General features: G+C 46.1%; 6 protein-coding genes, 3 long non-coding RNA genes and 1 pseudogene across 33 annotated transcripts; 4 read left to right on the forward strand and 6 right to left on the reverse strand.

Moving 5' to 3' along the window:
* Nucleotides 1–17,289: 17,289 nt before the first annotated feature.
* On the reverse strand, nt 17,290–22,550 carry LOC139075951 (uncharacterized). Its single transcript, XR_011527010.1, has 2 exons — nt 22,072–22,550; nt 17,290–18,193 (listed from the first exon to the last, which is right to left on the reverse strand). It is a non-coding gene; the product is annotated as an uncharacterized lncRNA (long non-coding RNA).
* SETD2 (SET domain containing 2, histone lysine methyltransferase) lies at nt 22,539–140,787 on the forward strand. Of its 9 annotated transcripts, none has more exons than XR_011527004.1 (22): nt 22,539–22,795; nt 53,079–53,094; nt 54,520–58,883; nt 61,382–61,513; nt 63,843–63,971; nt 70,036–70,159; nt 71,028–71,105; nt 73,234–73,331; nt 75,155–75,281; nt 82,652–82,786; nt 83,648–83,767; nt 85,027–85,689; nt 88,367–88,649; nt 108,375–108,423; nt 111,327–111,510; nt 113,814–114,483; nt 117,572–117,706; nt 119,207–119,346; nt 122,602–122,713; nt 137,388–137,468; nt 139,490–139,591; nt 139,949–140,787. XR_011527004.1 is itself a non-coding variant. In XM_070575473.1 (22 exons), the coding sequence occupies exons 4-22, from the start codon at nt 54,565–54,567 to the stop codon at nt 140,108–140,110; spliced, it is 7,560 nt and encodes a 2,519-aa protein (XP_070431574.1). In that variant the 5' UTR covers nt 22,658–22,795; nt 34,700–34,776; nt 53,079–53,094; nt 54,520–54,564; the 3' UTR covers nt 140,111–140,787. The 9 variants fall into 9 exon arrangements, 6 of the variants coding, with proteins under 6 accessions (XP_070431575.1, XP_070431577.1, XP_070431574.1 ...); XR_011527006.1 differs by having other exon boundaries at nt 88,367–88,583; XR_011527005.1 differs by having other exon boundaries at nt 88,367–88,534.
* Nucleotides 140,788–143,419: 2,632 nt separating this feature from the next.
* On the reverse strand, nt 143,420–147,122 carry LOC103551031 (death domain-containing membrane protein NRADD-like). 7 transcript variants are annotated; one of them, XM_070575609.1, is made up of 6 exons: nt 146,710–146,979; nt 146,052–146,172; nt 145,269–145,425; nt 144,405–144,594; nt 144,148–144,287; nt 143,420–144,050 (listed from the first exon to the last, which is right to left on the reverse strand). In XM_070575609.1, exons 3-6 carry the CDS (start codon nt 145,345–145,347, stop codon nt 143,731–143,733), a joined length of 729 nt encoding a protein of 242 aa, XP_070431710.1. In that variant the 5' UTR covers nt 145,348–145,425; nt 146,052–146,172; nt 146,710–146,979; the 3' UTR covers nt 143,420–143,730. The 7 variants fall into 7 exon arrangements, with proteins under 7 accessions (XP_070431710.1, XP_008518531.1, XP_008518529.1 ...); XM_008520309.2 differs by lacking the exon at nt 146,052–146,172 and having other exon boundaries at nt 146,710–147,122; XM_008520307.2 differs by lacking the exon at nt 146,052–146,172 and having other exon boundaries at nt 146,578–147,070.
* Nucleotides 145,727–147,389, forward strand: LOC139076074 (octapeptide-repeat protein T2-like). The gene is made up of 2 exons (XM_070576393.1): nt 145,727–145,777; nt 146,733–147,389. The coding sequence occupies exons 1-2, from the start codon at nt 145,727–145,729 to the stop codon at nt 147,387–147,389; spliced, it is 708 nt and encodes a 235-aa protein (XP_070432494.1).
* On the reverse strand, nt 147,329–177,101 carry NBEAL2 (neurobeachin like 2). Of its 4 annotated transcripts, none has more exons than XM_070575466.1 (54): nt 176,814–177,101; nt 168,512–168,600; nt 168,295–168,423; nt 168,114–168,195; nt 167,905–168,029; nt 167,655–167,737; nt 165,878–165,963; nt 165,496–165,778; nt 165,226–165,332; nt 164,614–164,694; nt 163,082–163,165; nt 162,553–162,651; nt 161,462–162,063; nt 161,247–161,379; nt 161,041–161,160; nt 160,509–160,830; nt 160,214–160,296; nt 160,008–160,100; nt 159,605–159,779; nt 159,336–159,469; nt 158,812–158,971; nt 158,503–158,605; nt 158,173–158,326; nt 157,928–158,086; nt 157,574–157,733; nt 157,316–157,401; nt 156,640–157,152; nt 155,810–155,988; nt 155,567–155,726; nt 155,182–155,319; nt 154,728–155,087; nt 154,494–154,643; nt 154,208–154,365; nt 153,922–154,046; nt 153,699–153,834; nt 153,036–153,196; nt 152,620–152,936; nt 152,422–152,517; nt 151,939–152,063; nt 151,713–151,853; nt 151,415–151,545; nt 151,210–151,319; nt 150,996–151,113; nt 150,798–150,895; nt 150,609–150,725; nt 149,898–149,987; nt 149,702–149,811; nt 149,362–149,534; nt 149,157–149,251; nt 148,789–148,905; nt 148,532–148,690; nt 148,307–148,455; nt 147,865–148,000; nt 147,329–147,781 (listed from the first exon to the last, which is right to left on the reverse strand). In XM_070575466.1, exons 1-54 carry the CDS (start codon nt 176,862–176,864, stop codon nt 147,680–147,682), a joined length of 8,247 nt encoding a protein of 2,748 aa, XP_070431567.1. In that variant the 5' UTR covers nt 176,865–177,101; the 3' UTR covers nt 147,329–147,679. The 4 variants fall into 4 exon arrangements, with proteins under 4 accessions (XP_070431567.1, XP_070431572.1, XP_070431568.1 ...); XM_070575471.1 differs by lacking the exon at nt 176,814–177,101 and adding an exon at nt 169,208–169,273; XM_070575467.1 differs by lacking the exon at nt 164,614–164,694.
* A 13-nt stretch (nt 177,102–177,114) lies between these two features.
* On the forward strand, nt 177,115–239,106 carry CCDC12 (coiled-coil domain containing 12). Of its 2 annotated transcripts, XM_070575614.1 has the most exons (9): nt 177,115–177,418; nt 177,784–177,926; nt 179,275–179,472; nt 213,936–214,003; nt 230,869–230,948; nt 232,606–232,667; nt 233,122–233,156; nt 234,221–234,297; nt 234,395–239,106. In XM_070575614.1, the coding sequence occupies exons 2-9, from the start codon at nt 177,804–177,806 to the stop codon at nt 234,475–234,477; spliced, it is 726 nt and encodes a 241-aa protein (XP_070431715.1). In that variant the 5' UTR covers nt 177,115–177,418; nt 177,784–177,803; the 3' UTR covers nt 234,478–239,106. The 2 variants fall into 2 exon arrangements, with proteins under 2 accessions (XP_070431715.1, XP_070431716.1); XM_070575615.1 differs by lacking the exon at nt 177,784–177,926 and having other exon boundaries at nt 177,152–177,418.
* On the reverse strand, nt 185,656–196,062 carry LOC139075952 (uncharacterized). The gene is made up of 2 exons (XR_011527011.1): nt 195,931–196,062; nt 185,656–185,768 (listed from the first exon to the last, which is right to left on the reverse strand). It is a non-coding gene; the product is annotated as an uncharacterized lncRNA (long non-coding RNA).
* Nucleotides 200,800–205,067, reverse strand: LOC103551033 (tRNA (guanine(6)-N(2))-methyltransferase THUMP3 pseudogene; annotated as a pseudogene).
* Nucleotides 239,107–251,365: 12,259 nt separating the features above from the next.
* On the reverse strand, nt 251,366–276,980 carry PTH1R (parathyroid hormone 1 receptor). 7 transcript variants are annotated; one of them, XM_070575590.1, is made up of 17 exons: nt 276,726–276,875; nt 274,459–274,515; nt 272,005–272,127; nt 269,413–269,480; nt 261,349–261,451; nt 259,169–259,294; nt 257,320–257,430; nt 257,091–257,209; nt 256,829–256,923; nt 256,454–256,649; nt 255,774–255,927; nt 254,127–254,187; nt 253,722–253,788; nt 253,347–253,441; nt 252,531–252,672; nt 252,393–252,434; nt 251,366–251,884 (listed from the first exon to the last, which is right to left on the reverse strand). In XM_070575590.1, the coding sequence occupies exons 4-17, from the start codon at nt 269,425–269,427 to the stop codon at nt 251,507–251,509; spliced, it is 1,704 nt and encodes a 567-aa protein (XP_070431691.1). In that variant the 5' UTR covers nt 269,428–269,480; nt 272,005–272,127; nt 274,459–274,515; nt 276,726–276,875; the 3' UTR covers nt 251,366–251,506. The 7 variants fall into 7 exon arrangements, with proteins under 7 accessions (XP_070431691.1, XP_070431688.1, XP_070431689.1 ...); XM_070575587.1 differs by lacking the exon at nt 269,413–269,480 and having other exon boundaries at nt 276,726–276,980; XM_070575588.1 differs by lacking the exons at nt 269,413–269,480; nt 274,459–274,515; nt 276,726–276,875 and adding an exon at nt 273,144–273,326.
* On the forward strand, nt 273,591–276,899 carry LOC139075953 (uncharacterized). The gene is made up of 2 exons (XR_011527012.1): nt 273,591–273,726; nt 273,980–276,899. It is a non-coding gene; the product is annotated as an uncharacterized lncRNA (long non-coding RNA).
* Nucleotides 276,981–283,843: the final 6,863 nt, after the last annotated feature.

Consider the following 283,843-nt stretch of genomic DNA (forward strand, 5'->3'; position numbering starts at 1 on the left):
CCCTAATGACTGATGTTGAGCATCTTTTCATGTACTTATTGGCCATTTTTATATCTTCTTTGAAGAAACATCTATTGACATGCTTTGCCCATTTTTAGTGGGTTATTTTGTTATTGAGTTGTAAGAGCTCTTTATATAGTCTAGATACATGTCCCTTATCAGATATATGATTTGCAAATATTTTCTCCCATATGTGTGTTCGTTTTCTTGATGGTGTCCTTTGAAGCACAAAAGTTTTTAATTTTTTTTTTTTCTGAAGAAGTTTTGCCCTGAGCTAAAATCTGCTGTCAATCTTCCTCTTTTTGTATGTGACCCCCCCACAGCACAGCATGGCCACTGACAGATGAGTGGTGTAGGTCTGTGCCTGGGAACCAAACCTGGGCCACCAAATCAGAGCATGCTGAACTTAACAACTAGGCCAGTGGGGCTGGCTAAAAGTTTTTAATTTTGATGAAGTCCAAATTTTTTTGTTACTTGTGCTTTTAGTATCATATCTAAGAAATCCTTGCCAAATCTGTGGTCAGGAAGATTTATCCTATGTTTTCTTATAAGAGTTTTACAGTTTTAGCTCTTACAATTAGATCTTTTGTCCATTTTGAGTTAATTTTGTGAGGTAGTATTCATTCTTTTATATGTGAATATGCAATTGTCCCATTATCAAACTGCCAGACTTAATGGTCTATTATCCTTCTTCTTGTGGTCCTATTTCCAAGGTTTTCTGATTTTTTTCATCAAAAATTCAGTCAAAGCTGAATTTAGTCATTTTAAGTCTCAACATGATATCACAAATTTCCCAACAATTGTACAAAATGTCCCCTTGGGACAGTTTTAAATTAGGCTCATGCAAGAAAATGCACATTTCATTTGAAAGCTTTTGTGCAAGGTGTGCCCAAGCCATCAAATCCAATTAAACAGGACCAAATACCTTAATAGTTGAAGACTTAGTTTTTCATCAGGCAGTCTCTAGAGAGTTTCCAAGCTAATAAAATGTGAAATTCCAAGAAACCAATTCTTTTTTTTTATCCCAGCCAAGAAAGATTGGTACTAAGTAATTTGGAAGAGGGTCAAGGGTGATTCAATTCATTACAGCATTGACTCTGAGGGGGAGGTGCCAACTGCATTTGCTCTTGAAGGATAAGTGCTACCTTGACCTGTGGTGATGAACCAGGGTCTCTGGTTGATGGGAAAGAGTAGGCAGTAGTTCTGAGATAGAATAGTGTGGAATATGTGGAGGGAAAGACGTAGAGGGCAGTTAGACTTACAAAGGCATGCTAGGACAGACTGGAGGGAAGAGAGCTCAAATGCTTGGCTGAAGAAATATGAAGGTGTTGTTAATAAAAATTACTTGGAAGGAAGGCAAAAGGTAGGTGACACATACTTTCAATGTCATACTGAGAGTTAAGGGGGGTGATGGTCTCATTCAAGAGTTATGTAATAACCTGGCCTGAGGGAAGGTTCCTTTGTTATTTATTATCACTTACGGGCTTAGACTCTGAAGTTATATGCTGGATATTATCCAGTAGAAAAGATAACCCCAAAGGTTGTGGTTTGATGGACCTGCTGAACATGAACCAGTGTTATATCTAATCTAATATTCTAATTCTAACATTCCCTTTTTTCTCCTAATATTCCTTTATTAATGCCTGTGAACACCCATTTCCTCAACATGCTCCTTGAGCCAGCTTTACCATTTTACTGGCTCCCTCATTAACAATTTAATAAATCTTTGACACATGTTCATTCTGTATTTGTATAAGTCATGTTTTCAACTTTTTGAAAATTATACTTTGCCAGGATTCAACTGTGATGACTCAAACTGATCAAGGGTTCTTAAGTGTCCTCTGAGAAAAAAAAGCAGCCCTCACTCCAAGGAGCCTAACTCTAAATTGTCATTGGATTTCTCATTCTCCATGGATTTGTAAAGAACTAAATAAAAAAATCTAGGGAAATGTATTCCAAGGGAGTGAGAGGCTCTTTCCTGAGGGCTATGATACTACAGCACAGTACAAACCCTACAAAGCCAGACATGGCAGGTGAGCCAGACATTCTCACATAAGCATGTGTTTAAGAATAATTTCAGGCAGTCTTTCATCTTAGCCCCTGCCCTGGCTAGCTGCTGCTCCATTGTTGAAAGTCCATATCAACGCATTCAGATGCTCATAACTCAGCACACAAAGCTGTCTGACTACAGCTTTGGCTCTCTTCAGGAAAGGAGAGAACAAGTATGGCTTTAAGAATGGTCTATGGGGCCAGCCTCATGGCGCAGCGGTTAAGTTCTCACATTCTGCTTTGGCGGCCCGGGGTCTGCTGGTTTGCATCCCGGGTGTGGACATGGCACCACTCATCAAACCATGCTGTGGCAGGCATCCCACATATAAAGTAGAGGAAGATGGGCATGGATGTTAGCTCAGGGCCAGTCTTCCTCAGCAAAAAGAGGAGGATTGGCAGCAGATGTTAGCTCAGGGCTGATCTTCCTCAAAAAAACAAACAAACAGACAAAAAAGAATGGTTAAAATTTACTAACAAACTCACCAGTGGGGCTAATGTTCAAGTACACACAATCCGAAGTTACTAAGAAACTCACTAATGGTTCAGGTATGGTCCAAAGTTACTAACAAACTCACCAATGGGGCTAATGTTCACTTCCTGGAAATGCCCTCATCTGCCTCCTTTTTTGTCAGACAAATAACTATTCATTATTCAGTGCTCATGTTCCTATTTGCCATCTGGAGTTCTTCTTTGATGAAGTGCCTATTCAAACTTTTTTACTCATTTTTAAAATTGTGTTGTTTTCTTATTATTGACTTTTGAGAGTTCTTTACACAGTCTGGATTCAGGTCCTTTATCAGATGTATGCTTTGCAAAGATTTTCTCCTAGTTTGTGCCTTGCCTATTCATTTTCTTAACAGTGTCATTTGAAGGGTGAAAGTTTTTAATTTTGATGAAGTCCAGTTTATCAATTTGTTCTTTTATGATTTGTGCTTTTATTGCCCAAGTCAAGGTCACAAAGGGTTTCTTCTGTTTTCTTTTAGAAGTTTATAATTTGAGGTTTGACATTTAAGTCTATGATTCATTTAGAGTTAATTTTTGTATATGGTGTGAGATACAGATCCAAGTTTGTTTATTTATTTTTGCATATGGCAGTCCAACAATCCAAGTAACCCTTGTTGCAAGGGGTATCCTTTCTCCGCTAAATTGCCTTTATGCCATTGTTAAACAGTCAGCTGTCCATACATGTGTGGGTTTGTTTTGGGACTCTATTCTGTTCCTTTGATATATGTGCCTATCTGTATGTCAAAACCAAACTCTTTTGATTACTGTAGCTTTATAATAACTCTTGTGATTAGGTAGTATTAGCCTTCCAACTTTGTCTTCTTTTTCAGAGTTGTTTTGACTGTTCTAGTTCTTTGAATTTCTTTGTGAATTTCAGAATCAGCAAGTCAATGTTTTCAAAAAAGCTTGTTGTGATTTTAATTGGCATTGCACTGAATCTATAGATAAACTGGGGAGAATTGACACCTTAACAATACTGAGTCTTTCAATCATAAAGAAGGTATATCTCTCTATTTATAAGATCTTTTTAAATTTCTCTCAACAGTATTTTCTAGTTTCCAGTGTACAGGTCTTTCATAGCCTTTGTAAATTTATCCCTAAGTAGTTAATATTTTTATATTGTTAATGATATTGTTTGGTTTTTTTGAAAGATTTTATTTTTTCTTTTTTCTCCCCAAAGCCCCCAGGTACTTAGTTGTATATTCTTAGTTGTGGATCCTTCTAGTTGTGGCATGTGGGATGCTGCCTCAGCATGGCTTGATGAGTGGTGTGACGTCCACACCCAGGATTCGAACTGCCGAAATCCTGGGCCACCGAAGCAGAGTGCGCGAACTTAACCACTCGGCCACAGGGCCAGCCCCAAAAGATAGTTTTTAAAATTTCAATTTCAGATTGTTCATTGCTAGTATGTAGAAATACAATTGACTCTTTTATCTTTGGTTTCTTCCTTTAAACAGCTTTATTGAGATATAATTCATACACAATAAAATCCACCCATTTAAAGAATATAATTCAATGAATTTTAGTATATCCACAGACCCTCACCACTAATTTTAGAACATTTGTTACCCCCCGCAAAAACACCTCATGTCTATTAGCAGTCACTCCCTCCTTCACACTCACTTCCATGAGCCACAGGCAACCACTACTCTGCTTTCTGTCTCTATGGATTTGCCTATTCTTACATTTCACATGAATAGGATCATACGATATGTGGTCTTTTGTGGCTGGCTTCCTTCACTTAAAACAATGTTTTTAAGGTTCATCTGTTGTAGCATATATCAAATTTTATTCCTTTTTACTGATGAATAATATTCCCTTGTATGGATATACCACATTTTGTTTATCCATTCATCAGTTAATGTACATATTTGGGTTGTTTCCTAACCCATAGTATTGGTTTTGGTTATTATGAATAATTAATAATGCTGCTATGAACATTCATATACAATTTTGGTGTGGATGCATGTTTTTATTACTCAAGAGTGAAATCTTTGGGTCACATATTAACTCTATGTTTAATATTTTGAGGAACTGCCAGACTATTTTCCAAAGTGGCTTCACAATTTTACATTCCTACCAGCAATGTATGAGAGCCCTAATTTCTCCCTATCTTTGTCAAAACTTACTATTGTCTGCCTTTTTTATTCTAGCCATCCTAGTAGATATAAAGCAGTATTTTATCATGGTTTTGACTTGCATTTCCCTAATGACTAATGGTGTTGAGCATTTTTTTCATATGCTTATTAACAATTTGTATATCTTCTTTGGAGAAATGTCTATTCAAATTCTTCACCCAACTTAAAGTTGGGTTATGGATCTTTTTATTATTAACTTGCAAGAATTCTTTATATATTTAGAATATAAGTTCCTTATCAGATATAGGACTTGCAAATATTTTCTCCCATTCAGTGGGTCTTTTCACTTTCTTTTTTAAAGGTTGGTACCTGAGCTAACATCTGTTGCCAATATTCTTTTTTCATTTTTTTTTCTTCTTTTCCCCAAAGCCCCCCAGTACATAGTTGTATATTCTAGCTGTAGGTCCTTCTGGTTGTGCTATGTGGGATGTCACCTCAGCATGGCCTGATGAGTGGTGCCATGTCCACGCCCAGGATCCGAACCGGCAAAACCCAGGGCTGCCGAGGGGAGCGCGCAAACTTAACCACTCTGCCACCGGTGGGCCCTTCTTTTCACTTTCTCGATGATATCATTTGCAGCACAGAAGTTTTAAATTTTTATGAAGTCAAAATTATTTTGGCTATTCTAGTTCCTTTGCCATTTCATATAGGTGACTCATGATTTTTTAAAGTTTACTCTACTAATCTCTTTTAATTACCATATTTAGATAATTTACATTTAATGTAATCATTGATATGTAGGGCTGAAGTTTGCCATTTTATTTTTTGTTTTCTTTGTTCTTTCTGTTTTTCACTTTTCTTTTTTCTTTCTCTTGTTTTCCTATGAGTTAATTGAGGTTTTTTTTTAGAATTCCATTTTGCTTTATCTATAGTGTTTTTGAGTGTATCTTTTTGTATAGATTTTTTGGTAGTTGCTCTAGATATTACATTATACATACATTACTTATCAGTCTACTGGTTTTAATATTTTACCAGTTCAAATGAAGCATACAAACTTTACCTCCCTTTATGTCCCTTTACCTTCCCCTATTTATAATTGTCTTAAATATTTCTTCTATATATACTGAGAACCACATTGGCCAATGTTATATTTTTGCTTCAATTGTCATATATAATTTAGAAAACTTGAGAGAAGGAAGTTTATCGTATTTACCAATTTTTTCTCTCTCTACTGTGCTTTCATTCTTCCTGACATTCTAAGTTTCCATCTTTTATCATTGCCCTTACATTTCAAGAACATTCTTCAGCAATTTTTATAGTAGGTTTAGTGATGACAAATTCTTAGTTTTTCTAAGTTTTCTGTAATTTCTCTTCATTCCTGAAGGATAATTTGACCAGATGTAGAATTTGGAGTTGACAGTTCTTTTCTTTCAGCACTTAGAAAACATTGTCCCACTTCCTTGTGATCTTCATGATTTCTGATGAGAAATCTAATGTCATTCAAAAAATTTCTCATATGGGTATTATTTCTCTCTCATTGCTGTCAAGATTTTAAAATTTGTCTTTAGTTTTCAGACGTTTAAGGACGATGTACCTTGGTGTGGATTTCTTTGGGTCTATCCTGTTTGGGATTTGTTCAGCTTCTTGAATCTGTAGGTTTATGTATTTTGACAAATTTGGAAAATTTCAGCCATCATTTCTTCAAATACTTTTTCAGCCCCACCTTCTTTCTCCTTTCTTTCTGGGACTCTGGGTTACACAACATAGATCTTTTGTTATAGGTCCACTGGTCCCTGAGGACCACTTTACTTTTTTCAGTCTATTTCTTTGTGGTTCAGATTGGGTAGCTTTTATTGTCTTATCTTCAAGTTCACTAGTTCTTTTCTCTGCCGTCTCCATTCTACTGTCGAGCTCATCCATTGTGCTTAAAATTTCCATTTGGTTCTTCTTTATATCTTCTATTTCTTTGCTGAGACTTTCTATTCATTTTCTTCAAAGGCGTTCATAATTGCTTGTTGAGGCATTTTTATGGTGGTTGCTTTAAAATCCTTGCTAGATAATTCTGACATCTGAATCATCTTGATGTCAGCACTTTTAATTGTATTTTATCACTCAAATCAAAATTTTCCTAGTTTTTGGCATGATGAGAGATTTTTAAAAAAACTGTATTCTGGACATGTAGAGTGTTACTAGACTCTGGATCTTATGTAAATCTTCTATTTTAGCAGGCTCTGTCTGACACTGTGCCAGAAGGGAATGGAGTGCCACCTCCTTACTGCCAGGTGGGGGTTAAATTCTAGGTTTTCCATTTGACCTTTTTTGACACTCCAGAGGGGAGCAGGGTCTTGTTCCTGTCGGATGGAAGTGGGATTTCTGGCCTCCCACTATGCCTGACACCACCTTAGTTGGGAGGAGGAAGGGTATCTTGTTAGGTCCTGCAATTATAGCATGGTAGGGGAGGCCTCATTATTGCTGGATGGTGGTAAAAATTTCATGTTCACACTCAGCCTCCTCTGCTACTGAAAGGAGGGGTACCTTTTTACTGTTGGTTTGGAGTAGAAGTCTAGGATTCCCATATGGCCTCCACTGACAATGTAGAGGCCTCAATACCAGCAGGCAGAGTTGAAAAATCCCAACTTCCCATTCAGTCTTCTCTGATCCTACCTCTCTGGAGGTGAGGAGGGGTGCCACATTACAACTGGGTGGGAGTGGAACTCTAGGCTCCCCACCCCTGAGGCTTTGCTGACAGGAGTAGGGAGGGACCATGGTTTTGTTCTATATTGTTTGGCAGGGCTGGGCAGTTACTGTCTAAAAGTTTTCTCTCTTGCTAGTTTGCCCCTTTCTTGGGCCATTGGCTAGAGAGAGGCTTTTGGGGGGCTTTTTTGGTATACTCCCGTTGGCCTTTCTTGGTTGCCAGCTTCTCCAGCACCCAGTCTAGAGTATATGAGGCAAAAAGAGAAAAACAAGGTATCTCACCACTGTGTCATTCTGTGGTCCCAAGGTCCTAAGCCAGTAAGCCTTCAGAGTCATTTTGGTTTATTTTATGCATAATGTCCAGGTTTTTAAGCTGCTCTTAGTGGAGGAATGTGTGTTACTCCATCTTCATCTGGAACCAGAAGTCAACATTGTCTTTCTGTCTAGGTACAACACACATTTCCCCATCTCTTAACACTTTACTCTCCAGTTTTCTTACTACAGGATTTGCTTATTTCTTATTAAGTTTATAAGTTTTGTTGCCATTATGAATGGGATTTTCTTTTTATTACATTTTAAAATTGGTTAATACTAAGGAAAGCTGTTCATATTTGTGAGGAAAGAGTTAATAGTGCAGGTCTGGTTGCTCAATCTTTGCATGCCTCTTGGGGAGTCTGGAACCCTGTTAACTCTCAGCCAACCACTGGGAATACGGGCTTCAGACTGTTCTTTATGTTACTGACAATGTTTTATATGCCCAGAACAATGGATGATGCTCTACCAGTTTATCAGGTTTGTTGTGCACAAACACCAAGATTGATAATGTGCTTCATTTCACTGTTAGGGTCCTGAGTTTCAGTTGCCATGGATGGTCATATAGCCAGAACAGTTGCCTACATGACTAATCTCTGATAAAAGCTTCAGACCCTTGGATCAGAGTGGGTTTCCTTGGGCAGAGACATTTCTTATTTTTTTTTTAATCTTTATTTTTTTCGGATGTACATATTTCGAATTCTGTATACATTACATCATGTTCACCACCCGAACACTAATTATAGTTCATCCCCTCACATGTGAGCCTAATCACCTCTTTTGCCCTCCCCCCTCCCTCCTTCCCTAATGATAACCACCAGTCCAATCTCTAATGCTATGTGTTCCTTTTTTTTTTGTGTGTCGTTTTTATCTTCTACTTATGAGTGAGATCATATGGTATTTGACTTTCTCCCTCTGACTTCTTTCACTCAGCATAATACCCTCAAGGTCCATCCATGGTGTCACAAATGGCCGGATTTCGTCATTTCTTATGGCTGAGTAGTAGTCCATTGTGTATAAACAGCACATCTTCTTTATCCATTCGTCCCTTGATGGGCACCTAGGTTGCTTCCATGTCTTGGCTATTGTGTATAATGCCGCAATGAACATAGGGGTGCAAGCATCTTTACGCCTTTGTGTTTTCAAGTTCTTTGGATAAATACCCAGCAGTGGAATAGCTGGATCATGTGGTAGATCTATCCTTAATTTCCTGAGGATACTCCATACTGCTTTCCATAGTGGCTGTACCAGTTTGCACTGCCACCAGCAGTGAACAAGGGTTCCCTTCTCTCCACATCCTTTCCAACATTTGTTGTTTCCTGTCTTGTTAATTATAGCCGTTCTGATCGGAGTGAGGTGGTACCTCATCGTAGTTTTGATTTGCATTTCCCTGATAGCTAAGGATGTTGAGCATCTTTTCATATGCCTGTTGGCCATCTGTATATCTTCTTTGGAGAAATCTCTGTTCAGATCTTTTGCCCATTTTCTAATTGGATTGTTGGTTTTTAGTTGTTGAGCTGTATGAGTTCTTTGTATATTTTGGATATTAACCCCTTATCTGATATATGGTTTGCAAATATCTTCTCCCAATTTTTAGGTTGTCTTTTTGTTTTGTTGATGGTTTCCTTTGCTGTGCAGAAGCTTTTTAGTTTGATGTAGTCCCATTTGTTCATTTTTTCTTTTGTTTGCCTTGCCCAGTCAGACATGGGACTTGAAAATATGCTGCTCAGACCAATGTCATAGAGCATACTGCCTATGTTTTCTTCTAGAAGTCTCATAGTTGCGGGTCTTACATTCAAGTCTTTAATCCACTTTCAGTTGATTTTTGTACATGGTGTAAGGGAATGGTCTACTTTCATTCTTTTGCATGTGGCTGTCCAGTTTTCCCAAAACCACTTATTGAAGAGACTCTCCTTTCTCCATCGCATGCTCTTGTCTCCCTTGTTGAATATTAGCTGTCCATAAACGTGTGGGTTTACTTCTGGGCTCTCAATTTTGTTCCATTGACCTGTGTGTCTGTTTTTGTGCCAGTACCATGCTGCTTTGGTTACTATGGCTTTGTAGTATAATTTGAAATCAGGGAGTGTGATGCCTCCAGCTTTGTTCTTTTTTCTCAGGAATCCTTTGGCTATTCGGGGTCTTTTGTTGTTCCATATAAATTTTAGGATTCTTTGTTCTATTTCAGTAAAAATGTCGTTGGAACTTTGATAGGGATTGTGTTGAATCTATAGATTACTTTAGGAAGTATGGACATTTTAACGATGTTAATTCTTCCAATCCAGGAGCACGGAATATCTTTCCAATTCTTTGTGTCTTCTTCAATTTCTTTCAACGTTTTATAGTTTTCGGTGTACAGATCTTTCACCTGCTTGGTTGTTTATTCCTAGGTATTTCATTCTTTTTGCTGCAATTGTAAATGGGATGTATTCTTAATTTCTTTTTGCTACTTCGTTATTAGTGTATAGAAACGCAACCGATTTTTGTACATTGATTTTGTATCCCGCAACTTGACTGTATTCCTTTATTATTCCTAAAAGTTTTTTAGTGGACTCTTTAGGGTTTTCTAGATATAAAATCATGTTGTCTGCAAAGAGTGACAGTTTCACTTCTTCTTTTCCAATGTGGATCCCTTTTATTTCTTTTTCTTGCCTGATTGCTCTGGCTAGGACTTCCGATACTATGTTAAATAAGAGTGGTGACAGTGGGCAACCTTGTCTGGTTCTTGTTCTTAGAGGGATGGCTTTCAGTTTTTCTTCATTGAGAATTATATTTGCTGTGGGTTTGTCATATATGGCCTTTATTATGTTGAGGTATTTTCCTTCTATACCCATTTTATTTAGAGTTTTTATCATAAATGGATGCTGTATCTTGTCAAATGCTTTCTCTTGGGCACAGACATTTCATGTGTCTGTGTAGTTTGCTGCTAGAAAGAGTGTACCCTGTGTGGCTGTAGGAGAGGAAAGACTTGGAAGCCTGTCTGACTTCTCCAGACTTCACTCAATGCATGTGTTTGTTCTGTTGCTCTTACTCTGTATCTTTTACCGTATTAAGCCTTAGCGGTGAGCGTAACCTGCTATTGAGTCTTGTGAATCATTCTAGTGAACCAGCTAACTTTAGAATGGTCATGAGACTCCAGAAACAATTTTTAAAAATAGGCAATCTTATATCCGAACACACTGATGTCAAACTTTTATCAGGGCTAATAGTTTGCCAGCTGATTTTCTTAAATTTCTTAGATAGATCATATTGTTTGTGGAAAATGTGTAATATTTTCCTCTTCCTATTTATAGGTTTTAATTAATTGATCTGGTAGGCAGTCTAGTACAATACTGTCTAACAGTATACTTGTTTCTACTTTTAATGGGAAAGTTCCCAATGTTCTATCATTAACTATGATGTTTGCTTAATTTTCTAAAAAACATTTTCATATTAAAGTTTTCTTCTATCCCTAGTTGACTAGGGGTACTTATCAGTAATGAGCGTTAAACTTCATTCATGTTTTTTACGTTTTTTGAGATAATCATATGAATTTTTCTTCTCTAATGCAGCAGGTTGGCATATTTTTTAGGCATAGATATTTGACTATCTTTTATATCTTCTGTGGTTATCCAACCTGATTCTCCTTGATCTGTTTGGGAATTTTCATTTTTCCAAGAACATCATGCACTGTCTACTTTTTCTTTATTTCATTTAAAAATTGAACTTTAAACGAAATAGCCAAGAATAATACTAAATATGAATTTTCAAAAAAGATCCTTTTATATGGACATACTAAAATAAACATTTAAATAATAATGTTAATATTAATAATAATCTTAAGTGGTCTTTGTTACTTAACATCAAATAATCTGCTTAATCTATGCCTCATCTTATACACAGGCTTTTCCCCTCCAATTATGAAATATTTATTGCACAGAACTCTCTTTGAGGTGCTGCATTAAATGTGATTCTTATACATTTGGTTGCAATATTTCTTTCTAATATATTCTGTCAATAAATTTGGTACCCATCTGTGCAGACATCTCTAGGCTTCTCTTTTTAGCTGTTATGTCTGACCAGAACTGTGTAGATATTTTCCGCAAACAATATTTCCCATCCAAAGTGCTCTTTCAGAACTTTGCCACTTCCCTGATAAAGAGGTGGAGTTATGGTCCCTCTCCTTGAACTCAGGTGGACCTTGTGACTGCTTCAACTAATACAGTACATGGAAGTAAATGCTATGTGACTTCTAAGGCTAGGTCATAAAAGGCAAACAGCTTTCACTTGGCTTTCTTTCCTGGGAGGTTCACTATGAGAAACAGCCACTATACTATGAGAAAGCCCAGCCACAAGAAGAGGCCCAGTAGGAAGAACTAAGGACCTTGGTCTAACCCCTGGCGAAGCTGCTAGCTAACAGCCTGCATCAACCGGCCAGCAACATGGGTGAGCCACCTTGGAAACGAGTCTGCTAGCTCTCAGTAAAGCTCTCCCAGCTGATGCCATGTGGCACAGAGACAATCTTTCCCTGCTTGAGTTCTGATCAGACTGAAAATTTGTGAGCACAATAAACGACTCTTTTTGTTTTAACCCACAGTGTTTATTATGCAGCAATTGATAATTGACAAATCTGATAATGTAGCTGAGATTGGGAAGCATATCGCTTCTAAATTTGTTCATTCATTTAAAAGCTTTATTCTCACAGCTTCCATGAGACCACACTCTCGTTTCTTTTTAACCTCACCTTTGTCCTTTTGCTGGCTTATCATTCTTTATGACCTGTAAATACTAATCTTCCCAAATGCTCAATCCTGGGCCCTGCCCTGTCCTCTTATCTGCCCTTTTCTCTAGTTATATTTTCTCCCTAGGTGATCTCATGCAGTCCTATAGCTTTAAATATCACTTGTATACTAAGGACTCCAAAATCTATATCTCCTTATGAGCATTCCTCTAAATTCCTGACTGGTATTTTGAACTGCTCACTTGATATCTCCATTTGAATGTCTAGCAGCATTCTCTGCCTTAATATGTTCAAAGCAGAATTATTAATCCCACATCCCCTTAATCTATTTCTCCTCCAGTCTCCACCAATTGCCCAGTTGCGGAGGTAAAAAATTTAGGATTCCTCTTTGATTTCTTTCTTTCTCTCACTCCCCACATCCAAACCATCAGCAATATTCACAGACTAGTGTGTATCTCTCTGCACCTTTTTCATTGTTCAGATATACTTACACAAGCACTTAGATTAATATGCATATATATGGCTTTTGGTTTAACTGAAATAGACTCCAACTACATATTACTGTGGAACTTACTTTTTTCAATTGACATCCCTGTAAGTCAGTAGATACAGATTCAACTCTTTTTTTCCTTCTAATTTCTTAATGGATCTCTAAACATATACAAACATCTGTAGTTTTATATGTATATATATACATGGGATCACAATATATTTACTGGGGTGTGGTGGTAGTACATTTTCCTTATTTTTTTTCTCTCACTTCCTCCTTCCTTCATTCCTCCCAACGCCCAAATCAAGATAATCCAACTAAATGGTATATATCTGCTCCTCTCTCCATACTCATAAAATCAAATAAACATATGCATATATATGTACGTTTACGTGTAAGTCTAAGCATCTTGCTGGTTTCCCACTCAACAAACCTAAAACCTTGTGAAAATTCCTCCAGAACACCTCGTATAGTGAAAATTCATTCTTTTTAATGACAGTGTAATATTCCTTGTATGGACATTCCAAAATGTATTCATCCACTCCCTTATTTATGAGCATTCACTTTATCTCCCTCAATACAAATAATGATACAATTAATACCTCTGTACATTTAGTCTACGTACAAGTGCTTTTATTTCTATGAACTAGAATTTCAGAAACAGAATTTGCTGGGTCAAAGGATACATGCACACAGTTTTCATTAAATAGCAAATAAACATTAATCATGCATAGGGTAGACAAAATAACAGTAAAACAAATATCTATACACTTACCACCCAGTTTAATAGAACTTTACCTGTTCTCTGAAGCCTCCCGTGTGCCCCATATGATCCCTTTCCTCCTTTAGAAGAAAAATTATCCTGAATTTTTTCTTTACTTTTCCCTTGCTTTCTTGAGTTCTGCCACATTTAATTCCCTACACAATCCGTTGTTTGACTTGTAAAACTTCATATAAGTAGAAAAAAATGACATATTCTTTCACACCCTTTTTTCCTGCTCAGTATTATGTTCCTGAGATTTAACCATTTTGATAAGTGTAGCTGAAAAGCTCATTCATTTTCAGTGTTGTTTAATCATCCACGATATATACTACAGTTGATGGACATTTGCCAATACTGCTATGAACATTCCTGAACATGGCCTTTGGTGTAAACGTGCAAGAGTTTGTTTAGTTTGCATATCTAAGAGTGTAACTGTTGGATTGTAGGGTATGCCCATATTCAACTTTACTAGGTAATGCCAAATTGTTTTCCAATTAACACTCCCACCATCTGTGTATTGTGCCTGATTTCCCTGAAACATCTTTTCGTGTTTCTTGGCCATTAATTTTTCCTCTTCTGTGATATGTCAATTTAAAAAATTAGGTTGTCTTTTTCTATTAATTCGCATGAGTTCTTTATATATTTTAGATCAGTGCTGTCCAACAGAAATAAAATGCAGGTCACAAATGTAATTTAACATGTTCTAGTAGCCCCATTTAAAAAAGTGAAAAGAAACAGGCAAAATGAATTTTAATAATATTTTTTACTTAATAATACAATTTACTTAACCAAGATAGCATTTCAACAGATAATCACTAAAAATCTTTTTGTACTAACTCTTTAAAATCTGGTGTGTATTTTATACTTACAGCACATCTTAATTTGGCCTACCTACACTTTTAAGTACTCAACAACCACATGCGATTAGTAGCTACTGTACTGGACAGCATAGCTCTAGATACTTTGTTGTTGTTGTTAGTTACGTGTGTTGCAGATCTTTCCTTCCAGTTTACGATTTTTCCTTTCACTTTCTGTTTTTTGATGACAAAGTTTCAAGGGAGTTGAATTTTGCCTTATTTGGTTTGCACTTTGAATTTTAAGAACATTTCCCTTATCACAAGGGCATGTGCCAAAGACAGTGTATTATTCTATATTTATTCTAAACCTTTTCAAGTTTCGCCTTTTATATTGAAGTCTTTAATCCATCTGGAATTGACTTTTAGGTAAAAAATGAAGTAAGGATCCATTTCTACTTTCTTTCCAGATGAATAACCAATGGGATAACCTAGCTCCAACATTTTGGTGTTGACGTTGTTTTGTAAATTGTATGTTTTATTTATTTGCACTTTCTACCTTCTAACTCCTGGCTGGACTATGGAAATACAGTTGATGTTTTTATCTGGCGAACTCAAAAAATTGTCTTTAATCCTAAATATTCTGGAAATTATTTTGGGTTTTCTCAGTAAACAATCATATCATCTGAGTGAGGATCATTCCCACCTTATAGAGGCTGCCACATTCCTTGGCTCATGGCCCCTTTCCCTCATCCTTCCATTTCCTTCCATCCAGCAACAGGGAGGTTGAGTCCTCGTCTTTGTCCTTCTGCATCTCTCTGACCAACTCCTTTGCCTTCCTCTTCCATTTTTAAGGATTTGTGATTTGATTGGGCCCGCATAATCCAGGATAACCTCCCCATCCCAAGGTCTATAACTCAGTCCCATCACAGTCCCTTTTGCCATGTAAAGTAACATACAGGTTCTAGGGAGTAGGGAGTGGACATCTTTGGGAGCTATTATTCTGTCTACCATACCATCATAATTTGTTAATATGGTGAATTACATGAAAAATTTGCAGTATTAAACCCAAACTTTCATTCCTGAAATAAACTCAACTTGATCATGATTTTTACATTTTTAACAAATTGCTGGATTTGCTTTAATAGCATTTTGTTCAAGATTATTGCATTGCTGTTCAAGAATGAGAAGAGCTTATAATTTACCTTTCTTGTCCTGTCCTTGACTGTCTGGGTCTGTTTGTCCTTCCATCCATCTATCTCTTCCTCCCTCCCTTTTTTTGAGGGAAAATTGACTACTGATTCATTTTTTAATGGTTCTAGGACCAAACAGGTTTTCTATTTCTCACTGAGTCAATTTTGCTAATTTGTATTGTCTAAAAAGTTGTCTAAGTTGATCTAAGTATTCAAATTTATCAGCATCAAATTGTTCATTTTTTTGTTAATTTTATAATTTCTTCAGTTTCCACAGTTTTGTCCCTCTTTTCATTCCTTATTTGTATCTTATATTTTTTCTCTAATTTACCAGAAGTTGGTCAACAGACTTTTAAAAGAACCAATTCTTGGCTTTGTGCATCTTTTCCATTGTATGCCTTTTCTTTCTTTCATTAATTTTGTACTTTCATCTTTATTATGTCTTCTACTTTAGTTCTTAAGTTTGATATGTAATTTGATGGTTTTGTCTTTTTCTTCTCTAATGTAAATATTTAAATACCTAAATTTCCCTCTAATTACTGCTTTGGCTATCTTCTACAATTTTGCTACTTAGTTATTTCATTATTCTTTAGTTCCAATTATGTTGTGATTCCTTTATGATTTTTTCCTGACCAATGAGTTATTTACCAACGTGCTTTTGAGTTCCAAATGTGTTTTTCCCCCCAGTTAGTGATTTCTAACTTAATTGCATGGTGGTAAGAGAATGTGATCTATATAACATCAATCATTTGAAATTTGTTGAGAATTACTACATGGATTTATATGTGGGCAATTTTCATAAACATTCTACACATGCATTAGATGGATGTGAATCCTCTGTTGAGTGCAACACTTTATATATGTCTAATAATTCAATCTTATTAATTATGTTGCTCATATCTTCTGATTCTTATTTGCAAGATCTATCCATTATTTTGAGGTGTGTCAAAATCTCCACTACCATGGTAAATTTATCCATTTTTCCTTGCAATTGTCAAATTTTGCTTTTTATATTTTAAAGATATGTGATTAGGTGCATACATGTTTAGAATTCCAACGTCCTAGGATCCTGAACTTTCTATCATATTTAGTAACCTTTATTTATTTTTAGTTTTATGTTAACATAGCTCGACCAGCTTTCTACTGTTATATTAGCCTGACATATTTTTCCATCCTTTTTTTTTTGAAGATTAGCCCTGAGCTAACTGCTGCCAATCCTCCTCTTTTTGCTAAGGAAGACTGGCCCTGAGCTAACATCTGTGCCCAACTTCGTCCACTTTATATGTGGGACACCTACCACAGCATGGCTTGCCAAGCAGTGCCATGTCTGCATCCGGGATCCGAACCGGTGAACCGCAGGCCACCAAAGCCGAATGTGTGCACTTAACTGCTGGGCCACCAGGCGGGCCCCATCCTTTTTTTAAACTAATTTTTTGTTATGTAAATATTTCCCCCAGTCTTTTAATTTAATTTGTAATATTGCACTGTAGGAAGTTTTTAAAAATTTATTTTTATTTTTTTTATTGAGGTCATATTGGGTTTTAACATTGTGTAAATTTCAGGTGTACATTATTATATTTTAGTTTCTATATAGATTGCATTTTTTCCATCCTTTTAAAGCTTTCTGTGTTCTTGGTTTTAAGAATGTCTCAAAAATAGCATACATTTGGATTTTACTTTCTTGTCCACTTTACATTCTTTTTTTTTAAACTGGAGAGTTTATTCCACTTACATTTACTGCAATTACTGAAATATCTACATTTATTTTTTACCATATTATTACTTGGGATTTCTATTTGTTTCACTATTTCTTTGTTTCTTTTCTCTATCTTCACATCTTGCTCTTTTTTAAATTCTATTTTCTCCCTCTATTAATTCAGAAATTATATCCTCTTTTAGTAGTCACCCAAGTTATTTTAACTTGTACACTTAAAAGAGTAAAGCTTATCAATATTTTCACCCTTTTCCCAAACAAGATAAGGATCTTGGAAAACTTCAACTCCAATCATCACCCCACCCATCCTACTTCCAAATTATGACTTTGTTGCCCAGGATATTAGTTCTATATTGGTTTACTTTATTAACCACACAAATTATGTACTATTATTACTTTCTATGGTAAATATTTTTTAGTTTCAACCACTTATTTACTAATTTCTTTGCTCAACATTCCTTCTTGCATCAGGGATTATTTTCTGTTGGTAAACTCAAGATTTTTTTTGTCTGAAAATGTCTTATATCAGATAACCAGGTTCAAATACTGGCTCTACCACTCCTTAGTCATGTAACCCTAGATTACCTTAACCTCTGGGATCTTTGGTTTATTCACCTGTAAAACTGAGGTAATCTTGAGCAGTTTCATCCTCTGCTGGGAGAGACGAGGCTGAAAGAGAAGATGCAATAAGAAGCTCCACAGAGGGGCTGGCCCTGTGGCCGAGTGGTTAAGTTTGTGTACGCCACTTCGGAGGCCCAGGGTTTCGCCGGTTGGGATCCTGAGCGTGGACCTGGCACTGCTCATCAAGCCATGCTGAGGTGGCGTCCAGCTGAGGCAGAACCAGCAGGATCTACAACCACGATATTACAACTGTTTGCTGGGGGGCTTTGGGGATAAGAAGAAGAAAAAAAACATGAATAAAAATCAATTGTAATCACACCTTCCCCCCCCCCCCCCCAAGAAATTCCAGGCCAAAGAGTGTAATAGATTTATGTGGAACAGTTAAAATAACCATTATTCTAAATCATGCTGCATTTCCTTTGTATACTAATTAAATCTAAAGTAACTTTCAATTCTGTTGAGCCTCGTGTATCTATATAACTTTATAAGGTAACTAATTTTTATTACATGGCTATTAGTTTACATGTACTAGATACTTTCTCAGACATTATCGCATTTTATGCCCCCTAAATGCTAAGATGTTGGTTATACATATTTCTATCCTTCAGAGTAGTAAATACACACTTAAACCACTTGATCCAAGTCTTTCATTTGTAGAGTAATACACTTTATTTTGAGAACCATCTTTTTCATTATATTTTTAATTAATGGAAAGGAATTAGTTTCAGTTAAAACAGAATGTGTTGATCTATTAAAACTAATCAGTGAATCACCATCAAAAAATTGTATATAACAGCTTATAGATACCCAAATCATGTTTCTATTATAATGCTAGGATGGACATGTTTGTATTCACGATTTTATGGTTAATATACAATTACAGTAACAGTCAATTTTGGTTTCCTAGAGAACAAATGAAGAAAAATACATTTTTGGAATATGTAACATAGACTATTCATTCCTCTATTCAAAAGAACACTGGAGGAAAAAAGAACTGATGATAAGGATCATTAACCATGAATAGATTCAAGACAATATTTAAATAATCAAGGAAATTGACTAAGTGTCTACAAATTGTTGTGATCTTCATAAGCCTTGTACTGGCAAGCCTCAACTTTCAAACATTTGATCTTGATATAACCCAGCCTTGTGTATATTATTCAGGTTTATTCCCAAACTGCCTCTGATACTAAATTCAACCTTTCATACATCAGTAGACCATTATTAAACACAGGCTGTAGGCACCGGGAATGGGTGTGACTCTGCCAAGGTGAGGGTGTTTGTGGGAGCACATGAGTAGAGATAGAGTCCCACACTGCCGTGCTCATACTGCCTACACTGGGCTTGTTGCCACTGTCAACTCTGTCCCCTCTTGGCAAAGCAAGGAACTTTGAGGAGTCCTAGGACTGAAGCCCTGGGGCTTGCTTGTCCCTTCTAAGTTGTCATCTCTTGAGGAGCACAACCAGTCCTGTGACAATCCTCACTTGGGGGAAGGATTTGCCGAAGGAAGAATGGATGGGAAGAGGCAAGAGTAAGTGTGCAGGGGTAGCTTTCCCACTCACCTCCACCTGTGGTTCAAGGGGGAATGACCTTTTCATTCTCTCCTAGAGCTTTAGCCAGGTTCCCATTTGAGGCAGCAAAACTCTGGCCTGGGCGCATTGAAAAAAGGCACCACCCAGTGGCACCTCACTGCCGGTGTTGTATCAGTCCTAAGAACAGTCTTGTCAAAATAATACCTCAAAAATTTTGTTTACCAATAGTAGTTTTGGAGAATGTGCTCAAGGGATCAACTGGTGCTCTTCCACTGGCCCTCAACTACATTTTTCCTTTTCCCACCCCTTTACCAGGTACCTGGAGCCTAAACGTGGGCAATGTGCTGGCTACCCTGGGGTCGGTCCCCTGGGATGGTGGTGGTGTGGGCTAACAGGAGGCAGTAATGGCAGGAGCAAATATGAAGTTTTCTACGGTTTTTAGCACTCTAGGAATGGAATGCCTCTTACACTATGTTTCACCTTGGGACTTTTGACATTCTTCCTTCAAACAAATTTGCAAAAGACTTTATGTAAGAAAGTAGGAGACAGTCAGTATCTAATAATTATAGGCTAAAGACCAGCTTCTTCCAAAGCTTTGATCAAGAGGCCAGGCCTAAGTATGTGTTCCCAAGGCTGCATTCACTTTGAATTTAAAACATGTGTACAAAGAACCCCTAGTGCCAAAATAGATAATGACATTTAATAAGTACTCAATCTTCCAACAATCTTGCCTGTAAAAACTTGGTTCATTTATTTACGCTCGGGGCTTAGAATTTCCCACTGACCCCCACAGCTCCACATGCTTACTGCATTGGGTTCCAAACAGACTAATGCTCTCTCTTAAGATCAGGTATTATAGAGACCAGCTGCACCTTCTGTAAGAGCATTACTTACTTTGTTATTAAGGAAATAGGAAATCTGTACCTGACTGCCTTTTTCTCATTCACTTCAGTTTAGAGCCTTTTCGTCACATATTTACACTGTTTCAGCCACCTCCACCTAAAATTAAGTCTTTTCCTATCTGTACAATGTCAGGTGGCTCCCAACGGCCTATGTGGCATCTAAGGCACAGGGCCCCAATCTATCCTCTCAAAGCCAGAAAGATAAGACTTACTGGATACTTACTCAGTGAGAGGCATTGTGCAAGCAAGTTTCATACATTTTAGTTGAATAATCACAACATTCTATGTGTAGTGGATAATAACCCTATTTTACAGATGAGGCACTGGAAGCATGAAAAGTAACCATGCCCAATGTCACATAGCTAGAAAGTGGAAGGGCTGGTATACAACGCCAGGTAGCTCTTAACCACTGCACCATAATGTTTAGAAAAGTGCTGACATTTATTGAAGGTTTCAGGTTTTACAAATATCATGTCATTGAATCCTCACAAAAGTGAGAGAACTTGTCCACATTAACACTCTCATCCTACAATGAGAAAAAGCACAGAGAAATGAGGTAACCTTCATGGCCTGTAGAGAAGGGGTCATGGGAGACTTGAACCTAGGGAGTCAAATGGGCCCTGGACCTGGATGCTATGCCTAAAGGTACCAGCAAAAAACTGCCAAAATAATCTCCAAGTGACTCTGATGATAAAACACTAATAGGCACTGCCAGCATAAATACATACATCCATACACACAGACATAGAGCATAGAAAAAAGAGCTGGTAAAGGACGTCTCCTCTCTTAGATCACATTTCAGTTATTAGGACAAATACTTAGTTTGGCTGCTGTAACAGAATACCATAGACTGGGTGGCTATAAACAATAGAAATTTATTTCTCACAGTTCTGGAGGCTGGAAGTCTAAGACCAGGGTGCCACCCTGGCTGAGTTCTAGTTAGGGCTCTCTTCTGGGCTGCAGACTGCCGCTTTCTCATCGTATCCTCACGTGGCAGACACGGAAGGAGCTCAGTGGGACCGCTTTTATAAGGGCACGAATCCCATTCATGGGGCTCCACTCTCACGACCTCATCACCTCCCAAAGAACCTACCTCCTAATACCATCTCCTCGGGGCTTGGGATTTCAATATATGAATTTGTAGGGGGTGGGTACACAAAGCGGGGTACACATTCAGTCCATAACACATTCCTCCAATTGTGTGCTGGTAAAATCCAATTCCAAATTATAGTGGGGAAAAAAACCCACAAAAAAGCTGATCCTGAGCCCCCAATTTCAAAATGATCAACTGCCATAAACTCTTCAACGTCCTGAGAGTTTAGCTAGCAGTTTTAACGCGTTCTCGCTTCTTCCAAAAACAACTAAAAACCCTTTCAAGTTATCCTACTTAATCCCACCTTGTCATTTTTTGCAGGAAAGTGATTAATAACTTTTTTTTAAAGGACATTTCCTCCAAGGCCTTAAGAATCAGGCAGAAGACGGGAGCGGTAGCCTTGCAGATTTGGGGGTGGGGGCGGAAGACAGAAGACGCAGCGAGCGGCGGGAGGGAGGAGGGGGCGCCCCGGGAGCTTGGCCTGAGAGCGAGACCCGACCCTGGCTCCGTTTCCATTCTTGTTGAGGGGGCGAGATGAAGAGGCAAGCGGAGAGAGAGCGAGAAGGAGGAATAAAGGGGAGAGGCGAGGCAAGGGAGGAACGGCGACCGCGTTACCTCAGAGCCGGGAGGCCGGGGGAGGGGCCCTTGGTGCCCCTGCGGTCTCCAGGGCTCCGGAAGGACAGGTCTTCGAGGGCGGCGGGGCAGTGAGGCTAGGGTCCCGGCGGGCTCGAGCTGTTCCCCCGACGTCTCCTGCAAACACTCCGGGGCAGGCCGGGTCACGCCTCAGCCCCTGGCCACCTCGGGGGGCCCGAGGGAGGGGTCGCGGCGGTGCCACTCTAGGTCCCGGGCCGGCCCACAGTGCTCGGGCCCGGAGCTTATTGTTCCAGGAAGTCGCAGGCAGGGTCGGGCCCGGCCGCTGGCTGGCTGCGCCCAGCCCCGCCCGCCCCGGCCTGGGGTGGACCGGCAGCTGCGGGCGCGCCGACTGGCGGCAGACGCGCGGCCCCTGCGTGTCTCTTTAAGGGGCAGGGCCTGTGCGGCGGAGGGGCGGGCGGGGTGCGCGTCGCTCCCCGTGAGAGTGTGTGGGGGAGAGAGCGGCAGGCGGGCGCCGAAGGGAGGGAGGGAGCGAGCGAGCGAGCCAGCGACGCGGGCCGCCCCTGCCGCCGCCGCCGCGGTCGGACCAGCGGCCTCCTCCCCTCCCCTCCCCTCCCCTCCTTCGCGTCGCCCTGCTGCGGGGAGGGGGCTCGCGTCGCCGCCTCCAGCCGCTCCCGATGAAGCAGCTGCCGCCGCAGCCGCCTCCGAAGATGGGGGATTTCTACGACCCCGAGCACCCGACCCCTGAGTAAGTATCAGCTCCGCGGCCTCCCGCTGCCGGCGGCCGCCTCAGCCCGAGCCGAGGGCGGCGCGTCCTGACGGGTAGCGGCGCGGGCCGGCGCGAGGAGTAACGGGCCCGCGGGGCACTCGCGCGTGCGGCCTCGGGAGCAGGCCCGCACCGCCGCCTCGCCCGGGCCGCCGCGGGCCGGCGGTTGGGCCCGGCGTTGGCGCCGCTGCTCGCGTCGCAGCGGCGGTTGGGCCGGGCCGGTGGGGGAGGGGCGGCCACGGCCTCCGCCGCCGCCGCCGCGTTCGCACCGACCCGGCCGGCCCGAGGCTCGGCGGTCTCCTCCGGCTCTCCGCGGCCCGCGCAGGCCGCGCTGCACGCGAAGGGCCCGCGTCAGAGAGGCTGCCGGAGCCGGACTCGGCGAGAGGGCACCGGCGAGGGGTAGGCCGCGAATCCCCGCGCTCGGGTGGAAGCCCGGCCCGTTGCCCGGCCTCCCGGCGACGGCGGCTCAGACCGGAAGGGCCTAGCGCGCGTCGCTCGGCCCAGGGCCACGGAGGGGCCCGCGCTGCGCTCTTGGGTTTGATTTTTTCTCCTGGAACTCGATCCTGGCCTTGTAGTGCTTCCGGCTTCAGATGCTGCACCTTTGGCACTTTGGTTTTGTAATGGTGGCGAGGTTTGTGTGGCCCCAGTGTTGAGGTGACACCGGGTTTGTTTTTCCGCCCGAAAATGAAAAGACTTCAGAGGGGCATACATTCTCTTCCAGATTGTGAGATTTGCACACTTTCGGACACTCTACTTCCTCAGTAACAGGAACCTCTTACCCTAAATGGATGACTTTCTACTCCTTGTGAAGACTTAGCTAAAACCCCAGAATTCTTTGAAGATTCTCTAAAGAGACAGTGTTCTAGAAAACCGAAATAGACTTTTGCCCAGTAGTATTTTTTTCAGTCTAGGACGTTTTTACTTCTCTCTTGAGGGCTGTGTCTGCGACTGTACCTGACACCTCAGAGAGCTTCCACTCCAGAGCCTGGATTCACTTCTTTCCCTGAACCCTCCCAAGGCTGTTGTTGTATAAAGCTGTTCTTAAACTCCATTTGCTGGTGTTGGTTGAAGTCTAGACCTACGAGTATACGATTCATTTCAAACTTAACGGTTGATAGCAATTTCAAATAAAACTGTCACTTTTATGGCCAGAATGATTCGCTCTTTTGACACATTTTATCTTAGTCCTGCTATGGCCCTTTTTTTGAACCCTTTGCCAGATCATCTCACCTTGGTCCAGAAAAGTCTAGATCTTAACTTGATAGTCCTTAGATTCGATTGCATCACAGAAGGGTTCTGTTGGCTTGTTGATGGTTCTCTGTGCACAAAGGGAGAAATAATTATTCTGCCTTTCTAGAACAAAACCCAGCTCTGACTTGCAGTAGTAAGTTGTGTCAGCATGGTTTTAATCCTTTCATGGGTTCTTGCTTGTAGGTTAATATTAGCTTAATTAGGTTGTTTTTATTTACTGCTCAATCATCAGTCTAATTAACAAGCTCAGGTTTTTTCACTTTGAGACTTGGAAACTCTCAAAAAAAAAAAATTCTGTATCATAGTCCAGTAAAGGCTTATTGAGCACTTGTCTTGTACAAAATAACATGTCAGCCCCTGAATGGGCTAAGTGCCTGCTTTCAGTTCCTTTTATCAGGTTGTTTGGTGAAGTCTAGAAGCTTTAAGGATCATATCCTTTCACTTCTCGGGGGAAAACATAATTTTTCGTACTCTGTGGGAAAATGAACTCAAAAGTGCATCTTTGATGGCCCTGACGAAGGAGGAATCTAATGTTTTATTTTTACACAAGATCTTCGAGTTTTTTATCTTCACTGCTTTTCTGTCTCTCTTGCTCTGGATTTCTAACAGTGACTAAGTTCTGAAATACATATCTGGGTGGGGTTGGTGTGTATTAACCTGTGTGGAGTATATAAAGAATTATAAAATGTTTCCTGTCATAGTATAAGAACTGGAGGAGATCTTGGTAGGCGTCCTGAACAATATCGCTTGTTTTACAGATGCAAAAACTGAAGCCTAGAGAAGTGAAGTAACAGCAAGTCACTTGAGGTAGTTTGTATAAGCCAGTTAGTGTTTATACCACCGGAGAGAGAAAAACAGTGTAGTGTGGGGTTAAAGAACTTGGATTTTAGAGTCAGACAGACCAAAGTTTGAACACTCGTTGAACCTTGGACGAAGTGACTTTATCTAAATTTGAGTTTTCTCATCTTTGAAATAGATATAATGGTAGCGACCTCATAAGGGTTTTTGGGAGGATTGGGTGAGAATAAGGTATGAAAAGCACTTAGCGCAGAATGTGGCACATGTAAGTGCTTTTAGCTGGGGTCATCGGGAAAAACGTAAGAGGTAGGATATTAAGTCAAACATGAAAAGACTGAGTGAGCTTGAGAGGGGGTGACATGGCTGGGGGAAGTAATGACTAAGTGCCCTTCTTAAGACTTTAGATAGTTTGAAAGAGTTCTTAGACACATGAATAAATTGAGACGTGAAACATAAATTCAGTTTGACTGAAGTAACATTTGGAACTTGATGTTCTGTGTTTGTCTTGTACTCACTCTTTAATCAGACACAGCTGTAAGACCTGGCTTTTTTCTGTGGCATATAGGATTGTGTTTCAGGTGAAAATGGCTGTAATCATCTGAGCATCTGTGCATTAGGTGTCTGCTGTTAGGCAGGCCCAGGTGTTGAGGACACTGCAAATTAGATCCAGTCAGAGTCTTCAAGGAACCCTTTAGTGAGAGAGAAGGCAAGTACCTTACAGTGATGGGAGTGCTGTTCTTTGAACATATGCATGTCTATTTTGTGCCAAACATAGGCACCCTAGAGGTGAGTGGTGTACAAAACAAACAAAATTTTGCGGTTGTGGGCACCACTTTTAGTGAGGGTGATAAATAATATAGAAAGTTCAAAGGTAAGTGCTTTGGAAAATGGAGCAGGAAAAGTGGGATCCAGAATTTCTGAGGAAGATGTTGCAATTTAAAATGAGGTGGGCTGGGTGAGCCTTTTTGAGAGTGGTGTTTAAGGAAGGACTTAAAGGGAAGGGAGTTGGCCATGTTAATGGGGTGGGGGGGCATTCCATGTAGAGGGAATAGTTACTTCCAAGGCGCTGAGGCAGACCTAGTGAGTTCTGCCCAGTATGGCTAGAATGGAATGAACAAAAAAGAGTAATAGTAAATTGGGTCAGGGTGGAGTGTAGATTTCACAGGGCTTTGTAGAGCCTTTGTAAGAACTTTGCCCAGAGTTTTCAGCTGAGGAGTGACATAGTCTGCTTTGAGCTTCAGAAGGAGCACTCTGCAGAGAGGAACAACAGTAAAAGCACAGAAACTTGTAAGGAAGCTAGTAATCTAGGAGAGAGATGCTTGTGACTTGTACCAAGGTGGTAACAGGAGATGGTGAGAAATGGCTGAATTCTGGGTATATTTTGAAGATCAAACCAATATGATTTGTTGATAGATGGGATGTGGCATGTGAGAGACGAGCCAAGAATGATTCCAAGTTTTTTGGTCTGTGCACTTAGAAACATGCAGTTGCCATCAACTAAGATAGGGATGACTGTGAGAAGAGCAGGTCTGAAGAATAGATTAGGAGTTCAGTTTTAGACATGGTAAGTTTGAGATACCTGTGAGACATTCGGGTTGAAATGATATCCAAGTCTGGAGTTCAGGGGAAGGGTCTGGACTATAGATAAATTTTGTTGTCATTAACTTAGGTAGTATTCAAACCCAGGATACTGGATGAGATCACCAAGGGATCCCAGTATAGAGAGAAGGACCCAGGATTGGTCCTTTTAAATTGCAGTGTTAAGAGGATTGTTAGGGTTTTAACATGGATGGCATCCATAAATTTAGGGGGAAATTACCTCTTCACTAATCTCTAACTAGAAGTTAGCGTTTCTTTTAATTACTAATGTAACCAGCAAACTACAGTGATATTAACAGTACCTGTGGTTTTACTACTAGTACAAATTACAGATTTTTAAAAATATATTCTGGTTATTGTAGATATCTCAAAATATTATTTATGTTCATCATTACTTCAAAATTACGGTAGATATGAGATCTACTGCTAGATTGTTAAGAAACATATGTATAACTATATCATAGATTTGGGTTTTTTGTCCTCAGTGTAGTTGATTTCCTTTGTAATCATATGTATTTTATTTTATACATTTAAAAATATTAAGCTGAGAAAATGGTCCAAGGCACAAAAAAAAGTTAAGCCCCTGGGCTCTGAAGCTGTAACTCCGGGTTTAGAATCTCACCTCTTTTAGTTAATAGCTTTATGAACCTGGGTGAGTTTTCATAATGACTCTGTGCCTTGGTGTCCTTATTTCTAAAGTGGGGATCATAATAGTATTTTCTGCAAAGGGTTTATGAGGATTTAAGAATTAGGACAGTGTTAGCTCTTTTATTATTAGTGTTGGATGAAAAGATGCAGCTAGAAAACAAGGCGCCATGTTACGAAAACCACAGTGAATTTGGCAAAAATAAAGTTTAATTACTGGGAAAAAATATTTCAGCATGTTCAAATAAAGTATAAAGCAGTGAGGATAGTCAAATTCTCATAATTCACCTTAGTTACAGTGGCGATAGAGATGCCTTGGGAAACCAACCTAGAGAAAATGTCATGATATGGTCACTAGATTCCGCATATAATCTGGACCTTTAGTAGCTTTGCAGCCAATATATGAATCACAATTTTTGTTACAGGCATACCTTGGAGATACTGCGAGTTGGGTTCCAGACTACCACAATGAAGCAAATATCGCAATAAAGCAAGTCACATGAATATTTTGGTTTCCCAGTGCATATAAAAGTTATGTTTAGGTGCCAGCGTGGTGCATAGTGGTTAAGTTCGCATGCTCCGCTTTGGTGGCCTGGGGTTCGCAGGTTCAGATCTTGGACGTGGATCAAGCCATGCTGTGGTGGCATCTCACATACAAAGTAGAGGAAGATGGGCACAGATGTTAGCTCAGGGCCAATCTTCTTCAGCAAAAAGAGGAAGATTGGCAACAGATGTTAGCTCAGGGCTAGTCTTCCTCACCAAAAAAAAGTTTGCACTATACTGTAGTCTGTTAAGTGTACAGTAGCATTATGCCTCAAAAAACAATGTACATACTTTAATTAAAAAATACTTTATTCCTTAAAAATGCTAACCATCATCTGAGCCTTCAGTGAGTTGTAATCATCTATTTACTGGTGGAGAGTCTAGCCTCAGTGTTGATAACTGCTGACTGATCAGGGTGGTGGTTGCTGAAGGTTGGGGTGGCTGGAGCATTTTCTTAAAATAAGACAAGTTTGCTACGTCAATTGACTCTTCCTTTCAGGAACGATTTCTCTGTAGCATGCGATGCTGTTTGATAGCATTTTATCCGTTGTAGAACTTCTTTCAGAATTGGAGTCAGTCCTCTCAAACTCTGCTGCGTTATCAACTAAATTTATGTAACATTCTAAATCCTTTGTTGTCATTTCAACAATCTTCACAGCATCTTCACCAGGAGTAGATTCCATCTCAAGAAACTACTTTCTTTGCTCATCCTTAAGAAGCAACTCCTCATCTGTTAAAGTTCTATCATGAGATTGCTGCAATTCAGTCACGTCTTTAGGCTCCACTTCTAATTCTAGTTTTCTTGCTATTTCTACCACATCTGTAGTTACTTCCTCCACTAAAGTCTTGAACCCATCCAAGTCATCCATGAGGGTTGGAATCAACTTCTTCCAAACTCTTAATGTTGATATTTTTGACATTTTTCCATGAATTGTGAATGTTCTTAATGGAATCTAGAATGGTGAATCCTTTCCAGAAGGTTTTCAATTTACTTTGCTCGGATCCATTAGAGGAATCACTATCTATGGCAGTTATAGCCTTTTGAAATATATTTCTTTTTTTTTAAGATACTTTTTTATTTTTTATTTTTTTGGTGAGGAAGATTGGCCCTGAGCTAACGTCTGTTGCCCATCTTCCTCCTTTTTAAAAAATTTTCTCCCCAGAGCCTCAGTTCATACTTGTATATTCTAGTTGTAAGTCCTTCTAGTTCTTCTATGTGGGATGTGCCGCCACAGCATGACTTGATGAGTGGTGTGTAGGTCTGCGCCCAGAATTTGAAACCGCAAACCCTGGGCCTCCGAAGTGGAGCACATGAACTTAACCACTTTGCCACCAGGCTGGCCCCTGAAATGTATTTTTATTTCTTTCTTTTTTTTTGCTGAGGAAAATTTGCCCAGAGCTAACATCTGGGCCAATCCCTCTCCGTGTTTTTGTATGTGGGACACCTCCACAGCGTGGCTGGTGAGTGGAGTAGGTCCGTGCCCAGGATCAAACCTGTGAACCCAGGCGCAGAAGTGGAGCATGCAGAACTTGAACCACTTGGCCATGGGCCCAGGCCCATGAAATGTATTTCTTAAATAATAAGACTTAAAAGTCAAAACTACTCCTTGATCCATGGGCTGCAGAATATATGTTGTGTGAGCAGGCATGAAAACATTAATCTCATTGTGTATCTCCATTAGAGCTCTTAGGTGACCAGGTGCATTGTCCATGACCAGTAATATTTTGAAAGGAATCTTTTTTTTTAGAGCAGTAGGTTTCAACAGTGGGCTTAAAATATTCATTAAACCATGTTGTAAACAGATGTGCTGTCATCCAGGCTTTGCTGTTCCATTTATAGAACACAGGCAGAGTAGATTTAGCATAGCTCTTAAGGGCTCTAGGATTCTCGGAATGGTAAATGAGCGTTGGCTTCAACTTAAAGTCGCCAGCTTTATTAGCCCCTAATAAGAGAGTCATCCTGTGCTTTGAAGCCAGGCATTGACTTCTCCTCTCTGCCTATGAAGGTCCTAGATGGCATCCTCTTCCAATATAAGGCTGTTATATCTACATTGAAAATCTGTTGTTTAGTGTAGTCACTTTCGTTAATTATTTTAGCTAGATCTTCTGGATATCTTGCACCTTCTACATTAGCACTTGCTGCTTCACTATACACTTTTATGTTATGGAAACACTTCTTACACCTCATGAACCAACCGTTGCTAGCTTCAAACTTTTCTTCTGCAGCTTCCTCACCTCTGAGCCTTCATAGAATTGAAGAGACTTAAGGGCCTTGCTCTAGATTAGGGTTTGGCTTAAGGAAATGTAATGGCTGGTTTGATCTATCCAGACTACTAAAACTTTCTGCATATCAGCAATAAGCCTATTTTGCTTTCTTATCATTGGTGTGTTCTCTGGAGTAGCACTTTTAATTTCCTTTAAGACTTTCCTTTTGCATTCCCAATTTGGCTGTTTAGTGCAAGAGGCCTAGCTTTCGGCCTGTCTCAGCTTTTGACATGTCTTCCTAACTCAACTTAATCATTTCTAGCTTTTGAGTTAAAGTGAGAGACTTGCGACTCTTCCTTTCACTTGAACACTTAGAGGCCATTGTAGGGTTATTAATTGGAATAATATCAATATTGTTATGTCTCAGGGAATAGGTAGGCCTGAGACAGGTAGGGAGAGAGGGAAAAGGCTGGTCAGTGGAACAGTCAGTACAAACATAACATTTATTGATTAAGTTCATCGTCTTATATGATGTGTTTCGTGGTGCCCCAAAACAGTTACAATCGTAACATCAGAGACCGCTAATAACAGATCACCATAACAAATATAATAATAATGGAAAAGTTTGAAATATTGTGAGAATTACCAAACTGTGACACAGAGACGTGAAGTGAGCAAATGCTGTTGGAAAAATGGCGCCAACAGACTTGCTCGACACAGGGGTGCCGTAAGCCTTCAATTTGTAAAAAACACAGTATCTGCAAAGCACAGTAAAGCACAATAAAATGAGACATGCCTGTATTTTATAAGAGACGAAAAGCTTTGTAGTGATTGAGGTATGGTTCTACAGGCCAGGGTACCCTCTTTGGGCTACTGAAGTACATAGGAGGCCAAACTATTACCTGGAAACATTTCCCGGTGAGTATGGAAAACCTGATGAACTATCCTAGTTCTTAGGATGGAGTACACTTCTTTAGTATTCATGTCCCTCTTTGCTCTTGCCTTTTCTAGATTTCAGGCTGACCATTCTTCTGTTGACACACTATATCTTTGGAAAGGTATCAAGCAACTGTTGATACAGTTGTGTTTTCCTAAGAAATGTTCAAACTTCCAAGACATACTTTATACATAGCTATCTATCAATCAGTCATACTTTTCTATTTTCCCTAGTGGGATTTTGGTATTCCCAGATCTTTTCTGCCACTTTTCACTGTAGTGGCTAATTGATTTAATCTATTCCTCTTTAAAAAATTGAAATGGATTATGATTTACTCTTTAACAAGTATTTGTAATAATTTTTCTTGACCTTGATAGTGTTGTTCTGTGAGCATTGTCAATTTTTGCAGAGACCTAGGATAGTTATATGCTGGATGGCAAAAGATTGCTAGCCTGGGTTAGAGAATCAAAAGTTGACCATCTTCATCATTTCTCTTAATTCTTCCACAGTACTATAGAGTACCTTATTTTTATAATGCGATTATAAAAACTATATAGCTATTATTGTAAGACCCTGAGAGACAGTTCATGTTAGAAACTGAACCATTTACACCTAGAGTCACTGAAAATCAGGATCCTTCCTTTTTCTTTGAGAGAGAGGTACAGTCTTGGTGTGGAGGGGTGAGGGTGGGAGATTTTATTTTGAAAAAAATTCAAACTTGCAGGGAAGTTGCAAGAATAGTATAATGAATTCACATATACTTTTCATCTAGGTTAGCCCAGTAATTGAAATTTTGCCTCATTTGCTCTTTCTATATAAAAAATATATACGTGTTTGTTTATTTTTGGCTGAACCATTTGTAAGTTGCAGACATCATGACCCTTCACCCCTAAATATTTCATAGTATTACCTAAGAACAAGCATTCTCTTAGATAACCAGTGTACAGTAATCAAATTCAGGTGGTTTAACATTTATAACAATACTGTCACCTGATATACAGTTCATATGTAAATTTTGCCAGTTGTCCCAATAGTGTCCTCTTTTTTCAGTCTAGGATTACAAATTGCATTTAATTGTCATGTCTCTTAGTCGTCTTCTTTAATCTCTGAGGATAGAGCTTTAAATTCAGGCTTTGGAGATACCATAAATGTGATATTTTAAAAACGATAACATCTGGTAGTATGTTTAAAATGCTATCTTTTTTTAATTATCAAAACAATAAATGCTTATTATAAAAGGCTAAGATAATACAGATATTTATAGAGGAAAAAGTTAAAATCCACCCTCAACTTCTTTTCCCTGCGCCTCTTCTTCAAATCCCATATCCAAGAGGTAACCACTACTAACAATTTAGTGTATACCTTTCCAGACCTTTTCCTTTTGTTTGATTTTTGTTTTTATGTAAGTGGAGTTGTACTACTACACTATCATTCTATCTTTTCTCTACATATTATATCATTTGCATGTTTGGATTTACCTATGAGATGTGCTCATTCTTTTTAACACTTAGGCAATATTCTATACTATGAATGTACTATATTAAGTTGTTTTGCTATGTGAAAGGTGTTTTCTTTCAAATATGTTTCCCCATAGAGTGAGTATATCTGGTAATTTATGGGTGGTGGTGTTTTTGTGATTTTGTTTGAGTTTGACTCCTGCACTTCTTTCTTTCCTTTTTTTAAAGAAAATTTATTGTCCATACGTATTTATTTCTGTTTGTCCTGTCTGGCGCTGATGGATTAAATAGCTTTCACTCATACCCTACTTTGATTAGTTGCTTGGTTATTTTAAAGAGAAAGTTCAAGATATTTAAGTGCCATCTCTTGAAAATGGTTGGTTTGAAGCTGGCCAACAGGCTAGCCAACTGAAAATTCAATAGGTTTGTTGTTTTTCATAATAGGATTTATATTTGGAAGTCTACTTTCATGGATTCAAATGAGAGGCAATTACCATGTGTAATTTTTGGTTATCATATGCTAATAAAGTGTTATATTTGAGTCCCTTAGCTTTGAAATTCTTGTATAATGTGCTTTATGTTTAATTTGGTAGTCTTTTTTTTTTTTTTGATCAAGCTAGTGGTTACTTCAGTGTCTTTTCCAACCTAGCAAATACATTGGTCATTTAGGTGGAGGTTTAAAGTTGGTCTGAATTCCCGTAGTTGCTTTTTATTTTGGAATGCTTTTTTTTTCAGATGCTAACATCTCACAAATGAAAATATCCTTGGGATGGTGTGGGTGTTGATAGGAGTGTGATGGTGCTGGCAAACTCCTGGGAGGTCTGCTTACTAGGAGAACCGCTATGGGCTTGCAAGAACTTGGAGCAAGTAGTGGTTTCTGACTATAGCTCTTCCTGATGCCCACTTCCCTGACAGGTGCAATTAGAGCCTCTCTTTGGGCAGGGCTGTATAGTAATCACCAATATTTGCTTCATGATTAGCTCTTTGAAGACCCATGGACTAACTTGTATTTTGAGTCTTTTTATCTGATATTTGACCTCTTGATGAAATTATTAATTACATACTCTCTACTTTAGTAGGCAGGTGATCCCAGGTTTAAAATTTTTATGAATTTTGTGTGAATGTAAAGTAGAGGTAACATTTTTCATTAATTTCATGGCTGCAAAAACCCTTTCTATGAAAATCCATTTATTGTAATGTTCAGCACACACAGACTTTCTAAAATTGCCTGGTTAAAAATATAGCTCTTCTGTTTATCAATTCTAGAACAGAGTATCTGTATCAACTCTAAGACATTAACTACTCATTTTATGGTACTGCTTCTGTGCTGAAAATTTAAAGAATTATCTATAGTAAATGGATGAATTTTGTTGAGGTACAGTAAAACATTTTGTTAGAATAAGTGAAAATGTACTTCTGAAGATTTCCCCAAGATGACTGTAATAGGTATATTCTTTAAGCTTAAGTTTACCACCTCCATTAAAAAATAAAAACAAAACAAAACTTCTGTTTTTGTATAATTATTCAGGAAACCATTTGTCTCAATTATGAAAAGTATAGTGTGGTCTTTTTGACAGATTAACAGCAGTTTGTGTAAGGAAGTAATGTTAGTAGCTGAAAATAACACATTGAATTGAATATAAAACCATTGTTTCCCCAATTATAGTATTGCTCAGGTGCATTAGAAAGACAGTGAGACTACCAAGAAATACTTAGTGCTCATCTTTCTTTGGCTACTTTTTTTTTGTTAATGGAGAAGATAATGATAGTGTCAGAGGACATGAAATTGGGGCAGAAGTTGGAACCTGGCTGTGATAGGACATTTTTTTCAGCTGTGTGTATGCTAGCTGCAAAATTTGTTAGTTATGTGCTTATTGAAATGTACCCATTGCTTAAGTATTTTTATTTTCATCATATTTTTTCCGTATAAATATTTTAAACGACGTGTTTGCTTGCATGTGTATTTTTATAATTTTCCAACTCTTAAGATACTTCGGGTGGTTACTAATGCAAAGCATTAGGAAGACTAACATTTGATTGGAGCCTGTCTCTCTTAGCATTCATCCATTCTCTTGCATGATTTAAACTTGTTTGGCTCTTTTGTTAGGATCTAAGGGATTTTGTAGTTCCATGTACTAGAAAATTCAAGGATGGTGTTGAATATATATTATAGAGATTTATTCTTTTAAATGGAGGAATCCCAGTAACTAGCAGCTGGGTATATTGTAGTACATGCGTAGTAAATGTTTGAGTTGACCTGATTCTTTGTAACTATCATTATTCTAATTTCCTTATAGAGTGAATAGCAGCATTAGTAATTACTGACTTTTATTATAAGACGTTGTTAAATAACTATTAGATTAGGACCGAGGAGGTCAGGGAATCGAATGGTATGTCTTTAGCTGATGAAAGTGATTGGTGCTCAGAGCACTTTTTATGCTTCTTCTGTAGGTGCTGGTGGAGACAAACAGATGAAAATTGGAAATCTCATGATGGTGGCCTGAGAGAGAACATGAGTGCTGCCTTAGGTAGAAATAGCCTATTGTGTTTTGTGCTAGACCAGTTTTTTCCTCCCAGCCTTTTTAGTTGTTTTATACTTGTGTATTTTCCAGGGTGGATAACCTGTTTAAACTATGCCCCTGTGCTTTACCTTGTTTAGTTGTCTTTCTAATCAAATCCTTCAGATCAGTAGTCTCATTTATCTCTTTATTAATATTAGGGGCCAAAAGGAAGTGAGGAAACTGCAGATGCAGTGATAAACCAAGGGGTGTTTTTGGATATACCATAAGGCTGTGACACTGAATAATGACAGAAAACTTGTACTCAAAAAATTGAGGCTTTTGTTCTTCTACAGGATAGCTGATGCTTTTTATACCTTCCATACAAAAAAACTTGTTGGTTTTCTAAGCCTTAAACTGTATGAAGCAATTATAAAGTTATGTTTAAAGTTTTTGCATTATAATTGAACCTTTTAAACCTGATGTTTAGAAAAACTAGCTGAGATTGAACTCTTGACTTTTAATTTATTCAGCTAACATTTGTTGAATGCCTACCTCATGATAAGGATACAGAAGTAAGCACAATGAGCTACAGCAGGGACATCTAATCTAGACTGGTGGAGTAGAGGAGTGGGTAGTCAGGGAGGGGTGCCCAGAGGAAGTATACTTAAACTTAGTCTGAAAGAATGGGAGTTAGGCAAAGAAGGACTCGGTGGAGAATGCTCTAGGGCCACACTGAGGGGAGGATACAAGGGAAGATCGTCCCTGTGCCCATTTCCAGTTAGACTCCTTTGCCTTTGCTGCCCCGTGTAAATTGCTAAACAGCCTAAGGTGCCTTGTGTAGGGGGACCCTGTTACCTTACCTAATGACTCCTTATTTCTGTGGCTTCCAACTTTTTTTTCCCCTTAACTCATTCATTACCATGGTTTACAATGGCTGTGATTTTAAAAGGTGTGGGATCTAGTGCCTCTCATTTTACAGATAACTGAGGAAAAGTCCCAAAGAAGCTCAAGCTATGCTCACTAGCTAGTTTAATGACGCTAGCACAACTTGAACAAAGGTCTCTTCGTTTGCCAATTTGGCAAGGACTAACTTTTTAATGATGTTATAGAATAACATCTAGAATAGCTGCCATTCATAATCAACTGGATTTCTATATTCTGAGTTACTTGTTTTCCTAGGGGTCTTCTGGATTAGTCTTGAGGTGCTTATTATAGTTCAGTTTGGAGGGTGCAGAGGATTCCCTAGTTGAGTTAGCTCTTTCCTCTGACTTTGCAGATACCTATACTAGAGGATTAGAGGCCTAAACATCACCTCAGCAAAAGGTACACTGGATATGCGGACCATCCAGATCTGCCCCTTTGGCCAAGTGCCCTAGATAGTCTGAGATCTTCATTGGAAATGAACTTTTAATCTCAAGTGAAACTCAAGCCTTGGTTTGTTGTCATTCCATGTGTTAAGGAAAACCAAGAGAGGTCCATAGGTAAATAACCTGCCTTTCTTTGAGAGGGGTAATGTTTATTTTATGCCATTCTCATGTCAGGCATACTACTGCACTGCTGTTTGTGCTACTTTTTGCTTGTTATCGGTGCGTGCTGTGTCCAAGGGGTGAGATAGTCCTAGTTCAAGGTGCTCTTAGGACTTTAACTCATTGTTTTTAGACCAATGGACAGAGCTCACAAGTAGCAATAATGAGCATATTTGTGGCAGCATAAGATGCCAAAGAGACATCATTCCTCGTTGCTTATAATAAGGAATCAAAGTAGTTGTGGATTAACAGGATGGGCTATACAGTCACGGTTACCTTGAAATAAGAAACTTGTATGTAACTTGCTTGAACGGCTGTAGATTTTTTTCTTCTTGAAGAATAGTTTGGGAAATGGGACCATTATTACTTGAACGTAACTTATTCTAAGTTGAACATCGTTAAGACCCTAACTTAATAATTCTGTGATTGAGAAATTGGCATTATTGAAGGTTAATTTAAAAACCAGTGCTTATTTTATGGTACTGTAGAGGTAGAAAGAAGGTATACAAGGTTGGCGAATACTTAAATGGAACCTAGATTATACTTTGAAATTTCCCTGTTAGTAAATTTTCTTATCTTTTGTTTCCATTAAAAGAAAATTTCAGGAGGTTAAGTAACATTGTTCTTTTTCAAGTTTCAAGTTAGTTATATTATAGGTTAAGCCTAGGTTTACTAATGTAATGTTTTCTAGCCCATCACTGAATATAATACTTTGATTTTTGTAAGACGCACAATCTAGAACAGGGGTTGGCAAACTGGCCAGTGCAACAAATCCAGCTTGCCTGCATGTTTTAGTATATAGCCTGTGAACTAAGAATGATTTTATATTTATAAAATATATAAAAAAATAAAATATATGTCAAAAATCAAAAGAATATTTTGTGACATGTAAAAATGACTTGAAATTGAAATTTCTGTTCATAAATAAAGTGTTGTTGGAACACAGTCATGCTCATTCATTTACTTATTGTCTACGGCTGCTTTTGCACAAAAACGTCAGAGTTGAGTAGTTGTGACACAGACTACATGGCCTACAAAGCCTAAAATATTTACTTTCTGGCTCTTTATAGAAAATTTGCTTACCCTTGCTTCAGAACACTAATGAAAAATTATATATTAGTGTCTGATTTCCAAGACAACTTATGTACAGTTTTTAAAGGGATAATTGGAATAATTACTTCTGTTTTATGTTTGTCCTTTTATAAGATTTTAAGAAAAGAGCCTTACGCTTTCAGGTTGTTTTTCTCTATATCGGTCAGGAAAACAGAATTTAATGTAAGGAATTGGTTTAGAGAGATTTTGGAGAACTGAGAAAATGAAAAGGGGACACTAAGATAACAGAGATAGAAAGGTGGGAAGTAGCTACCCACCTTAGGGCTGGGAGAAAAAAGAGAAGAGGGTGTGGTTATTAGAACCTAGAAGCTTGGAGTAGGGCCTCCTGAGGCTGAGACCTCTGAGGTGGTGGGTATTGGACAACTGGTACTGGTGTCTATGAGGAATTGCAGTCAGGCTGGTCTGGGATTGTGGGAAAAAAGTAGAAACTGAAATCAGTGCTAGGGTGAAATTCTTTGATGGGTCAGTACACTGGTAACTGTGATGAAGAGGAAGGAGCAATTTCCCTGTTACTCTTCCAGCCTTTCAGTCTTCCTCCAGCACATGCAATTAGTGCCAAAGGAGAAATGTAGTTTAGAGGGTCCCAATCATACTTTCACAGACAAAAGTGTAGAAAGTGTGGGCTAGGAGCTGAAAGAAAATATCTTAATAAATGACACGTAGTCTAAACATGTTGAAAATTTTCTCAAAACTCCAGGTAAGGAATGATTCTGTTGTATTTTCAGGAATCTGGGAAGGTAGAAAAGAAATCCAAAAAAAGGTTTTTGGATGAGCATTGTGAAGTTTCTGGAGGCCTTTTTTTTTTCACGTCATGATATCTGTTTTTTCCTCACATGTTGAACTCTTCTGGAGGCATTGTTTTAAAGTGAAATCCTGGCTTTTGTTTACCTTGGTCTATTGGGTATGATAGGGGTAAAAGAGTAAGGAGTGAAGAATAGAACTTTATTGGGTAGCACTAAAACTCTAACATACAAAATGTGGGGATGTTCTGTATGTGCTTCCATTTAGGATTGTCTGCTATCCCATAGGAGAAGAGTAAATTCAAGTATCAATTATTTAGGAAATAACAGGTTCCAATAGGATAAAGCCAATTTGTGCGTGTTCTGGTTTAGTGTTTCTCGAACTATCTGTGGTGAAAGGCCAGGCCTTTTTTTTTTTTCTTCAGTCTATCATGGACTGATACTTTTAAAATATACAATAAAAATGAATTCCTAGAAAAATGAAGTGAAAAATTAAGATATTCAGAAAACGATGCCACTGATGGAACAGTTATATATCTTGATTTTGGTGGTGATTACATGAATCTATACATGGGATAAAGTTGCATAGGACTACACACAACAAACACAAATGAATATGAATGCAGATGAAAAAGAATGGTGAAAGCTGAATAAGGTCTAGTCTGTTAACAGTTTTGTACTAATGTCAGTTTTCTGGTTTTGATATTGGACTACAGCTACATAAGATGTCATATCGGAGGTAAAGAGTACAGGGACTCTGTACTATTTTTGCAATTTCTTGTCAATCTGTAATTATTTCAAAATAAAAAGCTTAAAAAAATATAAGCCTGCTGATCACTGGTCAAGGTCAAATTGCTCTAAAAGTTTCCAAACTGTAGTCTCAATTTTTGTACTTGTGGATATGTAACAAACTTAGCTAGCTGGCCCTGGCATGAAGATCACAGTTAAGTGTTAACTCCCTTTTCCCTCCTTGACGCCTCCATATTTTTGCCATTCTCCTCAGTCTCTTTTTACCTTTCGTCTCCTACCTCCGCTTCTCTACTTCTCATTGTTCAAAATTATTTATTGTGCACCTTATCAGTGCCAAGACCTGAGGATATCGAAACGAGCAAGGCCCCTTACTATTTATCCTTATTTCCTAATAGCAGAGACTGTTGTTAATCAAAGAATCTTACAAATATGTAATTCAAATTGCTTAACAGTTCCCATTTATTGAGCACTAGCTATGTGCCAGGTACTACATGGAGGATTTTAAGTAGACTTTCTTTTATTTTCTCTTTGAAGTAAGTACAGTATTACTATTTTGGTTTTACAGATAATCTCTTTGGCCACCGTTTCTCTTAGTAACTTAGGTTAAAAAGTGTTAAAAAGTTTTGGTGTTGGTATTCAAATACAAGTTGACAGACTTTCAAGCTTTTGCTCTTAACCTCTCTCTATTTTTGTATTATACTTTATGAACTCCCCATCTGGTGTTTTGAAAACACGTAATGGGGGAGAAAAGGAATTTGGACATGGACTAGAAAGGCTCTAGAACAGAAAACTAAGGCTGAACTGTATAGTTCATTTTCATCGTACTAGTTATGGTGTTTACACAGTGTCACCTTTGATTTTCAGTGCTCTCATCAGTGTAGATTAGGCCTGAAAGCCAGCTGCCTGCATTGACTTTTGGATGTGATATTAGCTACTGTTGTTAATTCCAAGTCATAGTCCTTCTGTCATTTTACCCTTTGTTGTTTCTGTGAGGGGCGCATCTGCCTTGTCAATTTGAAATATTTCTTTGTCATAGAACGTAAGATTTGACCTCTTCTAGTGAGCTGTTGATGGTAGTTAACATCCCTCTGTGATTACTGGAATATTTTAAAGTGACTAGGGACTGATGGCTAGGGCTGTGGAGCAACTGCATTTTCTTAAATTCTGGTATATTTGGCAGTTGAGACATAAACCAAAATCCCATGGGATGAAAGTACTGATAAAATTCCATTTTATAGATTAATTAGCTTTATTATTATATATTATTGTTACATATGTGGAATTTGATATCCAGAAGTAGAAATTGCAACTAGATTTCTAATTTGCAAAATGGCGTACAAAATACTCCGTTGTTTTTATGTTTATCTTGAGAACTCAAAAGGTTATTTTTGCAGGAAATCAAAATTTAGCATTATGGTGCCTTATCCTAAAAGATTGGCAAATGAGTGGAAAATGGATTTAAATATTCAGAATATTAATATTCTCCTTCCCAAACGCAAAATAGTTTTGTATCTACTGTTGCTGATTTTTTTTTTTATTAAGTTTCTCACCTTGAGTCTTTTCAAATTAAGTGACCCTAAAGTAGAACTATGTGTTGATGCTGTTTGGCAAAGTTAATTTATAGAAAATATTTTCCATCATAGCATAATGTTCACTGTGGTTATATATTTATGATTTTTTTGTTGTTGTTTATTGTTGGGGAATGAAATTCTTGGAACCATAGAAATAAAGTCTCAATCAGAGGGGTGAGGCTAAATCAGAGGGGTGAATCCTGGTGATTACTTCCGCTTGGGTCAAGGGATTAATGCTCAGCCACAACCAGGTGAGTGGGCCCTGATTGTGGGTAGCATTCATGATGGTAATAGGAACATGTACATTTAGCCAGCATATTTCCAACCACCCACCCTCTCTGCCTGCTGCATGTGCACATATGATCTCTTGTTGTTTATTCTTTTGGAGATTTGTTATTCTCTTTCGTATTGCAATTGAACATTAAAATTTTTTTTATTATGGAAAAATTCAAACATTCATACAAGAGAGAATAGTATAATGACAGCCACTGCCCCAGTGTAGTCATCTGGTTTCAACAGTTATTAACATTTTGCCATTCTGGTTTCATCTGTTTGCTACTTTTTTTTGTTACTAGAATATTTTAAGGTTTTATTTTTCTTTTTTCTCTCCAAAGCCCCCTGGTACATAGTTGTGGGTCTTCTAGTTGTGGCATGTGGGACACCACCTCAGCATGGCCCGATGAGCAGTGCTATGTCCGTGTCCAGGATCCAAACCAGCAAAACCCAGGGCCACCAAAGCGGAGCACACGAACTTAACCACTAGGCAACGGGGCCTGCCCCTTTACTGGAATATTTTAAAGCACCCCAGATATTCTCTCATTTCATACTTTTAATGTATATCGCTAAGAGATAAAGTTTTTTAAAAAGTAACCACAAGACCATTGTCATACCTAGTGCAATTGGCAATAATTTTTTAATATTATTTAATACACAGTCCTTGTTCATTTTTAGAAAAATTAGAATCTAAATAAGCATGTGATTACCAGATTTCAAATCTCTCTTAATCTATAATAGTCTCCTTACACCGTTTATTGGCTGTGTGCATCCTTATGATGTCCTTTAACATGTTTTTCTGTTTCCTATATTTTTTGGAGCCTGTTAGTCACATCAGGACCTCCTTATCCTCCCAGCAGTTTATTGGTTACCTATTACATCATATCAGATTGTCTTACTTGTAGTGATATCAGAATTAATCAGTGGATTCTGGTGTAGTTAGCCTGCTATCCATTACAAAATTTCCCATCAACCTTTCAGCTACTGGTTTTAGCTGCCATTGTGTATATTTGCTAGAATTCTGCTAAAGAACAACTATTACTCACCAAATGTTTGATTGCCCTGAAATACAGTTCATATAGGAAATGTAGGAAAAATACTGGATTCTTTCCCTTTGTCAATTTTCAGATAATGAAGTGGTGTTCTGTTGGCAAAAAGATAACCAGTGTGGACTTTTTTTAATGAATTCATTATATATTTGCTGTGCTTTAATAAATTGCACTCATTTTTTTATTCTTATTGTTGCTCAAGTTGCCTCACCTTTGACGGGTGGAAGCCTTTTCAAGTTGGCTTCTGTGTCCTTTTGCATGATCCTGGTGATCTTTGATAATTTTCTTGGCCCTAGCTCACTTCCTACCTCAGTCCTGGAATCAACCATTTCTTCTGCGAGCCTTGTTTCTTTTAGTGAAAAGGTATTTAGAGATCATATTCTAGACACTACTCATGCTACTCATGGCTACTGAGTCATCAGTGCTTAGGCCTTTTCATTGGACAGTTAGGATATATGTATTTTTTAGGAAAAGAAAACTATTCAGTTCATACTAATCTTTCCAGTTCATATTTGAGTTTTTATTTATTTTAAAACTTAACTTTTATGCTGAAGATCTTGGTTCCTAATGACATTAATAGAATAACTTATTTGCTTTATCTGCTTATGTATGATAGTTTCATTAGTAATATCAATATTATTATAACAGTAAGACTAATAAATACAGTTTAAGATTTCTTTGGGTTTTTTTTGCCTCTAGGATATGTTCCAATAAAGCATATGCACTCAAAATAGTTTTGTTTAGTTTAGCTCTTCTTTATGCCAATCACCAATTTGATGTAGTGTTTATAGTTTGAATTTCTAGAAATCATTTTGTTTTTACTTTCTCCTCTTAAAAAAATGCAACTTTTTACCTGATTCCAAAGTTACTGCAATAAAACAGGTGGCCAACAGGCACATGAAAAGATATTCATCATCACTAATTATTAGGGAAATGCTAGTCAAAATCACAATGAGATCACCTCATGCCTGTCAAGAGTGGCTGTTATCAAAAAGACAACATATAATAGGTGTTGGAGAGGATGTGGAGAAAAGGGAACTCTTATACACTGTTGATGGGAATGTAAATTGGTGGAGCCACTATGGAAAACAGTATGGAGATTGCTCAAAAAATTAAGAATAGAAGAGCCCAGCCCCATGGCCTAGTGGTTAAGTTCTCTGTGCTGTGCTTCAGTTTGCCGGTTCAGATCCTGGGCATGGACCTACACCACTTGTCAGCTATGCTGTGGCAGTGACCCATATATAAAATAGAGGAAAATTGGCACAGATGTTAGCTCAGGGCTAATCTTCTTCGGCAAAAAAATAAATAAATAAAAAGTAAGAATAGAAATAGCATATGATCCAGCTATTCCACTTCTGGGTATTTATCTGAAAAATACAAAAACACTAATTCAAAAAGATATATGCACCCATATGTTCATTGCAGCATTATTTACAATAGCCCAGATATGGAAACAATCTAAGTGGATGAATGAAAGATGTGTTGTATATATATACAATGGGATACTACTCAGCTATAAAAAAGAATGAAATCTTGCCATCTATGACAACATGGATGGGCCTTGAGGGTGTATGCTAAGTAAATCAGACAGAGAAAGACAAATACGAGATGATTTCACTCATGTGGAATTAAAAAAAAAAACCCCAGTGAACAGACAAAACAAAAACAAACTCAGAGATACAGAGAACAGATTGGTGGTTACCAGCAGGGAAGGAGGTTGTGGGGTGGACAAAATGGGTGAAGAGGGTCAGTTGTATGGTGATGAATGGTAACTAGACTTTGGTGGTGATCACTTTGTAGTGAATACAGATGTCAAATTATAATGTATGTCTGAGACTGATATAATGTTAATATACCAATTTTATCTCAAACAAAGGGAATGTTCAAAGAGGTATAACTTTCATCCCTGTTCTCTTACTATTTCCTTTAATATCTAACCATATGTTTCATTTTGGTTGTCTTCCATTTTGAAGATATAAGCATACTAAACATACTGTTCTGTGTCTTGCTTTTTTCACCTAAGTATATTCCGGAGACATTCTAGAGCAGTATAGAGAGATTTTCATCATTACTTTGTATTGCTGCATCTACTCAATTGAATGGCTGTAGCAGAGTTATCCTGCCATTCTTTTATTGGACATTTAGGTTCTTTCCAGTCTTTTGGTATCACATGAATAACCTTGGCATTTTATTTTAACCTTATTTTTCCATGTATGAAATGGTGAGGGATGGTGTAGTCAGTGCATTGTAATTCACAATCATCCTACATTATCATTGGCTTTGCTTTGTAAGAATAAGTGTTTTCAGGGTTTGTTGATTTGGTTTGATTTTTTTTCCCCCCAGATATGGGTATCTTTGCTCTACTTTTGCTTATGTTAGTTGACTTGAAACTTTTCTCTTCCACACCTCAAACATTAATTTGCTGGGGTTTTTTTGGAAATTCTTAAACTCTTCCCAACAATTAGAAAATAAACGAAGGCTATTTTTGTTGTGTTTAAGCTTTTGTTCCTCAAGACAATTGAGTTTCATTCCTCTCCCGTTTTGATTTTGGTCTGTTGTAATTTACTATGCTAGAAACTTTTTGAGTTTCTGTATTTATTGCGTTACCAAAATAAAATGCAGTCCACATATATTTTTTATATTTATATTTATAACAGAAAAAAACTTGCTTGTGAAACATGAAAGAATAAAACTATTTTCAGGAACATTTTTACTATTTACACCAAAGTAAGCAGGTATTTATGAACCAAAGAGATCCTGAATTTATCTTTGTGTATAAAAAGAGAAACTTCATCTTTCTCATGTTTAGGTTTAATCATATCACATGTTTTACTTTCATTGTTTTTATTTTGAAGATGGGTTTTAAAGAGCTAATTTGCATGAAAGTCTATAACCACATGAAAGAACTGACCACCATCTATTTTCGTGTTTCTATTTAATGTGGTTAAACAAGAGAAGAACTGGAAGGCTGGCATAAATACCCAGTCTGGTAAAATGCAGGGTAGGTACAGCTTATTAAACAATAACTAGGTGAACTTATATCCTACAGTCTGTAATAAACCATTTCCGTCAGACTCTTGGTGTTCTACACTGCTTTCAGTGTAGTATCTTCTTCATAGGAGAATCTAGTCCTAGATTAGAAAATCAAAAAATCCTGGTGATATCTTGCATCCAGTTTAGGAGTTTCTTCTAAGATACAGACACATCATCTTGACTCTAGTTTGAACACTTCTGTTACTTTTTATTTCATGATACAACCCCTTCTGTTGCTAGGTAGATGCATTTACTAGTACACTGAATCAAAATATGTTTCTCTGAAACTTTTTACCCTTTGTTCCCAGTTCTGTGTAATAGCTAATAAGGGCCCTGCAGTCAAACAGCCTGGGTACGTGGCTGTGCCACTTCGCTAGCTGTGACTTTAGGTTTCTTTGTTTGTAAAATGGGAATACAGATAGTACACCATTCATAAGTGTGTGGATCAAATGAACCAGATCTGTGTAAAACATTTAACCCAGTACCTGAAAAATGGAAAGTATTCTGTTAGCTGCTTACACTGGTGATGGTGGTCTAGTAACAGGGTCTCTAGACAATAGTATAATGTGATCAGGTCACTAAGAACTTGCCCTCAACTCTGTTGCAATTCATTGGATAATACTAAAAATGAATTTCAGCATTTACACGTTTCTATCTTTCGAAGGTTATTTGGTAATGGGTGTGCCCTTGCCCACATTTTGCAAATGAGGAAAATAAAATGGATAATGTCAGAGATTTAACTCAAAATAATGAATAAAAGTAGTGAAACTCATTTGTATGTATATAAAAGTCCCTATGTTGTTCAAATTAGATCAACATACAGCTCAATTTATGGGTTTTGGAAAAAGCAGATTGCTTTAACAGGAGAGCATAATTCACTTTATGCAAGTGTTCATGCAAACTAATTTGGAAGACAAATTTAGAAACAGATTTCAGGTATACATAAAATTTTTAACATTTAGGATGATATTCTTACCTTTCCTCACTGACTGTAGAACTTTACAATGATACATTTGTGATCAGCTATGTTTGTTTACAAAGTGATTTCTTGTTTAAAATAAGTTAGCTTTGCTCACCATTATATATAGACACTCCACATTAAAATAAAGTTTCAGCTATTTTGAGATATAAGAATAGTTGATGGGTATGGCATTGAGGGAAGAGAGCTGCTATTTTGACCTATATTTGTGTGTCAGAGATAGTGCTTTGATCCACTTACTTTCTGTGAGAATATTCTTGCCTTGTAAGTGCTGTAATTTTAATAACATTTGTTTTTATCAAATTATTTTTTTTCTAGATTTAATCTGTATACATGAGCCTCTATCAGTAGGAGCTCTCTATATGTTTGAGATCCTGTGCTAGTTGAACATGTGGACTTAAAGCAAGTGAGAAATAGTGCTTTATTTATCAGGTCCATTGGCACTAGTTCAGGTTAGCATATTCATCTCAAAGTGCTTTGCCTGAAGTTTCCAGTCCTTTGGTAAAAAAATAGGTGGTGTACTTGGCTTTATTTTGTCCACGTAAGTCACATGTATTTCTCTTCAGTGTTTTAATTCATTTGTCCTCATGGGTCCTATTTCTTGGATGAGAGTATAGCAAATGTTGTAAATTAATTTATGGCCTGTATGGCTTGTTTTCTCTAAAGGTCAGTTTTGAGGTGTTTCTCTCTTTTCCTTTGAGAATTGGGTGAAATGAGAAAGCTAAAATCTGGTACTGTTGTTAAGGAATTTCTTTGCTTCAAGAATTACTAAGAACTTAAGCTAGAAATGGGAATGGTAAACCCAGGGGAGATTATACAATAAGGACAAGATGTTGCCTTTATTTCTTTGTGATGTAAACTCTAGTTGGGAAGGCGAGAACAATATGCAACTAGGCTATATGTGATTGTTGTTCTGCAAAGTATATGGTGTAGGAGTCGAGTTTAGAAATAGTGTCTGGAATGCTCAGGAAAGGGATAGGAAAAGGCAGAACAGTGCTGGGTCCGTAGTAGCATAGTGGGCACTCAGGTAAGTATCAAGTGAATGAAAGTGAGATCCAGGTGGCTGAGAAGGTTAAGATGGGCGTGGGAGGTGTGATATATGTGTGTGTGTATGTGGAGGCTGGGAGAGAGGGAGGAAGATGGTAGAATGAAGAGCAGTATGAGAAATTATTTGAAATTGAGACTGATCTATGTTTGAATTTAGAGACCATCTTAACTATCCCTTCTAGGGAGTAGTATAAAGCAAGTTTAGCTAGATAAGAAAGTGGGAATGATGTTCTTAATCAAATATTTACTGAGTACTTCCTGTGTTCCAAGTAGTGTTTTTGGCACTTAAACGCAGCTGTGAACAAGGTAAAGCAAATTCCTGTCCTAAAGGAGCTTGTATTCTAGTGGGAGGAAACAGGCACTACATCAAAACAAAACAGGAAATAAACCTCATATTCATAAATGCTGGGAATAAAATAAAGTACTCTAAGGGAGAATGTTGTTGGAATCTCAGAGGAGATAATTTTGGAGGTGTCATTATTGAGAAGGAGCAGTCTGTCAAAGATCTAGGGGGAATAGTTTTCTAAGAAGGAAGCTTTAGGTGAAAAGTCCAGAAATTAGCTTGGGATGTTTGAGGGACAGAAGGCTAATGTGGCTAGAACCTAAGGAATGAGGAGAAAGGATTGTGAAAAGAAGTGAGGTCAGAAAGAAAGAGTAAGCAGATATGTGCCATGATCGGATTTATGTTTTTGAAAAATCACCTGGTTTTTAGATAAATTCATAATATAGGTGTATAATAATCATCATAATTGGCATATGCACGAATGGGATAATCATCATTAGTTCCATTTTGACCTTGTTCCATTTGAGATAAATATGAGACATCCAAGTAGAGATGTCCAGTGAGCAGTTGGGTAAATAAGAGGAGAGAGATATTGAGTTTGGAGATGTGGGAATCACCAGTCTGTAAATGATACTTAAAGTCATGAATCTGGATGAGATAAGGTACAAGGGAAGAATAGATGGAGAAGAGAAGAAGTAAGGCCAAGCAGGGATCCAGTTTTTGGGCACTCCAACATGAGGAATATAAAGAGCCAACAAATAAGATTAAGGAGGAGTAGCCGTTGAGGGTAGGAGGAAAACAGAAGAATGTGGTCTGTGAAAGCCTAGAACAGAAATTGACCATTGGCTTTAAGATGTTGGTCATTTAGTGATGACTCCTCCCTGCCGTTTTCTTAAGGTGTAAGGTATATTAAAAGTTATTTGACTAATGAGAGTGGAGAGAGGGAGGGAGGGAGAGACAGGCTGATGATAGAAGAAAGGGAATAAATATGAAATGGAAGTTCTTCAGAAGGCAAGAGGATAGGACACTGAGTATAAAGTGGTGGGATCATCAACTGAGAGTGGTCAGGGAGATGGTAGCGGTGGAGATTTGGGATAGGGGGATGTATGAAATAGACATCTAGCAGAGTAAGAAAGGGAATTTAATAGTACAAGTCATAGAGGTATTAGTAAATGGTAGAAACAGGATTCCAACCTAGGTATCATCCAAGTTTGATCTGTTTGTTACTTTGCTATCCTAATAAGCTTGGTAATAAATAGTAAAGGACATGTGGTTTCATGAAGGAGTATCTGGAAAATGAGACTAGGTTGAGCCAAAAAAAGGAAAATCAAAAAGAAATCCCCTTAGTAGCCTTCATACGACAATTATTATTTATTACCTTTTGTTATAGTTATTTGGTATACCTCTAAGCCATATTACTTCAAGTAAAGCGTGAAATTCCTAGTGGGATAGGGACTGTAAACTTGACATCTTGCCTTTACAGAGCTAACACTGCCTTCAGAGGGGTAGATCCTTACATAATTGTTGAACAAATAGCCTTGTGATTGATATGAGTACTGATATAGTTAGCAGTGTTGCCTTTCTAAAATAAATCATTGGGCAATCAATCCATCAGTGTAGTTGTGTGCTATCAAAAGTTAGTTCTGATGCAGTCTCTCTGTTTGCCTTAAGGCCAGCTAATTCGTGGTAGTTAACTAAGACACCTATTCCCTACCAAAACCTTAGCCTACAGAAGGATTAACTCAGTTTGTTAATAGGCCAAGCAGTGAACTAGGCAGACATGATCTTTTGTGATAAAAGTTTTACTTATGAAGACTTTGTGATGCACTTTTCCATTATCATTGAAGATCTCAGGCGTTTTAAGTCTTGAAGGTATGATAAGTGCCTAAATGTATAAATTTCAAAACGTGTGATTTCAGTGCATTCATTCCAGCTTTTTTTTTTTCATGACGGATGTTTTCATTTGTACTTGTTGGGGAGCAGATCAAAGATTTAGAAATCTAAAATGGAAACAAATGGAGGGGAGGGAAGGGAGTGGCTAGATCTGTGAAGTTCCATCTTTTTCCTAATGGTTGAGTTAATCGATCACTCACTACTTGAAAAGGGTTCCCTGCCAGTATTTCTCCGTGACTCTCAACATGGGGCTGGGTATGTGTAGCAAACCACCTTTCTTCTCGAGAGCTCAGAGTATTACTTGAGTGTACCTCTGGGCTAGGAAACGTTATAAGCAATGTTATGAAATAGTCTTCAGTTTGTCATTGGTGGCTTCCTTCCTTTTGTTATCAACCAGTTCTCCTGTCTTATCTCTGAATTTTTGCCGCTTAATATCCTACGTCTGCTGTTGCATACTTTCTTAAAAGGGTCTAGTTTTTATATAGCTTATTCTCATCAATGCCTACCAGAATATGAATTTAGAAAGATTTGAGGTAGTGTTTCTCCAGTTGAGGCTCTAGGATCTCCAAGAGTCCACATATATATGTATATTTTTTTTGATAAATTCTTAAGGGGTGGGGATTCTATGAGGATATTTAAAAGTTTTCCACATTTGGTTATCTTAAGTTGAAAAAATAATTTTTAATTTTGAAAGAATTTCAGACTCACAGATGGTTTCAAAAATAATAATTTCCTATATACACTTCACCCAGATTCCCCAAATGTGAGCATCTTACCATTTATTCTGTTTCCACCTACACACTTATTGGGTTTTTTCCTCGAAATGTTTGAAAGAAAGTTGCAGACATGGTGGCTTTTTGTCCCTATATCCTTCAATGTGTATTTCCTAAAAACAAGGACATTCTTTTAGATTAGCACTGTACAATTATCAGTCTCAAGAAATTAACATTGATATAATACTCTTTTCTAACCCATAGACCTTAAAAATTATTTTGACCACTTTTATTTTTCTTATTTATTTTTTTTCCAAGGAAGATTAGCCCTGAGCTAACTACTGCCAGTCCTCCTCTTTTTTGCTGAGGAAGCCTGGCCCTGAGCTAACATCCGTGCCCATCTTCCTCTACTTTATATGTGGGACGCCTACCACAGCATGGCGTGCCAAGCGGTGCCATGTCCGCACCCGGGATCCGAACCGGCAAACCCCGGGCCAATGAGAAGCGGAACGTGCGCACTTAACTGCTGCGCCACCGAGCCAGCCCCCTTGACCACTTTTAAATTTTAAAATTTATTTCACTTAAAAACTACCATTACTTTTCAGTGTGGTTTTCGAGTAAAATAAATTTTAATAGACTAATTTTAGTTTCTTAAGTCAGTGTTCTTAAATTGGAATCTATTCTTAGATGCCTGACAGGTTTTTTTTTTCCTTTTAAAAGAGGCCTATACATAACTCAAATGTGAGAAACACTGGCTTTAAGTATTTGAGGGGTATTTGAGTTTTAGTGAGAGATCTTTAAAGATTAAGTAGAAGTGAATCTTTAAAGTCTCATTAAAATCAAGATAAAGTAAAATGCTGTTTCTGATTTGTGGTTCAGGAAATTCGGTGAACTGAAGTCCTGGAATGAGACCTTCTAGGGCCTCACTTTTGGCTTTACTTCTGTGACAGGCATTCTAACTCATCTTAGGTAAATTCTCATCCAGATTCTTCTTAAATATTTCAGATGACAAGGAAACTTAAGTAGCCAGTACAGTGACACATTCTAGTTGCAGATGCCTCACATTTTGCTTTTATAAATCAGTAAGAAAGACCAGCAACTCAATAGATAATCAATTGGCAAAGGACCTGAAAAAGCACTTCTCAGAAAAAAGAAAATACCAATGACTTATAAACATGAAAAGCTATTATGCTGGTAGACTACAATTGAAGCTACATCTGTATATGTTGCTATGTAATAATATCCAAGGCTTTAAGTGGAGAAGAACAAGGTACAGAAAGGTATGTTTCCATTTGTGTATGTGTTTTCTCTGTTAAAAGAGATGTATATGCTCATATATGCACACAATTTTTGGAAGGATGTTCAAAACTTAATAGTTGCCCCTGGGGAGAGAGACCTAATTTTAGTTGTGTATCTCTTTGTATTATAATTTCTTCTCCTGGGCGCATATATTGCTTTTTCAAATAAATGAAGAAAACTAATGAAAAATGTTCTGACTTAAAATGAACTAAAATCTGTCATTCTTTACTTCTATCTGTTGGTCACGGGTCCGACTTTTGGAATTTGTTTACTTTCATCACAGTTTGTCAGGATTATTCTTTTCAATTTGCTTGTCCAAAGTAGAACTCCTGAGGATTAGGAAAGGTTTCCAGTCACTTCAGTATTTCCAGCACCTCATGTGTGTGGATACCGTGCAGACAAGCATGAATGTTCTTAAATGTCCACTGTAAGGAGGAATATAAATATGAATGACACTCCAAATGCTTGGACGTCTCCTGGTACCTTTTCTCTTCTGGAAAAAATTTCACATGGTACTAACTTAAATCAATTCTGGTATTCTGTAAGTTGTAATACGCAATTATTTTATGAATCACTAAGAAAGGAAAAATCTCTACCAATTAAACTATGATATTGATAGTAGGATGCATCCTGCAGAGGTGTTATATATGGGGGAAATGTACATCATAGAATCGATAAAATACAGTAGTTCTGAGATCACATCTGTGAGGCTTTAGGGGTTTTGGAGTAGAAAAAAGTGTTTAACCTTCGCACTGCTTCAGATCTTGTCCATGTATTGCCAGCTTTTTTCCCCCTTCATTACTTGATTTTTGTATGGCTACCATAGACACAAGTGAATGGACTGAATTATGATGGAGTCAGGCCTGCATTTGGGGAAAGGGTTTTGTACGTTTCTTTTAAAGGACATTTAAAATAGATTATTATACTCCAGTCTTGCCACGTAGCCTACGGAGTGACCTGCTTAAAATATAAATCTGGCTATGATAGCCTAAAACTCTTTTATACCTTCCCTTTCCCCAATGTGCCTTGGTGCACTGGTGTACATCAGACTCTTGGCTTTTGATTCCTCAGGGTTACCTTTGTTAGAACATAACTGTGAGCTCAGAGAGCCATGTACTGTGGTGTGGAGTAGCATGTATACCTTCCATTCAGCAAAGGGACTGTTGAATGGATACCAAAAAAGATTGAGAACCGCTAATCCGTAAGATAAAATGTTTTCCCTCATAAGAAACCTGGCCTCTGGACCTGGCTACTTCTCCCTACTTTACCTAATTATTGGCTTCTTTTTGCCTTACGCGTCATACTCAGGTGATATTGAACTGTTTATAGTTTCCTTGCCCATATTGTTCCTATGTTTTAATCTCTGTGTGTTGCCTGGGATCTCCCTCTGCCTAGGTTCTCCCTACAAATACACTGTTCAAAAACTAGTATTTTCTTTTAGGAAGGATTCTTTGCATTCCTGTCCTTCCACTAAACTGAGTTACTTATCTTTCTCTTTGCTGTTACACTGTGCATGTTTCTATCCTTGTATTTATTCCATTATTTTGGAATTACTTCTGTAACAAAATTATATTTTGTATTTACAGTCTTGCGCCACATAGTGACCCTTCCGTCAGTGATGAACCACATACGACGGTGGTCCCATAAGATTAGTACCATTATAGCCTAGGTGTGTAGTAGGCTATACCATCTAGGTTTGTGTAAGTACACTCTATGATGTTTGCAAGATGAAATCGCCTACGATGCATTTCTCACAACATGTCCTTGTTGTTAAGTGACACATGACTATACAGGAAACTATAAGCTTCTTAAGAGCAGAGTCTCAGCTTTATTCACTTTTTATCTCCAGTATCCAGCATAGTGCATGGCACTGTGTTTGATAAATATTTGCTATACTAAATGTAACTGAGGTTGTGAAGGAATGGATAGTCCAAATAGAATATATCTGTAGGTTGTAAATATCCTAAGTTTTAATTAAAAAAACTTTTCTTTCAATCTGTTCTAAGTAATTATAATTTCTTTTTATTCTTTTGCATGCTTTCTTGGCTGGATGGCAATAGAGAAGAAGAAAATGAGGTAAGTATAGTTTAACTAGTTATTCAGTGATTATGGGATTGAAAACATTCAAAACTTAGTTATCGTTTTGAATGTGAAATGAAGTAATAGTTTTTGCTTAATTTTGTTTTTGGATCTACAGTAACTCATTCCACTGAGGGATGTTGAATGTCTCAAGAAAATGATTTTTAAACTTTTGGAGCTTCAAGAGATTTAGGCAAGGTAAAGAAAGCTGGCAGCCCTGGAGACAGCTTTTTACCTATTGTGCTTCCATGTAAGATTTAATTTGAAAAGTGGATTCTTTTTCTTAAAAGTATTTGAAGGCCACTGCTCTACGGTAATGCACATGAAAACATTTACTTTCCCACTTGAATGGTTACTGTGTAATTTTGAGAACTGATTTCAGATTTTACCATGTTGAAGGGAAAACTATTCTTTTAAATAGCCAGAATTGATTAAAGAACATCAGTTAGAAAAATGTTGCAGATGGCAAGTGTACTATCTTTAATTGAGGCTTGAATTTGTTGCTGTAGATTTTTCTGATATTATGTCTACAATCTAGGTTATATCTTTAACTTTGAAAGCCCACCACTTGCTTTGGTGGTTTGGCAAATAATGGAGGGAGAAATCTTCTTCTTAGATAGATACTTGTAGTTGTCACTCATACAGTAGGATCAGACTATTTATCTGATGTGTGGGGCCCATGTAGAGACAATGGTAGTGTGCCAGGGCAGAGTTAATTTCCAGGAAGGCAGAAAGGCCTGGTCCTCATTTGGTTACCTCATCTATAAAATTAGATGGGAGATTGCCAGTGGTTTCCCGAATCTGGGAAGTCCATCAGAATTGCCTGAGGTGCTTGTTTTCCAAAAAGAAGACAAAACAAACTTTCTTGCTTCACCATAGATGTATTGAATCCATATTCCCTGGAGTTTTGTTACAGATCTGCATTTTTACCAAGCACCCAAGTGATTCTGTGTGATGCTGGAAGACCACTGCTTATAAAGAATTCTGATGTTTCCTCTCAAAGAGGACACGAGAACAAACTATTTTCATTACTAAGATGTTAGCGGTTGCGCTCTCTCCACATGTCCTTTTGTATTGTAACTTGAAATACACATCAAATTTTTTTTTTATTGTTAGAAATTCTGCATGGAAAACAGTTATAAAACTGGATAAAATTCTTTAAGAGACAAGAATGGAAAAATGTGGGTAATTGTTGAAACTAGGGTGATACATAGAGGTTTATTGTAGTATTCTCGATACTTTTGAGTGTGTTTGAAAATTTCCATTATAAAAATTTTTAAAAATGCTTCTGTACCTTGGTCAAATTCGTATTGTTTGTCATTAAAGAGAACTTTTCATTTCTGTGACATTTTAAACTGTGATGCTAGCCATTTGAAAGTAACTTAGTTATAGTAGTAACTGCTTGTTTCGTTCATTTTTTAGGCAAAGATTGAAAATGTGCATAAAACGGGTTTCATCAAAGGACCAATGTTCAAAGGTGTTGCCTCTAGTCGATTTTTGCCCAAAGGCACCAAAACAAAAGTTAATTTGGAGGAACAGGGACGACAGAAGGTGTCATTCAGCTTCAGCCTTACAAAGAAAACTTTGCAGAACAGATTTCTGACTGCACTTGGCAATGAAAAGCAAAATGATGCTCAGAACTCCCCAACTGCACCTCTTCAAGCAGACTTGACCCCTAAAATTAAAATGGACATTGGAGATACCTTATCTACTACAGAAGAATCTTCCCCACCAAAATCAAGAGTAGAATTGGGCAAAATTCATTTTAAGAAGCATCTGCTTCATGTAACATCCAGGCCACTGCCAACTACTCTGACAGCAGTGGCATCTCCACCTCCTCCCATAGTACCGTTACCAGCAGTCATAGCAGAATCAACAACTGTAGACTCGCCACCCTTGTCTCCACCTCCACCACCTCCACCTCCCCAAACCACAACGTCCTCACCACCAGCAGCAATAACAGAGCCAGTGGCCTTGCCACACACACCAATAACAGTTCTGATGACAGCACCAGGAGATGTAGCAGTTAGAGCCCTGAAGGAGCCATCAGTTACAGTTGTACCAGAATCTTCAGAAGTGGACACTAAGCAGGACACTGTGTCTAATAGTTCAGAAGAGCACATAACTCAAAATTTGAATGAGCAAGCAGATATTCCCTCACAAAGAGAAGATTCCCATATTGGGAAGGAAGAAGAAATTCCAGATAGTTCAAAGAGTAGTCTGGGCTCTAAAAAAACAGTTTCTAAGAAGAAATCCTCACAATCTGAAGGCACCTTTTTTGGTTCAGAATCTGATGAAGATTCTGTAAGGACTTCCTCAAGTCAAAGATCACATGATTTAAAATTTTCAGCAAACATTGAAAAAGAAAGAGATTCAAAGAAGAGTTTAGCACCTTTAAAAAGTGAGGATTTAGGAAAATCTTCACGATCTAAAACAGAGAGAGATGATAAATATTTTAGCTACTCAAAACTTGAAAGAGATACTCGGTATATATCTTCTCGATGTAGATCAGAGAGAGAGCGAAGGCGGAGTAGATCTCGTTCTAGATCTGACAGAGGCTCTAGAACTAGTTTATCCTATTCCCGGTCAGAACGATCCCATTATTACGACTCTGATCGTCGCTACCACAGGAGTTCCCCTTATCGAGAGAGGGCACGCTATTCTCGGCCACATACAGATAACAGGGCACGAGAAAGTTCTGACTCAGAAGATGAGTATAAGAAGACGTACTCGAGGCGCACCTCATCTCATTCCTCTTACAGAGACCCAAGGACATCATCATCCTATTCCAAATCTGACCGGGACTGCAAAACTGAGTCCTCTTACTTAGAGATGGAGAAAAGAGGAAAGTATTCTTCAAAACTAGAAAGAGAATCTAAAAGGACTTCAGAAAATGAAGCAATGAAAAGATGTTGTTCTCCCTCTAATGAACTGGGATTCCGACGGGGGTCATCATATTCCAAGCACGACAACAGTGTTTCCCGTTATAAATCTACCCCTTCAAAATCTATACCCAAGTCTGATAAATTTAAAAATTCTTTCTGTTGTACAGAATTGAATGAGGAAATTAAACAGTCTCATTCTTTTAGTTTACAGACTCCTTGTTCAAAAGGTAGTGAATTAAGAATGATTAGTAAAATTCCTGAAAGAGAAAAGACTGGATCTCCATCTCCATCAAATCGATTAAATGATTCACCTACTTTTAAAAAGCTAGATGAATCGCCTATTTTTAAGTCTGAATTTATAGGACACGATAGCCATGATAGTAATAAGGAATTAGATTCTTTATCTAAAGTGAAGAGTGATCAATTAAGAAGTTATTGTCCCATAGAATCAAATATAAATGGATCTCCTGGGGCAGAATCTGATTTGGCAACATTTTGCACTTCTAAAACTGACACTGTTTTGATGTCTTCTGATGATAGTGTGACTGGATCGGAGATATCGCCTTTGGTCAAAGCATGCATGCTTTCATCAAATGGATTTCAGAATATTAGTAAATGTAAAGAAAAAGACTTGGATGATACTTGCATGCAGCATAATAAGTCAGAAAGCTCATTTAGAGAAACAGAACCTCCATTGTCACCAGACCAAGATAAACTCATGTCTTTGCCAATTATGACTATAGATTATTCCAAAACAGTAGCTAAAGAACCAGTTGATATGAGAGTTTCTTGCTGTAAAACCAAAGATTCAGATATATACTGTACTTCAAATGACAGCAACCCTTCTTTGTGTCATTCCGAAGCTGAAAACATTGAACCTTCAGTTGCGAAGATTTCTTCAAATAGCTTTATGAATGTGCATTTGAAATCAAAAACAGTTATACGTGATAGTAGAAATCTGACAGATCAACACTCAAAATTGGCATATGAAGAATATAAGCAGATTGTTGGTAGCACTAGTTCAGCTTCTGTTAATCATTTTGATGATTTATATCAACCTATAGAGAGTTCAGGTATTGCTTCATCTCTTCAGAGTCTTTCACCAGGAATAAAAGTGGACAATTTAACTCTCTTGCAATGTGTAGAGAACACACCTTCAGTTTTGGATGCTGTGCCGAAGAGTAAAACCACAGAGTTTTTAAAGTATGCAGAGAAAGAAACAATAGTAGAAGTAGATAGTGGCCTTCCTCATTCAGGAAGGGGATTTGCTTCCTGGGAAAACAGGCATAATAATGGGTTATCTGGGAAATGTGTGCAAGAGGCTCAAGAAGAAGGGAATTCCATATTGCCTGATAGAAGAAGAAGACCAGAAATCTCTTTAGATGAAGAAGGAGGAAGAGGACATGCACATACTTCTGATGATTCAGAAGTTGTATTTTCTTCTTGCGATTTGAATTTAACCATGGAAGACAGTGACAGTGTAACATATACCTTAAAATGTGACAGTAGTGGTCATGCCTCAGAGATTGTGTCTACTGTCCATGAAGATTATTCTGGTTCTTCTGAAAGTTCAAGTGATGAAAGTGATTCAGAAGATACAGATTCTGATGATAGCAGTATTCCAAGAAACCGTCTTCAGTCTGTTGTGGTTGTGCCAAAGAACTCTACTTTGCCCATGGAAGAAACAAGCCCTTGTTCTTCTCGGAGCAGTCAGAGTTACAGACACTATTCTGACCACTGGGAAGATGAGAGATTGGAGTCAAGGAGATATTCATATGAGGAAAAATTTGAGAGTATAGCTAGTAAAGCCTGTTCTCTAACTGAGAAGTTCTTCCTTCATAAAGGAATAGAGAAGAATCCAGAAATTTCTTTTACACAGCCCAGCAGAAAACAAATAGATAATCACCTCCCTGAAATTGCTCACCCTCAGAGTGATGGAGTTGATAGTACAAGTCATACAGATGTGAAATCTGACCCTCTAGGTCATCTAAATTCTGAGGAAACAATGAAAGCCAAGATAGCTTCTAGACAGCAAGAAGAGCTGCCACTTTATTCTTCTGATGATTTTGAAGATGTCCCAAATAAGTCTCGGCAACAGACCACTTTCCCTAATAGGCCAGATAGTAGACTGGGAAAAACAGAGTTAAGCTTTTCTTCGTGTTGTGAGATCTCCCGAGTGGATGGTTTTCATTCATCGGAAGAGCTCAGAAACCTAGGGTGGGACTTCTCTCAACAAGAAAAGCCTACCACTACATATCAGCAGCCTGACAGCAGCTATGGAGCCTGTGGTGGGCACAAGTACCAGCAAAGTGCAGAACAGTATGGTGGGGCACGTAGTTACTGGCAAGGCAATGGCTACTGGGATCCAAGATCTGCAGGTAGACCTCCTGGAACTGGTGTTGTGTATGATCGAATTCAAGGGCAGGTACCAGATTCCTTAACAGATGACCGTGAAGAGGAGGAGAATTGGGATCAACATGGAGGATCTCACTTTTCAAGCCAGTCCAATAAATTTTTTCTATCCCTTCAGAAGGACAAGGGGTCAGTGCAAGCACCTGAAATAAGCAGCAATTCCATTAAGGACTCTTTAGCAGTGAGTGAAAAGAAAGATCTTTCAAAAAATTTAGAAAAAAGTGATATGAAAGATAGAGGGCCTCCTAAAAAAAGGAGGCAGGAATTGGAGAGTGATTCTGAAAGTGATGGTGAGCTTCAGGACAGAAAGAAAGTTAGAATGGAGGTAGAGCAGGGAGAGACAGCAGTGCCTCCAGGGTCAGCGCTGGTTGGGCCTTCCTGTGTCATGGAGGACTTCAGGGACCCACAGCGATGGAAGGAATGTGCCAAGCAAGGGAAGATGCCTTGTTACTTTGATCTGATTGAAGAAAATGTTTATTTAACAGAAAGGTAAGTGTAATTAATACTTGTCTGACAAATTTTAACCTCTTTTTGTTAAACTGCTCAGCAGTTTAGAATATATGAACTCAATCGTATGAAATATAGTTGTGGGATAAAATGTAAATTAAAAAAATATAAAAAGTGTACTTACCTATTTAGGTTTGATGGCATAGAGTCCCTCCCCCAATTTTTTTTCCCCTGGAAAGGGATATCTAATTTTTTTTTTTTTTTTTGGTCTTATTACCCCTTTGTTTAATTTAGGCCAGCCTAGTTTTTTCGTAAATTCCTCTTACATGTGAAACTGTGACAGAAAATGAAACAAAACCCCAGCAAAGTAATCTGCTCTTAGAGAAGACAAGAGTAGTTATGTTGGATTATTTTTCCTTACTCTTCAAAAATGTTCAGAATAAACTATCTTTAGGTACTTTATAAAGCTGCAACTAGACTAGAACATAGTTTTCTTTGTCAGGTTTTTTAGTCTGTTGCTAATAGATTAAATTTGGCAATAGCATAACAGATATTTTAGAAATAAATGGTAAAATGGTTTACCACAAATTCCTAACATGAAACAAAGTGTAATGAGAATGGGAGTAATGAAAACGTATTCCTCTAGGACAGAGCTTCTTAGTCTGCTTTCTTTCACGCCTCCTCGATAATCTTCTTATTTTCCCAATATAAATAAATGTTGAATATGCTTTTTTTTGTTTTGTAATCTCTAGTCTCCTAACCACCCACCTCTTCCTTTTGGAAATTTCTCCTCTAGAGGTTTCAAAATTTTTTTTTAAAGAGGAAATTTTTCACTGTGGATAAGGTAAAAGACTTCATTTTAAGGTTAGGTCCCATCAGAACTTTTTCCTATTAAAAAAAAAAAAAGACCTTTCTTTTTTATGATGTAGAGAGCTGCTACAGTTACCTTCATTTACATCTAGTTGCACGTTAGGTTTAAATTCAAAATATTGATTATTTTAAGTAGTACTCTTCAGGAATTGTGTGAGTAGACTGATGCAACTTTTACAGGGTCTTTGTAAAAGAATAGAAATAAAATGAATCAGCCTAACTCTGAGTTTCATTCAGCAATGAGATTCAAATACATAGAAGACTGTGCATATAGAGTTGGTTGTTGGAGGCATTGGAGGGCCTTTTTGGAGTGGAAAGCATTTTTGTATATTCCAGCATTTTTAAGTGTCTTTCGCTATATGCTGGGCATTTAGGAGCCACCAAGAAGATAAATTATTGTAAAATAGTATGAGTATGGTGAAAAAAATTTTTTTCTTATGATTAATAAAATAGGCTTATGTAAAAAAAAATCCATGCCCATTGGTCCTAATCTGGCCTTCTGGAGCAATACAAAAATAAAGCTACTGCTGACTTTTCAAAATTATAGCTCTTTAAGTACTTGTAAATAGATATTTTGTTTATCTTTAGTCATCTTTCTTCAGGCTAAGCATATTCATACGCTCATTAGTGAATTATGTCTTTGATCCGGATGAATCATTGTTACACTTAGCTGAAGCTATCATGACATATCTTGAGGACTTTATAAAACAGGCACTGTAATGGAATATACATTGAAGATGAAAGCAGATTAGTTAGGAGATTAAGACAGTCACTTAGAGAACTGTTCTCTTCACTGTCTGATAGTTGAAGAGTAAGTCATAGTTCCCTGCTCTTAAGGAGTTTTCATTAGACCATCCTTGATTTTTTTTTTTTTCCATTTTGACAACAGTCAAAAAATAGAGTTCAACAAAAAGATCAGTAAAAATCACATTTTCACTTTTGGTTTGCAAACTGTGGCATAGATTTTTATGAACCTGGTAAATTTTGAACACTTTCCCTTCTCCCCCCAAATCAGTTTGTCTGCATTGAGAAAGTTTAGCCCTCTGAAACCTTTACCTGATTATTATGTAATTATTATTTTTTTAATCATTCAGTTATCTTCTAAACAAGCTTTGTACAAATGTGATGTTACTGAAGGATTCTCTAAAAGGTTTGATTGAGTTAAACTCTTAATTAAAAACTCTTATTTTTTTTAGCAACTCCTTTTCTTCCTGAGCGTTGTATCTCAACAATTATTTGTTCATCTATGAGGACTGATTCTTAAGTTTAACTTTAATTAATCAGCTATGTCACTATTTGATATTCATGAGTTTTCCTTTTTTTTCTCCTGAGCCAAATATGACTATTAACACTTGAAATTGCTCAGAATTTGAGGCTTAGCTGACCTGGACTAGGAAATAAGGCCTGAGTCCAAAATAATAGGCTTGAACTTACCCCATTCTCCCATTTGCCAGAGCTAAAGTTGTCTCTCTTATCTGTTTGCAACACACTTCTTAGTGTTTTCAATCTCACAAATGCTAGTGATTAGATGTTTTCTTCCTTTTGAATGATTGATTTAACCAGAATTATTAAATTTGAAACTAATGAGATTTAGCACGTATTTCATTGTATATGTTGTATCATTGCCAGGAGATTTATTTAACCAATTTGTATAAAATTTTACCCAATAGAAAGAAGAATAAATCGCATCGGGATATTAAGCGAATGCAATGTGAGTGTACACCTCTTTCTAAAGATGAAAGAGCTCAAGGTGAAATAGCATGTGGAGAAGATTGTCTTAATCGTCTCCTCATGATTGAGTGGTAAGTAAGTTAGAATGTTCTGCTTTTGCTTAACCATTCTATTAAATGTCTCTACATATTAAAAGGAATTATTAATGAAGAGTAAAACTTAACCTTGCTCCTTCTATCTGTTGTTGAATATTTATAAGCAATAAAATCTCCAAAATATAATAGGGTTTATAAGGAGACAAACTTCCCTTGCGTTGTGCATTAGATTATAGTGCATATTATAAGTGTTCTGTAAAATAGCCCTAATGCTAACACAGTAATATCAATTTTTATGCAGTCTCCTTTTATCTCTTGTAATGTTTGTGTCCTGAGAGGTAAGTGTTGGTATTTTTTAGCTTTTACTATAAAATGGGATAAAACGCTAACATTTAAAAAATGCATAAAGTAAAATGGCTTCCTTTCCCAAACCTCGATCCCTCCATTTGTAGTTTTTCCAGATAATTTTTATGCCTTTACCAACATAGGTAGGTGTTTCTTTTTTTTATGTATAGAAATGAAATCTTACTCTATGCACTTTTTTGAACTTTATTTCCCCTCACCCCACATGTACACCCTTCATTAAATATGTTTTGGAGACCTGTTCAGAACTACACATACAGACCTACCTAAATCTTTCCCTTGGCTTCATTATGTATTCTATTCATAGTTAACTAATAATTGTTAATCTTCTGTTGATAGACATTTGCTTCCTTATTTATTTATTTATTTAAAGATTGGCACCTGAGCTAACAACTGTTGCCAGTCATCTTTTTTTTTTTTTTTCTGCTTTTTCTCCCAAAATCCCCCCAGTACATAGTTGTATATATTTTTTTTAGTTGTGGGTCCTTCTAGTTGTGGCATGTGGGATGCTGCCTCAGCGCGGCCTGACGAGCTGTGCCATGTCCACACCCAGGATCTGAACCAGCAAAACCCTGGGCTGTAACTTCTTGGCCAGGGGGCTGGCCCCTCCATATTTATTTTATAAACAGTAAACATCTTTACATTAAAAAATGTATGATAAATTTTTTTACCAATCTGATTGATGAAAAATTCTATACTTATTTTTAACATGGAAAGAATATTAAGGTGATTTGTAGTGTGGGTAACCTTATTTTTAGTGTTAATGAAATGTTTTCTTTCAAAGCTCAGTTTTTGGTTTTGTTCATGTTATAGTGTTAGAAAAATAAATCATATACTTCAAAATAGTGAAAAAGAGAAAGCATTTTTGGTATTCCTTTATCTAAACTAAAGGTAGAGATGACAGTACACCTGTAAAAAGAGGAGACATAAGAGCACTATTTCCCTAATTTGACGTTGTTGCCCTAGTCTCTGCATTCTGGCTTTTCCTGACAACCTTGCTAAACAGATATGAAATACAGAATTTCTTTCTTCATGTTATTCCCACACCCAGACTTTTCGTAGTTCTCAGGATTAAGTTCAAATTTAGCCTGGTATTCAGAGCCCTTCATAGTATGTCAACAACCTACCTTTCCATCTTTCAGCAGCCCACCTTTGTAATCAGTTATCCTTAGCTGTTTTATTCCGCTTTCCTCAAATAGGCCTTATTTCCTTTTTTTGCACACAGGCAGGCACTGTTGTTGTATCTTTTGTTTTCTTTATCTATCCATATCCTGTGTGTCATTAGAGATTCTGCTTTAATCCTGCTCCCTCATGAAATCTTTCTTTCACTATCTCACTCTAAAGTGAATCCTCCCTCCTTTGAGCATTTGTAAAAAGATTATTTACTACTGGTTTGGCAATAAATAGCAGTATATAAAAAATGATTGGTACCTTATTCAGTATTAAAAGTCTTTGCATCTATCAGTTTTGGAATATTAAGAATTCAGTGAATATTGGCTTTTATTATTTTTATTCTAGGATCCATGGGGGAGGAGCGTTTCAACTTGATATTGTATTTACTCTGAACCAAGGATATATTTAATGATGACTTTGGTTTCTCTTAAATGTAGATCAAGTAGATCAAATTAATGATGATTGGAATGGAATGTAAGAGAGGGTGCACTGATAGAGAGTTTAGCTCTGCAGAGTTGTAAGAGTACTGCAAGCTTACATGCAGCCTAGAAATGTATCCTAGACACCCAGGGAGTAGGTGATGACCAGATGACAAGGCTGTATTGTGAGTATCATCTGTTTAAGGAACAGTGTAGACACTCAGTTCTAAGGAATCCCTTCATGATGGAAAGAATTATCAAGGAAGGCTCACTTGAAGGTTTACCCACACATATGCTGATTATGCCATAAAGGTATATGGATATACGTAGTTACATAACACATTCTATCAAACGTGCTTTTGCTTCTTTTGCTGCTTTGAAGAATTAATTTTCTTCATTTCTCATTTCAGTTCTTCTCGGTGTCCAAATGGGGATTATTGTTCCAATAGACGGTTTCAGAGAAAACAGCATGCAGATGTGGAAGTCATACTCACAGAAAAGAAAGGCTGGGGCTTGAGAGCTGCCAAAGACCTTCCTTCGTAAGTTACATTTTAATCACCTTTCAGTTCGTTTTTGTGTTGAAGTTGGTTAGATATTTGCAGGAAAGTAATTTGTCATTATACTGGTGTTTAATAATGATGTGCGGAATAACCAGTTGGTCACTAGTTTATTTAAAAAAAACCACTTCTCTTAGAAAATCAAATCTTTTCTGTCTACATATATAAGAAGAGCATTTTGTCACTTTGGACATTTGGACTGAGCAGATCCTTCTTTGTCTGATAGTTGTGTTTCCTTTAATTCCAAGCAATTACCAAGTGTTTGCTGTAGACCCCAAATCCGTATGAAAATCTATGAAAAGGAGTTGGGACAGTATCTATTAGTTAGTATATATACAACTGAGTTGGGATAAGAGTAGAGGAGAGTATCTGAGGATACTGAGGTAGAGAATTAAAACATACTTGATAGATGCTCAGTAAACATTTGTTGAATGAATAAATGTTGCCCTCCACCCAACTCATGTAACTTTTTTATATATAATGCAATAAAAGGTTCACTTTATTTTCTATCATATTTGGTGTTTCCTTTAAACACTTTTTTTTATATATAGCGTATTTAAGTATTCTTCTCTAAGTTGAGTGCCTTTTTCTTTAATGTTAAATATATACAGATTACATGTGTTTATAATTGAAAAAATTTTAAAAATAAGGAATAAAGGAAGAAAATAAAACATTTGCTGGATTCTAGTGACCCAAGCACAACTATTCTTTCAGCACCCTCTGAGCATATGGCCATACTGGGATGGCAATAGGGGCGAGGTGAGGGGTGTTAGCCTATTTATTGTGGGGATTCAAAGTAACCAGGTAACAAATGACCTAATAATCACCACCACCACCACCAGGTAATTTAGTTTTCTGGCAGGAATCTTCATGTATCTTTTGAAAGCCAAATTGTTCTGTTTTTCTTGTGAAAATAGGACATGATGTTTGTATCAGTCTACCCTTTTGGGAACAAACCAGAAAAAACATGTTTTATTATATAAAAAAAGTGGATAGTAGGAACCTCATCTATTTCCCTTCTCTGCAAAGTATATCAAAATATTTTGATGCATAACCATTTTTAAGTTGTTTCTTTGAAATATCTCAAAGGATTGTCTCATTGTGTTCCATATTCAATTCATTGGGATCCTTTGTAATTTTTTGAACAAATAATAGGCTAAGCTTTCTTTGAACACTGTTAGCAACATTGAACTCAGTACTTCCCAGGGTTGTCCAGTGTGTTTCTAAAATCACTAACTCTGGTCTAGATGCAGGTTTTCAGGGATGCTTTCTTTTATTCTACCCAAGCCAGCCAGGCTTTTCTCCTTGAGAGTTTTTTGTCCCCCCCAAGAAACTCCAGTTTGGACATAGCCTCTCTTGCAGGGATGGTAGTGGATGATCTGTCTGGATACTGCCTCTTAGCAGAGTCTGCACTGAAACACGTAGCTTCAAACCTAGTATAAGTTCTTGTTATATGCAACAGAGACTCTTTGATGGCTCAGGAACCCATGTCTATTATGGGGAAGGAGATTGGGTAAAGGAGAATGTATGACTGGTTCAAATACCAGGTTAAAATTTCCTAAAGCTCGTTAGCTTTCCTCAGCTATTCACAAAGAACCCTGCTTTGGTAAAATACACTAGGACTTAAAATATTTCCATGTTTCCCACACCTTCTTACTTGTATAACTTTTCATATGCTGATGGTAATACCAATTTCATAAATTCGTAGTTCCAGACGATTTAGATGTTCACTGGTAGAGTATTTCCATTTAATAAGGACATATTGTCAGATATGCACAAGATGAGGAGGTATTTGGAGCTAAGCTGCTAGTTAGTGTTAAAGTACCATGGCAGACTCTACGAAAAAACCGTGCAAATCCCTACCAAAAGCATGTAGTTTTAGGCTGTAGGAATGGGATGCGGTGCTGTCTAGATTGACTTGATATTATTGGATACAAAATGGGGCTTTTAAAAACAATTGAGGTAAAAGTCACATGATACAATATTAATCATTTGAGTGAAAAATTCAGTGGCATTTAGTCCATTGACAATATTGTGCAGCTATCACCTCCGTCTAGTTTTAAAACATTTTCATCACCCTAAAAGGAAACCCTCTATTCATTAAGCAGAATTTCCCCATTGCCCCCTCCTTCTAGCCCCTGGCAGCCTCTAATTTGCTTTCTGTCTTTATGGATTTACATATTCTAAGTATTTCATATAAATGTGGCTTTTGTGTCTGACTTCTTTAACATAGCATTGTTTTTTGAGGTTTCACCTGCGTTATAGCATGTATCAACACTTTGTTACTTTTTGTGATTGATTAATATTTCCCTCTGGGGCTGTATACCACATTTTGTTTATCCATTCATCAGTTGATGGACATTTGGGCAGATGGGACTTTTTAAAAAGCCATTTTTTCCCCATAATATGTTATGAAAACATTGAAAGTTGAAAGAGTTGAACAGTTCACACTCATATAACCACTACTTAGGTTCTAAAGTTGTTGACATTTTGCTCTATTTGCTTTATTATATATTCTCCATCTGCCCATCTCTTTATCCATCCATCAGTCCATCTTTTTGATGAATTTTGAAGGCAGTTATGGACTACCTTTAACCTCTAAACCATGCATAGCTGTAGCCGTCTAGCTTTGCAGTGGTAGTGACAGTTTCTGCCCTCTTCCACCCTTCTACCTGCCACAGTGCAGCCCAGTTGCCTGCAACAGGCTTTAAAGAGTATGGTGAAGAGACTTGATTCAGTCTGAAGCAATTTCAGACTTAAAGAAATTTTGATTAACTAAGAATCATAAGAACCATTGCCTCTCCCTATCAAAGTTCCAAAAACATTTTTCACAGAAATAGAACAAAGAATCCTAAAATTTACGTGGAACAACAAAAGACCCCAAATAGCTAAAGGAATCCTGAGGAAAAGTACAAAGCTGGAGATAGCACACTCCCCAACTTCAAAATATACTGCAGAACTATAGTAACCAAAACAGCATGGTACTGGCACAAAAACACACACACAGATCAATGGAACAGAATCAAGAACCCAGAAATAAACCCACACATCTAGGGACAGGTAATTTTCGACAACAGAGCCAAGGGCATACAATGGAGAAAAGAGAGTCTCTTCAATAAATGGTGTTGGGAAAACTGGACAGTTACATGCAAAATAGTGAAAGTAGACCATTATCTTACACCATGCACAAAAATCAACTCAAAGTGGATTAAAGACTTGAATGTAAGACCTGAAACCATGAAACTTCTGGAAGAAAACATAGACAGCATGCTCTTTGACATCGGTCTTAGCAGCATATTTTCAAGTACCATGTCTGACGAGGCAAGGGAAACAAAAGAAAAAATAAACCAGTGGGACTACATCAAACTAAAAAGCTTCTGCACAGCAAAGGAAACCATCAACAAAATGAAAAGACAACATTAACACTTGGGAGAAGATATTTGCAAACCATATATTGGATAAGGGGTTAATATCCAAAATATACAAAGAACTCATACATCTCAACAACAACAAAACCAACAACCCAATTAAAAAATGGGCAAAAGACCTGAACAGAGATTTCTCCAAAGAAGATGGCCAACAAACGCATGAAAAGTTCAACATCATTAATTATCAGGGAAATGCAAACCAAAACTACAATGAGATATGACCTCACTCCAGTCGGAATGGCTCTGATTAACAAGACAGGAAACAATAAGTGTTGGGGAGCATGTGGAGAGAAGGGAACCCTCATACGCTGCTAATGGGAGTGCAGACTGGGGCAGCCACTATGGAAAACAGTAGGGAGTTTCCTCAGAAAATTAAGAATAGATCTACCATATGATCCAGCTATTACACTGCTGGGTATTTATCCAAAGATCTTGAAAACACAAGTGTGTAAAGATACATGCACCCCTGTGTTCATAGCAGCCTTACTCACAATAGCCAAGACTTGGAAGCAACCTAGGTAGCCATCAAAGGATGAATGGATAAAGATGTGGTATGTATACACAATGGAATACTACCCGGCCATTAGAAATGATGAAATCCAGCCATTTGTGACAACATGGATGGACCTTGAGGATATTATTCTAAGTGAAATAAGTCAGAGGGAGAAAGTCAAATACCATATAATCTCACTCATAAGTAAAAGATAAAAACAATGACAAACACATACACAGCAACAGCGATTGGGTTGGTGGTTACCAGAGGGGAAGGGGAGAGGGAGGATGGCGAAAGGGGTGATTAGGCACAACTGTGTGGTGATGGATTGTAGTTAGTCTTTGGGTGGTGAACACGATGTAGTCTACATAGAATTCAAAATATATTATGATGTACACCTGAAACTTATATAATGTTATAATCCAATGTTACTGCAATAAAAAAAAAAAAAGAAAAGAAGGAAAACATAGGGGCCGGCCCAGTGGTGCAGCGGTTAAGTGTGCATGTTTCTCTTCGGTGGGCTGGGGTTCACTGGTTCGGATCCTGGGTGCAGACATGGCACCACTTGGCACATCATGCTGTGGTAGGCGTCCCAGGTATAAAGCAGAGGAAGATGGGCATGGATGTTAGCTCAAGGTGAGTCTTCCTCAGCGAAAAGTGGAGGATTGGCAGCAGTTAGCTCAGGGCTGATCTTCCTCAAAAAAAAAACAAAAACAAAAACAAAACTCAAAACCATTGCCTCTGCCTTCAGGGGCTTTAGTCACTGCATGCCAGGCAGTTTGATGTTTCTCTGTTTTTTTTTTTTTTATATTGAGACAGAACTTTTCTAAGAAACCCAAATCTCATTTTATTTATCTAGTTTTACGGACTAATGCTTTCACATTGGCCTTATTGTAGTTTTTCGGAGAATGGTTGAAGGGTCTAGTGACTCTTTCTACATTTCCTGAATTATTGAGGACTTTAAGACAGTCTTCTCAGCTGCTTCATCAAGTCCAAACTGTTAGATCCATGGGTATTGGTGTATCCTTCAGACTACCTGATGGTGGGAAGTCTTTACTCTTGAGTGATTTAATGATTGGTCAGGTTCTGGTATTTAAGAACTTTTTCTAAATGAAGAAGTGATTTGAGAGCAATGTCATCAGAAGTGAATATTTTAGTGTAATAGAAGAAAGCATCTTGAGCCAGCCCTGATGGCCTAGTGGTTAAAATTTGGCATGGTCTGGTTTGGGAATCAGGGTTCAGTTCCCAGGCGTGAAACCACAGCACTTGTCTGTCAGCAGCCATGCTGTGGTGGTGGTTCACATAGAAAAAGAGGAAGATTGGCAATGGATGTTAGCTCACATGAATCTTCCACAGCAAACAAAAAAAGACTTCTAGGTAGTTCAAGTCCGAACTTGGGAGCAAAGCATAGAGAAGCATTTGTCCACGTGGAGGTAATACATGAGGTCATTGGTGAGAATCAGCTTTTATAGAATAAAGGGAGGGAGAAAAGACTGAGAATTTAATATCTTCAATAGGGAAGAAATAAGTAAGTAACCAAGGAAAGAACAAACAAGGGTGGAAGGTAACTGAAAGAAGCTAAAGAGAGATTAATCATAATTATTGATAAATGCTAGAGAAAACTTATAGAGAATGCAGTCAGAGGAAGATATATTTGACCTTTAACATCTTTAGAAACCTTTGAGAGTAAAAGCAGTAGAAGGGCTACTGTATTTGTTTAAGTAGCCTTCTTTTTCCCTAGGACATAAAGCCTCTTAATTTTTCAATGCCTCCCGATTTCTTCAAAGCTGTTTCTTAGCTATGAATCATAGTTTTCATAGTAAAGTAAACAACACTTGAAAGTTTGTTTTAACATCTAGTTAGAGCAAGATATGCATTTTGGTAATATGTATAAATTATAAAAGCTTCTTAGAATCAACATTCTTTGAAAAGTATTAGGAAGGAGAAAATTAACCTTGGTTAGGTGCTAGGTACTTTAGGTATTTTAGTTACATCTTGTGTAATACCAAATGCATCCACTTTGCCATATTTGTTTAAATTTATTATTTTTTACATCAATATGTGTGTTGTCCATATAGCTCCTAGGCAGAAAGTATTATTGTTTTTGTTTTTGTTTTTTTGCCAGGAACACGTTTGTCCTGGAATATTGTGGAGAGGTACTTGATCATAAAGAGTTTAAAGCCCGGGTAAAGGAGTATGCACGAAACAAAAACATCCACTACTATTTCATGGCCCTGAAGAATGACGAGGTGAGCAGCATGAATGTGTTGCACAAACTTGTGTATATAGTTTGTTTCTATTTGTTTACAAAAAGTATGGGAGAGGGAAGTATTTACCTATATATGTAAATATAGACACACGTGTCATATTACAAATCTTAAAAATTATTGATGACCCCCAAAGAGCTTTTGTTTACGTGGGTTATAATTATCAGTATTTATCATTTTAAAAATTAAAGCTGAGAATTGAAAAACATTTATTAAGCCATTTAAAAGTAACAATAAGTGTCAGTATATTGACATAAAGAACATGCTTTTATGAAAATTAAGCATTTTTAAAAAATTTTTTTTAGTGAGGAGTGCCATTGTTTTACATCTTTACAAATCTCTTTAATGTCTAGCCTAATAGAATTTAACTAGATTCTCATACCTGCCTCTACATTCAGTCTGGAAATGCAAATTCTAGGGACCTACCCCAGGATCTGCTGAGTCTAACTCTTGGGGTGGGCCCGGCTCTCCAGGGGATTCATATGTACTCTCAAGTTTAAGAGCTCAGCTCCTGCACTGTGGTATAGCATGCACTTAAAATGAAGTTTTATACACATGAAACGAGATTAGAATATAATAGAATATAAGAAGTAGCTAGAAGTAAATGGGAGAGACATTCATAAATATGGAGATAATTTTGCCTATAGATAAAATGTTCATAGTTAGTGGATCTTCCAGAGGAAGCAGTTGGATCTTTGTCACTTTGATGCGTAAAGTAGTATGAGAGAGTTCTTTAAAGGAAGGGAGGTCCAGGATGTGGGTCTTAAATTTGCCTAATGCTTTTCCTTTGCAAAATGCACATATATTTTAAGGTTTCATTTTTTAGTTCTTGAATTATCCTTTTCCCTAGATAATAGATGCCACTCAGAAAGGAAATTGCTCTCGTTTCATGAATCACAGCTGTGAACCAAACTGTGAGACTCAAAAAGTAAGTTGAGATAGACTTAAAGTTTGGGATATTTATTCAAGGTGGTTGTCTTGACCATTAATTTTAGATTCTATATCAAAGGTATCCATGAATTTTATTTTTTAGTCATTTTAATAATTTTTTCCTACGTTATTGTTAAAAACTTTATTTTGAAATAAATCTAGATTTATAAAATAATAAATACTGTGGAAATAGTACAGAGTGCCCATATACCATCCTTCTTCTAGCTTCCCCAGATGTTCACGTCGTATATAACCATAATACAACTGTCTCATTCGGGAACTATTATTTAACTATTAACTAGTCTGAAGACCTTTATTCAAATTTTGCCATCTGTCATTTTTCTGGTCTAGGATCCAATCCAGGAAATCCTGTTGCATTTAATTGTACGGTCTCTTTGCTTGTAAATTTTAGATATTATTTCAAAGGTGCCAAAATACAAAACTAAGTTTTAATTTTGCTGAAGTCCGTGTGTACTATTCAGATTTTTATCAGCTCTTATCCAGTGCCAAATTTGACTGTTTTAATAACATTTATAAGGGGCTGAATGGCCACAGATGAGAGAAACTATATAATTATATGTGGTGTATGTGTGGGTACACTGCTCCTCCTCAACAGAGCTAGGCTTTGAGTCTTGCTGATCTTTATGTCCCTGTGACTGGCACGTAGTTGACACCTGATGAATCCATCTGTTGAATTTGATCTAACAGTTTGAAATAATGATCTTAGAATCCTCTAATTTGTGTTTTGAGCTTAGATTTAAAAATATATATACATTAGAACATTGCTGCTTTTTTAAGTTAAGAAGGCTCTGGACCCACTCCCTAGAAAAAGATATATCAATGATTTCCTCTCATATTGAAATATTGCTTTTGACTCCAGGATACTTTTTGCCCTTTGATCTGTGATGTGGCTCTTCTATGAGCTGAGCCGTGTAATGAATAGGCGAACCCATTCTGGAATCATTTAACCTAAGTTCTGGTTCTAGTTTTACCTACAGCCTGTGACCACATGTCTAGCTGTGAGACTCCAACTAAACTGTGTCCCTTCAACTCTCTAAGTCTGTGTTTTTTCATCAGTAACATGTTCAGATGGTCTGGACAGGAGCTCTACAGTTGACTTACATCTTATGTGTTTTGGAACTACATGTGTATTTACCCTCATTTTATTTTTATTTTTACTTTTTCTCCCAAAGCCCCCCAGTACGTAGTTGTGTGTTTTTAGTTGTAAGTCCTTCTAGCTGTGGCATGTGGGGTGTCGCCTCAGTATGCCTTGACGAGCAGTGCCGTGTCCGCGCCCAGGATTTGAACTGGCAAAACCCTGGGCTGCCGAAGCAGAGTGCGAGAACTTAACCACTTGGCCACGGGGCCGGCCCCCAAACCCTCATTTTAATTCTTGAGTCTTATGCATCTATTCTGATGTTTCCCTTCCCTTTCACTATACTCAGCCATATGACCTTGCTTCATGAAATTATACTTTTGGCATCATTGTTTCCCTGGTTCCATGCCCCATCTTATCTTAAAACATAGTTACTTTTAACAGAATATAAGGTAATATAAATTTTACCTGTGAGGGGCTGGCCCCGTGGCAGAGTGGTTAAGTTCGCGCGCTCCGCTGCAGGCGGCCCAGTGTTTCGTTGGTTCGAATCCTGGGCGCGGACATGGCACTGCTCATCAGACCACGCTGAGGCAGCGTCCCACATGCCACAACTAGAAGAACCCACAACGAAGAATACACACAACTATGTACCCGGGGGCTTTGGGGAGAAAAAGGAAAAAAAAAAAAATTTTACCTGTGATACTCAGTGACACCAAGCATTTCATATTTGCCTATTTTTAGTAAAGTGAATTTTTACTGTGTGGAAATGTGTTTTAAGATAAGTTAAAGTAGCAGTTACTTTTATTAGAGACAAATTATAGATGAAATTCAATCTGGTAGTTCATTAAATAAGAGTAACACTTAAGTACCTTGATTTATTTAAAGAAAAAACTTCCCCATTTGCTACTTGGGAAAGCCTTTGTCTAAAGAGGCACATGCATAATTAAGGCAGATGATGATGATCTTTTAAAAAAAACACTGAGAGATTAATCAGTTACTAATTTCTTTTCTTTTAAAAACAACATCTCAGTGGACTGTGAATGGACAACTGAGGGTTGGGTTTTTTACCACCAAACTGGTTCCTTCTGGCTCAGAGTTAACGTTTGACTATCAGTTCCAAAGATATGGGTGAGTATTGTTTCTATTCCGTATTGCTGCTTCTGATGGGGATATAGACTGTTCAGACACCACAGAGATATAAAACTTTGATGGGAATTACTAACAAGTTATATATACTGTCAGCTCTAGTGTACTGTTTCGGTTTTGTGTGTTTTTCCTACTATAAGACACTTCTGGCCTTTAAAGGATATTGTACAGAAACTACATAATTTTTCTCTGAACTTCATACTGTCTTATTTATATAATTATGTTTCTAGCATAATTTTTAAAACTTTTTTATGTAAATGTCAACTTTGTGTGTAAAGAGAATAGTATAATAAATCCCTGTGTATCCATTATTCTTCTATCAATGATCAATTCATAACTAATCTTACCTATACCATACTGTACTCTGAAAAGTAGTTTTGTTACCTTGTTCTTTCTACCAAAAACAATGAGTGATGCAGTAGCAATGAATGAATGTGGTTTTACAAAGCTCCACTAAAAGGAATAGGGCTCCTTGGAGACATGTGTGATTTCAAGTTTGAGACAGGAATTGAACATGATGATCCTGGATTATCTTGTCGTCTCAGAAAACCAATTATAAAAGATTAGGAGGGTTATGTCAGAGGGACTCAGAAACTAGCTTGAATTGGCTCTCACTTATCAAAAATGAGGAAGTTCTTATTAACACTTAAGCATCAATAAGGATAATAACTACAGTGGTTTGTATACATTGTGTAAAATGCATGAGTTTTAATGATACTTTAAAAATAAAACTACATTAGTTGTAGTTGAAGAGAACCAATTCACGATTTTGAAAACTAGTTTAAAAATTAAAAAAGGGAAAAAAATCAAGCCTTTATCCTGCCTTTCTCAAGTGAATTCTACTTCAAGTTAAACCAAATAGTTGGTGAGAGGAAGTTCTTTATAGAGGTTATTTCAGCTAATAAATGCAGTAGTAACCGTATCGCCGTTTTGCAACACCTCATGAACTAATGGATGTAGGCACTGGTTGGGTATCAGAGATGTGCAGACCAGGTTCAGTGTAGGGCTCCACATTTTTTCGCTTGTGTTTGTACTGTCCTCTTTGAAGGAAGGGAAACTGGAAATCAAACACTGTTTATGGTTCCCTGGTCTCTTTATTGAATAATTTATTTTTGTACCTCTGATTGCTGCTGTCATACACTACAACTATCAGTTTACTTTTGGAATAGTCCTTTATGTTTGCCTCAGGTAGCTCCGGTCACAGAGTAAATAAACAGCAGAGGTAGTTTGTACCCAGGCCTGTAGGCTTAGGCTTGTATTCTTTCCACCACTTTTCCTTGACTCCGTGGTTACATTTATTTAATAGTATATTTATTATTAGTGTTTCCTCTTATATGATAACTTTTAATAATCGTGTTTCCTTTTAAGTATCATGTACAAATAATGCATTTTATGTCTGTATATATCTTTTTATTTTAATATAGTTTGTTTGTTCTATGTGCCAGTGAAATGTTTACATATAAGTAATAGATGTTGAACTATTTAAGCAATTTTCTTTTTAGCCCGAATATGTATATGATCTATTTTCATACATTAGTAGGTACTCTCATAAAATGGAGAAATTGCTCATAGTTTCTTGACTGGTTTTGTCTAGTTAATAAAGGAAGATTGGAAAAAGAATGAATATTTTTTAAGAGCAATTTTCAAACATTTCCATTAGATCAGGTGTGTTGGAGTCTCTTAACATAATTGTATGTTTTTGTCTTTAGGCTGCATTGACATCTCTCTTGTATTTGTTATATTGTTGATATTTTTATATGGTTTACTTTCACATAACTGACATTTTTCCTATGCTCCTTGAACAGAAAAGAAGCTCAGAAATGTTTCTGTGGGTCAGCTAATTGCCGGGGTTACCTGGGAGGAGAGAACAGAGTCAGCATCAGAGCAGCAGGAGGGAAAATGAAGAAGGAACGTTCTCGTAAGAAGGATTCAGTAAGTGTTCCAACCTTCTTTCAATTTTCACCATATACATTTTAAGAAGGGAGCTAGCTTCTCTGATTGAAGTTTGAAAAGTTAAACTACAGCCAGAGAAATTCAGGATCAGATGAGATAATCTAGAAAAGAAGTATGGTTGCTATTTTTATTCAGGTTCATAGAGCTTAAAATTGTGTACTGAGAACTTTGAAGTCATCTTGAAAACACATGGCCTAATGGTTTTTCAGAACCTGAAAGACTCCTAATCCTAAATGCAGATAAAATGTTTATTTGTTAGCTCACTTAAGTCTGATCTACATTCGTGATCTTTTAATATTGGTTTGTCTTTGTTTGGAACTCTAAAGTTTGCAAGTGTTCTTAAATTCTCTGAAAACCCTCTTTGAAGTGTAAGGGGAGTTTTGAGAGGTAACAGGCTACCCAAGAGTGAGAAAGGAATAGTCTCAGATGGTCTTTTTTGTTTAATATACCAGAACAGTAGTTGATTGCTTTTTTTCTCCCCCAGCTCACCTGAGTTACTACTGGAAGTGGGAAGTATCTTGTTACTGTAAAAGGGATTCTTAACTGGGACAAGGACTTCATTTTACTTTTTAAAATTCCCACTCCCTTTTCCTGAGGATCCCTTCGTCAGAGCAGTGTTTCTCAACCTCAGAACCACCTGGCAGGGTCCTTAGTGAAAATGCACATTTCTGGGCCTGTCCTCAGATTAGTGGAGGGCTACAAGAAGGGGCCCTGGTCAGGGGCGGGTAAGGAGGTATTACTCAGCAAATCTCATTGGGTTTCTTCTGCAGTTAGCTCATTCCTCAGCCTTTCAGGAACCAGTACTGTTAAGGATCATTAATGACAGCAATCTTACTGTTTAGATGAGGAAATAGACGACATACTGGGGGCAGGGGATAAATGTATAATGGTTAAAAGGTGATGTCAGTAAGCCCAGATTAATTGGAGAGAATTAATTATGGAAATAAGAATTCTATAAGAAGACATAGATAGCAAAAAGCATTGGAAAGGGCTATTTAAAAATCCAAAGAAGTGGCCAGCCTGGTGGCATAGTGGTTAAGTTTGTGTGCTCCGCTTAGTGGGCCTCCGGTTTGCTGGTTCAGGTCCCACACTGGACCTACACACCACTCATCAGGCCGTGCTGAGGCGGCATCCTACATACAAAATATGGAATGATTGACACGGATGTTAGCTCCAGAACAGTCTTATGCACACACCCACAAAATTCAAAAAAGGACAAAAAAATGCAAAAAAGGAATGTTTGTAACAAATACCCATGTTTCTACCACCCAAGATGAACAATTGCTCTTTAGACTTTTATGTTTGCTTTAGATCTCTTTTTAGAGAGCTATATGGTGTAACTGTATGCTAAGTGCTCTTTTAAGCATTTGACATGTTAACTCATTTAATTCTCACAATAAGCCCTTAAATTAGGTACAAGAATTTCCCCTCTTTTACAGATGAGAACACAGAGTTGCAGAGAGGTTACAAGGTCACCCTAGGTTACAAGGTGGTGAAAATGAGCTAGTCTATATCTTGTCTTTGCTCTTAACCATTATGTTGGACTGCAGTCAAACTGTAGAGAGCAGTCCCATCCCCTCCCAACTCTAAGACAGCTGAAGTCGTAACAGCCAGTGTTGCTGCATTTTAAAATATATTGAGTTGTTTTGTGTAGAGTTTTAGAAAGGGTGTTATATATATGTATATTTCTGCAATTTGTTATTTTACTCTTATTTTAAAATTTGATCCATGTTGATTTATATAAAAACATATTTTTAACTGCTGTAAAGTTTTTCATCGTATAACAGTTAATTTTCATATATTCCTACTAATTCACACTTGTGTTTCCAACTTTTTGCTCTTATGTCACAGTTGATATCTTTGCATGTCTCTTCTGTACGTGTTTCTTTAAGATGTATCCATGGAAGTGGAGTCACTGGGTCATGGCCTATTAATTCGCCTTCTTGACTTGACTATTACAAGAAATTTTTCTTTAAATTCCATTGATTGCTTTTATTTTTCACTTTTATTTCATGTAATTGATAGTTTACCAGAACAGCCACAAAATAGTCATTAAACATGTTGACCTAAGCTAAAATTTCAATAAAAACTACCCTTTGGCTATTTCCTGTTTTCAAAACTTACAGAATAAATACATTTTTTAAAACTGCATTATTGGTAGGGAATGTCCTTGTAATTTGATGGCTTCTTGGGCAGTGTTATACTGCCATCATATCAATATCAGACGGCTCTCTACCTTCCTGATAAGATTCAAGAACAACCTCAAGGAACCAAGGTGTAGGAATTCCTTTTTCTTGTCTGCTTGTTTTTTATTCTGGCAATAGTGTGTTCATATCAGTATAGACCTTGGTATTATAGACTGAGTTAGATGTAACATGAATTCAGTCATTTAGTGGACTGAAGTCATGGTTTGCTCCAGAAGTGAGTTTGAAATTATTATGGAACAAAATATTTTGAATGAAACTTTGCCCAGGATGAATCTGGGTTCCTAGAAGGGTCTCATTTGCTATTGACTGTAATGGAGAGTTTAACTCTAGTTTAGTTTTACTTGAACTGTCTCCTACTTAAATTCCCTTCTGCATCCCTAGGTTCGGAATTCTGGTCAGGCATAGTTGAGTAGAATCACAGAAGTAGCACCTCTTGAATTCCTAAGAGTGAGTCTTGGGAATTCTTTTGGGTAGGGGATGTTATGGAGAGAACAAGATAACAGTAGTTTAAAATATAGTTTTGCATATTTTAACTATTAACAAGAATATGTTAATGGCACTGTAGTCTACATCCACTATATTAGCCCTTGATTGGCAAACTTTTTTTATTCCTTGCTCTTATGATTGCATCTGTTAAGTTTATCTCCTTAACAAAACTGTAAGCTCTTCCAGGACAGGTGATTGTCTTCTTTGGTTATGTCACAAACTAGGTACTTAATTAAATACTTAGTTGATGGAGGTATAAGTGTCTGCTATTATCTGATGTTATTTGTAGTTTGTAAAGTACAAGCAGGAAATAGTCTGAAACTTCCCTTAGTCTCTTTGTTTGACTTTGTGAAACAAATTAATGATGACTAATTTACACAATAAAGAGGGTAAAAAGCCATATAAGAGAGGAGTATTTGTGTTCAACACATAACAAGCAAGTACTAATGTCCAGAATATATAGAGAACTCCTACTAATTGATAAGAAAAAAACAGCTAACACAAAAAGAAAATAAATAGACAGCTTCCACGGACACTTCACTGATCCAAATAGCCAATAAACATATGGAAAGGTGTTCAACCTCATTAGTAATCAGGGAAGTACAAATTAAAACTACTATCAAATGTTGTTTACATCCTCACTAGAGTGATAAAAATTAAGTCTGATGGTACATAAGAACAACAGGAGATCTCATACACTGATGATGGAAGTATAAATGGATACAACCGCTTTTGAAAATACTTTGGCATTATTTACTAAAGGTGAATATACATATACTATATAAGCCGTGGTTGCATTCCTGAGTATATAACCAGAGAGAAACTAGTTACAATGTGCATCAGGAGTCAGAGCAGCATTGCTTGTATTAGAAAACGTACAAACCACTCAAATATCCATTAACATCAGTATGAATAAATTATAATGTAATCATATAATGAAAAAACTAGTCATGAAAATGAAGGAACTATGGCTGCATGCAACAACCTGGATGACTCCTAAAATGTAAGGTTGAATGAAAAAGAAGCATGAGGGGCCAGCCCAGTGGTGCAGCAATTAAGTTCACACATTTGCTTTGGTGGCTCGGGGTGTGCCGGTTCGGATCCCGGGTACAGACTTACGCACAGCTTAGCAAGCTATGCTGTGGCAGGTGTCCCACATATAAGAAAAAAATAGCGGAAGATGGGCACAGATGGTAGCTCCAGGCCGATCTTCATCAGCAAAAAGAGGATTGGCAGCAGATGTTAGCTCAGGGCTAATCTTCCTCAAAAAAAAAAAAAGAAAAAGAAGCATGGTATAAAAGATTTTGTCCAGTGTGATTTTATTTCCATAAAGATAAAAAATAGAAAAAATTAAATTATAGTATTTAGGGATTTATGTATAGGTAGTAAACCTATTTAAAAAAATCAGAGAACTATTTCCTAAAAAGTAAGGAGACATTATCTCTAGAGCAGAGAAAAGGAGGTATTAGAATGAAGGGACACGTTGAACACTTCAGGAATGCTGGTATTGTTCCCTTTTTTTGTTTTCATCTGAGTGTTGGTTCCATGGGTATTGCTCACCTGTTTATGAAACGTATTTTTTTATTTATTAATTGTTTACATACTTTTTTGTATGCATACTATATTTTATCAGAAAGTATTAAAAATGGTGCTTAGACCCATTAAAGATGGTTCATAGTCAAAAAATACTAAAATATTAAAAAAGAAATAATTTCTTGGACTGATATAGTACCTAACAGGATAAATTTTTAAGTGCTGTAGAATTGTGTATATACATATAAATTTTCAATCATCAATAATTTATTAAAATACATCCTAATTCTTCTTATTATGTTATCTTTTAATTCCTTACCTTAAATCCTTTTTGGAAGGCGATGACCCATAAATGAAAAATAAATACTTTTAGTAAATGTGAATTAATGAAAGCAGTCAAACTCAATCATCCCCCTGCTCCCTCCTCCCTAGGTATCCTAAAAGTTATTAATTCCACAATTGATCATCTGCTTGAGTACGCAAAATTATGGAAGTTGTAGCATATCACTGCTGGCATTGTATTTATAAATCAGTACAAATCATTTAGCTTATCATTATAGTAGGAATGTTCAGAGATTGTTCACCTTCTGTATTTTGTTTGCAAAATTTTTTAATTTATATAGTCATGTGTTGCTTACAGACCAGAATACGTTTTGAGAAATGCATCGTTAGGCAATTTTATCATTGTACAAATGTCATAGAGGGCGCTTACACAAACCTAGGTTGTAGAGCCTATGACACACCTAGGCTATAGGGTACTAATCTTATGGGATTACTGTTGTATATGTGGTCCTTCGTTGACTGAAATGTCATTATGTGGTGCATAACTGTACTTCAATTTCTGCGTTTTTACTGTTTATTTCCTTAAGATAAGAATGCTACTTTTTTATATCCCAGTAGTGCCTTTTATAGAGTAATATCTATTCAATAAATGTTTATTGAATGAATGAAAGTAACTCAGTTTTGTCTCTGAGTTTTCTGTTATAGAATCATTACCTGCATAATTATGAAAAGAAAATAACCTCATCTCTTAGCCTAGTGAATATTTGCATCTCAAAACTGTCAAAAGCAAGATTCTGGCTGTTGCATTTGGTAGGGGGGTGGAATTTTAAAGCCTTGGTCTTTCCTATTGTAATCCTCTAGAATTTGGGACAGAAAGTTTTACATTCAGGATATGCAAGGAAAAAACATCTCTAAGGGAATTACCTGTCTTAGATTATGGTTTAACTGTAAATTAGCTTTTTTGTTGATGTGTTTGATCTATTCAAAACTTAAATTATACTGGAAATGAAAAAGAATGAGCCTCAATGTACATTTTAGAAGGAAAAAAATGAGTTTATTTATCTTCAACTTCTTGCAGGCAGCATTTCGTATATTCTTACTTATTTTTGTTCTTAACTATAATATGAATTTTGGGGTATAATATGAAATAGAAATGTTCAGTGCGGTGCCTAAAATTTTATAGCCATTTAAGTAACAGAAAATTCCTTTGAGATTCTTTTCTTTTAGATTTGCTTTTCTCTGATTTATTATCGGCTCATTCTAGACTTTTACCGTTTTGTGCCAAGTTGATTTAATACTATCTTTGTATCTCCTCTTCTTCAGTGTCTGTCTTGTCTAGATTTTGTTCTGTTATTGCCACACTAAGTATTCTCAAATTCGATTTTGATCATATTACTCCTTTACTTTGGGATTCAGTGACAGAGCTCTCTTGCTTAGTCACATCAGATCCAGGTTCTTTTATATTACATCTGAGATCTCATCTAAAACCAGCCTTCCTTTGATGGGATTTTCCTCAGTTCCTCACCATAGCTTATCCACTCCAGCCAGGCTGAGCTATGCACTATCATAATTGCCCATTTCCCTTTGTTCAAACTTTCCCCTCTGTTTTGCTCCCTCCCTCCCTCCTCTTGTCTCTGTCTTATGTATTTCTAACCCTACTTCTGTGAATTCGCTTCTGGTGAGTCTCCTTCTAACCACTCCCTTCCTGCTTAGGCCTCGTAGGTTTTTTAACATTAACATTTATAATTAATGCTTCGATGTTCATTTTCATATGAATTAATTTCATCTCCCTAATAGTAAGTTCTGTGAGGGCATCTTTTATGACTGCTATAACTGGAAAACAACTTTCGGTGGGTTGGTTTTTTTTTTTTTCTGCTCCCTATTATTTAAATGTAATATTTGAAACATCCAGAGAAAATATATTATAAAGCATAATTATAAAGTAAACCCTTGTGAGCACTTCTTTGCTTCCTTCTCCCTGCTTAGCCCATAGAGGATACCAGTGTTTCGAATTTTGTGTCTTATCTCCTTTGCCTTTTTAAAATCGATTTTTCTGATACGTATCTATAAAAAATTTATTTTTGAGGTACGTGAAAACAAATTTGTATAGCACTTAATCGTCCGGGACTTCTTTTTTCCATGTAACATTATGTTTGTAAGATTGATGAATGTTGTTGCACTTGGCTGCACTGATTTCCTTTCACTGTGGTTTAATATTCTATTGTATGAAAATACCAGTTTATCCAACCTGGCCGCAGACATTTGGGTTGTTGGCAGTTTTCTGCTATTCTGAATGGTTGCTCAATGAGCATTGTTATGATTCTCGGAGTACACATGTGTAGAAGTTTCTCTAGGGTTTATTCTTAAGTGTGCAATTGCTAGTGCATGGGGGATACAGATACTTTATTTTTCAAGCTAATGGTTTATTTTTTCCATCATGCTTTTCACCTGATATAATTTGTTCTTTGTCTCCCATATGGGCAGGTTTTTTTGTTTTGGTTCATCGTAGTGTCTTCAGCATTTAGAATTATACTTGGCATATAGTAAGTGCTTGGTAAATATTTGATGAGTGAATGAAATGCTTTTCAAATTTATCCTTTCATCAACAGTGTATGAATATTCCTTTTGATCCAAATCTTTGCCTAGACTTGATATTGTCAGACTTCTTAATTTTTTTCCAATCTAGTGAATGTAACATGGTTCTCACTGTGGTCTTAATTGCGTTTTTCTTATTGCTGGTGAGACTGAGCATCTTTTCAGGTTGTTTGATTCTTATATTAGTGGATTTTTTGTTATTGTCATTGTTGTTTTATAACCAGATATTTTTCTTTGCTGTGGTAGGTGGATGGAGAACTAGAAGCTCTGATGGAGAATGGTGAGGGTCTCTCTGATAAAAACCAGGTCCTCAGCTTATCCCGGCTGATGGTTAGAATCGAAACTTTGGAGCAGAAACTTACCTGTCTCAAGCTCATACAGGTGAACACTTTGATATTACTTTATTTTTTATTTCTGAATTTGAGGTGGGACATTTAAACTACAACCCGCAATGATGAATAGAGAAGGAATAATTCTGATGAGAAGAGTTACTCTTATTTTTAAAATGGATATGTGAATTCTACATGACTTTGAAAGCTTGTACTCTTAAAAATGGTTTAAGATTTCAGCATCATTTAATCTACTAGTAGATCTTGTTTGCTTTCTCTTTCTAGTCAAAGAACGTGTTGGGATTTTTTTGTGTAACATTTCATGACACTTGATATAATTTTTTTTCCCCTTGATTATTAGCATGCCAAGGCCGTTTTTACTACAGGATCTCAAAGCAAGAAATTTTAACAGTAATCTCATTTACTCTGTTTTATTAAGTATGCCACAAGTAGTTGGATAATAAATGGATGATTTTTTAAAAATAAATCTAAGGGGGAAAAAAGCCTTTTGAACAAGCATCTGAAAGAAAAAGAGAAGAAAAAAATGATTTAAATATTAATTTTTATAGTTTTAGCTTTTTCAGTAATAATGATTAATTTGTTTCTTAATTCTTCAGAATTGAATTTCATTGTAAATGACATATTAGTATTTATATATTTTCTACTTTAGTAAAGTCCAGGTTGGCTGGTTATATTTTAGGTATCAAAAAAGACTATAATATATTGCACTTTTGCTTTAAAGCATTTATTAGTTGTACACTTCTAGTTTGGCTAGTCAAAATAGAGTTTATATGTTTTTTGTGAATGTAAAACTCTTTAGTCTTCTCTGTGAGCCGTCTTTAATGCTCTGTCTGATATTGCCCCTCACCCTGCCCCCAATACCATGCATCCTGCTTCTCTTCTCCCATGGAAGAATACACACTCACAGTCTTGCCTGAAGTCCTTTCTGGAACGTCATGGGCTGTCTTTGTTGTGGATCTGGATGGCAGAGCTAGGTGATGGTCGGGAAAGTAACCAGAAGCTTCAGGAAGAGGTCAGTTCACATTCAACTTGCTTGTTTCTTAAAACCACTATGTTGATTGCTTAGATTGAGGGTATGTGATAATATCAGTGATAATGAATTTAGCACTATATTTACCACTGGTATTAATAATTTTATCATTCCAATATCATTTCTATAGCTATAACCTTTACGTATTCCTTGCTAGTAGTGAGTTTACTCTGTGGTTTTCTCTATAGTATTTTTTTAAGGTTGGCACTACTACGTATTTGCCACTGCAAGAGCCAGATATAATAATAATAATAATGTCATAGTTAAGTGAAGGATCTAGTTTGTTGCTAAAAGTGTAGTTTTAAAAAGATAGGAAACTATGTCAAACTTAAATTCTGGGATTCTAAAAAATTAATGAAGAGCTGAATTCTGGATGACAAGAGTAAGAATATTTTGAGGAGTAAATAAGTGTTTTTAAAGATTGACGTAAATGTTCATTGGCAGCATTGTTAGTGAAGTTGTGATGTTTATACCTTCCCATGGAATGAACAGTATTTTATAACTTAGTTTAAGTGTAGTTTTTTAAAATCATGATTTCTAATATAATTTCAAAGGCATTTAGTACTACTCTTTTAAAAACAAATGCATGGGAGTGGGCAAATAAATGATTGTCTTGCCTTCGTCCCTCTCCCAGGAGATTTGGCAATGAGTAGAAGCTAGGGAAGCCGTGGGGTTACTGTAGAACTACAGTGGGGAGTACTTTGGAAGAAATTCTTGGATTTCAGAGTGGGAGAGTGGTTATTTCTTAATGAAAAGAGTCTCTCTTTGCTAGACAGCTGTTTATCAAAGGCTAAAGAGGTAAATAATATCTGCATTTTTTATGTGTATATAAGATATCATTTAAATATATGTTGTTGCATAGTTCCCAAGCCTGTATCATAGTCACTTGGGAAACTTTTTAGAAAAAGAAACCCAGGACGAGGCCCAGTAGTGTATATGTTTTAAAAAATTACCCAGGTTTGAGAAGTACTGGTGGAGAATATTAATCCATTTGATGTTATGAGCAGTCAGCTCCTCCACATTTTATTCTTGCTAATCAGTCTTTTTAAAACAGTTTTACTTCCTTTCTAGAGGAAAATATTATGACATTTAAATCCTTCTGTAGTTACAGACTTAGGTCTTAATTTAATAAGACAGTAAAAAACCCCACTGCTCCTGCAGAAATGATCTAAGTCCCATCCGGAGGTTTGAAAGTCAACTTGTACAAAGTGATGTGATTTTCTTTTATTATGTTTAATCAGATTATAAAGACTTTGGAACACTTACCCATTCCTACTAAAAATATGTTGGAGGAAAGCAAAGTACTTCCAATTATTCAGCGGTGGTCTCAGACCAAGACTGCTGTTCCTCAGTTGAGTGAAGGAGACGGGTATTCTAGTGAGAATACATCGCGTGCTCAAACACCACTCAACACACCTGATCCTTCTACCAAACTGACCACAGAAGCTGACACAGACACCCCCAAGAAGCTCATGTTTCGCAGACTTAAAATTATAAGTGAAAATAGCATGGACAGTGCAATCTCGGATGCTACCAGTGAATTGGAAGGCAAGGATGGCAAAGAGGACCTTGATCAGTTAGAAAACGTTCCTGTAGAAGAAGAGGAAGAGTTACAATCACAACAGCTGCTTACACAACAGCTGCCTGAGTCTAAAGTTGATAGTGAAATCGCCATGGAGGCCAGTAAGCTACCCATGTCTGAAACAGAAGCTGACACTGAAATAGAGCCTAAAGAGAACAATGGCACGAAACTAGAAGAGCCTATTGCTGAGGAAACACCATCCCAAGATGAAGAGGAGGGTGTATCTGATGTGGAGAGTGAGAGGAGCCAGGAACAGCCAGATAAAACAGTAGATATAAGTGATTTGGCCACCAAGCTCCTGGACAGTTGGAAAGACCTAAAGGTAAGAACATATTTTTGTTCATTTTAACCTGAATTACTCAGATTTAGAGTTCTACAAACCTTAAGTCAAATTACCTACTTTTCTCGCTATACATATTTTTGAAAAATGGAATACTTTCTCTCTTACTGTCAGTTAATTAGAAATGTTGCAAACATCTTTTATACCTTGGCAAGAGATATACTAGCCAAACTAATATATGAATGTCCCCTTTCTCCTCATTTAGAAAAGCATATTCAGTCATTCAAGTGCTTTTTACATTAAAAACAAAAACCCTTTGAGTAACAAAGGTATGATTCTGTGTCTGAAAATTCTGTGTAAGGTTCTATATAAGAAAAAAAGAATGTTTAAATTAAATTGGATTAACCAGAAATTAATTAAAAATAAAAACTAATTGGAAAACCAGGGTAATTTAACTTCTCATCAAAAATGATTGAATACAAATTTCTATTTCAGTAAAATAACTTTATATGGAGCTAGTTGTTATTCAGTTACATTATTGTTTCTGAAATAGGCTTGCCTTTAAAATGCCTATTTCTTTGGACAAAAGATGCTATTTAGAGGAAAAATAGAGAGGTCTGGAACCGTTACACCTAATACGTATATAATCTCTTGTTAAAGAATGTAGCAAGTTGTGCAGGGTTTGCTTTGCTGAAAACCCAATCTGGGTCTTGGATAAACACAGAAGTGAACAGGATAAACCTAGGAGAGATGTGGTACATTTTTATTGTAAGGGATCTGGATCTGAGATCCAGGTCTTGAGGACTCTGGGAACAGGTTACTACTTAGCTTCTATTTTTCTGTTCCTCCTTTCTTCTGCCAGAGGTGAAGCAACCAGATAATCCAGCAATACAGATTTATTTGCAGCAAGATGGACACCTGAATCCTCCCTGTCCCCAGTTATGACTACAAAGCTTACCCATTAGATCCTGTGATTTGATTTGACCTGTATGGAACTGGCCTTACACTGAGCAAAATGAGTAGTTGGTCGTTTGTGTACTGGGCTTAGTTTTGGCATTCGTAATTTACCGTGTTGAGACCCTTCTTTAAGTATGGTGTGGTTTCAGCTCTCGTTACCCATTCAAGCTCTTACTCATACTACTCTTTCATCACTTACAGTTCAGCATAAACTCATCCTTATTAAGCCTTATGAAATCTGATCTTTTTATAAATATAAAAGGAAGAATTCATAGTAAATCTGCTTATGATACAACATGTGAACTGCAGGAACTGGAATTGCAATTAATTGAATGAGATGCTGGAAAGTCACTTGTGTGGACCTTTATTTAAGGTCTGCTTTGTGTGGGCACAGGAGTCCCTGGAAGAAGTCTCTCTTGTGTTTGGAGACTGCTAGTAGAGCCTGTACTATCTCTGGCTCAGTAAGGAAGGTGGAAATGGAGACAAGTACACAGGTGGACATAGGAAAGGCCTTACAGACATAGTTTTATAGAGAGAGAGTGGGGTTGTAGACCTAGTAGTTCACTTTTGCTTGAGAAGTCTCTGGTTGACATAATTTTAAAAAAATAAGACATAATCATCATCATTTCTTAAAAACCTTTGTCTTCTTGAAATCTGGAAAAAGTAAATATTTTTGTTTCTCTATATGGTAGTTTTTTATTGTAATTGTAATCATATGAATTACTCTCTGGGATATCCTTAACCCAATTAGATATAACTGGTAATTTAAACTCACACTCTAGACATACATTTTTGAGTCCTACAGAATTATTTTTTCCCCTGCTTGTTGTCCTCCCCACTCCCATCTGAAGAATCAAAGCAGTTGCACAGTACTATGTAGCCTGATGATCCTCTTGACTTGAGGTTTAAAGTTTTATTTATACTTAAAGTATATCCTTCTTAACCTTCATATTTTGGATTTATCCTGATTCTTAGCATCAAGGAAGCCACTAAATAAAATCCTCCTGCTTCAAACTTTAGTTTGCTCTGGAATCATTACCCATCTAGAATTGCATTACTGAGAAATGTTTTTACTTGACTGAGCTGTGATGTTTTGTTACACATTGGTGCTAGGGTTCTTAATTCCTCTATCATTCTAATTAACATTTACCAAGGTTCTAATTTCAAAACTCTGATTATGGTTGTCCTTAAAAAAACAAAAACAAACGAAAAAACTTTACCTAACATCTAACCAGAACTCTGAAATCAGGAACCCATAATTTGAACATATTTTAGAGAAACACGTTGACCTGATGTGATTACTGTATATCCATGCTATCCCGGCATTGAAAGAGTTAACTACTTCTGTCTGACTTCCACCTGTGTATTCAAGTAGACACTGGCAGAAAAGAAAATGTCTTATTCAACCAACCTTTATTAAGCACCTGTGACCAAGCACTGTGTTAGTTGCTGATGTTAATTCCAAGATTGTACTAAAAAGCATTGATCTAAGATTGTGGTTATGTTAGCCACAATCTGACCTGGCCACTGTAACATTGCTGGACATGTGTTCCACTTGGCCTTTCTACGTACTGAATGGAGTGAAGAACTGAACGAGGTTGCTTCAGATTCCTTAATCTTGATTTTGCTGTGAAGGCAGACTATAGGGATCATCAATAAATGAAAGAGGGTGGGAGGGAAGGGAATGAAGCTTCGTGAATTACTCTTTGTCCTCCCAGATCTGATGATGATCCCCCTTGTAACTTGAACCATTTCCATCTAGCTTCTCAGGGCAGCAAGGAGCTTGTTAACATCACCAGCTGACCATGTGTCTCCTTTTCTCAACTCCATTTTCAACTTCGTGCTGAAGAAAAACAAGAACCTAGCGTGCATTCTGTGAAGAAACAGGAAGATGGTTGGGAAGTTGGATGATGCATGAAAAATATAATAGGTGAAAAGAGGACAGAGGTGGTTAACTCACTGGCGCCGGCGTTATTTTGGTGCGTCCATTGCCGACAATGGATGTCGTACTGGGAAAATCCCGACTCCTGGCGAGAAAGGATTAAGTGAGCTACTTTTTCTATACCTCTATACACAGGACCACTGCCTTGGCTCCACAAGGCTTACACATTTTGACTCCTAAAGTAGAATCAACAAGAAATATCACCTAGCACATTTCTATACATGGGCATGTATTCATTTTCATATGCAAATTTACTGGGTTACATTTTCAGCAGGGACATGTGCATATAGTTCTGTTTGTAAAAGGAATTGTTGTACATTACCCTTCATGCTGAAAATATACCCTAGACTTCACAGGGCAAAACAGCTTGTTATAAGTAGTGATTAATTATAACTTGACTGAAAAAATCTTCATTCACTTGGATCATGAGAAGAAGAGGTAAGGTTCCCGTGAATTTGGCAGTTTCAATTGCAGTTAAACACCCAAGAAACTGTGATGGCTAGTGATTCCAGAGCTTCTCTTATAAACACTTGTTTCAGGATGTGCATCTCTCCTTATAATGAAGTCTGGATAGTTAGAGTCATACCTGGATTAGGTGATTTAGGGACAACATTGCATACATGTGATAAATTGAACTCTTAATGAACATTCTTATTCTTATCTTTTTCGTCTTTATCTCAAGACATTATCCTTAATTCAACAGACATATTATTTTCCTAGAAAGTTAAGCATTAAACTTTCTACAGAGTTCAAATAAAACCTGGAGTTCCCCTACTGAAAAGTTTTGAGTTACTGCCTGGAATTTCAGTCTGTAACTAATATTGTATGTGAAATCTGCTATGCAACATTTCAAAATGAAATTATGTGCTCTGTATTTCTATAATGAATTTCAGAATCCTTAGTAGAGATGATTTTGTATCCATAATGATCAATATTACTTATCCTTTTCTTTAAAATTCAGAATTGCCCCCAAAGAATGCTATTTTAGGTATTGCTACATTGAAATTTTTAAATAAATATCTCACTAGGTAAAAGGCAAACAGGATCTAAAACTTAGTAGTAGTCCATTTTGTATTATCAGATAAATACTTTCATCTAAATCACGGGTTGCCCAAATCTGCCCTGCTGCGTATTTTTGTAATTAAAGTTTTTTTGGAACTATACAGCCATACTTGTTCATTTATATAAAGTCTATGGCTGCTTTTGCACTGCACTGGTAGAGTTGAGTAGTTGCTTCAGAGACTGGCTGGCCAGCAAAGCCTAGAATATTTGCTATCTTGTCCTTTACAGAAAAAGTTTGCCAACATCTGATCTAAACGATAAAGTAAGAATCTGGCTGCTCTAAACATTCTGGTTTGAATGAAGTCATTTTGACGCTTTATTCTTTTGGGTGAGCTCTTAATTCTATTTCCCTAAAGATATAATGTCCATGTTTCTATAGCCCATGAGGTTAGTTTTTAAAAAAAAAAGTCTTGATTCTGTTTAGCAAAAATTACTTCAAGTGATTTGGATGTAAGACTATCTGAGAAGTGGGAGAGTACATACATTATTGAATTACTGGGCTAAAAGAGACCCTTAAGAAATGTTGTTGTTCCCTCAGGGCCATGGTCAAGTTAGTCAGAGACTTAAACTTTTTGAGTATAGATAAATACTTATAATCTAGTCTTATTTATCACCATAATGAAAATATATAAACTTTCCTTAATATTCTTAACTTAATTCTGATGTAATTTCAGACTTATAGGAAAACTGCACGAATACTGTTCTGTATGTATTCTGCATGTAACACACATTCTAGTGACAAATGTAGAAAAAAATCAGCTAAAAATTCCTCTAAACCCTTCATCCAGATTCCCCAATGTTAACTTTTTACCAAATTTGCCTTACCATTTTCTCTTAATTTTTTTAACTTTTAAAGAGTAAGTTACAGATATGACACACCCTGGATTTATAGTGTTTATTTAATAACAACAAGGTTATTCTCCTGTATGTCTAAATCAACAAATTACAGTGACACAGTACTATTATCTCATCAACAGACCTGATTCAAATTTTGCCAGTTGTGCACATAATGTCCTCTATGGCAAAAAAAAAAAAAAAGAAAAAATTTTAAATCTGATCCAGAAGCAAATCTGAGATCAAGTGTTACATTGAGTTATATCTCTTTTGTATCCCGTAATCTGGAATAGTTCTTCAGTCTTCGTCTTTTATAAACCTCACATTTTTTAGTATTTTTTAATTTTTTAGAATATTCTTCAATTTGGGCTTGTCTAAAGGATTCAGGTTATACATTTTTGTCAGGAAGACTACAGTAGGGTTTTTCACATGATGTTGATTTGTCCCATTACAGACGTTGTCAAAATTGATCACTTAGTTAAGGTGGTGTCTGCCAGGTTTCTCCAATGTAAAGTTACTATTTTTCCCTTTCTAATTAAAAAGTATCACAGAGGAGCGCCTTTGGAAATATGTAAATATTCTATTTTTCATCGAATTTATCTATTAGTTTCAACAGCCAGTCAATTTGCCTGAATTGCATATAACTATGATGGTTGCCAAATGGCGATTTTTCTAATTCATCATTCCTTTTATTTATGTGCCTTTTGGTTGGCATTCTTTTGTAAGCAACAGCCTTCCCTTCTCTCCCGTTTAGTTCTTTATTCATTGATTTTTATCAGTTTAGACTCACAGATTCTCATTTTATTCAATGAATTATGATCCATTAATTCCATTATTTACTTGATCCTTAAATTGTCCCTTATTTGGCCAGTGGGAGACCCTTTAACTTCCCTTCTGTCTGATTTTCATGTTATTTTTTAACCTGGTATAAGATGCTGTTCCAGGCTCATCGTGTACTTTCCTTTACCCAGCCCTGGAATCAGCCATTTCTCCAAGGAGCTCTGGTTTCTTCTGGTGGGAAATGATATTTTGAAACCAAGATCAGGGCTTTAGATGAGGTCATTGCTTGTAGGAGCTGTCAGCAGACTGTAATAAATATTTATATGTATTTTTATGTATGTGTATGAGTGAATATGTATACACGTAATGTACTTGACCTCTCTATCATTTCTCTTCTCTTCTGTTAGTCTGAGACCACACACTCTTCTGAACATGTGAGTTTCCTTCTGTAACTCTTACTGATTGTTCCTATTCTGCCTATCCCTTAAAAGGTGGTATTTCTTGGGGCACCTGAGACTTCTTTTGTCCTACACCTCTTGTTTGTACTTCTTGCTCCCGTTCTTTTCCTCCTTCGTATTATTCTTTATTATGCTATAGTGTTATCTTTTTAAAAACACTGATGTGATCAATAGGAATTTCTGGTAGCATCACAGAGACTCCCATCACTCAAAGAACAAAAACTTAGTGTGTGGAGTGAGAGGTACTTCTATGTTTATCTAACCTTCTTACCCAACAATTTCTCTTACATGCTCAGTGCATGAGTCACATGCTGTTCATACATATTCACCTTTCCATGTCCTCATACATGCTTTTCTCTTTGCTTGGGATATTTTTTCTTTTTTTTTTTTCAAATCTTCCTTTATTTAGAGTTACAGTTGCGGTTCATTCTTTGTGTTGCTTTGTCCTTTTTAGTATTTCTATACAGTGACAGTATTCTCAACAGACGACTAAAATTACTTGCTTGGATGCTTGTTTCATCTCCCTGGACCATGTGATCTTCAAGGGCAGGGACCATTTCTTAATCTTCGTAGTAAGAGTTACTTTTGTTATGGTATTTTTATAGTAATGGTTATAATAATAAGTTACCTCTTAATAATAGTGAATGACTACTATGTGCCCCCTACAGTCTGTGCTACATTCAGTAGCCAGAGTGATCTTTTGGAACTACAGATCTGTTCATGTCAGTGTCCTTGTAAAACTTGTAAATGGTTTCTTATTAAACTGTTAAAATTAAATCCATTTTTCTTAATAAGGCTTGCATGCCATGGCGTAGTCTGGTCTCATCTATTTATGTAGTCTCACCTCAAGCCGTTGTGGCCCACCAGTGAATGGCCCACCATACATTCATTCATTCCTGAAAACACTTTCTTTTGTTTAGATGTCTCTTCTCATTTAAGTTTCATCCTTTCCCCAGGAAAGCCATTCCTATCTCTCCAAGAGAAAGTATTCTGCCCTTTTTATATGCTCTCATAATATCCTTTCCAACCATAGCAGATAATATTTCATAGTTGTACATTGTGTGAAGGCAGAGACTGCTTCTGTCTTGGTCACTCGAGTCTCCAGGGTACTGTGAGAGCCTAGAGTGTAGTTTGGCACTTCATAAAGAATTGAATGAAGAAGTAAAGAAGATATGTCTTTTCCCATAGTACCATACTGCTTCTTGAATCCGTAGTGTGTATGTCTTATTTGATGGGTAGTCAGAAAATATTTTAATGAGTGTCATGTAATCTTTACAACCCTTTGAAGTAAATGTTGGTATTTTTATCAGCTGTAAAATGGAAACAAACAGGCCCTTGAGGTTGTGACTTAGCTTTTAAGTGACAGAGCTGAAAATTGACTCAGGTCTTCTGATTTAAATCCTATATTCTTTCTATTCCTTTTTCTGGTCCAACAAATAGTGATTTCTATATCCTAGCTAGGCAATTTATGCAATTATGTACCTTTGGTGAATACTTTTCATATTTCTCTTGATCTGCTTCTGATTTAGAAACTGTAGTAAGTCCAAATTCATTCTGAAATCATAGAAACTATCATTTTAGTATTTTAAGTATTTTTTTTTTCCATAATACTGCAGAGATTTTCAACCTGTGATCCATGATTGAACTTCAGGGGATTTTCAGAACCCCTGAAATCATATGCAAAACTGTGGGGTTTTCTGGGGCGAGGGTCCATAAATATGATCAGCATCTCAAACAGGGATGTGTATATATCTGAGTTGGGAGAAGAATGGACTATATCCAAAAAGTGTTTTCTGGATGATTTTGATAGCAGTAGGGCTCCTACCCTTAACTACAGTGTTGGATTGACTAGTGCAACATTTAACTTCAATGAAATCACTTGGAGGGCTGTGGCGATTTTTAAGTTTTAATTAGAAAAATTATAGAGAAGATAGTTAAATTTGAAAAATGTAAGGAAAAATCTTAGATTTAGAATTAATTTGCCTTGAAAAAAAATCTGAAATTGGAGAAACATTTAATTATCATGACCTTGATTATTCTTCAGTGTTTACTTACCAGCATGAAAGGAATTTTATTTTTCTATATACATATTTACTACTGGGCTAGAGAGGCCTTGAAAACAGGGACTTATGTCAGCTGTTCACCTTGTGCTTCAGTATTTATTATAAGCCCAGAAAATCTTAGATGTCTGTTGAATAAAACCGAGCATTGCTAAGGTAGATTCTTTGAATTAAAGTCAAGGTGAGTGGGGCTAGAGAAGAAGGTAGTTGGGGAGACAAGTTTAAACTGAATGGCTGTGAACTAGGAGGGCTTTTTAAGGTATGGCACTTGCTGAGGAGCAGCATTTAGAAATTGCCTTGGGAGTCTCCAGGTTCCTTAGGCCTTTGCCTGAGACCTCACAACCCCCAGGTGGTGGTCTTTACCGTGAGTATAGTCACAGTACACAAAAGTCTTTTGGTACTGTATTTAAGGCCTCTTCTGAGGCATGTTATCTTTTTTTTTCTTCTTTTAATTTTAATTTTTAGAACAGGTTATTCCTGCACATGATACAAAATTCACAAGGCATACAATGAAATGTTTTGCTCCTACCCCTGCCCCATGTCTTGTTCCCTGGAGGCAACCAATACAACCAGTTTCCTAGGTAGCCTTCCAGAGATAATTTGAGCATTTTATATGTATATATTTTGTCTTTTATATAAAGCTTGGAGCACTGTTTAGGTCCTTGCTTTTTTTTTAATATATTGTAAAGATTGTTTTATACCACTTCATAAAGAATGTATTTTTTAGTGCTGCATAGTATTGTATAGATATACCATGATTAGTCTTCTGTTAATCATATTAATCAGTCCCATATTTGGGCCATTTAAGCTGATTCCTTTCTTTAGCTTGGCAGCAAGTAACCTTCACTGAAGTCATTCCAAACACGTTCACATATGTAGGAATATACATGTTGGATAAATTAGTAAACATAGTATACGTGAGTCATAGTTTGTGTTATTTGTAATTTTGATAGTTATTGACAAATTGGTCTTCATAGTTGTTGTACCAATGTAACTCTTATCGGCAATGTATTTGTATAAGAGTGCCTGTTTCACTGCATCCTGGCCGACACCAGTATTGTCTAATTTTATCTTGGTCAGACTGATAGGCAAAAATGGCATGTTACTGTAGTTTTAATTTGCATTTATTTTATGCATGAAGTATTGAATATCTTTAACATTTGTATTTCCTATTTTAAGAACTGACCATATCCTTTTCTCATTTTTCTGAGTGGCTGAAAACTGAAACTGGATCTTACTACCTTTTGTTTTTTGAGAGTCCAGCTGTCTGAAAAAAGAATAAATAAAGTTATTCTGCTCCCCTTTTCCCCTCACTCTCCTTTCCTCTGCCCCTCTCATGTGTATGATTTTATGAAACCTCCAGATATGTATATTATCTTCTAAGTTTTTTTTCCAGTCAAATTTCAGGGCCTCTGTGACCCAGTGGAGATCCTCCTGCTCCCACAATTTGTAATACAATTTATGAGATAAAACAACAGACTCTTAAATGCTTTATAGGGACATTATGATAGGAGTTAAAGGAAGCTAAATGCTGGGTATAGAACCATTACCACTAAAAGTGTTGAACAGAATTTATGCTGAGGGGAAAGGAGCTGGGTATGTATCAGTATTTGCCCAGTGATTTTTTTTTTTTTAATTAGACCTTGGGGTGGTGTAGGGTCATAGACGTTGAGGTTATATGTTGTATGTTCATTTTTAAATTTTGTTGTTAATTGAGAAAATGGATCTTTTTAATCTTTATGCTAGTATATAGAATTGTGAATCAGGTTTCATGACAGGGTCTTATATTACCCAAAGATATCCTTTTATTTCTCTAGATCAAGGGTTAGCAATTTTTTCTATAAAAGGCCAGATAGTAAATATTAACATACCAAAATTTAAAAGGTGACTTCCTTCTTCCCCTCCTCTTTCTTTTTTTTGAAGTATAGGGAGTGCATACTGTTTTCCTACACTTCATGACAAAGCCATAGACTTACCATATGCAGCATTCCACCCTTTTGTTTTGAAGATCGGCCCTGAGCTAATGTCTGTTGCCAGTCTTCCTCTTTTTTTCTTCCCAAAGCCCCAGTACATAGTTTGTATATCCTGGTTGTAAGTCTTTCTAGTTCTTCTGTGTGGGATACTGCCACAGCATTGCTTGATGAGCGGTGTGTCGGTCTCTGCCCAGGATCTGAACCCATGAACCTCGGGCCACCGAAGCAGAGCTTGTGAACTTAACCACTATGCCACTGGGCCAGCCCCTGCCTCTTGCTCTTCTTTCTTTTTTCTCCCTTCTTTTTTCTTTTTTTCCCTTCATTCAAAAATGTAAAAAATCATTCTTAGCTGGGATTGAGGGGGTGCTCACATAACCAGGCTGCAGGCCAGATTTGGGATGCAGTTTGCTGATCCCTGCACTGTATGGAATTGTGAATTAGGTTCCATAAAAGTCTGCTATTACCCAAAGATATGTGTTTTAGTATTCTTAGCCTAGATGACTAACAGAACTCATTTAATTGTGTATTTTCCAAGATGATTTGTCTATAAACCCATATGGTTTCAATGGGAACCAAATGAGCTTAAATTTTTTCATCATTTTGTTTCTCTAAGTTCTTGTGTCTTTTTCTAAATTTTCAGTGTTCAGTAAATTCAGTTAAATATTTGGTATGTTTGCTTCTAACCCTGAAACTTCACAAATGCCTGAAAATCCTGGGAAGCTGGTGGGATTTTTGGACATCTTTTTCAAATACATTTAGTTACCTTGGGAAATATTATCTCCCGCATGTAACTAAATACATAAATATACATTCATATATACATACACACACATAAATATATGTTATTCGTAGTGTCTTAATCTTCACAGTTTCAAAATTGCTTGGAGAAACAAAAGTTATTACAAAACATTAGTTGATGAACTGAACACTTAGAAAATTAATTCTCTGGCTGTTATTAAAAAGACAAGAGGTAACAAGTGTTAGAGAGGATGTGTAGAAAAGGGAACCCTCATACACTGCTGGTGGGAGTGCAAACTGGTACAGGCATTATGGAGATTTCTCAAAAAATTGAAAATAGAGGGGCTCTCCCGGTGGCATGGTGGTTAAGTTTGCATGCTCTGCTTTAGTGGCCTGGGGTTCACAGGTTTGGATCCTGGGCGTGGACCTAGCACTGCTCATCAAGCCATGCTGTGACAGCATCTTACATAAAATAGAGGAAGACTGGCACAGATGTTAGCTCAATAACAATCTTCCTCAAGCACAAAAAACGGAAAATTAAAAATAGAAATACCATGTGATGCACCTATTCCGCTTCTGGGTATTTATCCAATGTTTTTATTCTTTGGAATGAAAACACTAATTCAAAAAGATATATGTACCCCTATGTTCATTGCAACCTTGTTTGCAATAGCCAAGACTTGGAAGCAACCCAAGTGCCCATCAACAGATGATTGCATAACAAAGATGTGGTGTGTGTATATAAATAATAGAATACTACTCAGCCATTAACAAAGACGAAATCATGCCATTTGTGACAACATGGATGGACCTTGAGGGTGTTACGCTAAGCGAAATAAGTCAAAGACAAATGCCATATGATCGCACTCGTGGAAGACAAACACATAGATAAGGAGAGCAGATTGATGGTTACCAGAGGGGAAGGAGGTGGGAAAAGGATCAAAGGGGTAAAGGGGCACATATGTATGGTGATGGATGGAAACTAGACTTTTGTGGTGAACGTAATGCAGGCTATACAGAAGCTGAAATATAATGATGTACACCTGAAATTTATACAATGTTATAAACCAATGTGACCTCAATAATATAATTTAGAAAAAATAATTCTCACTCAAACATCCCTTCTCGCTTCACATTAGAAGCTATCCTTGTTTAATGGGTTATTGTCTTTCTCAGCCACAGTCTCACTGTTATAAAAATAGGGCAATGTAGTACAAATACAATGCAGATCTATTCTATTACAAAGTAAGGGGCTGGCCCAGTGGCGCGGTGGTTAAGTTCGCATGTTCTGCTTCGGCGGGCCGAAGTTCACCAGTTTGGATCCCGGGTGCGGACATGGCACTGCTTGGCAATCCATGCTGTGGCAGGTGTCCTACATATAAAGTAGAGGAAGATGGGCGTGGATGTTAGCTCAGGGCCAGACTTCCTCAGCAAAAAGAGGAGGATTGGCAGCAGATGTTATCTCAGGGCTAATCTTCCTCAAAATAAAAATGCATTGATTTCATAAAGTCAGTAAAAATGATATTGAAGAAGTTGGAAAGGAAATATACAAAGATAGTAGTGTAGTAGAAACATTTCCAGAATGAGTAAAGAATGTTATCAATTATTTGGAAAACATATATCAAAAAACATCAATAGTTCATCTTTTTTGGGGAAGAGTTAGTGAAGCTTTCTCTCACATATTGATTTTGGGATTACAAGTAAATTTTAGTGAATTGGTGAATTTGCAGATACAGAATCTGTGAATAATACGGGTAAGTGGAATCATGCAGTATGTGGCTTTTTGTGTCTGGTTTCTTAGTGTAATGTTTTCAGAGTTCATCCATGTTGTGGCATGTATCAATACTTCTGTTTTTTAGCTGACTAGTGTTGCATTGTATGGATATACACCATTTTGTTATCCATTCATCAGTTGATGGACATTTGTATTGTTTCCACTTTTTTGACTGTTAGGAATAATGTTACCGTGAATATTCATGTGCCAGTTCTTGTGTGAACATCTGTTTTCATTTCTCTTGGATGTATACCTAGGGGTAGAATTTTGGGGTCATAGTAACTCTATGTTTAACTTGTTGAGGAACTACCAAACTCTTAGCTGTGCCATTTTACATTCCCACCAGCAATATATGAGGTTTGCAATTTCCCTACATCCTCACCAACACTTATCATTTTGTTTTTTTGATAATAACCATTCTGGTGAGTGTGAAGTGATATCTCATTGTGATATCCATTTTTTAACTGGGTTGTTTGTCTTTATATTGTTGAGTTGTAAGAGTTCTTTATATATTTGGATATCAGATATATGATTTGTAGATTTTTTTTGTGTTCTGTGGATATCTTTTCACTTTCTTAATGATGTACTTTGAAGCACAGAAGTTTTTAATTTTGATGAAGTCCATCTTATCTAGTTTTTCTTTTGTTGTGTATGTTTTTAGTGCCATATCTAAGAATCCATCACAAAATCCAAGGTCATGAATATTTACCTCTGTGTTTTCTACTAAGATTTTTAAGTTGTAGCCTTTACATTTAGGTCTTCGATCTGTTTGAGTTAATTTTTGTATATGGTGTGAGGTAAGAGTCAAACTTTACTCTTTTGTGTGTGGATATCCAGTTGTCCCAGCACCATTTGTTGAAGAGTATTTTTCCCCCAGTTGAATAGTCTTGGCACCCTTGTGGAAGATCATTTGGCCATAGATGTATGGGTTTATTTCTGAACTCTCCCATCTATTCCACTAATATATATTTCTATCTTTTCAGTACCACACTGTTTTTGTAGCTTTGTATAGTAAGTTTTGAAATTGAGAATTGTGAGTCCTTCAATTTGTGTGTGTGTGTGTTTTCAAGATTGTTTTGGCTCTTCAAGGTCCCTTGCAATTCCATGTGAATTTTAGGATCAGCTTTTCCATTTCTGCAAAGAAGGCAGTTGGAATTTTGATAGAGATTACACTGAATCTGTAGATTATTTTGGGTAGTATTGTCATCCTAACAACATTGTCTTCCAATTCATAACTGTAAATCTTTTCATTTATTTAGGTCTTCTGTAATTTCTTGCAACCAACGTTTAGTAATTTTCAGTGTGCAAGCCTTGCGCTTCCTTGGTTAAGAAATTTATTCCTAATTATTATTTATTTATTTATTTATTTACTTTTAAAGATTTTATTTTTTTCCTTTTTCTCCCCAAAACCCCCTGGTACATAGTTGTATATTCTTAATTGTGGGTCCCTCCAGCTGTGGCATGTGGGATGCTGCCCCAGCATGGCCCGACAAGCGGTGCCATGTCCACGGCCAGGGCTTGAACTGGCAAAACCCTGGGCCGCCATAGCAGAGCGCGCGAACTCAAGCATTCAGCCACGGGGCCGGCCCCATCCTAATTATTTTTTACTGCTAGTGTGTAATTATTTTCTTGATTTCATTTTTGGCTTGTTCATTGCTGGTTTATAGAAATACAGTTGATTTTTGTATGTTGATCTAGTATCGTGCAGTTTGGGTAAGGTCATTTATTATCTTTAATAGTTTGTGTGTGTGTGTATTCTTTAGGATTTTCTTCATACAAGATCATTTCATCTGTGGATAGAGATAGTTTTACTTCTTTCTTTCCAATTTGAATGCCTTTTTTTTTTTCTTGCCTGAGTACCCTGGCTAGAACTTCCAGTACAATGTTGAATAGAAGTAGTAAGAATAGGCATCTTTGTCTTGTTCTGAGTTTAGGGGGAAAGCTTTCAGTCTTTTCCCATTAAGTACGATGATAGTTGTAGGTTTTTCATAGATGCCCTTAATCAGATTGAGGAAGTTCCCTTCTAGTTCTAGTTCCTTGAGTCTTTTTATCATTCAAGTATGTTGTTTTGTCAAATACTTTTTCTGTATCAATTGGGATGATTATTTACACATGTGCTTTTAGTATATATAACTAGAACTATGTTATCTCATTGTTTTTTTTTAAATTCGGCACTATGTTTTTAAGGTCCATCCATGTTGCTTTGTATTCTTCTAGTCCTTTGCTTCTAACTGCTGTTTTGTTCCCTGTTGTGCACCTACAATATTTTATCTGTCCTTTGCGTAGTGAATACCCAGATTGCCTTCAACTCTCTTCCACCACAGACGTTGTGGTGATGAACATTTTCTACATATCCCTATATGAACCAATATGAGATTTTTTGTTTTGGCATATAAATCCAGGTGCAGACTTGCCAGGTCCGAGTCTTTTTGTTTCCCGTTTGGTGCTCTTAGTCTTTTTAGTCAGAAGTATTTGATGTTTCTTTAATTCTGGAAAACTCATCATCATTATTTCTTAAAATAGTTGCTTCTTTCCTAGAACTCATTATATCTGAAGTTGACACTTGAACTCTATATCTTGTAGCTTTGCTTTCATATTTTCTATCTCTTTGTTCCCTTCTGCTGTTTTTTTGTCTGTTCTTCTGCTGTGAAAGTGGCATCTTGCTCACACTCTCTCTCTCTCTCTCTCTTTTTATTTTTGTTATTAGTCTTGCTGTCATTTAGGAAAAAAGATTTGGTTGGCACATACGCAATTTAATCTTTACTTACTAACAAGGAAAAACTAAATAGTCTTAGTTTTAAAAAGCAAATCAGATAAAAAGCAAAACAATAGATAATCTGATCTCTATATAATAAAAGGTAAAAATATAATTGTACTCTCATTGTAAATTATTTTGTTCTCAAGGTCTTGTTTAGCTCAGGAAAAGTCTCCATTTATGTTAACTAAAAGTTTTGTTATAAAGTATTATTTCCTAATTTTTTTTAGTCTGTTTCTGCAATCTGTTTCTAACAGTTCATTTGGGATGTGTTAAAAATGTGCTGCAGTGCTTTGCCAACAAACTTCCAATGAGTACTTTTTGAGACTGTTGGAAGAAAACATTCCAGTTTAGGCCCGCTTAATGACCTAGTAGTAGTAGTAGGTGACTTGTTCATTTTTTTTTTTAACCAAAAATGAGTATTATAAAAACCATATAATTAAAAGTAAAGGTTTTTTCCCATAGGAGAATCCGTTTACTCAGAATCTATTTATTGTAATGTTAAACATAATTTAACTGCTTTGGGGAATCATGATTCATATACAATAAAGATAAGAACATCAAAAGCATAGCTGTATAATATTTCTTAGGCTAAAACAGTCCTTTGTTTTAGTATCTACGTTCTTTTCCCCCCCTAGCTTTATTGTGATGTAATTGACATACAACATTGTGTAAGTTTAAAGTGTACAATATGTTGATTTGATACACTTATATATGGTGGTATGATTACCACCATAGTGTAGGCTGACAACTGTATCATGTCATATAATTACTACTTCTTATTCGTGGGGAGAATATTTAAGATGTACTCTCTTGGCAACTTTCAAGTATATAATACCGTATTATTAACTTTAATCACTATGCTGTACATTAGATCCCCAGAACTTATTCATCTTAAAACTGGAAGTTCGTTTTCATTTAACCATCATTTCCCTTTTTCCCCGAACCCCTAGCTTTTGGTAGCCAGTATTCTAGTCTCTATTTCTATGAATTTGGCTTTTTAAGATTCCACACATAAGTGATATCATACAGTATTTGTCTTTCTGTGTCTAATTTATTTCACTTAGCATAATATCCACAGGGTTCATCCACGTTGTCACAAATGGCAAGATGTCCTTCTTTCTTATGACTGAATAATATTCCATTATATATATGTACACCACATCTTCTTTACCCATTCGTCTATTGATGGACGCTTAGGTTGTTTCCATATCTTGGCTATTGTGAATAATGCTGCAATGAACAAGGGAGTGCAGATATCTCTTCAAGATCCTGTTTTCATTTCCTTTGGATGTATACCCAGACATGGGATCGCTGGCAAGTCTTTATTAAGAAATAGAAAACAGAGCTGGTCCCATGGCCTAGTGGTTAAGTTTGGCACACTCTGCTTCAGTGGCCCAAGTTTGGTTCCCAGGTGTGGACCTACACCACTCATCAGCAGCCATGCTGTGGTGGCAACCCACATGTGAAATGGAGGAAGATTCACACAGATGTTGGCTCAGGGCAAATCTTCCTCAGCAAAAGAAAAAAAAAAGAAAATAGAAAACATACTGTATGCATCAATTATAGAGACTTTCCACCTTTAATTATGTTTTCTTTCAAATCACCCTATTTTCCTCTATGTACTATCTCTTTTGGCAATATTCTATAGTACCACAATGTAAGTTACTGTTTCTTAAAATTTTCCCAAATTGTGGATCTCTTGCCTTAGCCTATTTCCGGAATTTCAGATCTATATTTTCAGCTTTCTGTTGGCTCTCTCCACCTGCCCTTCAGACTCAAGTTCATAATCTTCTCTTAAGCTGGTTCTTCATCTTCTGATGTATATTTCTATTAATAGCTTCATCATTTTTGTAGTAACCCATATTCAAAACATCAAACCCTTTTTTAATTTAAAAAATTTCTCTTGCTAATTATAGCAATTGCTTTAAAAATACTGTTTCCAGATAACTAAACTTTTCTGTTAGGGATAGTATTGTTGGAAGACAGCTTTTTTCAAAATTATGACAGGTTTGAATGACATCTTCAGATCTTTTGCAGATGTTATTTTATTTTTTTTATTTTTTTTATTTATTTATTTTTTTTGAGGAAGATCAGCCCTGAGCTAACTACTGCCAATCGTCCTCTTTTTGCTGAGCAAGATTGGCCCTAAGCTAACATCCATGTCCATCTTCCTCTATTTTATACGTGGGACGCCTACCACAGCATGGGTTTTGCCAAGCAGTGCCATGTCCGCACCCGGGATCCGAACCAGTGAACCCTGGGCCGCCGAGAAGCGGAATATGTGAACTTAACCACTGTGCCACCGGGCCGGCCCCACAGATGTTATTTTAAATAGCCACCACCTCCTAGTTATTTGCACAAAAGTAGAGCTTCGATACTTGATCTATACTGAATGCATAATTATTGAATTTATACACATGTATGTATTAATATATGCCTATATCATATTCTAAATGGTGGATAGTTCATTTACATTAACTTTCCAAAGCTTTACCATCACTACTTCAGGAATTATTAGGTCTTTTTTAAGTACCTAGTATGGTACAATGTGTACTGTGGACAGTTTATGAGATGGGTAACACAGAATTTATAATCTTAAATCTTAGACCCTTCACAATCTTGGTCTTCAACATTGCCTTCTGGTAGATTAAATTTTGAGACCTTGTAGATCTGAAAAATAGCTTTATTCTCTTGTTTGGCAGATCATATAATTATCATTTGGAAATAAATTTTCCTTTAAAACATTCAAGATATCATTGCATCATTTTTTAGCTTACAGTGTTGCTATTGAAGTCTGATGCCATTTCTCTTCCTTTGTTGTGGTAGGTGCTCTGAGCCCTCCCAACTGGTGACTCATGTCTTTCAGTTCTAAAAAAATTTCTTTTATTATTTTTTTGATATTTCCTTCCCTCAGTTTTCTCTCTCCTTGTTTTCTGGCCTACCGGTTATTAGATGTAGGACTTCTGGCACTTATCCTCTAATTTTATTTTTTAATTTCCCATTTTACTTCTTGAGTTTTTGTTCTGTTTTCTGGGAGTCACTCAACTCTTTTTTTCTATCATAGTTTCACTTGCCATGAATTTGTTCTTATTCTTGCTGTCTTTTTTTTTTAATAGCATCTTATTTCATGTATGTTTTTTCTTTGTGCATCATCAAACAAAAAAAGGAACATGAAAGGGAGAATGGGGATAATGCATGGAATAGAATAAAATATTTAAATATACACACACATTCACTAATGTATAATTAATATTCTTAGGAAAAAAAGACACTAAAGAAGGATTTATATCTTTTTTATTCTTCCACTGTCATTTTTTAGGACTTCAGGATGGAGTTGGAATAAACACGTGTGTTCAGTCTACCATGTTTGTATTTTCCACCTCTTTCTTTTTGTGTACAACTCTTGGTCATCCTTCAAGACAATTCAAATGTCTCTTTCAGGATGCTTTTCCCAATTTTTCCTAAGGCCCAAACCAGTTTTAGTATGAAATAGTGTATATTTAGTTTCTCTTTTTCCTCAGTGCTGATGAGGTAACAGTAGAAGCGGTTACGAGTGTGTGCTTTGGACAGACACAGATCTAGGCTTGGATCCTAGGTCCAATATGTAACTCACTGTGTCACTGTATGACCTTGGGATAGTTACTTAACTTCTCTGAGCCTGTTTTGTGTGTAATGTAGATATAGCATAATACCCCTCTTAGCGATGTAAAAGCACGTGAGAAGGCAGTTAAAGGACATGGCACACAGAAGGGTCAGCCATGATTTTTGTTAGTCTGTGAGCTCCCTGGCGGCAGGTACTGTGTATCTCCAATGTCCAAGGCATAGCACATAGTTGTTACCTGAAATGCTTGTTATGTAAATGAGCAAACCAGATTTCTACAAATAGCCATCATAGAACCATGCTGTCTTTGTGTCCACAAATTAAAAAATCTCCACACACATTTAGATACTTTTAAAAAGGAATGTTGGATGCGTTGGTGTTGCATGAGCTTATCAATGATTCAGTGTTTATCAAACAATTTCTGAAGATTGATTTTGAGCCTTTGACTAAAAATTGGCCAAGGATAGGCTAAGTGTTGAAAAGAGTTAAAAACGTTGCAGAGGCACACTTATTAGTCTGACCCTGGAAATATGTAATTTGTGCTTATATGTGAGGCCTGTAAACAACGTTTTTACCAGGGATGAAAGAGAATGATAGTATAGGTTTTGTGATAGAAAGCATGAGATATATGCAGTACTTTGAGTTTATTTAGCACTGTGTGGTTGATTTCTGCAAAGTAAGAGTAGAATTTCACCTGTTGGTCCATTCAACAAGTAACTGAGTGTTGATTATGTGCCAGGCACTGTCCTTGGTGCTAGAGATACAGCAAAGAATAAGACAGTCTTGGCCGTTAAGAATTACAGCTTGAGTGTATATGTGAGTTGGGAGCAGCACCTAGACAGCAAAGAAATAAAACAGAGTGATAGGTAAAGAGTATTAGGTGGAGTGGGGAACCAGATTCTTTTAGGCCCCTCTGAGAGCAGGTGTAGTCCCAGGTCTCCTGACTCACAGTTCAGTGTTCTTCCATAAAATGCCAGTCTCTTGAGTAGAGTTTTACATGAAGGGTTAACATGAATGAAACCAACTCATAAACATTTTCTGCAACGGATCTGTGGCCTGCGGGTATGAGATTATTCCAGACTTCTATATCATGTAGGCTAACACTGTTGCTATTTAGTCACAAGACAGAATGATCTTAAGAAATGTTACAGTAATCTTCACGTGGCTACCTCCTTCTCAGTTTTCATTATTATGGGACTTTGGAAAAATTCATTTCCATTTTCAGGGCCTCAAAGTAGATAATCTGAGTTTCCAGCTTAAATTTTATATGCAACTTTGACTACGTGAAGAAGAGGATCAAGTTAGTAACTCCAAGTGCATGGGTACATTTTGATAGAACTTGTTCCCCATAGTGTTAGGCACACACTAATAGTCAGTAGCTCTTGGTCACTAGTTAGTATTAATCATCCATTTTGTAAACATCAGAATACATTTTCTACTTAGCAGATGCTCTAAACTTTTTAATGCAATTAAGAATGTATCTTTGAGAAGCATTTTCTCTGGTACATTAACTGCCACCACAGAATGGGTCCGCAACTTGAGATCTGTGTAATAAATTACTATAAACGTTTGTAATGCCGAGACTTTTATGCAAAAGAAATTAAAAGATTAAAATTGTATAATCCTTAGTTGACACAGACATCCCTCCATGTGTCTGTTCTAAGCATCCTTCATGAATGAACACGCTATCTTTTGGAGTGCCTAGGTTTATACAGTACCTAATGCAACAGTCATTTTCAGGCTTTTAAAAATGAGCAGAATAACTGTTTTTCCCTATTGTGTGGGTAGGTGCTGGTAAGTGGCATTCTTACTTTTCCCCAAATTTGATAACCTCTCTGAGAGTCAGACAGAGGAGTCAGACAGACAGAGCTAAGAGTGTCAGCTTTGTTCTCCCTGTCTTTATCCCGCATTCGGTATTACCCACAACTAGACTCTTGACAGCTAGACAACTCCAGGCATCCCTCAGAAGAGCAGATTGGAATATATCCTTTCTACTGGCAAAAGCAGCCCAAGAGGAGAGAGAACCCAGATGGCTCTGAGCTGAGGACAGGCATGCATAGGTCTTTCTCTCAGATTCTGCCTTAGGAGCAGGAATGAATGAGGACTGTTAAAAGAAGCTAGCACTTCACCGCTTCTCAACCTTCTCTGGACATCAGAATCATCTGGGGACCTTCTAAAAAATACAGATGCCTGGGACCCATGCCCAGAGTTTTAGGTTGTTTATCTGGGACAGTATTTCTGTAAAAGTTTCCTAGGGTGATCTAATTGTGTAGCCAGAATTGAGAATCACATCTCTAGTGGAAATCCTACATAGGAAGGAAAGGCTAGGGGGATGGAGGATACCACCTGTATTTGTGCATACATCCCCAAAATGGTATTCCTCCCCAAAATAATGCTGACTGTTAGCCATAACCTGTGTCATCTAGTACAGAAGATAAAGTGCCTTGGAGTCAGACCATCTCATAGCATCATATCCTTGGGCAGATTGCTAAACTTTTTAAGTAAATTCTCCCATTTGTAAAATGGAGGTAATAGTACTTACCTCGTAGGGTTGTTTTGAAGCTCAAATTTCAGCCATTTGAAATGCTTAGCATGATACCTGGCACACAGGATAAGTGTACGTTTTATTATAGTAATAATTATCTTTATTCAGTAATTTATCAGCATGCATGGAATATTTAAGGATTTTTTTAAAAAGTCTACATTCATATAGATGGCCCTGTATCTGTGTAGTCCATATTTGCATTTTTAATGACAGCTGAGTATTGTATCTTGACCCTTCTTCAGTTGTATGACATATGGGTTATTTCTCATTTTCCACAAATATTGCTAGAACCAACAATCATGTGGAAAGGGCAGTTCTTTGATTTTATTGGAGTACAATTCCTAAGAAATGGGATTACCAGACAGATATGTATGGTCAATATTATGAGATTACTCTAAAGGGAGAGTATCATTTGTGTACCATTGAGACTGTGTGGGTTTGCCATTTGCCCACTTAACAAGCTAATTGTTAAGGAAATGTTGTGCCCTTGAGCTGCTTGATGGACCGAAAAGTGAGATTGTCAGGAAACACAACAGGTTCTAGGCCTTAGATTCATACGAGAAAAGGTACCTCAAAGCTTAAAATCATAGTTTACATTTCTCAAGACTAATTTTGGTACAGTATTAGATGCTATTATTAGAGCAACAATGATCTAATGCTTATTTTTCCTTTTTATAAATAACAACAATAAGGAAGTAGCTATTACATTTGGTCATTAGCCAAGTTGGTTTTGCATTTATAGAAAAATACGCTGAATACCAGGAATTGTCTTTACCCATATAATTTTTCTGAAGTGTTTTTACGTAGCGAAGTTATTACTTTTTGTTCCCTTAAGTAGGGATGGCAAGTGAGATATTAGAATTATTCTTATGAATACTCTCAGTAAGGGAGCCATAGATGACTTCATTTTATATGCAGAAGACATACAGAAATTAAGATTATCAAGAAGTGTATTCCCGCCAGAAATATAAGGCACCAGTTACTTAATCGGCTTACTTAGCTAATAAGATCATACAAGTCTGGTAGATGTTAAAATATACATATTTTTATATTTGTGCTACATGTGTTTATGGGACCAGGATCTATTCTTATATAAAGCCATATATAAGTCAAATTTTGGAGAATAATTAAATACCAGCCTGTTCCTTTCCATTTGTTGTTGCCATATGAAATCAGTCAGCTTCAAAGCAATCACTGCTTCCACTCCACACTGATAACCTTTCTTTTGGTTTTTTTTTTTTGCAGGAGGTATATCGGATTCCAAAGAAAAGTCAAACTGAAAAGGAGAACACAAGTAGGTATTCAGAGATACTCTGTGTATATGGCTTTACAAATATTCTTTTGGAAGTATGCAGAGGTAACTGATAAGAACTTCAGCTGTTTTGTTTTTGAAACCAGACAGTATGTAATTAGGTAAATGAAGTATTTGTGTTTGGAAACTCATTTTTATTCATTCTTAGTGAATTTTAGCCAAAGGAGGTGTCCCTTTACACTACCTGGATTGTTGCTTTCCTTGAAGTCATTGCCTTTAGTAGCTTTTCTTCCATTCATTTGTTCTTCTAGAGCAGTCGTTCTTAAACTTGTACTCCTAGAGGTCTGTGTAAGTCTTTACCTGTAGATGTTTATATGCAAAATCCTTTGTGTACAATCATTTTTCTGGAGAAAATGCAAAACTTTCCTCAGATTCTCAGGGAGTCACTAACCCTCAAAAGGTTAAGAGTGATTATTACAGAACAGATAACAGGCCATGGCAGTCTGGTTTCTGGACTTTACGCCTTAGTTATGTTTCCAACATACTTCTTTAGCAATTAAAACAATGGGATCAATCATGGTGGCTGTTGTTGGTCTCTTGAGCCCCTTCAGCACTGACCCAATATAAATAGGGTAAAGGAGCCAGTGTGATCATATTTTTGGTCTTTTTCTTTATTTTTGGCATGAAGAGCTTTTTGTAATCTTAAATCTCATTGGTTAAATAATCTTCTTGGTTAAAGACCTATGAGGTGTCCTTTGCCTCATTCTTGTATCTCTTGGATATTTTTAATTCTACTGGACATCCTACTTAGGGCTGCAAAGAGTTCTTCCCGTAAGAAAGAAGGCAGGGTTGGGCAGTACTAGTTGACAAAACCAGTGGCACCACTATAGAGGCCATTATCATCAGAGGCCAGTTTCTCTGTGCCTACTGAGTTGAAATTATGAGCAAGCTAGGCAAAGTTTAAATACCTGTGAGGATTCCGCTCAGTATTTTGCAGTATCTGGTCCCATGTGGCCCTCTGAGAGAGGCAGGGCGTAGTCTATAAGAGACTGCTGTAATCTTTTCAGGAAGGAGACTTTTGTGTGCCAACTTCAGTTTCTCCCTCACATATGGAACATCCCCCCTGCTATAGCTCAGTCTCAGGATTTTAGATTAAAGAAATGCTTATAATTCAAGCCTGGTTTCTATACTCAATGTCAAGCAATTAAAAAGCTTACCACTTTTAAAATTCGTAAGAATTGTGAAATACTTCGGGAAATGTGTAGTCCAGCTTTACCCTCTTTTTATAATATGAGAAAATCAGCCTGAATAAATGAAATGACTTCTCTGCCTCACGTATTCTAAGATGCAGAGTCAGAATATGAACTGTTGGTGTGATTCCTTTTCTGATTTTACCAGGCTATAGTGAAGAAATAGCCACATTTTAAGGAAATTAACACCAGGACAAGGAACCTAGGTTTGAAGGAAGAAATAGAGTAGTCATGGGCAAATAGAGATGCAACTAGCTAATAGTACTTCACAGAAGGTTGCTATACTACTACCTTGTGAGCTGAAACAGTTGTTTTAATTGTACAGTATTTTCTACCAGCGTGTGGCATAGATGAGTTCTGTTAGCTTCTCACTAACAAATGCTCATATATGGTTGTAGATTAGTAACTATTTTGCAAATAAATGTTTTTGGCAACTAAAAGAACTGCGAGAATGGCATATACAAACCTAACCTTACTGCTAGGAAAAAACAATTGATAGCATGTTTTTCTGAGATAAGAACAAGAAAAACCAGCTAATGATTATTGAGAATCTGCTTTGTGCTATGAAAGATACGTTATAAGAAATTTTGGGGGCTGGCCCTGTGGCCGAGTGGTTAAGTTCGCAGGCTCCACTTCAGCAGCTCAGGGTTTTGCTGGTTCGGATCCTGGGCGCAGACCTAGCACCACTCATCAAGCCATGCTGAGGCGGTGTCCCACATAGTAGAACTAGAAGGCCCTACAACTAGAATATACAGCTGTGTACTGGGAGGCTTTGGGGAGAAGAAGGGGCAAAAGAAAAGATTGGCAACAGATGTTAGCTCAGGGCCAATCTTTAAAAATAAAAAATAGAAATTCTCTTCTCAAGAAGAGAGCAGTCTGATTAATTGGGTAGCAGTACTAACATACACAAAGCACCAACCTGTAATACCAGTCAATTTATAGTGAAATGTTTTGTGGTAGGATTTAGACTTTTTAGGGAGATGAGAAACTAGGAGCCGTGATCAGTGAAAAGTAATACTTAGGACAGCTTTTGGGAGCAGTTGCAGTGGAGTTGGGTGAGTTAGCATGAGTGAGAATCATTCTAGATAAAGAGACTGAGTGAAGAAGGTTAGTAGTACCATCTTTCAATAGGAAGCTGGCATTCTTTCTGAAGATGAGGCTGTCTAGCTTTGATAACTTCCTGAGTTATCTGTTATCACCTGTTTGAAATATTTTCCTTTTAAAATTTTAGTTCATAAAAAGTTGTCTAATCCTTTTTTCTTTAAATTAAAGAGACTTTTCCTGTTGAGGTTGTTATACTTAGCATGCCAGGCTACTCTTCTACAAACTATAAATATGCGGTTACAGGGGCAGTGAAAGGCTTTTACGTTTTGAACTCACAAGCAGACTGCCTTGCTAAAGGTAATGGGAACATCTTGCATTCATGTGTTCCACAGAACTTTGTTAGAAATGTTGAAGACTTGCACTAAGACTTTTGTGGGGAAAGGTAGAAAAGGGCATTCATGAAAGAGGCTTTCAGGAAATAGAGTGTATACACACACAAGACCTTGTGTCTCATCCAGATTCAGGACTGGGTATATGAGGGAAGAGTCCGAGGATCCATTTGTTGGATAGAAATTTTATTCCACAGTTGACATACTATCACGATGGAGAAAAATCTACCAAGTAAACTTTTTAAAAACCCTTTTCCCTTAGTAACTGAACGAGGAAGGGATGCTGTTGGCTTCAGAGATCAAACAGCTGCCCCAAAGACTCCTAACAGGTCAAGAGAGAGAGACCCAGACAAGCAAACTCAAAATAAAGAGAAAAGAAAACGAAGGGGCTCCCTCTCACCACCTTCTTCTGCCTACGAGCGGGGAACAAAAAGGCCAGATGACAGGTAAGTGGCCTGTGTGAGTTATTCTCAGAGCAAGTCAAAAAGTGCCCAAGTCATATTCTTCTGATTTTGGGTACCAAAGGCTTTTGGAATGAGTATATTCTTTTTATGAGTGAGTAGAAAACTTTACTGATAAATGTTGAGACAGTCTCTTTTGACAGTAATAATTGCTGTGAAGACTAACAGATTTTTTTTGAATGGTTGCTACTTGATAACATTTAAATGCTATTTGTGGTGTCAAAGATTTGTTCTTTAAAGAGATGTAGGGGTTGGTGCGAGATAACTCTTCCAAGATTATGGTAATTATTCCAAAGTCAGAACTTTCTTTTCTAGTGAATCTTGTGCCACACCAGTTAAAATGCTGATTGATCCCTGTGTCAGAGGTTGTCTTTATCATGCTGGTAGAAAAACAGGCCACATAAGCACCTGCTGGGGACTAGAAAACATTTATTCCAGAGAAGTTCTTGTTAAATTAAGTTTAACAAAAAATCAAGATACAGCATTTATGTACTTCAGTTGTCAGAATTTTTAATTTTGAGCTGTCTGGAAATGTAATAGTAACTCATGATGCTTTTAATTTGCATTTCCTTAGTTACTAAATAGATTAAACGTCTTGTCATATGTTTGTTGGCCATTCCTGATTCCTCTTATATGAAGTATCTTTTTATATGTGTTGTTCATTTATTAAATTATATCTTTTTGAGTTTTAGGAGTTCTTTATATATATTCTAAATACAATTCTGTTTTGGTGATAATTTTTGCAAGTGTTTTTCCCACTTCATGGCTTGTATTTTGACATTTTTTGTGTCTTTTGATATATGGAATTTATAAATTCTGGTGTAACTGAGTGTATCATATGTACTGTATGTTTGTTTTATGGTTAGTGCTTACTCTTGTTTTAGGAAATTCTTCCCTACCCTTGAGGTGGGTGATGATACTCTTTTTTTTCTTTTTTTGCTCAGGAAGATTATCCCTGAGCTAACATCTGTTGCTAGTCTTCCTCTTTTTGCTTGAGGAAGATTCGCCCTGAGCTAACATCTGTGTGAATCTTCCTCTATTTTGTTTGTGGGTTGCTGCCACAGTATGGCTGCCAATGAGTGGTGTAGGTCTGCACCCAGGAACCGAACCTGGGCTGCCAAAGCACAGTGTGCCAAACTTAACCACTAGGCCACAGGGCCAGCCCCCCTTTAGTCATATTTTTAATAACCTCTTTTATTTCATTAAACATATTAAACATTTCTTATAGTTTATGTTGGATAATTGCAGTATCAGCAGTCTTTGTCAGTCTCTTCCTCTCATTTGTTGAGAGAGATATATATAATTTTATAATTATATAAAATATATTTTTATTTTATACATATATAATTTTATTTTTTAATGAACTCATGTTCCTTAGACTTTTATCTGTGGGAATCCATTGAGGCCTGAATTTAAGTGCTCTCTTCTATAGACTATTTGCATTTGTTTCTGCCAGACACCCAAGGCAGAAACCCTACTAACTCTTTAAAGGAAATTTTCAGCTTAGAGGTTTTTAGACCATATATTTTTTGTTATTTGGATAAATGTTATGCCCTTATCTGTGAAGCTGTTATTAGGTGTTTCTTTGCAGCAAAACATCTTGAAATTGGTTGTCATTTTTTTGCTTTTGCAAGAACACTTTCTCAGAAGTTTGATTCAGTGCATGGAACTTCACAAAAGAATCTTGAAGCCCTTAATTCTCTTCTTGTGAACATTAGAGCTGGTGGTTTCTTGTGGGCCTGCTGGGGATACTAGTCAAAACTATCACAGAGTATTATGCTTAGCAGTAAGATGTTATACTAGGTATTGCAAGAGAAGAGTATGTGAATCTACCTTCCCATGCTTTTGTGTTTGCATGCTCATCTTTCACTTAACTATCCTTTGTTGATATTTGTTATAAATGTGTGTGGTCAGATATGCGTCAAATTCTCTAGCTTTTATTCATGTATTTTGGTTTTTGTTTTAATTTCAGAATTTGTGGTTATAGGACTGTCCCGAACTATAAAGAAGAATCTATTTAGGATGCTATATGTATCTTTAATGTGAAGTTCTAGAATCTGAGAATAAGGATAAAGTTATTATTTTCACCTAAGTGTCTATTTCCTTAGGGTTCTCTCTTATCTGCAAGACTCCTTAAGTAATTCTGAGTATGATTTTTAACCACGGCCAAATTGGAGTTGGTGTGGTTAATGGTTTAGTATTGACTGACATAATATTTATTATTGCTTTGATTATGTCTATGATTTAGGAAAAAACTTTTTGTGATGCTCTTACTGTTTTCCTTCTAGATATGATACACCAACTTCTAAAAAGAAAGTACGAATTAAAGACCGCAATAAACTTTCTACAGAGGAGCGTCGGAAGTTGTTTGAGCAAGAGGTGGCTCAGCGGGAGGCTCAGAAGCAACAGCAGCAGATGCAGAACCTGGGAATGACGTCTCCACTCCCCTATGACTCTCTTGGCTACAATGCCCCTCATCACCCCTTTGCTGGCTATCCACCAGGTTATCCCATGCAGGCCTATGTGGATCCTAGCAACCCTAATGCTGGAAAGGTGCTCCTCCCCACACCCAGCATGGACCCTGTATGTTCTCCTGCTCCTTATGATCATTCTCAGCCCTTGGTGGGACATTCTACAGAACCTCTTGCTGCCCCTCCACCCGTGCCAGTGGTGCCACATGTGGCAACCCCTGTGGAAGTTTCCAGTTCACAGTATGTGGCCCAAAGTGATGGTGTGGTACACCAAGACTCCAGTGTTGCTGTCTTGCCAGTGCCAGCCCCAGGCCCAGTCCAGGGACAGAATTATGGTGTTTGGGACTCAAACCAACAGTCTGTCAGTGTACAGCAGCAGTACTCTCCTGCACAGTCTCAAGCAACCATATATTATCAAGGACAGACTTGTCCAACTGTCTATGGTGTGACATCACCCTATTCACAGACAACTCCACCAATTGTACAGGTAACTAATTGTGGGACCTCTCTTGTCTGTCTTACAGTCTATTTATGGGATGTTCAAATCTGATGCCAGGGGAAAGCCCTGCCATTGATCACTTTTATATATTGATCAGTTTTGTATGTACTAGTCATCTGTTGTTGTGTAACAAATTACACCTGGATTTAGTAGCAGCTTCAGACAACGAATAAGTAATTATCATCTCATAGTTTCTGTGGGTCAAGGATTCAGAAGCAGCTTGGCTAGGTGGTTCTGGCTCAGAGTCGTTCATGAAATTACAGTCAAGCTGTTAAGTAAGGCTGTAGTCATCTGAAGGCTAGACATGGGCTGGAAGATTCACTTTCAAGATCATTCACATAGTTGTAAACTGGCCTCCATTTCTTACCACCACGTGGGCCTCTCAGTAGGGCTGCTTACAACATGCCAGCTGGCTTCCCCCAAAGCAAGTGATCAGAGAGAGAATGACTTTGGATTATTCCTCTTTTTGGCTTATATGCAGTGAATTATATTTAATTTATTCTTCTATATTCCTACAAAAGGAGAACCCTTTGTCATGATAAATGAATTAGGAGACAGCTGCCCTTTTCCTCCTCTAGACCTAGCTTATGTATCATTTTTTATACCCTACAAGTTTATCATCATGAAGTTTGCCAGAGTGACTCTCGTACACTGAGCCTAAGGATATTACTATGGTAGGAAATAGTAATGTTAAATTTAAAAGTTAGGAGTGTACTGATTTTATATTTAAAATTATATTTATATTAATCATTTCTTTTTTCCTGTAAAACAAAGCAATACGTTTTAAGTTGTAAAAAAAATATGTCCAGGGGCCGGCCCAGTGGCGCACTGGTTAAGTTCGCGCGTTCCACTTCTTGGTGGCCCAGCGTTTGCCAGTTCAGATCCTGGGTGTGGACATGGCACCGCTTGGCAAAAGCCATGCTGTGGTAGGCGTCCCGCATATAAAGTAGAGGAAGATGGACGTGGATGTTAGCTTAGGGCCAATCTTCCTCAGCAAAAAGAGGAGGATTGGCAGTAGTTAGCTCAGGGATAATCTTCCTCAAAAAAAAAAAAAAAAAAAAGATTGACAACAGATGTTAGCTCAGGGCCAATCTTCCTCACCAAAAAAAAGAATGTCCAAAGCATCATCCTCGTCACATTCCTATGTCTCTCCCATCACTCCTTGTCACCACTTAAAGGTGAATTATTGTGAATGGCAGAGACTCCTGGGGATGTTTCCTGCACACATTACTTAGTATTGATCAGTAATTTTTACTTCTGTTAATATTTTTGTGATGAAGTTGTATCAAAATTTTGTTCGTGGGGCTGGCCCGATGGCGCAGCAAAGTGCACATGCTCTGCTTCAGCGGCCCGGGGTTCGCTGGTTCAGATCCTGGGTGCAGATGTGGCACTGCTTGACAAGCCATGCTGTGGTAGGCGTCCCACATATAAAGCAGAGGAAGATGGGCACGGGTGTTAGCTCAGGGCTGGCCTTCCTCAGCAAAAAGAGGAGGATTCGTGGCAGTTAGCTCAGGGCTAAGCTTTCTTAAAAAAAAAAAAAAATTTGTTCAAAAGGCCATGATAAAGTGTCCTGCTTTAATTCCTAAAAGCTTAACTGTGTTAACTACTTTCGTTTTTTTATAATCTCTTTGACCACATGTTTATACATTTGTGATCTTGAAGACTTGAAGATTTTTATCCTGTTTTTCTGCTTAGCATAATTCTTAACCATTTTTCCAAATTACTCTTTTTATATGTGTGTATATGTACATTCATATGCACGTATACATATACATTTTAATGGCTATATAATTTCCCATTTGCTCATAAGGTCATTGTTTATCTATTTTCCTGGGGTAGTCATTTAAATGAAAGTTCTTCATAATTATAAATAACACTGCTCTGAACCTTCTTATACGTAGGTTTTTTTTTTTTACCTTTCATGTTTGGCTTAAAATGAATATTATAGTGCTTAATAAGGCTAGTAAGAAAATGAGAATATTTTAGGGATCTTAAACAAAATTCCTAGCTCCCCACTTCTCCTATGACTTGCCATATTCTGTCTCAGACCAAGCCGTTAGTTTTGAGTTTTTCCCTGAGGATATGTATCACAGATATAAGAAAAATGATCTACTTTTGTCCCACTCCTATTCCTGAAGTATGTTCTTAACCTGGGTGTCAGAGTCTGAGCAACAACAATGGAAGATGTCCATTAAAGACTCCTCTGTAGAGAGCTCACTAGTCATATGGTTACTCATATAAAATAGAATCTGTTTTTTCCATCTCAGTGAGCAAAAGGTTTCTCTAGAGTTTAGTCATAGCCTTAAGACTCAAGCATCACAATTTTACTTGCTTCTAGTCTTCCAGCTTGTTCCTATTATTCCAGGGTAGGTTTAAGTCCTAGCCGTGATAGTTTTTATGTAACACCAGGTGTGGGAGATCCCCGACTCTGATGGGGGTCAGGGCTAAATGAGATAATATATGTGAAAGGGCTTTCTGCTTCATCAAGCACTGTATAAATGAGTGTGTGGTAAGAATTTTAGATACACTGAATTCTGCTGTCTTTCTTGAAAGGAGTTGTATTATAGAAGACTACAAAAAGCTAAAAAACTAGTTTAAAATTTGATCACCTTCCTTACTTCCTCTACTGTGAGTCACTCCTTTTGACCTTTTCCAGTCAGAACAACCTGTTAATTAGGAATTGATAGTAAAAAGGCTTTCTGAAAAGAGCAGCAGGAGCCATTTCTTGGATATCCCAGCAGTAGCACTTCAGTTGTTACTCCACTCTCATTGGAAGCTAAACAATTGGACGACTTTCGTGAGCCACTCCCTCCCCCCAAAAAAGAAGTTTTCTGTTTTTTTATGATAGAATTGAATCTAAGTAAGTAAATGACTAGAGAATTATTCAAAAAAAGAAGCTTTGGTGTTTGAAACAAAAGAGTGTTTTATACGTTTGTATCCAAATATTCATACTAAAAGTAAAAAAAATAATAATTTGATGTATCTTCCAATAAGATTATGCCAATTTAGAAGTTGATTATTACTTTATTAGAGCCAGAAAAGCATAAATTATGAATTTCTTCATTTTATCTTTTAGAGTTATGCCCAACCAAGTCTTCAGTACATCCAGGGACAACAGATTTTCACAGCTCACCCACAGGGAGTGGTGGTACAGCCAGCTGCAGCCGTAACTACAATAGTTGCACCAGGGCAGCCTCAGCCCTTACAGCCAGTAAGAAATATTTTGGTTCATAACCAAATCTTGATGAAGATTTGAAATCTTGATGAAGTGTTGTTATTGGATGAAATGGGATATATAGGAGGTTGGCTGGAAGTGACTGAGAAACTAAACAGGAAAATAACATGATCAGATTAGCAGTGTAGAATACTCACAGTTCCAGAGAAGGCTCTTAACGGCACTCTGGCGAGCGATGGTGGCTTAGAAAGGTGGGACAGTTAGTGGAGATAGAGTAAAATCACTGCATGTGAAACGCTTGGGAATGAGACAGTGTTCACTTACAGTAGCTATTTGAGGGCTTGCTATGAGTTGGGCCTTTCAAGGCATTTTGAATACAAATGTAAGATTCCATTCCTATCCTTAGAAGCTGACATTCCATTAAGAGAGTTAAGGATCACATGAATAGTAGTAAAAGTAGTCAGAGTTTAGTGTCATAAAGCAGTGATGCTCAAAAACCCGTTTGCTTAAAAGTGGCCACATTTTTCTGAGCCTTGGGTCGCAGGTTCTTCTTTAACTGCTCAAGCAAAGGTGAAGCTGGAAAAAGTATTCTTTTTTACCTGGCTTACATAGAATGAACAATTAAGGGTATATATATCCTTACAGTGATTATCTTATTGTCTGCTAGAGCTGCTGTAACGACATACCACAGACTGAGTGGCTTAAACAACAGAAATTTATTTTCTCACAGTTCTGGAGGCTAGAAGTCGGCAGGTTTGGTGTCTCCTGAGGCCTGTTCTTGGCTTGCAGATGGCTGCCTTCTCACTGTTCTTCACATGGCGTTTTTGTGCACATGTTCCCTGATGTCTCTTCCTCCTCTTGTAAGGACACCAGTCGTATTAGATTAGGGCGCCACCCTTATGACCTCATGTAATCTTAATCACCTCTTTAAAGGCCATATCTACAAATATGGTCATTGGGGTTTAGGGCTTCAGTATATGAATTTTGGGGAAACACGTTTCAGTCTATAACAGTGATTATGAGATTTTTTTTATGTGTTTCAAAATGTGGCCTTAAATTTTTTTAAATATAAATATGAGGTTCCAAACATACAGAAAAGTAAAGAAAAATAGATAATGGATAAATGTTAACATTCTGTCATATCTGCTTTTCAGACCGTGTTTTTTTTTTAAAAAAAAAAAAGAGAGATGGATCTACAGCCCATTCACCTGATCAGTATCCTGAAGTTGTTATGTGCCATTTAGCATTGGATATTTTTAAGGTTGAAAAATACTGCTGAGTTGCTGAATATTTTGAAATATGATGTCTTGGATGGTGAACTTGGAGCCCGCTGTCAGTGTTCTGAAAGCTCCCTAAAGCTCTTTAGATGTACTGTTTCTGAGCCTTTCCCAGATTGTACCTTTGCTTTATCTTTTTTTAAAAGAAGAGATTGATGTGTGTTTTTACATATTGCTTATGTAGACTACTTTCGTCTTTTTCAGCTAGATTAAGAGATGGCCCTGATTAAGAACTTGTGTGTGTGTTGTTTCTTTTTAGGCTGAAATGGTTGTGACAAATAATCTCTTGGATCTGCCACCCCCCTCTCCTCCCAAACCAAAAACTATTGTCTTACCTCCCAACTGGAAGACAGCCCGAGATCCAGAAGGGAAGATTTATTACTACCATGTGATCACAAGGTAAGAAGGGCTGTGTGAGCATCCCCAAATCAGCTTTCACTTGGTCAAAGAAGCTGCCATTATAAGGGGAGTTTTATGGTTATAGATAGACTTGTTATCATTTGCTGTTCACTGTGCTTGAGGGCTGTTGGATTTCCAAAATCACATCTTAAATGTTTCATCATACTTTAGACTTTGGTCCTTTTTAGGTGTGTTTTGGTGTATTTTTAATCTATAAGACTTTCCTGAGGAAAACTAAGGAGTTTTTAAAAAATGTAATGACTTCATCTAACATTGTAGATATCAGGGGCCATGGGCAAACCTTTTCTATAAAAGGCCAGATAATAAATATTTTAGGCTCTGTTGGCCAAACAGTCTCTGTCATTATTACTCAATTTTGCCATCGTCGTGCAAGCAGCCATAGGTAGTACATAAATGAACAGGCATGTCTGTATTCCAGTAAAACTTTATTTATAAAAGCAGGCAGTGGCAGGGCTAGCCCGGTGGCCAAGCAGTTAAGTTCACGTGCTCCACTTCGTCAGCCTAAGATTCACTGGTTCAGATCCTAGGCACAGACCTACGTACTGCTCATCAAGCCATGCTGTAGCAAGCCTCCCACATATAAAGTAGAGGAAGGTGGGCACGGATGTTGGCTCAGAGCCAATCTTCCTCAGCAAAAAGAGAGGGATTGGTGGCTGATATTAAGCTCAGGGTTAATCTTCCTCAAAAAAATCCAAAGGGGCTGGCCCCATGGCTGAGTGGTTAAGTTCGTGTGCTCCACTTTGGCGGCCCAGGGTTTTGCCATTTCGGATCCTGGGTGCGAACATGGTGCTGCTCATCAAGCCATGTTGAGGTGGCATCCCACATGCCACAACTACAAGGACCCACAACTAAAAATACACAACTTTGTACTGGGGGGCTTTGGGGAGAAAAAGAAAAAAAGAAAATATTTTAAAAAAACCCAAAAAACAAAAACCAGGCAGTAGCCCAAATTTGGTCCATGAGCCATAGTTTGATGACTCCTGCTATATACAAAAAACCCAGTTTATCTTTTTATTCGAAATTTTAAAAAATATATCTTTTAGATAGCTTTAGTGAATGTAAATGTGCTTTCTGTGTGTGTGTATGTGTCTGTGTGTCCTCATCAGTATATGATCTTGTGTGAGTTCTTAGGGTACATGTTTTGTAATCTGCTTTATTAACCAATCTGTTTATTAAACTTTATCAGTTAATACAGAACCACATTTTTTTTAATGCTTACTTATACTTTGTTGCGGGGGTCAGCAAATTATGCCTATGGGCTACTTGTTTTTCCCAATAAAGGGAACACAGCCACACCATATACTTAAGAATTGTCTATGACTTTCACACTACAATGGCAGAGTAGAGTAGTTGCAACAGAGACCATGTGGCCCACAAGGTCAAAGATATTTACTCTCTGATCCTTTATAGGAAAAGTTTACCAACCCCTGCTCTCTTGTATGGTTATACCAAATTTTAATTAACCTACCCTTATTGATGGATTTTCATTATTGTATATATAACTCTAACCCTGGGCATCCTTACAGACACTAATCTTAGTACCTTCTTCAGGTAGATTCTTAGAAGCGAATTCTTAGAAGTTGGTCAAAGAAGAGATATATGTTTTAAATTGATAAATATTGTCAGCTTATCATTAAAAAAATTGTTTGTACTAATTTAGACTCCCACAAGTGCCTTTTTTCTTCACGTAGATTCTCTTAATCTTGTAAGTCTAATAGGTGAGAAACCTTACTTTCATTTCTAATTATTTTATTGTTGAGATGGAACGTCTTCATTAGATTATTAGCTATTTTTGTCTTTTATGAGTTGCTTGTTTGGACATCTACCCAATTTCTGTCAGCATTGTTAGGTCTCTTTATCAAGGGTATTGCAAATGTTTTTGTTTGTAATGTCTTATGACATAAAGAAGTTTAAAAATTTCATACAATCAAATATGTTCCCTTTATGCTTTCTGCTTAGAAAGACTTTCCTTACTCCCATAAAAATACCTGTGAAACGAACCCTCGTTATGTTGCTGACTTGAGAACGTAGTGATTTTAAAAACCAGTGTCTGCAAGTTTTACCAGACCTTTGTTTTTTCAATACCAAAGCAAACTTCTTAATATACTATCACTTTTCCAAAAACTTAAAAAACAAATGTATTTATTTATATGTATACCTTTTCCAACTTTTTTCTAGGTTTTCCTTAGCTAGCACCTAAGAGCATCATACTTCTCTCTCTCTTCATTTTCCATAATAAAACCCACAGCTGCTTGTGGTTCTTTGATTACAGTAGAAATCTTGAGCTCATTTTTTAATTAGTTCCGTTTGTCAGAGGTAAGCCTATTTTCACAATCATCTGCCAAACTGATTTACATTGAGTACCTTTAATGTTGCTGATTAAAGATTGATGTGGTAGAAAAGCAGATGACGGTAATGGCAGGATTGACCTGCAAGATAGAGTGCCAGCTTCTCTGAGGCTTTTGACATTTTAAGTGATTCCCCTCTTGCATTTCCTGTGACAGCTGACTTCAAACTTCTGAACATGAATTTCCTTACTTCCAGTTGTTACCTCACAGATCTAGCTTTTTTAAAAAAAACCTTTAACTGCTTATTTTCAAAACATCTGTAAACATGCAGTGAATTAACATGGTTGAACCCTTCTTTTTGGAGTCAGTTGAGAGTACTTTTACCAGAAGGCACAAGTTTTTAACCTGTACATCTTTTCCATGCTGTCAGTCATTAAACAAAAAGGGTGCAACTACAAATAAGGTGCCTAAAGCAAAGAATGATTTTCTCACATGGTCAAGCATTGTGAGGAGAGTGTTGTGATTTATTTTCTTTTGCTATGAGTATATGCTAGGTATTGTACTTTCAATCATTATTGATCTCTTCACCTGCAGAGGTGTGACGTAAGGCAGGCACCTATTCCGTGCACTCTTTAGGCTTTGTTGAATCCTATTTTCAGGACGTTAACAGCCAGGTGAGAGATAGACAAGGTGTGGTTTTACTGCTCTTTGACACCAGCAAGTGTTGCCACGTCATTGGCTACAGAAATACAGTGGGCTAATGTATGTCTCTGGGATAGAATCATTGCTGCTGGGAAGATATCAAAAGAATGTCTCTATCTTATGGAGCTGACTTGTTCTATGTCTCATTGCATGTTGTATTTTATGTATGTATGAGCAGAGATACCTATGCCAGAGTTCTTTGTTTTCTGGCCATGATAGCATGGCTGTTCTTACCTTCTTCTAGGCAGACTCAGTGGGATCCTCCTACTTGGGAAAGCCCAGGAGATGATGCCAGCCTTGAGCATGAAGCTGAGATGGACCTGGGAACCCCAACATATGATGAAAACCCCATGAAGGTGAGTGTGGCTTACACATATGTTTCCTGATCATTTGGGCATCTGTGGCCTGTCATATTGTAGGGCCAGTAGCCACATAGTCTTGGGATTCTATTTTTCCTTATTGTTCTGGAGAGTTACACGTAATAAATGTTGGGAGGTTGGGGGAAGTAGGACATCCAAACAATACAGAAGTATGATATGTAGAACAAAAAATAAAAGCTCTTACTTTCTATTCAGCTGCTCTCCTTTCATCATACTTTCCTCTCTGGAGATAAATACTGTTAATCTTTTAGTGCAGGGGTTCTCAACCAGGAGCAGTTTTGCTGCTCAGGGGACATTTAATAATATTTAGAGACATTTTTGGTTGTTACAACTGAGGGGATGCTACTGACTTCTAGCGAGTAGAGGCCAAGGAAGCCGCTAAACATCTTATAATGCATAGGACAGTCCCCCACAACAAAGAATTAGCCAAAAATGTCAATAGTGCCATGGCTGTGAAACCTTGCTTTGGTGTATGTTCTTCAAGATTTTTCTGGAAAACACACACACACAGGTGTCTTTCTTTTCTTTTCATTTTAAACACACAAATAGAATTATAGTATTCATATTTCATTATAACTTCCTTTAATATGTCTTAGCTCTTTCCCTGTAGATCTACTGCATTCTTCTTGATGCCGTATGTTTCTTTTTAAATGTGTTTGGTCTTTAACTGAAGTCTTACTTAGATAGTGTGGTTTAATGTCCTGCCTTTTTGGGATTGGTGGGTCTGGAAAGAAGTTAAACTGGTTACATCAAAACCTCTCCAAAGAGGTGTACCCCCTCCTTTAAAAAAAAGAAAAAGATTTGACACAGACATATTTTACTATGGAAATACTGTTTTAGAACAAAGAAAGCTTAAAAAAGAGCTTATTCCTCATCTCCCTCTAACAAGACAATAATTGAGATTAGAGTACATATAAATCAAATACTCAGTGATTGAGTTATAACAATTTTTGTCCCTTTCCACTTGTAACAGGTCTTGCTGTCTCCAAGGATGAGGTATCTTGAATGAAATAGAAGACCATATTTCTATGTTCTAAGATCTGAATAGTATTTTTTTTGTTTTGAAAGTAAGAAGAGGCACTTAACTAGTTAAGTCAGTCGGGAGAGGTGGGAGAGGGATGAAGGAAGAGAGGAAGGAACTGGAATGAGAGAATTAAAGTGGAAACAAATCTATAACTTCTTTTAAATTTTATTCACTTTGGGAGAAATTTTTTTCTCTCTTCAGCATATATTTGGCATTTGCCAAAAAGATACCTAAGTTAAATTCAATTCATAAATCATGAAAGCTTTCTACATACATACCACTCAGAGTGTGTATATTTATCATGTTATATCTGATAACATACAGAGAAAGTAAGTAACACGTTCTGGGCAAGGCTGTAGCTCCTCAACTCTTGCCCTAGAATTAGTTGTAATAAATAAGTACACTGAATTCCAGAAAAGTTGGAGTGCCCTGAAGTAATGACATTCACAGTGACAATTGTGGAAAAGTATGTGGGTGTTTAAGTAGATTTTAGTGGAAAATTAATTGTTTATTATAATTTATAATGTATCTGAACATACCAGAGTGTGAGTTCAAAATTAGGATTAGAGGTAATACTTTTGTTTTTGTTGTCACTGGATGGCAAAGTAACAGACTGTTAGTTTGGTTGATAAGATTTGAAAGTTGAGAGAAAGTAGTTAGTTGTAAAGTCCACAAGTAGACTGTGTAGGGATAAATATCCCTTTCATGAATTGTAAAATATGAAGCTCTTACTGCTTGCTTAAGCTGTGAAACCTTGTGGAATTGAAGGGCCAGACCTCAGACAGGGTAAATGTTGAGAGTATTATGGCTGTAACTTGACTATGCTTGAGGAACTTCGGAAGGAAAAAAAAAAACAGTTTTCTATGGCTACAGAAAAGTGTTTTCTAACAGAGTCTACTTAGGGGTTTAAGCCACCAAGTAAAAATTATAATGTTTGTTTTCATTGTGTAGTGAGATAATAGAGATGATTCCCAAGATGAAATTCCACTTGGGAATGACTAAGGTGGTCGGATTTCCACAGTGTCTAAGAGGAAACTATTCCTTGGTGCTCTGCTATAACGTCAAGCTATAAGAGAAAGAGCATTTTCTATTTTCAAATAACTGTACCACTCATTAGCACTATTAAAAAAGCTTAAATTTAACACCACTATGTAAGAGACCACAAAGAATCCTATGTATTTTTTAATACCTTTTTTTTGAAACCTGGTAGTTAGCTTCTGAAAGAACAAAATATTTTAAATATATACTCTTACTTTATGCTTAATAAGTGAGCATGTATTATATCCCCCAAGGTGTGCTTCAGGTGGTGTATCGGGACAGACGAGGAAAGTTAAGAAGTCAGCACATTTGCATTTATAGCAGAGAAGTGTTTGACTGAGGGACTTTCATTGTATACAAGAATGTATACCTGTAAGAGAACTAGAATTTTCTCACACCAACCCACATAGTGCAGCCTTTGTTTATCATTTCTTTAAGACTAGCCTCATGACATTTGTTTCAATTATATCATCAAATTATTTCAGGAGTATTAAGCAACACACAACAAGGAGTCCATATAGGGTTCTACAAAAGCAAACATAGTATATCCTGGGACGGGAAAGCACTGAACTAAATCTAATGCCTAATTCAAAAATAACTCTGATATATCGGTATTCTTATGTATGTTGGGAAGAGGTTTGGTACGTGTGTAAAGATGAGAAGGAGTGGGAAATTATAAAGAGGAAGTATTTCCACCTACTACCAGATCTTAAGTGGTTATAGAGCAAGACTTCTAATGGCGATTCAAAGATGTCAGTTTTTATTCAGTTTTCAGAGGAGATTGGAGAGAAACTTTTCCATTATTCTTCTTTGCCATAGTACAAATATGTAAATAGGTCCCTCCTGGAATTCAAATAATAATAATAATGAGAGTGCAAAAAGTAAACTGCCAAATGTATTTCTTATTGTGAACAAATAGTTAATGGTAGAAGTATCTTCTCTGCTAGAGTCATAGTCAAACCAAAATAGGGCTTATAACTTTAGTTCCTTGAGTGAACTTAAGGTTTGACCTCTTCATGAAATACTTATACCATTTCTACCTGAGCAGAAGATAAAAATCAATTTGAGGAGGTTTTACATCTAGTGTTTCATTTTATGTAAATGACGCCTTTGCTAACCAGCTCAAAACATACTAGTTATGTAATTCAGAGGAAAGGAAAACAAATTGTCTAAACTTTTTCTCCCTTTTCCTTGCCCATAAAACACCTTCTCGTATCGTAGGTGGCACATTTAATGTTACACCTTTATCTTTCCAAATGCTTTTTCAGTTGTAAGTAAGCAAAATGCAGTTCAGATGAGCTTGTAAACATAAAAAGAGACATATTGGCTTGTTTAACTTGGAAGTTGAGTGGTTATTGGCTTTAGGCATGACTGGATTCTTTGGCTCAGATGATGGTGTCCGGATGATCCATCCTATATATAAAACAAGGTGAGAGTCAAATCTGACAGTCCTTTTAAGAAGAGCAGCTCAGGGCTGGCCCCGTGGCCTGGTGGTTAGGTTCGTGTGCTCTGCTTTGGCAGCCCAGCGTTTCGCTGGTTCGGATCCTGGGCGTGGACATGGCACTGCTCCTCGGGCCACGCTGAGGCAACGTCCCACATGCCACAAGTGGAAGGATCCACAACTGAAATATACAACTGTGTACTGGGGGGATTTGGGGAGAAAAAAGCAGGAAAAAAAAAAGATTGGCAACAGTTGTTAGCTGAGGTGCCAATCTTTAAAAAAAAAAAAAAAAAAGAAAGAAAGAAAAAAGAAGAGCAGCTCAATAATTGTTGAAGTCCTGTGTAAAGCACTGTGCTATGGGTGAGAGTAAGGGATGATAGGGGTCCCCACTGCTCAAATCACTTACCTGGTGGTGGGAAGGTCACTGCGACTCCTGTGTTAGCTGCCTTTGAGTTTTAGTCAGTGATTCATGTATAGAATCAATCACATTCATTTATCTGTAGCCGAGAGTTGAGTCACCGTCAGCTCTTATGAAATAAGATTTTGATGATCTTTGATGATAAATAGTATGCAAGATTTTGGGATTGTTTTTGGTCAGTTATCATAGAAGGTAAAGAGGGTATTTGTGAAGTCCACTGAAGTGCTATGGACCCATGGAAGCTGGGAGAGGGCTGACCAGCACCCCCAGCAGAAGACTGCCCCTACATTTGAGGACTCTCTGTGTTGGCAATGATGGGGTGAACCGCCTGACTTTGGGAATGTTTCCATTACTTAGTGAAGGGCACCTTTGGCTATGTATGAGAGCTGTTCTTCAGAGATTTTTCAGAATCTACTCACAGAGAAGAATGAACTATATATGAAACTTTTCACAAGTAAATATTCAAGAAGGTGTTGTATAGATTTTGGCTTTAGGTTCTGTACCTGTCAAGAACAAAAGAAGGTTATTTAGCTTACCTATCATTTAGAAACATAAAACTACTTAATAGTTTTTGAATGAATCTATCAGGAAAGAGAGCAGATGACTAGCTCATTGCTTTCTACATTGCTTATGTCTCAAGGCTTATGTCTACAAGCCCTAAAATTCAGAATGAGACTGCAAATAGAGGAATTTGCAAGCACCTATGCAAAGCAATCCAGAGTCTTATGGATGTCTTTGTAACATACTTTTTCACCACCCATGACTCCTGACAATCTCTGCCTTTTAATTGGTGTATTTAATCTGTTGCCATTTAGTAAATGTGTCACTAAGGTTGGCTTTAAGATTTACCCTCTTACTGTTTGTTTTCTAATTTTTTCATGTGTCTTTTGTTTTCTTTTCCTTTTCCTGCTTTCTTTTGGATTAATTTAGATTTTTTTCCCCCCAAATATTCCATTTTATCTTTTCTGTTGGCTTATTAGAAACCAGCCTCTTTGCTTTACTTGTTTTTTAGTGGTTGCTCTAAGGAATGGTTATCAAAGTGCAGTATGGGGACCTCTAGGGATTCCAGGACCCTTTCAAGGGAGCTGTGTGGTCAAAACTATTTTCGTAATACTACTAAAACATTATATGCCTTTGTCACTCTCATTCATTCACGAGTATACCATGGAATTTTCCCAAGGGTACCTGACATGATTGGATGCAGAAGGAAATGAGAATCCAGCTGTCTTCTGTTAAGCCTGACATTAAAGAGATTTCTAAAATGTAAAGCTATGCCACTCTTACTAAATTTCTTTAGTTTTGGAAAATATAGTTATTTTTTCACAAAAAATTATATTATTGGTATTAACATATAATGGGTTTGTTAATGTTATTATAAAATAAATGCTTAAAATTTTTTCAGTTGAGTTTAATTTCTAATATGGTAAATTTTGATAGCTATAACCACATGAACGAAAGCTTTTTTGGGATCCTCAATATTTGAAGAGCATAAAGGAATCCTAAGACATAAAGCTTTGAGAACTGCTGCTCTAAGGTTTACAGTATGTGTGTCTATCTTAATACAGTCTACTATTGTACCGTGTACCACTTTATCTTATTTCATATGTTATGATCCCCAGAATACATTATTATTTTTGCTTTGAATAGTTTGTTATATGTTAAAGACATTTTTAAAACTTGGAGCAGGGCTAGCCCCAGTGGCCTAGTGGTTAAGTTCATCACACTCCACTTCAGCAGCCCAGGTTTGGTTCCTGGTGGAGACCTACACTGCTCTGTTAGCGGCCATGCTTTGCTGGTGGTCCACGTACTAAAGAATGGAAGATTGGTATAGATGTTAGCTCAGGGCAAATCTTCCTCAGCAAAAAATAAATAAATAAAACTTGGAGCAAAGTCTTATATTTACCATTTCCGTCAGTCTTCATTCTTTTGTGTAGATTTGAGTTTCCATCTGAAATCATTTTCCTTTAGTCTGAAGAATTGTCTTTAATATTTCAAGTATTTGAGGTCTAATTGTGATGAATTATCTGTTTTTTGTTTGTCTGAAAAAGGTCCTTACTACCTCCCCCCTCTTTGCCCTTTTTTAACAGCCTTTATTTTTTAGAGCACTTTTAGGTTTACAACAAAATTGAGCAGAAAGTACAGAGAGTTTTCATATACCCCCTTTCACCACACATGCACAACTTCCCCCACTGTCAACAACCTGCCAGAGTGGTACATTTATTAAAATCCGTGAATCTACATTGGCATATCATCACCCAAAGTCCATAGTTTGCATTAGGGGTCTTGGTGTTGTACATTCTATGGGTTTTGACAAATGTATAATGGCATGTATACACCATTATAGTATCATACAGAATAGTTTTGCTGCCCTAAAAATCCTCTGTGCTCCCCCTATGCATCCTATCCTCCCTTTCCACCTCCCCCATCCCTGACAACCACTGATCTTTTTACTGTCTCCATAGTTTTGCCTTTTACAGAATGTCGTATAGTTGGACTCATATACTATGTAGCCTTTTCAGATTGGCTTCATTCACTTAGTAATATACATTTAAGGTTCCTCCATGTCTTTTCATGGCTTGATAGCTCATTTCTTTTTAGCACTGAATATTCAATATTCCATTGTTTGGATATACCACAGTTTATTTATATATTTGTCCTTCAACTACAGAAGGACATCTTGGTTGTTTCCAAGTTTTGCCAGTATGAATAAAACTGCTAAAAACATTCCTATGCAGGTTTTTTGTGGACATAAGTTTTTCATTTATTTGAGTAAAGACCAAGAATCATGATTGCTGGATCATATGATAAGAGTATGTTTAGTTTTGTAAGAAACTGCCAGACTCTTACCTTTATTTTTGAAGGATATTTTTACTGACAGAATTCTAAGTTGATACTTTATTTCCCCTTTCAACATTTAAAAGATGTTGTTATTCCTTTTTTTTTTTTTTTTTTTTTACTTATAGTAGTTTGTAATAAGAATATATTTCTTATTATTCTGGTTGCATGGAGAAAAATTTTAATTTTCTCTTTCTAATTAGTTTTTAACAATTTGATTGTGATATACCTTGGTATTGTCTTCTTTGTGTTAACCTTGTGGTGTTTTGAGCTTTTTGCATCTGTGGGTTGATATTTTCCATCAAATCTGGAAATTTTTTAAATTTCAAGTCTATTTTTCAGTTCTAAAATTTCAATTTGGTTATTTTTTAATATTATCAAGTTCCTCATGTTTTCCTTTATATCGTTGAAGATTTACAATGGCTGTTTTATTTTTGTCTCCTAATTCCAGTCTTTTATTTCTGAATATGTTTCTGTTAGCTTTTCTCGTGGTTATCAGATTAACGTTTTTTGTGCTTGTTTTGTGTCTAGTAATTTTCATTTGAACACTGGGCGTTGTGATTGTTAAGTCATTGAGTTTCAGAGTTTTATTTTCTCTTAAGACTGTTGAGCTTTGTTATGGTAGCCAGTTAATTTATCTATGGATCAGCTTGATTCTTTAGAGGCTTGTGCTTAATCTTTGTTAGGTTGAATCCAGAGTAATCTTTTATCTCAGATGACTACTACTACCTAAGGGATGGCCTTTCTGGGATCTCCACTGAATGCCTCAGGTTAACACCGAGGTCTCTTCACTCTGGCTAGTCGAAGCTCAAATGTTTCCCAGCCTTCTGTGAGCTCTGGAAATTGTTAGTTTATTGCTCATCTCAGACACTGTGGACTCAGGTCTCTATCTCCTCAGCTCACTGAGACCACCGTGCTATGCTTGGGTTTTCTTCCTCATACTGGGGTCGGGTAGACATGGAAAGCCAACGTAATCAAAGGGCTTACCTCATTTTTTCCCTTGTCTCTGGGATTGTAATCTAGTGCTGCCTAATGTCCAGTGTATAGAAACTGTTGTTTTCATGTATTTTATCTAGTTTTTAGTTGTTTACAGTGAGCAGAAAAGTTTATTTTGACTTGTCATGGCCGGAAGCACAGGTCTGTGGAGGGGCGTGTTTTTTAAAAAAACTTTATTGAGATATAATATACCTACCATAAAACTCAGTTGTTTTAGGTTTACAATTCAGTGGCTTTTAATGAATTTACCAAGTTATGCAGCCATTACCATAATCTGCTTTTAGAACATTTTTATCCCCCCAATAAGATTTCTTATACCCATTTACAGTTAATTCCCATACCCACCCCCAGTCCAACCACTGATCTGTTTCTTTCTTAGTAGATTTGCCTTTTCTGGACATTTCATATAAGTGGAATCATATAATACGTAGCCTTTTCTGACTGGCTTCTTACATAGCATCATGTTTTCAAAGTGCGTTCTTGTTGTCGTGTGTATCAGAATTTCGTTTTTATGGCTGAATAATATTCCATTGTACATTGATAAAGATGTGGTGTGTATATACGGTGGAATACTTCTCAGCCACAACAAAGACAAAATCATGCTGTTTGTGACAACGTGGATGGACCTTGAGGGTATTATGCTAAGCAAAATAAGTCAGAGAAAGACAAATACCATATGATTTCACTCATATGTGGAAGATAAACAAACACATGGATAAGGAGAACAGATGGGTGGTGCCAGAGGGGAAGATGGTGGAGGGAAGGCAAAAGGGGAAAAGAGACTGTTGGTGGTGAATATGATGCAGTGCAGTCTATACAGAAACTGAAGTATAATAATGTACACCTGAAATTTACACAATGCTATAAGCCAATATGACCTCAATAAAATAATTTTTTAAAAAATTTCATTGTATAGATATACCACATTTTGTTTATCCATTCACCAGTTGATGGACATTTGGGTTATTTCCACTCTTTGACTGTTAGGAATCATGGTATATGAACATTTGTATACAAGTCTTTGGACATAGGTGAAATTGCTGGGTCATATGACTAATTTTTGTTTAACTTTTTAAGAAACTGTCAAACTGTTTTCTAAGGTAGCTACGCCATTTTACATTTCTACCAGCAGTGTATAAAGGTTCCGTTGGGAAAGTTTTTGTAGAGACAGGTACCTAAGGGAAAACCCTGTGAGTGTCATGTGCTTCCAGCAAAAAACTGTCTGGACATTCACTCTGTATATTGGCTTCTTGGGCTTTTATCTCTGATTTGTCAACTTTACCTTTCTTGTATTTCTAATGAGGAAATCTAAGTGCAAGGCATCTATTCTCTGTTATTAACCCTTTGATCTGGGTGTAGTAGATGAAGCAACAAATGAGTTTTGATCTTCCAGCCAACCTTGCACTGAAGCACAAGTCAAAGGCTTGAGGTGTCAGTCTTTGTATCCCTTTCCAGACAGTAGTCTCTATCATCAGGACCTAGTCTGACTTGGATTGCTAGGGACCTATTTAGATCTAACCTTCCCAACCAGTTTACAACTGCATTTATCTAGCTAGCATCTCAATAGACAGGAGAAGGATGCCTGTGGGGGGTATGTTTTATTCCTTCTGCCCCATTTTTTTCATCTTTAGGGCCTTTGCTTAGATTTTAATCTCCATGGAGGTACAGACTGTACTATGTATATTTTCATTAATTCACAGGCCTTGGGTGAAGTATCAGGCATAGAAAGAGAAATAAGACCAAGTACTAGTCTTCAAGAAGTTCAGTCTAAGGAAATAGCCACATCTATAAACCAAGAATACAATGGGATAATTGCTATAGTAGAAGTATGTACAAAATGCTATAGGAACAATGATTAATGGTCTGAGACGATAATCAGTAATATGTCAGAGAAAACATGATTCTACCTATAGCTAAGGTGAGCAGGAAAGAACATTCTACGCAGATAAAGCAGTTTTTTGCAGAGTCATAAAGTCAAGACAATACAAAGCATGTATAGGGAACAATAAAAATAATGTGGTATGATAAGAGTTTGGGTGAATATGGGGGGTAGTGAGCAAGAAAAAAAAATGGAAAAGTAGGTCACATTTAAATTGTCTGAGATCTTGGTGTCCTACTAATGTGATTATTATATGATTAAGTACTCGGGAGCCAATGAATACCTTTTAAAGCAGGGGAGTCAGACAATCAAATGTGTGTCATTCGAGTGAAACACGCCCATTTGAAAAGGTGAGATCAGATAGCAGGGAGATCAGATTGTAAAGTATTAATATAATGGTTTAGGCAAAGTGAGGAACTAAGAATGGAGATGTTGGGGATTCTTGCAAAGACATTTGAGAGGCATCATTCAGGGCTTAGCAAACAAGTGGGTATGAAAGAGGCAAGGGTGGCCTATCACCCTCATTTTTAGTTTGGGTGGATAAGATCTCATTATTCAGTCTAGGGAACGAAGGAAATTTCATGAGATTTAGGGTAAGTTCAGTGTGGAATTTGAGCTCCCTGCATGATTCAGGATAGGAATTGCTAGTAGGCCGTTCTAGGTTTGAGTCATCAGTAAATTGGTGCTTGTTGGAAACGGGTTTCTAGTATCAACATAGGGAAGGTACGTGATGGGCAGAGAACTCTTTGAAGTGTGCTGTGTGGTGCTGGATGGCTGGTATTAAGAGCTTTTGATGATGAGACTAAGCATCTGTGAGAGCCCTCCTTCTCTGTCTTCCTCGAGTGGTCTCTACTCTTGGTCTTCTTGTACTCTTCCATCATCATCATTTGGTGAGTGTAAAGTTAAATCTTCCCTTTGAGAACCCCAGATGCAAACCATTGCTGACTGCTTGCATGATTGAGAGATGGCAGTTTCTTTGCTACTACCTTCTGGCTTTTAATTAACATTCAGTCACAAGGTGTAATAGGTGTCCTAAAACAATGTTATGTTAAAATAGTAGTTGTAGAGTATTTGTTGGATTGAGGAAGTTGCAGAGGACGAGATCAGGGACCAAGAATCTTTTCAATTGATGATCCTGTCTTTGGAGTTACGGGTAATTTGTGAAAGGATTCCATATGAAATCACTTAGGAGCACTGGAGAGGGAACCAGGAAATCACTTTTGAGACAGGATTGTCAGAAACCAGAGTTCAGATCTCTGCAGAGCAGATGGTTAAGTTGCCTAATAAGCACAGCCTGGTCATCAGCTGGGTGACCAGAGAAAAGCCCCCAGGGCTGCACTACACTGGAGGCCAAATGCACAGAGTAGGAGGCCTGCTGGTTCCTAGTAATGTGTTTAGGACCTCAGTTCCAGGTTTTCTATGAAATCCACTTGTCTTTGAGTGGAGCAGATGGAGCCTATGTTAAATCCAGTCGGACTTTTGAAAACATTTCTAGAAAGTGCCTCAGAAATGTTTTTGTTCCTGTCCTCCCATTTCCCCTGTCAACCCCCTGCCTCTTTTTGACAAACTAGGGTGTGGTGTAGTGCCTTATCTGGAGCCAAACGCTGAAATAAATTATTTTGCTCTTTTTGCTACCAAAGGTGGTGGTAGCAACTCCAAAACAATATACTGAGTTTCTATTAATTTCAAGGATCCTTCCTTCTTAACCTTTTAATTGATGTATACAGGTTCATGCATTGCAGAATTTAGGTTGAATCGTGTGTAGTGTTTCTGATGGGTCACTTTCTCCTTCTGCTTCTGAATTCGTGCTGCCCCCAAAAATAAAGTTCCTCCTTGAATAATGTTTTACATTTCATGTTCCGAAGAGTGTTTAATTAAATTCAGGGAGAGAGCAGCATTGGCTGGGTATATCCACTGTCTTTGTCAGGACCTATTTCAGTCAGGCCACACTTCTAACTTCCAAGGCATATGGGCTTTGTGACATGGTCATGTCTGTATGTATAATAAAGGATGGAATTTGCATTTGTTGTGTTACCCAGTTAGTGTGTGTTACTAGAGCCATCCAATAAGTTTCAAGCCATTCCCTACTAAGCCAAAAGGACTGAGGCCTCACCTTGGGTAATGTGAAGGTACTTAGACTTTCTTTGTCATATTCATATCTGGTCATATTCTGACCAGATTCCCTAGGAATCCAGATATGTCTCCGATGAAGGCTGACAGCAGAGCTTCTAAAGGCAGTAAGCTCTGGCTTTCCGCCAGACCCTCTGCCAGCTCATTGTGTGCCTTCTATCTGGCCACTGTTCACATAGGTTCCTACCAAAATCCTCCATTGACCAATGTCCCAGATGAACCAACATATAGATAAGGCAAACCAATTATCACTGAGAACCTGGGAACACATTGCTTTTTTATGTATCAGAGCACCCGCCCCACCTCCCTGGTGGGTTCCTAGAATTTCTTTGAGACCAATTACAACACAGGTAGATGTCACCTACCCATGAAGTAACCTGTTATATTTGGGGGGACTATTTGGTCCCAGTCTAATGTCTTTTCTGGTGCTAAAGGGTTTTTAATTGGCAATTGGCATTTGGGAAGGTTAAAAACACTTGACTTTAAAAGTTTATGTATTGTAGGAATGCTAACACTTTAAATGGGACTTTTTTGGAGTTGAGGGGTGTGCAGGGTGTTTCATGTCAATGTCTATCAAGCTATCCTTAGCTCTGACTCTGGCTCATGGTATTGCTTGGCATTGGGCTTGAGTAAGGGTTAACCAGTTTCTAAAATTATTTCTCATGCCATTTGTAGACCAAAGACCAAGAAGGGTACATGAATTTCAGTATTCCCAAGAGTACTTCATTTTGGTTTTTGATTTCCATGATGTAAGTCTAGGCACTCTTCATTTGAACATTTGCTTTCTTAATCCCAACTGCATAGCACTGAAAAGGACCATGAAAGCTCCTAGACAGAGCTCAGTGGATTATGCTCTATAACTGTGTTTTTAAAGCCCTGTCAACTTCACCAAGTTAGAAATTAAATTAGAAAGCTATTAAATATGCACTGGATTTATTTAGCTTTCTGAACACATACCCCATTCAGAGGGAAGCAGAACATTCCTGTTTACACAGTATTCTCACTGAGAGCCTGGCCTCTTCTATACAACTAGGAGCCTTGAGATGATTGTCATACCTCAGCGGGCTTTCTGTACTCATTGCTGTTGCTATTCATCTCTGAGATCTACAAGAGAACAGCTGGGATGTGTTGAAGTTTCCTTAGCTTATTCAGGCAATTTTTTTTTTTTTTGGAGGAAGATTAGCCCTGAGCTAACTACTGCCAATCCTCCTCTTTTTGCTGAGGAAGACTGGCCCTGAGCTAACATCCGTGCCCATCTTCCTCTACTTTATACGTGGGATGCCTGCCACAGCATGGCTTTTGCCAAGTGGTGCCATGTCCACACCCAGGATCCGAACCGGCGAACCCTAGGCCGCCGAGAAGCGGAACATGCGCGCTTAACCGCTGCGCCACTGGGTTGGCCCCCACTATTCAGGCAATTCTTGATCCCTTGCTACCTGAAGTCTTTTGTGAAGCACACCCACAACTCTCTACTACTGGAAAAAATAACCACAAAATCCCAAAGTAAAGCGCTTTAAAATAGAGTTAGTTGTGTTTTTTGTTTTGTTTTGTTTCCTGAAAAGAGAGGTTGAATTTGTATGTTCTTTCTACCCCCCGCCTTGCTCCCACAGCTACAGAAAGAAAGTATAAAAACGAAAAATACGTAAATCTTTTATGATAAATTAGAGAAAGGTGATTTGTAGCAGCCCAGGGCCGAGGGAGTGTCACCTTTCTCTGGAGGCAGTCCAGAGCAGAGGGAGTTGAACACCTCCTTCATTACCAGCACCTTCATAACTATTTATGGAAATGGAGGAATTAGAACTGGGGGATGGGTTTGGAATAGAAAAAAAGTCTGTGTTCTAACGGGCTAGCAAAAACATGAAGTACCTGTAATACCAGCTGCAGCTTCTACATCCATCTGAAGTGACTTATAGTCAAAGGGGAGTGCTCATAATCGTTTCCATGAAAAATTACCTTTACTAGGAATGGCATTGATGGCTGGTGATGGGCAAAGGTGTGGAGAGATGGCCTTGCATGGCAGGTGCTCTGAATGCCAGGGCTGCTGGCCCCTCACCTTTTGACAGTGCCTAAGTAGGGGGAACATGGCAGCCTCCCCTTTAGCACTGCTAGAAGGGAGTATTCCTAGGTTTGTCATCATCTTAGCAGCTTGGGACAGAGTTCTGTGTCTTAGCATCTATTCATCTGTTCACTGACTCAGATGACCCTCGTCTCCTTCCCCTCCCTACCTTGATACTTCTATAGTCTTTCCATTCCTGAACTGGAAACAACAACCTGCAAGGAGTCTCTCCTGCATGCTAGGACTGTCTCCTACAGTCTGGCCAGCTCTCTTTTGGAGGAAAAATGATGAGTACCTAAAGGGCCTGAAGGGTCTTGGATAAGGACCATGATGTGGTTGGACCTTCCAGTTGTGTGGTGTTCTTCAGAACAGAGCATTTTGCCTTTGTCCTGGAATCCTAGAATGTTGGGGCTGGGAGAGGTAGAACTTGTTGAGCCCAGGCCTCACTTGACACTGTGGGGCACTGAAGCTCAGAGCAGGGACCTGAGTGGTCCAAGTCACACGGCACATTCTGCTCTGCAGAAAAGGTGACTGTGAAACAACTGGAAATGTTTAGCTACATCAAGGATGTAGCTTTGACCTAGGGTAGAGAATTAGAACTTGGTTTATAGGAATGAGGGCAGAGCCAGATGACAGGATTGAAACATGAGGTGAGAGTGGTAACAGCAGCCAAGTTGACTCCAGGACATGCCGCCTTAGGATCCTAAATGAATCCTAATACCAAGAGTCAGGTATCCCAACTTGGAGAAAGGAACGGCAGGTTCTGGAACAGCAGGGCTTCACTACCCTGACCTCTCATGCCAGCACTGTTGTGTTTTCTTTTCCATTTCTAGACGTCAAAAAAGCCTAAGACAGCAGAAGCAGACACCTCCAGTGAGCTGGCTAAGAAAAGCAAAGAAGTATTCAGAAAAGAGGTAAGGTTTGGTGGATGTGGGCACTAAGCTCTACAGGCTTAAACCTGAGCTCTTTTCTTTCTTGTCATAAGTATGCGCAACTGTTTGTAGTGTTAGCTTGCCCTGCCTTTGGGTGTTCCCTTGCTTCTGTGATTTGACTATATAGTTGTTATGTGATGACACACTGGTATGGTCCTTTACTATTGGCTAATAAGCACTTTCATATCCATTATCTCATTTCATCCCCACAACAGCCCATGAGGTAGGCAAGACAGAAATTGTCATTCTTATGTAGGTGGAAGAACTCTTCAGGTTCAGAGAGGGCAAGTTCTAGACAGAAGACTTGAACTCTGGCCTTCTGGCTCAAAGTCCAGTTCTCGTTTAGTGGCTGCCTAATCCTCACAGGATTGGAAGAAAGCAACTCCTCTTTATGCTACTAGAAGTGTATGTTTCCAGCTGTCAGGACACTAACCTTGTCTGCCTCAGGGCATCCAGATTCTAAACTGCAGTCTTCATTCACTGAGGGGGCTCATAGTCTGTTGGAGGAAATAGATCTGTAAATAAGTAATGGCAGCTGTATGAAGAGTATGCCATGATAGGGCTGGGGGCCACTATTCAGGATGTCAGGAAGGGCTCTTGAATCATGGGTGGGAATTGACCAGACAGATCAGGAGAGACATAACTGCAGGCAGTAGAATGTACAGAGGCAAAAGAAAGCATCGTCCCTTCCAGAAAATTGTAAGTAGTCTGTAGGCTGTAGCTCAGGGTATGTGAGGGCTGTTGAAAGATGAGGCTGAACAGTATTGTGCTTCTTCATATAGGGCCAGTGTGTCTGTGAGGTCCAGGGAACTGCTGCAGGATTTTAAGCTGGGAATAATGAAATCCCTGGCTGTATTTGGGGAAATGGATTGAAGGGAGAGTATGGAGGCCAGGAGACCACAGAAAAACTTTGAGTAAAAGCCTTATCTAGGTTTAAAAGTTAGTGTCTTACAGGGCCAGCCTGGTGGCACATATTCTGCTTTGGTGGCCTGGGCTTCACCAGTTTGGATCCCAGGTGTGGACCTGTTTACTGCTTATCAAGCCATGCTGTGGCAGGCATCCCACATATAAAGTAGAGAAAGATGGGCACGGATGTTAGCTCAGGACTAATCTTCCTCAACAACAACAAAAAACAGCTTAGTGTCTCACTATCCCTGTGTGAAATTATTGGTGTTTCAGATCAGCCAACCAGAAGCTGTTTATTTAGTGCTTACCTTGTGATACAGCCTTGTTCTTTTGAACATCTGAAGGCTGAGTTTCAGGGATGGGTAGATCCTGTTCAGGGTACTTCCTGACAAAATGGCTAACATTGACTTTCTCTCTCCCTTTGTCCCCTGGGATCTTAGTGCCACAAATACTTCCAGAGGTTCTGTGCCTGGGTCTCTTTTTGAGAGCCACTGGGTTAGGACAGACACTACAGAGACAGCTCAGGAGGACATTGCAAGTTATGTATTAAATCCCACCTTGGATCTTCTCCCACCGGCTGTCATACCACGCTTCCATCTGCTTCTCATTGCTGTTGTAGGAATCAGGTGAAGTGTAACACAGAATCTAAGTAACCTTCCATAACAAAATGCCTGCATTTCCTGGGGTTGCTGAGCCTCCTAGTAGCACTGGAACATCCTCTGTGCCCTGCCTCCGAGAGCCAGAGAACTTAGCTATGTTTCTTTATGTCAAGGACCTGAGATTTGTAAGCTGAAACCTGGGGCTGCCCTGAGATTCAGCAGTGGAGTCCTGCTGCTGGGTCCCTGAATCTCCTGCTCTAAGTCAGGCTTGCTCAGTCCATCCATGGAGCTCTTTCCCTCTGAGGGCTGACCCAGGATCCTTTTCTCTTATATCCCACTGTCATACTAGCATTCTTCTGTCCAAACCAGCCAGCCTGAGTGAGGAAAAGGGAAAGACTGGCTGGCTCTACTTGCTGCTTTTTCTGATTATTTCGTCAGTACAATGTCTTGCCCTCTCTGGTCCTATTGAGCAGTGTGTTCTCTTTCCCCTCCCTGCAGATGTCCCAGTTCATCGTCCAGTGCCTGAACCCTTACCGGAAACCTGACTGCAAAGTGGGAAGAATTACCACAACTGAAGACTTCAAACACCTAGCTCGCAAGGTATTCCCCACTGCTTGTGGTCTGATAATGTTCTGGGCAAACTGTGTATACCTTCTAAAAAGGCCCCTTTCATCATAGAAAGTGGGTTTTCCTTGCTAGATGCCTGGGCTAGGGACCCAGGAACAGGGAAGGAAGGTTTGGGAAGGGAGCGCACCCTACTTGAAGGTTCTCTAAGAAACTTCCAAAGCCGAGCTTCCCCTTTCTGGTGATCCCAGCACCAGCCTGCCCCAACCTATCCCCTTATTCAACTCCCAGTCTTAGTGAGAAGGGCCCTCAGGCAGCAGGCTGGTCTCTCCCGCCTCAAATCACTTCCACTCTGATTGATGGCTGTGGTCTCTTTTCCTGTGTCCTGGACAGCTGACTCATGGCGTTATGAATAAGGAGCTGAAGTACTGTAAGAATCCTGAGGACCTGGAGTGCAATGAGAATGTGAAACACAAAACCAAGGAGTACATTAAGAAGTACATGCAGAAGTTTGGGGCTGTTTACAAACCCAAAGAGGACACTGAATTAGAGTGACTTATGGGGCCAGGGTGGGAGGATGGGTGAGCAGGTAGGACAGACTCTGGGGAGAAGAAATCCTGTGGGCTCTTTCTGCCCCACCCCACTGTCAGGACTGTGCTACTGATGACACATCACCCTGGGGAATTCATACCTGCAGATTTCAACTGAAAGCCACAAAAATGAGTTCTAGCTACAATAAGTGATCCCTGGTCATGAGCTGTTAGGGTGTGGTTAGAGGCCATCAGAGGCAAGGGTTTAGGGGAAGACCCTTCCCTCTAAGACCCCGGCCAGGCCTGACCCCACTCTCAAACCTGGGTCTCCTCCTTGGCGGTGCTGTCAGCGCACAGACCCATGCGCGTCCCCACCCATGACCCCTTACCCTGACGATTTGTATTATATTTTAATGTATATGTGAATATATTGAAAATAATTTGTTTGTTTTTTCCTGGTTTTTGTTTCTTGTTTTGCTTTTAGCCTCTACATGCTAGGATCACAGGAAGACTTTGTAAGGATGGTTTAAGTTCTCCTGCAAGGTTTAATTTGTTATCATGTAAATATTCCAAAGCAGGCTGCCTTGTGGTTTTGGCCAGCCTTGTGCTATGTTGATAAGATTGATTTACTGCTTAAAAATCACTTTACTTTATCCAATTTTTACTGAACTTTTTATGTAAAAAATAAAATCAATTAAAGAACTTGGCATGTGTGTTCCCTAAAAGCCAGTCAAGCATGTTTGTATGTAGTGATGTCACCAGAGGGAGAAAGGAGAAATGGTGGCATAGGTATGTGAAGTCCAAAGTTAATCCTTGAGATTGGAGTTTATCATAGGCCTTGTTTGCCATAGGGTCCCACTGTGACTAAAGCAGGCATATGCCAGTTGACTGACACTTGAGCGCTTGGGATCTTGTGGCTGTGCTCAGGGGTAGAGTCAACTTGCATGTGCATTCCAGAGGAAAGGAAGTGGACCTGAGGCTTCACTGGCGCTGCGCTTCTTTACTTTGGTTAATAGATCAGTCAGGAGAAAGGCATGTATCTTCCCCTGTATACTCCCTGGAGAGGCATTGAATCTCTTCTTTCCAGAGACTTGAGTTCCCTGAGCCCACTAGAATGCTTGTTTGATATATGGGTTCCCCGTCCTCCCACCATGTCCCTTGACACTGGGGCCTAGACACTAGAAGGACTCCTATAAAGGGGTACAGTGCAGGTTGTGATGGGAGTGGCCATCTCCTGGAGAATGCAGGGCTCTGTAGAGACACCCCTCCACCCCCACCACCCACTCCCCCCGCTTTTGTCTGGGCAATGAGGAGGGCCAAAGGCTTTGGGCCAGCCTGCGGCCCCTCTTTGCAAAGAAACTGGTCCCATCTCTTCCTTACCAGGGTTACTTTGGTCACTGCAGCAGTGCCCTTGGGGAAGAGGCTCCGGCCTGCCAAATCTCAAACAGGGCCAGGGCGGATGGCAGTTAGAGCACTCACACCCTGCTGGGTGTTGTGCTGAGCACCTAGAGCTCGGGTTGTGCTCATTTGATCCTCCTAACTCTGAGGCACAGGAATTGGCACTGTTTGGATGAGGAAACTAAGGTTCAGGGAGGCTCAGTAACTTATTTCATATCCTCGTATTAAAGAAATTGTTAAAGGAGGAGAAAAACACATTTTAAAGTCATAATCATTAGACATGGTATTTAATAATGTAGCCAAATATTTTCCCATGATACTGCAGTCTTCAAAACTGTTTAAAGCACACTATTATATCAAATGGATGGACCCTGATTTAACCCTCTTAATATTTTAGAGTTGTTTATTAGAATGTTTCAATTAATGTGCTTGAGTTCATTAATAGGGAATGTTTGTCTTTTGGGTGGGTTTGCCATGCAGGCGTATGGTGATATGCACTGCTGCTTGCAACCAAGTCAAAACTCATGATTTTGACCTGAGGCTCCAGGTTTCAGATTTTCCAAGGAAATTTAGACAGCATTCCATTAAACCATAGTAACCAGGGAACTGTCAAGTTTCAGATAGGACACCTTTGAAGAGGAATTCTCAGTTATTTTACCACTCTGTTGAGTTTTTTCAAAACCTTTTCTCCTTCCATAGACCCCTTGACACCTTCAGGCCCAAATCCCCTCAGTGGTGATAAGGGGTGCCAGCTAATCCAGAACCTTCATACCACTCAAAGCCAGATTTCACATTGATTGCTGATCCAATCCTGGATAGCCCTATGGCGGACTCCCTGCTGAAGCAGGTGTGAGGGCTCCAGTGCACTGATCTGATTTTAGCTGGCTGAATGCTGAGCCTTTCCTGCTTTCTCTCCTGGGTTGTTGCCCAAGGGTCAATTCAGGATGAAAGTGGCTTTAAACCTGCCCTTGCTTATTTTGAGGAAAAGATTTATAGGATTAAGTAGCTCTGGTAAACTATTTCTGAGGAATAGCAATAGCAATAGTCTCATGAGTTCGGTACTTACAGGGCAGCCAATCTAAGTCAGAAGGGGATAGGATCTACCCTGGGTCTCCCTGGACCACGATTGGATCCCATGTCTCCTGAGTTTGTGTGGCTGTGCTTCTTAAGCGCTCTGATCCTCGTGGATGCCAGCATGGTAGTCACTGTTCCTTCCCAGACAAGGCCTCTCTTCTGTAGCAACCCTCTCCAAAGGCACAGTTACCAACCTGCCTGCTCCTCCATTCAGGGTGGGCATATACAGGGGTGCAGGTGGTTTCGCTGCAGCTGCCCTGTCCCCAACTGCCCCTCAGGTGGGTGGGATGATCTATCTACCCTTGGCTTGTGTGGAAATCACATAGTAGCTGTGGAAGCATGTTTGGACCTCGTCTCCTGAGTCTGGAGTGTAGGTCTTAGGAGGAGAGCCCTTTCTTCCTTTTTCTCATCTAAAGACCAGAGACCCTTGGTAACTAGCTTCCCAGGACCAGTCTGCCTCTTGCCTCCTGCCTAGAGGGGCAGGCCTCCAGGCTCCCTTTGATACTGGTCATAGCACAAGTCAGGAAAATGGTCTCAAACCCATGGCTCCTCAGTGCCAACCTGGGAGTCTTAGGGAGTGGGGGGACCCACTGAACGTGCCATTCTGTTTATTGTTCTCCAGTTAAGGAAGCTAAAGTTCAGGAACGTTAAATAGGTTCTTAACATGATACAAGCAGTGAATGGCACGTGAAGGATGTGAACTCCTTTGTGCCTCCAGAGCTCATGCCTCTTCTATGGAAGCACACTGTCTGCCAGCTCAGGTGCTCCTCCCACGTCCTAGGGACCCCATCCTTTTTCTGGGCCTCTGCCTCATAGCCACCAAACTGTGTCACAGGCCCAAGGAGCCAGATAGAGCCAGCACAATAGTCCAACATTGCCTTTAATATGGGATACAAAAGAAAAACCAGTTGAGGCTTAGTAAGGGGAGCTGTAGTGGGGATCAGAAGGGCAGGACCACTCCTCACTGCCAGCTCCCCCCATATCCTGGTCCCTGTACTGGAGGGAGGTAAGGCAAGGGGGGCTGAGTGTTGTCTGGATCTTGTATCCCCCCAGGAACAGAGCAAGCTGAGGCCACCAATGCGAGTAAGCCCATGAAAGGAAAGGCATATGAGATAGAGGTGGTGGGGAACACCAGAGCATGCTCCCTGAGAGGCCAGGCTGTGGAGGCATCACTCATACCACAGAGCAGCCCTCAGCCAGGGGGCCCAGGGCCCGGACCACATCTTCACGGCCCATGGCAGCTAGGGCCACCTCTAGCACCCTGAGGGTGGCACCACTGCCTTCTTGGACAGCCCAGTCCCTCAGCAGGGTGTAGGCTGGTGCCTGGCCCTGGGCCATGGTCTCCACAACCTCAGCCTGGTAGCCCAGGCGGCCTGCCAGCCCTTGCCAGCCCTTGTCAGGTTCGCCTGACAGCTCCAGGAGCCGCTCCACCTCTTCCTGCTGCTGCCGAGGGAGATGAAGGTAAAGCCGGCAGCCAAGCTCAGGATATGGCCCTGGGTTGGGAGACATGAGGGGCAATGAGAGTGAGATGGGTTGGGTGGTGCAGCAGAGCAAGGTGTGAAGGACTGTAGATTGGGGAAAGAGGCTCACCCTGGCTGGGAGCACAGGGCAGACTGCTAGGAGAGTCCAGGAAGACACCGCTATCCCCATGTATCTGGTCCCTGTCGAGAGCCCCCAGCTCTGCAGTCCGAGCTTTGGCCAGCTGCTGTCTTTGTTTATGTGAGCGCCAGCTGTGGGGAGCAGGGGGGACCTGCCAACCTGCTCCAGCCTTTACTGAGACAGACAGGGAGCTGGCTGGGAGTCCAGATGGGAGGGTGGTGCCAAAGAGCAGTGCCCAGACCACCTACCACTTGAAGGCCACGTAGGCAAGCAGACCAAGGACTACGGTGGCCAGGAGAGCACAGTAGACAGGGATGATGCTGCCCGAGGCTCCTGGAGGCTCAGGGGGGAAGGGGGAGGAGGTATTGGGGGCCAGGGCTCCCCCTGCCTCTACCCACACCCCTTCCCTGTCCATGTCCTGCCCCCTCCAGGTCTTATCTGTGGAGGAAACGACAGACAGGGTCAGGGGCAAAGAAACAATGCTAGGGTCCCTGGGCAGGCTCACTTAGATTTTGCTGCCAAAAAGGTTTGAAACAATAGTCCCTACTACATGGAGTCAAAAGCTCACACCATGGCATCAAGAGCTGACTGGCCCGTTTCCTCCCTCCCCATCTCCCCTACCTCCCCTTTGCTTGCCACTCCCAGATGTACCCTTCTCCCAGGCTTCCAGACGGCTGCTCTTGCTGTTCTACTCTCTCCATCTGACAAACCGGCAGGAATCTCCTACTCTGGGAGAGCTTCCTTGATGTCTCGCAGTCTTTCCCTTTTCTGGTTCCTGTTGCACATCCTCTGTCTGTCTTCTAGGGCACTAAATTGTGTGTCCTGTCTCCCCTCCCAAGTCTGGACTGTGAGAGCACACTGATTCATGTTGGTCCCAGTGGGGGCCTCTGTGTACAGCAGACCTCATAAGCTTTTGCAAAATAAAGCTGAACTGGAAGGCCAGTAAATGCTGCCTCATTTTTGCCTTGAGGCCGGTTGTCCCCACAATCCAGGGCAGGCAGGGCACAGGGGACAGGACTCCAGAGCCTGTAACTGGACTTGTGTGTGACCTATCTACCTGGGGAACCTCCCATCCTACCCAGTGCCCAAAATCTGGATCAAGAGGTGCTTACCCACATGGACCATGCCTTCCCTGTGGCTGGAGTTGTGAAGCATGGCTCTGCCAGCTAGCAGTGCTCCCAGGGGCTGCATCTCTTGGAGAAGGGGTTGGAGTATGATGAGCAGCACTGAGGCAAGGTAGTTGGGAGACTTCTCTGAGTCCAGAATGGGCTGTGGGTAGGGACATGGGGAGAAATCCCTAGGCCTGACAATGGAAGTCCCTTGGGATAGTCTGTCCCTCTCTCCTGGCTCACTCCATTCTGATTCACTCCAGGACTGGGTACCCCTCAACACCTCCCCACTCCCCAATCTGGACCAGTTTCCTCGTGTGTCAGATGGGGGTGGTGGTGGTAACAGAGCTGGCCCCATCTAGCCAAAGCTGGAAGAGCCAGGGTGCAGCTAAGGATGGAGGAGGGCAGGCTGGAAACCACCCTCTCAAAGACGTTGTCAAACCTCTGGTCTGAGTCCAGAGATGGCAGGAGAGGACCAGGGAGACTCCCACCCCCACCTCAGCCAGAGCCAGGTCGTAGACTTATTTACTGGTGGGAGGCTTCCCTAGGCTTCACAGCATGAGCCCAGGAACCCAACACCCTAAGCCTCCAAGACAAGGCTCTCTGGAGTGACTATGCTCCCACTCTTGCTGCCTCCAGGGTCAGTGTCCAGCTCTCACCTCCTGCTTAGAGGCTGGACAGGAGGGGACCTTGGTGGGTTCAGCAAGGGCAGAGGGCATATGGGCTCAGAGGCCCCCCTGTTTCTTTAATATCTGGGAATTTGGAGCGGGCATGGAGGACAGAAACCTTGAAGGACAGGACCACTTAGTCCCAGGACCATCTGGACCTAGAGAGCTGATCCTGCTGGGACCCACTTCCTGAGGCCTGGGCAAGAGAGGCATTGGTCTGGGTTGAGGAGGGATCTTGCCTGGAAAAGGGATGGAAAAGAGACCTGGCCAAAGGCCCTCCAACGCCCCAATATCCACCACTCCATATCCAGCCTGGTCTAGCCCAGGGACTCCAAACTCACTTCCCTGCACAAGGGCACGCGCCCGTGTGTATGGCAAAGTGCACAGTCAGCAAGTGGGTCTGGGACAGAGGTTGCGGTGACCCTTGCCACGTATGGGGTGTGTACATTTCTGTCACTTACCACATAAGGGGCCCTTCCAAGCTCCTGGTTGGCAGATGAGCCTGTGACCAGCACGCGCAGCCAGCCAGGCCTTGTGTCTGCCCGACCCACCCTGAGCTTCGGGATTGGAGCCTCTACCACCCCCAACACACACCCGTCTCCAAGGCCTACAAAATATGCACACACGATGCAACACCCACACACCCCAACACAGACGTCCGCACCACGACGGCAACACCAGCAGGATCGCAGGTCCCGAGCTGGGGGATAGAGAGGCAGCCCTCGGCTCCCTCCGTCCAGGAAGACCCGGGGCTCTGTCCCCAAACCGCTCCTGACCTGCGGCGGCCGCCCCTCCGCAGGTCCCAGGATCCACTCAGCCTGGCGGACGCAGGCCTCTGAGCGGCAGGGCTGCCCTTGGGCCGGCGGGAAGACGGCGCGGAGTCCCGGAGGAGGCCGAGTTCTGGGCCGCAGGAGACGCAAGCGGCAGCGCGGAGCGAGATGAAGGCGCGGAGGGAGAAGCGGGCGGGACACTCAAGGGGCGGGGCGGGGCGGACGGTCCGGGAGCCCCGCGGGACGTGCGGAGGAGCCTCCGGGCCGCCGCGGGACGGGCCGGAGGGGACGGGCCGGAGGGGGCGGGCCGGGGCGGGGCTGGAGGGGCCCGACCGCCAACGTCTAGCCTCGCCTGGCTCAGGAACGCGCACATGCGCTCATCCGGCCTGGCCCGGAAAGCGGGAGCGACGTGCAGAGGCGATCGGGCTGACCACAGAGAGCGCGAAGAGACCGCGAGCCGGGAGGAACGGCGGGCGGGACCCCAGGGACAGGGGCGGCGCCGCTGGGGACAGAAGGGGGCACGGGTCGCCCGGGAGAGGGGCACGGGCCAGGGGAACGCGCGCCCGGGACGGCGGCCGGGGCAGGCTGAGATGCCGCGCGCACGCAGACTCAGAGGCAGAGCAGCTACAAAACGAGGCCAGGTTTATTGCCGAGAAAGGGAGCGCGGGGGCCGCCTTAGGGATTAAGGCCACATTCCGACCCCTCTGCTCCGCCGAGACAGGGGACTTGGGAGCCTGGACTCCCCACCCCAGGCTGTGCAAAAAGTGCTGAGCGGCCGCTGAGGCCAGTGCTGGGACTCCGGGGCCCCTCTGCCGGCGAGGGGCGGGACCTCCCGGAGTGACACCGCCCACCAATCCCTGAGCTGGGCGGGGGTGGGTCCCCGCCCACCCCCTGAGTTCTGGCCCGGCCGCGGCGTCGCCTCCTCCTCTGGGTTCCCGCCTTCCGTGGGCGGGGTCGGCTGCGGGCGGGCAGGCTGTCAGCGCGCCTCTCCCGGGTTGTACTCAGTCTCCCCAGAGGACACCTGGGAGATGCGCCGCGAGGACCGCCACAGCTTCCGCGCGAACTGGCTGCTGCGCACCTGGTGGGAGTAGGAACGGGGTGAGGTCAGCCAGGACCGTCGCTCCCCGCCCGCTTCGAGGCCCGCCCCGCCCTTATCCTCACCTCAGAGGGCTGCCCCGCGCCCACCACGATAAGCTTGCCGTCCTCCAGGCCCACGAGCACGTGGCTGCGCTCCTTGGTCACAGCCACGCTGCGGATGGGCACCTTCATGGGCAGGGGAGGCGCAGCTGGGAGCAGTCTGGAGGGAGGGGAGATACACAGACTCGCAGCTGCAAGGGAGCTTTGCATCCAGCAGACTGATGTCTCTTCATTCTCCCCTATACCCTCTCTGCCTTCATTTGAAGGATGGCTCACTCAAAACCCTGACACATGAAGGGATCTCCCACAAGTGTGTGGCTAAGGGGAGGCCCAGGGCAAGAGGGATGGGGGGACAGGTGACAGGCCTTGAAGAATGTGCCCACAGACAAGGGGATGCACCTCATAGTATCCTCTGCCAATGACCACCCCCCTGAGAGGACATGAACCCATAAATAGTGGGGCTCACTTATTCAGGTGGAGGATGTGCAGGGCACACTGGGCAGTGCCCAGTAGAACAAAGTCCTCTGTCACTGCCAGGGCTGTGGGCTGCTCTACCAGGGGCAGTGAAGCCCGCAACCTCCCATTCACTGAATACAGGTGCAAGGAGTAAGTGACCTGGAAGAAGAAGACGGTGTCAGCAAGAACAGAATCCCAACCATCCCTCTCTTGGCTGGGCACCCCTTTCCCATACCTGAGCCCCAAGACGCTCCCGTGCCGAGCTCTGTACCACAATCTGGCCCTCAGACCCCAGCACCAGGTAGGACACAGGTCCAGGCAACGAGGCCCCCGGGGGCCGTAGTGCTGCCACAAACTGGCCATGGCGTACAGTGTGGATGATCACAGTTCCATCCTGCAGGAAGGCAGCTTAGGGTGCTGGGCACAGGTCTCTGGGCTCCAGGGGCAGTGCCCAGCAAACTCAGCCTCCCCTGGGCACAGGCATGTACACACCTCGGATCCAGACACAGCCATATCGAGTTCAGTGCTGATGGCCACGCAGCTCACTGCAGCCTCATGCCCGTATAAGACCTGCACGGGCTTTGATGCCAGCCCCACAGAGAGACCACCCTGTGGGGAGCCAGGGCTGGCTCAGGACTGGGAGCATCCCACTACCCTGGCCCCTGAGTGAAAATGCTAAGGCTCAGGAAAGTGAAGGCCTTGTCCAATACCAGAGAGCTGGAGGGTCATGGAGCCCCAGACTTGCTCTTGGAAGCAGAGGGAAGGGGAAGAGAGAAGGGCAGGACTGGAGGCCCACTAAGTGGCCGATGTGCTGCAGGTCTGGACTGTGGGGGCCCCACGGGGCTGTCCACCCAGCACACCTGCTGCAGGAGTCGCCACACCATGCACGTGGTGTCCCGGGAGCCTGAGATGAGGTAGATGCCACAGGTGTCCAGTGCAAGGCAGGTCACTACATCTGTATGGGGAGGGGAGGGTACAAGCAGAACAGAGTAGTCACACCCTCTGTGGCCAGCCTCGGAGCCCTGCCCCCACCTGCACCACCCCCAGCTCAAAGGCTGCTCATACCAAGGTGGCGGCTGAGCTGGTTCAACAGTTTGCCCCGGGGCAGTGCAGTCACTCGCAGGCTGCCATCCCAATGGCCACCACTGAATAGCAGCTTTCCGTCGGGGGCCACTGCCAGGGCTTGCCCACTCACACCACTGCCTGGTACCCACGGGCCACTTAGCAGTCGCTGCATCCTGACCCAGTGAGGGGGATGACAAGTGAGGCCAGGCCACATAGGAGACTCAGGCCCTCAGAGACCTTGGCCAGACTCTGCAGCTGGCCTGCATTCTGATTGGTTGGGGAGACAACTCAGGGTGCAGGGTATTTATAGCCCACCCCTGCCCACAGCCCTCTGTCCTACTTGGGGTTGCCCATGGTGGGGTCTTTGCTGAAGCTGAAGTAGTTGCTTATGTTACGGTCATAGGGCAACCAGGTATGGGTACCCAGCAGCCCACTGGCACTCACAGTCACCTGTGGGCAAGACAGGGCAGAGGTGGGTTTGAGGTAGAGTCAGAGATGGGGTGGAGCTTGGATGGGGCCCTGCCCAGTACACTTACCAACAGATCTGGGGAGCCCTGGGTGATGAAGGAGTGGGGCTGCCGGTGGGGAACCAGGGCCAGCACCAGGGGCACGCCATCACTGATGACCTGCAGGGTAGGGTGCAGGGCTGGCTGTGCCCAAGTGGCCATCAGGGGCCCCCACTACACTACCTCCTCCCTGGGGCACCACTCCTTCCTTTGCCCTCAGCCCCCAGGGGTCACAGTCTAGGTGTCATAGAGGCAGAGCTCACTCTGAGAGACAGGCATAAAAGACCAGTGGGCCTTCAGAAGGGCATCTCAGAAAGTGAGTGAAAAGCCAGGATGGACAATGAAGATCCTTCCAGAATCTGAAGCTTGGTCTCAACCTTGGTCCTCCCGCCCAATCACTCCATGTCCCCCCAGCCTCCTGGCAGGAAGAGAGGAAAGCCTAACAATGTCAGACCTGGTGGCATTCTGGGATGTAGGCAGGAAGGTGAAGGAGAATATCCAAGGCCAGATTCCCTCCCTTCTGGCCTCCCTAAGGCTTTCAAAGATGGTTAGGTGAGTGGACACCTTGTCTTGGCCCTCGAGAAGAAGGTACCCCACCCCCACTCCCATACGCCTCTGTTTACCTCTTTTTCCAAGATGTCTTAATATCAGTGACTGATTTAGGTTTCCATCTGCCCCTAGAGGACAGTGGAGTTAAACCCATTTCACAGAGTAGGAAGTTGAGGCCTGGCCTCCTCTAACCTCAGCAAAGAAGGCCTTGAGCTGGTCCAGGTGCTGGAAGATGCTAGGTGAGTTAGTGTCTAGACGTGCAAGACGTTGGGCTGCTTCCTCAGCTGAGAGCCGAGCTGGATGTGGCTCCTGTGGGTAAGTGGCCGGTCAGCACTGTGGCGTGGGCATCCCTGACCACTATCCTCCAAAAGCTGGCCTTACCTTCAGCAGCTGACAGGGAGTCTGCCCAAAGTTGCTGATAATGCCCTCCAGAGCCTTCCGTTCCCGCTCATCCGCCACATGATCCAGGTCCACAGCCCCTGGGCAGGCAGGCAGAGCAGTCAGGATTCCCTCTGTGCCCTCTGCATTCACCCTTCCTCATCTGCGCCCCGGCCCCTTGAGTCCGGGGGCACGGCTCACCCTCATAAGTGCAATAATAGAAGACATTGAGGGCCTCCTCCGCAGCCGGCCCCCGCTGCTTATAGCCAAAGATGAGGTCGATCCACTCATGGAGGTGGGAGGAGACATACTCCGACTCCTGCGGGTGGAGAGGGGGCAGTCACTCCAGGGACCGATGAGCTCCATCCCGACCCTCAACCCTGGTTGCCCGCCTGTCTGTATGTGCTCATCTCACCAGAGCCCGGCGGTGCTGCTGGATGAAGTCCTCCGGAGAGCTGGCCCATGGGGGCAGCACCACGTCACCCACCTTCTCGTTGGTCAGCTGGAGGCAGCCCAGGTCAAAGCCTGGCACAGAGCACTGGGTCAGCTGTCTCGTGCCATCTTCACCTGCTCCCTGGCCACCCCCAGCCCGTGCTCTCCACCCCCATGCCAGCTCCTACCGTTCTGGTTCTCCAGGAAGTCGGGGAAGTAGAAGAACTCTGGGATGAGCTCCTTCACGTCAGCCGGGCTCTCGAGGCGGGCCTGCCAGGCTGCCGCCACCGAGTGGAACTGCCGGTCAGAGCAGTCAAAACTAGGGGCGGGGCACAAGCCAAAGTGAGGTGGGGAGACTGGGGACAGAGAGGGAGAAGGTGTGGCTGGGGGAAAGAAGGGAGCCAGAGGGCCCAGGATGCCTAGAGGGCCTGCCTCTTCCCCTCATCTCCACCCCCTACCATCTGCCCACCACCCCGTGGGCCGCACCGGCCACTCTGCAGCTGGACGTGCAGGGAGGTGAAGGGTTCCATGCGGATGAGGTAGTGCATCACGCCTGCTGCATTGGAATAGTGGGTGCCATAGTGGAACTTGTCAATGGTGCCTGCTGGGTCCTCGAAACTCTCATACCTGGAGCCACAGTTAAGGGGGAGTCAGCAGAAGCCCTCCCATTGGCCATCCCAACCCCCGAACCCGGCCTTGCCCATGTGCTCACTTCTCCCTCACGAGCTGGGCATGCTTGGGGTTCACCACACCGATGGGCTTGGAGAGGTCCCGGAAGACGGCCGGGTTGCTGAGGTCCAGGGTTGGGGACACGTAGTCCTGTAGGACCCAGGGGAACTGGCCGCCCACCCGGGCAGGAGCTGCATGAGTGTCCTGATGGCCTACCTGCCCACATTGCCCTCACCCTCGGGAAGATGGGCAGAGCCTACAGATGGGGGCATACCACTTAGAGGGGCTGCAAGGGAGCAGAACGGACTGTCTGGGACAGGATTCCCTTTGGGGAGAACAGAGGCCAGGAGGGAGGAGAGTGAGGCTGGGTGTGTGTCGGGCGGTGGCAGGGAACAGAGGCTAGGTCTCACGCAACACCCACCCAGGACCAAGCTCAGGACTCAGCCCACTGTCAGTGCCTACACCTGGATGAACCAGGGCCGGCAGACCAGAGGAGCAGGGGTGGAGGTGCAGAGCAGGCCCTCACCACAGGGTATTGAGACAAGTCATTGTAGGTCCGGCCCGCAATGGTGTTGAGTTGCATCAAGTACTCGAAGTTGGATATCTCACGCTGTACCCATTTCTAGGGGGCAGGGGCAAGAGGTGAGTCAGCTGGACTGTCCAGTATTCCTCCCACCCCTCAGGGCCCTGACCTTACCCACCCCTCACACTCCAGGGCTCTCACCTGGGTAAGGCCTGAAGCGCGCAGCATCTCCTGGGGGGAGCGGCTGCTTAGGTAGCCCTGGGTAGGGGGTCGCAGGCGCAGGAGCCATGAGTACACCTGGTTCCGTACCTGGGTGTGGGATGGGATGGGGCAGGGTTGGGGCCTGGGGGCCTGGGAAGGAGACGAGGCTGTGGCCCCGCCAACCTTGCTTGGGAAGTTGAGGAAGTAGTTGGCCTGATCAATGAAGAAGAGCTCAAGTGCTGAACGGCGCAGGTTGAAACGCCGAAGGTGGACCTCACGCAGCTGGGCCAGTGGGCGCCGAAAGTCATGGCCAATGCCTGCGGGAATGGAAAGCAGGTGTAGGAGTCACTTGCCCCAGCCCCACCAGACCCCTGTTATCCCCTGCCGTCCCTCCACCCAGCTCCATCAGAACATACCCTCCTCGGTTTCCACACGCTCGGCGCTGCCATCGTAGAAGTACACATGCTGTGTGGTGACCTCCAGCAGCCCTGGGACCACAGCCACCACTGTGACCAGCTGGCACTCAGCTGACAGCACCAGCTTCTCATGCTGCTCATCCAGTTCTGCCGCCTCCATCCTGGGAGCCAGTACCAACTTCAGGCTCTAGGCTCTGGGACCCCCTTCTCAACAAACCCAAGGCCCACACTATCCAAAGTGCCATCAAGTCATCAAGTACATCATTCATGCCTTCCAGAGGAGAGGGGGGAGCTGCCCAGAGTCCAGCCTGGCCCCAGAACCCACCCCTAAACCTGGGCGTCTGAATGTCTTGCCAGGACACCAACTCCTGTCCCTGGCCTTCTCTTGCTCAGCCCCTGCCCACCCCTGTGCGTCCCCAGCCTGGTCTGGTTTGTGTTTCTCAGTCCTGTTCTGGGGTGCCCAGCCATGAAAGAGCAACCATCTATCCTGTTAGACAGCTCTTCTCAACACCCCCACCTGATTTTGGACAGTCCCTTCAGGGCCTTTAGCCCCACAAGCAGAACAGGAAATGGACTCAGGAGTCAGTCCCACCGCAGGCATCCACATGCAGTAGCAGACCCGTGCCCACCATCCGCAGTTGGCTCTCCCCCACCCCAACTCACGCCGTCTCCAGCGCAGCCAACTCCTCCTCGCCCAGCTCGTCCTCCTGCAGCTCTTCGGGGAGGGTGCTGACTTTGGCCTCTTTGGTCATCGCTAGAGGCAGTGAGGCCTCCTGGGTGGGTGTCAGGGGGGCCTCACCTGCAATAGGCGCAAGGGTGCTCAGCCAGAGCTAGGCAGGACAGGGCAGATGAGGTTAAGTGGACCCACCTCAGCACACCCTCTCACCCAGGTTGTCCCGTAGGGCGCTGGCTTCCAGATGAGGGTTGAAGTGGTGGTTGGGCACCAGCTTCAGACGCATGCGCGAGTATGTCTCCGCACTGGATACCTTCCAGCGGGGGGTGGGCGGGTCCCTGCAGATAAGTCCCCGGTGGTGATCATGGATGCGGGGTAGAAGTCTGTAGACCTCCCCATTCCTCCCAGGCCTCACCCCAAAGGTAAACTGGCCCTCCAGGTCCCTCCCGCCCCCCTCCCAAGCCCCGCCCGACTCTGACTCTGCCCCTAGCCCGCCCACCTCAAGGCCCAGGCTCCGCAGGGGCTGGAGAGCTGCCGCCACAGCGCCCCCCAGTGCAGCAGGGCCGTCGAGTGCTGCGCCGCCTGCTGCTTCAGTGCTGCCGCATAGCGCAGCCCTTCCAGGCGCACCCGCCGCTGCGCAGGTTCCAGCACCAGCTCCTGCGGAGTGGGGAGTGGGGAGCGGAGGAATGGGTGAGTCCCACTGGCTGCTTCCTGTCCTGTTCTGTCAGCTGTCCTCTAGACACGTGTGTGGAGCAGCTCCAGGTCCCCCATGCCAGGCCGCATACCTGGAAGGCCCGACGACTATGTGCCCGCTCCCGCTGGCGCCGCTGCCCACTGCTCATGAGCATATCATAGCAGGCGTTCCAGAAGCCCGACATGAGGTCGTGGCTCTTAGCGTAGGTGTCCATTTCGAACTGCGACATGGTGGGCTGCACCTGGAGGATGGGGCAGGGAGAGACCAGTGTTCGACGTGGGCCCCTAGCCCCCACTTCTCTTCCCATGCCCTCACTTCTAGGCACCTGCTTATCAATGAAGTGACGCCATTCAGGTGTGACACAAAAGGCCTGGAAGTCCTCGAAGAAGGTGGGGCTGCCGTTGGTGGGTGGCAGGGAAGGCAGACCCCACTGCAGCCCGAGTGGCCCATAGGCACGGTCCAGCAGTGTGCGCACCAGCGGCACCAGCCATGAGCAGCGCTCTGCAGCTGCAGCGGCTGCAGCTGGGGACTTCTTGTCCTCGGTGGCAGGCTCACTGGGGGAGGTGTTCAGCGCCCGTGCGAGCACCGCCTCCAGCTTAGAGAGCACATAGCAGGCCTCCTCACGGCGCATGGGCACGGCAGTCTGCAGCAGGGAATGCAGCTTCACATAGGCCTGGGCGTGCAGCTGTGGGCGGAAGGGGGCTGTAGGTGACACCCAGCCACCCTCAGAGCTCCCTACACCTGCCATGGCCCCTCACCCCCACCTACCCTGTGCTCACCTGTGGGTCCTCCAGCACGATGTAGCCAAGCACGAGGCGCAGGCCGATCTGAGCCATCTCTCGGAGATCTGCTGTGCCGTTGGCCAGGTGCGGCCAGGCTCCCAGGCGATCGAGCAGGCTGCACACACCTTCAAAGAGCTGCCATACAACATATTCCCAGCAGCCATCACCAGATGAGGCCAGGAGCCCCAGCGGAGGGAGCAAGGTAAGGTTTGGGCTAGGGGCCAGGGAGGGGTGCACAAACAGACAAGTCCACACTCACAGACACCTGTACCGATGCACCCACGACTGCACATGTGTACTCATCTACCTCCCAGACCAGAAGCCTGCAGGCTCACATGAACATGCATGCTGACTTGACTGACACCCCTCTGAGCTGTCGCACCTTCTCACTCCACAGCTCTTGGTTACCATGGCCCTCGGCACACAGGAAGTCCTGTAGCAGGCGCAGCAGCCAAAGTGCCTGCTGGGTGAGGCTGGCCAGGACCCCAAGGGACGCCTCTTTGATGTCGGTCAGAGCTGACTCCAGCATCATCTCCAGGAGGCTAGGGATGGGTGAGGACCCAAGCGTCTACCTGACTGCCTTCCTTACCCCCAGGCCCCTCACCCTCCCAAGGTGCCTCCTCACCTGCGCTTGATGCAGTCTGGTGGGCGTACAAGTGTGGCAGAGGCCCCCAGCTGGGTGAGCACCGAGAAGACCTGGCCACGTTCCCGCCAAGCAGCTTCATCACTGCCTTCCACACCCCGCCATGTCACCGAGAACAGCACGTTGGTGAGCAGGTTGCACAGTTCCTCCTCAGAGGTTTGCTGTGGGCACAGATGGGTGGTGCAGGGTGTGGGATGGGGAGAGAGGGAATCAGGCTGACCCCACACTATCTCCATTCAGCACCACCTGCCCACCACTAGTAGGGGCAGCAGGAGGCAGAGCATTCAGTCAACACCTAGCCAGGTGCTACGGGCCTGAAAGAATGGCGTAGGGGCCTCAGCCACTGCCTCGAATTCCAGGGAGAATCCTGGGGTTTCAGTGACTCCTAAGAGGAGGTGAGGTGATTCACAAATTACCCCACAGTCCTGACAGGCTTCAAGGACTGTCTTGGAATTCTCTGGAAGAATGTCACAGAATAAGCAGAGGCCCATCCCTAAACCAGGAGCATAAGGCAGGGCCTGAGAGCTCTGCTGTTCAAAGGCCCCATAAAGTCTCTGCCCTACAGGCTCTTTTAGGGGCCTTCCAAAGCCTAGCTGGGACCCCCACTCTGGCTCAGCATGACCTGCCCTGTTCCAGGACCCCACTGGGAACATAACTGCAGATGAGAGCTACAAGGGGGCAGCACCCACATGGCAGCTGCAGCCCTGATGTCAGACAGGGCCACACCTTGGGAAAGGCTACCCTGCCTGCCTCGTGTCCCACATGTGTCCTCCTTTAGTGCCGGGCAGTGGCAGAGGGTGGGCCCCCCTCACCTGAGGGTTGCTGGTATTGGAGGTGTCATCTCCACTGATGGTGGGCTCTGGAAGGCTGCCGTCCTCCAGCACATTGGAGAGACTGGAGCTGTGGCGGCCACGGGCAGCAGGGAAGGGCCGGGGCCCATCCAGTGGGGAAGGTGTGCCAGGCTGGCTGGCTGGAGTAAGAGTCCCACTGCTGCTGCCACCGCCAGCAGTGTTGCCTGAGCCCACGCTGGCCCGTTCCAAGCCCAGGTCAAAGGGTGCACAGAATGGGGAGAGCGCATGGTAAAAGGGGTCAGGGTCGGGGCAGGGGGCCTCTGAGGGCAGGAAGACATCCGAAGGCTCAGGTGACTCAGTGGGTGGCTTGAATAAGGCTGGCTCCGGGGAGGCGGGTGGCTCTGGGGGAGAGGGAAGGGGACTGCTGGCCGTAGCAGCCTCCAGCACATACAGCCGGGTCAGCACGTCCTGCCAGCCAGCCTGTCGGGCCAGCAGCCGCACTATCTCTGGCTGTCCGTAGATGAGGTGGAAGAGCTGCCGGGCCAGGGCACAGCAAGTGAGAGACTCCTCTGACAGGCTGTCCCCAGACCCTCCTCCTGGGGCCTTATCAGGGAGGCATCCAGAGACCCTCATCACAGGCAGACAAAGTGAAGTCCTCAGGGAACCCCCCCCAAAAGCTTTCACCTCCCACACTCACCTGGCGACAAATGTCTAGGCGGACGCTGAGGTCAGCCTGGAGGGACAGCTGCACCACAGCCAACAGATCTGAGAGGTTCAGGCAATCTAGGAGGATGGCCAGAGAGGGCCTGAGGGACTGACCCCAGCAGGGGGGCTGCATAACCCTCCTTGTTCAGCTTTGGCCCCTGTACCAATACCTTCTGTATTCCCACCTGCCCTGTTTCCTGGGTCCATGTCACCCCTCCACCTGGCCTGCCTCTTCCCAGTCAGGTTGTACCTGCCCCCAGGAACAGCTTGTAGAGGCCCTGACAGAGCTGGGGGGAAACGGCCCCCTCTGGCAGGCAGGCGATGAGACCCTGGAGACCACACTCCCGCAGCCGGAGCCGCTGGCGGCTCCGCTCAGGTAAGCGCTCATTCTGCTGCAGTCTGCGGAGGATCTGTGTGGGACACAGTGGACAGTGTCATCATGAAGGAGTTACCGAAGGAGGGAAGTCACTGCACAGGTGTGTGGCTCCAAGAGAGGCCTGTAAAGGCAGCTTCACCTGCTAGCCCAAGGCCTGCTAAACCTCTCTGAACCTCAGGCAGGAACCACAGTGAATGGGGTGCCAGAGTAGGAGGGTACTGGGTATACCTTGCAGACTCGGTCGGGCAGCAGGGGCAGTGAGCTTGGTCGCACCAGCAATGCCAACAGCACCTCAAGGTTCCCCAGCTCCAGCAGGAAGAGAGCCAAAGACTCCTGTACTGATGAGGCCTGCAGCAGTGCCAGCAGCAGGTCCAGTGTGCCCACCACCTGGGGATACAAAGTCTCACACTGGGTGCCCCCCAGCCGAATGTGGCCCACACTCCACCCCTCATCCTCACCAACCTCCAGCCTACCTGGCCATCATCACCTGCAGCTGCCAGAAAGCTCAGCACAACCTGCATGTCATCAGTAGAGGAGCTCCGTGCCAGGAACTCCCGTGCCAGGCCCAGGAGTGAAGTCTGCACCGTGCGCAGGTCGTCGGCCGCTAGGGGGCGCTCCCGCTGTGGGCTGGGCCAGTCCCAGCAGACAAACCCACCAGGGACCAGGAGAACACAGGGCCACAGAGGAGAACGCAGCAGGGGAGAGAAAGGGAGAGTGGGCAAGTGAGCTAGGACTGAACCCCATCCCCGAGGCCAGAGGCAGCTGTGTCAACCCCGCTGCCCATCTGCCCCCATCAGCCTTACCTGTAGTGGGTGCGCAGGGCATCAAGGATGAACTGGACCCCATATTTCTTCCGCAGCTTCTGTCTATGCTCACGGACTATGCTAGACACGTACTGGATGTGGCCTGGGTGGGCATCAGGGCTCAGGCCACCAGGCTGAACTGGACCCCTTCTGATCCTCCAGGACAGGGCCATGCCCCTGCCAGACCCTCCCAGGGGAGGGTCATGTTCCCCCCAGATGCCCCAGGGCAGATATGTCCCCTCAGATCACCCAGAACCTCCACCACCACCCTGCCTGGCAGTGTCCCCTCACCCAAGTCCCCATACCTACCAAGGCGCACAGCAAAGTCGCTGAGGGTCCAGAGGTGAAAGTTGAAGAGCAAATGCTGGTAGAGCAGGTAGAGGAGGGACCCACTGCCCTCAGCTGCCACCTGCTCCATCAGCATCTGAGTGGACATGAGCACATTCATGTCCATGGCCCAGCTGGGGACCTGGGGTAGGAGGAGCTGGGGTGAGACTTCAGCCCCTGCTGCCTGCTCTTGAGCCTCCCAGCTTCCACCCTGCTCTGCACAGGCAGATGGACACAAGCCTCCTGCTGGCTCAAAACCCTCTGGTGGCTCTCTGCTGTCTCTGAAGTGCAAGCTCCCCAGCCTGCTCCATAGGTCCCCTGCTCCAGCCTGTGCTGGTGCTTCCCCCAGACCCTCTCAGCTAAACCCTGCCCAGCCTTTCAAGGCCCCACTCAAATACCACCTCTCCCAGGAGGCTCTCCCTGACTGATGCCATCAGGTTCCCCTTCTTGATCCCCCCACCTGGTCCCTTTGGTCAGACAGAGCAGCCCCTCCCCTCCTGCCCCACCTTGCGCAGGAGGGCCCCGATGATGGCAGGCCCTTGGCACTGCACCAGGCTCTCCTGGTTCACAGCATGGCCCTGCAGGAAGTTCCGCAGCATCAGCAGAAAGGCAGCCACAGCGTTCCTCTCCATTCGCTCCTCTACCGGCCACCAGGAAGGGGATAGAGGTATGTCAAGGGCCTGCCTGCCAGTGGTCACAGAGACCTCAAGCACTCCAGCCCCACTGTCATGCTAAGATTTCCTCCCCCACCACCCCAGGCACCAGAGACACTTACCTGAGGACTTGCCCAGTGGGAGAAGTAGGCCTTGGGTGTTGTGGCCAGAGGTCAGTTCCAGCCCCACAAGGTCATGTGTTTCAGCTGGACCTGCCTCAGCATCTTGGGGCTGTGCAGCCACTCGCTCCAGCAGGGGCAGCAGGGCACCCATGCCTCCCACACAGTTCACTACATCCTGGGGGTAGGAGGGCCAGCTGTGAGAGGGCAGCTCCCAGCTGCTTCCTGCCCCACTCCACCCCAGCAGGCCCTCCAGTCTGGGAACCTGGGTTCAGGGAAGTTTTGCTCTCTTGAGGGGGTCTCCTAAAGGCCTCCCAGGGTACACTGCCACTCCCCAGCCCACTCTGTACACACATGTGCCTATGCTCACACTTCCTGCACACAATGCCCACACGTGCACACACACCTTCACGTCCCAGGTCTCCACTCTGTGGCCCGTCAGGCGGCCATCCAGCCCATGGCCAGGGGACAGGTCCAGACAGATATTGTTCTTGCAGGCCTGGGAACACGGGGTGAGCAGGCAGCAAAGGTCAGTTGGAGGGGGCAGCAGAGTGTGGGAGCCAGGGGGCGGTAGCAGGGTTGAGCCAACTGCCCACCCCCACCCCCAAATACCTGAGGTGAGTAATGGAGGAGCAGCTTGGTGCCAAGGTCATGCAGATCACCCTCGGGCTTGAAGGGTGCCGTCTCATTGGGCCCTGGAGGGTGGGCAGGGGGCTTCAGACCCACCTGGGCTTCTGGCCAAACCCCATCCAGAGCCTGCCTCTTCTCTGCCTGATCAGAGAACAGACCCCCTCCTTCCCCTTGGACCCCTAGTTTCTGGCCTAGGGACTTTATAAGTCCCAACCACCTGGCTCTGGGGACAATGGGGTAGGGGCTGGGGCAGGGCAGGGTGGACAGTGCTGCATACCCAGGTTGCACAGGACCCGCAGGGCCGCTGCCTGCAAGGCTTCATGGAAGATGGCCACGGCCCCCAGCTCGCCCTCCAGGGACGTGGGGCTGCCCCACCGAGTGTCCTGTGTACCTGCAAGGGTGGAGCTGATGCTGCCCTCCTGCAGGGGGGCCACCAGCCCGGACCCCCAGCCAAGCCCTGTGGTGACTGGGACTGACTGGGAGCGAGTGAGGGAGGGGTGAGTGTGAGCCAGGGCAGCGGGGACTGGTGGCGCAGGCAACCCCGTGGTGGTGGTCGTTGTGCGGTGCCCAGCAGAGCCGATACAGCAGGAGGAGAAAGGCTGTGGGGCCAGGGTTGGGGGAGTGGTCAGGTCACAGCAAAGCCTGGGGTTCCACCTATAACCAGTTCCTCACAGTGACCCCACGGCTGCAAAGACCCCAGAGGCTGAAGTATGAGGCCTCTGGGAGTAGGGGGGTACAGGGGCTGCAGGCCCCACCCTGTCCAAGTCCCCCCAGCTACCCAAGACCTCCCCAAACCCTGCCTGGCACACCTCACTGAGGGAGGGGCAGCGAAGGGGTGCCGTCTTGACCAGATGTCCATCTTTGTAGACATGGACCAGGTTCTGGCTGAAGGGTCGGCGTCCAGGCACATGGACGATGGCCACGCAGTGCTAGAATAGAAGCTACAACATCAGGCCGTATTTTGGGACTTGGTGTCCCCTCCACCCCCCTGGGCCATATGAGGATGGAGGCTCACCCAGACAGAGTCGACAAAGGACACTTCAGGCAAGCTCACGGTCAAGTACTCCTTCCGGGTGCACACAGCTACCACCAGGGTCCCGGCTGCCGTGAAGAAGGCCTCAAACCCTGAGCCGCTGCTGGTGAAGAAGCTGGGGACAGGCCAAGCCAGTTATGCCTGCTGGTCCTCCTGCTCACCCTGGCACTGTGCCCTAGTCCCTAGCAGTCACCCACCTGTACAGCTGCTTTCGCTGGGGTGGCCGAGTGGGGGCTGGGGCAGGGGCTATAGCCGTGGGGTGCAGACAGAGCCAGGCGTGGAAGGTGAAGCCAGGTCCTGGCCATCGCTGCACAGGGGGTACCATAATACCCGCCATGCTGGGAGTGAGGTCAAAGTAGCGTAGGGCTCGTGCAGGGCCATGGTGTCGGGCCATGCCTGATAATGCACGAATGATGGCGCCTGCATGTCGGGCATTCTCGGCCTCAGCTCCATTGGGCCCTGAGTCCAGCCCTGGTGGGGGGCGCAGCAGATGACGCAGCTCCAAGGGCCTTAGTGACACACGGCCCAATGCTTGCAGTAGTGCCAGCAGCTGCTCCTGGCAGCGGGCCCCCAGCGCTACCCCTGTGCTGAGCGTCTCCAACAGGCAACCCACCAGACCTGCCTGCACACACGTGGCACGGCTGGCAGGGCAGCTGTCACAGAGCCACCAGAGGCGTTGTGCTAAGAAGAGCCGCAGCTCAGCTGTGGGCAGTGCTGGCAGCCACTGCATCAGCATCAGCACCGGCTGCTCATTGCGTATTGGTGGTGGTGGACATATGCTGTGGTCACCCTCCACGGCCTGTGGGTGGAGAGAATGTGACAGTTCCAGGCAACTAGCATGGAACAGGCCACCCTGCCAACAGCAGGACTTCCAGTCTCAGTTTACTTGCCTAGAGCATGAGAAAGCAACATGCGCTACACCATCCTGCTCACAAGTTGTGTCTGAGGCCCAGGAAAGTTAGAGGTGCATGGATGACTGGCACTACTAACAACAGTCTTGCAGCACCGTTAACCCCCCAAACCTTGGCCTTTGGTCTGGGTTGGCCTAAACCCCAACTGCATGTTTCCAAGATGATCCTGGTGCTTGCTAGTGTACACCAGCTTCCAGGGCCCCATACAACCCAGAATCCTCACCTCAGTGACACTGACACATGGTCAGGCCATGGGTCACACTACGTACCGGTCACAGTCAACAAAGTCCCCCAAGGTGGACAGCTCACCTCCTATGGTAGCCCTGACCCAAGTCTGGGCTGCCCTTGGGACCCTGACCCCAAGCCCCTGCCCTCACCATGTTGAGCAGCTCTTGTAACAGCCGATGGGTGGGGGGACCGTGGCTCTGCAGAACCTCGTGTAGGTGAGGGTAGCCAATGCGCTCCTTAAACACCTCCTGTGCAAGGTCGTGTGGTGAAGAAGTGAGCATGTATGTGGGCCCCAGGGCAAATTCACACCCTACGGAAACCCTGGAGGAGGCATCATCTTTCAGGGCTCCCTCGCCTGGCTCTGCCTCTGGGTCACAGGGCTAGCAGGGGCAGGGGGCTGTGGAGGAATGTGGGGCTGTGGGTCACCTGAGAAGGCTACAGGCGGTGGTCAGCCCTCAAGTATCCTTCCCCCATTCTGCCCTGACCCAGGATATCCAGCTCCCAGGACTGACTGAAGACTATGCCCGCCCAGTGGGCTGAGCTGCACCCCAGAGGACAGGATGGTCGCCTCCCCAGCTCACTTGCTCTAACAGCCACCAACCAGGCCAGTTTTGGGGACATGTGGTCAATTTAACTCCCACTCCACACCCTACTGCAGCCAGACTACAGTGTCCTCACCTTGGCCGAGGGGGAGCTGCTCATGATGCAGGTCAGCACCCTGACAACGTGGACTGCAATGGCATCTGTGTCCTGGTCCAGTACCTTGGGGTGGGGAGGGGTAGTCAGGAGAGGCAGGTGCCAGGGTGTTGCAGCTGGCAGCACCCTGCAGTAAAAGGGGTGCAGGGCCAGAAGCAGGTGCCCCAAGACAGGCAGCCGATCTGGCTGGGGGTCCCAGGAGGGTGGCAAACCTGTCTGGACACCAGGCCCTCTACTCCTTGACTGAATTGCTGTGACCCTCACCCTGACCTTCTAGGGCCCTCTCTGAGCAGCTTGACAAGACCCACTCTGACAAAGAGGCCAGGGAAGAAACCAAGGCTGGGAAGGGCCTCACTGGGACAGATCAATAGTGGACCCTCTTGCCACACTCCTCTGCCCCCGACTGTCTGGTGGACTTATGGGCCTCAGTCCCCACCCAAGCTAGACACACACATGCAGGCAGGCCAGCGAGTGCCCCATCACCCATGATGATTGACAAAGGGTTGGGGAATTTAGGGACAATCAATCAAAGAATGTTAGAACCAGAAGAACCTTCGAGACCTTTGAGACCGACCCTGCCCCTTGCCCCTAGATCCAGCTGGGGACACTGAGGCTCACCCTGCCTGAACCCGATAGCCAGAGGCATGCTGCTCACTTGCCCAGCCCCACCCTGAGGGGTTGAGGGGTCAGGAGGGCTTGGAGAGTTTGTCAGCAGGTACTAGGCCATATTTTGGCTCCATGGGACCCTAGATCTCAGCTCTGCCTGACTCCCCAAGTGACCTCAGGCAACCTTCTTCCTCTCTCCAGGCCTCAGTTTCCTCATCTGTAAAAACTAGGGGTCTCACCTGCCTTGCCTGCCTTGTAGACGAACGGACATGCAGGCTCTCAGAAAACAGCCAAGTGCAATAGACACATGCGGCTGCCTCATGAAGACAAAGCCAGATGGGCTCTGGGGGTTGGAGCCCAGGTGTTGAGCCACCAGAGAGAGGGTGCCCCATGCGGAGACCCTAAATGACACCCTGCCGCCTCCTACAGCCCCCATGCAAGGTGAGGCAGGGAGCACATCATGAAGGGATGAGGGGATGGGGGACTCCCAGTGACCTGCTTAGGGCAGGTCCAAGGATCCATGGAAAGAAGTGGCCCCGTGTGGGGGCCCTCCAGTGAGTGACTACAGCCAAATCCCTGAGTATCTGGGCTTCTGTTTCCCCTTCTCTGAAATGGGGTTGGGTGGGTGGTTGAGTTTCGAAGGTTCCTGCCAGCTTGGCACAGCCAAACCCCAGCTCCCAGTACTAATAGCAGGCAGGGCACAGATCACTCCTGCCCCATTCCCTAGGATGGGGATCTGGAAGGTGGGTGAGATAGCATGGAGGACCCAGCCCCATGACTGGGCCACACCAGGCCTTACACATATCTGCTCATATCTCCTGCATAGTGCAAGAAGGGCTCAAAGAGGGAGCCCCAAGGGATGGGTGCCCAGGGAGGTAGGTGCCTGAGCCTCAGCCCCAGGGTGGTACCTTCTGGACATCGGGCTCGGTCAGTAACCGGGTAGCCAGGTCACTGTCCCCCTCAGGGGGCGCCCGGGCCTGCAGGTACAGCTGTGGGGAAGGGGGAGGGCACAAGGTAGAGGAGGCAGAGGAGAGAGAAGAGGAGGAAGATGGGGGAGGGGCAGGGTTAGAGCAGGACCTGGAGCAGCTGCCAGGGCTCTGCCCCAGAGAGAAGGATGCACCCTGAGCCCCAGGCCGAGTGCCCCACCAGGCACTAGGGGAAGAGTAGGGGAGCTGAGCCGCCCATACTCTGCTCAGAGGGACAGAGTCAGGGGTGGATAAGTGGGCAGGAGTAGGTACTGCATCCAAAACAGCTGAGCCCTCCTGCCCTTGGACTTGGGACTGGGGTATGGGGAAACAAGGGGCCACGACAGCTCCCATCCTTCTACAACACACCCCTCCTGTGGGGTACAGAGCCATCCTGAGCCCCAGAACCTCCCACTGAACTACAGGCCATCCCACCAGCCATGAGCCCTTAGCCCAGCCTAGCCCAAGTTTACTCAGCAGCATCTTGGCACCCACAGGTGGTTCCCCCAGCCTCTGGGTTCCAGGTTCTCCACCCCCAGCCTGGGCCCCACCCACCTTACTGTTCTGGATGAGGCGAGTAAGGTGTTCAAAGCAATTGTTGCTGAGGAAGGTGGCCTGCAGCACTGGCCGGTCTTCACACGCCAGCATCATGGGGATGGCATCTGTGGAGAGGTCAAGGGTCAGCCCCACCCAATCCCCTCCCTGCAACACCTCTGGTCAGCATTAAACCTTCTTCCCCATGCTGCCCAGCCCAGCCTTTCCATTTTCACTTTGGCCTTCCCCTGTTAGTGCCACCTCCCCAAGAGCCTGGGAGCCCATACCCACCGAGCATGCTGACCCTTAGGGTGATGAGGCCCTCTTCAGGTCCAGAGCTAGGTCCAGCTGGCCAGTCGGCATTAAGGACGCGGAAGTAGCCCTCAAGCAGGGCTCGGAGCTCTGGTCCACGGGGCGGTGTGCGGCTGGCATGCAGGATGTGTACTGCACCCACCAGTGCCTTCAGTGCCAGTGGCACTAGGCGGGGGTCCTGGGCTGGCCCATGGCCCCAGCCCCGCACCACACCCAACAGGCCCTGCACAGAGCCAGCACTCACAGCCATCTGCCCATTTTCCTGCAGGTGTGGGCAGAGATGGGCAATGGACAAAGGGCTCACCCAGGAGAGAGGCCCTGAGATGTCCACCCTCTGGGCCACAGGCTCCTCCCAGCCTACCTTCCCTCCTGCAAGGACGGCACCAAAGAGGTGGATGAGACGCAACAGCAGCTTGGGAGGCAAGCGATCTGCATCCTGCAAGCTCTCTGGATAGTGTAGGGTGGGCAGGACAGGACAATGTCACCTAGCTTGCAGGGCTGTGGATCCAGGAGACTACACAGAGGTGTGTGCCATGGGGTAGGGGTGGGGTGCTGGGCCAAGGAATGTGGCTGGGAGGCCCAATCTGAGGGAGAAGACCTGGTTCTGAGCTAGGGGGTCTAAATGTCATAGCTCTATGCTAGGGGTCTGAGGAAGACACAGCTCTTCTTTGGGGAGCTTGAAAGGGACGTGGCCCTACCCTGAGAGCCTAGCCAGGTCCCCAGATCCTTACTCCTCAGGACTGGGGACCCCAGAGTGAGCACACATCCCCCACCCTGCTTCCCCATGGCAACCCAGGGTTTAGTTTCTCAGATGCAAATCTCCTGGTCCCTCTGCCCTGTGACGGTTGGAGCTTCCCGTGACCTGCTCTGGGGACCCTGCTATATCTACCATACGGATGCCCCCCACCCCCACCCACCACCCCGCTGGGGACTTCTAGGGGCTTTCACAGCTTCTTATGTGGGAGGCCCACGTGGCCCTGCTCCAGCAAAGCTGGCCAGGATGCCAGGCCAGACTGAAACCCAGAGAGCAGAAAGGACCAGCCGTGGGTCACATGGGTGTTGGGGTGGGGAGCAAGAGCAAGGCTGGCTTGATTCAGGTGGGATGGGGTGGGAGGCCTCCCAGGGGACAGGGCTTTGGAGGTGAGGCCTGAGCATGCAGCTGGCCTGTGAAGGGAGAGGAAAGAGCATGGCAAAGACCCAGAGGTGGGATGGATAACTAACTACATTCTAGGAGTGAGAGGACAGGACCATGGCTGGGGAGCAGCGAGTGAGTGGGGCTGGGAAGGAAGGCTGTGGGGAGGAACAGGATTTGATCCTGAGGGTGTCAGGCCACCATCAAGGGATTTACAGTAGCAGGCACAAAATCCAGTGTGTTTTAAGCAGAGTACTCAGATTGTGGGCGAATGGAGGCAGACAGCTCCCCAGGGGTGTCTCCCCTCTTAGAATGGCTGCCCCAAATCCAGACCCAGGCCTGCAGCTCCATGGGGCATCCCAGAGACACTGAGATACTCTCTATCCCAATAGGCCATGCCTTCCCAAGCCCGGTCTACCCTCATCCAGGCAGCATCCCACCCCCAGCCTATCTAAAGTCCTGGCCAGTCTCCCTCCAGTGAGAGGAAAGAGGGCACCAAGGAGAAGAGGGTCCCCAGAGAGAACAGGTGGCCAGAGATGCCCTGGAGGTCAGCTCTTCCAGGACTGAGGGAGCAGGAAGTGGAGACACCTAGTGTGGACATTATCTTAAGGAGGGCTGGAGGCAGGGTGGAAGCTACGGGACAAAGGGATTGGACCAGGGGGTGTTAAGATGGTCCAGATCAGAGCGGGGTACAAGTGGCTGGGGGGACCCGGGAGGTCGGTGGGAAGGGGGAAGGGAAATCGACCCCTTCACCTGATGGGAAGCTTTCGCTCCAGCCCAGAAAAGAAATTATTCATTTTGTCCAGAAGTGCCCTTTCTCTCCTCTCTGCCCCTGAACTCCTACTCGCCTTTGGAGGCCCCCTGAAATTCCCGTGGTTCTCCCAGCCCTGCGGGCAGCCACCACTGAGCGGGTCCTGTCCAGCGTATAGGATGGGGAACTGCAGGAAGGGGCTCAGGTTTAGGGGCGGGACCAGGTGGGGCCAAGTAGGCAGGGGCGGGGCCTGACCTCGGAAGAAGTCGCTGAATTCACAGGGCAAAGTGGCTGGCGGGAACTTGTATTTGCTCTTCTCCTTGGAGCTGATGACTTCCCTGGGGGGTGGGGGTGGGGTGAGGCCAGGCACTTCACCCCTCCTGGGTCATCCTCCCCTCACCAGCCTGCGCATAGGCCCCCTCCCGCCTCGGCATCTTTGCCATAGCGGCCACCCCATCCTCTCCCCAGCCTCCTCTGGGTCTTCTGCCTGTGCGCTGGCTCTCACCCGCTGTGCTGGCGCCGCCAGGTCTGGTAGGGGTCAAAGAGGCCTTCACAGAGGAGGAGGGCATGCAGGGCAACGTTCTCCAGCTGAGGCCCACGGCCCTCCTGTGGTGATGGGGGTCCTTTCAGCTGTAGGTGGGCGGAGAGGGTGGAGGGGGGTTAGTTGGGGCATGGCTACCCACTTCTGCCCCCCCAGGGTGGAGCCCACCTCACCTCAGCTGCCAAGCGGGTCAGCAATGCCAGCACCCGGGGCACCAGCACCGGGCCCCAGCCTGCCTCTACATTCTCCAGGTTCCTGGGGAGTGAATGATGGGAGAGGTCACAGCAATAGGCCAGCCCTGCCTCTGGCCCACAGTTCCATGCGCCCACCCTGGGGAGGATACCAGGGACTCACCTGCAGAGAATGATGAAGAGCTTGAGCAGCAGCAGGGCCTGCTCCAGGTCCCCCTTGTCCAGCTGCTCAGCCAACACATGCAGTGCATCCAGCGGGAGCAGTGGCACCTCTGCACCTGCCTCCTCTGGCCTGCAGGGAGGGGCGGGCGTCACTGGGGCGCCGAGGACCCCTCAGTCTCCCTACCCTGTCCCTGCTTTCCATGTAGCTCCAGCCTCACCTGCGTGGCTCCAGAGAGGATAGTGAGATGCTCTTCTCGAAGGCACTCACAAAGGCCGTCAGCCACTGCTGCAGGTAGCCCAGGTCCTTCTGCAGGCAAAGGAGTACAGAGGAACAGTGAGGGAGCACAGAAGGGGTGCAGTGGACAGGGGAGGGACAAGGGAATGTAGACAGTCGTGGAGAGTGAATGGAGGTGGACATGCGGTGGGCAGGGATTGGAGGCAGAGCAGCGGGGGTGGAGAAAGGGAGTGAGGGATGGATGGAGGAGGAGGGAGGACAGGAAGTTGGAAGGTCAGCATCAGAGGATTGCCATATGTATTGACCACTCTCCCAGGCCCCTCACCTGCTTTTCTCAGCCTCCTAGTCTCTGCTCCCGCCTCCTTAACCCTTGGGGACTCAGGCAGGCCTAACATAGCCAGGGGAGGGGCTTAACACTCCTGGGGTGTGGTGTGGCCCACACTGGTGCTGGGGCTGAAGGTCTCCCACCCACTAGCCACCCCTGACCCAAAGCCTTGGGCTAGGCTCTGGCTTGCCACCTTCTCCCAGCTCAGCAGCCACTACATCCAGGAAACTTTCCTTGACTATGGACCCCAGGATGCACGTGCACCATCGGCCAGGCCGACTTGCACATCCCCCTCATGTATAGGCAGAATGCCCTATCTTGCCCTGGGAGCCTCCACCCACCCAGGCTGGTTACCTGGACCCCAGGTCCCAGAGCTGGTTCCATGGGCAAGAGGGGCAGTGGCTGAGTCTGGGCGCCACAAGGGAAACTTTGGTGTGAACGGGAAATGTCCCCTCCCGCCCCGGCAGGGGCAGGAAGCGCAAAGTCACGGTGGGGGAGGGGGACCGCTTCCTCCCGGCAGACCGCAGGGATGTGGGGGGGCCTGGGGCACCCAGGGCCCAGCAAGAGAAGCTGTGAGGGACTCAGCCCAGCACTGGGGGTGGGCCCAGGAGTGCCAAGGGGCAGGGTCACACTGCCCTGGGTGGGGCTTGTAGATCAGAGACTAGTTTTATAGGCAGGGTGTCAGGGAGCCTGGAGACAGAGCAGGCCTATCTAGAAACAGGTTCTGATCCTGGCTGCTAGAGTGCCCTTCATTCAGGGCACCCACCACTTCCTGATGTGGGTCTAAGGCCTCAGGCCCAGGGGACAATGTGGAGGACTCATCCATAACTTTGCCCTGCCCCCATCCCAAGTCCTAGCCTCCTGACCTGGCCCTGCTGGTCTCTGCTCCAGGGACACAGCTGAGCAAGTCCTAGCCTAGGCACAATCTGCCCTAACCTGTAAGCCCCTCCCAGGGCATGGAGTAGGTGGTAGCCTGGACCTGAGCTCCTCGTTCCATCCCAACTCCCTCCCTCCATGCTGGCCCCATCTGCAATTCCCACCCCACCCAGTTGAGCCCAGAAGGCAACTTTCTTTCCCAGGGGCAGAGGGCTAGAGCAGGGACTAGACTGGAGAAGGATGAACGGGCAAGGGACACATCTCAGGCAGCACCCAGGAGCCCGAGGCTGCTCCCCAGGGCCATGGACCTCAATTCAAGGACTTCCAGAACTACATTTGGATGGATGGCTAATTTTTGCCATCTTCAGGTCCCAGACCACAAGGCCAGGACTGAATGGGCCCCAGAGAAGGGGGCCAAACCCCAGCAAACTGGGCCAAGCCCAAAAGAAACCTAGGCAGAGCAGTCCTCCACCCTTTGGTCGGGCACCTTTCTCAAGCATCTTGTCACAGATCTGAGGCCCAGGCAACTCAGAGGGGCTGGGACCACCAAGCTGCAGGCCCACACCACTGCAACTTTTTGTCTGTGTTTCCTTTGGTGACCTCCCTACCCTCTGCCGCTGACAGCCTCCCTGCTCACCTACCTCTGTCCACACCTTTCCTCTCCACCAACCAGCAGGGACACCAAAATGCCCAACCCTGAAACACCAGGCCAGGGCTCTTGGACCATTTCTTCTGAACTCTTCCCACTGCAGATGGGGAAATGCGGGGGGCCCCACAGGGGATGCCTCATCCACTGCCACAGCTTCAGCTGCACCTTTGAGGATGCTGAAAGCCAGACCTTTGTTCTAGGCCAGGACCACTCATGGTTGGCAGCCAGACAGCCCAACCTGACCACATGACCCCACAGATCCCTGTCTACCTTCAAAATTGTCCCAACACCATCATCCCCTCTTCTACCCCCAAACCACCCCCACTCAAGCCACAGTCATCTCTCACCCCAAATGTGAGTCCTTTTTGCCCACTGCAGCTCTGTTGAGCACCTGAAAGCCCAAATTTGACCATGTCCCCCACCCTGACCTGAGGATGAAGGCTCAAATGCCAAGCCTGGCATTCCAGGCCCCTAGGCCAACCAGGAGCTGCTTCTCCAGCCTCTCTGCTCCTCCCCACCTGTGATTCACATCCTCTGTCCAGGCCTCTGCCCACCTCATGCCCCACTGCCCTCTGTGACTTGGGCTTTTGGTACTTAAGCAGGAACCTCCCACCCTCCTCACGGCTGTCACCTGGGTGGCCCCCCTCAAACTCTGCATGCTCCTTCGTTCCGTCCCTAGAACCACACCCTCAGTCTGTCCAGTCCTGCAAACTTCCAGCAGGTCCAGCTGGGCTGGGTTCAGGACTAAGGCAGTGAAGGTAGCCTTCGTGGGCTCTGCAGGGGGCGTGAGGGGTCTCTAAGCACAGATGGGGGGAGGGGTAAGCTGCCTGTCCTGCCTCTGTGGCTCTCACCTCTTCTCCCTGGGAGGCCTCAATCCGCCTCTGACCTGGGCCCCATGGCTTGAGGCTGCAGTGATCGGAGGTAGCGGCGTCCCTGCAGGGGCTGGGGCCAGGAGGCAGAGCAGGGCAGGGGCCCAAAAGCACGGTGGCAGTGCTGCATGCAGAGGGGTGCAGAGCCAGGGAGAGGTGGCTGTGGAGCTTGGACTCCCACACTCCTCTCAGAGGCTCTGCCTCAGCTACTCCTCCCTCCCTTTCCAGCTCTGGGCAGGAGCACTGGGCAAGGCCAGCCCAGTCCCCACCTCAACCTGACTGGGCCAGGGTCCCAACCCCGCTCCTCACCTGAAGGCAGATGAGGAGCAGCCACACACTCCTCCCCAGGGCCCTGGGGCCCAGGGGAAAGTGGTGCTAAGGCCCTGTGGTAGGGCAGAAAGCTAGTCCCTAGGAGGAGGGGGTCTCATAGTCACCTCTGTTGGAAACCCAATCTATGCCCAACCAGCCCTGAGGGCACTCAGGGCTGGGCAAGAGGGGCTCCCAAGCACTGGTTAGGCCCAAATAGTCCATGGGTGGGCATGGAACTGCCACTTCTCCAGAACTCTGAGGTAACCCGGGAGGGCTGAGGGCAGGCAGCTGTGGCGTGGATGGGTGGATGGGGCTGTCTGCCAGGGGGACAGGGACCACTGAACTTCTGACACTACACTATGTCTCAGGGCCGAGACCTTGCCTCAAACCCCCCATCCCCACTCTATCACCACCTCACTGGGGCTTTACAACAGGGAAGCACATAAAGATTCTGTAAACAGCACTGGGTACCTAGTGCATCTCAAGTAGACATCCTTTACCACCGCTGTCTGATCAGCCAGTCATCCACCCTATCACGAGCTTTAAGGCAAGTCCACAGCCTCCCCTCACATCTGAAGTCCTGCATGGCTGGTGCCCACCTCATCTCCAGCCTTGGCACCCCATAGCCACTGGATGCCCAGCCCAAGGGCATTACTCACTGTCCCCACCCCTACAGGTCTGCATGTGCTCTGCTCTCCATGCTTCCTCTGCCTAAAGGCTCTCCAGAGCCAGCATCTTTTCCAAGACCCACCCCTGCCTGATGCTTCAGTGGTTGGGGTTACCAAACTGAATCAGTGGTTGAGGCCATGGGTTCTGGAGTCCAGACCTGGTTCTCACACTTGGTAGCTTGTTTCTTAACATTAATCTCTTTGCGCTTCAGCTGCCTCTTTAAAACCATCCCTCTGCTTAACGGGTAAAGGCTCTTTAACCGCACCCACTAGAATGTGGTAAGGTGAGTGGGAGCTCCACCCCCAAATCCAGGGGTTCTGCCTTCCAAAGCCCCTGGCATTCTAGGGCAATGTTCCCTAGAATCTTCTCCCCACCCACTTCCATGAGTGACAGATGAGTGGCAGACCTTGGCTTACTGGCAGAACCAAGGTCTCATGGGCCATTCCCCAGTTGGCTGTCCCAGGCAGGTAGAATGGAAGTATGTTGATGGGTCCCACATTGGAGCTAGGAGCAGAGTAGGGAGAGACCATCAGAGCTCCATAGGGGGTGACTCTTCCCAGTCAGAGCTGCCAGGGTGGTAGTGAGCACCCCATCTCTGGTGACAGGCAAGCAGAAATGGGACAGGGTGCAGTGGGGTCTGATCAGGATGACCTCTTTCAGGCCTGGGGGTCTCCCTATTCAGCATCAGGAAGGCAATGGCAATGTCAAGCCAGAGGTGGCTTCTGGCTATACCAGGAGAACTGGAGGTCAGACTTGGAGGACCTCAGGCTAAAGAATGAAGCAGAAAGATGGGGACTTTGCCAGTGGCAAGGACAACTGAGCATAGTTGTCTGAGTGCCCAGGTGGCTGGGCGAGTCTCTTCCACCTTACCTGGGAATGGAGTCTTGAAAGGGGTGGACCTTCTGATCTCCATAACACCCCCTAGGGCTTAACCCTCCCCTTGTCCTATCACTATGGAAACTGAGAATTTCCTTCCAGGGTCCCCATAGTAACTGACCCTGTTTCCATGGGGACCCCACACTTCCACATCAGCTCCCCCGTTGCCATAGCAACTCCAGGGATTACCAGCCCCTCCCCCAACCCTGGCTTCTGTGCTACTCTCCCCATCACCTCAGTCCTGCCCTCTTCAGTTGCCTTAGTAATGAAGGCAGGGAGGAAAAAACCCTGGTTGCCCCTCTGAGGTACGGAGGGGGGCTAAGCACCAAGGAGGCTATTCTTCCTTCCTTTTTCCCATTTCAAGAGGGTAAACTGAGGCACAGGAAGAAATATGACCCAGCTAAGGTCCCAGAGGGAGCAGGGGGACTGACCAGGTTTCCATGAGGCAATAGAGCTCATCAGTCAGGGGTGAGGGACCAGGGATGGGTGGGCAGAGCAAGGTCAATCCCAGCTTTGACCTGACCTTCCTGGAACCCTCAGTCCTCAATGGCATAACTAGAGAGTTCAGCCTGGGTTCCCTTCTTGTAACCTGAATGTTTGTCCTGTCCTGACCTTTGTGACCCCGAGTGCCCCTCAGCTCTCATGCTCTCCAGTGCTCCCTTTCCCTGGGGGCTGTGGAGCAACACCAGTGCTCAAGGCTGAGAAGGGGCCACTCATTTGCATGTTATTTTGCATAACTTTTACACGCTGCCCAACTGCCAGCCTGCTGGGTGCTGTCGTAACCAGTCCCCTTATCCTCTCACCCGCTTCCTACGCCCTCCTCGGGGAAGCCCTGGTGGGTTGAGTGCTCTGGATATGCCCCTACCCAACCACCAGGCCTCCCTCTCACTCCTGACAACTTGCCCCTCGAATTTCCCACTGCCAACAGCTCCTGCTGTTCCTGTCCCCCAGCCGTCAGGGCCCAAACTCAGCCTCCTTTGGCGTGACTTCCCTGATTTGTCACGGCTGTGGGGCCTATCTCCTCCATCCAGCCATTCAGCTAATACTTAAGGAGCACCAATGTGTGTGAGATGTTGGGGAAACCACAACATAGCCAGCACAATGAGGGTTAAAATGGGGACGTGCCTGAGCTGAAGTTCAGCTTGGCCTGAGGGGACAGGGAGGAAGGCCTCCTCAAATCGGGGGAGAAGGCTCCACGCAGAGGAAACAGCTTGTGCAGACCCACCTGAGGCTTCCTGCCCACAGGACGAGACCTTTCCTGGGTAAAGTCACACAGGATGGAAGCTGGGCTGGAGCTCTGCCACACACTGCCCCAAACTTGTCCGACGATCTTGGTACGGCCCTGCCTTGGTTTCCCCACTAGGACTCTGAGGGGCTGAGACTGAGTGATGTCCAGGGGCACTCTGGCCTTCCTTCCTCCTTTAGTTGTCACCCACAGCCCCCTCCCCCAGGGGACTCCGTGGTCCCTAGGTGAGCAGGGCCCACAGAGGTAGGGGGTGGGCAGGTCTGTGAGGGGAAGGAAGGGCAGAAGGGGGGTTGCTCCCCAGGGCGGGGCCCAGACCACAACTGGGGAAACAGGTTTTCAGCTGATGTCAGCTCTCACTGCTGAAGGGAGGGGCGCAGGTGTTGGGGGAGGTTTCTAGCTGGGTGGCTGGCCAACTCAGGGGTCTCTGAACACCCTCTGTCAGCTCAAGCCCTTACCTTATCTTACCCCCTCCCCCAAGCACACACACAATAGGTCCCTAGCAGGGCTCAAAGTAGCGCAGCCACCACTCCCTGGGAGCCCAGCACAGAGGGGTGGGGACCGTGTTCCGGGAGGGGAGCAGGACTAAGCAGGCAGGAAGGCAGTGCTAGGAGGCTGGCGGGAGCTTCCTCTCCCTAGGCGGCCGGCCCCGCCCTGCTCCCCGGTTCACACTCACATCCTGGATTTGTTTGCCTGTCCCCAGGCTGCCCCCTGCCTGTGCAGGCTTCCAAGGCTGCAACCAGCCAGCCTGTGCCCCCTACCTGCCCTGTCAGGTGAGGAGCTGGAGAGGGAGAGGGGACTCAGCACAGATCAGCGCTAAACACCTGAGGGAATAGGGGGCTGACCATTGGCAGAGCTCAGCTAGAAAGGGCAGCGGGAGACAACCATGCTGGAGGTACAGTGGGAGACCGTACAAGACAACCTTCCCCCAGCAGCATGCCACCCAGCCTGAAGGCCCACCATTAACATCCCTCAGACTCATCACCTGGTTCAAGCCCCCCTTCTCCTGTTCACAAGTGAAGAAACTGAGGACCAAGAACCTGCCCACGGCCACAGAGGCAATCAGAGGCATGAGGGCCAGGGGTAGGTTTCCTTCCCAATCTTTTGCTCCTTCACAAGCACCAACCCTTGGAGATGGAGACAGAGAGGCTAGGCTGAGGGGACCGGATCGGGCTAGGGAAGCAGGAGCCTTCTCTAGCCTGGACCAGCCACAGTGGCTACCCCTCTGCAGAGCCCAGGCCACCCATGAGGGCAAGGCTGTGCCAAATCCACATATAGGGAAGCAGAGGCTCAGAGGTGTAGAGAGCTTGCCCTGGGTCATATCAAAGAGGGACTGTACTCCATGTACTGCCTCTTGCCAGGGGCCTGGACCTCTCCCTTATGGCCTGGATTCCAAGTCTCTGGGGCCCTAGACCCGGCCTGAGTCCTGGGAGACAGTGTGCCAGCCTCTTCACAGCGGGCCAGCTGATCTGAGCTCGAACTTCCCCCCAGTGACGAGATTGGGGCATACAATAGTCTATTGTGCCCAGGGCACACCTGAGCCAGGAGCACGATGCCAGGCAGGTGCAGGGAGAGAGGGTGGTGCTGGGTGAAGAGGAGGGGGGTGTTACCCTGGGATCCTTCCCTGCTAAGGATGCAGAAGGAAAGTGGGGGCCTGTGCGTATGAGGCAGAGTTTAGGGGACACGGAGTTCTCGGCTCTGATGCGACACCTGCATCAGAGTCACTCCCTTCACCTTTTGAGGCCACTTGAGGTAGTCTCTGAGACAGGACGGGGAGTTCAGGAAGAAAGGGCCTCCCTCCATCCCTTCTAAACATCCCTCCTAGCTCACCCCTCTACCCCTAGCCTTCTCGTCCAAGACAAATCTTTTCTTGTGGCTGGAACCCAGGTCTACCCCCGTGGGGTAGGGGGTGAGATGGGGCCGCCTCGGATCAGGGAGGGGCTCATCACTGCCGCTTCGCTGGGGGGACGGAGATCTGAGTTTACTCAAGTTGAACCGCAGTAGGGACCCTTTCCCCTTCCTGACGGGACCCCCGCCCCGCTCAGACCCGTCGGCCATGAGTACCCAACGGGGCCGCGCTTACAAGGAGGGGCAAGCCCAAATTCAAACTAAGCCTCCCTGACCCTCACGACCCGGCCAATCTCTTGTTTATTTTCCGGGCCTCAGTTTCCCCATCTGCAAAAGGGGGTAGTGCCCGGCGGTCGTGGTCCAGGCCCCTCTCCTAAGACACGACTGAGACTGCGAAGCCCCCACCCAAGAAGCTCTTGTGAGGTGCGCGCCCGCGAGGGTCATCCCCCAGGTATGGGTGCCAGAGGCACCGGCGGGCCGGGGGCACACACGTGTGTGCGGAGCCCGAGCAAGCCCGGCGCGGGCGCATCTAAGGGGCCGGGGTGGCGGGGGGCGCAGGTGCAGCAGGCGCAGGGAGCGCGGAGCTGGGGGCACGGCGGGCGCGAGGCGGGGCGGGCTCACCTGCGCGTAGTAGAGCAGCCACAACTCGTAGAGCCGCTCCGAGGCGGCCATGGCCCGGCCCGGCTCCGGCCCTGCTGCGCGCCACCTGCCGCCGCCGCCTCCTCCGCGCCGCCCTCCGGTTGCCCTCGGCCAGGCCCATGAGCGGAGGGCGTCACTCCGGGGCGGAGCGGCGCGGTACTACTGGGGGAAGTAGTACTGGCCCGCGCCCTGCTGAGGCACCCAAGTCTGCATGCTCCTCCTCCTCCCGGCCGTCCGCCGCCCGGCTTCCTGCACTTCGCTACCGCCACCGCCGCCCCGCCTCTCCCGGGACCGTGCAAAGGGCGGGGAGCCCGCGGGAGGAGGAGCCTGAGGTCAGGGCGCCCCGCAGCCCCGCCCTCCTCAGTCCGCGCCGCTACCAGTGCCTCGGGAGGGGCTAATCTGAGCCTCCCGGACGAAATCAGGGATTATAGATCTGGGGTCAGAGATTCCAGACTTGCCCCGGGTCTAGATCCGCCCGGGACGCAGCCCGCCTAGCTGGAATTGCCACCACTCCTACAAAGGACAGCCCCGCGGGGTCGGGGGAAGGGGCTGCGGACCTCCTGCAGATGGCCAGGGTCCTTCAACAAGTATGTAATGATTACAACGACCGTCATGACCACTTTTAGAGTTTACCACGTGCCCGGTGCTGTTCGAAGCGCTTTAGGGGGAGACCATAGTGCCACTATTTTGCTCCTACTGTTTGTGGAGCAAGATTGGGGCGGCGGGATCAGAGAGCAGCAGGACAAGCCTGAAATTCCTCCGGGGCAGCAGTGCCCTCCATCCTTCAGGCAGATGCCTGGGAGATTTAGGCAATCCTTGAGGGTCCCTTCCTCCAGGAAGCCTTACTAGAGGCTCCGTCCACTCCAGGGCCCCGCACTTGCTTCACATCTTTTGTTTTCTTTAACCTTAAGAGATTAAAGGCAAGAAGGTGCCTCATGCCTCTGTTTTACAGATGGGGAAACTGAGGCCCAGATGGGCCAAATGAGGGCCACCTGGGCAGCCAGGGACAGCTTGGACAGGGACGGAAGCCTGACTGACTCTGCTGGGCCACTGCTCCCATCACCCCTTAGCCCATCCCCTCAGCCGGCCTGGGAGGTGAGGGACCCCCCACCTGTTGTTGGGCAGGGGTCAGACCCTTTGTTGGGACTGGGGGGAACTTGTGGGGCCCAGAGAGGTACCATCGGTGGGAGGAATTGACCAGTCTGGAGCCTCCTAGACTTTGGGTGGCCAAGAGAAGACTCTGTTCCATTCCCTTTCTGTTCTGTCCTCCTGGCTTTTTGGGCAGCCCCTCTATTCTGGCCTTTTCTCCTGCCCCATCTATCCCACCTCTGAGCTGACATTTCCTGAACACCTACTAGCTGCGTACAAAGTACTACCTGCGCACTACGCCCAGGCAGGGCACCCCGCCTGACGCAGGGAGAGGATACCAAAAGGCCAGGTCAATGAGGTCAAGAGGGTCATTTTAGGGGGAGGCTGGATGGGAGTCTGTGGCACAGGGGCCTCTGAAGGAAATTGGAAAGGGAGGAGCAGGTGTCCACTTGCTGCCAGCCTGGGAAAGGAGGCCACAAGCAGGGAAGGGCTTTGCTGAGAGACAAGTCATGGTGTGGGTGGGGGGGAAGAGGGAGGCGTGGTCTCCCCTCCCCAGGTGGGAGGCGGTGTGGCTTTGGGGACCCAGACATGCTGTCAGAAGATAGTGACCTCAGCCAAAGTGGTCTCCCAGTTGTCAGGGCATGTAAAGAAGACTGGCAGCTCCTGCTGGAGAGAAGTGCACCTCAATGGCCACCTGCTGCAGTCGAGGCCAAACCAACTCTCTGAGCTTAGTTCTCAAGAACTAAGCTCACTAAGCTCAGAGTTCCTTGGGGCCTACTGGGCCCTGGTTGGGGTTTGCCCTTCTCCGGGTTAGGTAGTCTGACCCTGGATACTCTGCTGCTCTAGGGGGGTTAGAGATGGGAGTGGATCATCCACGAGCCTGGACAAAAACGGCCATCCAGCTAAGCCCTGCAAGGCGCAGGCTTTGTCTGCTAAGAGTGGACACAGAAGGGTCTAGGGGCCCATGGACAAGTGCATCCAGGGAGCAATTGATACCTGGAAAGGAAGGGAGAGGCAGACCTCTTATTAAGTTGGGGTCGCAGGGGAGACTCAGGCTTCCTGAGGGCATTCGAGCCTTGAAGGATCAGGACAAGTAGACAAGGATGGATCAGCGCATTCCAAGCGGCCGGCATGGAGCGAGCTGTGGTTGGTGCTTAGGCAAAACCAGAGCAATCGACGCGCTCTATCCTCCTTCACTCAGGTCTGATTCCTCTTGCTGCTTTCACACTGATTGGCGTTGGACGAATCGAGCCTTAGAGCCCCATTCTTTGCCGGCCCTACACGGCCTGGGCGAGTTGCGGAGGAGGGGGTGGGCGGGCCCTCCTGTAGCAACTCAGCATTGATTGGCTTTTAGGACTTCCTGCTCTCCCATCCTCGTCCCTGGATTGGCCATGAAAGGGTCATCTACTCCTCGGGCCTGCGCGATGCGGGACGAGAGACGAGGAGGGCGGGCAAGATGGCGGCTACTCCTGCCGGTGTGGGCCGGCTAGAGGAAGAGGCGTTGCGGCGAAAGGAACGGCTGAAGGCCCTGCGGGAGAAAACCGGGCGCAAGGTGAGAAATATGGAGTGGGGGCCGTGGCTGAGGTAGCCAGTGTTCGGATCCCAAACAGGGACGACGGATGGCAGGGGACTACTAGGATAAAGCCAGCTGCGGAAGATGCGCATGCGCGCGTGGGGGGAGCATGCGCGCGGACTGAGCGCTAGGCTTGGTGGACTGGCGCCGGGCTCCTCCAGTGTCGGTCCCGTAGCCGCGCCTGCGCGGGGCCTGGTAGGGCAGTGGTCGGCTCCTTGCAGGCCGTTTGGCTCGTGTTCCGTGTTTCCTCTGTAGGTCTCCAGGGCCACTTCCAGTTTTATTTATTTATTTTGTTTTGTTTTGTTTTTTGGGGTTTTGTTTTTTGAGGAAGATTAGCCCTGAGCTAACACCTGCTGCCAATCCTCCACTTTTTGCTGAGGAAGGCTGGCCCTGAGCTAGCATCCTTGCCCACCTTCCTCCACTTTATATGTGGGACGCCTACCACAGCATGGCTTGCCAAGGGGTGCCATGTCCGCAGCTGGGATCCGAACCGGGGAACCCCGGGCCGCAGAGAAGCGGAACGTGCGAACTTAACCGCCGTGCCACCAGGCCCGCCCCGCTTCCAGTTTTAGATGCTCGTTGGTTTAAGTGTGATTTGTTCGCCTCTGAGCGCGCTGAACATTCCGCTTCTGCATGACTGAGCTGGCCTTCCACCCCTGGTGAAATTGCCTGAGTGTGGCAGACCCTCCCCTGTCTGTCTGCGCGCCTTGGGCAAGGCAGCAGAGGACTGTGCCCTGGGCACCCAGCTGGAGGTTCAGTACAAAAATCCAAAAGGAAAGATACATTTCTAGATCAGGGTGGCTTCAGAGAAAGAGGAGGGCGCTTCGTTCTTTCCCAGGCTGCTGCTCTGGGGATGGACCTCCTATTCCTGTCAGTTGCTAAACTTCGAAGCATTTTTCCCTGCTGTCGTTTGACACCAAAATGGTCTGATTCCATTTCTACTTTGTTCATCTTTCCAAAGTAATCGAGAGGAAGGAGAACTGAGGTTCATTACCTATGTGCAAACCCTGGCCCTGTCACTTGGGGCTGTGGGACTTGGGACAGATTGCTTCATCTCTCTGAGCCCCGGGTTCTTCATGTCTGCAGAGGATAACAACCCTTGCTCGTTCATTCTCACTGGGTTCTGTTGAGAGCAAAGAGGATAATCTGTATGAAAGGGCCCTAAAGACTACAGAGGGGTTGTTGGTTCTGCTGTTGTTGGATGGGCGAAGACTCTGTTCTCAACTCTACAAAATACAAAGGATATTAAATATCTAGACCTGTGACGGATGAGAGGAAACAGGGACTCACTTTCGAACTTTAAAAAATCAGGCTGATCAGTCTGGCCCCTGTTTCTTTTTTTGGGTGGCTGTCTAGTGTCCTGTGGGAAAGAGAAAGGGGAAGTAATAGAGAGTGAAAGCTGGCCAGATTGGCTTCTGCTTTTGCTGGCAGCTTGTCAGCCTGTCAGACAGTTATCCCTGCAAACTGGCCTAAGGAAGCTCAAGCCTCAGCCTCTCAAACAGCGGCTGGTCGACCTGTGCTGTTGGTCTAGATTTAGAGCTCAGCTTAGGGTTTACATTATTGGTACTGGGTTTGAGGTTGGAATGGAGACATACAAAGATCACATCCTCAGGGCCCATTTCCATGGGAAGGATGCCCGAGACCAACAGGAGAACTGGCCTTTAAAGAGGGATTCTCTCAATGGGCTGAAAATATGGTCTGATTGTTATTTTTTCTTTACTTTTTTTTAATTGTAGAATACACGTAACAAAATTTACTATTTTAAGTGTACAGTTCAGTGACATTAAGTACATTCACAATGTTTTGTAACTATACCACTATCTCTTTCCAGAACTTTTTTGTCATCCTCAATGGAAACTCTGTACCCATTAAACAATAATTGCCCATTCCCCTCTCATGCCAGCCCCTGGCACTTTGTGAATTTGACTATTTTAAGTTTCTCTTGTAAGTAGAATCATACAGTATTTGTCCTTCTATGACTGGCTTATTTCACTCAGCATAACGTCTTCAAGGTTCATCTGTGAAGTAGCATGTGTCACAATTTCATTCTTTTTAAAGTCTGAATAATATATTTTTTTTAAGATGTTATTTTTTTTTCCCTTTTTCTCCCCAAAGCCCCCCGGTACATAGTTGTATATTCTTCGTTGTGGGGCCTTCTAGTTGTGGCATGTGGGACGCTGCCTCAGCATGGTTTGATGAGCAGTGCCATGTCCGCACCCAGGATTCGAACCAATGAAACATTGGGCTGCCTGCAGCGGAGCGCACGAACTTAACCACTCGGCCACGGGCCTAGCCCCTGAATAATATTTCATTGTATGTATACTACCTTTTGTTGATTCACTCATCTTGGGTTGTTTCTAGCCTTTGGCTCTTGTGAGTAACAAATATACAAATATCTGTTTGAGTCCCTGTTTTCAATTCGTTGGGGTATATACCACCCAGAAGTGGAATTTTTTAATCATATAGTAATTCTATGTTTAACTTTTTAAGGAACTGCCATACTGTTTTCCATAGCAGCCCCATCATTTGGCATTCCTAGCAGCAGTGCACAGGGATTCCAGTTTCTTCATATCTTTGTCACTGCTTGTCATTTTCTGTTCTGTTGATTATAGCCATCCTAATGGGTGTGAAATGATATCAAATTGTGGTTTTGATTTGCATTTCCCTAATGATTAGTGATGTTGAGGATCTTCTCATGTGCCTTATGGCAATTTGTGTATTTTCTTTGGAGAAATGCCTGCTCAGGTCCTTTACACATTTTTTAATTGGATTTTTTGTTGTTGAGTTGTAGGAGTTCTTAATATATTGTGGATATTAATCCCTTGTCAGATATGTGGTTTGCAGATATTTTCTCCCATTCCCAAGATTGTCCTTTCACTTTCCTGATAATGTCCTTTGCACAAAGTTTTTAATTTTGATGAAGTCCAATTTATCTGTGTTTTCTTTTGTTGATCCTGCTTTTGAGTGAACCATTGTCAAATCCAAGATCATGAAGCTTTTCTCCTATATTTTCTCCTAAGAGTTTTATAGTTTTTTTTCTTTTAAGGTTTTATTTTTCCTTTTTCTCTCAAAGCCCCCCGGTACATAGTTGTATATTTTTAGTTGTGGTTCCTTCTAGTTGTGACATGTGGGATGCCGCCTCAGCATGGCCTAATGAGTAGTGCCATGTCCGCACCCAGGATTCGAACCAGTGAAACCCTGGACCACAGCAGCGGAGCATGTGAACTTAACCACTCAGCCTCGGGGCCGGCCCCAAAGTTTTATAGTTTTAGCTCTTACATTTAGGTCTTTGATTCATTCTGAGTTGATTTTTGTATATGGTATAATGTAAGGGTCTAATACGTTCTTTTGCATGTAAATGTCCAGCTTTCCCAGTATCATTTGTTGAAAAGACTGTCCTTTCCCTATTGAATAGTCTTGGCACCCTTGTTGAAAAATTGTGTGACCATAGGTTTATTTCTCGGCTCTCTTCTATTCCATTGGTCTTATATGTCTGTCCTTAGGCCAGTACCACATCATTTTGATTACTGTAGCTTTGTAGTAAGTTTTGAAATCAGGAAGTATGAATCCTCCAACTTACTTCTCTTTCAAGATCATTTTGGCTGTTCGAGATCCCTTGAGAATCCATATGAATTTTAGGATTTTTCTATTTGTGCAAAAAATATGATTGAGATTTTGATAGAGGTTGCATTGAATCTGTAGATCATTTTGAATATTGACATCCTAATAAATGAAGTTTTCCAGTCTATGAGTGTGAGATGTATTACCATTTATTTAAGTCATTAATTTCTTTCAGTGACGTTCTCTTGTATAAGCTGTTAGTCTCCTTGGTTAAAATTGTACAAGTCTTTAGCCTCCTTTGTTAAATTTATTTGTATTTTATTCTTTTTGGTGCTGCTGTAAATGAGATTATTTTCTTAATTTCCTTTTCAGATTGTTCACTGCTAGTGTATAGAAATGTAAATGATTTTTGTCTGTTGATTTTGTATCCTGGAACTTTGCCAAATTTGTTTCTTCTAACAGTTTTTTTGTGGACTCTTTAGGATTTTCTGCATATAAGATCATGCCGTCTTGGACAGAGATAATTTTACTTCTTCTATTCCATTTTGGATGCTTTTTCTTTCTTTTTCTTGCCTAATTGCTCTGGCTAGAACTTTCAGTACCACGTTGAATGAAGTGAAAGCAGGCATCGTCGTTTTGTTCCTGATCTTAGGGGAAAGGCTTTCAGTCTTTCACCATTGAGTGTGATGTTCTCTGTGGGTTTATCAAATATGGCCTTTACCATGTTAAAGAAGTTTCCTTTTATTCTTAGCTTGTTAACTGTTTTTATCATGAAAAGGACTTGAATTTTGTCAAATGCTTTTTCTTCAATTGAGATGATCATGTGTTTTTTCTTCTTTTTCCTTCATTCTATTATTTTATTACGTTGATTGATCTTTTTTTAAAGATTGGCACCTGAGCTAACAAGTGTTGCCAATCTTCTTTTTTTTTGAATTGCTTTTTCTCCCCACCCCCCCATTACATAGTTGTATATTTTAGTTGTGGGTCCTTCTAGTTGTGGCATGTGGGACACCACCTCAGCATGGCCTGATGAGCTGTGCCGTGTCTGTGCCCAGGATCTGAACCGGTGAAACCTTGGGCTGCTGAAGTGGAGCACATGAACTTAACGACTCGGCCATGGGGCCAGCCCCCTCATTGATTGATTTTTGTATGTTAAACCATCTTTGTATCCCAGGAACAAATTCCACTTGGTCATGGTGGAATAATGGAATAAAGGAATGATCCTTTTAATATGTGACTGAATTCAGTTGGCTAGTATTTTGTTGAGGATTTTTGTATCAGTATTCATGAGGGATATGGGTCTGTAGTTTTCTTTTCTTGTAGTGTCTTTGGCTTTGTCGACTTAAAAAGTAAATTGGCCAATTGTTTTACCTGCAAAATGAGTTTATTTGGGAATAGCCAGAGGAAATGCAGGCTGTGGTGGACCATAGTTAAAGCCAGTGAAACAAAGGAAGGGGCTTGCTTTTATAGTGGAAAAGGGGGAGTTGGGAGGGGCTACAGTAAGCAAAATCTCCATAGGAGGAAACTGGGAAACCAAAGTGCAGAGGCTTCTCGTTGGCTGGCTTGCTACAGTCTCTCATTGGCTGGGCTATTGCTGGGCAAGGACAGAAATCTTCCTTTCTCCCGCTGGGTAGTAAAGAAGTAAACACCTTCCGGTTGGAGATGCAAGCCTGTGCCTCTTCCTGTTGGGAGTAATTGACCATGTGTGATAGAGTGTGAGAGCTTCCCATACAGGCTTTCTGGACTAAAATTTAGTCAAGGTTTCCTTTATAAATTTTTACAGCTTTGGAATCAGGGTAATGCTGATCTCATAAAATGTGTTAGGAAGTATTCCCTCCTCTTCAATTTTTTTGGAAGAGTTTGAGAAGGACTGATGTTAATTCTTCTGTAAATGTTTGGTAGAATTCCTCAGTGAGGCCATCTGGCCTTGGGCTTTTCTTTGTCAGGAGGTATTTGATTACTTATGCAGTCTCCTTATTAGTTATAGGTCTGTTCAGATTTTTTATTTCTTTATGAGTCAGTTTAGGTACATTGTGTGTTTCTAGGAATTTGTCCATTTCATCGACATTACCCAATTTGTTGCCATACTGATTGCTATTTTAATTGAGTTTAATCTTGACAGTTCTGGCTTCAGAAAGCCCTTGGCTGTGAACTCATTTATGAAAAATGTGCATTGGGAAATCACGTGGCTTCTGTCTTGGAATTGAGAGCTCACTGGCCTTTGGAGTTTCCTTGCATCCTTTTTAAGAAACAAGAGTTATTGTGAAGTCACATTCTTGACTCCACTGGAAGCTTTTTCTTTTGCTGGCGTGCCTTTACTATCCAGGAGCTCCTGATTTTTCCACTCTGTCTTGTCCTTTTCCAGCGTAGAAAGGGGAAGTTGGAATTTTCTGTTGACTCTTCAGTTTCCAAGCTATGGTGTGAATGGAAGAACAGTGGCAGGTGATGAAGTGTTGTTTGGGTTGGTTCAAAATGGGCTTTTGGATCTGGTAATTCATTCCTTCCGCAGATGTGTTACTGAGTACCTACTGTGCGCCATTCAGGCACTGAAGGTACAGCAGTGAGTGAACAAAGCAGACAGAAGTGTCTACCACAAGCAGCTTTCATTTAGCTGGAGAGACAGTTTAATTTTCTTTATTAAAGACAACAGTATTTTCAGATTTCACATGGCTAATGATACCAACTGCCTGACTTGTCTGTTCTTGATGACAACCCTGAAAAGAAGGAAGGAGGAGAGTTAATTTATAGGTGGAAGCACTGAGGCCAATAAATGTGACGTGGTTTGCCCAAGGCCCCCTAACTAGGAGGTATCGCAGGTGAGGGTTAGGGTTAGGAGGGACCGTGAGAACAGGTGGTGACTCTTTACGCACTGACTTGTCCTGTTTGCCCAGATGCAGAGTAGGGGTGGGTTGAGAAACTTTGCTATATACATTCTGATAGCTTTTAGGTTTTGTGAATTACCTGGTCAGAAAAACAACAGTGGAAAAGAGTATAGCCCCAAGTCCAAGCTGCCCATAGGTACATGCCTTAATCCTCTCTGGATCCTCATTCTGGCCTTCCTTCCCGCTGACAAGGATGAGTGTAGCCTTATTTGCCATAGTTCGTTTTATGTGTGTGTAAGTGTGTGTGTTTATTTTTATTATGGTAACTTGCCATTTAACCATTTTTCAGTGGCACTAAGTGTATTCACAATGTTGTGCAGCCATCACTACTATTTACAGAAATTTTTCATCACCCCAAACAGAAAGTCATATCCACTGAGCAATTACTCCCCATTCTTCTCTTACCCCAGCCCCTTGTAACTTGTAATCTACTTTCTGTCTCAAAGAATTTGCCTATTCTAAATATCTCATATAAGTGGGATCTTAGGATATTTGTCCTTTTGTATTTGGTTTATTTCACTTAGCATAAGCATAAATTTTCAAGGTTCTTCCATATTCTAGCATGGAATAATTTCATTCCTTTTTTAAGGCTGAATAATATTCCGTTGAATGTATATACCACATTTTGTTTATCCATTCATTTGTTGATGGACACCTTTTGGCTATTGTGACTAATACTGCTATTGGTGTAGCATTGGTGTACTTATTAGTGTATAAATATCTGCTTGAGTCCCTGTTTTCAGTTCTTTTGGGTATATACCTAAGGAGTGGAATTAATGGGTCATATAGTAATTCTGTGTTTAACTTTTTAAGGAACTGCCAAAGTATGCCACAGCAGCAGTACCATTTTATATTCCTACCAGCAGTGCCTGAGGGTTCCAATTCCTCTGCATCCTTACCAACACTTGTTATTTTCCTTTTTTGAAAAAAAATTATAGCTAACCTAGTAGGTGTGAAGTGGTATCTCACTGTGATTTTGGTGTGCATTTCCCTAATGATTAGTGCACTTGAGCATCTTTTCATATGCTAATTTTCCACGTGTATGAGTTCTTTGGAGAAATATCTATTCATGTCCTTTGCCCATTTTTTCATCAGGTTATCTGTCTTTCTGTTGTTGAGGTTTTTATATATTCTGGATATTAAACTGTTATCAGATACGACGTTTGCAAATATTTTCTCTCATTCTCTGGGTTGTCCTTTCACTGTCTTGGTGGTGTCCTTTGATGCACAAAAGTTTTTAAATTTTGATGAAGTGAAAATTCTCTATTATCTGTTTTTCCTTTTGTTGCTTGTGCTTTTAATGTCATATTTAATCTCCACAGTTCTTGAGTGACATTTCTATTAGGGTAAATGCCTGGGAGGAAGACAGTCAGGGGTCTAAAGTTTGAGTTAATTTTCCAGCCCACAGTCATTTCTTGTGGGATCTGTGAGTGGTGAGGCTGGGGAGGAAGTATGGCCTGCCTGCAATAGGAAGCAAGGAGTCTCTTCCCTCAGTGGGGAAGTGGCTCCACACTTTTGGTTCAGTCCTCTGATGTGAGGATGAGTTCCTGTAGGACGGACTCCAGCGTCGAGTCCGTTCTCAGCCGACCCCTGCTGATGGAGAGTGCCTGCTTTGCCCCATGGGGATGGCTCCTTGCTGGTCCCCTAGCAGTCAGTGGCAGGTCCTTCCTTGATCCTTACTGTGTGCATGGTTCTGCTGGAGACAGCAGGATTTCGGCATGGGGTTGATTTCCCTCATGGTGTTATCTTCTCCCCACTATCCCCCACCAGAACATCAGCTCATAACTTGGTGATATTATGGAGGCATTAGTCCTGAGATTGCGACAGATGAAGGCAAAATTAGAGTCACAAGGTTTCCATAGATTATTCAGCAGTAAAGCTCTGTCGTAGTCGTGCAGCTTGGTGTTCTTATAAAGCACTTTGTTGTTAACCCACCTGACGTGACTGATTTGTGAGGGGGCAAAGCAAGAGGTGCTGGGGTGCCCAAGGTCATGGAGCATAAGTGACTTTCCCGGATTCCAGCCCATGCAAGACCCCCTGTGGGCAGGGGATTCTATACAGAGTGCAGCACTGCCCAGAGCAGCATCCTGGAGGTCAGCCAGCCTAGGTTGACAGGTGGAAGGACTACATACAATAGTAGTCTCTACTGCTGGGGTTCATTTCCTGGGAAAGCCAAGTGGAGTCTGGAGACGCTTCATGGGAAGGCAGAGTGGAACTTGAGCTGAGCTGTGGAGGATGGGACTGGGAAGGGGAGTATTGAGGGAGCTGGAAAGGAGTTTTCCAAGGGAGCAGTTCAGAGGTGGGAACATTCAGGGACACAGGGGACAGTGGGGGATGCTCCATAGGGTTTGTCAGCAAGCAGTTGGCGGTAACTGGGGCAGAGGTGAGGTTTGAAAGTGCTGCTGGTTGCTTCAGTGGCCAAGTTCTGCAGGAGCCAGGGCTTCCAGCTGGGAGGGCAGCCAGCCCAGGCACACTTTTCTGTATTGTATTTGAACCTCGTTTCTTGATGCTCATCCAGAAGTTTGAAGCTGGGTGAGTAGGTGAACAGTTCAAGGCTGTGTAGATGAAGCTCTGTGGCATCTCCCTTTGTGCTGTCCAGCAGGGCAGTGTGAGGTCACTTTGTCCTCCTCTGACCTCTTCCTCGGTGGCCACATGTGGCTCCTAAAGGTAATTAACTTGGCCTAAACACTTGCCCTTGGCTGTTTGCTTTCCAGAGCATTTGGTCTGGACTAGGCTGTCTCTTTCTGCCCTGAGGCAGAGGGAGATTGGCTGCCCCGCTGGCCAACCCCTCAGGGCCAAGGTCTGGCTGTCAGCTTGCAGGTTCAGCAGCAGTTCCTGTTTTTCACCTAGCCCTAGAGACTAGAGAAGCACTGCTCTTGCGACAATGGCAGTGTTCTATATATACTCTGTGCTGTTCAGTACCATAGCCACGAGCCACATGTGGCTCTTGAGCCCTTGAAATGTGGTTAACATGACATTTTAATTTTATTTCATGTTAATTAATTTATATTTAAACAGCCCCCGTGACTTAATGTTTGCCTTATTGGACAGTGCATCTCTGGAGGACTTGCTCCCTCTATTCCAACTTACAAGGATCACGTCTCTACCTAAACTCCCTTTTATTGAGAGCTACAAGGGAGAGAGTAGGTAGAAACCCAGATGACCATCAGATGAGCCTTGGGGAGCCTAGAGGTGGGGCAGGGGGCTTTGAAGCTGTTAGTCTTCATGGCCAGTGTCTCCAGCAGATGCTTATTCCTGGCCTTCTGTGTGTGCACCCAGTGGAGTTAAATGCTGACAATTCAGAGTGGTATAGTTGTGATCTACGCACTCAAGAAATTTGCAGTGTGGAGGGTGGGAGCAGTGCCAAGGGAAAGGGGAGCACTTGATACTTTCTGACTTCGGTGCACCAGGGATAGTCCTTGGCCAATATGGGGTGAGAGTGGAAGAAGGAACTGGAGGGAGGGGCTAGCAAGTGTTAGGGGGCAAAGGGAGGGCAGTGAAGAAGAGCTCAGTGTGCTGGGTGAGAAGTCAGATTTGTCCATGGCCTCCTCAAGCCTCAGGAAGTTGTCTGTGACCTCGACCTCGTGTGGCCACATCCCTGTGCCTAACAGCCTGGTCACAAAGTGAGCTGAGGAGGTCCTGTGTTGACAACCTTTTGCAGGTTGGCAGTCATAACATTTACATGGCAATTTGTGATGGGAATCACACTACTTGTTCAATCTCTGAAGCAGTCCTTTGGGGTAGGTGTTGGTTTATCCGTATTTAATAGACTAGGAAACCTGGGGCTGAAGGGACCACTTACAGGGATGCTTTGGGATGTTGCCAGCCCTACATGGACCCTTAAGCCCTGGCCTATATCCTTCTCTACTCCCCATCCCCAGGTACTGGGGAGCAAGCAGCCCCCAGAAAGGGATCTCCTTCCCGTCACACACACAAATTGCCATTAGGATGCCTGTTGGGAGCCGTGAGGCAGAGTGGAGAGCATAGGCTTTGGAGACAAGCACATCTGGTTTACATCTCAGCTCCATTCATCGTATCTGTAGGACCTGGAGCAGATCTTTACAGCTCTGAGCCTCCCTGTGTATCCTGGTCTGTAAAATCAAGACAGCTTCTGACCTCATCAGTGGCTGGGAGAACAGAAAAGATGTCTGTGAAATGTCGATCTTGAGGTCTTGCACGCAGGCCTTTTATAAACGGGGATGTCTGTTCTTTCTCACCTGCCCTCTCGGAAGTGGGGAAGTCCAGGTGGTCCTCCAGCCCTCTCTGCTGGGTGATCATGGGTGGAGCTGGCCCTCTTTTCATTGGAAGCAAAGAGGGCATCCTCCTGGTCCCCAGCTTTACTCAGCCTAGCCCTAATTCTTTGAAGGTAGAATTCGTTTTTAGTGCAACGTGTTAGATTATTGAGAAAGTGAGTTTGCAGAGCCACAGCCAAGATGGAGTGTGTAATCTCCATTCTTCCTGAGGACTGACCTTCTCTTTCTCAGCCCTGCTCAGACCTGGAGATCTCGGAGCCAGTGAGAGGGGAACCTGTGGGTGGAGGTTTGGGGCTTCCAGCACAGACACCTGTTGAGGAGCCAGTGTTGAAATTTTGGATTGAGTCATCCCTCTGAGGGCCTTGACTCATTCATGTGTGAAATAAAGACATCGGATCGGGCAGAGGATCTCAGACCTACCTACCTGTGCTTGAGAATCACCTGGGGAGACAATTTGCAGTCTCTTCTCTGGTCCCGCCCTAGACCTAGACCTCCTGTCAGGATCTTGATGTAGAGCCTAGAAATGCAAGCATTTTTAAAGCCCCCAGATGATTCATCTTCCTGGAAATCTCTGATTACTCCCTCAACATTCTCCGCATTGGAAGTAGAACACCTCCTTTCCCTGGAGCATTGGCGGCCCATCCTCACTGCAGGAACTGTGCAGCCAGCCACCACACGTGTATTTATTGAGCACCAGCTGTGTGCCAGGCCCTGGAGATGCAGCTGTGAAGGAGACTGCCTCCCTGCCTCAAGGGACTTCCATGGGAAGGGTAGGTAGACACTATACATGTAAACAGGGAAGATAAAGTTGGGAACTTGTTGCGGGGGGTGGGGGGGGCTGCTGGGGGAGGGACTGTGCCGCTGCTCTGGGATGGGAAGACCTCTGGCAGTGGGAGCTTTGAGGGGAAAGGTGTGAGGGGGATGGAGGTGGGGGAAGTGGGATGCCAAGATCTAGGGAAGAGCATTCCAAGCTAAGCAGAGAACTAGCTTGGCTTGTTTGCGGGGCAGGAGTAGAGTAAAGGGTTGGAGGGTGAGGTGGGATTGAGAGTAGAGAAGGCCTGGGAGGCTAGGGCCACAGAGGCTGGACCTCACTCTAAGGGAGATGGGAGCCATTGGAGGAGGCCTGAGCATGGGTGCCCTGCCCTGCCTGTGTGGAGGTAGGAGGCTGGTGCATCAGCCCAGGTGTGAGGCAGTGGCACTCAAAGAGGGTTACAGGACATCCTGACAGATGGGCTGTGGGAATGAGTGATTGTGCCTGTTCCTGAAATGAGAAGAGCAGGGGAGAGTGGTTTTGAAGGGAAAATCAGGAGTCTGGGTTGGGCCACAGTAAGCCCGAGATGACTGATAGACATCTAAGATGAGGCCACTCCAGGTACAGAGCTTCCACAGCAGACAGAGGACAGGGGGTAGGGGGGATGGGGGGGACACAGAGGGATGGACGGGGAAGGACACGGACACTCTGTGCTTTGAGGCTCAGCCTGAGGGCATTTAGGAATTTAGGAGGAATCGGCAGAGGAAACTGGGAGGGGGGGGGCCGGGGGGAGGCGAGGCAGTGGGGCTGAGAGAAGCCTGGTGAGGACTGGAATGGGTTTGGGCAGGACACGGTGGTAGGCAAGCTTAGTCCAGCTCTTTCACGAAAGTGTGTGGGAGGTGAGGTGCCAGTGGGGTTCAGGCCAGCCAGATTGGGATACAGCTTGGTGGCGACAGCCTCACTGTGAATTGGGCCTCTTTTCCACTGCTTTAACGCCTCACCGGACCCTAGCTGTGAGACCCACTGCTCCCCTGAGGAGAGGTAGCACCAGGTTGAGGTAGTGCTCTTGTGGCTTTGCTCGGTGGCAGGTCCTGAGGGTGGCTCCCACATGAGCTGAATGCTGCCGTAGTCATGGTTCTCTGCGCTGGGGGTTCCCTGGACAGGTTGCTTTTGCCGCCTTGTTATGCCACTCTGCTAACTCTGGGACAGATAGTTAGATAAGTCTCTTCATGTCCCTGAGCTTATGCCTCTTCAGCTGGAAGATGGGCTGCAGTAACCCCTGCCTCCCAGGGTAAAGATGAAGTGAGACGGTGTGTGCAGAGAGAGTTGAGAAATAGGAAGTGTGATGTGCGCATTTATTCTTTCTGCTATACTCTTGTCTTACCCCTAGTGAGGTGCCCTGGATTTTACAGATGTGACAGCTGGGACCCAAAGAAGGCAAGGGACTGTGCAAAGTCACACAGGGCCTACCCCCTGATCCTCTGACCCTGATCTCCCCGCTGGAGATGGGTCCTGGGGAGCCCACCACCTCATGGCCGAGTTCCGTGGTGCTCTCCCTGTGGGCTGGAATTGGTGCTGGCTCCCCCTTGGAGCTGTGCAGGGAAGGGCTCTGCAGGGGGCTGCGGGGAAGAGAATGAGACTTTGTCTTGGCTTGGTCTGACATCCTGGGAAGAAGCTACTGGCATGGGCAAGGGGTGACCCTCTTTCGAAGTTTCCCTTGGAGAGTGGGGCTTCTTGAGGAAGATGCTTGGCCGTTCTGGATCCTTCACTGTTTAGCTCACCTGTAGTGGCTGAGGTAGCCTCATGTAGTGGAAGGAGTTCTGGACAGGGAGCCACAGACAAGGTCCCTCTTTCTTGCTCCACCACTGACACAGTTGTTTGGGCCTCACTTTCCCCTTTGGGTGACTTCTATAGCATCACAAGATATAACTGGGTGTTCTCAAGGCCTAACTGATGGGGGACAGGGAATTGGAAAGCAAAGGAATCTTGAAATTCAGGTTGGTTTTTTTATCTTTCTGTTAGCTTTTGCAACAGAAGAATCTGTGTGACCTTGATGGTGAATCCTTCAGTTGTTTTCACCTGTCTCCTAGAGCCAGGAGGCCATGAGTGGGTGGGTGTGCTTCCCTCTTGGAGGCCAAGTAGCTGCCTTCTGGGTGTGCTTGGGGGCCCCGAGATATTACTCTCTTTGGAGGACTTATTTCTTTAAGTCCTCTAGACAGAATTAGTCCTCTCTTTAGATTTTAATGATTTATTTTTGGTTTCTAAATGGGCTTAAGTTTTTTGTTTTTAGAAACTCCTTAGAAGTATTAAAAAATCTTTTTAGGGGCTGGCCTGGTGGCGCAGCGGTTAAATGTGCACGTTCCGCTTTGGCGGCCCAGGATTCGCTGGTTCGGATCCCAGGTGCAGACGTGGCACTGCTTGGCAAGCCATGCTGTGATAGGCATCCCACATATAAAGCAGAGGAAGAGGGTCACGGATGTTAGCTCAGAGCCAGTCTTCCTCAGCAAAAAGAGGAGGATTGGCAGCAGATGTTAGCTTAGGGCTAATCTTCCTCAAAAAAAAAACCCAAAAATCTTAAAAAACCTTTTAATTGAAGTATGTACACAAATCAGCTCAGTAATTTTGTATTAAGTGAACACATCCATTTGATCAGTCACTCAGATCAAGAAGCATGGTAGCATCCCAGAATCACCATTCTCCTCCCTGCTCAGGTGCACCCCAGGGGTAGCCACTCTGGACTGCTAACACCATAGGTTGGCTTTTCTTACAAGGTTCTTTTGAACCTTATATAAATGGAATCATACAGTACATCCTCTTGTATCTGGCTTATTATATTTCTCATTATGTTTGTGAGTGGTTAGCTGTGGCATTAATTCATTCTTGTTGCTGTACCGTATTCCATTGTTTGAATATACCACATTTTATCCGTTCCACTCTCGATTTTCAGGCTGGAGCTATTATGGATTGTGTTGCTATTCCCAATCCTGTGCATGTCTTGGTGAACATATGTACATATATCTGCTGGGCATATGCCTAGAGGTAGAATTGCTAGGTCATGGGGTACACATAGGGTTATACTGCCAGTTTTCCAAAATGACTGTACCATTTTACACTCACACCAGCAGCGTATGAGAGTTCTCCTCCATCATTTGGGATGGTTAGTCTTTTTCATGTTAGCCATGTTGGTGGAGGTGTAGTGGTATACTTTTGTGGTTTAAATCTGCATTTTCTTCCTAACTAAGGAAGCTGAGTATCTTTTTATATGTTTATGTGAAGTACCTATTCTGGTCTTTTGCCCCTCCCCTTTTTTATTAGGTTGCCTGACACTTTTTCCTGTTGATTTCTAGGAGTTCTTTATTCGGATCCTGGATGAATCCTTTGTTCTGTATATGTTTTATGACTGTCTTTTTCTCCCCCTCTGGGCCTTGACTTTTCATGCTTTTACTGCACTCTTTGATGAACAGAAGTTCTTAATTTTAATGTAGTCCAGTTTTATCATTTATTCCCTAATACCTTATGTGGCCTGTTTACGGAAATAGTTGCATACTCCTAGGTCAGGATGGTATGCTCTTTTTTTTTTTTTTGAGGAAGATTAGCCCTGAGCTAACTACTGCCAGTCCTCCTCTTTTTTGCTGAGGAAGCCTGGCCCTGAGCTAACATCGTGCCCATCTTCCTCTACTTTATACATGGGATGCCTACCACAGCAAGGCTTTTGCCATGTCCGCACCCGGGATCCGAACCAGCGAACCCCGAGCTGCTGAGAAGCAGAACGTGCGAACTTAACCACTGCACCACCAGGCCGACCCCAGGATGGTATGCTCTTATGTTATATTCTAGAGGTTTTATTGTTTTACCTTTTACCTTTAGATCTCCAATCCATCTGGAATTTATTTGTTTTTGTATGGTATGAGGTAGGGATTAAGATCTACCCACCTCACCCCCCACCCCCGCCCCAGTAAGGATAGCAATGACTCAGCACTATTTATTATTTGGCATTTGGTTTTTAGAAAGAAGATGATTTTCTTGTGAATGGTTGGTATGCAGTGTCCTTGATAATGATGCTGACCTCCCACAACATCTTGGTGATAATTATAGTTATAATAGTAGTAGTAGTAGCTAATTTTTTTGAATGTTACTAAGTCCCAGTTCATGCCAGCTCCTTGTAGGCAGGAACATCTCTTAAACTTATTTTAACAAAGCATTGAGACATTTCCTGGGTTCCCTGTGGCAGTGGCCCTGCACTGCCTATCCCATGACTCTGAGCCCCTTATACCAGAGGAGGGCTTACCGGTGACTTGCAGGGAGGACAGGGACCCACCAAGCCAGGCCCCCCAAAGCTGCCTGGACCTGCCATCCAGGCTCTTTCCATGCTCTGGACCAATTGACCAGGGTGTTTTGACTAGAAATATGAGTTGCCTCACAGACTTGCTTCTAGGTTGTTTGTTTCAGATTTGGGCTGTATGTTTTAAATTGACCCCTGCAGACATTTAGACCTGGATATGGTTGATCTGTAGTACTAAGAATTGTAATACAGGATTGAAGTGCATTTTGTGTTCTTGTTTCAGGGGAGGATGTGTCCTATGCTTCATCTTGGGATACTGAGAAGCACCTCCCCTGCAACCCAAACCCACATACTTCCCCACAGCCCACCCCCCGCACATACCTCCAACACACACAGAACCCCCCACCCATTCCCCTACGTACAGTGCATACCATGCACCTCATACCTCCTCACACTTCCCCAGCTGCCTTCTTACACATTTCCCCCACATACCCCAAACAGCACCCCCAGACCACACGCACTCCCTATTCACCCTAGCCTCCAGTACCCACAATCCACACCTACACACATCCCACACCTCCCAAAAATGCACACTCACATACACCCAACCTCCTCACAAGCACCACCCCCATACTCACAACCGCCCCATACCCTCAACACCCCCCGCCACACACACACACACAGCAACCTGGAGGGACTCAGACTCACCATTTCTAAGCTGTTGCAGAGATCTGGGAGATGCCACGGCAAAGCTTGATGTGGCTGCTCATGTCTGGCCCTGCTTCCTTCAGGGCCCGTCCCTTATTCCCTGGTGCTCTGGCATCTCCCTGGTTTGTTTTGGAGGGAAGCAACAGCTTGTGCCCTTGAAAGAATTCCAAGAGGAAAAACAGTTGCTGTGGTAACGACGCCCTGTGGGGAGCAAAATCCACACTCCAAGACTGTTTTGATTCAAGGCTGTAAAGAGCTGCTCTGTCTAGAGAAAATGTGAGTGGCTGGAGCAGAAAACGTTTGTCCTTTCAAGGACAGCGCTCCCCCTGCCCCCATTGTGACCAGGGCAGGGTACTACTAGATGTTTTGCATTGTAGTTTGATGCCTGGGAGAGGAAGTCATCGGGTGAGAGCAGAACTTTCCTGCCCTGGGTCCAGGAGTCCATAATCAGGCAGGGTCGGTCTACTTAGGCAGTGGGAGTGAGTGCTAGCCTCTTTGGGGTGAGAAATAAGTTACCCTTCCTTTCTTGTGTACCCGACTGTCGTTACTCTTATTGTGGAGTGCCTGCTGTGTGCCAGGCCCTGTGAAGGGCTTGGGGACTGAGGTCAGTGAGGCTGGTCCTTGCCTCAAGCAAGGGCAGGTTGGGGCCCTGTGGGGATTTTGACACGTGTGCCACCAGTTATAATAGAGTGTACTGCTGTACACTGTGGAGGGGTGTCCAAGAGCTGTGAGTGTCCTGGAGGGAGGGCTTGCCGCAAGGGAGTAGGAGGTGACACTTCACACAGTAGGCTGCATAGAGGAGGGAGCTTCTGAGCCCACTTACCCTGCTTTATCTCACTGGTTGGCTTATGGGTTGTGTCCCCATCTGGGCTCTGTGCCCCAGGCTGCAAAACTTGCAAGGTAGAGATCACCTGACAGAGGCGCTGAGAAAACCTTGAGGAGAGATTGACTAGAGAGGGCCTGGAGGGGTGATAGGTGTTTGGAGGCATGGAAGAAGAGGAGGGGCAGGAGCAGAACAGGCAGGTATGGAGGTGGTGTGCATTTGGGAAGACCATCTGTGAAAGCTCCCTCAGTTGCCCCGCGTACTGTGGCTGGCTTTTCTGACTTACACTCATGTTCACTACATGCGTGTAGGCTCTCCTGTCTAAAGAGCTCAAGGGCAAGGGCTGGGTATTCCTCTGGATGGCAGTGGTGGCTGCTCTGGGAGAACCGAGGGAAGGGAAGAGGCATGCTTCGGGGATCTGTTATGTGACTCTTTTTGGCAGTGGAGTGGGGAGAATGGGCATCACCTGGAGGGAGGAATTTCACAGGCCGCATGCTGAAGGTGCTGACGAGAGCATTGGGCTCTGCTGTCATCATCACCATGGTTGTTACCTATTGATCAGGAACTTACTCAGTGCCAGCCACAGCGCACAGAGCTTATCACATCACATCTGCTCCCTCGTTTAACACCCCTCTGCAGTTGAGGGACATGCAGCTCTGAGAAACTGAAGAACTCGCCCAAGGGCTGCAGCAAGCCTTGTCAGCGCAGGGGGTTGCTTCCTTGTGTGGTTCTGCCCTCTCAGCCTTTCAGCCCAGCACCTGGTTAAAAAAATACGCTCTGCTTCTGAAGGAAATATGTGTAGGTGACGATCAAAAGGCCTTGTTTAAGCAATATTTTTCCCCACAAATAAATGTGCCAGTTCTGACTTGTAGTTTAAATTTGGTTTTAATTAGGATTTTATCACTTGTAGATCACACCAGAGAGGAGACAAGTGTCTTACCTTTACTTCTCCTCGGTCTGTGACGCTCTGAGAAGCAGGTGATCAGAGGCTAAAATAGCTTCTAGTCTCCTAGGAGCTTCAGCACACTTTGTTGCTCTGTAAACCTCTGGCTTGTCTGGGAATTGACTTATAAAGAATTTGCTTTTCAAACTTGGGTGCCAATGTTGGGGCCCTGTACATTTCCTACTCAGCTCCATGTTGGGACAGAGGAATGGGAAGATGGACCCCAGGTGAGGTGAGTGCCTTGGCTTGCTTGCTTCAGTAATTGGCCTTTGTGATGGACTTAGGGGGATGCTGGGACCAAGTCCACAGAACACTTTACATCCTGAACCCTGCTTCTCCATTTGCAAAGTAGGCGTCAGAACCTTTGCACTGCTTGCACCAAGGGTTTCCCTGTGGATCGGATGAGCTGGGGAACCTAAGACAACTTTGAGCCCTTAAAGTATTGCACATATTTCCTGTTAGATTATTGCTATAAATGGTGATGTGTGGCCAGGGTTCTTAGTTGCAAGCGACAGAAATCTATTCTGGCTGGTTTGTGTGTGTGTTTAAAAAAGGAGAGCCACCTTTGGAGGTATGCAGCCAGAAAGAAGCCCACTGTGTCACAGGAAAAATGGCTTGGTGAGGAAACCACTACTGCCTTCAAGTACTAGACACCTCAGCTAGCTCTGCTGCCACTGCAGCCCTGCGATCAGTCTTGTAGCTGCCACGAAGTCTGTGTTGCTAGGCCCCCAGCTGGGAAAGTGAGTGTGGGATACTCCAGCTTCTACAGTATACAGCTAGCTCTTCCTTCCCCAAGGCTCAAGGTGGAGCCTCCCCAAGTAAGGGAGGTGCCCAGGTACTGGGTGGCCCATAGAATGACTTCAGAATTCAGGTTCCAGTCACCTTCCTCTATGGCAGTAGGCACCATGATAAAGTAGACAGACCAGTCAACTTGGCGTCAAGAGACCTGAGGTCCAGCCCTAGCTCTGTCCCTTCCCACACTGCACACTTTACCTGGATCTCTTGTGGCTCCCAGGACGTTTACGTTGTGTGAGTGATTTCTCTGTGTTTCTTCTCATCCTGCCTGCTCTGTGTCCACAGCCCACCCTGGTGACCACAGTAGGCCCTCAGGCAGCTTGGTGTGGCCTCATACAAGTCACTTCTCCCCCTGGGTCAGCCTGTCTAAGAGGAGGGATGTGGTCTGATTCAGGCCCCTCAGTTGAGCCATGTGGTAGAATCATGACCCAGGAGTGGGCAGGCTCTTGGAACATTTAGATTCCCAGGTCTTATCCTGGAAGATTCTGATTTGGTATATTCTATTTATAATGTGTTCCCCAGGCCACTGGATATATAATTCATCCTGAACTGGACAGTATCTGAGGCCTTTGCAGCCCTAACAGTTTGTGGTTTTCGTAACTTCTCTCATTTGGTAAGAATGGACGTGGTCACACTTCTCTGGCTGTTGTGCAGAAAGCACACCCAAGCCTTGGGGCTGTTTATTTGAAAGAGTTTTGGAAGCATAATGTAATCAGAAAACCTCAGTTTAAATGCTGACCCATCTTTTATTAGCTGTGAGCCATGAAGTCCCTTAGTTGTTCTGACCCTCATTGTTTGGTTGGGATGATAATACCTAACCCAGGGTATTTGTGGGGGCCAGAGGCCCTGTGAGCACGGGAGTGGAATGTGGGCAGTGTTGCAAGCACTACATGGCACCGTGCAGCTGGAAGGGGCTGTCCTTCCAGACAGACTCAGGCAGCTGCCATCTGCCATACTTGGGGAAAGAAGGTGTCTCTCTTGACCTTTATCCAGCTTGTTTGTTTGGTAGCCTTAACCAGTGACCCTTGCCTTTCCTTTCTGGCCCTTTCTGAATACTTTTTATAAATGACACTCTAATCATGCTGTTTGCCGCTCCTCTGCCTGTCCTCCAACTTCTTCTGGCTTCTCAGTACTTGTGGGAGAAAGTCTGTAGCCCATCGGGCAGGCGTTCCCCTGCTGCTCCTCCTTCCCCCGCACCAGTGTGCCTTGGATGTCTCCGCCCTCTCCGCCCACACAGGGCTTGGCTCAGTACACCCCTCCTTCCTGTTGCTGCAGCACCCCTGTGCCCCTGCCCTGCCCGCTCTGTGGGAGTGTTTCCGCTTCCTTCCCAGACAGGTGCTCTCCCCGCAGGTGAGCTTGGGTTTCCTCTTCTCAGCTGTTAGTCACTCAGCATTCTCCCAGCCCCTAGGAAGTCACGGTGCTCACTTTGGACACGCTGTATGGTGACTATCCATTCACCTGTCTGCTTCCCCTTTCACCTGTGCCTGAGCTCCCTGAGGGCAGCAATCATGTCTTAGTCACCTTTTTGTCTGCCAGTTGACAAGACTCAGAGACACTCTGTAAATATTCAAATGAAGACATGAAGCAACTGGATAGGCACATGGATTCGGGACTTGGCTGGGCTGAGATATTCCTCAGGGAAAAGCTGGGAGGAGTCCAGGGGCTTATTTAAAAGTCTGCAGGCTGCAGCCAAACCACCAAGATGATCTTCACTGTGTGTCTGTTAAGACAATTAAGTTTCCAAAATCGGTTGTTCAGACATGGACTAGGGGTGATTTAACACCTGTCTACATGGAAAAGAGCTGCGCATTTTAGTTGGTGGCAAATTTTGAATAAGCCAGTGGCGTGATGTGGATTACAGGAGCCCTGATGTGGTCCTGTTGGCGGCTATGAAGGAACTGTTCTGGGGGGACCCAGCATTGGTGTGAACAGGCACAAGTGCCTAGGGTGTGTGTGGGAGGTGGAAGGGTATCATTGTCAGGGCCACTCACTGGGTTTTTCAGGCCCTTGCTTGCTATTTGCATCAGATCCAAGGATGGTGAACACACAGTAGATAGGCTCCCTTCTCCCTCTCCCCTCTAAGGTGAACGAGCTGCAGTTCATATGCAAAGGGGAAGCCTGTTTGCTCTTCAGCCTGGTGGATCTGGAGAGAGTCAGACACCCGCTGTGTGTCCTCAGGACCAGAGATTCTGCATGGCTATTCCGTTCCCCAAAACTGACCAGCTGGGTCTCAGTTCCCTGCCTGCTGACCCTGGCTGTCCACTGCGAGGCGATGGGAAGGGGGTTCTGGGCCAGCCCTCCAGTGCCACACGAGGCTGTCTCATACCAGGGCAGGGGGCTTCCAGGCTTCATGGACATTATCATTTACCTTTGCAGTTCGCCTGTTCTTGCTCCAGCTGTGAGCTTACCCTGGTGAGGAAGTCCTGGTGGTTGAGTTCTGCTTTGTGGCAGAGGAAGCGTTTTCCCCCTTCAAAAAAAGGGAAATGGTGAGGCTGGGTGAGAGAGTGGGGACGTAACCTCATCGTTCACCATCAGTTAATTTCGTAACTGAAACTTTTGCCCTGAATGGGGGAGATGTTCGGCCTGATTGGAGGGCCCTCGACCTGCAGTATGGCTGCTGGTTTGGCTGCTGTGCCCAGTCCTGGGCTGTAGAGGGACACTGGCGTGTGCAGGCCCCAGTCTGTCCTCGTCTCCTCCCAGCAATGCTGGGTTTTGTTCTTTGTTTTGTTAAGCTTGAGAAAGGTCATTGAACATTGACTGGGTTGTGTTGGGCCGGAGGGCCAGCCATTGTCTCCTGCTTTCCGGTTGAGCCAGGTGAACGTCAAGTGAGCCTGTTTAGGGTGTGAATATAGTCAAGACAGTGAGCCACAGGCAGCTGGGTTCCTCTAGCTACTTTTGTTTTTAAGTCATTTTGTTTTTCAATCATTTTGACAAGAGAATTAAAGGAAATGGAAAAAATACTACCCACAGTCATGTTATGTGAGCCTGTGAAGTCTTTGGCCATTGTATATGTAGTGTTGCCATCGTCTTGCTCATGGTTATGTGTGTGGGCTCTGTGTCCCTCGCCGTCCTGTGTGTGTGGTGTTTCACGGTGCTGCCTGTCAGGGTGCTATTTTAGTGACTACTCTGGCCAGTCTCATGAGCAGCTGGCCTCACTGTGTCTGGCAGGTTGGATTCACCTCGTAGTTCCAGTTCTCTCGATTGTGAGAAACACAGCTAGAAACACCTCTATACACTTCGCTCTTTTGTCTCTTTGTGATGCTTTTCCGGGATGGGAGTTCCTGGCCCAGAAATGGCCATATCTGGGACTCCTGATGGTTTGGTCGTTTCTCTGAAGTGATACCAGGAAGAGATGTCAGCTCTGTGATGTGATGCTAAGGTGCTGTTAAACACCAGTGAGACTACCTGTGTGCTCCAGGTTGGGGTGGGAGGATGGCTAGAGCTGAGGGCTGGGTTCTGCAGGGAAGCAGCCTAGGCTTGAAGCCCACCCTGCTCTTTGGGTCCTTGCAACCCCAAGCTCTGCAACTCTGGGGGTTACTTAATGGCACTGGGCCTCCATTTTTCTCACCCGTAAAAGGAGAAAGCAGTGCTGACCTTACTAGATTTTTATGATGATTAAATAATATTGATTATATTCAATTAATTGAATAATCAATTGCCTGACATACTGTTATGACTGCTATTATTGTAGGAAATACAGGAGGACAGAGATGGGTCCAGCCCTCCCCAGAGCTCACCTTCTACTGGGAAGTCTTCTAATTTTATGGAACCTAGTTAAATTTGATCCTTACCACCCTCCGAAGAAGTGGGCACAGTTGGGCTTTTTGCCTTCATTTTACAGGAAAGCAGCAGAGGCACAGGTAATTGTGGAAGGGGAGGACAGAACAGACAACTAAGGGGTGAACAAGCAGGTATGTGTGGTAGAAAGAACTGTGTGTGTGGCAGCAAGGAACTGGGCTACCAGTTGTTCATGTCCCCAAACTGATGGAAAGAGTGTGGAGTCTGACACGCACAGACCTCAGTTACGTGTCGCTGAGCCTCAGTGCCTGCACCTGTGAGGCAAGCCTAGCCATACCTGATGCACGGGCACTGATGGAAGGCTCCAGCACATCGGGGAGGAGAACCTCCTCTGTAAGCTCTCCTGCCTCCCCTGGGTTGTTCATTCATGCATTTGCCGTTGGTCCAGCTGCTGGGAAACAGTGATGGACAGGCCACTCGGATCTTCCAGACTAGGAGGGAAGGCAGATGACAGACAAAATCTCATGTAGGCAAGTCCAGGTAAAATCCACTGTCTGGGATGGTTATCAGAGGGCCTGCCTTGGAAGAACACCCTTCTGCGAAAAATGGGCGTCACCTTCGACCTGCACCAGAGAAAGTGCTGAAACCCACCAAGCATCTTTGAGCTCCCATGGAGTTTTGTGGTGGGTGCAGAGTTTAGGCTTCTGTGGGGAACCCTCACAGATGGGGTGCCTCTTCCAGCCTGACACCTAGTGTCACTCATCCCTGAGGGAATCAGACAGGTCATTCTTAATTTGAGCCTCATTTTTTTTTTTTTTTTTAAACAGTGCAAACTGCACTTCTGTTAATACTATTTTTCTCTCAAAGCAAGTTCTTCCTGCTGACATTTCCAGTGTGGGGAAGCACAAATGCTATTAATCATCTTCATTCTTTACATTACCAAGGAGTTCTTTCTCCATCTTGCTCTGAAGGATGAACAAAAGCTTGAGGCGTACGTTTCAGAAGATAAACTGCGGCATGAAGACCCGCTATGTTCACCCAGACAGTATGCACCTTCCGCCATACATGTCCCATTCCGGATAATGCCTTGGTAAAGCATTTCTTGTCCTGAGTGAGTAGGACAGCTCGGCCTGTCCCTGGTCTACAAACACGGCTCATCTCTCGTAGGCAAGCAGGATAAAGGTTCCAGTTTCTCTTCTTGGAGCCCATCCTTTTTCCAAATGGCATGTCTGTTACAATAATGTCCACAGAGCCAGTTCTCAATGGCAGATTGCAGATATCCCACCGGACAGCATCTATGGGCAAGCCCCAGGAGGGTCTGCCTTCTTTAATTTGGTTCTTGGACAATAAAGATGAGATGTTATTTGCAGCTCTATTCACAGCCAACTGATTATTATCACCAGCAATATGATAACAGTTAGACCATTCAGTAGCCCCCTCTATTGGTATTGCCCCGGTTCCACACATCGGATCAACTATTATATCAGTAGGTTGACGAGCACAGAGCTGGAGCATGCCATAGGCAACAGTAGATCTAAGAGTGGTGGGTCCAAAATGTGTGATATTTCTTCGGTGGAGACTCTCTTCTGTCAATGCAATGCCCACAACAATTTCATGATCATGGATATTCAAAAGAACCTCCACATCAAAGTTGGTCATGTCAGCCTTCCACTTAAAGTACTCTTGAACGGCACCCCCAAAATCTCTCTCGGCTTCATTTGAGGAAAAGCAATGCTTCTCTCCTGCCCTGTTGCACGTGACTCTAAACTTCAGCACTTCAGGATTAGTTTCTTCTTTTGAGCTTTCATCAGTCTCATCTTTGCAAGATGCCAAATCGTCACCTACTAATGTTGATACCTCTTCTTTGATGGCTGGATTTTCATAATAGTCTAAGATATGTGAATCTAAGGGATTGCTAGTGAACGCTTTTTTAACATCTCTCTCATCAGTCTTGTCTCCTCGTCCATCATCAGTCTTCTCTTTACCTGAATTCTGATTTATTTTTTTGCGCTTTGTTTTTTTTTTCTTGAAACTGGTGTTAATTTTCCATACTTTTAAAGGGTCTGACCATGGGAGCTTCCCAGCCAATTCTTCAAAATCCTTTAAAACTTCTTCCGTTGTTTCTTTGAACTGGTAATCTTTAAACTCCTGAACAACCACAAATAAGTTATCAACTGATCTCAGACAATGAACCTGAGCCAGACTTTCCACTGAAATGTCAAAATATATCTTGTCCCGGTCTCTGCTGATTTGGCATGATGACCCCAATTTCTCTCTCACTTCATCTGCAGCTGTTTGCTCAAAGCCGGTAGGTACAGTGGCTCCAATAGTGACTTGGAATTGCTCGGACTCACTTCTGGGGCCACTTTCCATCACTTGTATAGACTCCTGGTTCTCATGAAGGTTCACATCAAGGAGCTGGTTGGTGGCTTCTTGAACGTCAGACATGTTGGCAGTGCTTCCAAGCTTCCTGATACAGTCCCGGTCGCCAGCGCAGACCCTTCCGGCTGCGGCACCCGCCAGCCCAACGCGCCCAGGTCACGCCCTTGAGCCTCATTTTTAAAAATTAAATTTGTCATCCACGAAACTTGGCAAAAATATAAGAAAGCACTGTCAGGGGGCCGGCCCCGTGGCTGAGTGGTTAAGTTCACACACTCTGCTTTGGCGGCCCAGGGTTTCGTCAGTTTAAATCCTGGGCACAGACACGGCACCACTCGTCAAGCCACGCTGAAGCAGCGTCCCACATGCCACAACTAGAAGGACCCACAACTAGAAATACACAACTATGTACTGGGGGGCTTTGGGAGAAAAAGGAAAAATAAAATCTTTAAAAAAACAAAAAAATACCACTATCAGGAAAAGATAATGCATTTTATTCTCAGTTACTACATTTAAAAACTGTCAGATGTAGGGCCAGCCCCGGTGGTCTAGTGGTTAAGTTCAGTGTGCTTGGCTTCGGCAGCCCGGGTTCGGTTCCCTGGGCGCAGACCTACACTACTCGTCTGTCAATGGCCGTACTGTCTTGGTGGCTCACATACAAAAAGAAGAGGATTGGCAATAAATGTTAGCTCACAGAGAATCTTCCTCAGCAAAACTAAAAAATCCCTGTCAGATGTAGATGAGTTTCCCTGTTGGTTGGTCTAATACTAATGGGCCCTCCATTTCCCAGCCTGGATCTGGGCCTGGGGCCCTGCGCACCTGTTAATTCTTTTGTGGTTCCCGAAACGCAACTGGCTTTCTACTTTCTTGGGGTTTTTGGTGTGGGGGGCTCAGGGCAAGGGATGGGAGGTGAGAACAGAGGGAACATCTGGTTCCCCAGGAAGATGCAGCAAGAGCCAGGGTTTGAGTCAGGCCCGTTGCCAAGGACAGCAGGACTGGGAACACCTCAGGATGCTAGTAGGCTGTTTCCTATGGTAGGTGTGTGGGGTCCTGAACCAGATGGTGGACCCAGGTTCTGTTGTTTCATCCTCAAACACCCCTGCTGAGGTAGCTCCAGCCTCACTTTGACAGGGGAGGAAACAGCCTCAGACAGGTCCTGCAGTTTGCCTGCAGTCCCACCACAGGTGAGCAGCGGAGCTGCTGGGATTTACCTGCCGCCTGCCTGTCCAGTGCTGCTGCCCCAGGCTTCCACCGTCCTCTCCTACAGGGAGGGGCCAGGCGGGAGTTTGCAGCCTTGCCTGGCTGCCCAGAGGAACTGGTCCAGGCTGGCTGTGTGTGAAGGAAAGGTGGGGACTGGTCTTTGCTCTGACCTCGGCATGACCTTCCCTGGGTTTTCCTGCTGGCAGGGGGGGTAGTGGGAGGGGCTCTTTCAAGCCTCTGCACTCTCACAGTGCTGGTTGTGCCCTCTGTTTCCCTTCCCCCGTGCCCCTGCTCCCACTCAGTCTTTAAGTTGCAGGACAGGTGGTGCTTCCTTTGGAGAGCTTCCTCACACACCTCATGTGCCACCCAAAGAACTCTTCCCCAACCCCCATGCTGCGGACACCTTCGCTTTCCTCCTCTGGGTCACTGCCCCCTTGACACCTGAAGAGCTATGGATTCTTACTCCAGACATCTGCACCTTTTCACACCTGGCCTGTGTGTGTGTCTGGTCATTGATCTCTGGAATCCAGTCCATGGATCCAGGCAAGAGTCCTCATCCTGGCCTGTGAACGCTAGTTGCCGACCTGTTCTTTTTTCTCCTCAGCACCCAGTGTGGAGTACCTAGCATAAGGGAGCCAGTCAATATTTGTTGACTAATAAAGAAAAATCTGCTGGAGGGCTTATCTGCCATCTCCTTTGAGTACAGCTGTTTTCCCAGTTTGCGCTTGTGGCAAGCGTAGGGCCAGACTAGGTTTGGGGCCAGGTCCCCACACTGCTCTGCCTCATACAGGACATCAGCAGTCATCTGGGGCAAGGCCGAGTGATGGTCCTGTTGTGCTGTTTCCTGGGCCTTGAGAATGGGGTGTTGATGGTGGGGCCAACCGTGCCTCTGCTGAGGAGTGGGCTTCCGCTGCTGAGGCCACCTTGACAGGCAGTGGACTGAGAGCCTTGATCTGCAGTGGCCTTCGTCAGACTTCAGACATCAGGCCTCAACGCTAGTCTGCCTGAAAGCCACCACACCCTTTCTTTTTGTGCCCTAAGTGCCACCAGCTCTTTTGTCAATGGCGCCTTCATTCTTCCTGAGTCATGGTCAGAACCTCATTCTTCTTGACTCCTCCCTATCCCCCCCGCAGCTTTCAGGCACCCCCTTGTTCTGTCCCACTGCCACTGACCTAGTTCAGCTCTTATCTTTAGTCCTTATCTCCAGCTTCCTTACTGTTCTCCCAGCACTTTGTTTTTGGTTCACAAGCCTTTGGGGAATGCCGGCACCCTCAGGACAGCAGGACTCTCAGCTCACCCCAGCCTCTTGGATGTTAGTCTCCACCCTCCCCTGCCAAACCCTCTGCGCTTGCTTCTTACTGAAGCACCGAATGGGGAGTCCGAAGATCTGTCTCCTCTGCACAGATTCTCTGACACATCTTCTGACGTCTTTGTGAAGCGGAGGTTTTAACACTGCTTGTCTGCGCTTGGGAGCGTAGAGAACAGCAGGTGAGAACGGTGGAGGTGAACACTTCCATGACCTGCACAGAGGCACACAGTCTGGGCCTGCAGCCCTTCCCCTCCTGCCCTGGCCCAAGTCTCCCTGCCCTTCAAGGTCTACTGCCTTGTCCACCCAAGCTGCAGGCTTTTCTCCTTCCTACCTGGTCATTTCATCCTTATAATAGTGCCGTGATGCCAGCATGACAGTCCTTGTTTTCATAGATGGGGAAACCCAGGCCAGACAGGTCAGATAACGTGCCCAGGGTCACACCTCAGGGTGAAATGAAGCCAGGGTTGCCAGTTGTGTTCCAGTCCAGAGCCTGCGAGCTTTACCACTGTGCTGTACCTGCTGAAGACCATGCCAGGCCCGTGGGTACAGATGGGTTAGCTTCTGTCCTCAAGGAACTCACTGCCTGCTCGGCAGACAGTGTGGACACATGGGCCAGGTGGGCTTAGCAGCAAACTGCGTGCCAGGGGCCCTGCAGCCCACCGGAATCACTGCCTGCTCAGGAGAGTCAGACGCTCCCCTCCCCTCTCCTCCCTCTTCCCCAGTCTCTGGGCAGTAGAGAGCTGTGCAGTTTCTGCGCCCAGACATGGTGGCCTTCAGCCGAGGGCTTATCACCTCAACTTCAGGGTGAGTCAGACTCTGGGTGACTGCCCTATCCCCTGAGTGCCCTTGGAGCACAGCTCCCACCAAAGCTGTACCTGACAGGAAGTCCCTGTGCCCCAGCGTGGTGCTGCCCTGGCTCTGAGGATGGGCAGCAGGGTGAAATTGTGAAACCTGCCAGGTTTGCCCTCAGCCTTGTCAGTCCCTTCCTGCTCCCCCTGCCCCCTGGGTATACGTGCCCATCTTTCTGACTTTTCCCCACCTTGGGCCCAAATCAAAACTGGAAAGGCTCACAGTGGGGCCAGTTTCACCTCTTCTTAGGGGGCTAGGGTTTGGGGTTGTTGAACAGAAGGGCTGTTTCCATAGACAATACACCAGGCATACTCAGCTAACGAGCCATGTTTGCTGGGTGTTGGAAAGTGTTTCTGCACCTGTGAGTTCCTCTTGGGTCTCCAGCTGCTTCAGTAATGGTTTGATGGTGGGAGGAACCTAGATCTGAAGTGGAATGTCTCTCTGTCCGCCCTCGCCTGCCTCCTTCAGTCTCTTGGAAGAGAGAGCCCCAGGCAGCAGCTCCTTTTAGGATGAGGGAGGGGCTTGCTCCTTGTCCTCTCAGTGCAAGTGCTCCTGCTTCAGCACAGCTGCCCCTGATGCCAGTTCCTCATTTAATCTTAACCACCCTCCCCGACACATATGCACAAACAGCTGCAGGCTGGGACAGGTCCAGGCTGGGAGTGAAGCATCTCACCTGGCTTTGGGTCTCCTGCCTCTTCCCACAACTCACCTTCCAGGCTGCCAGAGTGTCTGCCCTCATCCTGGGCTCAGCCTGCCCATAGCTCTGGAGGAAGGCCCTGTCAGTCCCTCTACTCCTGACCTCCATCAGTCCCAGCTGGGCCAGCCACGGGGGTCTGCCCTGCAGGTATTGATAGTGTCCTTGCTCTGCTCTCGTGTCTTTGCCAAGCAGTTATCATTCCCAGAAATGTTCTGCATTTAGTCACTTGGTAACCCCCTATGGGACATTCAGAATTTAGTTTAAGGGTTACCTCTTTCCCTGACAACACCTGTCCTTTGCCAGTTCTCCGAACATTTAATGAAGCTTTCCTCACCACTCGTGGCACCGAGTTATACTTTCTAAGTCTGCTCCTTTGAGTAGCCTTGAGGTCCTCGAGGACAGGGTTCTTGTTTCCTTTATCCTTGTGCCCACGACATACCCGGCACACAGATGGAAGGCGGGGGTGTGAGGAAGAAGGACCCTCGCCTTTGCCTAGGTGGAAAGGGCAGCAGGAGGAGATGCGGCAGCCTCCTTCTCGGCCTCTCTCTGCTGCATTTCTGGTGGCCGATGGAGCTTCTGGTGGTCGTCCTACATTCAGGCAACAAATGTGGATTGATACTCCCCATCCAGAGACAAGTGTGCTCAGCTTGTGGGGGCTTCTTCCAGGGGGAGACCGAAAAGCAAACATGTCATTAAAACACCAAGTCTGGATGTGTCCCCAAATTGATAAACTTCTAATCTAGTCTAATGAAGAAAGAGAAAAGATAGAAATTATTAACATCAGTGGATATCACCACAGATCCTGCAGGCATTAAAAGGATAATAAGGGAATATTATAAGCAACTTTATGCCAGTAAATTCAGTAACTTAGGTGAAATGGATATTTCTTGAAAGATACCAATTAATAAGACCAACTCAAGAAGAAATAGAAAATCTGTATAGCCCTATGTCTAAAACCTCACAAAGAAAACTTAAGGCCGAGATGGCTTCACCGAAGTCTTATCACACATTTAAGGAAGAAATAATAGCAATCCTACACAGAGTTTTGTTCCTGGGGAAAGGATTTCAAACATTATGAAACAGATCAGTCAGGCTCAGTTTTGGCCAGGGCTGTTTTTGAGACCCCCTGAAGTCTTGCCTCAAAAGCCCCTTCCTCCTGCAGGCTCTGGGAAAGGTGAGGTCAGGGGCGGGGCCTAGGTGTGGAGACCCTGGCTGGCGTCAGAAATATGGGGTACCTCCAGGAACAGGCAAGCGGGCTGCAGGGAGGACCCCAGTCAAGGCTGTGGCTTTCCTGTCCTCCATCCACCAGTATTCCTAAGAGTTTGACTCTTCTGGAGTTGGTGGAGAGAGTAGTAGTTAAGCTGGCAAAGAGGTGATGAATGTTGTCTGGGGTAGGCCTGAGGAGGCTCCAGGTGGTGCCCCCACACTGAGAGGAACTTGGGGAAGGGCTAATAAGGCCTGGATATGAATAGAAATGACCACAGGCCTGTGTCTTGGCCTAGGATCAGACCCAGAGGAGCAACAGAACCCTTTGCCTGGGAACCTCAGAAGGCTGCCATGAGGAGGTTACCTTTAAGCTGGCCTCTAGGACTGGCCAGAGATTGGGTTTTCTTTGGGGATATCAGAATGGACATTTCAGGATTTAGGACAGAGTCAGGTATCAGAGTATTCTGGACAGGGGCCACTGTGAACGGGCTGCAGAGCTAGTGTCGGGGCCTGGGGAGGCTGCACCTTGAGGAGAATGACTGTTGTCCTGGGGGTGTGGGAGCCCGCGAGTGCTTTGAGCAGAGGGCCAGGGCAGTATGATCTGACTGGTGTCTTTGAAGAGGACGCCAATGATGTGGATGGATGAGGTGGCAAGAAACTTAGGGGAGATCTCAGGTTAGAAAAAGGAGAAAAGGGCAGCAGGCAGCTGCGTTCTCCAGAGTAGAAGGGGTGGCAGACTGGCTGGCTGGCAGGCAAGGGTGGAGGGGAATAGCTGGGGGCTGGGTTGTGCTGGGGACCCAGGAGATGGGGGAGTAATGGAGAACACGGGCTGGGAAGGGGGGAGAAAGGCAGGGAGATCTGGGAAGCGTGTGTTCAGGGAGTGGTTAGGCAGTGAGTGGGATCTGAGGGTCTCGGGGTAGGCGAGGCCTCTCTCGATTCCCTGTGGTTGTCATGCACCTTGGGACCTGCGTGCACTCCCATGAGTGTGCTCCAGGGCTTAGACCTAGACTAGACTTGCGCTGGCCGTGGCCGGTCTGAGCACACATGGCCAGATCTCAACGGTTAGGGAGCTTGGAAGAGGTGACTGGGATCAGAGCTGTTTTTAGAAACTAAGTACTACCCTTGATGCATTATCTCTCATCTCCTGGGCAAGAATGCAGGGTGGGGATCAGGAGGACCGTGATCAGACCTGCAGCTACCACTGACAGGCTCTGTGACCTTGGGCAGATCTTTCCCCTTGCCCTGCCGGCAGTTTGCTGGGGTCCCTGTGGGTTGAATTGAGGACCTGGAAGGCAATGGTCCTGCGAGCCCCTCAGTTCTGAGGGTTCTCTGAGTCTCTTAGGCTGGGGTGGGCCGTGAGGCTGGTCTGCACTTCCCCCACACCGTCCCAGACAGTGAGGGTCCTGCCTTGTGGCCTAGGCCAGGATCGCCTCAAGGCTCTTTCCTCCTCATGAATGCTCACTGTCCTAACTGAATCACTGTTTAGCAGGAAGACCAGAGTGCTCCTTGTCCCCCTGATGTGGCCTGTTTATTTGTTCACCTGCTCCTGCCCCACACGCTTCTTATCGTTCCTGAGCCCCTGCTCTTTGCACAGCATCTCAGGCTGGGGTCATCCTTAACCTCGTGCCATCTGCAGAGCTACTGCTGCACCCCACTCACCAGTCTGCCGGCCATTTTTTTAAATGTCATTTAGATAGCTGGGTGTTTTCTCATTTATTAATGAATAACTTGGCCTTTGCCGAGGCACTTGAGTGTCTCTGGGACTCCAGGAGGGTGGTGGCAGCGGTGGCCACTGAGTTGCCCTTGCTCAAGGGCTGGGAAGAGGCGTGGTGTTTGCAAAGGACTCCTCCCAAAGGCTGTTCCCACAGTCCCCACGCCCTTCTACCAGCTGCTCCAGATTAACAGAGCCCGCATGGAAAGAAGCCTTTATGTGGGGTTGCTCACCAGCCCACTTTGGGGAAAGCTGAGCCTTTTCTGCTCTTCCACCTCTGTCCTTACTCACCAGAAGGAGACATCCACCAGCCCCTTCCCCTGCAGCTGGCATATCTGGCCATCAAGCAGTCCGCTGGCTGGCAATTGGGAAGGAGCTTTTTATTCAAATATCCAGGCTTCTGGCTTGCTTCATTAGCTAGCATTTAGTGAGGGAGGGTGCATGTGTCAGTTAGGCCTCTGTGGAAGGTCACACCCAGGCCCCAGCAGCCCTGGGAGCCATGTGGAGAAGCCTAACTTGTTTCTCAGTAAAGAGTTTATACTCTGCCCTCCCTTCGTCTTTGGTCATCATCAAACAACTGCCTTTCTACCCCCGGGCCTGCTTACCCAGTGAGGTCAGCAGGCGCTTAGGACAGGCCTCTGGTCCTTCCTCCAGCAGCTGTCCTCTGGCTTCTGTTGCCTTAGGACTCCAGCCAGAGCCCTATGTGATCAGCCCCACCTGCCTTCACAGCCTTATCAGTATTCACCTTCACCCTGACTGTTAGTCCAACCACCTGCCTGTTCTTCAGACCACACCCTGCCTGTACTCAAGCTGTGCTCCCCTCCAGGAATGCCCTTCCTACTCCTGTCTCCCCATCCTGCAGCACTCAAATTCTGCTCATCCCTTGGTAGAAAGTCCTCTTCCCACCCCACAGAACCACGTTGATCTCTCTCATGTGGCTCCTATCACTCGTTCTGCCTCATCCTCATGAGACTGAGCTGCCCTGGGTTGAGAGAACGAGGCGGGGATCTTGATTTGTTCACGTCACAAACGCCTTTCTCTGGGCCAGGCCTCCTGCCTAGTTTTGGTGGTCTCCTCCCCCGTATTTGTGAGGCCAAGGTAGGGTGGGGTCTGGTTGTTCCCAGGGTCTCCATCATGAACACCGGCAGGAAGTGACTCATAAAGCGAATGCCATCTCAGGAGGCACTTGTCAGTGGCATAAACAGACTTCTAGGAGAAGTAGTACCAGCAGCTATTTTACTAATAATTTACATGTCAGCTCATTCTTATATCCATCAGCATAGGTTCCCTGTGGCGGGGCTTACAGATGTCTCCTCAGAACAGTGCTCCAGTGAGAGTCAAAGGCAGGTCGCTGCGAGGGATGAAATGCACACTGACACCCTCTGGAGGGCCAACCCTGGTGTGTGGGGAGACCCTGGAAAAAGACTGCCCTGGAGCCTCTCACCCAAGCACTGAGGGCGTGGTCACATGCATTTGAACACACACACTTGCACACACCTGCGTGTCCGTTTCTCTCACGGCAGGTCTCATCTAAGTGCAGTAGTCACATGGTAAGGAAGAAAGCCCGGGAAGGCATTTTCTGCTGCAGGTGGAAGCAGCATCGAGGTGTCCTTTGTTGTGGCCTTGGTGTGCATGGAGAGCAAGCATGCTATGTCAAAGTTGAGATGAACATGGCTTCGCTAGACTTTCAGAGAGTTAGGGGGGCAGGAGGAAGACCAAAAAAAAAAAAACAGATTTAGGAGAAATTTTTCTCATAGAAACTTTGAACTTGTTCCCCTTCCCTCCATCCCCCTGAGTATATTGCAAGGGTGAGTCTTGTTACAACCATCCTAGTTTGAGTTATGCTACCCCTAAAGGGAGCTGGTGTTGCTGGAGAGGCCTCTGGCCTGAAGGGAAGTCGGGGGTCCTGAGCTTTTGTCCTGCCCAGGTTGCTGGTGACTGCTCTTCCCAAATCTCTCCCAGCTCAGCAGGTGGCTCCATCCAGACCCATGAAGGTGACTGCTGGCCTGCCAGCATGGGCTTTCCGTGGCACCAACCAGCTTTGTTTCTCATGGCCTAAAACCTTCCAGCTCCTCCTACTAGTGTTCTCTGAGGGCCACCACGGGCCTGGGCCTGGGCTGACATCATGGATTTTTAAATTCTGCAAGGGGAGTTGAGGGGTATGGAGCAAGGCTACAGCGTTGTGCCCATTGGTTGCAGCAGGCATGTGCCCCACTTGGAGGCTGGAAGACCAGGCTGGTCCTTGCGAGGGCATCTGGCTCCAGAGATGTCCTGTTCTTCATTGGCTGCTTAAGCAGTATGGACTGAAAGTAGGAGTGTTCAGCTGAGCGGGTGGTTTTCTCCCTTCCTTTTCAGGACAAGGAAGACGGGGAGCCAAAGACCAAGCAGCTCAGAGAAGGGGAGGAGGAAGGCGAGAAACACAGGTAATGCCCCATGTGTAGCTCTCTGCCCTGCGCTCTGCTCCAGCACCTCTTGGTTTCCGCATCCTCCCAACTCTGTCTTTAGTCTACCCTGTCCCTTCCTCTCCACCCCATGCTGCCTGTTCAGACCTGAAAATCTCACTCTTCTCCACAGTCAGAGCCTTCTTTGCACCCTTTCCCCCACTGGGCATCTGGCTCTTACTTAGCCACCAGCATTTTCTTCCTGACCCTCACTTTATGTCTCATCACTCTGATCCTCAAACGCCTTGCATGGCTTGGCTTTATAGCACCTGCAAAGTCAGGTCCAAATTCTGCCTGGTGTGTGAATCTCTGCCTGGGCCATCTGGCCTTGTCCAGCCTCCTCTGGTTTCGCTTAAGCACCCCTGGGCACTCAGCATTTCCTGACAGTGTCATCTGTTTATGCTGTCCTCTCGGCCTGGAATTCCTTTTCATCTCCTGTCCACCTTTGACATCTGAGTCTTCCTGTAGAGTTCAGCTCAGAGGTCTCTGCTTCTTTCTCTTTGTCTCCTCCCCTGCCCCCCTCAGTAATCCGTGGAGAGTGTTTATCTTATTTTTCTAAATCTCATCATCTAGTTTAGTCAGCTTAAATCACCTAAACATTAGCACTCTTCCCCATGCTCTCAGGCACGCTGTCCTACCCCCAGTCTCAAGGGCTAGAATCTCTGCAAAGCTTCGGATGCTGCTTTGCATCAGCAATTCCCAGGAAACATTTGTGGAGCCACTGTGTGGGGTGGGGAGGGGCTGTGTGGTTGGTCTTGGTGAGCTGGGGAGAACCTTCATGTCTCCTAGCACTTCCATGCCAGAAGTTCCAGAGATCTTGTGCCCTCCCTCCGGTGCCCAGGCCTGAGGTGGGGCCACAAGGTAGCTGGAGAACTCTGCTTGGAATCAGACTTGGTGTCTGTATGGACAGGTGGTCTTGATGTCCACTGCGCTGAGCAGTTTCCTTCAGGCGCAGGGCCTCTGCAGGTGCCTACTCACTGGGGAAGTAGATCTTGATGCCCTGAGAAAGCCAGCCTCCATGGCCTGTGTGTTGAGGGGGTGCAGCAGGAGGGGACGCATGCTCCCTGGAGGAAACTGGGCCGGCAGTTGGGAGCAGGCCTTCCTGATGCCACAGCCTCGTGTTGCCTTCACAGTGTGACTGGAACCTTCCCCAGGTACAGGCCCCTCAACTCTGCCTTCTTATTCAGGAGCCTGTCTCAAAGGAAACAGGGCTTTTTCAAGTCTGCAGGGGGGTGTGTGTGCGTGCATGTGTGTGACTTGACAGTTTACAAAGTGCGTTCACACTGTCCTCACAGCAGCCCTGCAGAGTCCTTGCCACCTCACTTGGGCTGAGAGGTGGTAACGGCTCTGTGCTGAGAGGCTGGTGACGCTAAATGGCAGCGCCAAGACCCTCACCATCCTAGCTCTGGGCTCTGTGCTTTTTTATTGGGCCTTAGTGCCCCTAGCACCTCAGGGGGTCTGCACTGATGACAGAGATGAAGGCCAGGTTGTTGCTCCTTTGCTAAGTGACCCCAGCCTTTTGTGGTTTTAGGGTGGGTGTCTGCACAGTTTCCCCCATTCTGTGGTAACTGCTTAGAGAACCTTTGGTTCACTTCTGGTTTGTTCTTAGGTTCTCAGTCGCTGCCTAGAGCCTTGAGTCCCAGTTTCCGGGCCATCTTTGCTTTGCTGAGAAGTCCCTTCTCTGAGCCTCCATCTCCTTAATGAGAAAGAGAAGGGTCACTGATTAGCAGGGGGGTGGGTGGATCATAAGTAGAAGACTTGAATGTTGAACCATGTGGTTGAATCTCAAACATGGTGTTGAGTGGAAGAAAAAGCAGACTTCAGAATTGAGACATACAGGGCAGGAACATTTATATCAGATTTAAAGCGCACCCAGTGATATGTGTGTTATTCAGTCAACAAGTACTGACTTGATTGGTTGTATGATTTGTACAGGGCACCATTCTAGTCCCCTGGGAGGGACAGTGGACAAAGCACAGTCAGGGAGCCCCTCGTGGTCCTGACATTCTCTAGAGCGACAGACTGTTAACAAGGAAGCAAATGTGTGGTCAGATGTCTGGGGCGGTGGAGCGGAAGCTGCAGAAGTGTAAACATGCCCGTGGGGGCATCACCGGCTCCTGGCCTCACGTTGGCTGCTGGGAAAGGGAGGAAACAGGATTAGGGAAAGGCTTTAACTGGCTTCAATATGTGATTTCATAAAAAAAGAAAAAAGAGAGAGCAAGGAAGAAACCTGTCTCAAATATGGCAAAATGTTGCTTTTCTTCACACAGGGAGGTGAGTACATGTGTTGTGTTACTCTAAACTTTTTTGTGTGCCTGAGATATTTCATAATGAAAACAGTGTGAAAAACAGAGTGAGGGAGACGCATAGTTCCACGTTCCTGTCAGCGAGCTTCAGAGGCCTGCTCACCTGCTAGGTCTTAATGCGTCATTTGTGGTAGAGGATGAGACCCTCTCTGAAGTCCCATGCTCAGCCCGCCGAGCCTGGCAAGTGCAGGGCCACTCCTTTGCTCATGGCAGCCCAGGGACCAAACATGCTGGACATTGAATTGGATTCTGCTTCAGCTGATCCTGTTTCGCTTTTCTCTGATCTGGCCTTTTTTGGGTGGTGGAATGTGGTGGAACGGGTCTGGCCTGGTAATCAGGAGCTTCACTTCTGGGCCTGTCCCTCTAGAGACTTCTCTAAGCATCCCTTACCTGGCAGGGCTGCTCAGTCACTCTCAGTTGTCAGGAAGCCCAGCCTTAGCTTGCAGTGGAGTTGTATCCGTATTTGCAGCCCCCTAGGAAAAGTGGACTCTCCTGACTTTAACAGGCTTAGAGCAAAGGGCTTGCCCGGGTTATTCAGGAAGGCAGGGCAGAGCCTTGGTTTCTGTACCAAGGGGCCAGATCTGTGTGGGCTTAACCCCAGACTACAGGGTCCAGGGCTCGGGTGTGGGCTTTCCAGGAAGAGCAGGAGGTAGCAGTCTGTGTCCATCCCAAGAAGGGGGGCCTTTCTCCTCATCTGTACCCCAAGTCTGGAAGAGGACTCCCAGCAGGATGCTTATGGCGTGGGAGCAGGTTCCACAGGGCCCCTAGGCCACAGCCACCTTTGACAGAGGGGAGAAAGGGGCGACCTGCCAGTTCCACTGGGAGGGGAGGAATGACCTCTGAGGCCAGTTGCCAGTGAGCATCTCGGCTTCCTCAGCTGCTGGGAGGTAAGAACAGCCCACTTCAGTTCAGGTCAGCCTGGGTTGAGCCTAAGTGCCAGGTGGGAAGCCCTGTGGGCACCAGCCCTTCTGAGGTGTCCTGAGAGGAATGCACTGCCCACACCGGGCTGCCTTCAGCTGAGGGCAGCAGGACAAGGCCTCATGGAGAACATTCCTCTTGAGTTTGAGTCTGGAATTCTAGAGGGTAGGATGTGGGTAGCAAAGGCGCAGAGGTGTGAACCAGCAATGTGGAAGGGTGAGTGGTGTAACCCCTTGTTGGGGAGGCATGGACAGACACCCCCCAACCCCCTGCACATAAACCCCAACCCGAGCTTTATACAGGTCACTGGAACAGGGAGGAAGATTAGCGGTGGCCTGTAGGCCCTTGCACAGACACGTGACGTGACAGGGGGCCTATTCCGTTGACTCGTGTTAGGTAGTTCATCGAGCCATTTCTTAGACACTGGATGAGACTCAGGGAAGTAAATGCTGAGACAATTCTTTGTTCAGCAGCAGGCCCCAGAATTGGAGGAACTAGGCAGGTGGAGAGAGCTCCAGATTTGGAAGCAGCTCCTGGGTTTGAAGCCAGGCCCTGCCAGTTACTGGCTTTCCGACCCTGGGCAAGTCACATTGCCTCAGTGAGTCTCACCTGAGTATCTTCAACTGAAAGATGGGGAGAAAAATAAAACGTTCTTCCCTAATAAGAGGAGCAAATGCCATAGCTGTTTACCTGGCTAGTGCCAAGTCTCTGGGTGGAAGGAAGACACTCTGAGGCACTTTTGAGAGAGCTAAAGGACTGCAGACACCTGGAAAAGGCAGAGTTCACTTTTACATCAGGCCTGTGCTAACTGTACGAAGAGGGCAGTCGTTGGGAAAACCACGAGGTGAGTGGATGAGAGTAGAAATAAGCATATGTGGCCAAGAAAGTAATGGTCAGGAACCTCTTTGTATCGCCTCCCTTGCTTGGTGTGTAGGTTGTCCTCCGGAAGTAAGATGAGTGGCCTCATTCTGCAGATTCTGTTGTCTGACCAGATACACTGGAGGGCCAGGGCCTGTAGCTGAGGAAATGGGACTATCCCACAGGATTGGAGCAGGCACCCCAGGACCTCGCCCCTCACCAACCTTCCTGGAGAACCGCTTCCTCCCTCTCTGCCAGTCTCCCCAGGGAGACCCTTTCAGAATCTTAGCTGTTCTAGTTCCTTTGCCTTTCCTTATAAATTTTAGAATCAGCTTGTTCATTTCCATAAAAAGCTTGTTAGGATTTTCATTGGAATTGCATGGAATCTATAAATCAAAATTCCTCTTTAAATGTTTTTTTACTCTTTTCAGGATAAATCCTATCCCATCCCCATACAGTCAAATCCCCACTGGATGGGAATCAGCCCCTGCAGGTCAGCCAGCCCACCCAGGCTCTGTGGGAAGGAAGGATGTGTTCCCGTCCCCAGAAGGGCCCCTGTTTCTTGTCTGGGCTGTATCTGCCCTCTCCCAGCCAGCCTTCCCTTGTAGCTAACTCTGCAGGGATGTCCATGACTCATCTCTAACACGGCCCCCTGCTTATTGCCTAGATAAGATGTGATCTGGTGGCCCTGGAAAGCTGGCCCACAGAAAGGGGCATTCACATCAGCTGCTTTTGCTTTTTTTAAGCCCTCAGTCACTTCCTCCTGATGGCTGGTCGGCTGACATGTGCTGTGGTGGCATGTCTAGGGTATGGTTTGTGGCCGAGAGTCACGGCCACCCTACCAGGTGGAAGGAGAGGGGAAGTGTTGCACACCCTATCAGGCATGGGGCAGGGGAGCGTGTCTTGTTGAGTGCCTGAACAAGCAGTCCCAAACCCTCAGCCCCCACAGCCGCCACCTCCCTTCGGCTTTGGCTCAAGGTCTGCACCCAGCTGGAGCAGTCACCATCCAGGGACAGTGGTTCACCCTGGAGTGGGTGTCATGTCCTGCAGGAGAAACTGGGCCACTAGCCTTCCTTCTTCAGGATGGAAAACTGGTTCTCCAACCCAAGTGGAGAGAGGTCCCACCCCAGCTGAGGCCCAGCCCAGCTCTGGCCTACTGCCCAAACCCCGTAGGCTGGCAGATACCAGGCCTTCCCTCTGCAATTTGGATTCTGAGGATGGTTTCTGTGCATCAGGGCGTGCTCACAGATCCACAACGTCAGCTGGATGTGGCAAACATTGCTCCACTCGAGTGGTAACAACCAGAGTGCCTTCCCCCACCTCCTGAGTTATCTTACTCCGACTCCAGGCCCGGGGGTGTCCCAGCCGTGGGCATCGGGGATGGACTGTGGCTCCATGACTCTTTGCTGAGGCAGCAGAACAGGGACCTGCGGCCACCCTGTTTTTCCTGATCCTGTTGCTCAGTAATCGGCCCAGGAATGTGGGAGAATGAATCAAGAGAGAACTGGTTTAAAGAAGGTGGTGTCATGGGAAGCCAACTCAACCGTGTGACCAGGCTGGGTGCTTCCCCTGACTGGGTCCTTGCTGTGTGGGAAAAAGTCATGATCTTGTAGGTCATGATCTTCACTGCTTTCAAAGCCCTTCTCATGAAGTCATCCTCCCTGTTCTGGGGGTAGGAGTGGTCAACTGTGAGTGAGGAGGATCACACAGACGAAGTGATTTGCCTAAGATCTCCCAACTGAGAGGGAGTGGAGAACCACTGGGACCCTCTCCTGGTCCCTGTCTGCTGTGCAGTCAGGGTGGAGAACAGCTGAGCTTGTCCAGTCATCAGGTGACAACTGGGGAAATGGAGCCATTCCTGTCCTCTGCCTACAAGCTCCCAAGGCAGGCCAGGCCTAGTTCTGCTCCATCACCTTCATCCTTAGTGCTGCCCCTAAATGGAGAGGTGCTGTGGTCTTTGTCCCACATGCCTTCTTGCCTGGGACGGGAGGGGTGGGCAGCAGGGGTGCCAGGCAGCCTTGCGGTGAAGGGTGGAAGGTCCTTCTGTGACAGCCTGCAGCAGAGCTAGCAGTTTGTGGCACCGGGCACCCTGACGGGGTTGAGCACAATCCACCTCCCCGGAGTGGTCTGTGGGTAGGTTGGGCCCCAGGAGGGTGGGGGGCAGTAGACGGTGCAGGCTGCTGTCCCCCCACCATCTGAGCCCCAGACAGCCAGTGTGGCCAGTCCAGTTCTCATATTGTGGGCCCTTTGGGATTCAGCTCAGCTGCCATGAACCTTCACCCCCTCTTCTTTTTAAATTTAAATTGATATTTAAAGTACATCAATTATAGATTTTTTTCAGTTGTAGAAACTACAGAATGACATGTATCTGTGCATATCCTGCTGTTTTGTAACCTTTTTCACATACTATATTATGACCACCTTTTGGTAAATGTATTTCTATAAAATCTTTAATGGTTGATTGATATTTCTTTGAGAGTACCATAATTTAGTTTTCAGTCCTTGAGTTTTGGTGCATCAGCTGTTTCTAGTTCTTTAAGCGCCCCTTAGCTATGTGTTTTCAGGTGGGATGGGTGCCAAGCTCAGCCTGTCAATTTAGAGAACCTGGACTGGACTCTGCAGAGTCCTGGGTGGGAGTGGGTGCAGACCACATGACTCAGATGTGATGGCAGCTCCCGCTGGGCAGGGGCCTGACTTAACTAACTCTTGGGCCTGGTCGTTGCTGTTTCTAAACCATCCCTCAGGTGCTAGCCACCTGGTGTTCTTAGCAGGCCTTGGGGCTGACTGGTGGGGTGAATTTGGGTCATCATGGCTGTTCATTTGTCTTGGTGAGGCTCTCACATGGGTCCCACCCCCTGCTGGCTCTGGCTCTTCTGGCCTGCGTGGGTTTTTTTTGGGGGGGGGGGGCGGTTTGCTGAGGAAGACTGGCCCTGAGCTAACATCCGTGCCCATCTTCCTCTACTTTATATGTGGGACACCTGCCACAGCATGGCTTGCCAGGTGGTGTGTACGTCCGCACCCAGGATCCAAAGGAGCGAACCCTGGGCCACTGAAATAGAGCGTGCAAACTTAACTGCTGTACCACCGAGCCGGCCCCTGGCCTCCCTGTTTTTAAGGCAAAGGCACAACTGCATTATTTCTAAAGCTCCTTCCGCCTCTGACACCTGTGATCCACTGTGATTTTAGGGGCTGAAGGAGGGTCCTGGCAGCTGGGAGAGATGAAAGGATGGAGTTTCGAGAATGGTGCTGGAGGCCAAACTCCTGGGGTTGGGGAGTGAGGGGGACCCAGGATGACTTTTTCCCTCAAGGAATGCTGAGGGCCAGGAGCGCTGGCTGAGCTAGCTGCAACCCTGGGCAGGAACCCCAGTCACTCTGTCAGGAGGCCTTTACTCTTCCACAGTGACTGCTGGTCCCTGAGGAGCCTGGTGTGGGGAGCTGGAGTAGGGGTCCTCCTCAAGGCCAGAGACTTGGGTTTGGGTTCTAGCTCTGGCTCTTCCCTCACTCGAGACCTTGGGCACATCCATGAATCTCTCTGGACTGCTTTCCACACCTGGAAAATGTCAGTAACCACCTCCATCTTCTGTTGAAGGGCAGTCCTATGAGGCAGCCTCTGAGAGCCCGCTTGTGGAGGGTGTTCCTGCTGAGAAGGAAGCATTATCCATTCGTGATTGTCTGCAGTTTGGGGACGGGGGCCTGACATCAGGGAGGACACAGGAGCTCCCAGCCCTATTCCTGAAACTTTCCGAGGAACTGTTTGCCAGGGGTTGCTTGGGAGGCTTTGTCCATGTGACATGGCCCTGTCCACGTGGCCAGTTCTTGTGTCCTGTCCTCCAGCTGACCTGCGTCCTCTCTGTATGTCAGAAGGACAGGACGCCTGGGGTGGGTTGGCAGGATGGAGGTGGAGCTGGCTGGATAGGAGAGGGAGCTTTTAACGTCCTGTTTCGGTTCCTTGTGCACAGATGGAGGCCAGAGTTGTCCTTCTGGGGGACAGCTGGGGAAGCTATTGGGCTCTGTAAAAGGACCATTTGCAATTTAAAATGCAGACAAAGAGAAGAGATTAGTGGCTACCAAGGGAAAGGTGGGGTGGGGGGTGGGCACAAAGGGTGAGGAAGTGCACTTACAACATGACAGACAAACAATAATGTACAACTGAAATTTCACAAGATTGTAACCTATCATTAACTCAATAAAAATTAAATTAAAATAAATAAATAAATCAAAGGTCCATTTGCTGTTAAGCCACTCTCAAGTGTCCTAAATTAAACTGTTTTACAACCACCCAACGAAAACATCCCTCCATGGCCCATCTAGTTCCAGTATCTGCGTTCTTTCTGCCCTCGTCTCCTACTTCACCCTATCAGGGTGAAATTTCCGGGTGTTCTGATTTCACTGTCCTGAGCCCGCCCTACCCCCACATCTTGGCGGTCCTCTGGAAGGGTGCTCGTAGCTTACTCTAGGGGACTCTGCCAGAAGAGAGCACAGAGGTGTCTGCCTCATGGCTGTTACAAATTCTGCTACCAGAAACTTTTGTACATAGAATGCTTTCTTTTGCTTGTCCCTGTTTTGTTACTCTTTCTATGGAATAGTTTCCCCAGAGCAGGATTGTCAGGTCATGGGGTTTGAGCATTTTCATGGATTTTGGAGGAAATGACCAGACTGCCTCTGGAGCAGTTGTGCACATCATTTGGGGTAGTTGCCTCTCACCCCTTTTCCAGGGCCTGGCCTCTGGCAGCAGCAAACAAGGCCTTGTTATTTATGTTGGGGACCTAGGGTGAGTGTCTATGTGCAGAGCCTAAAACAAATAAAAGGTGATTAGGTGTGTGCGAATGTTTTCCTGGAAGAGCTCCTGAGTCTCTGTACTCTGAATGCTAAAACTGAAAGTGCTCTGCGATTAGAAGTGCTCACATCTCCAGCCAGTGCTGGCCTCCAGGAGCCATGCAGGCCCATTCTGGGCTTGACTTTCCCTGTGATCTGTTACTATGAGGAGAGCTCCACGACAACTCTCTCTCTGGTCCCTGAGGGGGCCTGTATGGGAAGGAGGGACCGAGGTAGCCAGGTGGAGTGGACCTTGTTCTCAAGGAGCAGGCCATGTGGTAATGTCCCATTCTGGCCTCTCTCCAGGGGTCCAGGGCAGGGGGCTGAGTGTGGCGTGACCCCAAGATCTATGAGGTGAGAAGAGAGGCTAATGTCCCAAATGGTTAAGAATGAGTTGGTGAAGTGGGCCAGGGGCTAGGAAGCCTCCATGAGCAGTGTAGACTTTCTCTGAGGTCTGTTTACCATTGAAGGAGTTACCATTGTTTACCAGGAGAACCAGATAATCTGGAAACTTCCTTTCGCTTGGACATTCTAGAACTCTACTCCTGGGTTTTATATTTTACAGAGAACACCAACTCTCTCTACCCCTACCCCCTTCCCCTGAATGGCACATATGGAGGGTGTGAAAAAGCACTCCCATGGGATGATTTCCCAGGAATCTTCCTAGCTAGCCCACACCTGGGGTCCCTGCAGCTGGCCTTGAGGAAGACTTCACAGTGGTCACCACACCTGCTCGGGCACTTAACAAGTCTCCCCACACCTTGGTGTGGAAGCGGAGGAGAGGAAATGGAAAAGGACGTTTCCTGGTTTAAGAAGGAGACTCAGGGACCGGCCCCCTGGCCAAGTTGTTAAGTTCATGTGCTCCACTTTGGCGGCCCGGAGTTCTCCGCTTCAGATCGTGGGCGCAGATGTGGCACTGCTCATCGGGCCGTGCTGTGGCAGCATCCCACATAGAACTAGAATGACCTACAACTAGGATATACAACTATGTATTGGGGTTTTGGGGAGGAAAAAAAAGGAAGATTGGCAACAGATGTTAGCTCAGGGCCAATATTCCTCACCAAAAAGCAAAAAGAAAAATAAAGGAGACTCAGTAGGATGTGAACTTGGACATCGCCCTCTTGCTTTGCCACAAAGACAATGGAAGTCACTTAGGAGTTGGCTCCTCTCACCCAGCCACATTCCTGCCCTATTTGCGTCTCCTGGGCACAGCTTCTTTACTTCCTTCGTTGTCTTCCCAAGTGCTAGAAGGCCCAAAGAGCCCTAAGCTACCCATTACACTTTCCCAAGTGGCCTCTCTGAGTGCGTGTATCCAGCTGGAGGCAAGTATGTGCCCAGCCCTTCCTGGAGCTGCTGGGTGCTAAGTGCTAGAACTGAGTCTCTAGGAACTTGTAGGGCAGGGCATGCAGGACAGACATACAGCCATCAAGGGGCCACATGCATAGGATGTGATGGCTGTTGGGTAGAGAGTAGAGGGGCAAGTGGGGCAAAGAGGGGCACAGGAGAGTAGTCAGCTGTGTCTTTGGTGGGTGGGGACATTTGGGAAAGGGGAGGGGCTGCTCATAGTGCCACCTTGTTGAGCTAGCTCTTACTGGGCAGAGAAGTGTGTAGCAGGCAGGGCTGCTACTGACCCAGGGAACATTTGATTGTGGGCTCTGGGGACCAATGAGGGTTGAAGCCAGGATGGTGTTAAGAAGTTTAGACTTGTTTGGGGGACACTGGAGGCCCTGGACCAGAAAGAGTGAAAGTGGAGGTACCCAGGTGGCTGCCCACATAGAGGGGACTGTGGGTGGTCTAGGGCATTTGGGTGCAAAGTGCAGGGTCCTAGAAGGTACAGGGCTCACTGTGCTGCCCTTCTGCCCACGGACTCCAGGCAAAAAGCCCCCAAAGTATGGCTTGGTCTCCGCTTCCCTCTGGCCAGGGGGATAGCCTGACCCCAGGCCACAGAAACTGGGGACCACTGGCGCCCAGGTGCAGAGGGCTTCCTGATGCCGAGCCCGCCACAGTCCCCTGCTTCTGGAGGCCAGCCTCACTGATGTCTGCTCTGCATGTTTCCTCTTTTTTTGTTTCCTTTTGTCTCATTGATTGTTTCTGTGCAGAAAGAATATTAATTATATTAGAAATTGTAGAATCTGCAGAAAATCAAAGATGCAAGTAAAAATCACTTTTAGAAAATTACTGTCAATATTTGGGTTTTTCTTTTTGTTAATTTTCTGTTACACGTTCAGAGCAATCTTCTGCCAACATTATTTTCAGTGGTTATACAATGATCCATCTAATGTCTGTAGCTATTTAGGTGTCTCTTTGTACACTTTTTTTTTTGTATGTATAATTTTTTGGGGGGGGGTATGTAAGGGATTCATAGTTCAGAATTGAAAAGGTCTGAAAAGGCATACAGGGGAAAAAATTTTCCTTCACTCCCAACCTCCCAGTTGCAAGACCACCTTTGGGACCAGCTTCTTGGCTCCTTCCAGAGTTAGGCTGTGCACAGATACGCTGATCTGTCCCTCACATACACATGCTTGTTTTTACACATGTGATACACACTATCCTGCTGTTCCTCACCTTGCACTTTTCAGTGTAACAGTACAGCTTGGCAATTACTCCACAAAAGTTCATAAGGTGCATTTTCATTGTCCCTTTGGCCATGTGGCATTCTATTGTTGACGTGGGCCAAAGGGCACATAACCAGGGTTTGCATGGTGCCCTCCCCTTCCCCTGGGAGAGGATTAGCTTGGGGAAGGGGCTCTCGTGTCTGTGTTCTCCAGAGCGCCTGACACAGGACTCATGTGTTTTGTAGCCTTAGGCTGGGGGAGGGCTGGCTGGATTGCCCACACTTCCTGTAGCCTCTTGCTCAAGCATTGCCTCAGGTGCAGGAAGGCCTCGTGAAGTTGGAGCCTGGTTTCTCCTTCTCCTGTCCAGAAGATTTCAGTCCAGAGTCATTCCACTCCCAGTTCTGAGCAGAAAGGGCTGCAGCAATGAGTAAGATAAGAAGCCAGGCTCTTGGGTGGCCCAGGTTCTAGGACTCATTAGTCTCACTAATGCCAGGCTCATGGAGACCAGAGACACTGGGGAGGCAGGCAGGGAGAGAGTAGGGAGGAGGCTGTTCTTTGGCTAGGCCTCAGCTGCTGGTGGTGTGCCCTGGCCAGCCTTGCCACATAGTGTGCGGTGTGCAGAAATAGGCGCACCCCTGCCCCCCTGTGGGCCACACAAGGACCACTTTCTATCTCCTTGGGCACCCCAGCTCATTGGGGGGTATTTTGAGGGTCCTTAATGGGCCATGTATGTGTCTGCTGGGCTGCTCATTCCCAACTGCACTCAAGGGTTACTCTCTGGACTTTGGAGGGTTGACTGTCCCATCTTGGGACCGTCTGCCGTATTATCGTCATAGCACATAGAGCTCTCAGGGTTTGGGGAGGGGCTTCTGGGGCAGCAGTGTGGAGTGGGAAGGAGGCGATCCTGAGAGAGCTGACCTTTGCCCTACAGGACATCACTCTGTTCAGTGTTGATGTCCACAACCTGCGTCACCTACACACAGCCTCCTGAGAGATGGATATCCTTTTTTTTTTTTAATGAAAGTGAACTGTATGTATATATTTTTTTTAGAGATCGGCACCTGAGTTAACATCTGTTGCCAATCTTCCTTTTTTTTTCTTCTTCTCCCCAAAGCCCCCAGTACATAGTTGTATCTGATTGTAGGTCCTTCTGGTTGTGCTACCTCAGCATGGTCTGATGAGCAGTGCCACGTCTGCGCCTGGGATCTGAACCAGTGAAACTCCAGGCCGCTGAAGCGGAGCACGCAAACTTAACCACTCAGCCATGGGGCTGGCCCCGACAGATGGATATCTTTGATTTCCATATGGAGGCCAGTGAAAACATGACCCTTCCTATCCATATCTCAAAAACATCAAAGCTGGGGTTTGGACCCAGGTCATACTGTTGGAAGTCCAGGTCTCTAGCACCTCTTCCCCCAGCAGCCTCCTCATTCTCAAATGGGGGTAGCAGAACCAGTGTTTGGCTCCAGTGGCCTCCAGAAGAGTGAACTCCAGATGCCAGTGCCTACCTAGTGAGTGCAGGCAGCTTCAGAGTTTCCTGGCTGGCACCGTGTAGTCACATCTACCCCATCTCCAAGAGCTATGGCTGCTCTCGACACTGTAGTGGGTTTCCATAAGGATACAGCATACATCCTTAACTTGCCAAAGGACTGGGACCTCAGAACCCCTTAACACCATTTGCCACTATTCCTGTATCCTGTGCTTTGTTGCTATATTTTAAATCCCACAAGTCAAGTCCTTATTACTATTTTATACAGTCAATGTTCATTTAGATTTGCCCACATATTTACTCTTTCTCATCCGTTTCATTCCTTCCTGCAATTTCATGCTTCCATCTGAGATCATTTTTCTTCAATCTAAAGCACTCCGTTTATGTATTTTTTAAGAACACATCCTCTGATCTGATGACTGATTTTCCCAACTCTTCTTTGTCTGGAAAAGCCTTTCTTTGAAGGCTATTTTACCTAGATTTGTCATTCTGGTGTGGCATTTTATTTACTCTCAGCCCTTCCCATGTATCACTCCATTGTCTTGTGGTTTCCATTGTTTCTGTTGAGAAGTCAGCTATCAGTTTGAGCTTCTCCTTTGAGGTTGGTGTCTTTATTTAAGAATCTCTCTTTGTCTTTGGTGTTTAAGAATTTGACAGTGATTTGCCTAAGTATGCTTTTCTTTGGAGTTCATGGTGTTTCTTTAATCTATGGCTTGATGTTTTTTGTTAATTCTGTAAAATTTTCAGTCATTATCTCTTTAAATATTTCTTCTGGGTCTCTAATTGCATGTTATGTATATTAGATCTTTTCACCATGTTCTATATGTCTCTTATGCTCTCTTTCGTATTTTCCAACATTTTTCCCTCTCTGTCTCAGTCTGAATACTTTCTGGCTTGTCTTGCAGCTCACTAATCCTTTCTTGAGCTATATCTAAACTGCTGTTGAACCCATTAAGTTCCTAATTTTGGTTATATTTTCAGCTGTAGAATTTCCATTTGATTAATTTTTACAGTTTTAGATTCTCTGTTGAAATTCTCCATTCTGTGGTATACCTTCTTGAACTTTCATTAATTTGAGTTATTTTATATTTTATTTCTGATAAGTCCAATATCTGGATCTCCCGTGAGTGTGTTTCTAGTGTCTTTATTTTTTCTCATGGCTTTGATTGAATCCTGGACATTGTGTGTGAAAAGTTCTAGAGGTAATTTGGGGCTCTGAATAATTTATTTTCCTCCCAAGACAATTTATTCCAGCTTCTGGCAGGCAGTTAGGCTCAGGGTGCCCTGACCCACCCTTTCAGGACTGATGAAGAGGCTTACTCTCACTGAAAGCAGATTTTGTCTCTTCAGCCCCCTGAGATCGCAGGAAGCTCTGCTTGGTCTCAGCTTTTCAGCCTCTGCTTGTAAATGGACAGATGCTTTAAGGGGAAAGAGACACCCAGTGTCAGGGCCCTCCTTGTTGCACTTCTCTTGTCTCTGTGGCTGCAGCCCCTCAGATCCTCGGTGCCTTGGTACTTCCCCAAGGCCAACAAATAGATTTCTTTAAATACACCCGCTGTCAGGTTTTTTGAGTTGTTTGCAGAAACAAGGAGTTAAACCTTGGTCCTGTGTTGGAAAAGCCAAGCCCCCTGAGCAGAACCCAGTGCCCATGACCTCTCCCAGAGGTTCTTGGCCTTTGGTGGTGATAGGGGTGGGGTAGGGTAGGAGGGGCAGTTCATTGGGCATTTGTGAGGGACAGTCTCTTCAGTAGCTCTCACAGAGAGAACCAGAGGACGGCTTGAATGTAGCTCGACAGAGCTGGACCCACCCAGCATAGCCTCCTTGTTTACAGATGTGGAAAAAGAGGCACAGAATGGGACAGTCCCACAGTGACTGGGACCCCAGTGTTCAACTCTAGCGAGCAGCAGAGGACAGTGAGTGGCCCAGCTGTGGGGGGCAGAAGAGTGTTATACAGTCAGCCCACCAGCCGATGCTACTCTTTCCTGTCGCTTCTGGCCTTTCTCTGTCTCCCTGTTGTGTCCTCCCTCCTTCCACCTGGCCTTCTGAAGCCCAGGCACCTGTGGGCTGAAGGTGTGGGGCCTTGGTGCTGTTCCTGTAAGCTCTGGGTACAGTTCTCTGCACTCCTCTCTTGCTGATTTCTCACAGAACCCGGGAGCCAGTTTCTGAGAGTGACAGTTTGTTGTTGTTTTTTTTCACTAATCCCTGCAGTTTTCTTCCCACACCCAGTTTCTCTTCCGCTTTTCTCCCCACCCTGTTATGAACGAAAGTCAGTGCACCAGATCTTGCACCACTTTCTCTCCCGGTGAGACCTGACATTTACCACCAGGCCTGAGGCAGGCATTAGGGGATGGGGATGGGGTGGGTGTCCCTGCTCCCTAGAGGAAGCAGACCCTGGGAGTGCGTGGCAGGCTTCCTCTACACAGGCCATGCTGGTACTGCCCCCTGGGCACAAAGGTTTAGCCTAACCCCAGGGCTGTGGGCCTCAGGGGCCCTGGCAGAGGGGAAGCGGGCAGGTGGAGCTGGTGAATAGGGGACTGGTTTGGCATCAGAAAGCCTCCAAGCTCAGACCACTGCCACTTGCTAACTGTGTGGCCATAGACACCTGCTGCCTCACCTCTGGAAGAGCTTGCCTGCCCGGGGGCTATGGAAGTCAGCAATGCTTTTGCCTGGCATGGACAGAGGGTTTGGTAGATGACAGACTGTAGGAGGCCTCCTGCTGGGACAGTCTTCCCTGTTCTGTAGGCGTAGGACTTCTGAGGGACCAGCAGTCGTTGAAAGGGCTCAGAGGAAGTAGTGGGGAAGGAGGAGGACCCACCCACATCCCAGTCTCACTTGGCTGACAGGTAGGGGGACAGCTTCCACTCCCCTGGAACCTAGATGGTCTGTTCCCGTGTCTCTCTCTGTCTTGCCTTTAATAAGCAGCAGCCTTAGGAACTCTCCCCTTGCCACCCTGTGCACTTAGCCAAGGGCTTCTCCTCTTGCAGACAAGCTTCTAGGTGTGTGGATTGGGGTTTGATGAGCTGCTGAGCTGGGAAGGTCCCCAGTGAGAGCTTGGTGCAGCCAGCCATGCCTGAGGAGACTGAGATAGGAGGAAAATAACACCACTGTTGCTGGCCCATCGCAGTGTGTAATCCTGGTCTCTTGTGGCTCCTCCCCATTCACAGAGGTCTTGGGCTCTGCCTTGGTAGCATTTGAAAGGCCTCTTGCAGGAGTGGGCCTCTGCAGTTCTCATGGCTGTCCAGGTGGACTGTGGCTTTCCCAGTCTTGCACACTGTCATGCCCGTCCCTCAGCCTTTGCCAGCCACTCCCAGCACACCCAGACTCTTGCCACAAGTTGTTGAGGAACTGTGTACCAGTGGCTCCAGGACACAAAGGCTCTGAGAAGGAGGCTGGGCTTGAGGAGCCAGTGGGTGAGTGCTGGCTTTCTCTTTTAGGAGTAGCTCAGCCCAGGAGCTCTGGCCTGACTTGGAGTCATACCTTGTCTTGGTCTCAGATGCTGCAGCCACCACTGTGTGACCTTATGAAAATGGTGCAATCTCTCTGAGCCTCAGTTCCCTTAACTGTTAAATGGAGGTAATCTAGGAGAGACAGCTAGTGGATGCTCCCCGAGCATCCCTGGCCCCAGCTCTGGACGAGAGCCTCCAGTGCAGGCAGGGCCTTGGGAGAGCAGCCAGCCTGCTTGCTAATTGGCAGATAAGGGGGCTGAGGCTCAGAGAGGGTGCCTGTCCCAATGATGCTTCTGTTCCCATGTTTTCCCTCTTCACCAGGCCATTTCCAGAGACCCTAGGAAAGTCGGGAAATAACCAGCTTGTGTGGCTTCATCACAGTCTGACCTGCAAGTGTATGAGGTGAATGAGACCGTCACACACTTTACTACATCTCTGCTTGATCTCTGTGCTCTTGCAGGGAACTCAGGCTGCGGAACTATGTCCCAGAGGATGAGGACCTGAAGAGGAGGAGGGTGCCCCCAGCCAAACCAGTCGCGGGTAGGTGGCTGCATCTCTCCACTTCTGCTCCATGGCACTGTCAGTTGCCTCCACCTTGGCTGGTGTTGCCCTCTCTTGGGAATAACCTGTAGTGCCAGGGCTAGAAGTTGGGCCTCCAGAACCCTGTCACCATCTCACAGCAGATGGACAAGTTGAGTGAGAGCAGAGAGCCAGTGAGGGAGTGAAGAGGTCTGCTGTGCCTGCTCTGCCCTGCTCACACGTTGACTTGGAGGCCTCCCAGGGATCTGCGAGGGAAGAGACCACATCCCCTCAGAACCTCTCTGGGTTGGGAAGTGGAAGTGGCCCTGGAGCCTTGGACAGCAGGGGCAGGGTGAGATGGGTCCTGCAGGCCTTGGAGGGTTGGAGTGAGAGACCCTGAAGAGGGTTCAACCACTCAGGTGCTCAAAGAGCAGTGTCAGGCAGATGCTCGCCAGGCTCGAGGTGTGGCAGTGCCAGAACACAGACGATGGGGAGAGATGTTCTCACCAGTAGGAAGAGAGCCCCGGGCCAGGGGCTGCCCAGTCTCACCATGGCATGGGGAACAGCACAACAGCCAGGCGCATCTGGCCAGCTGAGGCCTGTCCACAGCCGTCCACACTGGAGATGCTGGGTACTTTATCATGCAAATCCCTGGTGCTGTTTTTATTCTTTGATTTTGTTATCAATTTTCAATTTTATGAGTAATAAATGAGTAATTACATTTATCTTGTAAAAGAATGAAGTGCTACCCATTTGGCCACACCCCAGTCTGCTTCCCCGTGTCCTTCACCCCTGAGAGTCACACACTTACCAGGTGATTTGCTTCATGGTTTGGGCCCCACTGGGGGGGGACATTGGCACATGTAGGTGGGAGGCAGGAAGGCAGGACGAAAGAGACGGATGTGGAGCTGGTTCTTTGCCTCAGGATCAGCACCTATGGCTGGAGGAAGGTGAGGCAGGCCAGGGAGCCATGGGGGAACATGGGGCAACTGTGAGGGGGGTTAGAGGAAGCCCATGGAGCCCAGATTTGTTGTCAGTGCTCTCGGCATCTGTCCTCTCAGGGGCAGAGCCCTCCTGGTCAGTCTCCCTAGAGGTCCATTGTGCTCTCAGCAGCTGGATGGAGCCAGGAGGTGTGAGTGCAGGCCTCCTCAGAGTGGCTGTCCCCTTGGTCTTGGCAGCACACATCTTAGTGGGATGGGAAGAAAAGCCTCCTGTGCCCCGGCCAGTCCAGGACCCAGAGGATGTCCTCGGAGGCCAGGAGCCCGTGGAGGTTATGGAAAAATCCAGTCCTCAAGGCCCTTCAAAAACCGTACCTTGGATATATCCAGGCAACTCTCTCATTTCACAACTGGGGAGCTGGGGGCTGAGATGATTCCTAACTGGAGTTCTGGGCTCTGTCTGCTCCAGCTGCCTCCCGCTGGCCCTCCTTCACCTCAGGATTGCCTTCATCCTGGGAAACTGCAGCCCTTCCTCCAAACCTGCCTTTGCAGGGGCTTTGCCTCTGGCTGGTTGGGGGCCAAGGGGAGAGATAGGGGCAAGAAAGCCCAGGATCTCCCCAGGGACCTGCCTGCACCCTCTTCCCCTCTCCGGCAGCTGCAGTGTGCAGTATCATACTGCAGTGTCGCTGCAGAGTGGGCACCTTTCCCACAGGCCTCCATTGTTGTCTTGCACCCTCTAGTGGAAGAGAAGGTGAAGGAGCAGCTGGAGGCCGCCAAGCCAGAGCCCGTCATTGAGGAAGTGGTGAGTGCCTGCAGGTGGCCCTGTTCTCCCTCGCTGCTTCTGTGGGTCCTTCTCTTCTTACCCACCTACTCTCCTCTCTCCTTTCTCCCCCTTCCTTTCACCACTTCTTTTTTTTCCTTCCCAAATCCCCCCAGTACATAGTTGTATAGTTTTAGTTGTGGGTCCTTCTAGTTGTGGCATGTGGGACACTGCCTCAACCTGGCCTAATGAGCAGTGCCGTGTCCGCGCCCAGGATCCGAACCCTGGGCCACCAAAGCAGAGCATGTGAACTTAACCACTCGGCCACGGGGCCGGCCCCTCACCACTTCTTTATTTCCTTTCCACCTCCCTGCTTCCCCTCACCCCCCTCCTCCATCCTCCCTTTTCTCCCGTTTTCCTACCTCTGTCTCCTGTCTTCCTACTTCCCTTGGGGTTGGGCCCTTCCAGCCCTGACTTCTGTCTCCTCCCTCCCTAGGACCTGGCTAACCTTGCACCCCGGAAGCCTGATTGGTGAGTGTTGCCCATGTAGGACTAGTGCATACTGATTGGGGCTCTTGTGGTGCCAGACATGGGCCTCAGGCTGGGCCTTCTGCACCCTCACAGCAGGGATATGGACAGTATAAACTTACAGCTACACGAGATAATTACTGTCCGAAATCACTGTTGAGAAGGACATAAACGGAGAATGAGAGGGAAGTGATGGGAGATGACACCTGGAGGGTGAGGAGGGGCTCAGGTAGACGGAAGAGCAGCAGTCTGCTCAAGAAGTCCCTTCTGAAAGCGTGAGGGCCTTACCTCAGAGAGCTCCATTTGAGCAAGTCCGACCTTTGCCTCTGGGAGCCACAGGGGGAGGCAAGATGGTGGCAAAGGCAGTTGCCACCCAGTGCTGCCATCAGTTAGCCTGTTCCCATCTGGCCTCAGTTCCCTCTCTGTGAAGTACTTGTTCTTCCCTGGTGTCCTTGTGACTGGGCTGAGAAAGAAGGTGAGAGAGGCCATGTGACCTGGGGCTTGTGTTCTATTTTACCTTGGGCCAGAGGTGTGGGCATATCCCTCTCACCTGCAATTCTGTGTCAAGTACAGCACCAGCTGAAGGTGTTCTAATTTGATGAAACAAAAGCATGAGGCATATGTCCTAGGAAACCCAGAGCCAGAGAAAATACGCTGAGTGTGTGTACACTTCTGGAAGCTCCCGGTGGTGAGGGTGAACATGTGGCTGGAAGACAAGCAGGACCCACAGTGGGCTGGGACAAGTCACTCCCTGATGGTGACCAAGGGGACCAGACCAAGAGAGGACCCCTGAGAAACCATCTACCCTTGCACACCCACTCAGTGCCCTGTGTTGGGTGGGTCTGTGGTGCTAGTCTCTGCCTCACTGGGACTGGGAGGGATGGCTGATGCTGGGTTTTGGAAGATGCAGGAAGGGAGAGAGAGGAGAAACCTGCCTCCTCCTCAGGGCAGTCTCCTCAGACAACTGAGTGTGATTGCTAATGCCAGAGGGGCTGTGGGAGGGAGGGCCCCAAGGCCACACCAGGCTAGCCTTCAGCCTCCAGACTCTTCCCACCTCTCTGCTCCAGGGACCTCAAGAGAGACGTAGCCAAGAAGCTGGAGAAGTTAGAAAAGCGGACCCAGAGAGCCATTGCTGAACTGATCCGTAAGTGCAGGGCCTGGGAAGGCGGGACCCCTGCCCTCTGGGTGGTGGCCCAAGCACAAGGCCCCCCCTTCACCCTTCTTGTTTGCCATCTATCCAGGCGAGAGGCTGAAAGGCCAGGAGGATAGCTTGGCCTCTGCGGTGGACGCCAACACAGAACAAGAGGCCTGCGACTCCGACTGAGGCGTGCCCTGTCCCCTCACCCATCTGTCAGGCCTGTCCTTGGGCAAGGGTAGGAGCTGGGCTTGCCATCACTTCCAGTTTGGCTTCAGAGCAGTGACTCCCTGCCCCATCAGTCTGAAAACCCCCCACCCCCATGGAGTGAGGTCAACTCCTTGTCTCCTGAGTGGTCCCCACCACCCTGAGTGGGGACAGAGCCAGCAGCAACTCTGTAGGCTGGCTGTGTCTGTACATATGTATGTGTTTGGAACATTTTTTTAATCTCTGGAAATAGAAACAAGCAGACCCCTGTGTGTGGTAGAAACCTATCAAATATTTCCTGGGTCCTTGGGGCACTGTGGGATCGGGCCCCAAGACAGGGTGGCTACAGAGGTCATGCTTAATTTGTAAGCCCTGTGTTGGGCTGAGCATGTTGAGGCTGGAGGAGTGGGGAAGGCCCAGGTGTGACCTTCTGGGCCTAGGTCTTGACCCAGTCCTTGGTCAGTGATGGTCATCTCAAACCCTTGGGTGACAGAGACATGGTCTGAGAGGATTCTTAAGACTTCCCACAGGCCTAGGCCTTCCAGTAGTCTGTGGGACAGCCTGGAGAGGCTCCCATCTTGGTCTTCTGTGGACCCCCTCAGAGTGTGAGAGGGAGAGGGAAGAGACTGGGCCCATGAAGGGGGTGAGCTATACCCTGGCCAGCCTCAACTCTAGGCTGCTCCAGATTTGAGGCCCCCAGCACTGTTCTTTTCCACTCTGCCCAGCCCCAGGCAGCCCCTCTCCCCACTTCACCAGTCAGCTAGACCATGGCTCCCCTAGGACAGGGCCCCTGTGTGGGGGAGGGTGGCCCTTTCTGCTAGAGACTAGAGTATTGTAAGCTGGGTTTCACATGTGGTCTTGGACCCTGGCCCCCAAGGTCCTGGCTTTTGGACCATGAGCCTCCTCTGTGGAGCTGACTCTCCGGAGTGACTGTCTGGCCACAACTCTGACTCCAGGTACCTGTGGCCAACTAGAATTTCATCTCCCTCAGAATGATGACACTCTTGAGTTTCCTCCAGGGTTTCCCCTTGAGCCTCCTGCCCCTGAGTCATCCCAGTGTGTTTTTTCCTCTGTGCTGAGATGGCCTGGCTCTGGGAGACAGTGCTGAGGACTCGGGCCATAGAGGTGGAATATGTGCACACAGGGACCAGCACACTCATTCAATAAAGTAAATACTTTAAGTTAAAATTATGCAACTACTCTAAGAAGGTAATTCTTGTGTAAAAAAGAAGCAGAAACTTACAGCTGTGAGGGCTGAAGTGGTAGGTGGCTGGCTGCTGTGGTGAGCAGTGGGACAAGACTAGGACTCTGATTCCCACAGGGACATGGATCAGACATGCCCACAGGTGTCAGGACTGGAGCCAGGCTCCCTCTGAGAGCCGGGCTCTGGGACTGGGCATCTTTTCCTAGGAATAAAGGAGGAAAGCACGTCCCCCACTTCCCGGGATTGCACTGGAACAGGGTGCTTGTCTGCGGCAGTGTGAGCTCAGACACCCGGAGACTGGGAACTGGGCTTCCGCTCAGCACCCGCCCTGGGACTAGAGCAAGGATACCCCACAGTGTGAGCCAGAGGGCTAATGCAGGTCTGCTTCTGCATTTACAACACTACAGGAAAGCTGCCCTACCTGGAGACAGAAAAACAAAAACTATTATGCATGAATTAATTTAAAAATATGTGAGAAAATCCAATGCCTTAAAGAATGACCAGCAACCATAAATTGGGAGAATTTGTCCCTGAGGAAACTGAAACAGTAACATCCTAACAGGCTTTAAAATGAGCATTTGTTTTATCACCAGAGTGATAAAAGAGGGACTGACCCCCATAATTCAAGTGACAGGGATTAGATATAAGAAAGAACTGATTAGAAATCTGGGAAATAAAGCATGTTTATTAAAATAAGAAACTCACTAGAAGAGCTAAATAATAATTTATAGCCAAGGAAGGGATTAATAAATTGGAAGTTACAGCTGAAGATCCAAAAGGTGGCGGAGAGGGAGAGGGTAGACTGAGAATCTTAACATGCTGACAGATGTCCTTTAGCTGACAGGAGTTTGGGAAAAGAAAATCTAAGAAAGAAGTTACTTGAAGAAGGAATAGCTGACCACTTCTGTTTCTGGCGTCATGGTAGAATAGTTACCTGAACTGATCCTTTGCATACAGTTAAAAATACCAGGTAAATAAATAATGACAAGTACTTTTTAAATGCACCAATGAGCTGGCAAGAAACTAAGGAATACTCAGGCAAAAAGGTAAGAGAAGCAGCAGAATGCCCTGAAGGCATTTGACAAACCACGTGAAGCTGAGCATTGGTTTTTGGGGCTCTCGGTGCCTGGGGCCCAGACAACCTAATACCTGTGCATAATAAGGGGCCTAGTAGCAGAGCCCTCCATAAAGCTGGGGCCCCAAAGGGCAGCACCCTCTGTGAACTAACAATAAATCTGCTCTCTCAGCATCTCAGAGGAAAACTGAACCTTGCCACTTACTGGAGTGAAAAAAGGTCTCCCTTGAGAACTGAGCAAGCCCTCATGTGGGTTTGTACATGAGAAACCTCAAGCCAGGAATTTAAAGTGGTCCCAGAATGTAGGGGTCTCAGACACTTGATAGAAGGAAATGCAGATCCTACCTGAATGAACCTTTATTCATCCTTAAAGAATGCCCACCGATAAAGTTCCAAGAAAAATGAGCAGCTTACAGAAAAGTTCACCAGATATATTAGGCAACAAAGCACCCAGAGCAAAGGACATCAAAAGGAACATGGTAGAATCAGACTTGCGAGCAATTCAGACATTAGAATTATCAGATCATTTAAATGTTTAAAAATGACTTAGGAACTAAAAGGCTTGAAAATAGGAATAGATTTGCAAAAGAACCAAAGTGATGCTCTGGAAATAAAAATTATTATAGCAATTAAAAACCGTGTATCTATGAATTAGAGCTGAAGAGAGAATTTGTGAATGGGAAGCGAGATCTGAAGAGGTTATCCAGAAAGCAGCCCAGCAAGATAAACAAATGGATAATGTAGAACAAGAGGCTGGGAGATATGGAGGACAGTGAGAAGATCCAACACACGTGTGATTGGAGGTCCAGGAAGGAAAACAAGGCAAAAATGAGGCAGAGGTGATATATTTTTTTAGGGGGTGAGCGAGACTGGCCCTGAGCTAACATTTGTGGCCAATCTTCCTCTTTTTGCTTGAGGAAGATTGTCACTGAGCTAACATCCTTGGCAGTCTTCCTCTGTTTTGTACGTGGGATGTTGCCACGGCATGGCTGGATGAGTGGTACATAGGTCCGCACCAGGGATCCAAACCCGTGAAACCTGGGCTGCCAAAGTGGAGTGCATGGACTTCACCTCTGTGCCACCTGGCTGGCCCCTAGTATTTTTTTTAAGTGACTGTGAACTTTTCAAAATCACCAATCCACAGATTCAGGGAGGTCAACAAATCTCCAGCAGGGCAACAAACAGAAATCTACAGTCTGATGTTCTATCTCTTGATATGAGTGGTGATTAATTAGCTATATTCACTTTATGAATATTCATTGAACTGCACATATGGTTTGTGCATTTTTTGTATGTTTTTATAGCTCAATAAGCAAGTTTGCTTAAAATTTTTTTCACATTTGTATTAATCATTTATTGCTACATACAAATTATCCCAAACTCAATGGCTTAAAACAACAAATTTTATTATCGGACAGTTTCTGTGTGTCAGGAATTCAGGAGAGACTTAGCTGGGTAGTTCTAGCTTGGGGTCTCTTTGAGGTTGCAGTCAAGATGTACTCCAGAGCAGCAGTCATCTGAAGGCCTGACTGGGGCTGAAGGATCTGCTCCCAGGACAACGTCCACTCCTGGGGCTCACAGGAGTGCTTAGAGAAGCATAGTGTGCACACAGATCCTTGCCACGTGGACCTCTCCTTGAGGCTTGCTTGAGTGTTTGCGTGCCGTGGCAGCTCGCTTTCCCCAGAGAAAAAGCAATCCAAAAGAGGAAGCAGCAGGAAGCTTTAGGCCTTTTATGACCTGGTTTGGAAGTGATATTCTGCCACGTTCTATTCGTTAGAAGTAAGTCACTATGTCCAGCCCACACTCAATTAGGTTCCACCTCTGGAAGGGAGGTCTGTCTAAGAATTTGTGCATGTATTTTAAAACCAATACATACCTAGATACAGTGTAATAAACTGGCAGAACAAAAAGACCAAGAAAAGATGTTAAAATTAGGAAGGATATATTACTTTTCAGGGAGCAGGGTGACAGCAGATGTGGCAACCACGGCCAACGTTAACTGGAAAGGTACCTTCTGGTATCAGTGTTAACTGGACGAAAGGAAATTGTCACTTAGAATTCTTTACCCAGAGAAAATATCTTACAAGTACAAGATATTTTTAGACAAACAAACCAGAGATTTGGTCACCTGCAGACTCACACTAAGAGAAAATCTACTTGGGGGTAATGAAAATATTCTAAAATGGCTTGTGGTGGTTGCACAAATCTGTGAATATTTTAAAAGCCATTGAGTTGTACACTTTAAAATGGGTGAATTGTTTGAGATGTGTATTGTATCTCAACGAAGCTGTTTTTAAAAAATGAAATAAATGAGCATTCTCCTTAAAAAAAATTCTAGAGGATGTCTTCAGACTGAATGGACACGATCCCAGATGGATAATCTGAGATAAGACGGAATGAGAGAAAGAAAGTGTAAATTTAGTAGTCATTGACCTCATAAAACAAGTGTTTTGTGGAGTAGAAGTATAATAAGGGCTACTTAGAACATGAGACAGCAGGAGTGCGTGGGGCCGAGGTGAGAGGGGATGGAATCTTTATTATCGGAGGAGCTCACTCAGGAAGAGAGAAAAGACTCCATCTGATTAAGACTGGTGCAAGGCAGGCTGGCATTTCTAGGGTAACCCTGAAAGAACAGTGTACCACTTCCAAAGTAGTTGAGAAAGAAAATGGAATGAGAAAAAAAAATTATCCAAAAGAAGGCAGAAAGAGAAGAGGTGAGACAAGTAAATGAATTCAAATATATCATTAATTATAATTATGTATTGGGCCGCCTTTTTTTTTTCTTTTAACTGAATCCAATGCCATTTAAAAAAATACAAGCCTGAACCCAAACAGAAATATTGAAAGTAAAGGGATTGGAAAAGCTCTCAAGCTCAGAATCAACAAAAGGAAGCTGAGGGAGCTGCGCAGTGTCAGACAGGAAAACCTCCAGACAGAAGTGTCGTTAGCTGCCCTGCCTAGTGTGCGGTGGAGCAGCTGGCCTTGCACCTGCCGCCTTGGGGAGGGTTGAGTGGTGAGGCCACTTTGGAAAAGCTGAACACGTGCACACCCACCCGTGGCCAGCAGTTCCACTGTTGGTGTCCTAGAGAACTGTGGCACAGGTGTACCAGGAGACGGACGGGGATGCTTGTAGAAGCTGTGTGCTTTGTTCATAATAGTGTGCGCACGCACTCAAGATAAAACACGGTGTAGTCAGAAGCTGTCATTCTTACAGTGAAATACCCCATAGTGGTGAAATGAGCTTCTAGCCATGTGCGAGGTCATGGTTAGAGCTCGAAGGATGAAACAGAATATGAGCCACTTTGTGTGATGTTCCCAAACAGGCAGAGTAAAACCATATACTCTAAGGATACACACATGGATGGTATAGTCGGCTCAGAAGAGCAGGGGCGTGATCCTCAGCACCAGACTTGCAGTTAGCACAGGGAAGGGGCCCTTAGAGGTGCTGATAATCTTTTTTTTGGCTTGAGTGACAGGAATTCATCTTATTCTCCATTTTACACACTTTTTTGGTATATGTGCTGTATTTCACACACAAGCTTTTTTAAAGAGAGGTTTCTGGAATTCACAACTTAAATTTCTCAGTAAGTGTGAAGTGGAATTTTTTTAAATGGCCACATCTGCAGTTTCACTGCAATGGTCTAGATTAGAACATTGAGGGTAAAGAGAAAAATCATGCAGGCTACATGGGGGGAAAAAAAGATTACTTATGAATGAATGAGTTTCACTTTCCATCAATAGTAGATACTAGAAGACACATTTTTCCTAAGTGTTGAGGAAACGAAATGTCAGTCTGCTTAATTGTCATAAATAATAAGAGCAAGATAGACATTTTCAGGCTTATGACACCTGGTGTTCACTATGCACAGATCTTTGCTGAAAGAACGACTAAAGGATGCTCTGTAGCGAGAGGAACCGAGGTGGGGTCAGGGAGGGGGCTATGGAAATTGGGACTACATTTAGCAGACACTCACAAACAGGACCTTAAACACGGAGGGGTTTATTGTTGTGTTAAGTCCAAGGTGGTACAGTGGCTCCTTGAGGCCGCCTGAGACTGAGTCCCTTCTCTCTCCACAGCTGCCGTCCTTAACTCCCCTAGGAGCCTTTGCACCCCCAAGTTTGAGCTACAGGCAGGAGCAGGGAGGGCAAAGGGCAAGCTAGCTGAAGAAACCATGGCCACGAGCCCAGTCCACCAGACTTGCCTTCACATCTGATCACCCATTACTGTGTCAGATCTACCCCTGACTGCAGACGTGGGGAGTAACGATATTTTAAGCTGGGCACGTTGCCACCATGATTGAAATTGAAGTCCCATGAGAAAGGAAGAAGGGTAGAAAGAATACTGGGAAGGCAGCCAGCAGTGCTTGCCACAGGATGCAGGAAGAAGTGGTGAGCAAAGAAACTGGTAAACATTGCAAAAATCAATAATTGACTAACCTCTAGCAAGACAAAAAAAGAAGACAAATTATGACTATTGGGAATGAAATAAGGCTATCACTGCAGACCCCACAGACGTCAAAAGGACAGTGAGGGGATACTGTAAGTACCCACATAAATATGACAATTTGATGATGAAATGGACCAATTTCTTGAAAAGCACAAACTACCACAACTCACCCAAGATGAAGTAGATAATTTGCTCCATAATAAGAATAGTGAATTCATAATTTTAAAACTCCTGAAAAAGAAATCTCCAAGGCTAGATAGTTTTACTGGAGAATTGATATACAGCTTTAATGCAGTTCCTATCAAAATCCCAATAAGATCTTTAGATAAAGACAAGATTATTCTAAAATGTATCAGGAAAGGCAAGAGAAGTAGAATAGCTTAAACAGTTTTTAACTAAAAGAATAAAGCAGGAGGAATCACTCCCCACTTCAAGGCTACAGTAATCAAGATGGTAGGCACGTAGACCAGTGGAAGAGAACAGAGAACTCAAGTAGCCCCACACAAGTACGGCCGACTGATTTTTGATGAAGGTGCAAAATGAGCTCAATGGAGATAGTGGTCAGTAAATGGTGCTGGAGTGATTGGGTATACATAGGCCAAAAAAGAACCCCAACCTAAAACTCAGACATTATACAAAAATTAAAGTGGATCATAGATTTAAATGTAAAATGTAGAACTATAAAAACTTTAGGAGAAAACCTTCAGGACCTAGAGCTTGAACAATTGAAGAATTGTTAGGCACAAGACCGAAAGCACAATTCATAAAGAAAAAAATTGAGAAATTTGACTTAACTAAAATGAAAAGATTTTGCTCCAACAAAGACCTTGTTAAGAGAATGAAAAGAAAAGCTACAGACCAAGAAAATATTTGCAAACTCCGTATCTGATAAAGGACTCATGTAGAATATATAAAGAACTCTAAAAACTCAACAATAAAAGGAAAATCCAATTAGAAAATGGGCAAAAGCAGGGCCGGCCTGGTGGCGCAGCAGTTAAGTTCGCACGTTCCACTTCAGCAGCCTGGGGTTCGCTGGTTTGGATCCCGGGTGCGGACATGGCACCACTTGGCAAGCCATGCTGTGGTAGGCGTCCCACATATAAAGTAGAGGAAGATGGGCACGGATGTTAGCTCAGGGCCGGTATTCCTCAGCAAAAAGAGGAGGATTGGCAGCACATGCTAGCTCAGCGCCAATCTTCCTCAAAAAAAAAGGGCAAAAGATGTGGAGATATTTCACTGAAGAGGATATATAAATGGCAAATACATGAAAGATGTGCAACATACTAGCCATTAGGGAAAGGCAAATTAAGACCATAATGAGATATCATTACACACCTAACAACTGAAATAAAAAATAGTGATAATACCAACTACTGGCAAGGATTTGGAGAAGCTGAATCTCTCGTATGTTGTTGCTGGGACTGTACGTGGTACAGTTACTCTGGAAAATAGTTTGGCAGTTCCTTAAGAAACTAGACATGTGCTTAACATATAACCCAGTGACCATACTCCTGGGCATTTATTCCAGAGAAATGAAAACTATGTCCACCACAAATGGACATAGCAAATAGAAAAACTAGACAAATGTTCATAGCAGCTTTTTAATCATCAAAAGCTTTAAAAAACCCCAAATGTTGCTTGCATTCTTGCTTAATGAATGCTGGATAATTTGAATTTGTTGTTTATGCTCCATCAGTTAAAAAAATGAGCACAGATCTTCCGCTTAATGGAGGTTGCCAAGTCATCATCAAAGATCTAGGTCTTAGTATAATTTCCCTTCCTTCAGTTTGGAATTAAAATATTACACACAAATGGGTGAAATAAGTACAGTAATAAATTTCTGACATGGCTTGCAATCTACAAGGGCATTCCTTCACTTGGTTCTGTACTTTTGGGAGTAATGGAGTGAAAAATTTTTAAAGTTTTTATTATTCTGTAGAAAAACCAACCAACTGACCCACAAAATGCCCTTCAGTAGGTGCCTGGTTAAACTGCGGTGCAGCCATACCATGGAATACTGCTCTACTCAGCATAAAAAGGAACAAACTGACACATGCGGCGGCTTCAATGGATCTTGGGCATTGTGCTGAGTGAAAAAAATATGTCAAAAGATCATGTACTGTATGATTCCATATCTATAACATTCTTGAAATGACAAAATCGTAAGGATAGACAACAGATTAGTGGTTGCTGGGGGTTGGGAATGGTACAGGTAAGTGGCTCCGTGTATAAAGGGGTAGCTTGACGGAGATCTTGCTGGGGATGGGATAGTTCTTGACTGCAGTGGTCGTTACACGAATCTCCGTGTGATAAAATGGAATGGAAGTGTACACATCGTACAGCGTCAAACTCCTGGTTTTGATATAGTACTATACTTATGGAACGAAGGCGTCCTCTACGTCGGGGAAGCTGAGTGAATGGTACACAGGACTGCTCTGTACTGTCTTTTTAACTTCCTATGAATCTATATTTTTATTTCAAAATAAAAAAAATTTTATTTTCAGTGGTGAGCAAAGAAACTGGTAAAACATATTAATAAGCTGAAATGTGTGATCTTTTTAAAGGTGTGCTTTCCACGTTTAAAAACAAGACAGAACAAGCTTTCTGGAGTCTGCATCACAGTCTTGTGGGACATCAGATAGGGTAGTTCAAGGTCAGTTGCAGTGACTCCTGGCCTTGGCTGGAGGGACAGGTAGGAGGCACTCAGGCCCCAGCAGCCTTTTGTCACAGGGCTGAGGAAATGGACCAGCAAGTGACAGCACCCAGCTCTGTGGATGGAACCCTAGTGTGCCTACCGCTGCCCAGCTCACCAGGCACTTCCCAGGACAGCCCTGACTCCTAACATTCCAGGTCCCCCCTGCTTGAAATCATGGAGGACATCCAGCCTCTGGGTTACCTCAGAGGTGTCAGGCCTGGAATGTTCTGCGACAGCATAGATGCCCTTTCCCCAGCAGAGGACAGGAGAACAGGACCTGCTGTCCCAGAGACCCAAGGTTGGTGCCTCTGGGGAAGCGGGGAGGCAGCAAGAGGGCTGGGATTGCGGGGACGGGCCCCTCGCGGCCAGGTGGACATCTGGGCTGGCACAGGGCCTGAACCCCAGTGAGGAGTGGCAGACGGGGTCAGGAGAGAGGCACAGCCTCTAAAGTTACAAGGGAAAATTCTGCTGTCAGCCCAGCAGGCTGCAGGTCAGGTATGTGAAGGCAGCCAGTTTAGGCAAATCTAGTCCCCCTGGACTCTGTCCAGCCTCAAGTGCCGGGCATCTTCCCAGGCAGATCCCCTGTTGGGCTTCCATGCTGCTGCTCACCACCTTCTGGCTCCAGTGTGTGAGATGCGCTCACCTTCAGGTGGCCTCCCCGTGGGACTCTGACCCACATCCAGTGCCTGTCACAGCACCGCCCACCCTAGAGGAGCTGGAGATTCAGGCACTAATTCATCCTGTTTTCTGAGTACCTGTCTTGTGCTGGGTGCTGTTCCAGGGGACGATGATGTCCTGCCCTCCAGGAGCCGAGCTTCCAGGTGGTCTTTGGATCTGTGCTGGGAGCCAAGCCCCTTCCCTCAGACCAGTCTGAAAGACCTCACTTCCCCCAGAACCATCTGGCTGGGCATTACAGTGGGACTTAGTGAGTGGTGGGGATCTGGGGCCTCAGGGACGCCGCCAGTCCACTCAGCCAAGAGACTCCATGGACCAGAATCTCCAGGCAGACTTTATTTCCCCCCTGTCCTCACATGGCCGCTGGGGGGCAGCAGGAGACACCAACCGGGGCCCTGAAGGGAAGCGTGGGTCAGCACAGCCTGCTTTTCCCACTGCTGCAGTGGCTCTTCTGTAATGGACGTCACCCTACCAGAGGAAGAACTTTTGTCCTTTCACACAGGGCCTGTGTCATTTAAGTGGCTGATATCAGAGATGATCCTGAAAGTGAGGCTTAGTCTACCCAAAACCCAGAACAATGGGGGCCATGTCCTGGGGAGAACAGCAGCACCCCACCCCACCCCAGGCTGGCCTTCCTCAGGTTCCAGGCACCAGGCACTCCAGGGTGTGTGGGCGCCAGGTGGAGTGTCTTGAGTGCCCTCCCAGCCCTGGGGGCAGCACCAGCTCTGCCAGGTCATGGGCAGCCTCATCCCTCCTGTGGGAGGGTCTGAGTATGTGTGAGACCTGTGTGGACAGAATACCCAGGGATGTGGACCCACTGTAGCCTGGCTGGGAAAGAGGCCAGCCAGGAGGGTCAGGTTCCCTTAGCCCCTGGGCCAGGCTTGACATAGCATCCCCTGGGCCTGTCCTGAGCATCTGTTGCTCAGAGTCAAGCTCCCAAGATGCTTACTGTTGACCCAGGGGCCATCCAGGTGGAATAAGGATCTCACGTACCAGATGTTACTAGAAAGGCAGAAGTGGGCAATCCATAGGGCAGAGAGGGTGTGCCTGCTGGGTCCTAGGGCTGCTTCGCTCTCTGGCTCAGGCCTGGCCTCTGGCAGCTGTTGGCTGGGCAGGGGTGCCCAGACTGAGTTTCCCGGCCTGCCTGCCCCTTCTCTCTGTATTTACGGGTTTTCTTTAAATGTTCCCATTACTCAGGCCTCTGGTCGGCACTGAGACAGAAATAAATCTCCCACAAGGCAGCCCAGCCAGGAGCCGGGAATCCAATTCCCTGTCAAAGGCCGGAAGAGGCCCCTGTGCAGAGCATGCCAGACCACAGTGGCCCACACACTCCACATGGCCATGAATACGGCCATGCACACATACATGTGTACATGCGTGCATTCACACATGTATACCCCCTTATGCATAGATACCTCACAGCCACATGTGCAGATGCTCACATTTGCACACTCAGATTTGCCTAATGCACACACACATGCATTCACACACACACACCCCATGCACACAGATTGGCCTCACATTCACACATGCATTTATGTGTACACCCCCCCATCTCAACTTGATTCACGCACACATATATGTACTTACAGCCCCTCATCACCCACATACACACATGCAAACTCACTCCACACACACACGCATGCACATACTCCCTGACAGCCAGGCTTACACTCAGTTGTGACCACACACTTTGGGGTCACACACTCAGTCATCCTCAAGGCATTGGTGGGCGAGACAAGTGGTGAGGCTGTGGAGGGTGGGGAGATGAGGCAGCCCCTGTGTAGCTTCGGAGGAGAGTGGCCTCATGGGAATGCAGGCCCAAGGCTGCCAGGGCTTCTGAATTTTTAAGAGAAGCTGGAAAGCTGAATTTTTATGTGAAATATCCTGATTTTTAAATGTTGGCTCAAGATGTTGAAAATACTGTGAGGGCCAAACCAAACACATCTCTGAGCCAAATTCCACCCACAGGCGGCATTCTCAGACCACGGATCCATACAGACACACACACAAATAGACACACACATACACAGGCATACATACAAATAAATACAAATAGACACACTGGTACACACACACACACACAAGTAGACGCACCAAAAGGCATATGCAAATGGACATACAGATACATATACAGACACACGTAGGCAAACATACACACAGACACACACAGGCATACATACAAATAGAATCACAAACAGACACACAATACAAAGACACAACAGACACATAGCTAGGCACATAAATGAACAGACACATGTATACAAATTCACATACATACAAATATACAAATAAACACACACGATTATAGATACATACATACACACAAACACATAACAGACACACAACACACTTCTCTATATCTCTGATGTGGGTGAGCTTCTTGGGGACAGGGAACCTGGCAGTGTGGCCTCTGGGCAGGGCCAGGGCATGGTTCACACCAATGCTGTCCCCTGACTCAGACATGCTGGAGCAGGAAAAGGGTGCTGTGGCAAAGGGTCCCAGGAGGAACCCACTGTCTTGGGCTGACTGGAGAGCACAGCGTGGGCAGTGGAGAGAGCAGGTGGAGGGCTCCGCGCGGCAGGGCCGCGAGAGGAGTTTGGAGCCACGTGCACTGAGGCTCTGCAAAGGGAGCATGGGGTGGCCATAAACCCACCCTCGCATGCCCACAACCCCGTCTCCTCCTCACCATTGGGAAGCAAAGCCAACAGGAGCCCCATGGGGGCTGCTGTCTGCAGAGCTCCCTACCAGAGCCGCTGGCAATGTCCCCACCCTGCAGTGTTCTGTCTGAGGAGAAGCAGACTGAAAACCACGGGACCTTCAAATCAGGAAGCCTTTGGAAGGATTGAGACTGCCTCTCTACCTCCAACCAAATTGCACTAAGAGTGGGGGAGGGGCCTGAAGAATAGGTGCGTAATTAACGCAGGAACATGAAGGGGCCCCACCTCTCCTCTCACCCACAGATGGAAGGCCCAGGTCAGCAGGAATGGTTGTGGGTCTAGAATCCTGTCTTCTGCCTCCCAGACCCTGGCCCCTTTCCTGACCCCCAGCCCTTGGACAGGGAGGAGTTGCACAGATTTGGCACACCCGTCACCTCTTGGCCCTCACTGCCTACATGACCATGATGCTTAAGAAAGAGGATACCTATCACTTGGGGATGTCCTGGCCTTGGGTCCTGAGGGCCCCAAGTCTGCCTAAGGGGAAGATAGGGGCCCTGTCCAGGCAGGCAAAGACCAACCTGGGGGCCCAGTGGGGAGCAGTGTAAGCAGGACAGCCCCGGCTCCCATTCCCAGGGGTGTCTGATGCCCCTCTTCAGTACTCAGAGCCATGGGCCCTCCGGACCACTGAGGCTCCAGGGCAACTCATCCTGCCCACCCCATGGATGGAGTCACTGAGGGTCCGAGCTGGCTGGGCCACAGGGCCCCATCTTCCAGGAGACCTGGACAGGGACCTGACCTCAGAGGAGAAGCTGAGGTTCAGAGAGGGAAGGTGGCTTGCCCAGGATCACACAGCACACCCACGGAGCCAGCCAGGGCCCAGGCCCCTGCCTGGCTCTGGAGTCCCCTCCTCCTCTGCCCAAAAGGAGGCTCCTCTGCCCCAGCCAAGGCTTGTTTCAGTTGGCCATGGTAGCCTCAGGCTGGGATCATTCTCCTGGAGTTGGCCGAGGAGGCATCAGGGACAAGCATCGGGACCCAGCCCAGCCTGTGTGCTGGAGGTGTGCAGCGAGCCCCACTCCTCCTGCCCCTCTGACTAGGGTCCCCACAGGCAGACCACTCTGCTAACAACCAAGGCAGAGCCAGGACCCTCCTAGAACCCCCCAGGGCAGGTGCATGTCTCCTCACACACCCTTGGAGCAGGGCTGTGTCCTGTCACCCTCCACCCCCAGGCAGGGCTGTGTCCTCCTCACACCCCCCAGAGCACAGCTGTGTCCTCTCAGCTTCCTGGGCAGGGTCATGTGCCTTTTGAACTTCAGAGAACTCAGCCCCCTTTCCCCTGTCTCTTCTCCCTCTGACCACTTCGCCAGGGTGAGGGCTGCCTACTCTGGGCAGGTGTGTGGGACCCAGCTCAGTCCTCGTTCTCCACGAGCTTGCAGGCTGAGGGTAGGGAGAGCAATCTCTTTCATTCCCCTGGACCCCGGAGACCCTGCTCTGAGCTGGGAGCTATAGACTCACCCAGCCTCCCCTCAAAGCCTGTGTCCCAGGGCCCTCAGGAGGGTACATTCCTTCCAAGGGTCTTCAGAATCCCTCTCCCAGCCTGGGCTGGGGAGAAACAGCCAGAGAGGTGCAGGGCCTGTCCACATGCCCAAGACAGGTGGGATCTAGAGGCCACCTTACTGGCCTGATTTGGAGTCCAGGTGAGGTGCCCAGACACCGTGGCTAAGGAGTCAGGGTCTCTTGGTACCCGCCTCCCCGCCTTCCCACTGCCCGGCTCTGCTGGTGTTTACGTGTTCCCTGCGGCTTGGCTGGGCTGTGAGGCCTTGAAGGAGAAGTGACCACCTGGCTCCAGCCCCTGCTCAAGGCAAACAGGGTCCTGACTGCCTGCCAGGCCCGCTGAGGGCTCCCACTTCCTCTGCCAACACCTGGATGGCCCAGACGGGGCTCAGGGCCTCTGAGTGGATAGGCCAGCCCTGGCCCAGGAGCCCCCAGTCTAAGGGAGGAGACTTGGTCCTGGCCTAGGGTCTTAGACTGATGTAAGAGGTCCAGTCCTGTCCTGGACATCCAGTCTGAGGGAAGAAATGGTGCTCAGTCTAAAGGGAGAGGCTTGACCCTGTCCTAGGTGCAAAAATCCTGAGGGAGGGAGGGCCGGCCTCATCAAGGTGTCCAATTGGATATGGAAGGCCTGGTTCTGCCTGGGGACACCAAACCTGAGAGGGGGTACTCAGCATGTCCTGGGGGCATTTAGTCCAAAGGGGAAACACAGCCCTATCTTGGGGGTCCATCTGAAGGGACGGGGGTAACAAGTCTGAGGTGGGAGACACAGCCCTGGCCTGGAGGGCACCCGGTCTGAGGGGTGAGTACAGCCCTGCCTGGGGGTTCCCAGTCTGAACATTTCAAGGTGAGTGCATCTCATGGACTCATTACTTCACGAGCCTCCTGATGGAGGAGTCTCAGCTGGAAGATGGGGCCCTGTGGCCCAGCCAGCTCGGGCCCTTAGTGACTCTGTCATGGGGTGGGCAGGATAAGTTATCCTGGAGCCTCAGTGGTCCAGAGGGCCCGTGGCTCTGAGTGCTGGAGAGGGGCATCAGACACCCCTGGGAAGGGGAGTGGGGGCTGTCCTACTTAGGTCTCCTTCCCCCAGTCAGTGCCTCATCCAGGGTCCTTCTTGACAGCAGCACCTCCCACTCCCATCATCTCCCCATCTGGCCACCTGCATCCCACAAGGCTACATCTCTCCTGACCCCTGTAATCTTCTCTGGCCTCTCTACACTGGAGCAAGAACTCTTCTGAATGTTGCTCAGACCTTGTTGCTCTCCCTCTAGAACTTCAGGTGGCTCCCAGCACTCACAGGAATTCCAGATGCTCAGCTTGGTTCAGTGGCCCTTCAAGTCCTGGCCTGTTCCTCTCTCACACCCTTCCAAGCAGGTCATACTACATTGAGTCCATGAGTGCACCAGGCCTTTGGACAGTTGTTTCCCCTGCCCGCCATCTGGAAGGGCAGGTGGGGCTGGGCCTGAGGCTGCTCAGCGTATGTCCAAGCCACCCACTGCCTAAGTGGTGGTCCTGGCCTCATGACCTCTCACCTAGCCCCCAATGAAGTAGGGGGCTGTTGGAGAGGGGGAACACTTCCCAGGTGCTGAGTCCATGGAGAAAAACAAGACAGTTTGAGCTGGAGATGAGGGGAAGGCAGGGCCAGGCAGGGGCACCAGCTTGTACATAGGCTTAGAGGCAGGACCATCTGCAGGTTTGGGCAAGCTCACTGTGGCTGGAGCATGGGGTAGGGATGCAGTCAGCTCGGTTTTCAGGTGTCAGGCCGAGGAGGGCCTGGGCTATTCTAGGGCCCAAGACTGCTGTGGGCAGGGGGCAAGTAAGGTGGTGGGTGGGTGTTGGGTAGGGATGCTTAGTGACCATCTTGGGTCCATATGAGTGGATGTTCTGAGTCTGGCAGACCCCCAACCTAGCCAGCCCTCTGGGCTCAGGCTCCTGGCTCCCCCACAGTTCCTGAGCCAGAGCCAAGACCCCAGCCTACCTTTCACTTGCTGGCCCTGGCACTCCCTCTGCACCGTCTGGTTGCTAGAGGCATATCAGAACCAGGGTGGGGACTGGGAGTCACATGTAGAGGGCTCTCTGAGTGGCCCAGCCTCCAAGGGGCACGGCATGGCCAGCAGACAGGCCTATAGCAGGGCCTCAGGCTTGGGGGCATGGCCAGGGACCCAAAGAATGTCCTGTCAGTCCTGAGTGACCAGTGACTGGGGGCCAGCAAGCGGAGAAGCTGGCCCAGAGGAGTCCGGGCCAAAGGCAGCCTGGGTCGCCCTTGGGGCATGGGTACACTTGTGGGGAGCAGCTGAGGTGGCATCTGTGGCAGGGAAAGGCTGGGGCCCAACTCCTGCATGGGTCCACTGGCTGGCTGTGTGACCCCTGCAGACTTGAGCCTCTCTAGGCCTAGACAGCAGCCTCTCCCAGGCCCTTTCTGCTGGACTGTGCCCCAACCCCAGGGACCAGCCCATGGTTCCTAGGCCTCCTCATGAGGTGGGACCCAAGAACCCTCCCATGGCTCCCAGCCCCCTCCCCTCCTGGAGTGAGTCCCCAGTTCAGACCACAGGAAGCCACACACTGCTTCCTTTTCCCTTTTCTTTTTTTTTTCCTCCTGTTTTGTCCTCCTGGCCCTAGCCCTGAGTGGGCAACCATCCAACCACCCATCTCTTGGTCCATCTGTCTGTCGCCCTTATGTCCATAGGTCCAACCCCCAGGTCCCTGGTCACATGACTGTCTCCCACTCCTCCTGCAGCAGGGTGGGTGGCCGCTCTGGCACGGAGGCCTCCTCGTCCAGCCCTGAGCAGGAACCATTGAGAAAGCCATTGTCCTTGGGAGTGGCCACAGCAGGTGGTGTGGTCTGGAGGGCTGGGGCCCCTGGCTTGGTATGGCTGGGCAGCTGGGGGTGGCCGTTGGTGGTAGCAGCGGGCAGCAAGCGGGGGCTGAGGGGCAGGCCAAGTCCCGTGCGGGGGCCTACATTGGTCACACTTGTGTGAGACACCATGGGACCGTAGCTGTAGCTGCTGCTCCCGCTGCGTGCCTTACGCTTGAAGTCCAGTGCCAGTGTCCAGCGGCTCCAGGATTTCTTGATCTCAGCCTGAACCTGGGATGGCAGTAGGAGGGTGGGTGTCAGGTGTGCCCCTAATCCCACTGCCACATGCCCCCCCAACCCCAGCAGTGCCCCCATCCCTGTTTCTACAACAGCACTGAATGGAAACAAGAGGCATGGGGTATTACTGGAAAATTCCAAGGTCCAGTAAAATCCCGTCTTCCTCAGAACATGGTGCCCGGCTGGAAGGTTTCTGACACACCCAGAATCTGCAAGGCTCAAGAATCTGCAAGGTGGCTGAGTCATTCAATCTGGGTTACAGAGAATTCAGCCTTGGGGTTGGGAAGACACTTGGCTATGCCAGAGGTTGAAGAGCCCAGAAATCCTAGCACATCTGAGCCTGAATCATCTGGAAAGATGTCTCTCTGCCTTCAGAATGTCCTCAGGGATGTTCTTGGAGGAACAAAGAAGAACCAGGTAGGAGAATGGAGGGACAGGACTTAGAGAACCCCTGGCACTTCTGTGTCCTCCCTGCCTCACTCCACTGCAGCCCACTGCTTACCTCGCCATTGCAGAAACAGTATATGATGGCGACAAAAAATCCCTGGGGAGAGAGGTGTATAGGTTAAGGCCCACAGCAGTGTCCCCTGCCCCTTCGACCCCTCCCACCCTCGGCCTGGCCTCGGCCAGGGCTGCGCACCTGGAAGGAGTTGAAGAGCATCTCGTAGTGCATCTGGACTTGCCAGAGCGTCCCTGAGACCTCGGTGTACGGCGTGGCCATGAAGACGATGTAGTGGACGCCAAAGAGCGGCATGAGCACCAGTGTGGATTTGAGCAGCTTCCTGGACCAGCAGGGCAGGTGGGTCAGGGCTGAGCCACTTCCTCTCAGCAGGCACTATGCCACCTCCACCTGCCAGCCCCAGGCTCCAGAAGCCACTAAGGGACCCGAGGCTCTTGCCACCAGCAGAGGACAATCCAGTTCACCTGGGACAGCACTTTGTCATCTCAGCAAAGTGTTAATAGGGCCCCTGGTTCTGAAGTGTCCTAGAGTGGACCATAAATTATATGTCACCCTGTCCCAGGGCTCTTTGCACCTGCTGGTCCCTCTGCTGGCACTCACTCTCTCATGGCCTTACCTCATTATCTGATACCCCACTCCTCAGGTTTCAGCTGAGCTACTGCCTTCTCAAGGCCACCCACTACCCACCTGTCCCTTATACTCCTTGCAACCAGTTCTTTGAGGAGAGATCTGGGTTTGTCCTGCTCTTGCAAATGCCAGCTCTAGTGCAGGGCCTGGCACCACGTGGCCCAGGTTGGCTTTGGGGTGCCCCAGGGGTCTCCAGAGGCCGGGCAAGATCCCGGCATGGCTGGGCAGGGCCAGCCAGGGAGTCAGGAGCTGGGTCCTTCCCTTGAGACAGGCTCATTCTTGGGGCCTCCATCTTTGCTTTTGTACATGGCACTGGGATTTGATGACCCCTAAACTCTGAGGAGCCTGGGCATGGCAGGCGTGGCTCACCGGTACTGCTGCCGCGTGTCACACCGGCCGGCATTGGTCTCCCGCAGCTTGGTGGCGAGCACCCGGACGATGTTGATGAAGAGGATGAAGTTGAGCTGGAGAGTGAGAGGGCTGCGTCTCAAGGCTGCGCTCTAGCAGAGGGTGAGGGCAAGGACTCTGGGACCCAGGCCTGCCCAGGCTCTGCTCTGCCACTGCATCTCCAGGTGGCTCCATGGGCCCTCAGTTTCCCCATCTGAACCATGATGGGGATCAGCTGCTTCTCAGGCCTTATGGCTCTGACCCTGGGGTCCAAGGAAGCCTCTATAGTCTGTCAGGGGCTGGTCCCTGGGCCTGTGGTCCACACCTCCACCCAGCCCTGTGGCCACCCCTGCTCACCACAATGGAGGCTAGGATGGGCACCTGGATGATCCACTTCTTGTTCCCGGAGCTCAGGTCCCAGCACCTGGGGGAGGTTGAGCCATCATTCCCCACCCCCTCCTGTCCCCACCCTGAGCCTGCCCACAGAGAGACCCCAGAGCTGCTCTGCTCTGACAGTAGCCACTGGGGACAAAGGACAGGGCAGTGTCTGGTGTGGCCAAGCCTGAGGCCTCTTTTGAAGTAGCCTCCTGTGACCCGGAGGGAGTACTTGGATCAAAGCTGGACTGAAAACTCCTGAAGCTGAGGCCACTCAGGGCCAGGGTACAGGAGGCCCCCTTATATGCTTCACAGAGGAAGAGGGTACCAGGGGTGTTCCTGGCCTGTGTCAGAGCCCCTGGCCCCCTTCTCCCCACCTGGACCTACCCAGTGTTGGCCAGGGTGGCTCTCACACTGACCCACACAGTCACGAAGATGGCAGGCAGACCTGTGGGCGCAGAGGGGGACAGCATGTAAGGGACTGTAGATGCTGTCCACGATGTCTCCCTCCTCAGCCCGCCTTGCTGGTCCCATTCCCCTCAACCCTGATGACCCCCAGCCTACCCCATCACTGTCCCTGACCCCCTCACCCTGGGCACGTGGGCTGCTTGGTGACAGAGCCATACTCTGGCACGTGCTGCCCCAACAGCCTCCCCTCAGGGCTCCAGCCCTCAGGACCCAGTTCCACCCTCTGCCCTCATCTTGGTTCTGCATCTCCTACATGGGCACACCGGTTGGGCACAGAGTGAAATAAGGTATCACTACCTCATCCATGCCCAGTCCATTCCCCCTCCACCACCGCCCCCTGAAGCATGCTGCTCTGAGCTGAGGTCTCTATCAGGAGGGGGCCTATTATAGCATTTTTCTGTCCCAGCATGCCCCCCACTCAGTTTGAAAGGTCCTAGCCCCCATGGATGAGGCTGGATGGTGTGAGGGTTGTCATCCCAGGCGGAATAAAGGGCCACAGGGGGACCTTGTTGTGCCCTGGCCTGAGCCAGCTCAGATAGCACATGGTAAATCTGAGTGAGCTTTGCCTCTAGAAGGGGAGCCCAGGTCCCCACCCTCCACCCCCTCACACTTCGTTCTAGGCCTGGTGCACCCTTAGGAGGGGCAGAGTATGACCTGGGTTTATGGTAAGAAAAAGAGCTATGACATTCCCATGCCACAAAGTTCTCTGTGCTCCCTGATCTGCATGTTTTCTGCCCACCATGACACCCTCTAGCCCTAGAGCCTGCGTCAGTTCCTGGACCAGGCCCAGGTCTCCTGCAACTCTGGGATTTGCCATGGGTGAGGTCAAGGTCAGAGTGTGTGCCCTGGAGCAGGGAGGCTGTGGCTCTCGATCTGAGGGCCTCTGGGTGCTGAGCACAGGAGGGCTCCCGCCACCCGGCCTACCCCTCTGCAGTCTGGCCAGTTGCCCCGGAGCCCAGCCAAGCTCTGGAGCTGCCAACAATAATGGACAATTATCGGTAACTCGATCCCAGAGCCCATGGGGGAGGAGTGCAGCGCCCCAGCAACCGCTCTGCAGGGGGGCTGCCGAAGCCCAGATGATACTAAGAGTGCGGGCCAGCGGCTCCGGGCCACGGACCCTGCGGGCAGGATGGCAGTGGCATGGACAGCTCCACGCAGTGAGGGGATTGGTGGGGAAACAGGGCTCAGGGTGGAGGGAGGATCACAGATCCCAACTCCTGCCCCAGGCTCACCTGTGACCCGAGATCCCACTCTGATCCTGAGCTGAATCTTGATCTGAGAGTGCCCCCTCCCTCTCCTGGTCTGAGCCTGAACCCCAGGTGAATCTGCCTCCAGGTGAGCCCCAACCTCAGGCTGGGCCAGCCCCAGGTGAACCTCTGGCCAAGCCCTGTTCTCTGAGCCTGGGATGGGTCAGAGTCACAGAAGGGTGGGCAGGTGGCCCACCTGCTGCCCCAGATCCAGGATGGGATATGCTGTGTGGACGCCTTACCCTCAGGGGTACCCTCTGACCCAGCCACCAATGGTCCCACCCTTGCCTGCACCTCACCGCCCTCCATGCCTGCATACCCCAGCCGAAGACCGTGAAGCCCCATAGGTACTTCTTCTCTGAGAAAAAGGCCATGAAGATGAGGCTGTGCAGGTACAGCCCCTCCACCAGAATCCAGTAGTAGTTAGTGGCCAGGAAGTAAAGGAAGAAGGTCACAGCCACCCGGCAGCCCACCTAGGATACCAGCTGGTATTAGCCAGAGGGCAGGGTCTGCATCTGGGGAAGTTGGGGCTGGGTGGGAGATGGGCAGGGAGGGGTGTGCTGGTGAGATAGGACAAATGATGCTAGTCAAGCCAGGGAGGAAGGGGCAGGCTCTGTTCAAGGCTTAAGGGTAGGGGCTGAGGGGGGTGTGTGTGGGGAATCTTGCCAGGGGCAAGAGGGCACTCACGACAGCGGCAGGGGACAAGGTGAAGAGGTGGGGTGGTTTGGGGTACTGGGCTGACACAGGAGTGTTGATGAAAGTGCCAGGATGGGAGGCACTCACAAAGCCCTTAGCAGAAGGGACTGGAAGCAGGGCTGAGGGGTAGGAGGGACAGTGAAGTGGGTGTGAACCGCCTGAAGCCAGTAGTAGCAAGAGACAGGCAGGGGTGAGGGCCAGGCTGGAGGTGTCGGGGCACAGCAGGGTGGGGCTCCTGCAAAGCCAGTGGTGGCAGGGGGCCCCAAAGCCTGGGGACGCCAGGGGGATGCGGGGGGCACTCACGTAGCCGGCAGCAGAGGCGGCAGGCGGCAGGGGTGCCTGAGCGATGGCGCGCAGCTCCTCCTCGGTGAGGCGTTCAGCCTCATCGAGCGTGGCGCCCGAGTAGAGCACCGCGTCCTTGACGAAGATGCTGACGGCGCGAAGCATGAAGGACAGGAACAGGTGCATATGGATGTAGTTGCGTGTGCAGTGCAGCCGCCTGTGGGGCGCACATCATCGTGGGTTGGGGTACGGGGACGCGCAGAGGGTGGGCAGGAAGCCGGGTTGTGCGCCGTAGGTAGGGACCCCCGGCAGGGCTAGGGGTGCAGCGAAGGCTTAAGGGAGGAACCATACCTCGGTCCCGCCCAGGCCCCGCCCACCTCGGCCCGCCCCGCCTACCTAAAGTAGGCCAGGATGAGCACAGCCACGGTGAGGGAAGCCAGCGACACGGAGTAGCCCACGGTGTAGATCATGCCCAGGCGGTCAAACACCTCCTGTGCAGGTGGGAGACACCGTCAGATTCCTGGAACTCGGGCGGAGCATCAGGTTAAGGGTCAGAGGCCAGGTTAAGGTTGCTGGAGGAGTCAGGACTAGGTGGGTGTCACTAAAGGGGTGGGGTGACCTTATGGGGTGGTCAGGTAGGAGAGGGGAAGTCTCGCACCCGTTCACGAGTCTCATTGGTCAGGAACTTAACACACTCGCTGTAGTTGGCCCATGTCCGGTTGTGCCCCGGCACCAACTCCCAGCTGCCATTGCGGTCACAGCGTCGGTAGGCATGACCTGCAGGGCCGTGGGAGGGTCAGGGCAGGCAGAGAAATCCGGAGCCACTGAAGCCCTGAGCTTGAGTCCTGGTACCCCAGTGATCCACCCCCTACTCCAGCCTGCCTTACCTTTGTGATTGAAGTCATAAATGTAGTCGGGACAGGGCACAGCCACCACCTCACCTGGTGCCCCCAGCGGCCAGCACAGGATGTGGTCCCACTCGGGCAGGCAGGGGCGCCCTGTGCCCACAGAGACAGACAGACAAGGTAGGGGACACCAGTCAAGTCCATGGTTAGTGTCCCAGAGGGATGAACACACCTGTGGTAGTTGACTCCCTCAGGACAAGTGTGCCCCAGGACTGGAGAACTCAGGCCTGGAGCATTCTGGAGAGAAGGTTTTTGAGCTCTTACTCCCTACTGTGCCCTGCACCCACCTGGCCTCACAGAATTCACTATAGCTCGTGTATGCAGGTACTGGCACTGGCCCTATTTTCCAGATTCGCTGGCAGAGGCCAAGAGAGGCGAGTGACTTGCTGAGGTCATGCAGCCCAGGGCCCAGTGCTCGGCCTTGAGCCAGGCCTCTTTCTTTTTTCTCTGCTGTTGCTCCCATCTTCCAGGTGTCCCTGGAGAAGGGCAAGTTCCCAGGCTAACTCTCCCTCTGAGAGTGGAGCTCCCTCTGAGCTGAGAATGGCTCCCTACGTGACCCTTGCTCAGGGACCATGGACAGGAGGCAGGAAGTCTGGTTTCCAGTGCCAGCTGGACTCCCTGGAAGCTGCCGACCTCATGCAGGTGTCCGCCCTCTTTGCACTTCAGTTTCTTCCCTGCAAACTTGGGGTTAACCATATCAGCCTGCGCTTCCACCGCCATCCAAGGCCTGCCCGAAGCACCTGCTGTGCGCCTCCCTCAGCTGCTCACTCGTGGAGAGGGACGCAATCCCCCACATCTAAGTGCTAACTGTGGGATTCAAGGCAAGGTGACACATCCCACTTCAGGGCCCCAGCCTCACAGCAGAAATACTAAGTGACCTTGAAGGGTCCCCAGCCTCTGAATCTTCTCTGTTCTACCCCCCAGCTCCCTTCTTTCCGCCTGCAGGGCTCCAACCACAGGGCTCTCCAGCCACCCTGGAAGGCTGCCTTGACGGCTGGACCCACCCCAGCCTGGTGAAAGACTCTCTGTCCTGGGCACCATATTCCCAGCCCCGCCTGGCCAGGCCCACAATTCCCTCTGGTCCCTGGAGAGCCACAGGGTGACCACAGCCTCCCAGATGTGGCCCATCTGAAATCTGCTGCCCACCCAGCCGGTTCAAACCGGCCCTGTGGCTGCAGCCTGGGCTCTGTGTTTGTCTCTCCTCACCTCCCTGAGGGACAACGCAGCCCCGCATTTCCCTCCCTCTCTTCTCTTCTTCCCTCCTTGTCCCACTGTCTCTGGCCCCACCCCTCCTCGGCCACTCTCCTCTCCTGCTCTGCCTCTGTGGCCCACCTCACTCTGCGTCTTGGTGCACCTCCTCTGACACACTGAATCCCAGACCCTCAGTTTGTGCCTCCTGGTCCTCTCTATCTCTCCCTGCCTCTCTTTATCTCTGGGTCTCTCCCAGCTGCTCCCTGTCTCTGTGAATCTCTCTCCACGTGCCTCTGTCTGTCTCTGTGTATCTCCCCTCTGTGTATGCCCTTTGTCTCCGGGGTTCACTGCCACCTCTCTCCATGAGATGGGCTGTAGCCCTAGGTCCACCCCGGGGGGTGCGGGGCAAGTTCTCTGCCCACATCTCCCCAAGCCTGAGCCCATCCAGCTTGCCTGCCCCCTTCAAATGCTGCCCCCTCGGCTCTGTCTCCTCCCAGCTCCTCTTTCTTGGGCAGGAGGCCACAGCCTCTTCCTTTCCACAAGAGCTGAGGAGCATGAGCTCACTGATGGGGACAGAGCAGTGGGATGGGTGGGGCCAAGCCCGTCTCAGATGGATGCATGGAAGTACAGACAGACGTACCTCGGTGCCTGGGGTCCTCTTTGTCCTCCTCAGACTCAGGGTAGAGCTTCCCAGATGGCTTCTCTTTCCTGGGCTTCCCTGATGTGGATGCGGACGCCCATCCCTTGTCTGATTCCATTATGTTGGCTGGAAAAATCAAGGTAGTTATGGCTGTCACCTGTGCTTGGGCAGGAGACCCAGGGCACCCTCCTACCCCTGACCCCCCTTTGTACAATTAGGGTTGTCCCTGCCCTGCTAACACCCAGGCGGCTGGGAGAGCTGAGATCACAAGTGAGGAAGTGCATTATAAATTGTAAAGTGCTTGCCAGGTGCAGAAGTAATCAGAGGAGGTGGACACTGCCAACAAGGGGTTTCAAATGAACACCATGCGGTGTGGGGCCAACTAGTGGATGGAGCATTAATGTGGGTAAGACATGGGTAGAGGTGGTATCCTCAGACACGGGAGTTGGAGCTAGAGTCCACACAGGAGGCGAAGGCCCCACCAGGGGGCGCATGGCAAAAGTAGACAGTAGTGGTGATATCAAGGGAGGTTAAACAGTGAAAATGAAGCCGAGCCAGAGTGCTGTGCAGCTCAAGAAGCGGGTGGTGTGGAAGACAAGAGCAAGAGTGTGCAGTTGTCAAGGGTGGACAGACAAATCTACCTACCCTGTCCCCTGCCCTAGGATGCTTGAGTAAGGGGTGCACAGCTTCCACAAGGGACCCTGGAGGCCCTCCATCTGAGATGGGGCCTGGCCTTTCTCTCCATTGGAGAGATGCTTGAGGTCTCTCTTCCTTCCTGAAAAGGCTTCCTCATTATCTGACTTGCATCCCTTCAGCTACAGCCCAAGCCAGGGCCTCCTGGCCCTCCCTTGACGGGGTTTGTGGCAACAGTGGGAAGCTGAGTGCAGACACTCCAGGATGGAATGCCTGTGTCCATTTTCTTGCCTGCAGCCTTGGGCATCAGTAGGGTGGGGGTAGCAGGATGGGGTGGAGCAGGAAGAGAGGGGCTCCATCATGAACAGAGAGGGGGTAGGGGATGCCTCCAGGCTTCCACAACCAGGAAGAGGGATGGATTCAGGACCCAGAGTGAGGGGGGGGCCCCTGACCCTCTAGACCCTGATGTGACTGGGGCAGGGGACCAGGGAGCCATTAATGGGGCCAGTGTGGGTGGGGCTTTGATTGCAGAGACCATGTGAGTCCCTGTGAGTGTAAGCAAAGTCCATGTGCTACAGAGTGTGGGTCTCTGTATGTGCTTATGTCCTGGGTGTGCATCAGCATCCTCCCCCAGGAGTCTAAGGGCCAGCCCAGGGGAGGAAGCTTGTTGGGCAGTCATTCAGAGCCTGGGCCTCTTCCAGGTTGAGATAAATCAGACACACATCAGAGGCCTGGATGGGGGCTAATGAGGCCCTATCTCTGCTTCCAGGAAATAGACTCAAGGAAGAGACCAGCCTGAGATGGGAGTAGGAACTGTGGAGTCAGGTGCACAACTGCACACTCTTGCTCTTGTCTTCCACACCACCTGCTTCTTGACTTACACAGTGCAGCTCTGGCTCAGCTTCATTTTCACTGTTTAACACTCCCAACTTCACAGTGGCAGAGGGTCCTATGGAGATGCTGTGCTGGTGGGCGGAAGCCCTCTCTACCCCAGGCCACGCCCCCTCTCCCAGACAGTGGCCATGGCTGACAGAGTCACAGATACCCATCCCTATCCCTCTATCCTCCTCCCATCTAGCCCCACGGACCTTCGATTCTCCCGACCCTGGACACCTCTGCCTTGCCCTCTGCCCAGGTGGCCTCCTTCAAAGACCTACTCATCCCTCTGGCTCTGCCTTGGATCACTGCTCTGCAGGAAGCTGTCCCAGCCCGCCCCATTGGGGTCTGGCACTCTAGTCAGTGCTCCTGATCCTGGCATGTCTCACTGGATCTAAGCTGGTTGGGGGTGATTCTGACTTTATACTGCCTTACCCCCACACTGGGAGGGGAAACTCAGCACATCTCTGAGCCTGCTGACTTTGATCTTGCCTGACCCACCCCACTTTTGGTCCTCACTTTGGCCTGGCCCGCCTTTACCCGGCCTCACCCTCCCCTAGTGCCACTTGGTTCTGCATCCTGGGCTCACACCTTTGTCTGACCCCTCCTTCTCCTGACCTTGCCCCCAGATCCTCCTCCTTTGGCCCCGCCCCATCCAGCTCTATCCCCACCTGGCTTCTGCTGGACTTCTTTGAGCCGCTTCTCACATTGGGCCTGGGCTCGGTGTAGCAGGAAGATCTGCTCCTCTTTGGTCATGACGTCATCTGCATCCACCTACCAAGCCAAAGGTCAGACCACATACTGGACTTCCCAGAGCAACAGCAGGTCCCACAACCATCCCAACCTCCCTAAGGGATTTCCCCCTTTCCAAAGGCCCTGACTCTACAATGTGGGAAATCTGCCTTATGTAGCTCCCATTTTACAGATGGGAAGCTGTCACTCCAAGGGGTAGGGCCTGTCCTACCAAAGGGAAGAGACGGGGAGGGGGGGCTGTCCCCTGCCTGCCCGCTAGTAACCCCATAGGCTGTAGCCACTGATATTCCCTGTCCAGTCTGTTCCCCAAGGGTACATGGGAAAGGGATGGAATGTCCCAGGATGGATCCTCAGAGGATCCTGGCTGTCTGCTAGGGACCTGGGTGGGGAGGGGGGTGGATAAGGAGTGGTGAACTCTGGGGAAACAAATTGGGCCTGGATTCCTTCAAGTCCTAGTGCCCTGGGGGACCTTGGGAGACACCAATTTCCATGCTGGCCCTCTCCCCAGGCAATGCTTTCCCCAGTGAATGGTGAGTGCCTCAGCCCCTCCCACCCTTGTGGTCCCAAGAGAGGGAGGATGGAGGAATTGCTGGCAAGTGGTCTGGGTTGGGCGGGCACTTCTGTGCAGGCTGTGGGTGGGAGCCACCCACATCCCACTGCTTATCTGGAAGCTCCCTCCATTCAAGCAGACCATGTGCTCTGATGATGTGGACAGGGCTTTGCTCCTGCTGTTCCCTCTGCCTGGAACGTCCTTCCTTCCAACCTGCACACCCTGGACATTGGCTGGCATTATTTTAAGGGGACAGGAACATCATGGGGATGAGGGTGGGGTCTCACCTGAGCCTCTTTTCCCCTGACTTAGGACTGGAAGAGAGTCAGAGGATAAGGGCAGCATCCTGCCCTGGGGACAGCTCAGTGTGCCCTAGCCCAGCCACCCCCATGAATGGGACCCACAAGAGGTTAGTGCATCCTCTCAGACCCCCTCGCCCCCGGGGTCAGGGCCGCATCCCCTCAGACCCAGGACAGTGACATGCTCCTTGAGACCCCTCAGACCCAGGGCAGGGCTGTGACTGCTCTGACTTCACAAGGCAGATCCTGGTCCCCTTAGCGCCTCAACAGGCAGAGCTGCATCCCCTCTGACATGCCCTGGCAGGGCGGGAGAACCAGGAGGAGGCAGGGAAGGAAGGAGGCGGGTCCAAGGGGCGGGCACCAGCGGGTGGGGGCGGGCTGGCCAACCGGGCGAGTCAGGGAGCCTGGCTGCAGGGAGAAGTTAATTGACCGCGTCTCTTGGTGGCAGCAGCAAGGGCTTCCAGGGCCAAGGAGTCTCCAGTTGGCTCGGCCGGACTTGGGTTCTGCTGGTTTCACTTAGCGGAGGCGAGTGCGCGTCTTTGCGCGTGCGCGTGTGAGTGGCGGCGCATCCCCGCGCACTCACTGTCAGGCCGGTGTGTGCACTTGTGTGTGCCCCTGTCTCTGTGCGTTCTCACGTGGGGGTTGTCCAGCATGCACGTTTGGGATGTGAGCCTGAGGTTATCTGTGAACGTGCACGTGTACATGTGTTTCTGGTCAAAGGTCTGCGAGTGTATGATGCGGTTGCTCCTTAACATGTCTGTCTGAGTGTCCATGCTTCTGCGTGTCTCTGCAGTCTGAGTTGGACCCTGAGATCTCAGCTGGACCCAACACCCATGGGCCTCCAGAAAGGGACAGAGCAGATTCCCATGTGCTGGCTGCTACCCGCCCCCCCCCCCCCCCCCCCACAGCTCCTCTATTCTGGCCTGCTTCCTCAGCTATGGCTGAGCAGGCTGGGGCTGCAGTGGCCACAAGGGGGATGGGGCTTGAGGGAGGACAGCTAGGGCCTGCCCTAATGGGGGGGGGGGGGCGCTCCTGAAGTACTCTTTGTGCCTCCGGCACTGGGGATCCAGGCTGCTGAGGGGTCTGACCCCTGCGTAGCTGCCCTGCCCACCCCACCCCCATTACAGCACCCCTTCACTACCATTTCCACTGTTGCAACTAGTACCTCCCTCAATAACCGGCACCAACAACCATCATCAATTGACCAGCACCACCAACACAACCATCACCACCACCACCATCACCACCACTACCCCCATCACCACCACCACCAATATTATCAGCAGCAGGAGCAGCAGCACCATTCCCACTATGAGCACTAACTACTGTTACCATCAGTATAACCACAGTTATCACCATCAGCGTCATCGCAACTGGGAGAACATCATGACCATCATCACCACCAGTGCTATTTCCACCAGCACCATTACCGCCAAAGGCAACATTAAGACCATCACTGCCATCACCAATGTTGCCACCAACCCCATAACCACTGTCAGTACCACCTTTGCCATCGTCTTATCCTTGTCCCATTCCCATGTCCCCTTCCCCACCACCCCTTCTCCTTCTGCCCACCGCCATCTTTCTCAACACAGATAATGTACCATATTTTGTCCAGCTGATGGAAAGCTCCTGAATGACTGACTGAGGCTTCCACCAGCCCTCTCTATAGACAGACTAACCCACGTATGTGACTGAGGGTCACAGCTGATGGCCTAGATGAAAGGCAGGCAGTCATGGGTTGAAAACAGCCTGTGTGGCAGACAGACAGGTGTGCTAGCTGGGTGATGACCAGGAACTGACCAACTCTCTCACAGGCCCAAAGCATCTGCTCAGCCTCCACCGACTACTGTTGGCTTCACCCTCTCCATGGCCCAGAGGGGGCATACTCTCCTTTCTGGAGTCTCGTTTCCATGGTGGGTCTGGGAATGCCCAGGAGAGGGGAAGGTACGTGTTTCCAGCACCCCATGGCCCCCACACTCCTTCATTCATCCTCAGGGACAGAGGCCCCATCTCTGGCCTCTCTGAACTGTAGGACCCATTTCTCTGTCACCCAATCAGGGCTGAAGTGCCATTGCAGCAAGAGGAATTCAGGCCAGAGTGAAGGAAGCACTTTCCCAATGAGAGGAGGACAGCTCCACGCCAGTGCATTGCCACTTGCCCTAGAGTGCAGCTCCCCTGGCTGGAATGTTCACCCCCGCTCCAGCTGCACCCTCTCCTCATCCGAGGAGATTCTGCCACCAGCACTGGAGCTTGAATCCCACCTCCACCACTGACGGGCTTTGTGTCTTTGGGAAAGCTGCTTAACCTTTGTGCCTCAGTTTCCCACCTGTAAAATCAGGATAATGATAGGGCTGTTGTGAGGATTAAATGAGGTACTGCATGAAAAGCCCGGGCAGGAGTGGTTGCTATTATTGCTACTGTTAGCAGCAGCACCAAGTCATGGCTCCCCATGCTGACTATGGGGCCCCCTGCAGCCAGGTGCCGTGGGTGCCCCCAGACTGGGGACCGAAAGTGGCAGGGGGAAATTGTCTGGGTAGATGACTGAGTCCAGGGGGCTGCAGGGAGGGGCGGATGGGAGGTGGGACACCAGGGAGGATTTGGAACAGGGAATACAGGACTTCCTGCAGGGTGAGGTATGGCTGGCAAGCTTTTGGGGTAGAAGGACATCCTAATAACTCCCTGCATTTCTGGATCTGCCCTGGACCCACACGAAGATTCAAGGTCACTGCCATGCCCCGCCAAGCTTGGGCTTGAGGGACAAGAGGGCCCCTCCTCTGCCTCTGCTCTGAAGAGGCTTTCTCTCCTGGGGGTGCCTAGGAAAACGCTGACAGCTCTTGTTCTCCTCCTTGCCTGGCGACTTCGTCTGCTGCTCCCTCCCCCGACCCGACCAGCCCCTCTCCCCCTGCAGAGTTTGGATCTTCTTAGCCCAGCTCCTGGTGCAGGGGACTCAGACTTGCATCATTTTAGATCCAGAGAGTCTGCAGATCTTGGGTCTCAGGGGTGAGGACTGAGGGACCTGGGGCTGGGTCACAGCCTGGGGTCAGTTAGTCCACACCCACCTCTAATGGGGCCACCAGATCCTGGCTGCAGGTGCCCCAAATCCCCCCCACATCCCTCTTATGGTCTTGGGTTGGGGCTGAGTTTCCCTAACCTAACCATTGTAGGGCTCGACTTCAGTGTCCCCCCGTGTAGCACACTTTCCCCATGTTCAACCCCCCAACACGGAACCTTCCTGTGTGCACATGTGTGCATGATGTGCAGCTCATGAACATGCAGGGGATGCGCTGATGACCTGACCTTAACCCGGAGCTGGGGGAACAGGGAGAGAGGCAGTCTGGGAGCACTGAGCGGGTGTTTGTGGCACTCCAGGCAGGGTGCAGGTTGGGGCTAGAAGCCAGTATGTTATTTACAAACATAGAAGCTGCTGTCCCAGGGAGAGAGTAGTGTGTGGTCAAGAGGCCCGGATGCATTTCTCATTTCCTGAGTTCAGAAGCCCAGAGGAGGATAAAAGCCATCTGCTCACTGCCCCTCCCGCTGGGGAGGGGTGGGGGAGGGGCAGGGCAAGCAGCTCCGTGTAACTCAGCTCCCAGGGAGACCCCTGAGGATGGTGTTGGAGTTGGGGATGGCAGTGATGGTGGCAGGGGGGGTGGAGGTGAAGACAGTGAGGTGGCAATGTCAAGGCTGGTGATGGTAATGGAGGCGTGATGGTGACACTGGTGATGGAGAGAGCCAGTTCCATGCCACTGACCAAATGAGGGCCACTCCTCTCCATTCCTCTCCTAACTGCCAAATTCCACACATTTGCTGTCTGTGATCCCAGACATCCCTAAATTCTCCTCCTCCAGGCAAAACAAAGGAGGAAATACAAGGGATCCTTCTTCAGCTGCTGACACCTCTGCCTCTGGGAAAGGGGCTTCTTCCAATGGTGTTAGCCCCCGATGCCCTCTTGGGTCATCTCATCCCTCCCTCTATCGGGGTTCAGCCTAGTCTCCTTGGGGGAAGGTGGCTGTTGGCTTCTTGTTTCCCTCTAGAGAAAGCAAATCTGCCTGGGTCATCCCTGGACCTCTCTGCCTGTTGACACTAGCCATTGCCCCTGGAGCTACTAACCACACCTCTTTTACCTTCCACCACATCCCATCCTACAGACAGGGACACTGAGGCTAAGAGTCACAGTGAGAAAGAAGAGGGCCAGGACTGGAGCTAAGGTCTGCTTGACGTGAAGCAGAAACCCTGGAGGAAAGGAAAGAAAGGACGAAGGACCCAGCCACACGGACCCCTAGTGCCAGCCTCAATACCAGCTTTCCACAGGGTCCTTCTGGGTTATATCTTTCTCTGAGTCAAGGAAGCCCCTCTTTGCAGAGCACCTAAGGCAGCCTCCAAAGAGGTAATTCGGGGGGGAGGTAGACGTGGAGGTGATCAGATGGTGATGGTGTTGGTGATGGCAGCTTGTGCTCAGCTCTAACTGGGCAGAAGACAGTTGTGCCCTGGTTATTAGAAGCAAGGAGAGTTTGTGCCTCCAGAAAAGCCATAACGAGAAAACCTTGACTGACAGGAGACCCCTTCGTGACCTCCTGGCCTTCCTGCACCTCCTCTCCAGGTTCCACTACTGGGACCTGTGCTGGCACCCCTCAATGTCTCCCATGCCAACTGGCTAGGAACTGCTCCCCACCCCTTGCTGCCCTCCGTTGTCCGGCTGGTCCTAGCAGGCTGGGACGGGCTCCTTGCCGGGGACACTCCTGCCCCGCCACCACTGACAAGTGCTGACTTTTCCTCCCCCTCGCCAGGCCTTCCTGAACAGGCTGCCTGTGTTCAGGGCTGGGAGGGGCTGGGGGGAGGCACTGTGACGCCTCTCATCCTGGCCAGCGTGGACGCCTTGGGGGCAGGCGGTGGGATGGAGCCTGGGATGGCGGAATTGGCTGCTAGGACCCCGTGGATCTTCACAAGCAGCCTCTACCTGGGCTGGGGGACCAAGGCCCAGAAAGAGAGGATGGCCTAACCTAACCATAGCCGGGTCAGCAGAATAGGATCCCCCCAGGTCTCACCTCTGCACAAGGCTGGTCCCAGAGCTGGCACTCTTAAGGGTCTGGAGGTTCTGATGTCTCTGCGAATCTGAGAAAAACTTTGCCCCTCTCCCTGTCACACTATATTTTGCAGACAATTTCAGGAGTCTGCAAAACCCTCATCCCACCATTTCTTTTTCCTGGGGACTCTCTGCGAACAAGCTGCCTTCCTGACATGGTGGCTGGACCAGGGAGTGTCCCCAGAAGGCCCATAACAGGAATCTGGGGGAGGCCGCTTGACGCCTCATTAAAACATTCCGAAGAAAACCCAAGTTCCCGGGAGGGCTTGGCCCCCTCCTGCTGCTCTGTCCACAGACAGTTCCCAGAGCTGGGGGAGGGGGGGTTTAAAGGCAGGTGATATAAAAAGCTTCAACAAATCAATACGAAAAAGACAAATAACCCATAGAAAGATGGGTAATGGCTTTGAGCAAGCTCTTAGAAGATGGACAATAAACCAACATAAAGTCCAAAAGCTCACTGGTAATTGGCAAATTAAAATGACAAGAGACACCATTTTTCACCTATCAGAGTGGCAAAGGTGAAGAAAATCCTTATCCTAGCCTATGAGACAGAGGGCGTGGGAAGATGCCCTCTGGGTCACTCCTGGTGGTATGAGTCTAAACCAGCACCGGCTTTTTAGAGGGCAGTTAGGCCGTGTCTATTAAAGTAAAAAATGTGTATGTTCTCAGACCCAGCAATGACAGAATCTAGAAATATCCTACACGGGGACAGGAGAGGGCATTTCAAGGAGCGTCCCTGCCACCATCTGGACACACACACACACACACACACACACACACACACACACACACGAAAGTTATGCAGAAACGATCTAAATATACATTCCTAGGGACTGCCTAATGAATTCCAGATTCTAGAATACTATGCTGCATTAAAAAAAGATAGATTTATACTTACTGACCATAAGATCTCCAAGACACACCTTTAAGCAGAAAAATGCACATTGCAGAGCCCTATCTACAAACTGATAACATTTATTTAAAAACAAACAGAAAACACAACAAAACTATCTACTTTATATGTACACACGAAGTACCTTTTGAAAACAGAGAAAAATGTCCGGGAGGACATCTCCCACCCAGACTGTTAAAAATGATTTTCCCTAGACGGGAGAAGGAGCTTGGGAGTAATCAAGGATGAATTCTGTTTAATCTGTACTATTTGGCTCATTTATAAGAAAGTACATATTCAAGTATTAGTTATGAAATTAAAAATAAGAAAATAGGGGCCAGCCCGGTGATGCAGCGGTTAAGTTTGCATGTTCTGCTTCGGCAGCCCAGGGTTCGCTGGTTTGGATCCCGGGTTCGGACATGGCACCGCCTGGCACGCCATGCTGTGGTAGGTGTCCCACGTATAAAGTAGAGGAAGATGGGCATGGATGTGAGCTCAGGGCCAGTCTTCCTCAGCAAAAAGAGGAGGATTGGCGGCAAACGTTAGCTCAAGGCCAATCTTCTTCAAAAATAAATTAATAAATAAATAAAAATTAAATAACAGAAGGATTTTATTTTTAAAAAAGGAAGGAAAGAAAGAAAGAAAGAAAGAAAAGGAAGAAAAAGAAAACCCAGCGTGGGACACAGGGCTCTTCTGCCAGCATGAGCCCTCACCCTGCTTTGGAGGAAGAAGCTCAGTGCAAGAGTCTGAAGACCTGGGTTCAAATCCCGCCTCTGCCACAGACTCACTGTGTGAACCTCAGGGCTCTTTCCCATAAAATGGGTGAACGCATGGAGTGAGAAACCATTTGTGACAGTGTCTAGCTCAGAATCTGGGGACAGTCACTGCTCAATACATGTTGGTTCCTCCCTGTCTTTAAAAGTGAGCCTCGTGGCTGAACTGCTCCTGGAGCAGGCTGCAAGGGTCTCCAACATTCTCACCCACCACAGTCTCTCCTGAGTCGGACCCCAAGGTCACATCTCGACATTCAAGGTCTGCCTCCTACACTGACCTTCACCCTTTCCCACTGCAGTCTCTCCTTCACATGTGTGCATGCTCAGGGTGTCCTTAGGATGAGGCATCCCCAACGATAAGACCACCCCTTGGCCCCCTACTCACAATCTGTGGGTCCATCCCTTTCTCCAAACTTCACTCCACCTGATCCCCAGCCTCACAGTTACTCTTCCCTGTAAGGCACAAGATGGACCGGCTGAGTCTGGCCACAGCCAGTGTCCTTCCAATGGGATGATTTTTGGTCCCCCAACCGTGAGGTCCCTGGAGATGTGAGCCTGGTCCTGGGGTGGCTGGGCAAACAGCATACAGTTTTGGTGACAGAGGCAATCAGCTGAGTTTGGTGGGCTTGGTGGGCACCAGTGCACATGTGGGTGGGAGCGGCAGCCCCTGCATTCAGAAGAGGCAGCTGGCAGGCTGTCAGTCTCTCCCTGGCTCCAGCTGAGCCCAGGGGGCCTGCATGGTATCAGGTGACCCTATCCTCTAGCCCTGAAGCCAGGGAGGCTCCAGTGCACTCCGAAGTGTCCAGCCACAGGTCCTCAACAAGGTCCCAGAAGAGACTCAACCCTGGCATCCCTCCTCCTGCCCTGCCCTCAGCCTTAGGCCAGGGCTAAGCCAGGCAAATTCTCCCCACGTGCCTTAGCTTCCCCAGAAATCAGTATGGGGCTCTGGGACCCGTAACCCCCCACCACACACACACACACACACACACACAGAGGCACACAGCTTAGCATTTGGTTGGCATGCAATAAATAATGGTCATGTTGGTTGTGTGATTTACGTTAGTTAAAAAACGGGGACAATAACAGAACCTTTCTCAGAAGGTTGTTATAAAGATTAAAATAGTTAATATTGTAAAATGCTTAGAACAATGTCTGGAAAGTGGCACTACAGAAGCATTTATTAAATAAAAATAAGAAAACAATAGACCTGGGTGCACGTGTGCTCACAAATGCACACATACATGCACACACAACTATGCTTCTGCAAGTCATGTGCAGACCCACAGTTTCAGACACACGAACTCACGTGGACTCCGACACTCACCCTCACACAGACCCAGAGAATGCCATGCCAGAGCCCCCGAGAGCCCTGGGCACAGATGTTACTCTCAGGGCACCCATACCCATCACCCTGTCTACGCCTCCACAGTCACATGCACACGTATGTGCACACAGACCCGCTGGCTGGCTCTGCACAGTGGCTGTGCTCACACACCCCAGAAGGGGCCCTGGGAAAGGTGAGCCTGGCCCCAGGGGAGGGTGGGGAAATGGCTCTGGGCCGTAGCATTTACCACTGTTTGGACCATCTCTGAAACTCGGTTTCTCCATCTACAAGCTCTTGTAAGGGGCAATGTCTCTGGCTTTCAGGAGCCAGAGTCCTAAGGGGATGGGTACCAGCGGGTGGGGTGTGCTGAGACCCACAGAGGAAAGGAGAGTCTCAGATCAGGGGATTCTTAGGCAAAAGTTTCTTTCTTGCTGTCTTTTTACAGATAGGGAAACTGAGGTGTGGAGAAGAACCACCCAAGGCTATGCAGGTATTAGGCAGAGGTGGAAGAATCCCATAGCTCCCGCCTTCCCACTTTTGGCTCTGCCTAGGTAGGGAGCTGGTCAGGAGAAGGAGGGTACCTGCTTGTCTTTCTTTCTAGAAGGCAGATGCCCCCACCTGGGAGGAGTGGGGTAGGGGGGGTGGCAGCAGAGGTCTTGAAGTCAGACACACAGGCAGACAGCCTCCTCAGCTATGGGCTGGTCCCCTGGGATAGGGCTGCTGTGGGATCTGACTGACTCCCCAGGAAATGGACCCCAGACCCTGGCCCAGGATGAGGAGGGTGCTGCCCCTCCGTGTCTCCAGCTCTTGAGCTTTCCCAGTCTCTCCCTATTTTTCTTTGCTCTTCTTGGTCTGTCTATGCTTCCCGCTCTGGGGAGCTCTCATCTCTACCCGTCTTTGTCTCTGTCTCTCTCTTCCTGCTCTCTAGCCTTATCTCCCATTCTGTCTCCTTCTCCCTTTGGTTCCCTCTTGGCTTCTGCTCTCAGGAGGGTACAGATGGGAGTCCCGCCACCTTCCCAGAGTTCCCTGACTCACAGTCCCCCTCCAGTGTGTTTCTCCTATAGGAGTGTTCTGCAAAGTTAAACCTCCATCCCTCCTCCGTGCCACACCACACTCGCCTCCCTGGGCAAACAGCTTCCACTCTGGGTAAAGCTGGGCATGAGTGCATGTGTGTGTGCATGCATGCGATCATGAGAGCTGGAGGGGGTCCCTAAATCCTAGCCCCCACCTGGGTGGTTCAGAACTCAGACTCACAGCCGTGTGTTCCAGATTGCAAACAAAACTTGCAGAAAACACAGGCCCCCACAAAAAGTCTGTGGGACCTTACATCAAGGCCAAACCCCAGTATTTCGGTGGATCACACTGTCATCTTCCAGGAAGACACAACCAGAGCAGGGGTGCTCATAAAAGCAAAAGCTAGATTTCCAGACCTGAGACCCCAAACCCAGGCTTCGGAAATAGGGAGACCTTAGGAGTCTGGAACCCAGAATCCAGACATCCCAGAGGTAGCAGGCATCGAGGATCCCGGGTGAGGGGGGACCCCCACCCAAAGTTCAAATTACTGGGGGAACCCATGACTCTGGACCCTGGACCCACCCCAGGGACCCCAGAGCAAGACCGCAGCCTGTCCTGGAGTGCCGGCGGGGAACTTACCAGCGCATATGCGGAGCTGAGCACGGGGCAGCAGAGCAGGAGCGCCAGGCCGGGCGCGATCCGGGCGGCCCCCATCGCCACTGCCTAGGGCCCCGACCCTCGGGCCAGCCACCGCCGCCGGCCCTGGTGTTGGTGGTGGGGTACAGAGCTGCGTCAGGCCCGGCTGCCCCGCCCACGCCCGGGCCTAGGGGACCCCGGCGGCCCGGCGGCCCGAGGCCCCGGGGCCCGGCGCGGGGCCCATGCGCCGAGGGCGAGAGAGCGAGCGAGCGCAAAGGAGAGAGGGAGGGAGGAAGGGAGGCAGCCGGGGGCCGGCCGGGCGGCGGGCGGGCGCCGAGCGCTGCGGAGCTGCCCGTCTGCCTCGGAGCGGAGAAATCACATCCATATGGCCGGGCCCCCCGCCCCCGGCCCGCCCCCCGCGCTCCCCCCCCCCCCCCCGCGCCGCCTTTCCTTTCTTTTTTTTTTTTCTTTTGGGGAATTGGGAGCTGTGGCTTCGCCCCACGCCCAGTGGGGGAGGGGTCGGGGGAGGGGTTGGGGTCGCGGTCTGCGGGGGGCGAACGGGCTGTTATTTTTAGCTCCGCGGCTAACGCAAGTAGGGGGGCGGGGCGGGGCTGGGGGCGCGTTTTCAGCCGCTCGCGGTGTGCAGCTTGGGGACGCGATCCCAACTTTGCAACGACACTGAGCCATTCGGTGATCGAGCCGCCAGCTCCCTGCCCCTCGGCCCGCTCAGATCCCCATCCCGTCGGCGGCCGCCTCCAGTACCCCCTCCCCATCTTCGGCCGGAACCCCGCCTGCGCCCGCGCCGCTGGAGCGCGCCTGCGGCCGGGACGCTCTGTCCGTCGGCCTGTCTGTCAGTCCGTCTCTAGCTCCCCCGGCCTTGGCCTCCGTTCTTCCAGCAGCCCCGAGCTCCGTTTCGGTCACTCCCTCGCTCCCTCCCTCCCCTCCTCCTTCTTCTCTACGAAAACATTTGCAAGTTTCCAAAAAAGCCACGGAGCCGAGCGGCGCGGGGCTGGCGACTCCACCGGGCTCCGAGGAGGCGCCGCCGACTGACATCGAGACAGACCAGCCCGCCCGCCCGGTCAGGTCACCCCCACCCACCTCTGGCCCCCTCCCCTTGGCGCCAGCCCCCAACCCCGACTTACTCCGAGCGCGCCGCCGCGGCCCCCGCCTAGCCATGGATGTCGGGGACACCCCGACAGCCTCCCCAGGACAGCGCCCCGTCCGCGGCCCCGGGGGTACTTCATGGAGCTCTCGGGATCCCCCCCTGGCCGGCCTGGCCTCCAGCGCCCCCCGCCCGGCCGCCGCTCGGAGCCGCCGCCCGCGGAGCGCGTCCCTCGCCTCGGCGTCTGCGCTCCCCCTCCCCCCCGCGCCCGGGCGCCGCTTCCCTCCCCCGCGCCCACTCCGGGCCTCTCCCGCCCCCGCCTCCCCTCCGTCGCCTTCGACAAGGGTGTGTGGAGCGGCCGAGCGGACGGAGCCCGGTGCCCCCTGCCCCGGGACATTTTCTCTAGAGGCCGCGGCCCGGGGTCGCACAGCGGCGGGATGTGAGTGTGGAGGGAACGGGGCCCGGGAAGCTCTGACATCGGGGCTCGGGAACGTGGGCCCGGACGCTGCCGCCGCTTGATTCTCTTCTCCGGGAAGGCACAGACGTTATTTTTTCTGATCGTCCGGCCCAGGCTGGTGAACAGGGGCCCTCAGCCGCGAAGAAGCAGGCCCTCTTCACGGGAGGTACCCCGCGCCCCGGCCGCGGCGCTGCTCGTTCGCCCCCGGGACTCCCGCTCGAGCTGGACCGGGGTCCCCGGGGAGGCTGCTCGGCCGCCCGCCCGGAGCTTGGCTCCGCCGCGGCCCTCCCGCCCCGCCCCGCCCTCTCCTGGACCCCCAGGCTCGGGAACCTCCCGAGTGGGTCGGCCCGCTGAGCCGGAGACCCGCCCCCGCCCTTGCTGGTGTCTCCGGCCTCACGTCCCTTTCTCTCCCTCCCCAGCCTCTCCCCGGGTCCAGGTCTCTCCGAGTCCCGACCCATCCAGACGCCGGCCTCGCCTCTCCAGCTCCGCCCCTGACTCCACCTCGGGCGCCTCGAGGCCGCAAGACCCGGAGCTCAGCCCGGACCCCCGCCATGGGGCTCCGCCTCCCTCTCCCACCCCCTCACACCCCCAAAGGCTCTTGGCCGGCTCTGGTCCACTCGGGACCGTCAATTCTGGGGAAGGGCGGGAGGAGTCTTTTGGGGCAGGGGCTGGACAGGGGCGGGACTTACTTGGGCCGGGGAGGGACCACTGGAGTGCTAAGAGGAGGGGGCCTCAGACCCCAAGCCTACTGCCTCTCAGTACCAGGCGGCGAAGCTGAGGTGCAGGTTGGGCCTGGGGATTTCTGGAGCGGAGGGCTTTAAGGAGGAAGCTAATGTGACTGTCAGGGCCCTGGGAAACATCGTCGGGGCTGAATGGCAGCCCCTGCTCACCCGCTTACCAATAGTGTATCCTGGGCAGGACGACTCTCCCGCTGTCTGGGTCTCAGTTTCCTCATCTGCAAAATGGGGAGTTGAACAACTGATTCACAGGACACTTTTCATTGTTTTGGTGCATCTGAGGGTGGGTGTGCAGACCCATATGGGCTCTGAGGCTCCCCAGACTCAGCTTGTAGAAATAAGCTCCCCCAAACCCCCAAACCTGTTCTTCATCTCTGGTATGGCCCCTCCCCTCAATGTGAATGGGTCCCCAAGCCCAAGCCCTGAGGCCACTGGAATCCAGCTGTAGCCAACCCTCCTGGCAGCCCACCTCTCTCCAGGCTCAAACCCACCCGTTTCCCAGACTGAACCCACAGCTGTTTTTTCCATACATTTCTATGGCCATACCCTCCTTTGTGCCCCATTACGCTCAAGTTTCTTGTCCTGGTGTTTAAGGAATGTGTCGTTTAAGGCAGTTTCCTCCAAAGATAACTATCTCCAGGAGTACTGTCTATGAGACACCTGGCCTTCTCCCCATGTTCACTCCCCTGCCTGGCTTTGTAGTATTCTCTCCCAGGATTGCGCTCCTCTGCCTGATGTAGAGGGCTTCCCTCCCTCCTTGTGCCCCCATTTGCTCCATTACGCGGGCGGGCGGCTGGGATTTGGGGTCTGCCCCCTATCGTGTGTGGGCTCTTTGGGAACGGGAACAGAGGCCCAAATGACCAGAGTGGGCACCTAAAGAACACAAGTGGTTCTTCAGTGTTATATTTTGATGATCTCATCTTTATGTCTGTTCTAAGTGGTTCTCTTCTAAGTTTTATGGTTTGATGACTACTGACCAGTGCCCTACCTCAGTGATAGCAAAAGAACATTCACGGAGGGGTTGGGGGAACTGAGGGGCTCATGGAGGGAGTCCTCCTCAGATTTGACACCAGGAAGCTTGAGATTGGGAAGCAAACAATATTTGTACTTAGGAGGACCAGGGAGGGCTGTGAATAGGGCTGCAGAGAGGGATCTGATGGGTTCCGGGCCCCTAAGGGTGTTCCCTAGTCATAACTCATGTGCCTCACCCCAGAGTCCCCTGCTGGACATTCCTCCACTGCAGGTAGGGCCCCTGATCCCCTAACTCACCCCCAGGCCTCTGGTTAAAGTGCCACCATGGGGGTGGGGGTGTCACACATTAACTGGTAGCACCCCTATGCCTGGCAAAGGCAGCCTGCCCTTTTTGACAGGGCCCCAGGGTCAGTTTCTGGTCAGTTTCAGGTCAGTTTCAATGGAGTTTGGAAAGGCCTGGTTGGGGGTGGAGAGTGGGAATGAGTCCCTGTGAGGACGCCCCTCTCTGATCCCTAGGCTGGGGCCTAGGAGGAGGAGCCAAGCGGTCACTGGAGCTCAGAACTGGAGCAGCGGCCCTAGGCTGACAGGCCTCTGCTACCACCACCGCCAAGGGGAGTAGGGCTCTGGCCAAGGTACACAGCCCCTGGGGCCAGGGTGGGCACCAGACTCAAACAGGAAAGACAGCGGCTCAGCTCTCTGAGCTCTACAGCCTGGCCTCACTCCCTCAGAAAACCCCTTGCCACAACCTGGGGGCTCTCTGGGAAAACTGCCCGCAGACCCCCAACACTTCATCTCCCAACCTTAGCCCCAAAGTCAGCCCGAATCCCAATCTCAACCCTGATCTCAGACTGCCCTTTACCCCCAGGCTGAGTCCTTATCCCATTCTGACCTCTAACCCCTGGCTGAACCCTGACCCCGGGCTGATCCTCCACCAAGCCTCAATCCCAGACTTCTCTCAGGTTCCAGGCCACTCTGGAAGCTTTTCAAGGCAAGGGGCTGGTAGGGGAGGGGATGGCCAGGCCGTAAGTGAACCGAGGTGCCACTTTTACAGCCATTTCGGCTGCTCATAAACACCCCCCACCCGGATGAGTCACTGGAGGCTCCCACAGCAGCTGGCCGCTGGGCAGCCCCCTCCCCTTGCAGCAGGAAGCCTGGCTTTCTTGCTTCTCAGGAAGATGAAGGGAGGGACACCAGGGGCACAGGGGACCGGGAGGCTCTGCCCCAGGTGAGGAGCTCTCCTGGGGTGGCTGGGGGTGTGGGCTTCCTGTCCTTTCTGATCACATGGTCACAGGCCCCCTGCTGCGGTAATGGCAGATCCACAGACATCTCCATGCAGAGGTGCCTTGTCTGCCCCACGGCACTGCACAGGTACACACACACTAACCCACTGGGGTGCCACACAGCCTTGCCCTCCCAGCTGTGCTCAGATCCCAGGGCTCCCCTAGACCCCACTCACCTGGAGCTCACAAGGCCTTCCAAGTAGGGCCTGTGGCTGCAGAGTAGACTCAGGTTGGCCATGGGGAGGCCATGGGATAGTCCTGAGCAGCTTCTGTGGTTCAGGCCTAAGCAAAGATGTTTCTGTCCGGGACAGGAAAAGGCCTGAGTCAGAGCTTTCACTTAAAAAGAAAAATTAATTATTTTTTACCAAGCCCTGCACCAGCCTAGGACTTTGTCCCAGCCCCCTGGTCAGGGAGCAGAGGCAGGTCGAAGCACACCAGTGTTCAGGTGCCCTGGGCTGGGCTCTCCTCCCCCTCCGTTGATCTGCCTGCCAGACACCCAGGCCAGCTCAGCTCCTCAGGTGTGTGTGTGCCTCACTGGTCCTCTCCTGCCCTACCAAGCCTCTCTCTGACTAACTCTCCTTCTGTCTCTTCCTGTGTCCCTGTCTGCCCCTTCTGGCCTTCAGAAGTTTCAGGCCATCACAACGTATGAGCACAACCCCCATGAGTGACTTCATTCAAGTTTTGGGCATGTGGAGAAATCAGATAGAGGCTGAGGGTAGTTCATACCCAGGTCGCAGGCAGGAAAACAGACCTGAGAAGGTCTGACCTCCCAGCGTTGGGTACCCAGTATCCCCCAGCCAGGAGAGATGTGGGAATCCTCATTCCACCCAGCCTTCTTCTTGACCCCTGCAGCCCCACAGCCACACCATATCTGACTCCTTGTCCACTGGAATATGGGCTCCTGCTGGGAAAGCTGCCAGGAAGCCCTTTCTGGCTGCCCCCCTAGTGCCACCCAGGCTCAGGACCTGCTTATGCAGTTACAGGTCACAGAGGCAGGGGGACGGGGACAGGATGACCTCCCTATGTATTTCTGTGGAATGAGCTGTGGCAGAAACAGGACTGGATCTGGACACTGAGGGTGAAGACGTGGACAGGATGGGGAGGAAGAGACCATGCAAGATCCTGGAACCTCACCCCAGGGCCCCGAGACCCTGGTGGGAGGCTGCCCTCCTACCTGAGTCCAGCCCAAGCTGGTTTGTGTCTGGAAGTCCCAGGCTCAACCTGACGAGGTGTAATGATTGACGTGGCAGCTGCTGCTCAGCACATTCCAACCGTAGCCCCCAGTGCCCAGCACGTGAGACAGCTGACCCCAAACCACCCCAAACTGCTGGGACACGTTCCTAGGGCCCCCATCCCCAGAGCGACCTCTCTCCAGGTCTTCCAGGCTCCTGGGAAGGGTACCACACTTTACAGTTTCCAAAGTACTTTCTAGTTCACAAGCTGGAAAGGGAGACAGGGAGCTTGTCAACACCTGGCCTCCAGGTGGAGAAAATGAGGCCTAGAGAGTAGACAGTGAGACCATGACAACCAGCACTTACAAGGCTCCTGCCCCTAGAGCTGGGTGATTGCCAAGTGTGCAGCTCCAAGGGGCTATCCCAGGGTGCATGGCCATTCTGTGACCAGAGCCAGTCGGGGCCAGATTTCAGCTTTACAGGTCAGGGGACAGCTGTGGCCATCGGGGAAGAGCTCCTTTGCCCCCTGTCGAGTTCCCGCTGCCCTGGCCCTCCCCCTACAGAGCTTCTCCCTCCTCTGAACCCACACACACACACCCCTGCTCTTCCCACTGTTCCATCCTCACTGGCCAGGGAAGCAGGAGACTGAGGTCCAGTGCCTGTTCTGCCCTCACCTATGGGTCCCCTCCTTGCTTGTGCCCTCAGTGTGCAAATCTGTCATTAACAGATGGGCAGTTCAAGGCTGGAAGGGGCTTCATAAACTGCCCAGGCGCTCGGGTCTTGGATGCAGACCTATGAATCTGAAACTTGAGGTCCTCTCTCTCCTCCAGCCTCAGGGGCCGTCTGTGCAGGCCAGGCTGTGCTCCTCCAGTGGGCCCCAGCCCAGGGCTCTGAGGGGCGATTCTGGCCCTCAGCTCCAGGGACAGGAAGTCATATTTTGGTCCTGGGTCCTGGGGAAGGAGGCAGGGGGAGAATGGCAGCTCAGACCCAGTCATGTTTACTCGGGCCCGGCCCCCTCTGAGCTCAACAGGCCCATTCATTGGGAGCCCCATAAACCCTTCGGGGCTCCCTGAGGTTCGGAGCGCCTGGATGCCAGGCCTGGCTGCCGCCCCCAGACCTGCTGGGGGCCATGGGCAGCAGGTGGGGCATGCATGAGGCAGGACTAGGGATGGTGGTGGAAGCCTCAGACACTCCTCAGTTTCCTAATCTTTGTGTTGCAGTAACAGATCCTGCTCATGCATGTTTCAGAGCAGATGGGAAAAGCAGTGGGGCCTTCATGGCTATGTTCCTTCAGACCAGGCTCCTGAGAGCATGTCCTCAAATCACATGGCCTTCAAGGCACGTTTGAGACTACAGTGGCCCAAACCAGAGCAGATTTCCTTGTGGAGACCCCACACCTGGTTCTGGGTTGTCCACATCCACACCCTGGCAGGGTGGGCGTGGGTGCGCAGCCCGCTGGGGTGGAGGGAGTCCCTCGTCCTCTCCAGTGCTCACGTCTTCATCTCTTCCACGGAGGGTCTCCATCAGAAGTGGAAACATGGGGATTGGATGGGTGGTGGAGGAATGAGGCTCTGCAGCCTGCTCATCCCCAGGTGAGGACTGGCATGATTCATGTCAGGGGACCCTTCCTGTTGTCTGCAGTCCTCCAACTGTGCTTTAATCGGGTGCAGTAAGGTATTGTCCTGTGGTTCCTTGAAATGGAAGGGAGGCGGCAGCAGCACTTGGTAGAAAGAACCGTGGCCTGGGGGTCTGAATTCCTACCCCGCTCCTGTGTGACCTTGGAATAATACCTTCATCAGCCTGGACTTGTTTCCCCAGCCACTGACTAGGGTTAGAGTAGACGTGCTCCAAGACTCTTCTCAGCCCTGGGGTTCCCATGCTGGCCAGCTGAGCAGAGACCTAGGTGGCGGAAGGGAGAGGGTAGGAGTAAGACCTCCCACCCCAGGCCCCTTTCAGCAGTGCCCCCACATGCCCTGGCCAAATGCTCGCAGACCCTGGTTGGGGGCAAGAACAGAGTCTCCTTTCCCAGACGCCTTCCGGGTGGGGTGTGACTTCCCGCTCCCGGGGTTGTAAAATCCCCTGAAGCCTGGTGGGTACCTAGTGGGGGGAGGGGGTCTGTGCTTCGGAATACCCCCCTCCCAGGCGTGTTTGACACGTGTTTCCGCCTCTCCCGGCATGGGCTCCCGCTGCTGCTATTTATAACCTTTAAGAGCTCCTGCCGACTGCAAAGTTTTCTTAAACTCAAAATATCACCAAGGTCCTGGGCACGCGTTCCAGAGGCCGGCTGGGCCCTGCGGTTTGAAGGGACGAGGGGCCAGGAAGGAGGAGGCAGTGGGAAGGGGGTTAGCTCAGAGACTGGGTCCTGGCAGGGGGCTGTGGTGGGGAGACCTTGGGTGGGGGTCCCCTGGGTCTGGACACTGGGCCCTGCTTGGTGGACGGACCCTCTATGTGGGTGGTCCTTGGTCAGGCTGGGCCTTTTGAGGACAGCCGGGCTATCTCTCTGGGCCTCAGTTTCCTCTCATTCTAAATGCCTCAGGGGATACTAGCTGGGTGAAGCAATGAGCTGGCCATGACACTGGGAACATCTCCGGCTGGGATCAGGGCTGTGTCCGCCTGGCTATCCAGCATGCGGCACAGAGCCTGGCCCAGAGGCACCATGGACGTTGGCTGAACTGGCCAGAAAGGGGAAGCACTTTGGGGAAGTTTGTAAAACTGTGTGTGGGAGAGCGACATCCAGAGAGGGGCAGCGGTGTGCCAGAGGTCACCCAGCTCATCCAGACCAAGTACCAAGGCCTTCCCAACACCCAGGGCCCTCTGAGGTTCCCATCAACAGTGGAAGAGGCTGAAGGGCTGCGACTAGGGACAGGTGGATTGCCACCTTGGAGGAGGTTCCAAGGATAACAGGAGAGTGACTTTGCATAGCTCAGAGACTTCCCGAGAGCTGGAGGGGCACTGGCTGAGGCTGGGTCACCGCTGCATCTCTGAGGCCCCCTCTCCCTCCTCAGGAGTGAGTGAAAAGCTCAAGGCTGATATCCCAGGTGGAAAGCAGAGGTCCCGAAGGCTGCAGACTCAGTCATGCTCTCCGTAGGGAGACCAGTGGTTTCAGCCTCCCCGACCCCTACTGCACCCGTTTCCTTCCCTGCCTTCCTGAGCTGGTGTAGGGGTGCAGAGGCAGAGAACAGGAGCACTGACCTCTGGGCCATCCAGCATATCTTGTCCCCACCAGCAATGCCCTCTGCCCCACAGCCGGCTCTGGAAACCATTCCTGGCCCAGAGCAGAGCTGGGTCCCAGATGGAAGGGTGGCCACCCCTGCCCCTCCAACTCAGTGCCCCACATCAATTTTCTGATTCTAGCATAACCACAGAGGGCTATTCGGAGGTGGAGGGGGCAAGGAAGTGATGACCTAGCAGAAAGAGGAGAGAAAGAAATGTTCTGGAAGCTCAGCCCTGATGGGCCACTCCTTTGCTCAAATGCCTTCCTGTGGCCCCCTGGATCATTCCTCAAACGCTTGAGCACTTACTGTGTACTGGGCTGGGCGTGGAGACCTGGAGGCCCCGCTTCTGCTTCAGCCACGTCCCTGCCCACCCCCGCTTCCCCTTGCCTGAACCCTCAGTGACATTGCACCTCTGCCCCTGCTTCTTGCTGTCTGACTTGCCCTCCCCTTCTTGGCTTGGCAGCTCTCATATGCCCTTCAAATGTCCCCTCCTCTTCAAGGTCTTCCTGGATCTGCCCACCACCCCTCAGGAGAGTGAGACCTTGGACTCCTGATTCTTGCCTCTATCCTAAGAGTCTGTGAGCCCCTGGGGACTCACAGTCATCTCTGTGGTCCTGCTGACTCCTCCATGGTAGAAAAAAATGTCATCTTGTCCTGCATCTCTGCGGGAGTGGAAGAGTTACTGGCTGGAGTTTTAGACTTCAAACACCCTGTTCCCTCTTGCCCTATCTCAGTGGCTATAGGATGGGCCCTCCTCTTCTGAGCCTCAGTTTCCCCGTGAGGAAGGGGGGAATCTCAGGATCTCAGAAGGACCCTCCTCTGGCCTCTGGACATTCCCTGTCAAAGATTGTTAGAAAGTTCTCCTCCAGGGAGCCTTATGAGATTGAACCCATCTGATGGAAAGTTCTTAGCAAATCAGGGAGCAGCCCAAGGGTCAAGCTGGAGGGACTGGAGCCAGCTCCTAGATGGGAGACTGAAGCCTGGGAGGCCTAGGGCTGCTGGGAGGGAGGGCCCACCCCAGTGCTCCAGCCCAGGCCACCCCAGCTGTCCCTGCGGCCACTGTCCTCAGTGCAGCAATGGCGGTGGGAAGAGGAGCATGCCCTCTCTCTGGACCCCAAGGTCAGGCAAGGGGGTATCAGAGGTGGCGAGGGCTCTTGGCAGCCGCAATGAATGGCTCCTCTTCGTGGTTCCTGACCCCAGCCTGTGTCTACAATGATTATGGGCCAGGCAGGGGCCATAAGCATGCCAGGTGAGGCTGGGCTGGGGGAGGGACCTGCTGCCCCCATCAGAGAGGCTCCTATTTGTCCCCTCAGACCTGACCCCTGAAGGCAGGGCCCCTCTTCAGAGGAGTGGGGCTTGCTATCAGGCCAATCTCCCCAGGGGCGCAGGAATCCCCCAGTCCCTCTTCACTTATCTGTAGCCTCGGATGAGCCCTGTGTTCACACAGAATTCCAGCCCATTGTTTCTCCTGTTGACTCAACTCTAAGCTCAAGCTCCAGCAAAGGAGCTCCAGCCTTCTGCAGGGCACTGAGACCTGGGCAGGGGGCAAAGGTTGGTGTAGCAGTGGGGAAGGAGGAGACTCAGGTCCAAGGATGCCTCAAACTGACATACTGGGGTGACTGTGTGCCTGCTGAGCTGAGCCAAGAGCCTGCCCCGCTGTACAGGTGTGAAGACTGAGGTCTCCAGAGGGGAAGAGGCTCCAGAGTCAGTGGCGGGGCCAGAACTGGGTGCCCTGCTGGCCCTGACAACTGATCCCAGGACGGGCACCCATGATCTGCTTTGGATGGGGCATGATGCTTTGGTGTCCCCCTAACATTCCGACTGTCTCCCGCAAACAGCCTCTGCATCCACCCGGGCTGCAGACTTCTTGGACACAGAGTCCCTGGCCATTAGCCCTGGCTCCAGAACCTCATGAGCCTCTCTGGAGCAGAGGGTCTCAAGTCCAGATGCTGTAGGGAGCTGGATGCCTGGCCTCGCCCCTCTCCACTTGCTCCAAGCCTTGCACTTGGGGGTCCTTGGCCTGGTTTGAGGGCCACTCCACATTCCCAGGTACCTTGAGTCTCTGAATCTGCAGTGCTCTCCTCTCAGCCCTCAAGGGCCCCTGATTGGGACTTGCCTGTCTGCCAGTCATCCCACTTTCCCTTTTGCCCTCCTGCCTGCTCTGGGGTCCAAGATCTGGGAAAGGAATGGGTCGGAAGCCTTCCAGAGAGTCCTTTCCCACGAGAGCCGAGCTCTGACCCCAGTCCTTATCTGGCCTGAGCGTGCCAAGAACAACACAGATGCTAAGGCTTGCAGGCCCTGAACCTGGGGACGCCGACCTCCCCAGGCCCAGCTGCTCTGCTCTGGCCTCTGTTTCTCCTCTGTGAACAAGGCAGGGGTGGGATGGCCCTCCAGGGAGTTGGGGGAGGAGGCAATCGAAAGATCCCAAACACCTGGACACACATGTTCACAGTCACATACACACATACACTCACACTGCCACCTGGACCTCACCAGACAGATCTGCTACGGCTCCGTGATTTCTCTTGCCTTCAGCTTCTCTCCTCCTTCCCAGTGCTCCTAATTCCCACCCAGAGCCCTTTCTATAGCTATACACTCGTGGATGTGTTGTGTGTGTGTGTATGTGTATGCAAAGGCATTTGAATGCACGTACATATGTATTCAAAGAGCATGTGTGTACAAACATGTGTATGCACATTTGTGCAAAGCCATCTATATAGCATAAGGGTTTGTTTTTAAAGGTGTGTGCATAGGAGTGTGACTGCTCTTGGTCCAAGCACCTGTGGGCTGAGGTTCCCCAGTGAGTGTGTGCATGTGTGCACATACATACTTCAGTGTGATTCCTGTTGGCCTCAGTGTTGACGGAAAGGGACCAAGTGGCATGGGGAGTGTCCTGGGACCAGTGGG

The sequence above is a fragment of the Equus przewalskii genome, chromosome 15 (assembly GCF_037783145.1).
Source record: "Equus przewalskii isolate Varuska chromosome 15, EquPr2, whole genome shotgun sequence".
NCBI lineage: Eukaryota > Metazoa > Chordata > Mammalia > Perissodactyla > Equidae > Equus > Equus przewalskii.

Excerpts from the sequence above, each read along its gene's own strand:
- LOC139076074 (XM_070576393.1), top strand. The coding sequence starts at position 145,727 with ATGGCAGGAGAGGACCAGGGAGACTCCCACCCCCACCTCAGCCAGAGC. Across the intron at positions 145,778-146,732 it reads CCCACCTCAGCCAGAGCCAG|GTCCCAGGATCCACTCAGCC; the intron begins GTCGTAGACTTA and ends GCCCCTCCGCAG.
- LOC103551031 (XM_008520304.2), bottom strand. The coding sequence starts at position 145,623 with ATGGGGCCAGCTCTGTTACCACCACCACCCCCATCTGACACACGAGGA. Across the intron at positions 144,595-145,268 it reads GGAAGGCATGGTCCATGTGG|ATAAGACCTGGAGGGGGCAG; the intron begins GTAAGCACCTCT and ends TTTCCTCCACAG. Across the intron at positions 144,288-144,404 it reads GCCTACGTGGCCTTCAAGTG|CTGGCGCTCACATAAACAAA; the intron begins GTAGGTGGTCTG and ends TGCTCCCCACAG.
- NBEAL2 (XM_070575466.1), bottom strand. The coding sequence starts at position 176,864 with ATGGCCGCCTCGGAGCGGCTCTACGAGTTGTGGCTGCTCTACTACGCG. Across the intron at positions 151,320-151,414 it reads CTTCCTGGAGAACCAGAACG|GCTTTGACCTGGGCTGCCTC; the intron begins GTAGGAGCTGGC and ends GCTCTGTGCCAG. Across the intron at positions 151,114-151,209 it reads AGCAGCACCGCCGGGCTCTG|GAGTCGGAGTATGTCTCCTC; the intron begins GTGAGATGAGCA and ends CTCCACCCGCAG.
- PTH1R (XM_070575586.1), bottom strand. The coding sequence starts at position 273,581 with ATGTCAGAGCTTCCCGGGCCCCGTTCCCTCCACACTCACATCCCGCCG. Across the intron at positions 261,452-273,143 it reads GCCGCGGCGGCGCGCTCGGA|GTGGATGCAGATGACGTCAT; the intron begins GTAAGTCGGGGT and ends TTGGCTTGGTAG. Across the intron at positions 257,431-259,168 it reads AGAGGACCCCAGGCACCGAG|GGCGCCCCTGCCTGCCCGAG; the intron begins GTACGTCTGTCT and ends CTGTGGGCACAG.
- CCDC12 (XM_070575614.1), top strand. The coding sequence starts at position 177,804 with ATGGGCCAAATGAGGGCCACCTGGGCAGCCAGGGACAGCTTGGACAGG. Across the intron at positions 232,668-233,121 it reads AGCCCGTCATTGAGGAAGTG|GACCTGGCTAACCTTGCACC; the intron begins GTGAGTGCCTGC and ends CTCCCTCCCTAG. Across the intron at positions 233,157-234,220 it reads GCACCCCGGAAGCCTGATTG|GGACCTCAAGAGAGACGTAG; the intron begins GTGAGTGTTGCC and ends TCTCTGCTCCAG.
- SETD2 (XM_070575476.1), top strand. The coding sequence starts at position 22,725 with ATGAAGCAGCTGCCGCCGCAGCCGCCTCCGAAGATGGGGGATTTCTAC. Across the intron at positions 58,884-61,381 it reads AATGTTTATTTAACAGAAAG|AAAGAAGAATAAATCGCATC; the intron begins GTAAGTGTAATT and ends TTTACCCAATAG. Across the intron at positions 111,511-113,813 it reads ACAAAAAGGCCAGATGACAG|ATATGATACACCAACTTCTA; the intron begins GTAAGTGGCCTG and ends TTTTCCTTCTAG.